The sequence below is a fragment of the Lonchura striata genome, chromosome 39, assembly GCF_046129695.1.
Source record: "Lonchura striata isolate bLonStr1 chromosome 39, bLonStr1.mat, whole genome shotgun sequence".
Lineage (NCBI taxonomy): Eukaryota > Metazoa > Chordata > Aves > Passeriformes > Estrildidae > Lonchura > Lonchura striata.
Window position 1 is genome coordinate 532,170 of NC_134641.1, and position 243,793 is coordinate 775,962.

General features: G+C 44.5%; 9 protein-coding genes, 1 long non-coding RNA gene and 3 gene segments (V, D, J or C); 4 read left to right on the plus strand and 9 right to left on the minus strand.

Moving 5' to 3' along the window:
- Positions 1-2,731: 2,731 nt before the first annotated feature.
- LOC110481632 (Ig mu chain C region-like) lies at positions 2,732-25,201 on the plus strand. The segment is given in 5 exon segments: positions 2,732-2,786; positions 18,883-19,176; positions 21,392-21,709; positions 22,911-23,243; positions 24,711-25,201. Coding segments are annotated over 5 exon segments (1,401 nt in total).
- A 17,373-nt stretch (positions 25,202-42,574) lies between these two features.
- Positions 42,575-55,794, minus strand: LOC110481941 (Ig mu chain C region-like). The segment is given in 5 exon segments: positions 42,575-43,014; positions 46,858-47,178; positions 50,141-50,476; positions 54,069-54,350; positions 55,782-55,794. Coding segments are annotated over 5 exon segments (1,350 nt in total).
- Positions 55,795-56,056: 262 nt separating this feature from the next.
- On the plus strand, positions 56,057-74,163 carry LOC144248165 (Ig gamma chain C region-like). The segment is given in 6 exon segments: positions 56,057-56,087; positions 67,375-67,656; positions 69,119-69,208; positions 69,978-70,397; positions 71,630-71,959; positions 73,755-74,163. Coding segments are annotated over 6 exon segments (1,515 nt in total).
- A 10,082-nt stretch (positions 74,164-84,245) lies between these two features.
- On the minus strand, positions 84,246-91,695 carry LOC110481940 (uncharacterized). The gene is made up of 3 exons (XM_077789899.1): positions 91,508-91,695; positions 85,942-87,896; positions 84,246-85,862 (listed from the first exon to the last, which is right to left on the minus strand). Exons 1-2 carry the CDS (start codon positions 91,693-91,695, stop codon positions 86,141-86,143), a joined length of 1,944 nt encoding a protein of 647 aa, XP_077646025.1. The 3' UTR covers positions 84,246-85,862; positions 85,942-86,140.
- A 3,350-nt stretch (positions 91,696-95,045) lies between these two features.
- DCAF11 (DDB1 and CUL4 associated factor 11) lies at positions 95,046-115,347 on the minus strand. Its single transcript, XM_077789900.1, has 12 exons — positions 115,341-115,347; positions 112,640-112,749; positions 111,734-111,786; positions 110,423-110,523; positions 108,731-108,877; positions 106,395-106,449; positions 104,608-104,734; positions 102,998-103,174; positions 101,205-101,358; positions 98,740-98,886; positions 97,261-97,367; positions 95,046-95,174 (listed from the first exon to the last, which is right to left on the minus strand). The coding sequence occupies exons 1-12, from the start codon at positions 115,345-115,347 to the stop codon at positions 95,061-95,063; spliced, it is 1,299 nt and encodes a 432-aa protein (XP_077646026.1). The 3' UTR covers positions 95,046-95,060.
- Positions 115,348-117,726: 2,379 nt separating this feature from the next.
- Positions 117,727-121,587, minus strand: LOC110481942 (uncharacterized). Its single transcript, XM_077789935.1, has 4 exons — positions 121,138-121,587; positions 119,022-119,151; positions 117,904-117,970; positions 117,727-117,782 (listed from the first exon to the last, which is right to left on the minus strand). The coding sequence occupies exons 1-4, from the start codon at positions 121,464-121,466 to the stop codon at positions 117,760-117,762; spliced, it is 549 nt and encodes a 182-aa protein (XP_077646061.1). The 5' UTR covers positions 121,467-121,587; the 3' UTR covers positions 117,727-117,759.
- Positions 121,588-124,363: 2,776 nt separating this feature from the next.
- On the minus strand, positions 124,364-128,165 carry LOC144248166 (neuroguidin-like). The gene is made up of 5 exons (XM_077789901.1): positions 128,085-128,165; positions 127,924-127,995; positions 125,962-126,102; positions 124,538-124,622; positions 124,364-124,452 (listed from the first exon to the last, which is right to left on the minus strand). Exons 1-5 carry the CDS (start codon positions 128,130-128,132, stop codon positions 124,364-124,366), a joined length of 435 nt encoding a protein of 144 aa, XP_077646027.1. The 5' UTR covers positions 128,133-128,165.
- A 1,556-nt stretch (positions 128,166-129,721) lies between these two features.
- Positions 129,722-163,221, minus strand: LOC110483428 (uncharacterized). The gene is made up of 12 exons (XM_077789902.1): positions 163,021-163,221; positions 159,749-159,814; positions 158,623-158,719; positions 156,338-156,402; positions 154,112-154,426; positions 141,785-141,905; positions 139,362-139,492; positions 138,039-138,146; positions 136,058-136,165; positions 133,569-133,965; positions 131,417-131,517; positions 129,722-129,961 (listed from the first exon to the last, which is right to left on the minus strand). The coding sequence occupies exons 1-12, from the start codon at positions 163,156-163,158 to the stop codon at positions 129,722-129,724; spliced, it is 1,887 nt and encodes a 628-aa protein (XP_077646028.1). The 5' UTR covers positions 163,159-163,221.
- On the minus strand, positions 143,173-154,090 carry LOC110483429 (uncharacterized). Of its 3 annotated transcripts, none has more exons than XR_013341548.1 (4): positions 153,985-154,090; positions 148,746-148,803; positions 144,448-144,487; positions 143,173-143,447 (listed from the first exon to the last, which is right to left on the minus strand). It is a non-coding gene; the product is annotated as an uncharacterized LOC110483429 (long non-coding RNA). The 3 variants fall into 3 exon arrangements; XR_013341549.1 differs by lacking the exon at positions 153,985-154,090 and adding an exon at positions 151,787-151,870; XR_002467567.3 differs by lacking the exons at positions 148,746-148,803; positions 153,985-154,090 and adding an exon at positions 144,723-146,510.
- Positions 163,222-165,200: 1,979 nt separating the features above from the next.
- On the minus strand, positions 165,201-189,446 carry LOC110483426 (large neutral amino acids transporter small subunit 2). Its single transcript, XM_077789903.1, has 11 exons — positions 189,179-189,446; positions 185,089-185,293; positions 182,760-182,911; positions 180,959-181,084; positions 178,640-178,793; positions 176,739-176,862; positions 174,952-175,055; positions 172,058-172,154; positions 168,442-168,591; positions 166,733-166,910; positions 165,201-165,358 (listed from the first exon to the last, which is right to left on the minus strand). Exons 1-11 carry the CDS (start codon positions 189,300-189,302, stop codon positions 165,201-165,203), a joined length of 1,572 nt encoding a protein of 523 aa, XP_077646029.1. The 5' UTR covers positions 189,303-189,446.
- A 3,522-nt stretch (positions 189,447-192,968) lies between these two features.
- On the plus strand, positions 192,969-213,111 carry PABPN1 (poly(A) binding protein nuclear 1). The gene is made up of 7 exons (XM_077789919.1): positions 192,969-193,119; positions 195,263-195,377; positions 196,443-196,510; positions 201,767-201,873; positions 204,241-204,328; positions 208,530-208,678; positions 212,771-213,111. Exons 2-7 carry the CDS (start codon positions 195,296-195,298, stop codon positions 212,808-212,810), a joined length of 534 nt encoding a protein of 177 aa, XP_077646045.1. The 5' UTR covers positions 192,969-193,119; positions 195,263-195,295; the 3' UTR covers positions 212,811-213,111.
- A 2,988-nt stretch (positions 213,112-216,099) lies between these two features.
- On the minus strand, positions 216,100-226,680 carry PSMB5 (proteasome 20S subunit beta 5). The gene is made up of 3 exons (XM_077789920.1): positions 226,317-226,680; positions 220,200-220,506; positions 216,100-216,415 (listed from the first exon to the last, which is right to left on the minus strand). Exons 1-3 carry the CDS (start codon positions 226,665-226,667, stop codon positions 216,135-216,137), a joined length of 939 nt encoding a protein of 312 aa, XP_077646046.1. The 5' UTR covers positions 226,668-226,680; the 3' UTR covers positions 216,100-216,134.
- Positions 226,681-228,683: 2,003 nt separating this feature from the next.
- Positions 228,684-239,701, plus strand: LOC110481923 (dehydrogenase/reductase SDR family member 4-like). Of its 3 annotated transcripts, none has more exons than XM_077789936.1 (9): positions 228,684-228,773; positions 230,785-230,902; positions 232,224-232,283; positions 233,819-233,920; positions 235,296-235,366; positions 235,896-235,947; positions 236,602-236,736; positions 238,241-238,296; positions 239,331-239,701. In XM_077789936.1, exons 1-9 carry the CDS (start codon positions 228,715-228,717, stop codon positions 239,671-239,673), a joined length of 996 nt encoding a protein of 331 aa, XP_077646062.1. In that variant the 5' UTR covers positions 228,684-228,714; the 3' UTR covers positions 239,674-239,701. The 3 variants fall into 3 exon arrangements, with proteins under 3 accessions (XP_077646062.1, XP_077646065.1, XP_077646063.1); XM_077789939.1 differs by having other exon boundaries at positions 239,374-239,556; XM_077789937.1 differs by lacking the exon at positions 230,785-230,902 and having other exon boundaries at positions 228,722-228,773.
- The last annotated feature ends 4,092 nt before the right edge of the window (positions 239,702-243,793 follow it).

The window sequence follows — 243,793 nt, forward strand, 5'->3', positions numbered from 1 at the left end:
CGTATCCCTCCAAAAATGGGCGTGTCCCCCCAAAAAATCACAGTATCTCCCCAAAATCACCATATTTCCCAAAAAATCATTGTATTCCACAAAAACTTACCGTATCTCCCAAAAAATTACCGTATTTCCCCCAAAATTACCATATACTCCACAAAAATTTCCATATACAGCCCAAAAATGAATGTATTCCCCCAAAAAGTGGGCGTGTCCCCCCAAAAATCACAGTATCCCCCCAAAAATGGACGTGTCCCCCAAAAAATCGCAGTATCTCCCCAAAATTGCCGTATTTCCCAAAAAATTATTGTATTTCCCAAAAAATTACCATATACTCCACAAAAATTACCGTATACCACCCAAAAATGAAAGTATTGCCCCAAAAAGTGGGCGTGTCCCCCCAAAAAATTACCGTATTCCCCCCCAAAAATCCCAGGATCTCCCCAAAAGTTACCGTATTTCCCAAAAAATCACAGTATCTCCCCAAAATTGCTGTATTTCCCAAAAAATTACCGTATACTCCACAAAAATTACCGTATACCGCCCAAAAATGAAAGTATTGCCCCAAAAATGGACGTGTCCCCCAAAAAATCACAGTATCTCCCCAAAATTGCCGTATTTCCCAAAAAATTACCGTATACTCCACAAAAATTACCGTATACCGCCCAAAAATGAAAGTATTCCCCCAAAAAGTGGGCGCGTCCCCCAAAATCAACGCGCCTGCCCCAAAGTGGGCGTGTCCCCCCAAAAAAGTGGGCGTGTCCCCCCAAAAGTGGGCGTGTCCCCCCGCAAAGCGCGCCGTCCGCCGCCGATAAAAGCCGGGGTGCGGCGCCACCGCCGGCACCGATGGCGGCCATGGCCCCCGAGCGCGGCGCCGGCGCCGTCCTGGCCCTGCTGGCCCTGCTGGCCGTGCCCGGTGCGCCCCGCCCTCCCTCCCCTCCATAAGCCCCTCCCCCTCCTCATTACCATCTCATTAATATTCATCTCCCTCGTTCCCGCAGGGCTCCGGGCGGCCGTGACCCTGCTGGAGTCCGGGGGGGACCTCCAGCCCCCCGGCGGGTCCCTGCGCCTCCTGTGCCGGGCGGGCGCCGGCGCGGCGCCGGCGGCGCTGGTGTGGGTGCGGCAGCGCGCCGGCGCCGGGCTGGAGGCGCTGGGCGGCGCCGGGAGGTTCACGGTGAAGGTCGGTGGTGGTGGAGGGCGAGGAGGAGGTTGGGCGGTGTTGGAAGGGGAACGGCTGGAGGACGGCGATTCCGGCGTTTATTTCTGCGGCGCTCACGGCGGCGCCGGGCGGGGCGCGGCGGTGGCGGGAAACCGGGGGGGGGGGGGTTGGTCGCGGTTGGGTTGGGTTGGGTTGGGTGGAAGAGGAAGAGGGGGTTGGGTTGGTCACGGTTGGGTTGGGGTGGTCATGGTTGGGTTGGGTTGGGTTGGGTTGGGTGGAAGAGGAAGAGGGGGTTGGGTTGGTCACGGTTGGGTTGGGTTGAGTTGGGTTGGGTGGAAGAGGAAGAGGGGGTTGGGTTGGTCACGGTTGAGTTGGGTTGGGTTGGGTGGAAGAGGAAGACGGGGTTGGGTTGGTCACGGTTGGGTTGGGTTGGGTGGAAGAGGAAGAGGGGGTTGGGTTGGTCACGGTTGGGTTGGGCTGGTCGCGGTTGGGTTGGGTTGGGTTGGGTTGGGTGGAAGAGGAAGAGGGGGTTGGGTTGGTCACGGTTGGGTTGGGTTGAGTTGGGTTGGGTGGAAGAGGAAGAGGGGGTTGGGTTGGTCACGGTTGGGTTGGGTTGGGTGGAAGAGGAAGACGGGGTTGGGTTGGTCACGGTTGGGTTGGGTGGAAGAGGAAGATGGGGTTGGGTTGGTCACGCTTGAGTTGGGTTGGTCATGGTTGGGTTGGGTTGGGTTGGGTTGGGTTGGGTGGAAGAGGAAGAGGGGGTTGGGTTGGTCACGGTTGAGTTGGGTTGGGTGGAAGAGGAAGAGGGGGTTGGGTTGGTCACGGTTGAGTTGGGTTGGTCATGGTTGGGTTGGTCACAGTTGGGTTGGGTTGGGTTGGGTTGGGTTGGGTGGAAGAGGAAGAGGGGGTTCGGTTGGTCACGGTTGGGTTGGGTGGAAGAGGAAGATGGGGTTGGGTTGGTCACGGTTGAGTTGGGTTGGTCATGGTTGGGTTGGGTTGGTCATGGTTGGGTTGGTCACAGTTGGGTTGGGTTGGGTTGGGTTGGGTTGGGTGGAAGAGGAAGAGGGGGTTGGGTTGGTCACGGTTGGGTTGAGTACATCATGGTTGAGTTGAGTTGGGTTGGGTGGAAGACGAAGTGGAAGATGAAGAGGTTGGGTTGGTCATGGTTGGGTTGAGTTGGGTTGGGTTGGTCATGGTTGACTGGAAGAGGAAGAGGAAGAGGAAGAGGAAGAGGAAGAGGAAGAGGAAGAGGAAGAGGAAGAGGAAGAGGAAGAGGAAGAGGAAGAGGAAGAAAAGGACAAAGACGAAGACAAAGAGGGGGTTGGGTTGGTCACGGTTGAGTTGGGTTGAGTTAGAAGAGGAAGAGAAGGTTGGTCATGGTTGGCTTGGCTTGGGTTGGGTTGGAGAAGGTCCAAAAGTTGGGTTGGGTTGGGTCGGTCATGGTTGACTGGAAGAGGAAGATGAAGACAAAGAGGAAGATGAAGACGGAGCTCGATTGAGTTGGGTTGGTCATGGTTGGGTTGGGTTAAGACCCTTCCATTGACCTTGGGGATCTTCCATTGACCTTGAGACCCTTCCATGAAGCCCAAGACCCTCGGGACGGACGTTGGCGCCTTTCGGCCGATTTCAGCTGGTTTTGACCAATTTTGGCACTTTTTGGCCATTTTTTGTCTTTTTTGGGTCAATTTTGTCACTTTTTGGACAATTTTGGGGTTTTTTTGCCAATTTTTGTCTCTTTTTGGCCATTTTTTGTCACTTTTTGGCCAACTTTGCCTCTTTTCACCATCCCCCCCAAATTTTGCCTCTTTTTGGCTGTTTTCACCCCAAACTGCCTCCTTTTCCCCATTTCTGCCTCAAAAATAACCCAAAATTCCGAATTTCCACATTTTTGTACACAAAAAAGCACAAAAAAGGCTCAAATTTCCCCAAATTTTCCATTTCCTCCATTTCCTCCCCATTTTCCCTTTTCCTGGTGAAATCCCCCCAAAAAAGTCACAAAAATCCCATTTTTGTTCACAAAAAGCACAAAAATCACATTTTTCTCACACAAAAACACAAAATCACTTCTATTTCCCCAAATTTTTCAAATTCCCCTGATTTCCCCCCATTTTTTCCCTTTTCCCAGTGAATTCCACCCAAAAAAGTTCTCAAAAATCACATTTTTGGTACAAAAACCCGGTTTCATTGCCACATTTTCTCCCCTTTTCCCCCTATTCTTTTAATTTTCCCATTTTTTCCCTTTCCCCCCAAAAAAATCTCAATTTTCCCCCATTTCACCCCCAAAAAATCTCTATTTTCCCTAATTTTCCCATTTCCCCCCAAATTTTCCCCACTTTTACCCATTTTCCCCCAATTTTCACTCATTTCCCCCAATTTTTCATATTTTTCCAATTTTCCCCCATTTCCCCCTTTTTCCTCCAAAATCCCTCCAATTTTTCCCATTTTTCCCATTTTCCCCCAAAAAAATTCCCCATTTTTTCCCCATTTCCCATTTTCCCCCTATTTTTTCCTATTTTCCCCATTTTCCCTCCCATTTCCCCAATTTTCCTATTTTTTCCAATTTTTTCCTTTTTTTTTTCCGATTTTCCCCATCCCCCATTTTTCCCATTTTCCCTGATTTTCCCCCAATTTTTCCCTATTTTTTCCCATGTTCCCCCATTTTTCTCCCTATTTCCCCATTTTCCCCCAATTTTTCACCATTTTTCCTAGTTTTCCCCATTTTCCCACAATTTTTCCCAATTTATTCCTATTTTTCCCCATTCTCCCCCTTTTTTCCCATTTTCCCCATTTTCCCTCAATTTTCCCCCCATTTTCCCCAATTTTTCTCCATTTTTTCCCATTTTCACCCAATTTTCCCCATTTTCTCCCATTTTTCCCATTTTCCCCCATTTTTACCCATTTCCCCCCATTTTTCCCAATTTATTCCTATTTTCCCCATTCCCCCACAATTTTCCCCCATTTTTTTCCATTTTACCCCATTTTTTACCCATTTCCCCCATTTTTACCCATTTCCGCCCAAGTTTTCCCCATTTTCCCCATATTTTTCCCAATTTATTCCCATTTTTCCCCATTTTTTCCCATTTCCCCCAATTTTCCCCATTTCCCCCCAATTTTTCCCATTTTTCCCCAATTTCCCCCACTTTTTCCCCAATTTCCCCCATTTCTCTCCCATTTTCCCCATTTCCCCCATTTTTACCCATTTTCCCCCATTTTTCCCAATTTATTTCTATTTTCCCCATTCCCCCACAATTTTTCCAGATTTTCTCCCATTATTCCCCATTTTCCCCCATTTTTCCCCATATTTTTCCCAATTTTTTCCCATTTTTCCCCATTTCCCCCCCATTTCTCCCATTATTCCCCATTTTTCCCCATTTTTTCCCATTTTTCCCCATTTCCCCCCATTTTCCCCATTTTTTCCCCATTTCCCCCCATTTTCCCAATTTTTTCTTCATTTTCCCCCCATTTCCCCCATTTTTCCCCAATTTCCCCCACTTTTTCCCATTTTTCCCATTTTCCCCCATTTCCCCCCATTTTTACCCATTTTCCCCCATTTTTCCCCATATTTTCCCCATTTTTTCCCATTTTTTCCCATTTCCCCCCCATTTCCCCCATTTTTCCCATTTTTCCCCATTTTTTCCCACTTTTTCCCATTTTTTCCCATTTCCCCCCATTTTCCCCATTTTTTCCCCATTTCCCCCCATTTTTCCAATTTTTTCTCCATTTTCCCCATTTTTTCCCCATTTCCCCCCATTTTTCCCATTTTTTCCCCATTTTCCCCAATTTCCCCCACTTTTTCCCATTTTTCCCCATTTTCCCCCATTTTTCCCCAATTTCCCCCACTTTTTCCCATTTTTCCCCATTTTCCCCCATCATTCCCCCCCTCCCCTCCCCCACCTCCCTTTTTGACCAATTTCCCCTTTTCTGGCCCCAAATCGGGGCCGGTTTTTGGGCGCCGCCGTTTCACCGTGGCAGCGGCGCCGCCGCCGGCGCTGCTGCTCCCGGGGGCGCGCGCGGCCCCAAAAACCCCAAAGCCCCAAAATCCCCCAATTTCACCCCAAAATCCCCTTTTTCCCAAATCCGGGCGTTTTTAACCCAAATCCCCCCTTTAACCCCCAACCCCCCCCAGATTTTCCCATTTTTTTGGCTTTTTTCCCCCAAAAATCTCAATTTTTCCTATTTTTTCCCCATTTTTTCCCCATTTTTCCCCTTTTCCCCAAAAATATCTCGATTTTTTTCCAATATTCCCCATTTTTCCCCAAATCCACCGAATTTTCCCCATTTTTCCCCTTTTCCCCAAAAAATCTCGATTTTTTTCCAATATTCCCCATTTTTCCCCAAATCCACCGAATTTTCCCCATTTTTCCTCTTTCCCCCCCAAAAAAAATCTCATTTTTTTCCAATTTTCCCCATTTTTCCCCAAATTCCACCGAATTTCCCCCATTTTTCCCCTTTCCTCCCCAAAATCTCAAATTTTTCCATTTTTTCCCATTTTTCCCAAATCCCACCAAATTTTCCCCATTTTTCCCCTTTTCCTCCAAAAAATCTCGAAGTTTTCAATTTTTTTCCAATTTTTCCCCAAATCCCACCAAAATTTTTCCCTTTTCCCCAAAAAAATCTCAAAATTTTTAATTTTTCCCCATTTTCCCCCAAAACCTCAAATTTTCCAATTTTTTCCAATTTCCCCCCAATTTTCCCCTTTCCCCCCCCAAAAAAAATCTCAAAATTTTCCCATTTTTTCCCATTTTCCACCCAAAAATCTCATTTTTTCCATTTTTCCCATTTCCTCCCTTTTCCCCCAAAATCTCAATTTCCCCCCATTCTTCCCCATTTTTTCCCCATTTTCCCCTTTTTTCCCCTTTTTTCCCTTTTTTTCCCATTTTTCCCATTTTTTCCCCATTTTTCCCCATTTTTTCAATTTTTCCCATTTTTCCCTTTTTTCTCATTTTTTCCCTTTTTTTCCCATTTTTCCTTTTTTCCCTTTTTTCCCTTTTTTTCCCTTTTTTTCCTTTTTTCCCCATTTTTCCCCCATTTTCCCCCATTTTTTCAATTTTTCCCATTTTTCCCTTTTTTCTCATTTTTTCCCATTTTCCCCAATTTCCCCCCAATCCCAATTCCATTTTCCCATTTTCCGGTGAAATCCACCCAAAAAAAAACAAGTCACAAAAATCGCACCAAAATTGTTCAATTCCCACATTTTCCTTTTTTTCCCCCCAAAAAAACCCAAAAAATAAAAATAACAACAACAAAAAAACCAACAACCCCGACCCCCACAAAAAATCCCAAATTCCAAAAAAAACTCCACAAAAACCCCCAAAATTTCCACAAAAAAACCCGAAAAAATTCAAAATAACAAAAAATCCCCCAAATCCCCCAAAATTCCCCCCCAAAAACCCCAAAAATTACAAAAAATCCCCAAATTCCCTCAAAAACCAACAAAAAACCCCAAAACCACAAAAACCCCCCAAATCCCCAAAATGCCCGAAAATCCCCAAAACCGCCCCTGAAAAATCAATTTTTTTTCTTTTTTTGCCCCATTTTCCCGGGTTTTTTCCCCCACATTTTCTCGGGATTTTTTTCCCGGGTTTTTCCCCATTTCCCCAGTTTTTTTCCCGTTTTTTTTCCCGCGGTTTTTTTTCCATTTTCCCGGGTTTTTCTCGGGTTTTTCCCTGTTTTTTTCCCGGGTTTTCCCGGGTTTTTTTCCCGCGTTTTTTTTTTCCATTTTCCCGGGTTTTTCCCGTTTTTTTTCCCGGTTTTTTTCCCGGGTTTTTTCTCCACATTTTCTCGGGATTTTTTCCTCGGTTTTTTTCCCCCCGTTATTTTTCCATTTTCTCGGGATTTTTTCCCCGCGTTTTCCCCATTTTTCCGGTTTTTTCCCATTTTCCTGTCCCGTGGGGATTTTCCCGGTTTTCCCGGGTTTCTTTCCCGGTTTTTTTCCCGGTTTCGGGGTTTTGGCGCGGTTTTGTCCCGTTTTTCCCCGTTTTTTCCCGTTTTTTTTCCCGGTTTTTCCCGGCCGGGTTTTGTCCCGTTTTTCCCCGTTTCTGTCCCGTTTTTGTCCCAGTTTTGTCCCGGTTTTTCCCCGTTTTTTCCCGTTTTTTCCCCATTTTCCCGGCCGGGTTTTGTCCCGTTTTGTCCCTTTTTTTCCCGGCCGGGTTTTGTCCCGGTTTTGTCCCGTTTTGTCCCGTTTTTTCCCGTTTTTTCCCCGTTTTCCCGGCCGGGTTTTGGCGCGGTTTTGTCCCGGTTTTTCCCGTTTTTTCCCGGCCCGGGTTTTGTCCCGGTTTTGTCCCGGTTTTTTCCCGTTTTCCCCCGTTTTTTCCCCGTTTTCCCGCCCGGTTTTGTCCCGTTTTCCCGGCCGGGTTTTGGCGCGGTTTTGTCCCGGTTTTTTCCCGTTTTTTCCCGTTTTGTCCCGGTTTTTCCCGCCCGGTTTTGTCCCGGTTTTTCCCCGTTTTTCCCCCGTTTTTTCCCCATTTTCCCGGCCGGTTTTTGTCCCGGTTTTATCCCGGTTTTCCCCGGTTTTATCCCGTTTTTATCCCGTTTTATCCCGTTTCCCCGCCCGGTTTTGGCGCGGTTTATCCCGGTTTTATCCCGTTTTTCCCGCCCGATTTTATCCCGGTTTTATCCCGTTTTTATCCCGGTTTTATCCCGTTTTTTCCCGCCCGATTTTGGCCCGGTTTTGGCGCGGTTTTGTCCCGGTTTTGGCGCGGGTTCCCGCCCGGTTTTATCCCGTTTTTATCCCGGTTTTATCCCGGTTTTATCCCGTTTTTTCCCGCCCGATTTTGTCCCGGTTTTGTCCCGGTTTTGGCGCGGGTTCCCGCCCGGCCCCGCCCGCCGTGGGTCGCTATTGACGCCTGGGGCGGCGGCACCGCGGTCACCGTGGCCACAGGTGAGTCCCAGCCCCAAAATCGCCCCTTTTCACCCCAAAATCATCCCCAATTCCCGCTTCCCACCCCAAATTCCCATTTCCCGCCCCCAAATTATCCCAAATTCCCACTTTCCCCCCCAAAATCGCGATTTTCCCCCCCAAAATCGCGATTTTCCCCCCCAAAATCGCGATTTTTCACCCCGAAATTCCGATTTTTTGCCCCGAAATTATCCCAAATTCCGACTTTTTATCCCAAAATCGCGATTTTTCACCCTGAAATTCCGATTTTTCGCCCCGAAATTATCCCAAATTCCGACTTTTTATCCCAAAATCGCGATTTTTCACCCCAAAATTCCCATTTTTCACCCCAAAATCATCCCAAAATTCCCCTTTTCCGCCTCGAAATTCCGACTTTTTAACCCCGAAATTCCGATTTTTCGCCCCGAAATTATCCCAAATTCCGACTTTTTATCCCAAAATCGCGATTTTTCACCCCAAAATCATCCCAAAATTCCCCTTTTCCGCCTCAAAATTCCGACTTTTTAACCCCGAAATTCCGATTTTTCGCCCCGAAATTATCCCAAATTCCGATTTTTCACCTCAAAATTCCGATTGTTTTTACCCCAAAATCGCGACTTTTTCACCCCGAAATTCCCATTTTTCACCCCAAAATTCTGATTTTTTTTTCCCCACCGAAAATTCCGACTTTTCATCCCAAAATTCCGATTTTTTCACTCCAAAATCCCGACTTTTCACCCCGAAATCCAAATTTTTCACCCCCAAATTATCCCAAATTCCGACTTTTCACCCCAAAATTCCCATTTTCCACCCCGAAATTCAATTTTTTTCATCCCCCAAAATTCCCCCAAATTCAGACTTTTTTTTTGCCCAAAAATTTCTGATTTTTTTCACCCCAAAATCGCGATTTTCACCCCAAAATTGTGATTTTTTTTTACCCCAAAAATCGCGATTTTTAACCCCAAAATTCTGACTTTTCCCCCCAAAATTTCATTTTTTTTTACCCGAAAATTCCGGTTTTAACCCCAAAAATCGCGATTTTTTTACCCCAAAATTTTGATTCTTTTTTCCCCCAAAATGTTGATTTTTTTACCCCAAAATTGAAATTTTTAACCCCAAAATCCCCCGAATTCACCCCAAAATTCGCCTCCCCCCCCCCCAAAACCCCCCGGGAGCGTTTGGCGGGAAAATGGGGGGGGGGGGGAATTTGGCGGGAAAATCGGGGGGGTTTGGCGGGAAAATCGGGGGGGTTTGGCGGGAAATTTTTGGGGGTTTTTTTTAAGGACAAAAATTTGAATTTTTAGGGGCAAAAACTTGAATTTTTTAGGTGAAAAATTCGAATTTTTAGGGACAAAAATTTGAATTTTTAGAGATAAAAAATTTGATTTTTAAAGGATAAAAAATTTGATTTTTTAGGGACAAAATTTTGAATTTTTTGGGTGAAAAATTCGAATTTTTAGGGGCAAAAATTTGAATTTTTTAGGTGAAAAATTCGAATATTTCGGGACAAAAAATTTGAAATTTTAGGGACAAAAAATTCTAATTTTTAGGGGCAACATTTTGAAATTTTAGGGATAAAATTTTGAATTTTTGAGGTGACAAAAATCGAATTTTTTAGGTTCAAAAATTCGCCTTTTTAAGGGTAAAAATCGGATTTTTTTAGGTGAAAAATTCGGATTTTTAGGGTTGAAAAATTGGATTTTTTGTGGCGGAATTTTTCATTTTTAGGGCGAAAAATTCGGATTTTAGGGCGAAAAATGTGAGGATTTTTCGTTTAAAATTCAACATTTAAAAATCATTAAAAACCCAATTAAAAATTGATTTAAAATCCAATTAATGTGATTAAAACGTGATTAAAAATTGATTAAATCAAATTAAAGTCGATTAAAAACTCAATTAAAAATCGGATTAAAACCTAATTAAAGCTAATTAAAAACAAATTAATATTTGATTAAAATTTGATTAAAATTCAATTAAAATTTAATTGAAAATCGATTAAAAATCAAATTAAATAAATAAAAATAGAATTAAAACCTAATTAAAGCTCAATTAAAACTCAAATTAAAATCGATTAAAAGTTGATGAAAATTAATAAAATTTTGATTAAAAATCGATTAAAATAGATTAAAAATCAATTTAAAATCGATTAAAATCAATTAAAAATCAGAGAAAAAATTTGACTAAAACCCAATTAAAAATCAAATTAAAATCGATTAAAATTTGATGAAAATTAATAAAATTTTGATTAAAAATCGATTAAAATCGATTAAAAATCAATTTAAAATCAATTAAAAATCAATTAAAAATCAGAGAAAAATTTTGATTAAAACCCAATTAAAAATCAAATTAAAATCGATTAAAATTTGATGAAAATTAATAAAATTTTGATTTAAAATGCATTAAAAATTGATTAAAAATCAATTTTAAGTCAATTAAAACCCAATTAAAAATCAGATTAAAAATCAGATTAAAACCCAATTAAAATTCAAATTAAAACCGATTAAATTGGGATTAAAAATGGATTAAAAATTGAATTTTTTCCACCCAAAATTTCGCTGCGGAACCGAAACCACGGAGGCCCCAAAAAGGGGAAATTTTGCCCCAAAAATGTTCTGAAAACAACAAAAAAAGGGGAAATTGGGGCTTTTTGGGGGAAATTCCCAATTTTGGCGAAAACAACACCTGGGGGAGGAAAACGGGGCAAAAAATCGAATTTTTGGGTGAAAAAATGAAGATTTTTGGTCAAAAATTAAGGATTTTAGAGGGGAAAAATAGGAATTTTTCAGGTAGAAAAAATCGGATTTTTTTAGAGGAAGAAAATTGAATTTTTTTGGGGAAATTTGGGTTAAAATTGAGGATTTTTGGGTCAAAAATTTGGGGTTTTTTAGGGGGGGAAATTGCATTTTTTGGGGAACTTTTGGGTTTAAAAATGAGAATTTTGGGTCAAAACATTCGAGGTTTTAGAGGGAAAAAATTGAATTTTTTGGGTTTTAAAATGATAAATTTTGGGTCAAAATTTGGCTTTTTTGGGGGGGAAAAATTTAAGTTTTGGAGGAGCTTTTGGGTTTAAAAATGAGAATTTTGGGCCAAATTTTTGGGTTTTTTTAGGGGGGAAAAATCGAATTTTCGGGCAGAAAAATTCGGGTTTTGGAGGAAAAATTTTGAATATTTTTTGGGGGAATTTTAATCGATTTTAATTGGTTTTAATTTGGGTTTTAATTGATTTTTAATGGAATAATTTGGGGTGTTTATGGGAATTAATTCGGTTTTAATTGGTTTAGTTGGGTTTCTATTAGAATTAATTTCGTTTTAATTGGTTTTAATTGGTTTTAATTGGTTTATTGAGAGAATTAATTCGGTTTTAATTGGTTTTAATTGGTTTAAATCAGAATTAATTAATTTTAATCGGTTGTAATTAGTTTATTAAGAGAATGAATTCAATTTTAACGGCTTTTAATTGGTTTTAATCAGAATTAATTAATTTTTAATCGGTTTTAATTGGTTTAAATCAGAATTAATTAATTTTTAATCGGTTTTAATTGCTTTTTAAAGATAATTCGCTTTTAGTTCGTTTTAATTGGTTTTAATCAGAATTAATTCGGTTTTAAGTGGTTTTAATTGGGTTCTAATATAATTAATTTTGTTTTAATTGGCTTTAATCTGAATTAATTTTGTTTTAATTGGTTTAAATTTGTTTTAATTGGTTTTTATCGGAATCAATTCAGTTTTAATTGGCTTTAATTGGGTTTTAAGAAAATTAATTCAGTTTTAATTACTTGAATTAGTTTTAATTGGGTTTTATCGGAATTAATTCAGTTTTAATTGGGTTTTAAGAGAATTCATTTAATTTTAATTCGTTTTAATTTGTTTTTAAAGGAATTCGGTTTTAATTGGTTTTTAAAGTCATTAATTTCATTTTAATTGGTATTTATCGAATTAATTGAGTTTTAATCGGCTTTAATTGGTTTTGAAGAGAATTAATTTCGTTTTAATTGGTTTTTATCAGAATTTATTTAGTTTTAATTGGTTTTTAAAGGAATTAATTGGTTTTAATTGATTTTTATCGAAATTAATTCCGTTTTAATAGGTTTTAATTGGTTATTAAGGAAATTTATTCCGTTTAATTCCGCTTTAATTGCTTTTAATTGGTTTTAATTGATTTTTAAGGGAATTAATTCAGTTTTAATTGGCTTTAATTAGTATTTATCGGGATTAATTCAGTTTTAATTGTTTTTTAAAGAATTAATTTCGTTTTAATCGGTTTTAATTGGCTTTAAGGGAATTAATTCACTTTTAATCAGTTTTAATTGTTTTTTACAATAATTAATTCAGTTTTAACTGGTTTTAATTTGTTTTAATCAGTTTTAATTGTTTTTTACAATAATTAATTCGGTTTTAATTGGTTTTAATTGGTTTTTAAGGGAGTTCATTCAGGTTTTAATTGGTTTTAATCGGTTTTTAAGGGAATTAATTTCATTTTAATTGGATTAATTCGTTTTTAAGGATTTAATGCAGTTTTAATTGGATTAATTGGTTTTTAAGGGAATTAATTTAATTTTAATTAGTTTTTAAGGGAGTTAATTCAATTTTAATTGGTTTTAATCAGTTTTAATCGGTTTTTACGATAATTAATTCAGTTTTAACTGGTTTTAATTGGTTTTAAGGGAATGAATTCACTTTTAATCAGTTTTAATTGGTTTTTACAATAATTAATTCAGTTTTAATTGATTTTAATTGGTTTTTAAGGGAACTAGTTAAGTTTGAATTGGCTTTAATGGGTTTTAATTGGTTTTCATAAGAATTAATTCCATTTTAATCGCTTTTTACGGGAGTTAATTAACGTTTAATTGGTTTTAATTGGCTTTAATTGGTTTCTAAGGGAGTTCATTAAGGTTTAATCAGCTTTAATTGGTTTTTAAGGGAGTTAATTAAGGTTTAATTGGTTTTAATCAGCTTTAATTGGTTTTTAAGATCATTAATTTCGTTTTAATTGGTTTTAATTGGCTTTAATTGGTTTTTAAGATAATTAATTCAGGTTTAATTTGCTTTAATTTGCTTTAATTGGTTTTTAAGAGAATTAATTCAGTTTTAATTGGTTTTAATTGGCTTTAATTTGTTTTTAAGATAATTAATTCAGTTTTAATTGGTTTTAATCCGTTTCAATCGGTTTTTAAGGGAGTTCATTAAGGTTTAATTGGTATTAATTGGCTTTAATTGGTTTTTAAGATAATTAATTCAGTTTTAATTGGTTTTAATTGGCTTTAATTGGTTTTTAAGGGAGTTCATTCAGGTTTAATTGGTATTAATTGGCTTTAATTGGTTTTTAAGATAATTAATTCAGGTTTAATTGGTTTTAATTGGCTTTAATTGGTTTTTAAGGGAGTTCATTCAGGTTTAATTGGCTTTAATTTGCTTTAATTCGTTTTTAAGAGAATTAATTCAGGTTTAATTGGTTTTAATTGGATTTAATTGGTTTTTAAGGCTGCTCCATACTGGGTTTTACTGGTTTTTACTGGTCCAGATTGGTTTTTATTGGTCCGGACTGGTTTTTACTGGTTTTTACTGGTTTTTAGTGGATTTTACTGGTCCGGACTGGTTTTTACTGGTCCAGACTGTTTTTTACTGGTTTTTAGTGGGTTTTACTGGTTTTTAGTGGGTTTTACTGGTTTTTACTGGTCCATACTGGTTTTTACTGGTCCATACTGGTTTTTACTGGTCCAGACTGTTTTTTACTGGTTTTTACTGGTTTTTACTGGTTTTTAGTGGGTTTTACTGGTTTTTAGTGGGTTTTACTGGTCCATACTGGTTTTTACTGGTCCGGACTGGTTTTTACTGGGTTTTATTGGTCCGTACTGGTTTTTACTGGTTTATACTGGTCCGGACTGGTTTTTACTGTTTTTTTACTGGTTTTTACTGGTCTGGACTGGTTTTTAGTGGTCTGTACTGGTTTTTACTGGGTTTTATTGGTCCGTACTGGTTTTTACTGGTTTTTACTGGTCCGGACTGGTTTTTACTGGTTTATACTGTTTTTTTACTGGTCTGGACTGGTTTTTACTGTTTTTTACTGGTTTTTACTGGTCCAGACGGGTTTGTACCGGTCCATACTGGTCTATACTGGTTTATACTGGTTTTTACTCATCTGGACTGGTTTCTACTGCTCCATACTGGTCTGGACTGGTTTTACTGGTTTTTACTGGTCCATACTGGTCTGGACTGGTTTGTACTGGTCCGTACTGGTCTATACTGGTCTATACTGGTCAAGCTGGGGTGGCTGGGGGTGCCGGGACTGGTCCGTACTGGTTTATACTGGTCTGTACTGGTTTATACTGGTCCATACTGGTTTATACTGGTCAAGCTGGGGTGGCTACAGGTGCCAGTACTGGTTTGGACTGGTCCGTACTGGTCCGTACTGGTCTGTACTGGTTTATACTGGTCTGGACTGGTCTGTACTGGTTGAGCTGGGGGTCCTGGGGCTGCCGGTACTGGTCTGTACTGGTCTGGACTGGTTTGGACTGGTCTGGACTGGTTTGGACTGGTCTGGACTGGTCTATACTGGTTTATACTGGTCAAGCTGGGGGTCCTGGGGCTGCCGGTACTGGTCCATACTGGTTTGTACTGGTTTGTACTGGTCTGGACTGGTCAAGCTGGGGTGCCTGAGGGTGCCGGTACTGGTCTGGACCGGTCCGTACTGGTTTATACTGGTCTGTACTGGTTTGTATGGGTCCATACTGGTTTATACTGGTCAAGCTGGGGTGGCTACAGGTGCCGGTACTGCTTTGGACCGGTCTGTACTGGTCTGTACTGGTCTGTACTGGTTTATACTGGTCTGTACTGGTTGAGCTGGGGGTCCTGGGACTGCCGGTACTGGTCTGTACTGGTCTGGACTGGTCCGTACTGGTCTGGACTGGTTTGTACTGGTCTATACCGGTTTAGACTGGTCTGTACTGGTCGAGCTGGGGCAGCTCTGGGTGCCGGTACTGGTCTGTACTGGTTTATACTGGTCTGTACTGGTTTATACTGGTCTGTACTGGTTTATACTGGTCCATTCTGGTTTATACTGGTCAAGCTGGGGTGGCTACAGGTGCCGGTACTGGTCCATACTGGTCTGTACTGGTCTGTACTGGTTTATACTGGTCTGTACTGGTCTGGACTGGTCCGTACTGGTCTGGACCGGTCCGTACTGGTCTGTACTGGTTTATACTGGTCTGTACTGGTTGAGCTGGGGGTCCTGGGGCTGCCGGTACTGGTCTGAACTGGTTTGGACTGGTCTGGACTGGTCTATACTGGTTTATACTGGTCAAGCTGGGGTGGCTGAGGGTGCCGGTACTGGTTTGTACTGGTTTGTACTGGTTTGTATGGGTCCATACTGGTTTTTACTGGTCAAGCTGGGGTGGCTGAGGGTGCCACGACTGGTCCGAACTGGTTTCTACTGGTTTATACTGGTCTGGACTGGTTTGGACTGGTCTGTACTGGTCCATACTGGTCGAGCTGGGGTGGCTGAGGGTGCCGGTACTGGTCTGGACTGGTCTGGACTGGTTTGGACTGGTTTGGACTGGTTTGGACTGGTTTGGACTGGTTTGGACTGGTCTGAACTGGTTTATACTGGTCAAGCTGGGGTGGCTGAGGGTGCCGGGACTGGTCCAAACTGGTTTCTACTGGTTTATACTGGTCTGGACTGGTTTGGACTGGTCTGTACTGGTCCATACTGGTCGAGCTGGGGTGGCTGGGGGTGCTGGGACTGGTCCGAACTGGTTTCTACTGGTTTATACTGGTCTGGACTGGTTTGGACTGGTTTGGACAGGTTTGGACAGGTTTGGACTGGTTTTTACTGGTCCATACTGGTCAAGCTGGGGTGGCTGAGGGAGCTGGGACTGGTCCGAACTGGTTTGGACTGGTCTGGACTGGGACCAGAACCCCAAAATCGGCAAAATTTGGGGGAAAATTGGGAATTTTCACCCCAAATTTGGGAATTTGGACCAAAAATTGGGAATTTCCACCCCAAAATTGGGAATTTCCACCAAAAATGGGATTTTTGACCAAAAATTGGGAATTTGCACCGAAAGTTGGGATTTTTGACCCCAAAAATGAGAATTTCCATCAAAAATTGGGATTTTTGACCAAAAATTAGGAATTTCTAACCAAAAATAGGGAATTTCCACCAAAAATTGGGATTTTTGACCCCAAAAATGGGAATTTTAACAAAAACTTGAGATTTTTGTCCAAAAATTGGGAATTTTCCATCAAAAATGGGATTTTTGACCAAAAATTGGGAATTTCCACCAAAAGTTGGGATTTTTGACCCCAAAAATGAGAATTTCCATCAAAAATTGGGATTTTTGACCAAAAATTAGGAATTTCTAACCAAAAATAGGGAATTTCCACCAAAAATTGGGATTTTTGACCCCAAAAATGGGAATTTTAACAAAAAATAGAGATTTTGTCCAAAAAATGGGAATTTCCACCAAAAATTGTGAATTTTGACCCCAAAATTGGGAATTTTCCACAAAGAATTTGGGGATTTCCACCCAAAATTCGGAATTTCCACCAAAAATTGGGAATTTTCACCCCAAAATTCGGAATTTCCACCAAAAATGAGATTTTGACCAAATATTGGGAATTTCTCACCAAAAATTGGAAGTTTTGACCTAAAAATGGGAATTTTAACCAAAAATTGGGATTTTTGACCCCAAAAATGGGAATTTGATCCAAAATTTGGGAATTTGATCCAAAATTTGGGAATTTTCCACCCAAAAATGGGAAGTTGGCCACAATTTTGGAATTTTCCCCAAAATTCAGGGACTTTGATGCCAAAAAAGGGAATTTGGACCAAAAAATTTGATTTTTCACCAAAAAGGGATTTTTCCACCCAAAAAAAAGGGAATTTTGAGCAAGATTTGGGAATTTTTTTGTGCTGAAGTTTTGTGGAATTTTTTCCTGAATTTTGGCGGGAAATTTTTGCAGCTTTCTGGTGGAATTTTTGTGGATTTTGGGTGGAATTTTCATGGAATTTTTTCTGAATTTCCACCAGAATTTTCGTGAGATTTTCAGGGAATTTTTGCGGAATTTTTGTGGAATTTCCACCAACTTTTTGCAGAATTTCCCCAGCAATTTTTGTCACATTTTGGGCAAATTTTGCGAATTTTTGGGTGGATTTTTCGCTGAATTTTGGTGGAATTTTGGAGGAATTTTAGAGGAATTTTTGCTGAATTTCCACCGGAATTTTCATGAGATTTTAATGGAATTTTAGTGGGATTTTTTGCTAAATTTTGGCTGGAATTTTTGCAGACTTTTGATGGGATTTTCATGGAATTTTTTGTGGATTTTTGGTGGGATTTCCGTGGATTTTTAGTGGAATTTTTGCTAAATTTTGGCAGAATTTTCGTGGAATTTTGGAGGGATTTTCTTGGAATTTTAGTGGAATTTTTTGCCAAATTTTGACTGGAATTTTCGCAGATTTTTGGTGGGATTTTCGCAGGGATTTTCATGGAATTTTCCAGGGGAATTTTTGTGACATTTTCATGGAATTTTCGTGACATTTTCATGGAATTTTCGTGGATTTTTGGTGGGATTTTTATGAGATTTTCATTGAATTTTCCAGGGGAATTTTCGTGGATTTTTGGTGGGATTTTTGGAGGAATTTTCATGGAATTTTTGATGAACATTCCAAGGGAATTTTTATGAGATTTTCATTGAATTTTTGCAGAATTTTCGTGGATTTTTGCTGGGATTTTTCGAGGGATTTTCATGGAATTTTCGATGAATATTCCAACTGAATTTTGGTGAGATTCTCATGGAATATTTCACGGAATTTTCCTGGAATTCCCACCAAATTTTCGCAGAATTCCCCCGGCAATTTTTGCCGCATTCTGGCGCAAATTCCTCCATAATTTGACAGAATTTCCGCCAAATTTCGGCCAAAATTTCGCATTTTTGGACGGAATTTTCACGTTTTTTGATGGAATTTTCGCGTTTTTTCACAGAATTTTCCCAATTTTAACGGAATTTGGGATTTTTTCGCCCCGCAGCCGCCGCCCGCGCGCCAGACCTGTTCCCGCTGTCGCCGTGCGGCGCCGCCGCCTCGCCCGCCTCCGTGGGCTGCCAAAATTCCATCCAATTCCCGCCAAATTTCCACGGAATTTTGGTGAAATTTTCATGGAATTTTCGTGGATTTTTGGTGGAATTTTTGCTAAATTTTGGCTGGAATTTTCACGGATTTTTTGATGGAATTTTCTTGGAATTTTAGCGGAATTTTCGCAAAAATTTGACTGGCATTTTTGAAGATTTTTGGTGGGATTTTTGCAGGGATTTTCATGGAATTTTCCAGGGGAATTTTCGTGACATTTTCATGGAATTTTCGTGGATTTTTGGTGGGATTTTCATGGATTTTTGGTGGGATTTTTCAAGGGATTTTCATGGAATTTTCCAGGGGAATTTTCGTGAATTTTTGGTGGGATTTTTTGAGGGATTTTAATGGAATTTTCGGTGAACATTCCAAGGGAATTTTTATGAGATTTTCATTGAATTTTTGCAGAATTTTCGTGGATTTTTGCTGGGATTTTTCGAGGGATTTTCATGGAATTTTCGATGAATATTCCACCGGAATTTTTGTGAGATTTTCATGGAACTTTCGCGGAATTTTCCTGGAATTCCCACCAAATTTTCGCAGTATTCCCCCGGCAATTTTTGCCGCATTCTGGGCAAATTCCTCCATAATTTGACGGAATTTCCGCCAAATTTCGGCCAAAATTTCGCATTTTTGGACGGAATTTTCACGTTTTTGCGTGGAATTTTCGCGTTTTTTCACGGAATTTTCCCAATTTTTAACGGAATTTCGGGATTTTTCGCCCCGCAGCCGCCGCCCGTGCGCCGGACCTGTTCCCGCTGTCGCCGTGCGGCGCCGCCGCCTCGCCGTCCTCCGTGGGCTGCGTGGCCGTCGGATTCTTCCCGCCGCCGCTGGAGCTGGCCTGGAGCGACGCCGGCAACGGGAGCGCCGCCGGCGCCGCCTTCCCGGCCGTGCCGCGCTCCGGAACCTTCCTGGCGGCGTCGCGCCTGGGGCTGCAGCCGGAGGACGGAAAATCCCGGGCGCCGTTCCGCTGCCGCGCCCGCCACGGCCGCAGCAACCGCAGCGTCCAGGTTGCCAAGCCAGGTGAGGGGAAACGGCCCCAAAATGGCCCCAAAAATGGTCCCAAAATGGCCCCAAAAATACACCAAATAACCGCAAAAATGTTCTTAGAAATGGCCCAAAAGTGGCCCCAAAATGGCCCCAAAATGGCCCCAAAAATACACCAAATAACCGCAAAAATGTTCTTAGAAACGGCCCAAAAGTGGCCCCAAAAATGGGTCAAATATGATAAAAAATGGTCCCAAAAAATGGCCCGAATAGCCCAAAAATGGCCCCAAAAATGGCCCAAGAATGGCCCAAGAATGGCCCAAAAAATGGCCCAAATATGATAAAAAATGGTACCAAAAAATGCCCCAAATATCCCAAAAAATGGCCCAAAAATGGCCCCAAGTATGATAAAAAATGGTCCCAAAAAATGGCCCAAAAATGGCCCCAAAAAAAGACCAAATATGACAAAACATGGTCCCAAAAAATGGCCCAAAAATGGCCCCAAAAAGGCCCCAAAAATGGCCCAAATATGATAAAAAATGGTCCCAAAAAATGGCCGGAATAGCACAAAAAATGGCCCAAAATTGGCCCCAAAAATGGCCCCAAAAATGGCCCCAAAAATACACCAAATAACCGCAAAAATGTTCTTAGAAACGACCCAAAAATGGCCCCAAAATGGCCCCAAAAATGGGCCAAATATGATAAAAAATGGTCCTAAAAAATGGCCCAAATAGCCTAAAAAAGAGTCCAAAAATGGCCCCAAAAATAGCCCAAATATGATAAAATATGGTCCAAATAATGGCCTGAATGTCACCAAAAAATGGCCCAAAAATGGCCCAAATATGATAAAAAATGGTCCCAAAAAATGGCCAAAAAATGGCCCCAAAAATAGACCAAATATGGCAAAACATGGTCCCAAAAAATGGCCCAAAAATGGCCCCGAAAAGGCCCCAAAAATGGGCCAAATATGATAAAAAACGGTCCCAAAAAATGATAAAATATCCAAAAAAATGGCCCAAAAAATGGCCCCAAAAATGGCCCAAATATGATAAAAAATGGTCCCAAAAAATGGCCCAAAAATGGCCCCAAAAATGGCCCGAATATGACAAAAAATGGTCCCAAAAAATGGCCCAAATAGCCCAAAAATTGGACCCAAAAATGTCCCGAATATCCCCAAAAATGTCCTAAAATGCCCCAAAAAATATTCCAAATAACATCCCAAATATGGCAAAAAATGTCCCAAAAAATGTCCTGAATATCCAAGTAATATCCAAAAACCCAATTTTTCCCCCCAAATTTTCCCATTTCCCCCCAAATTTTCCCATTTTCTCCCCGAATCCAAAATTTCCCCCCAAATTTTCACATTTTCATCCCAAAAATCCAAATTTCCCCCCAAATTTCCCCATTTTTTCCAAAAATCTGAATTTCCCCCCAAATTTCCGCCATTTTCTCCCCAAATCCAAATTTCCTCCCCAAATTTCCAAAATTGCCCCCCAAATTTCCCCATTTTCTCCCCACATTTTCCCATTTGCCCCCAAATTTTCACATTTCCCCAAAAATTTTCCCATTTTCCCTCCAAATTTTCACATTTCCAACTAATTTTCCCATTTTTCCCCCCAAATTTCCGCCATTTTCCCCCCAATAATCCAAATTTCCCCTCCAAATTTCCGCCATTTTCTCCCCAAATTTTCCTATATTTCCCCCAAATTTCCGCCATTTTCCCCCCAAATTTTCCTATATTTCCTCCAAATTTCCGCCATTTTCCCCCCAATAATCCAAATTTTCCCTCCAAATTTCCGCCATTTTCCCCCCAAGAATCCAAATTTCCGCCATTTCCCCCCAATAATCCAAATTTTCCCTCCAAATTTCCGCCATTTTCTCCCCAAATTTTCCTATATTTCCCTCAAATTTCCGCCATTTTCCCCCCAATAATCCAAATTTCCCCCAAATTTCCGCCATTTTCCCCCCAAATTTTCCAAATTTCCCCTCCAAATTTCCGCCATTTTCCCCCCAATAATCCAAATTTCCCTCCAAATTTCCACCATTTTCCCCCCAATAATCCAAATTTTCCCTCCAAATTTCCGCCATTTTCCCCCCAAATTTTCCTATATTTCCCCCAAATTTCCGCCATTTTCCCCCCAATAATCCAAATTTCCCCTCCAAATTTCCGTCATTTTCCCCCCAAATTCCCCCGCCATTAAAAAATCCCAATTTTCCCGATTTTCCCCCAAAAAATCCTCGATTTCCCCAGGTCCCGGCACGCCGCCGCCGCCGCCGGAGCTGTCGCTTCGTCCGCCGTCCCGCCACGACTTCCGGGGCCCTTCCCGCAACTCCACCCTCCTGTGCCAAATCCGCGGCCGCCGCCTCGGCGCCGACGCCATCCGCTGGTTCCGCGACGGCGCCCCGGTGAGCGCCGGCGTCGCCGCCGAGCCGGCCCGGACATCCGGCGGCGTCGCGGTGGCCGGCAGCCGCCTGGAGGTGACGGAAGCCGAGTGGGAGAGCGGCGCCGTCTTCTCCTGCCAGGCCGGCGACGAGATGAGGAACACCAGCAAGACGTTGGAGTGCGGCTGTGAGTGGTTTCGGGGGGAAGAACGGACGGGTTTGGGGCTCGGGCGGCGTTTCGGGGCGGGATTCCGGTGGGAGTGGGGGGGGAAAGTGGGGTTGGGTTGGGTTGGTTGAGTTCATTGAGTTGGGTTGGGTTGAGGTGAGTTGGGTTGAGTTGAGTTCATTGAGTTGAGTTGGGTTGAGGTGAGTTGGGTTGAGTTCATTGAGTTGAGTTGGGTTGGGTTGAGTTGGGTTGAGTCGAGTTCATTGAGTTGGGTTGAGTTGGATTGACTTCATTGAGTTGGGTTGGGTTGAGTTGGGTTGAGTCGAGTTCATTGAGTTGGGTTGAGTTGGATTGACTTCATTGAGTTGGGTTGGGTTGAGTTGGGTTGAGTCGAGTTCATTGAGTTGGGTTGAGTTGGATTGACTTCATTGAGTTGGGTTGGGTTGAGTTGGGTTGTGTTGAGTTCATTGAGTTGAGTTGGGTTGGGTTGAGGTGGGTTGGGTTGAGTTCATTGAGTTGGGTTGGGTTGGATTGACTTCATTGAGTTGGGTTGGGTTGAGTTGGGTTGAGTCGAGTTCATTGAGTTGGGTTGAGTTGGATTGGGTTGGGTTGGGTTGAGTTAATTGAGTTGGGTTGGGTTGGATGAGTTCGGTTCGGTTGAGATGGGTTGGGTTGGTTTGGATCACCAATGATCATTTTGGCCGAAAACCACCCAAAAAACCACCAAGATTCTTCCAGTTGACCAATCCCAACAAAAACGATAATTTTGGGTGGAAAAGACCCCAAAACAACTCCGAAAACTCTTCCAGTTGACCGCTCATGGTGGAAACCACCCAAAACGACCATGGAGACTCTTCCATTTGACCAATCCCAAGATGAATTATAATTTTGGGTCAAAACAACCCAAAATCATCACCAAGACTCTTCCAGCTGACCAATCCCAACACAAATTCTAATTTTGGCTTAAAACCACCCAAAAAAACCCCAAAAACTCTTCCAGTTGACCGCTCATGGTGGACACCACCCAAAACCACCATGGAGACTCTTCCAGTTGACCAATGCCCAACCCCAACGCCCGTTCTGGGTCAAAACCACCCAAAATCATCACCAAGATTCTTCCAGTTGACCAATCCCAACAAAAACGATAATTTTGGGTGGAAAAGACCCCAAAACCCCCCGAAAACTCTTCCGGCTGACCCCCCCCAAACCTCTCCCCTCCCAGATGACCAACCCCTGCCCGACGGCGACATCCGGGTGGAGGCGCTGCCGCCGCCCTTCGCCGAGCTCTTCCACGACCGCGCGGCGCGGCTCCGGTGCCGCGTGACCAACCTGCCGGCGGCCGCCGAGGGCCTGGAGGTGACGTGGCTGAAGGAGGACGGCGAGGCCCTGGCCACCGAAACCTCGGCGCCGGCGCCGGGGCCCGACGGGCTCCTGGCGGCCGAGGGCGTGGCCCGGGTGGGCGCCGAGCTCTGGGAGTCCGGCCGGGCCTTCACGTGCCGCGTGGCGCACCCGGAGCTGCTCTTCCCCAAGGAGGTGACGCTGAGGAAGAGCTTGGGTGAGTGGGGTTGGGTTGGGTTGGGTTGGGTTGGGTTGGGTTCATTGAGTTGGGTTGAGTTGGGTTGGGTTGAGGTGGGTTGAGTTGAGTTCATTGAGTTGGGTTGAGTTGGGTTGGGTTGAGGTGGGTTGAGTTGAGTTCATTGAGTTGGGTTGAATTGGGTTGAGTTGATTTGGGTTGGGTTGAGTTGGGTTGGGTTGGATGAGTTGGGTTGGGTTGGATGAGTTGGGTTGGGTTGGGTTGGTTGGGTTGGTTGGGTTGGGTGGGGTTGAGTTGAGTTGAGTTGGGTTGAGTTCATTGGGTTGAGTTCATTGGGTTGAGTTGGGTTGAGTTGACTTGGGTTGGGTTGGGTTGAGTTGGATTGGGTTGGATGAGTTGGGTTGGGTTCATTGAGTTGAGTTGGGTTGGATTGGATTGGATTGGATTGGGTTGGGTTGGTTGGGTTCAGTTGAGTTGGGTTGAGTTCATTGGGTTGAGTTTGGTTGAGTTGGGTTGAGTTGACTTGGGTTGGTTGGGTTGGGTTGGTTGGGTTGGCTTGAGTTCAATTGAAATTCCAGAATTTCAAGCCAAAACCCTCAAGAACCCCTAAAATTCCCCCAAAAAAACACCAAATAACCCCAAAACTGCCATAAATTCCCTCTAAACACCCCAAAATTCCCCAAAAAAATCCAGAATCTCCTCAAAATCCCCAAAATTCTCCCCAAATTTCTCCCCAAAACCCCAAATTTCTCCCCAAACCCCCCAAATTCCCCAAATTTCACCCCAAAAGATTTTCCAGTGACCTCCCCCTCGCCACCCTCGCTCTACCTGCCCCAAAACCCCCAAAAATCCCCCCAAAAATCCCCAATAAATCCCCCCCAAAAAACTCCAAACCCCCCAAAACCCCAAAACCCCCAAACCTCACCCCAAAAATCCCTTTTTTTTCAGTGACCTCCCCCTCACCGCCCTCCCTCTACCAGTCCCAAAACCCCCATAAATCCCCCCAAAAATCCCCCAAAACCCCCAAAATCCCCCAAAAAACCCCATAAATTTCCCCAACAACCCCATAAATTCTCCTAAAACCCCTAAAATTTCCCCAAAACCCCTAAAATTCTACCCAAAACCCCCCTAAAATTCGACCCAAAAAAACCCCTAAAATTTGACCCAAAACCCCCTAAAATTTCCCCAAAAACCCTAAAATTCGACCCAAAAAAACCCCTAAAATTCCACCCACAAAACCCCTAAAATTCGACCCAAGAAAACCCCTAAAATTCGACCCAAAAAACCCTAAAATTTCCCCAAAACCCCTAAAATTCCACCCACAAAACCCCTAAAATTCAACCCAAAACACCCCAAAACCCTTCCCAAAAACCCAACACCACGCCCCAAAACCCCCGAAATTTCACCCCAAACCCCCCAAAAACCCCCAAAACCCCCCAAAAACCCCAAAACCCCCAAACCTCACCCCAAAAATCCCTTTTTTTCCAGTGACCTCCCCCTCGCCGCCCTCCCTCTACCTCCTCCCTCCGCCGCCGGAGCAGCTCCGCGCCGGCGCCTGGGCCACGCTCACCTGCCTGGCGCTGGACTTCAACCCCCCGGAGATCCTCGTCCGGTGGCTCCAGGACGGCCGAGCCCTTCCACCGGAGCTCGCCGTCACCTCCCCGCCCCGGCCGCAACCCGGCACCGGCCGCGGGCCCGTCTACGGCGCCGTCAGCACGCTGACCGTGCCGGCGCGCGCCTGGGACGCCGGCGCCGTCTTCACCTGCCTGGTGGGCCACGAGAAGCTGCCGCTGCGGCTGGCGCAGAAATCGCTGGACAGGGCCGCCGGTAAACCCGCCCACGTCAACGTCTCGCTGATCCTCAGCGATTCCCTCAGCGGATGTTACTGAAAATCCCGTTTTTTACCCCCAAAAAATGCACTTTGGCGGAGAGAAATAAAGGTTTTGCAGAAAAAACGGCGCCTTTCGGCCGAAAAACGACGTTTTTTGCTCGAAAATACGGTTTTTCGACTCAGTTTTAACCGTTTTCCCAAGAATTTCCGAGTCCATCTCGACCAGAATTGAGTTTTGTCGAAATGTTGGTGAAAGTCAAAGTTTCGCCCCAAATTTGGCTTTTTTCCCCCAAAAAACGACGTTTCGGCCCCGTTTTCTCACAAAAGTTGGGTTTTTCTTGCTAAAAGTCTGATTTTTGCCAAAACCCACCATTTTTTCCCAAGCCGACCATTTTTCCCCCAATAGTGTCCAATTTTTCCCCAAATTGTCACTTTTTTACCCAAAAAAACCCGGTTTTCCCACCCAAAATTGGCAGTTTTTCTCCAAAAGTCCCGTTTTTCTTAGACACCCACTTTTCCCCAAGAAAGACCCATTTTTACCCAAGAAACAACCATTTTTTCCCAAAATCGACGCTTTTTCACCCAAAATTTCCCAATTTCCCCCCCAAAATCCCCCATTTCCACCCAAACCCGCCCACGTCAACGTCTCGCTGATCCTCAGCGACTCCCTCAGCGGATGTTACTGAAAATCCCGTTTTTTACCCCAAAAAATGCACTTTGGCGGAGAGAAATAAAGGTTTTGCAGAAAAAACGGCGCCTTTCGGCCGAAAAACGACGTTTTTTGCTCGAAAATATGGTTTTCCGACACTATTTTAACCTAATTTCCCAAAATTAGCAAATGCGTTTCGACCAAACTTTGATTACGCCAAAATGTTGGTGAAAGTCAAAGTCTGGCCCAAAATTCGGCTTTTTTCCCCCAAAAAATGACGTTTCGACCCCATTTTCTCACAAAAGTTGGGTTCTTCCTCCTAAAATTCCAATTTTTGCCAAAAATATTGGTTTTCCCCAATGCGACCATTTTTTCCCAAGAAACAACCATTTTTTTCCCAAAATTGCCGCTTTTTCACCCAAAAATCCCATTTTTTCCAACGAAAATACCCCATTTTCATCTGAAACCACAATTTTTCTTAGACACCCACTTTTCCCCAAAAAAGACCCATTTTTCCCCAAGAAACAACCATTTTTTCCCAAAATCAACGCTTTTTCACCCAAAAAAACCCGGTTTTCCCACCCAAAATTGGCAGTTTTTCTCCAAAAGTCCCGTTTTTCTAAGACACCCACTTTTCCCCAAAAAAGACCCATTTTTACCCAAGAAACGACCATTTTTTACCAAAATCGACGCTTTTTCACCCAAAAAAACCCGGTTTTCCCACCCAAAATCCCCCATTTCCACCCAAACCCGCCCACGTCAACGTCTCGCTGATCCTCAGCGATTCCCTCAGTGGTTGTTACTGAAAATCCCGTTTTTTACCCCAAAAAATGCACTTTGGCGGAGAGAAATAAAGGTTTTGCAGAAAAAACGGCGCCTTTCGGCCGAAAAACGACGTTTTTTGCTCGAAAATTGGGGTTTTTGTCACGGTTTTGACCCAAAAATTGAGATTTTCCAAGAAAAGTTGGATGCGTTTCTGCCGAAATGGGTTTGTGCCAAAACGTTGCAAGAATGAAGGTTTTGCCCAAAATTTGGCTTTTTTCCCCCAAAAAACAACGTTTCGACCCCATTTGCCAAGAATAATCTAAGTTTTCCACCTAAAATTCCGATTTTTGCCAAAAACCACCATTTTTTCCCAAGCCAACCATTTTTTCCCCAGTAGTGTCCAATTTTTCCCAAAATTGTCGCTTTTTCACCCAAAAATTCCCATTTTTTCCCACTGAAAATACCCCATTTTTATCAATTTCCATCATGTTCCTCAGAAACAGAATTTTCCCCAAAAAAGACCCATTTTTACCCAAAATCGCCGCTTTTTCACCCAAAAATTCCCATTTTTCCCCACCAAAAATACCCAATTTTTGTCCAAAAATCCCATTTTTCTTAGACACCCATTTTCACCCAAAATGACCAATTTTTCCCACCAAAATGACCAATTTTTCCCCCAAAAAATGACCATTTTTTCCCAAAATCTCCACTTTTCAACTCAAAATTCCCATTTTCCCACCCAAAATTTGCATTTTCAAGCAAAAAAATCCAGTTCTCTTTGACACCCACTTTTCCCCAAAAATGACCATTTTTACCCAAAATCGTCACTTTTTCACCCAAAAAATCTCCATTTTTCCCACCAAAAGTTGCCATTTTTTCCCAAAAATCCCCAGTTTTTCACCCAAAAATTTTTCCATTTTTCCCACCAAAAAATTACAATTTTTCCCCCAAATTCCCCACTTTTTTACCCAAAAAAACGCATTTTTCCCACCAAAAAATGACCTTTTTTTCCCAAAATCGCCGCTTTTTCACCCAAAAAATCCCATTTCCCCCCAAAAATTTCCATTTTTCACCAAAATTCCTCAGTTTTCCCCCCAAAAAATCCCAATTTTCCCCCCCAAAATCGGGTGGGAAAAAATTTGGGGAAAAAATTGGGTTTTTTCCCAAAATTTCGTTTTTTAACCTCAAAAATAAAAGTTTTTTTGCAAAATTAAAAATTTCGGGGTTTTTTTGGCCAGCAGGGGGCGCTGCGGGGCGGGAAATTTTGGGGGAAAAATTCCCAAATTTTGGGGTAAAAATTCCCAAATTTTGGGGGGAAAATCCCAAATTTGGGGGTGAAAAAAAATGATCAATTTTTGGGTGAAAAAATCGGGATTTGGGAGAAATAAAAACAAATTTTGGGGTAAAAATTCCTAAATTTTGGGGGAGAATTTCCCAAATTTTGCGGTAAAAAATCCCAGATTTTGGGCAAAAATATCCCAAATTTTGGGGTGAAAAATTCGCAAATTTTGGGGTGAAAAATTCGCAAATATTGGGGTAAAATTTCCCAAATTTTGGGGGTAAAAAAATTCGTTAATTTTGAAAAAAAAATCCCAAATTTTGGGGTAAAAAAATCCCGGATTTTGGGGGTAAAAAAATTCCCGAATTTTTTGGGGTTAAAATCCCAAATTTTGGGATCAAAGAATCTCAAATTTTGGACTAAAAAAAAAAAAAAATCGGGATTTTGGGCAAAAATTCCCAGATTTTGGCGTGGAAAAGTCCGGATTTGGGGCAAAAAAAAATCCCCTAATTTTGGGGCAAAAATATTCAAAATTTTGGGGCAAAAAATTCGGGATTTGGGGTTAAAAAATTTCGGGATTTGGGGTTAAAAAATCCCAAAATTTTGGGGCGAAAAAATCGGGATTTTAAGGGTAAAAAAATTCTCGAATTTTTGCGGTTAAAATCCCAAATTTTGGGGCAAAAAAAATCCCAAATTTTGGGTCCAAAAATCAAAAATTTGGGCAAAAACCTCCCAAAATTGAGTCCGAAAAAAATCAAATTATCGCTTCAAAAACCCGAATTTTTGCCCTAAACCTCCCAAATTTTGGTTGAAGATCCCAAATTTTTTTGGGGAAAAAATCCCAAATTTGGGGGGGGGAAACACGCCCGAATTTTGGCGCAAAAAATCAAAATTTTGGGCAAAAACCTCGGGAAGTTGAGTCCGGAAAAAATCAAATTATCGCTTCAAAAACCCGAATTTTTGCCCTAAAAAACCCAATTTTTTGCCGTATACCCCCTAAATTTTGGGCGAGGATTCCGAATTTTGGGTTAAAACCGGCGGATTTTGGTTGCAAAGGGCCGAAAATGTGGTTTTTTGTCAGTTCTGGCGGCGCTGGAGGAGGACGAGGATCTGCAGAACCTCTGGGCCACGGCCTCGACCTTCATCGTCCTCTTCATCCTCAGCCTCTTCTACAGCGCCACCGTCACCCTCATCAAGGTAAAAATCCCAAAAATTCCCAAAATTCCCAAAATTCCCAAATTCCCGCTTTTTACCCCGACCATTTTGGGCAAAATTTGACGATTTTATGGCAAAAAACACGATTTTTTTGGACGAAAAATCCGATTTTTTTCCCATTTTTCAGCCCAAAAATTCAAATTTTTTTCCTATTTTTCGGCCCAAAAATCCGATTTTTGTTCCCAATTTTCAGCCCAAAAATTCGAGTATTTAAAATCATTTTTTCCTCAAAAATTCCAATTTTTTCCTCATTTTTTAGCCCAAAAATCGCAATTTCCCTCCATTTTCAGCCCAAAAATCCGATTTTTACCCCATTTTTCAGCCCCAAAAATCCGATTTTTTTCCTCTATTTTCAGCCCAAAAATTCTAATTTTTAAATCAGTTTTTTCCTCAAGCATTCCAAATTTTTTCGCCAAAAAATTTCCATTTTTTTCCTGATTTTTTCACCCAAAAATCCCCATTTTCCCCCTCGGTTTCCTCTTCATCCTCAGCCTCTTCTACAGCGCCACCGTCACCCTCATCAAGGTAAAAATCCCCAAAATTCCCAAAATTCCCAAAATTCCCAAATTCCCGCTTTTTACCCCAACCATTTTGGGCGAAATTTGACGATTTTATGGCAAAAAAACCGATTTTTTTGGACGAAAAATCCGATTTTTTTCCCATTTTTCAGCCCAAAAATTCAAATTTTTTTCCTATTTTTCGGCCCAAAAATCCGATTTTTGTTCCCAATTTTCAGCCCAAAAATTCGAATATTTAAAATCATTTTTTCCTCAAAAATTCCAATTTTTTCCTCATTTTTTAGCCCAAAAATCGCAATTTCCCCCCATTTTCAGCCCAAAAATCCGATTTTTCCCCATTTTTCAGCCCAAAAATTCAAATTTTTTTCCTATTTTTCGGCCCAAAAATCAAATTTTTCCCCATTTTTCGGCCCAAAAATTCGATTTTTTCCCCCCTCATTTTTAGCCCAAAAATTCGAATTTTTAAAATCATTTTTTCCTCAAAAAATTCCAATTTTTTTTCCCAAAAATTTCAATTTTTTCCTGATTTTTTCAGATCAAAAATCCGATTTCCCCCCCCATTTTTCGGCCCAAAAATCCGATTTTTTCCTCAGTTTTAGCCGAAAAATCGCAATTTCCCCCCCATTTTCAGCCCAAAAATACGATTTTTTTCCTCATTTTTAGCCCAAAATTTCAAATTTTTTTCTCAAAATAATCCCATTTTTTCTCCAAAAAATCCCGATTTTTTTCTGTCATTTTTCACCCAAAAATCCGATTTTTAAAGCTGATTTTTTCCTAAAATTTCCCATTTTTTACCCAAAAAAATCCGCATTTTTTCCACTTTTTTTCCCTCAAAAAATTCTGATTTTTTTCCTCATTTTTCACCTAAAAATCAGATTTTTTTCCTGACTTTTTCCCAAAAAATTCCAATATTTTACCCCAAAAATCCCAATTTTTTCCCCCTGATTTTTCCACCCAAAAATTCCAAATTTTTCCTTTTTTTTTCCAACCAAAAATCTGGGGTTTTTTTTTCCCTCGTTTTACACCCAAAAATTCCTAATTTCCCCCCCCAAAAAATCCCAATTTTTTCCTAATTTTTCACCCAAAAATCTGATTTTTTTTCCCCCAAAATTCCCATTTTCCCTCCCAATTCAGGAATTTCCCTCAAAATCCCCAAAATTCTGATTTTTAACCCATTTTTAATAAATTTAAATCAAGTTTTAATCCATTTTTACCCATTTTTAACCAATTTTGCCGCTTTTTTCCCCATTTCAGGTGAAGTGACCCAAAGCCGATGGAAAATTCCGGAATTTTCCCAAAAAACCCAAAAAAACCCCAAAAAATTCCCAGAAAAATTCCCAAAAAAAGCCAAAAACCAAAAAAAAAAAAAAAAAGAAAAAATTGAAAAGAAACCAAAAAAACCCAAAAAATCCCCAAAAATCCCAAATCAATAAAAAAAAAACGAACTAATAAAAAATCCCAAAACATCCCCAAAAGATCCCAAAAAATCCCTAAAAATTATAAAAAAAAAATCCCCAAAAAACTTCAAAAAAATAAAAAAAACCCCCAAAAAATTCTCAAAAAGCCCCAAAAAATCCAAAAAATAAAAAATAAAAAACCCCAAAAAACCCAGAAAAATACCCCAAACCCCCAAAAAACCCAAAAAAAATCCCAAAAAACAAAAAAAATCCCAAAACCACCAAAAAAATCCCAAAAAGGCCCCAAAAAAATCCCCAAAATTAAAAAAAAACCAAAAAAACGCAAAAAATCCCCAAAACGCCAAAAAATGCCAAAAAACAAAAAGAACCAAAAAAACCCCAAAAATCCCAAAAAAAACTCCAAAAAAAAAGCCACAAAAAATTCCAAAAATCCCCAAAAAACCCAAAAATGCCAAAAAACAAAACAAAAAAAAATCCCCAAAATGCCAAAAATATCCCAAAAAACCCAAAAAAATCCCAAAAAATCCCAAAACAAAAAAAAATCCCAAAAAATCCCCAAAAGGAGAAAAATAAAGGAAATTTTTCCGCGTTTTTCGGGAATTTTGGTGGCTTTATTTTGGGGGGATTTGGGGAATTTGGGGAATTTTGGGAAAATTTGGGGATTTTTGGGGGGGGAAATCAGAATTTTGGGAAAATTGGGGAATTTGGGGAATTTTGGGGAAAAAAATTTGGGGATTTTGGGGGGGAAAATTTTGGGGATTTTGGGGGGAAAAAATCAGAATTTTGGGAAAAAAATTTGGGGATTTTTGGGGGAAAATTTTGGGATTTTGGGGATAAAAATTGGGGATTTTGGGGTTAAATTTTGGGATTTTGGGGGGGAAATTTTGGGGATTTTTGGATAATATTTTGGAGGGGAAAAAATCAAATTTTGGGAAAATTTTGGGGAAAAAAATGGGATTTTGGGGGGGGGGAAATTGAGATTTTCGGGGAAAATTGGGGATTTTTTGGGGAAAGAAATTGGGAATTTTGGGGGGAAATTGGGGAATTTTGTATCGATAATGTAAAAAAGGAGAAGTTCCACACAAAACCCCCAAAATTCGATTTTATTGCCCCAAAAAAAAGCCCAAATTCGACGTCCGAAGGTGAAATTTTCTCCTCCGGGGGGTTCAGAGCACCTGAAAAAAAACAAATTTTGGGTAAATTTACCAAAAATGGCAAATTTGGGGAAAATTGGCGAAATTTGAGATTTTTTGGGGAAAAAAAGGTGATTTTTTGGGTGGAAAAATCATAAAAAATGGTGATTTTTGGGGGTGATAAAATGGCAAATTTTGGGTAAAAATCATGAAAAAAAAAGTGATTTTTTTGGAGGGGAAAATGGCAAATTTTGGGTAGAAAATTTTATTTAAATGGTGATTTTTGGGTGGAAAATCATTAAAAATTGTGATTTTTTTGGGGGGAAATCCGCAAAAAAAGTTATTTTTTTTGGGTGGGAAAAACTGACAATTTTGGGGGTAAAACCAGCAAAAATGGTGATTTTTTGGGGGGAAAAATCCTCAAAAATAGCGATTTTTTTGGGGGGGAAGAGATTTTGGGGAGAAATCGTCCAAAATGGCAATTTTTGAGAAAAAATAATCCCAAAAAATAAATTTTTGGGTAAAAATAATTGAAATATGTGATTTTTTTTTGGAAAAAGTTATCCAAAAAATTCAATTTTTTGGGGAAAAATGATGAAAAAAAGATTTTTTTTTTTTTTGGAGAAAACAATCCCAAAAAAGCGATTTTTTTGGGAAAGTGATAAAAATGGCGATTTTTGGGGGGAAAAATCAGCAAAAAATGATATTTTTGGGGATAAAATGATCAAAAATAGCAATTTTTTTTTTGGAGGAAGAAAGTGATTTTGGAGGGAAAAAGTGTCAAAATTTTGGGGTAAAAATCATCCAAAAAAAAGATAAAAAATAGCGAATTTGGGGCAAAAAAAGGGGATTTTTGGGGAAAAAAAATCAAAAAAACCCGATTTTTTGGGGGAAAAATTATCAAAAAATGAGATGTTTTTGGGGTAAAAAGTATCAAAAAATGAGGATTTTTTTTCTGGCAAAGATCATCAAAAAATGTAATTTTTTGGGTAAAAATCATCAAAAAATGCGATTTTTGAGGTAAAAATCATCAAAAAATGTGATTTTTTTGGGGGGGTAAAAGTCATAAAAAAATGTGATTTTTCTGGGGGTAAAAATAGTCAAAAAATGCGATTTTGGGGGGTAAAAATCATCCAAAAATGCAATTTTTTGGGGAAAAAATAATCAAAAAATGCGATTTTTTTGGGGGGAAAATCATCAAAAAATGCAATTTTTTTGGGGGTAAAAATCATCCAAAAATGCGATTTGGGGGGGGAAAATCATCAAAAAATGCGATTTTTTGGGGGTAAAAATCATCCAAAAATGCGATTTTTTTGGGGAAAAATTATCCAAAAATGCGATTTTTTTGGGGAAAAATTATCCAAAAATGCGATTTTTTTTTCTGGCAAAAAATCATTCAAAAATGTGATTTTTGGGGGTAAAAATCGTCCAAAAATGCGATTTTTTTGGGGTAAAAAATATCCAAAAACGGGATTTTTTGGGGAAATGGTAGAAGTAGGGATTTTTGTCGGGAAGTTGCCCGAATTTGGGGTTTTTCACCTTGAAAAGGGTGACGCCGGTGCCGTAGCAGAGGCTGAGGAGGAAGAGGATGATGAAGGTGCCGAAGGCCCAAAGGTCGGAACATTCCGGATCCTGCTCGGGCGCCGGCGGCAGATCCACGAAAACCGGCAGGAAATCTGGGGGAAAAAACGGGGAAATTGGGAAAAAGGGGAAGAAGGGGGAAAAAAAGGGAAAAAAAGGGAAAAAAAGGAAAAAAAGGAAAAAAAAGGGAAAAAAAGGAAAAAAAAGGGAAAAAAAGCAAAAAAAAGGCAAAAAAAAAGGAAAAAAAAAGGCAAAAAAGAAAGCAAAAAGAAAGCAAAAAAAAGGGAAAAAAAAGGAAAAAAAAGCAAAAAAAAAGGGAAAAAAAGGGAAAAAAAAAGGCAAAAAAAAAAGGAAAAAAAAGCAAAAAAAAGGCCAAAAAAAGGGAATAAAAAGGCAAAATAGAAAGCAAAAAGAAAGCAAAAAAAGGGAAAAAAAAGGGAAAAAAAGGCAAAAAAAAAGCAAAAAGAAAGCAAAAAAAAAAGCAAAAAAAGGAAAAAGAAAGAAAAAAAAGGAAAAAAAGGAAAAAAAAGCAAAAAAAAGCAAAACAAAAAAAGCAAAAAAAGCAAAAAAGAAAAAAAAGGAAAAAAAAAAACGCAAAAAAAAGCCAAAAAAAGCAAAAAAAGGGCAAAAAGGACAAAAAAGCAAAAAAAAGGCAAAAAAAGCAAAAAAAGCAAAAAAGCAAAAAAAAAAGCAAAAAAAGGGCAAAAAAAGCAAAAAAAAGGCAAAAAAACTCAAAAAAAAGGCAAAAAAAAGCAAAAAAAGGCAAAAAAACTCAAAAAAAAGGCAAAAAAAAGCAAAAAAAAGCAAAAAAAGCAAAACAAAAGCAAAAAAAAAGGCAAAAAAAAGGCAAAAAACAAACAAAAAAGAGAAAAAAAAAAAGGGGGGAAAAGAGAAAAAAAAAGGGGCGGAAAAGTGGGAAAATTTCACCCCAAATCCACTTTTTCCTCCCAAAATCGACAGTTTTCACCCAAAAATCCACATTTTACAGCCAAAATCGATCAATTTCTGCCCAAAGCCACTTTTCCCACCTAAAATCAACATTTTCCACCCCAAATCCAAATTTACTCTCCTAAAATCCTGGAAATTCAGCCCAAATCAACTTTTCCTCCTAAAATCCACATTTTACTCCCAAAATTCCTTTTTTTTTTTCTCTAAAATCGACATTTTCCACCCAAAATCCAAATTTTCCATCCTAAAATCGACCGCTTTCAGCCCAAATCCACATTTCCACCCAAAAATCCACGTTTTACCCCCAAAAATCCACATTTTCCATCCTAAAATGACCGATTTCACCCCAAATCCACTTTTCCTCTGAAAAATCCACATTTGCCTTCCTAAAATCCACAAATTTCAGCCCAAATCCACGTTTTCCACCCAAAATCCACATTTTCCATCCTAAAATCAAACGATTTCACCCCAAATCCACTTTTCCTCCTAAAATCCACATTTCCCACCCAAAATCAATCGTTTCCCTCCAAAAACCGACATTTTGCCTTCTAAAATCCACGTTTTCCACCCAAAATCCACATTTTCCATCCTAAAATCGACCGATTTCACCCCAATTCCACTTTTCCTCCCAAAATCCACATTTAGGTCTCAAAATCCACATTTTCCATTCTAAAATCAACCGATTTCACCCCAAATCCACTTTTCCTCCTAAAATCCACATTTCCCACCCAAAACCAGTCTTTTCCCTCCAAAAATCCACATTTTGCCTTCTAAAATCAACGTTTTCCACCCCAAATCCACATTTTACCTCTAAAAATCCACATTTTTCCCTCCCAAAATCCGGGAATTTCCCCCCAAAACCCCATTTCTCCACAAAAACCACCAAAACCCCCGATTTTAACTTCTCAAAATCTCCTTTATTCGCCCCAAAAGCGGCTCAGTAGCACACGGCGTCGCTGTCGGCAGCACCACGGAGACGTTGACGTTGGCCGGCCGCGCCGTGGACCTGTCCAGGTTCCTCTGCACCAACTTCCTCGTTTTACCCCAAAAATCCACATTTTACCCCAAAAATCCGCATTTCCTCCGAAAATCCACATTTCCACCCAAAAATCCGCATTTTACCCCCAAAAATCCACGTTTTACCCCCAAAAATTCACATTTTCCATCCTAAAATCGACCGATTTCACCCCAAATCCACTTTTCCTCCCAAAATCCTCATTTCCCACCCAAAATCAATCATTTCCTTCCAAAAACCGTCATTTTGCCTCCTAAAATCCACATTTAGGTCTCAAAATCCACATTTTCCATCCTAAAATCCACCAATTTCACCCTAAATCCACTTTTCCTCCTGAAATCCACATTTCCCACCCAAAATCAATCGTTTCCCTCCAAAAACCGACATTTTGCCTTCTATAATCGACGTTTTCCACCCAAAATCCACATTTTCCATCCTAAAATCAACATTTTCCACCCAAAATCCACATTTTCCATCCTAAAATGACCAGTTTCACCCCAAATCCACTTTTCCTCCAAAAATCCACATTTGCCTTCCTAAAATCCACAAATTTCAGCCCAAATCCAGTTTTCCACCCAAAATCCACATTTTTCCATCCTAAAATCGACCGATTTTACCCCAAATCCACTTTTCCTCCCAAAATCCACATTTAGGTCCCAAAATCCACATTTTGCCTTCTAAAATCCACGTTTTCCACCCAAAATCCACATTTTCCATCCTAAAATCGTCCGATTTCACCCCAATTCCACATTTCCTCCTAAAATCCACATTTTCCACCCAAAAATCCACATTTTCCATCCTAAAATCGAACTATTTCACCCCAAATCCACATTTCCTCCTAAAATCCACATTTAGGTCCCAAAATCCACATTTTCCATCCTAAAATCGACCGATTTCACCCCAAATCCACTTTTCCTCCTAAAATCCATATTTCCCACCCAAAATCAATCGTTTCCTTCCAAAAACCGACATTTTGCCTTCTAAAATTGACATTTTCCACCCAAAATCCACATTTTACCTCTAAAAATCGACATTTTTCCTCCCAAAATCCAGAAATTTCCCCCCAAAACCCCATTTTTCCCCCCAAAACCCCATTTCTCCACAAAAACCACCAAAACCCCCGATTTTAACTTCTCAAAATCTCCTTTATTCGCCCCAAAAGCGGCTCAGTAGCACACGGCGTCGCTGTCGGCCAGCACCACGGAGACGTTGACGTTGGCCGGCCGCGCCGTGGACCTGTCCAGGTTCCTCTGCACGAACTTCCTCGTTTTACCCCAAAAATCCACATTTTACCCCCAAAAATCCGCATTTCCTCCGAAAATCCACATTTCCACCCAAAAATCCGCGTTTTACCCCCAAAAATCCGCGTTTTACCCCCCAAAATCCACATTTTCCATCCTAAAATCAACATTTTCCACCCAAATTCCACATTTTCCATCCTAAAATCGACCGCTTTCAGCCCAGATCCACTTTTCCTCCTAAAATCCACATTTCCACCCAAAAGCAGTGTTTTACCTCCAAAAATTGATATTTTGCCTTCTAAAATCGACGTTTTCCACCCAAAATCCACATTTTCCATCCTAAAATCGACCGATTTCACCCCAAATCCACTTTTCCTCCTAAAATACACATTTAGGTCCCAAAATCCACATTTTCCATCCTAAAATCGACATTTTCTTCCCAAAATCCAAATTTACTCTCCTAAAATCCAGGAAATTCACCCCAAATCCACTTTTCCTCCTAAAATCCACAATTCCCACCCAAAACCAGTCTTTTCCCTCCAAAAACCGACATTTTGCCTTCTAAAATTGACATTTTCCACCCAAAATCCACATTTTACCTCTAAAAATCGACATTTTTCCTCCCAAAATCCGGGAATTTCCCCCCAAAACCCCATTTTTTCCCCAAAAATCCCATTTCTCCACAAAAACCACCAAACCCCCGCGATTTTAACTTCTCAAAATCTCCTTTATTCGCCCCAAAAGCGGCTCAGTAGCACACGGCGTCGCTGTCGGCCAGCACCACGGAGACGTTGACGTTGGCCGGCCGCGCCGTGGACCTGTCCAGGTTCCTCTGCACCAACTTCCTCGTTTTACCCCAAAAATCCACATTTTACCCCCAAAATCCACATTTCCTCCGAAAATCCACATTTCCACCCAAAAATCCGCATTTTACCCCCAAAAATCCATGTTTTACCCCCAAAAATCCGCATTTTCCATCCTAAAATGACCAGTTTCCCCCCAAATACACTTTTCCTCCAAAAATCCACATTTGCCTTCCTAAAATCCACAAATTTCAGCCCAAATCCACTTTTCCACCCAAAATCCACATTTTACCATCCTAAAATCGACCGATTTCACCCCAAATCCACTTTTCCTCCTAAAATCCTCATTTCCCACCCAAAATCAATCATTTCCTTCCAAAAACCGTCATTTTGCCTCCTAAAATCCACATTTAGGTCTCAAAATCCACATTTTCCATCCTAAAATCGAACTATTTCACCCCAATTCCACATTTCCTCCTAAAATCCACATTTCCCACCCAAAACCAGTCTTTTCCCTCCAAAAATCGACATTTTTCCATCCTAAAATCCACGTTTTCCACCCAAAATCCACATTTTACCATCCTAAAATCGATCGATTTTACCCAAAATCCACTTTTCCTCCTAAAATCCACATTTCCCACCCAAAATCAATCGTTTCCCTCCAAAAACCGACATTTTGCCTCCTAAAATCCACGTTTTCCACCCAAAATCCACATTTTCCTTCCTAAAATCGACCACTTTCACCCCAAATCCACATTTCCTCCTAAAATCCACATTTCCCACCCAAAATCAATCGTTTCCCTCCAAAAACCGACATTTTGCCTTCTAAAATCCACATTTTCCACCCAAAATCCACATTTTCCATCCTAAAATCGAACTATTTCACCCCAAATCCACATTTCCTCCTAAAATCTACATCTTCCACCCAAAATCCAGATTTTACCTCCAAAAATCCACATTTTGCCTTCTAAAATCCACTTTTCCACCCAAAATCCACATTTTCCATCCTAAAATCGACCGATTTCACCCCAAATCCACTTTTCCTCCTAAAATACACATTTAGGTCCCAAAATCCACATTTTCCATCCTAAAATCGACATTTTCTTCCCAAAATCCTAATTTACTCTCCTAAAATCCAGGAAATTCACCCCAAATCCACTTTTCCTCCTAAAATCCACAATTCCCACCCAAAACCAGTCTTTTCCCTCCAAAAACCGACATTTTGCCTTCTAAAATTGACATTTTCCACCCAAAATCCACATTTTACCTCTAAAAATCGACATTTTTTCCACCCAAAATCCGGGAATTTCCCCCCAAAACCCCATTTTTTCCCAAAAAATCCCATTTTTTCCACAAAAACCACCAAAACCCCCGATTTTAACTTCTCAAAATCTCCTTTATTCGCCCCAAAAGCGGCTCAGTAGCACACGGCGTCGCTGTCGGCCAGCACCACGGAGACGTTGACGTTGGCCGGCCGCGCCGTGGACCTGTCCAGGTTCCTCTGCACCAACTTCCTCGTTTTACCCCAAAAATCCACATTTTACCCCAAAAATCCGCATTTCCTCCGAAAATCCACATTTCCACCCAAAAATCCACATTTTACCCCCAAAAATCCAGATTTTCCATCCTAAAATCGACATTTTCCACCCAAAATCCACATTTTCCATCCTAAAATCGACCGCTTTCAGCCCAAATCCACTTTTCCTCCTAAAATCCACATTTCCACCCAAAAGCAGTCTTTTACCTCCAAAAATTGATATTTTGCCTTCTAAAATCGACGTTTTCCACCCAAAATCCACATTTTCCATCCTAAAATCGACCGATTTCACCCCAAATCCACTTTTCCTCCTAAAATACACATTTAGGTCCCAAAATCCACATTTTCCATCCTAAAATCGACATTTTCTTCCCAAAATCCAAATTTACTCTCCTAAAATCCAGGAAATTCACCCCAAATCCACTTTTCCTCCTAAAATCCACATTTCCCACCCAAAATCAATCGTTTCCTTCCAAAAACCGACATTTTGCCTTCTAAAATTGACATTTTCCACCCAAAATCCACATTTTACCTCTAAAATTCGACATTTTTCCTCCCAAAATCCGGGAATTTCCCCCCAAAACCCCATTTTTCCCCCCAAAACCCCATTTCTCCACAAAAACCACCAAAACCCCCGATTTTAATTTCTCAAAATCTCCTTTATTCGCCCCAAAAGCGGCTCAGTAGCACACGGCGTCGCTGTCGGCCAGCACCACGGAGACGTTGACGTTGGCCGGCCGCGCCGTGGACCTGTCCAGGTTCCTCTGCACCAACTTCCTCGTTTTACCCCAAAAATCCACATTTTACCCCCAAAAATCCGCATTTCCTCCGAAAATCCACATTTCCACCCAAAAATCCACATTTCCACCCAAAAATCCGCGTTTTACCCCCCAAAAATCCGCATTTTCCATCCTAAAATGACCAGTTTCCCCCCAAATACACTTTTCCTCCAAAAATCCACATTTGCCTTCCTAAAATCCACAAATTTCAGCCCAAATCCACTTTTCCACCCAAAATCCACATTTTACCATCCTAAAATCGACCGATTTTACCCCAAATCCACTTTTCCTCCTAAAATACACATTTCCCACCCAAAATCAATCGTTTCCCTCCAAAAACCGACATTTTGCCTCCTAAAATCCACGTTTTCCACCCAAAATCCACATTTTCCTTCCTAAAATCGACCACTTTCACCCCAAATCCACATTTCCTCCTAAAATCCACATTTCCCACCCAAAATCAATCGTTTCCCTCCAAAAACCGACATTTTGCCTTCTAAAATCCACATTTTCCACCCCAAATCCACATTTTCCATCCTAAAATCGAACTATTTCACCCCAAATCCACATTTCCTCCTAAAATCTACATCTTCCACCCAAAATCCAGATTTTACCTCCAAAAATCCACATTTTGCCTTCTAAAATCTACGTTTTCCACCCAAAATCCACATTTTCCATCCTAAAATCGACCGATTTCACCCCAAATCCACTTTTTCTCCTAAAATCTACATCTTCCACCCAAAATCCAGATTTTACCTCCAAAAATCCACATTTTCCATCCTAAAATCAAACGATTTCACCCCAATTCCGCTTTTCCTCCTAAAATCCACATTTCCCACCCAAAATCAATCGTTTCCCTCCAAAAACCGTCATTTTGCCTCCTAAAATCCACATTTAGGTCTCAAAATCCACATTTTCCATCCTAAAATCGACCGCTTTCAGCCCAAATCCACTTTTCCTCCTAAAATCCACATTTCCCACCCAAAATCAATCGTTTCCCTCCAAAAACCGACATTTTGCCTCCTAAAATCCACGTTTTCCACCCAAAATCCACATTTTCCATCCTAAAATCGACCGATTTCAGCCCAAATCCACTTTTCCTCCTAAAATCCACATTTCCCACCCAAAATCAATCGTTTCCCTCCAAAAATCCACATTTTGCCTTCTAAAATCCACGTTTTCCACCCAAAATCCACATTTTCCATCCTAAAATCGACTGATTTTACCCCAAATCCACTTTTCCTCCTAAAATCCACATTTCCCACCCAAAACCAGTCTTTTCCCTCCAAAAATTCACATTTTGCCTTCTAAAATCGACGTTTTCCACCCAAAATCCACATTTTCCATCCTAAAATCGACCGATTTCACCCCAAATCCACTTTTCCTCCCAAAATCCACATTTAGGTCTCAAAATCCACATTTTCCATTCTAAAATCGACCGATTTCACCCCAAATCCACTTTTCCTCCTAAAATCCACATTTCCCACCCAAAACCAGTCTTTTACCTCCAAAAATCCGCATTTTGCCTTCTAAAATCCATATTTTCCCTCCTAAAATCCAGGAATTTCCCCCCAAAACCCCATTTTTTCCCCAAAAACCCCATTTCTCCATAAAAACCACCAAAACCCCCGATTTTAACTTCTCAAAATCTCCTTTATTCGCCCCAAAAGCGGCTCAGTAGCACACGGCGTCGCTGTCGGCCAGCACCACGGAGACGTTGACGTTGGCCGGCCGCGCCGTGGACCTGTCCAGGTTCCTCTGCACCAACTTCCTCGTTTTACCCCAAAAATCCACATTTTACCCCAAAAATCCGCATTTCCTCCGAAAATCCACATTTCCACCCAAAAATCCGCGTTTTACCCCCAAAAATCCAGATTTTCCATCCTAAAATCGACATTTTCCACCCAAAATCCACATTTTCCATCCTAAAATCGACATTTTCCACCCAAAATCCACATTTTCCATCCTAAAATCAAACGATTTCACCCCAATTCCGCTTTTCCTCCTAAAATCCACATTTCCCACCCAAAATCAATCGTTTCCCTCCAAAAACCGACATTTTGCCTTCTAAAATCGACTTTTTCCACCCCAAATCCACATTTTCCATCCTAAAATCGACCGATCTCACCCCAAATCCACATTTCCTCCTAGAATCTACATTTTCCACCCAAAAGCAGTGTTTTACCTCCAAAAATTGATATTTTGCCTTCTAAAATCGACATTTTCCACCCAAAATCCACATTTTCCATCCTAAAATCGAACTATTTCACCCCAAATCCACATTTCCTCCTAAAATCCACATCTTCCACCCAAAATCCAGATTTTACCTCCAAAAATCCACATTTTGCCTTCTAAAATCCACATTTTCCACCCAAAATCCACATTTTCCATCCTAAAATCGACCGATTTCACCCCAATTCCACATTTCCTCCTAAAATCCACATTTTCTACCCAAAACCAGTCTTTTCCCTCCAAAAATCCACATTTTGCCTTCTAAAATCGACGTTTTCCACCCAAAATCCACATTTTACCTCTAAAATTCGACATTTTTCCCTCCCAAAATCCAGGAATTTCCCCCCAAAACCCCATTTTCCCCCCAAAAAATCCCATTTTTTCCATAAAAACCACCAAAACCCCCGATTTTAACTTCTCAAAATCTCCTTTATTCGCCCCAAAAGCGGCTCAGTAGCACACGGCGTCGCTGTCGGCCAGCACCACGGAGACGTTGACGTTGGCCGGCCGCGCCGTGGACCTGTCCAGGTTCCTCTGCACGAACTTCACGCCGCCCACGGCCTCGTGTCCCACCACGCAGCCGAAGACGTCGCCGCGCCGCCACTCGGCCGCCGGCACCTCCAGCTTGGAGTAGACCGAGAAGGTCCCGGCGCCGCCGGCGTCCGGCTGCGGCCCGAAGGTGGAGAACCTCGCCGGCTCCACCGGCGCATCCCCCTGCGTCCAGGTGAGGAGGACGTCGCGCGGCGCGAAGTTGGCCGCCAGGCAGGTCAAGGTGGCCGCCTCGCCCCGGGCCAGCTCCTCGGGCGGCGGCGGGAAGACGAAGACGCTCGGCGCCGACGTGGCGCCGCCTGCGGGGTTTGGGGTGGGTTGGGTTGGTCAGTTGGGGTTGGGAGAGTTGGGGCTGGTTGGGTTTTCCGGTTGGAAGAACCGTTCCCAGTTGGGTTCTCCAGTTGGAGAAACCATTCCCAGATTGAGGAGCCGTTCCCAGTTGGGTTTCCCAGTTGGAGAAACCACTCCCAGTTGGAGAAACCATTCCCAGTTTGAGGAACAGTTCCCAGTTGGGTTCCTCAGTTTGAGGAACCATTCCCAGTTTGAGGAACCGTTCCCAGTTGGGTTTCCCAGTTGGAAGAACCATTCCCAGTTTGAGGAACCATTCCCAGTTGGAGAAACCATTCCCAGTTTGAGTAACAATTCCCAGTTGGGTTCCTCAGTTTGAGGAACCATTCCCAGTTGGGTTTCCCATTTTGAGGAACCGTTCCCAGTTTGAGGAGCCGTTCCCAGTTGGGTTTCCCACTTTGAGGAACCATTCCCAGTTTGAGGAACCACTCCCAGTTGGAGAAACCATTCCCAGTTTGAGGAACCATTCCCAGTTTGAGGAACCACTCCCAGTTGGGTTCCCCAGTTGTAAGAACCAATCCCAGTTGGGTTTTCCGGTTGGAAGAACCGTTCCCAGTTGGGTTCTCCAGTTGGAGAAACCATTCCCAGTTTGAGGAACCATTCCCAGTTGAGTTTCCCAGTATGAGAAACCAATCCCAGTTGGGTTTCCCAGTTGTAAGAACCAATCCCAGTTCAGTTCTCCAGTTGGAGAAACCATTCCCAGTTTGAGTAACAATTCCCAGTTGGGTTTCCCACTTTGAGGAACCATTCCCAGTTTGAGGAACCATTCCCACTTGGGTTTCCCAGTATGAGAAACCATTCCCAGTTGGGTTCCCCAGTTGTAAGAACCATTCCCAGTTTGAGGAACCATTCCCAGTTTGTGCAACCATTCCCAGTTGGGTTTCCCAGTTGTAAGAACCAATCCCAGTTCGGTTCTCCAGTTGGAGAAACCATTCCCAGTTTGAGGAACCGTTCCCAGTTGGGTTCCCCAGTTGTAAGAACCAATCCCAGTTGGGTTTTCCGGTTGGAAGAACCGTTCCCAGTTTGAGGATCCACTCCCAGTTGGGTTTCCCACTTTGAGGAACTGTTCCCAGTTTGAGGAACCATTCCCAGTTGGGTTTTCCGGTTGGAAGAACCGTTCCCAGTTGGGTTCTCCAGTTTGAGGAACCGTTCCCAGTTGGGTTCCCCAGTTGTAAGAACCAATCCCAGTTGGGTTTTCCGGTTGGAAGAACCGTTCCCAGTTGGGTTCTCCAGTTGGAGAAACCATTCCCAGTTTGAGGAACCATTCCCAGTTGGGTTCCCCAGTTTCAGGAACCATTCCCAGTTTGAGGAACCGTTCCCAGTTTGAGGAACCATTCCCAGTTGGAGGAACTGTTCCCAGTTGGGTTCCCCAGTTTGAGGAACCATTCCCAGTTTGGTTCTCCAGTTGACCAAACCATTCCCAGTTTGAGGAACCATTCCCAGTTCGAGGAACCATTCCCAGTTTGAGGAACCGTTCCCAGTTGGGTTCTCCAGTTTGAGGAACCATTCCCAGTTTGAGGAACCATTCCCAGTTGGGTTCCCCAGTTTGAGGAACCGTTCCCAGTTGGGTTTCCCAGTTGGAAGAACCATTCCCAGTTTGAGGAACCGTTCCCAGTTTGAGGAGCCGTTCCCAATTGGGAAATCCCACCAGACAAACCTCCTAAAAACCCAAATTCTGACCCAAAATCACCTTAAAACCAGGACGAATCTCCTAAAACCAAGATTAGCCACCTAAAAACCTCAAAATTTGACCCAAAATCACCGAAATTCCCCCCAAAAGCAGAACTGACCTCCTAAAACCCAAGAAAAATGTCCTAAAACCCGGAAAAATCACCCAAAAATCCCAAATTTTGACCCAAAATCACCGAATTTTACCCCAAAACCAGACCTGACCTCCTAAAAACCAAGACCAACCATCTTAAAACCAGGATTAACCTCCTAAAACCCACCTAAAAAATCACCTAAGGACCCCAATTTTTTCCAAAAAAACCCCAATTTTTTCCAAAACCCCCAAAATTCCCCCAAAACCAGAGCTGACCTCCCAAAACGCAGCAAAAACCTCCCAAAAAACAGCAAAAACCACCTAAACCCCATGAAAAATCACCTAAAACCCCCAATTTTTTTCCCAAAACCCCAAAATTCCCCCCAAAACCAGAACTGACCTCCTCAAAACCAAGACCAACCTTCATAAAACCAGGATTAACCTCCTAAACCCCATGAAAAATCACCTAAAACCCCCAAATTTTTTCCAAAAACCGCCATTTTTTTTCCCAAAATCACCGAAATTCCCCCCAAAACCAGAGCTGACCTCCTAAAAACCAGAAAGAAACCTCCCAAAACCCAGAAAAAATATCCTTAAAACCAGAACTAACCTCCCAAAAACCCTCCTAAAACCCATGAAAAATCACCTAAAAACCCCAATTTTTTTCCAAAAAACCCCAAATTTTTTCCCAAAATCCCTAAATTTTGACCCAAAACCCCCAAATTTTTTCCCCAAAACCCCCATTTTTCCCCCCAAACCCCTCTCACCGCTCTCCTTCCTGACGCTGGCCTCCATCGCCTCCTCGCCCAGCCCTTTCCCGCCGACCCAAAAACCGAGATCAACCTCCCCAAAACCCCAAATTCTGAACCAAAATCACCGAAATTTACCCCAAAACCAGAACTGACCTCCTAAAAACCGAGAAAAATGTCCTAAAAATCACCTAAAACCCCAAAATTTTGACCCAAAATCACCGAAATTCCCCCCAAAACCACAGCTGACCTCCTTAAAACCAAGATTCACTTCCTTAAACCCCAAATTCTGACCCCAAAAACCAGAAAAAAACCACCTAAAAAACCAGAATTAACCCTTCTCCTACCTTCATTTCCTTGAAGAAACCCCTCTAAAAGCCAAATTTTTCCCTAAAAAACCCCCATTTTTTTTCCCAAAACCCCCAAAATTGCCCCAAAACCAGAACTGACTTCCTAAAACCCAAGACCAACCTTCTTAAAACCAGAACTAACCTCCCAAAAACCCTCCTAAAACCCATGAAAAATCACCTAAAACCCCCATTTTTTTTCCAAAAAAACCCCAATTTTTTCCCAAAAACCCCATTTTTTCCCCAAAATCCCCAAAATTCCCCCCAAAACCAGAACTGACCTCCTAAAAACCAAGATCAACCATCTTAAAACCAGGATTAACCTCCTAAAACCCATGAAAAATCACCTAAAAACTCCAAATTTTGTCCCAAAACCCCCATTTTTTTTTCCCCAAATCACCGAAATTCCCCCCAAAACCAGAGCTGACCTCCTAAAAACCAGAAATAAACCTCCCAAAACCCAGAAAAACCCTCCTAAAACCCATGAAAAATCACCTAAAAACCCCATTTTTTTTCCAAAAACCTCCATTTTTTTCCCAAAAACCCCATTTTTTCCCCAAAATCCCCAAAATTGCCCCCAAAACCAGAACTGACCTCCTAAAAACCAAGACCAACCTTCATAAAATCAGGATTAACCTCCTAAAACCCATGAAAAATCACCTAAAAACCCCAAATTCTTTCCCAAAATCCCCAAAATTCCCCCCAAAACCAGAACTGACCTCCTAAAACCCAAGACCAACCATCTTAAATCCAGAACTAACCTCCCAAAAACCTTCCTAAAACCCATGAAAAATCACTTAAAAACCCCATTTTTTTTCCTAAAAACCCCAAATTTTTTCCCAAAAAACCCCAATTTTCCCCTAAAAACCCATTTTTTCCCCAAAAAACCCCATTTTTTCCCCAAAACCCCCATTTTTCCCCCCGAACCCCTCTCACCGCTCTCCTTCCTGACGCTGGCCTCCATCGCCTCCTCGCCCAGCCCTTTGCCGCTCACCCGGCAGGTGAAGGCGGCGCCGGAATTCCAATCCTCGGCGCAGATTTCCAGAAAGTTCCGGACCTCGAAGCGGCCGCCGGGGAGGGGCCGGGCGGGGCCGGAAGTGGCCGCGCCCAGCGCCCCGCCCGGCGCGCGGCTCCAGGTGAACTCCACGGCCGGCGACTCCAGGCCGGACGCCACGCAGGTGAGGTTGGGGCTGGTGGACAGGAACAGGTCCTGCAGGGACGGCGGCAGCACCCGCACCGAGGGCTGGGCGGCGGCGGCTGCGGGGAGCGTTGGGGGAAAAAACGGTGATTTCGGGAAAAAACGGCTTTTTTGTAGGCCGAAAATTGACGTTTTGGCGAAGAAATGCGGTTTTTTGGGAAAAAAATTGGGGTGATGTTGGGCTTTTAGAGGGGTTTCTTCAAGGAAATGGAGGTTGGAGAAGGGATCTTGGGGTTGGAAAAGATTTGGGTGAAAAAACAGTGATTTCGGGAAAAAACGGCTTTTTTGTAGGCCGAAAATTGACGTTTTGGCGAAGAAATGCGGTTTTTTGGGGCTTTTTCTGGGGGTGAAATTGGAATTTTGGGAGGGGTTCATGAAGGAAATGGAGGTTGGAGAAAGGATTTTGGGGTCGGAAAAAATTTGGGTGAAAAAACGGCAATTTTGGGAAAAAATGCTGTTTTTTTATCGGAAAACATGGTTTTTGGTGAAAATTTGGGAGTTTTCGGACAAAAATGGGGTTTTGGGGGAAGAAATTGGGGCTTTGGGAGGGGTTCATGAAGGAAATGGAGGTTGGAGGAGAAATTTTGGGGTCGGAAAAAATTTGGGTGAAAAAACAGTGATTTTGGGAAAAAATAGGATTTTTAATGGACAAAATGCGATTTTTTGCAAAAAAATGGGGGTTTTGGGGAGAGAAATTAGGATTTTGGGAAGGATTTCTGAAGGAAATTGCTGCTGGAATAAGGATTTGAAGTTGGAGAAAAAATCTTGGGGTCGGGAAAAATTTGGGTGAAAAAACGGCGATTTTGGTAAAAAAAACATGAAAAAAATGGGATTCTCGGTGGTTTTTATGGGTAAAATCGCGACTTTTTGGAGATCGTGGGGGAAAATTTGGGTTGGAGGAGGAAGTGGGATTTGGAGAAACAAAACGGCGATTGGGAGGAAATTTGGGGTGAAAAAGGCAGATTTTGGTCAAAAGGCGGCGAAGCTTTGGGGCCGGGTGGAGAATTTGGGGTGAAACGTTGGGATTTGGCCAGCGAGGGTTGGAGGCCGGCGGCCGCGCAGGTGAGGTTGGGGCTGGTGGACAGGAACAGGTCCTGCAGGGAGGGCGGCAGCACCCGCACCGAGGGCCGGGCGGCGGCGGCTGCGGGGAGGGTTGGGGGAAAAAACGGTGATTTCGGGAAAAAACGGCTTTTTTGTAGGCCGAAAATTGACGTTTTGGCGAAGAAATGCGGTTTTTTGGGAAAAAAACTGGGGTGATGTTGGGCTTTTAGAGGGGTTTCTTCAAGGAAATGGAGGTTGGAGAAGGGATCTTGGGGTTGGAAAAGATTTGGGTGAAAAAACAGTGATTTTAGGAAAAAATGCGTTTTTTTTGCCAAAAAATGCGATTTTTTGCGAAAATTTGGGGATTTTTGGGAAAAAAATGGGGTTTTGGGGGAAAAAAATGGGGTTTTGGGAGGGGTTCATGAAGGAAATGGAGGTTGGAGGAGAAATTTTGGGGTCGGAAAAAATTTGGGTGAAAAAACAGTGATTTTGGGAAAAAACCTGGTTTTTTAGGGAGAAAACGTGTTTTTTTGCGAAAATTTGGGGATTTTTTGGCAAAAAATGGGGTTTGGGGGGAAAAAATTGGGGCTTTGGGAGGGGTTGATGAAGGAAATGGAGGTTGGAGGAGAAATTTTGGGATTGGAAAAGATTTGGGTGAAAAAACGGCGATTTTGGGGAAAAAACGGATTTTTAATGGAGAAAATGCGATTTTTTGCGAAAAAATGGGGGTTTTGGGGAGAGAAATTAGGATTTTGGGAAGGATTTCTGAAGGAAATTGCTGCTGGAATAAGGATTTGAAGTTGGAGAAAAGATCTTGGGGTCGGGAAAAATTTGGGTGAAAAAACGGCGATTTTGGTAAAAAAAAACGTAAAAAAAATGGGATTCTCGGTGGTTTTTATGGGTAAAATCGCGAATTTTTGGAGATCGTGGGGGAAAATTTGAGTTGGAGGAGGAAGTGGGATTTGGAGTAACCAAACGGGGATTGGGAGGAAATTTGGGGTGAAAAAGGCGGATTTTGGTCCAAAGGCGGCGAAGCTTTGGGGCCGGGCGGAGAATTTGGGGTGAAACGTTGGGATTTGGCAGCGAGGGTTGGAGGCCGGCGGCCACGCAGGTGAGGTTGGGGCTGGTGGACAGGAACAGGTCCTGCAGGGAGGGCGGCAGCACCCGCACCGAGGGCCGGGCGGCGGCGGCTGCGGGGAGGGTTGGGGGAAAAAACGGTGATTTCGGGAAAAAACGGCTTTTTTAAAATCAAAAAACCACGATTTTTGGCGAAAATTTGGGGATTTTTTGGCAAAAAATGGGGTTTTTTAGGGAAAAAATTAGGCTTGTAGAGGGGTTTCTTTGAGGAAATGGAGACTAGGAAAAAAAATTTGGGATTGGGGAAAATTTGGGTGAAAAAATGGTGATTTTGGGAAAAAATCAGATTTTTAACAGAGAAAATGCATTTTTTTTGTGAAAATTTGGGGTTTTGTGGTAAAATATGGTTTTTTTGGGGGTGAAATTGAGGCTTTGGGAGGGGTTCATGAAGGAAATGGAGGTTGGAGAAGGAATGCTGGGGTTGGAAAACATTTGGGTGAAAAAACGGTGATTTTTAGTGAAAAAACCTGATTTTTTAGGGAGAAAACGTGGTTTTTCGTGAAAATTTGGGGATTTTTTGGCAAAAAATAGGGTTTTTTAGGGAAAAATTAGGCTTGTAGAGGGGTTTCTTCAAGGAAATGGAGACTGGGAAAAAAAATTTGGGATTGGGAAAAATTTGGGTGAAAAAATGGTGATTTTGGTAAAAAAATGTGAAAAAATTGGGATTTTTGGTGGTTTTTATGTGGAAAATTGAGAAATTTTGGAGGTTCTTGGTAAAAATTTGGTGCAAACCCCGAAATTTTTTGTTTTTCAGAAGAGGGTCGGGCTTGGGCGAGAAACTTTAAATTTTCACTTTTAAAAAACCCCCAAAATCTCCCAAATTCACCCCGAAATCCCCCTCACCTTTACAGAACGTGCTGATGCTGGCCTCGATGGGCGTGGCCAGGTGGGCGTGGCTTGCCCGGCAGGTGAAGTTGCTCCCTTTGTCCCATTGGCTGCGGCTAATGTTGACGCGGCCGCTGAGGGTCACCTGACCGTCGCCGCCCTCCTGGCAGCTGGAAAGCTCCGCCCCCAGCTGGGCGGGGTCGCCGTTGACCAACCAGCTGAGGGTGGCGTCGGCGGCGCCGCGGCCGCGCACTTGGCACAGGAGGTGGACCTGGTCCTGCTCCGGGTGGGCCTGGTTGGGGTCGCTCAGGAGGGAGACGGTGAAGTCGGGGAGCCGGGGGGTGTTGTTGCAGGCTGCGGGGAGAGGTGGGGGCAGGTGAGGCCAAAAAAATCCCCAAAACGACGGAAAATGGGGAAAAAAAGGGCGAAATCCCAGCGGAAATCGAGGCAAGATGGCCGAAAAGCGGATTAAAGATGGCCGAAAATGGAGACAAAAAGGCTGATCCAAAATGGCGGAAATTGGAGCCAATAGAGTTGAAATCAGATCAAAGATGGCAGACATTGGAACCAAAATGGCTGAAATTGGATCAAAAATGGCAGAAATTGGAGCCAAGATGGCCAAAAATGGATCCAAAATGGCCGATTCAAAATGGCGGAAATTGGAGCCAATAGAGTTGAAATCGGATCCAAGATGGCAGAAATTGGAGCCAAAATGGCTGAAATTGGAGCCAAGATGGCCAAAATTGGAGCCAAGATGGCGGAAATTGGAGCCAAGACGGCCAAAAATGGATCTAAAATGGCCGATCCAAAATGGCGGAAATTTGAGCCAGTAGAGTTGAAACCGCATCCAAGATGGCGGAAATTGGAGTAAAGATGGCCGAAATTGGATCCAAAATGGTGGAAATTGGAGCCAAGATGGCCAAAAATGGATCCAAAATGGCCGATTCAAAATGGCGGAAATTGGAGCCAATAGAGTTGAAATTGGATCCAAGATGGCGGAAATTGGAGCCAAAATGGCTGAAATTGGAGCCAAGAAGGCCAAAAATTGATCCAAAATGGCCGATCCAAAATGGCGGAAATTTGAGCCAGTAGAGTTGAAACCGCATCCAAGATGGCGGAAATTGGAGCCAATATGGCCGAAATTGGATCCAAAATGGTGGAAATTGGAGCCAAGATGGCCAAAAATGGATCCAAAATGGCCGATTCAAAATGGCGGAAATTGGAGCCAATAGAGTTGAAATTGGATCCAAGATGGCGGAAATTGGAGCCAAAATGGCTGAAATTGGAGCCAAGATGGCCAAAATTGGAGCCAAGATGGCGGAAATTGGAGCCAAGACGGCCAAAAATGGATCTAAAATGGCTGATCCAAAATGGCGGAAATTTGAGCCAGTAGAGTTGAAATCGGATCAAAGATGGCGGAAATTGGAGCTAAAATGGCTGAAATTGGAGCCAAGACGGCCAAAAATGGATCTAAAATGGCCGATTCAAAATGGCGGAAATTTGAGCCAGTAGAGTTGAAATCGGATCAAAGATGGCGGAAATTGGAGCCAAAATGGCAGAAATTGGAGCCAAGACAGCCAAAAATGGATCCAAAATGGCCGATCCAAAATGGCAGAAATTTGAGCCAGTAGAGTTGAAACCGCATCCAAGATGGCGGAAATTGGAGCCAATATGGCCGAAATTGGATCCAAAATGGTGGAAATTGGAGCCAAGATGGCCAAAAATGGATCCAAAATGGCCGATTCAAAATGGCGGAAATTGGAGCCAATAGAGTTGAAATTGGATCCAAGATGGCGGAAATTGGAGCCAAAATGGCTGAAATTGGAGCCAAGAAGGCCAAAAATTAATCCAAAATGGCAGATCCAAAATGGCGGAAATTTGAGCCAGTAGAGTTGAAACCACATCCAAGATGGCGGAAATTGGAGCCAAGATGGTGGAAATTGGAGCCAAGACGGCCAAAAATGGATCCAAAATGGCTGATACAAAATGGTGGAAATTGGAGCCAATAGAGTTGAAATCGGATCCAAAATGGCCGAAATTGGAGCCAAGATGGCTGAAATTGGATCCAAAATGGCCAATCCAAAATGGCAGAAATTGGAGCCAAAATGGCTGAAATTGGAGCCAAAACACCCAATCCAAAATGGCTGAAATTGGATCAAAGACGGCCAAAAATGGATCAAAAATGGCCAAAAAAATGAGCCAAAATGGCCGATCCAAAATGGCCGAAATTGGAGCCAAATGGGCCAATCAAATATGGTTGAAATTTGAGCCAAAATGGCCAAAATTGGACAAAAATGGAGCCAAAATGCCCCAAAAATGAATCAAAAATGGACAAAAATGGAGCCAAAATGGCTGAAAATTGATCTAAAATGGCTGAAATGGAATCCAAAATGGCTGAAAATTGACCCCAAATGTCTGAAAATTGATCCAAAATGGCTGAAATGGGATCTAATATGGCTGATGCAAAATGGCTGAAATGGGATCCAAAATGGCTGATCCAAAATGGCTGAAATTTATTCAAAATGGCTGAAAATGGATCCAAAATGGCTGAAATGGGATCCAAAATGGCTGATGCAAAATGGCTGAAATGGGATCCAAAATGGCTGATCCAAAATGGCTGAAATTTATTCAAAATGGCTGAAAATGGATCCAAAATGGCTGAAATGGGATCTAATATGGCTGATGCAAAATGGCTGAAATGGGACTCAAAATGGATCCAAAATGGCTGAAAATTGATCTAAAATGGCTGAAATTTGTCCTAAATGGCCCAAAAATTCACCCAGGTGTCCCCAAACCCCTCCAGATGTCCCCAAAACTCCTCAAAATGTCCCCAAAATTCCTCCAGGTGTCCCCAAAACCTCTCCAGGTGTCCTCAAACCCCTCCCAGATGTCCCCAAACGTCCCTAAAACCTCTCCAGATGCCATCAAACCTCTTCAGGTGTCCCCAAAACCCCTCCCAGATGCCATCAAACCTCTCCAGATGTCCTCAAAACCCCTCCAGACGTCCCCAAAACCCCTTCCAGATGCCATCAAACCTGTTCAGGTGTCCCCAAAACTCCTCAAAACGTCCCCAAAACCCCTCCAGGTGTCCCCAAACGTCCCCAAAACCTCTCCAGATGCCATCAAACCTTTTCAGGTGTCCTCAAAACTCCTCAAAGTGTCCCCAAAACCCCTCCAGGTGTCCCCAAATCCCTCCAGATGTCCCCAAAACCCCTTCCAGATGCCATCAAACCTTTTCAGGTGTCCTCAAAACTCCTCCAGATGTCCCCAAAACCCCTCCCAGATGCCATCAAACCTCTCCAGATGTCCTCAAAACCCCTCCAGACGTCCCCAAAACCCCTTCCAGATGCCATCAAACCTTTTCAGGTGTCCCCAAAACTCCTCAAAATGTCCCCAAAACCTCTCCAGGTGTTCCTAAACGTCCCCAAAACCCCTCCCAGATGCCATCAAACCTTTTCAGGTGTCCCCAAAACTCCTCAAAACGTCCCCAAAACCCCTCCAGGTGTCCCCAAACTCCTCCAGGTGTCCCCAAAACCTCTCCAGATGTCCCCAAACTCCTCCAGGTGTCCCCAAAACCTCTCCAGGTGTCCTCAAACCCCTCCCAGATGTCCCCAACGTCCCCAAAACCTCTCCAGATGCCATCAAACCTTTTCAGGTGTCCCCAAAACTCCTCAAAATGTCCCCAAAACCTCTCCAGATGTCCTCAAACCTTTTCAGGTGTCCCCAAAACCCCTCAAAACGTCCCCAAAACCTCTCCAGATGTCCTCAAACCTTTTCAGGTGTCCCCAAAACCCCTCAAAACGTCCCCAAAACCTCTCCAGGTGTCCTCAAAACCCCTCCAGGTCTCCCCAAATTCCTCCAGGTGTCCCCAAAACCTCTCCAGGTGTCCTCAAACCCCTCCCAGATGTCCCCAAACGTCCCCAAAACCCCTCCAGGTGTCCCTCACCGCCCACGTCGAGGCCGAAGCTCTTGCCGTAATGCTCCACCCGGCAGCGGAACTTTTGGCCCTTGGCCTGGTCGGCGGCCAGGGTGACGCGGGAGCCCCGCCCGAACTGGGCCACGCCCACCGGAAGTTCCGGGAAGTCCCGGCTGTGCTCGGAGGCCGCCCCCTCCCAGGAGATCTGCGCCGGCTGCGGGAAGAAGCCGGCGGCGAAGCAGCCGAAGGTCACCTGGTCCTCGAAGTCCTCGCAGGAGCAGAGCGGGAAAACGTCCGGGGAGCGGGCGGGGTCTGCGTGGGAATGAGGGCAATTAGCATAGCGAGGCCACGCCCACGGCTGGGGAAAAAATCCCAACTAAAAAGCGCAAAAATAACCAAAAAAAACCAAAATTTTGGGCTGAAGTTGGATCCAAGATGGCCGAAATGGATGTAAAATGGCCGATCCGAAATGGCTGAAATGGGAGCCAAAATAGCCAAAAATCCAATCCAAGATGGCTGAAATTTGATTCAAAATGGCCGATCCAAAATGGCCGGAAATGGAGACAAGATGGCCAAAAATGGATCCAAAATGGCTGAAATTGGAGCCAAAATGGCCAAAATGGATCCAAAATGGCTGAAATTGGAGCCAAGATGGCTGATCCAAAATAGCCAAAAGTGGATCCAAGATGGCCAAAAATGGATCCAAAATGGCCAATCCAAAGTGGCTGAAATTGGATCCAAAATAGCCAAAATTGGATCCAAAATGGCTGATCCAAAATGGCTGACATTGGATCCAAAATGGCCAAAAATCCAATCCAAGATGGCTGAAATTGGACACAAGATGGCCGAAAACCTCGCAGGAGCAGAGCGGGAAAAGGTCCGGGGAGCGGGCGGGGTCTGCATGGGAATGAGGGCGATTAGCATAGCGAGGCCACGCCCACGGCTGGGAAAAAAATTCTGCTCAAAAAGCCCCAAAGTTGTCCCAAAAAAACCCCAAAAACCAAAAATAAAATTGGGACTAAAGTTTGATCCAAGATGGCTGAAAATGAGAGCCAAGATGGCCGAAATGGATTCCAAATGGCGGAAAATGAGTCCAAAATGGCTGAACCAAGATGGCTGAAATTGGATTCAAAATGGCTGAAATTGGAGCCAAAATGGCTGAAATTGGAGCCAAGATGGCTGAAATTGGATTCAAAATGGCGGAAAATGAGTCCAATTTGGCTGATCCAAAATGGCTGAAATTGGATCCAAAATGGCTGAAATTGGCTCCAAAATGGCCAAAAATGGATCAAAGATGGCCAAAATTGGATCCAAAATGGCCAAAAATCCTATTCAAGATGGCTGAAGTGGGAGCCAAAATGGCTGATTCAAGATGGCTGAAATTGGATCCAAAATGGCTGAAATTGGATCCAAGATGGCTGAAATTGGATTCAAGATGGCGGATCCAAAATGGCCAAAATTGAATTCAAAATGGCTGAAATGAGAGCCAAGATGGCTGAAATGGATTCAAAATTATAGAAAATTAGTCCAAAATGGCTGAACCAAGATGGCTGAAAATGAATCCAAAATGGCTGATCCTAAATGGCCAAAATGGCGGAAAATGAGCCCAAAATGGCTGAACCAAAATGGCTGAAATTGGATTCAAGATGGCGGATCAAAAATGGCCAAAATGGATCCAAAATGGCCGAAAATCTCCAGGAGAAAACGCCAGAAAAACCCTGAGGGTAGTGGGCGTGGCCACGCCCCTCATTTGCATATCGGAGGCCACGCCCACCCCCGACAAAAAAAAAACAAAACAAAAAAAAGTCCAAAAAGCCCCAAAATCACCCAAAAATTCCAATCCAAGATGGCCGCCCCAAAATGGCGGGAAAACAGCGGGTGGGCGTGGCTTGTTTTGGCGGGGAAAACCCTCTCATTTGCATATCAGAGGCCACGCCCACCTGAGGCAAAAATTCCGCCCAAAAAGCCCCAAAAAACCCCAAAATCACCCAAAAATCACCCAAAAATTCCAATCCAAGATGGCCGCCGACAAATGGCGGGAAATAGGGGGTGGGCGTGGCTTGTTTTGGCGGGGAAACCCCCTCATTTGCATATCGGCGGCCACGCCCCCAACCGAGAACCGAAAAAAAGGCGAAAAACCTCAAAAACGGTAAAAAAGGGAAACTGAGGCTTCCGGCCTTGGCCCCGCCCCGTCTGGGCGTGACGTCAGCGGTGACGTCACCTGGCCACGCCCCCTCCCCCCTCAGGTGAGAGCGGCCGGAGCCAGGTGGGGTTTGGGGAGAATTTGGGGGATTTTGGGCAAATTTCGGCGATTTTTCGCAATTTTGGGGCGAATCTTTACATTTTTTGCAGTTTGGGGTAATTTTGAGGCGATTTTGGGCGATTTTGGGCAAATTTTGGGGCGATTTTGGACCAATTTTGGGGAGATTTTGTGCGATTTTGGGACATTTTTGGGCAATTTTGGGACAATTTGGGGCGAATTTCTGCGATTTTGGGGCGATTTTCGGCGGTTTTGGGAAATTTTGAGGCGATTTTTGGCAAAATTTGGACATTTTTTGGGGAGATTTTTGGCAATTCTGGAGCGAATTTGGGTCAATTTTGGCAAATTTTGGGCCAATTTGGGGCAGTTTTGGAGCAATTTTTGCTGAATTTGGGGTGATTTTTTACAATTTTGGGCAATTTTGGACAACTTTGGGGGGTTTTGGGCAATTTTGAGTGATTTTGGAACAATTTGAGCGATTTTCAGCAATTTTGGGGGATTTTGGGGCAATGTTTGGCAATTTTGAGCAATTTTGGGGTGATTTGGGGCAATTTTGGGGCAGTTTTGGACAAATTTTGGGTAATTTTGGGGTAATTTTGGGGCGATTTTTGGTGATTTTGGGCAAATTTGGGGGTTTTTTGAGCTTTAGGCTCAGTTTTGGGGTGAATTTTGGGGATTTCGGGCAATTTTGGGGCAATTTTGTGGTGATTTTTGGGGAGAAATTGAGCAATTTTGGGTCCATTTTGGGTGAATTTGGGGGGGGGGTTGAGCTTTAGGCGAAGTTTTGGGGTGAATTTTGGGGATTTTGGGACAATTTTGGGAAATTTTGTGATTTTTTGAGCTTTAGGCTCAATTTTGGGGTGAATTTTGGGGATTTTGGGTTTAAACTCGGATTTAACCAAGCCTCACCTGGGCTGGACTCACCTGAGGAGTTTTGGGTGAAATTTCTTAAAATTTGGGCAATTTTGGGAAAATTGTGGGCAATTTGGAGATTTTTTTTCAGTTTTGGGGTGAATTTCAGGGATTTTGGGTTTAAACTCGGATTTAACAAAACCTCACCTGGGTGGACTCACCTGAGGAATTTTGGGTTAAATTTCATAAATTTTGGGCAATTTTGGTTAATTTTCAGCAATTCTGGGCAAATTTCGGGATTTTTTGAGATTTAAGCTCAATTTTGGGCTGAATTTTTGGAATTTTTGTGTTTAAACTCGGATTTAACCGAGCCTCACCTGGGCTGTGCTCACCTGAGGAATTTTTGGGTGAAATTTCTTAAATTTTGGGCAATTTTGTGTAATTTTGGGGATTTTTGCGCTTTAGGCTCATTTTTGGGGTGAATTTTGGGCTTTTTGGGTTTAAACTCGGATTTAACCGAGCCTCACCTGGGCTGGGCTCACCTGAGGAATTTTGGGTGAAATTTCTTGAATTTTGGGCAATTTTGGATATTTTTCATCAATTTTGGGCAAATTTTGGGATTTTTTGACCTTTAGGCTCAGTTTTGGGTTGAATTTTGGGGATTTTGGGTTTAACCTCGGATTTAACAAAACCTCACCTGGGCTGTGCTCACCTGAGGAATTTTTGGGTGAAATTTCTTAAATTTTGGGTAATTTTGGGCAAATTTTGGGATTTTTTGACCTTTAGGCTCAGTTTTGGGGTGAATTTTGGGGATTTTGGGTTTAAACTCGGATTTAACCAAGCCTCACCTGGGCTGGGCTCACCTGAGGCATTTTTGGGTGAAATTTCTTAAATTTTGGGCAATTTTGTGTAATTTTGGGGATTTTTGAGCTTTAGGCTCATTTTTGGGGTGAATTTTAGGCTTTTTGGGTTTAAACTCGGATTTAACCGAGCTTCACCTGGGCTGGGCTCACCTGAGGAATTTTGGGTGAAATTTCTTAAATTTTGGGTAATTTTGGGAATTTTTTGGGTTTTTTGAGCTTTAAGCTCATTTTTGGGTTGAATTTTGGGGATTTTGGGTTTAAACTCGGATTTAACAAAGCCTCACCTGGGCTGGGCTCACCTGAGAAGATTTGGGGTAAGTTTTGTGATTTTTGGGCAATTTTGGGTGAAGTTTGGGCAATTTTGGGCAATTTTGAGGGAAATCTGGGGGTTTTTGAGATTGAAGCTCATTTTTGGGGTGAATTTTGGGCTTTTTGGGTTTAAACTCGGTTTTAACCAAGCCCGGTCCAGCTTTGGGGGGAATTTGGGGGAATTTTGTTAAATTTTGGGGAGAATTTTAGGGAGAATTTTGGGGAATTTTTGGAATTTGGGGAATTTGGGAGATTTGGGGGGAATTTTGGGGGGATTTTGGGGAATTAGGGGGAATTTTGGGAAAATTTTGGGGAAATTTTGGGGAAAATTTTAGGGAGAATTTTGGGGAATTTGGGGGGAATTTTGGGGAATTTTGGGGAATTTTGGGGAAATTTTGGGGAATTTTGGGGGAATTTTGGGGGGGGAATTTTTGGAGAATTTTGTGTAATTTTGGGGGGAAGTTTTGGAGAATTTTTGGGGAATTTTGGGGAAATTTTGGGGGGAATTTTGCGGAATTTTTGAAATTTTGGGGAATTTTGGCAAATTTTGGGGAGAATTTTTGGCAAATTTTGGGGAGAATTTTTGTGGAATTTTGGGGAATTTGGGGATGGATTTTTTGGTGAATTTTGGGGAGAATTTTGTGGAATTTTTGAAATTTTGGGGAATTTTGGGGAATTTTGGGAAATTTTGGGGAATTTGGGGGATTTTGGGGATTTTTGTGGAATTTTGGGGAATCTCCGGGTTGGGGAGGGGGGGGGGGCTGGGCTTAAAAACCTTCCCAGTTTGGACCAGTTTGGACCAGTTTAAACCAGTTTCGAACCAGTCCGGACCAGTCCAGCCCAGCTTAAACCAGTTTAGGACCAGTTTAAACCAGTCCAAACTGGTCCAGACCAGTCCGGACCAGCATAAACCAGTTTAGGACCAGTTTAGACCAGTTTAGGACCAGTCCAGCCCAGTTTAGACCAGTCCAAACCAGTCCAGACCAGCTTAAACCAGTTTAGGACCAGTTTAAACCTGTTTAAACCAGTTTAAACCAGTTTAAACCAGTTTAGGACCAGTCCAACCCAGCTTAAACCAGTTTAGGGCCAGTCAAAACCAGTTCAGACCAGTTTAGACCAGTCCAACCCAGTTTAAACCAGTTTAGGACCAGTCCCAGCCCCACCATTCCCAGTTTAGACCAGTCCAAACCAGTCCAAACCAGTTTAGACCAATCCAAACCAGTTCAGACGAGTCCAACCCAGCTGAAACCAGTTTAGGACCAGTTTAAACCAGTCCAAACCAGTTTAGGACCAGTCCAACCCAACTTAAACCAGTTTAGGGCCAGTCAAAACCGGTTCAGACCAGTTTAGACCAGTCCAGCCCAGCTTAAACCAGTTTAGGACCAGTCAAAATCAGTTTAAACCAGTTTAAACCAGTTTAGGACCAGTCCCAGCCCGGAATTCCCAGTTTAAACCAGTCCAAACCAGCTCAGACCAGTCCAACCCAGCTTAAACCAGTTTAGGACCAGTTTGGACCAGTCCAGCCCAGCTTAAACCGGTTCAGAACCAGTTTAAACCAGTCCAAACCAGTCCAGACCAGTTTAGACCAGTCCAGACCAGCCCAGACCAGTCCCAGCTCCAGCACTCCCAGTTCAGACCAGTCCAGCCCGGCTTAAACCAGTTTAGACCAGTTCAGAACCAGTCCAGACCAGCATTCCCAGTTTAGACCAGCCCAAACCAGTCCAACCCAGCTTAAACCAGTTTAAGACCAGTTTAAACCAGTCCAAACCAGTTCAGGACCAGTCCCAGCCCAGCATTCCCAGTTTAAACCAGTTTAGGACCAGTTTAAACCAGTTTAGACCAGTTCAGGACCAGTCCCAACCCCACCATTCCCAGTTTAAACCGGTTTAAACCAGTCCAAACCAGTCAGGACCAGTCCCAGCCCCACCATTCCCAGTTTAGGACCAGTCCAAACCAGTCCAGCCCAGCTTAAACCAGTTTAGGACCAGTTTAAACCAGTCCAAACTGGTTTAGGACCAGTCCCAGCCCAGCATTCCCAGTTTAAACCAGTCCAAACAAGTCCAAACCAGTCCAAACCAGTTTAGACCAGTCTGGACCAGTCTGGACCAGTCCCAACCCCACCATTCCCAGTTTAGGACCAGTTGAAACCAGTCCAAACCAGTTTAAACCAGTCCCAGCCCAGCATTCCCAGTTTAAACCAGTTCAGACCAGTTCAGACCAGTCCGGCCCAGCTTAAACCAGTTTAGGACCAGTTTAAACCAGTCCAAACCGGTTTAGGACCAGTTCCAGCCCAGCATTCCCAGTTTGGACCAGTCCAAACCAGTCCAGACCAGTCCAAACCAGTCCAGCCCATCTTAAACCAGTTTAGGACCAGTTTAAACCAGTCCAGACCAGTTTAGGACCAGTCCCAGCTCCCAGACCCCCAAAATTTCACCAAAAACCCCCAAAAATCCCCCCAAAAAAACCTCCCCGAAATTCCCCAAAAGTTCCCAAAAATCCCCAAAATTCCCCCCAAAATTTCCCCCAAAATTTCCCCCAAAATTTCCCCCAAAATTCCCCCAAAATTTCCCCAAAATCCAACCCCAAAAAATTCCCAAAATTCCAGAAAACTAAAAAAAAAAAAGAATAATCCCCAAAATTTCCCCCCAAACCCCAAAAATCCCCCAAAAGAACCTCCCCGAAATTCCCCAAATTTTCCCCAAATTTTCCCCCAAAATTTCTCAAAATCCCCAAAAATTTCCCCAAAATTTCCCCGAAATACAATGCCAAAAAATTCCCCAAATTCCCAAAAACATTTTTTAAAAAATCCCCAAAACTTCCCCAAATTCCCCCATTTTTTTTCCCAAATTTTCCCTAAAATTTTCCCCTAAAATCCCCCCAAAATTTTCTCCCAAAATCCCCCAAAATCCCCCAAAATTTCCCCCAAAATCCCCCCAAATTCCCCCAAAATTTCCCCCCAAATTCCCCCCAAATTCCCCAAAATTTCCCCCAAAGTTCCCCAAATTTCCCCCAAAATTCCCCCAAAGTTCCCCAAAATTCCCCAAAATTTCTCAAAATCTCCAAAATTTCCCTAAAATTGCCCCAAAATCCCCAAAATATTCCCAAAGTTTTCCCCCAAATTCCTCCAAAATTCCCCCCAAATGAAAAAAAATCCCAAAATTCCCTAAAAAGTTCCAAATTTTTTCCCCAAAACCCCCAAAAATCCCCAAATTCCCCCAAAATTTTCAATGTTCCCCCCAAATTCCCCAAATTTCCCCAAATTCCCACCAATTTCCCCAAAAAAAATTCCCAAAATTTCCCCAAAAAATTCCCCAGAATTCCCCAAATTCTTTAAAATCCCCAAAAGTTCAAAAATTTCCCCCAAATTCCCCAAATTTTCCAAAATTTCCCCCAAAATTAAAACAATCCCCCCAAATTCTCCAAAATTCCCCAAAATTTTCCTGATTTTTTTCTCAAAATTTTCCCCATTTTTTCCCAAAATTCAAAAAAATTCCCCAAAAAATCCCAAAATAGTCCAAATTTCCCCAAATTTCCCCAAATTTCCCCAATATTCCCCAAATTTCCCCAAAAATCCCCCAAATTCTTCTAAATATTTCCCCAAAATTTTCCTGAATTTTCCCCAAAATTCAAAAAAAATCCCCATATTTCCCAAATTCCCCAAATTTCCCCAAAATCTCCCAAAAAATCCCCAAAATTTTGGAATCTTTGCAGGCGGCGCCCCCTGCTGGACCGAGGCTCCTGATTGGCTCCCGACCGGATCCGCTCGTTCCTGATTGGCTCCTGGGTGGATCCCGCGGCTCCTGATTGGCTGCGGCCCTGGGGGGGGGGGAAGACAAAAATTGGGGATTTTGGGAGGGAAATTTGGGGGGAAATGGTGAAAAATGGGAATTTTGGGGTGAAAAGGTCAAAAATTGGCCAAATTTGGCCCAAAAAAATTGGGAGTTTTGGGAGGAAATTTTGGTCAAAAAATGTCCAAAAATGGGAAATTTGGGGGAGGGAAATTTGGGGGGGAAATGGTGAAAAAATGGGAATTTGGGGAATTTTAGGGTGAAAAGGTCAAAAAATGGCCAAAAATTGGCCAAAAAATGGGAATTTTCATGGAAATTTCAGGGAAAATGTCCAAAAATGGGGATTTTGGGGGAAATTTGGGGTGAAATGGTAAAAAATGGCCAAAAATGGGAATTTTGGGAGGGAAATTTGGGACAAAATGGCGAAAAACTTCCCACAAAAACCTCCCAAAAAATGGGAATTTGGGGGGGAAATTTAGGGACAAAATGGCCCAAAAATGTCCCAAAAATGGGAATTTTGGGACAAAACAATGAAAAATCCAAAAAAATGTGCTAAAAATGTCCCAAAAAATGGGAATTTCGGGGGAAATCTGGGAGAAAACAGCCAAAATTTGGCTAAAAATTGGGAATTTTGGTAGGGAAATTTTGGGGTGAAAATGTCCCCAAAATTGGAATTTTTTGGGAGAAATTCGGGATAAAATGGCCAAAAATGGGAATTTTGGGAGGGAAATTTGGGATAAAACGACCCAAAAATGTCCCAAAAATGTGAATCTTTTTTGGGAGGAAATTTAGGATAAAACTACCCAATGATGACCCAAAAATAGGAAATTTTTGGGGGAAAAAAGCAGAAAACTTCCCCCAAACCTCCCAAAAATGGGAATTTTGGGAAGGAAATTCGGGACAAAACGGTCGAAAAATGGTGAAAAATGGGAATTTTGAGGGAGGAAATTTGAGGTGAAATGACCGAAAAATGTCCCAAAAAACCTCCGGAATTCTGGTCGGAAAATTTGGGACAAAACTGTGAAAAAAATCCCAAAAACCTCCCAAAAATGGGAATTTTGAGAAGGAAATTTGGGATGAAATGGTCCAAAAATGGTGAAAATGGGAATTTTGAGGGAGGAAATTTGGGGTGAAACGATCCAAAAATGTCCCAAAAATGGGAAATTTTGGGACAAAACGGTGAAAATCATCCCAAAAATGTCCCCAAAATGTGAGTTTTTTGGGGCAGAAATTTAGGATAAAACTACCAAAAAATGACCCAAAAATAAGAAATTTTGGGACAAAACGGTGAAAAAATCCTACAAACGTCCCAAAAATGGGAATTTTGGTCAAAACAGTGAAAAAAGTCCCCAAAAATATCCCAAAAAAGGGAATTTTGAGAAAGAAATTTGGAGTGAAATGGTCCAAAAATGGTGAAAAATGGGAATTTTGAGAGAGGAAATTTGGGTTTAAATGACCTAAAAATGGGAAGTTTTGGGACAAAACGGTGAAAATCGTCCCCAAAATGTCCCAAAAATGTCCCAAAAATGTGATTTTTTTTTTGAGAGGAAATTTAAGATAGAACTACCCAAAAATGTCCCAAAAATAATAAATTTTGGGAGGAAACGGTGAAAAAATCCTTTTAAAGTCCCAAAAAATGGGAATTTTGGGAGAAAACGGTGCAAAAATCTCCCAAAAAGACCCAAAAAAATGGAAATTTTGGGTAAATTTGGGGGGTGCAGTTCCGGTTGCGGCCACCGGGGGGAGCCCCGAGACCGCGAGTGGGGCGGGGGCGGAGGGGGCGTGGCCAAAGGGAAGGGGCGTGGTTTAATGGGGAGGGGGCGTGGCCAATGGGGAGGGGGCGTGGCCAAAAGGGGGCGGAGCCTCGGGCGCAGCCGGAGCCGCGAGTGGGGCAGGTGAGGGGGGAGATGTGGGGCAGGATTTGGGATCTGTGGGGCGGATTTGGGATCCGTGGGGCGGATTTGGGATCTGTGGGGCGGATTTGGGATCTGTGGGGCGGGATTTGGGATCTGTGGGGCGGATTTTGGGATCTGTGGGGTGGGATTTGGGATCTTTGGGGCGGGATTGGGATCTGTGGGGCAGGTTTGGGGTCTATGGGGCAGGATTGGGATCTATGGGGCAGGTTTGGGATCCGTGGGGCAGGTTTGGGATCTGTGGGGCAGATTTGGGATCTATGGGGCAGGATTTGGGATCTATGGGGCAGGTTTGGGATCCGTGGGGCAGGTTTGGGATCTATGGGGCGGATTTGGGATCTGTGGGGCAGGTTTGGGATCTATGGGGCAGGATTGGGATCTATGGGGCGGATCTATGGGGCAGGACTGGATCTGTAGGGTCGCTATGGGGCAGGATCTGTGGGGCAGATTTGGGATCTATGGGGCGGATCTATGGGGCAGGGGTCCCCAGCTGCACTGTAGGATCCCTATAGAGTAGGGGGATCTGTGGGGCAGATTTGGGATCTATGGGGCGGATTCGGGATCTATGGGGCGGATCTATGGGGCAGGGGGTCCTTAGCTGTATTGTAGGATCCCTATAGAGTAGGAGGTCGCTATGGGGCACGATTTGGGATCTGTGGGGCGGATCTATGGGGCAGGACGGGATCTGTAGGGTCGCTATGGGGCCGGATCTATGGGGCGGGGATGGATCTATGGGGCAGATTTGGGATCTATGGGGCAGATTTGGGATCTGTGGGGCAGGTTTGGGATCTATGGGGCGGATCTCTGGGGCAGGGGGTCCCCAGCTGCACTGTAGGGTCCCTATAGAGTAGGGGGATCTGTGGGGCAGGACAGGATCTATGGGGTGGATCTATGGGGCAGGTTTGGGATCTGTGGGGCAGGTTTGGGATCTATGGGGCAGGATTGGGATCTGTGGGGCAGGTTTGGGATCTATGGGGCAGGATTTGGGATCTGTGGGGCAGGACGGGATCTGTAGGGTCGCTATGGGGCCGGATCTATGGGGCGGGGATGGATCTATGGGGCAGATTTGGGATCTGTGGGGCAGATTCGGGATCTGTGGGGCAGATTTGGGATCTATGGGGCAGGTTTGGGATCTATGGGGCAGGTTTGGGATCTATGGGGCAGATTTGGGATCTATGGGGCACGGGGTCCTTAGCTGTATTGTAGGATCCCTATAGAGTAGGGGGTCGCTATGGGGCAGGATTTGGGATCTGTGGGGCAGAATTGGGTTCTATGGGGCCGGATCTATGGGGCAGGATTGGGATCTGTGGGGCGGATCTATGGGGCAGGACGGGATCTGTAGGGTCGCTATGGGGCCGGATCCGTGGGGCAGATTTGGGATCTATGGGGCAGGATTTGGGATCTGTGGGGCAGATTTGGGATCTATGGGGCAGGGGGTCCCCAGCTGCACTGTAGGGTCCCTATAGAGTAGGGGGTCGCCATGGGGCCGGATCTATGGGGCAGAATTCGGGATCTATGGGGCAGGATTTGGGATCTATGGGGCAGGATTGGGATCTATGGGGCGGATCTATGGGGCAGGACTGGATCTGTAGGGTCGCTATGGGGCAGGATCTGTGGGGCAGAATTCGGGATCTATGGGGCGGATCTATGGGGCAGGATTGGGATCTATGGGGCAGGATTCGGGATCTATGGGGCAGGAGGGTCCCTATGGGGTTTCTATGGGGCAGGAGATTCTCTGTGGGGCAGAAACCCCCTATGGGATTTTCTATGGGGCAGGAATGTCCCTACGGGGTTTTCTATGGGTCCGACTGAATTCTATGGGGCAGAGACACCCTATAGGATTTTCTATGGGGCAAGAGGCTCTCTATGGGTCCGGAATGTCCCTATACGATTTTCTATGGGGCAGAGTGACCCCTATGGGGTTTCTATGGGGCAGGAGATTTTCTATGGGTCCGGAAGGTCCCTATGGGGTTTTCTATGGGTCCGACTGAATTCTATGGGGCAGAGACACCCTATAGGATTTTCTATGGGGCAGGAATGTCCCTATGGGGTTTTCTATGGGGCAGAGGCTCCCTATGGGTCCGGAAGGTTCCCTATAGGATTTTATATGGGGCAGAGACACCCTATAGGATTTTCTATGGGTCTGAGTGGTTCCTATGGGATTTTCTATGGGGCAGGAATGTCCCTATGGGGTTTCTATGGGTCCGAGTGGTTCCTATGGGGTTTTCTATGGGGCAGAGGCTCCCTATGGGTCCGGAAGGTTTCTATGGGGCAGAGACCCCCTATAAGATTTTCTATGGGGCAGAGACCCCTTTATGGGCTTTTCTATGGGGCAGAGTGACCCCTATGGGGTTTTCTATGGGTCATGAGGTTCTCTATGGGTCCGGAAGGTCCCTATGGGGTTTTCTATGGGTCCGACTGAATTCTATGGGGCAGAGACCTCCTATGGGATTTTCTATGGGGCAGGAATGTCCCTATGGGGTTTTCTATGGGTCTGAATGGTTTCTATGGGGCAGAGTGACCCCTATGGGGTTTCTATGGGGCAGGAGATTTTCTATGGGTCCGGAATGTCCCTATGGGGTTTCTATGGGTCCGAGTGGTTCCTATGGGGTTTTCTATGGGGCAGAGACTCCCTATAGAATTTTCTATGGGTCCGAGTGACCCCTAATAGGATTTTCTATGGGGCAGAGGGGTTTCTATGGGGTTTTCTATGGGTCCGACTGAATTCTATGGGGCAGAGACCCCCTATGGGATTTTCTATGGGGCAGAGACTCCCTAATAGGATTTTCTATGGGGCAGAGTGATTCTATAGGATTTTCTATGGGGCACAGCGCCCCCTATAGATTTTCTATGGGGCAGAGACCCCCTATGGAATTTTCTATGGGGCAGAGTGATTCTATAGGATTTTCTATGGGGCAGAGGAGTTTCTATGGGGTTTTCTGTGGGTCCGACTGAATTCTATGGGGCAGAGACCCCCTATAGGATTTTCTATGGGGCAGAGTGACCCCTATGGGATTTTCTATGGGGCAGAGTGATTCTATAGGATTTTCTATGGGGCACAGCGCCCCCTATAGATTTCCTATGGGGCACAGCGCCCCCTATAGGATTTTCTATGGGTCACAGCGCCCCCTATCGATTTCCTATGGGTCACAGCGCCCCCTATAGATTTCCTATGGGGCACAGCGCCCCCTATAGATTTCCTATGGGGCACAGCGCCCCCTATAGGTTTCCTATGGGGCACAGCGCCCCCTATCGATTTCCTATGGGGCACGGGGGGGGGTCTCGCCCCTCTCGCCCCTCCCCCTCTCTAACCCCGCCCCCTTTTCTCTCTCCCGCCCCTCCCCCCCCCAGCCCGCCCCTCCCCCCCCTCCGCCTTCCCATTGGCCGGCTGCGGCCCCGCCCCTCGCGCCATTGGCTGCCTGGCCGCCGGCTTCTTCCCCAGCCCCGCCCACTTCTCCTGGAGCCCCGCCCCCTCCCCAGGCCCCGCCCCCATCCCCCAAGTTTTCAGCCAATCCCGGCGCTTCCTGGCCGGCAGCTGGCTCCGCCTCCCGGAAGGCGCCGGAAGCGCCGACGGATTCCGGTGCCGCGTCCGGCACGCGCCGAGCGGCGCCGACCTGGAGATCGACGTCAAGCGTGAGTTTTGGGGGGTCTTGGGGGGACTTCCGGTTGGGTTTGGGGTCTTGGTTTGACCAAATTTTGGGATTTTGGGGTCTTTGAGATCTTCCGGTTGGGTTTTGGATCTTCCGGTTGGGTCTGGGGTCTTGGGTTGACCAAATTTTGGGATTTTTGGGGTCTCCAGTTGGGTTTGGGATCTTCCGGTTGGGTTTGGAGTCTTGGTTTGACCAAATTTTGGGATTTTTGCGGCCTTTGAGATCTTCCGGTTGGGTTTGAGATCTTCCGGTTGGGTTTGGGATCTTCCAGTTGGGTTTGGCGTCTTCCAGTTCGGTTTGGGGTCTTGAGTTGACCAAATTTTGGAGTTTTGGATCTTCCGGTTGGGTCTGGGGTCTTGAGTTGACCAAATTTTGGGATTTTTGGGGCCTTTGAGATCTTCCGGTTGGGTTTTGGATCTTCCAGTTGGGTTTGGGGTCTTGAGTTGACCAAATTTTGGGATTTTTGGGGTCTCCAGTTGGGTTTGGGGTCTTCCGGTTGGGTTTTGGATCTTCCAGTTGGGTTTGGGGTCTTCCAGTTGGGTTTGGCGTCTTCCAGTTGGGTCTGGGGTCTTGATTTGACCAAATTTTGGGATTTTTGGGGTCTCCAGTTGGGTTTGGGGTCTTGATTTGAACAAATTTTGGGATTTTTGGGGTCTTTGAGATCTTCCAGTTGGGTTTGGATCTTCCAGTTGGGTTTGGGGTCTTGATTTGACCAAATTTTTGGATTTTTGGGGTCTCCAGTTGGGTTTTGGGTCTTGGGTTGACCAAATTTTGGGGTTTTGGATCTTCCAGTTGGGTTTGGGGTCTTGATTTGACCAAAATTTGGAATTTTGGGTCTTGATTTGACAAAATTTGGGGATGTTTGGGATCTCCCAGTTGGGTTTTGGGGTCTTTGGGGTCTTCCAGTTGGGTTTGGGGTCCTGAGTTGACCAAATTTTGGGATTTTGGGGTGTTGGGTTGATGAAATTTGGGATTTTGGGTCTTGATTTGACCAAATTTTGGGATTTTGGATCTTCCAATTGGGTTTTGGGTCCTGATTTGACAAAATTTTGGGGTTTTGGTTCTCCAAAATTCTTGAGGTTCTCCAAAAATCTTTGAGCTTTTCCAACTTTGAGTTTCTCCAACTTTTTTGAGGTTCTCCAACCTCGAGGTTCTCCAAACTTCTTGAAATCCTCCAAAATTTCTTGAGATTCTCCAAAATTCTTGAGTTTCTCCAAAATTTTGGAGTTTCTCCAACATTTTGAGGTTCTCCAACCTCGAGGTCCTCCAAAATTCTTGAGTTTCTCCAAAATTTTTGGAGTTTCTCCAAGATTTTTGGAGTTTCTCCAACCTCGAGGTTCTCCAAACTTCTCCAATTTCTCCCAAATCCCCGGAAATTCCCCAAAAATTCCGGAATTTCCCCCAAAACCTTCGAGGTCCTCCAACCTCTCTTGACCTTCTCCAAGCCCCCCGAGCTCCTCCACGCTCCTCCACCACCAACCTCGACCTCCTCCACCCCTCCCCCACCGCCGCCGCCGCCGCCACCACCGCCCCAGGTAGGTCCTGACCCCTCCCCCACCCCAAAAATTTGGGATTTGGGGGCGTGGTCCCAAAAGTGGAGAAAAAACCCCAAATTTGGTGCTTTGAGGTCTCCAAAATCGTGGAGAACCTCGGAGAACTCGGAGGTTCTCCAAAATTTCTTGAGGTTCTCCAAAATTTTGGAGGTTCTCGAAGGTTCTTGAGGTTCTCCGACCTCGAGGTTCCTCAAAATTCTCGAGGTTCTCCAGAATTTTGGAGATTCTCCAAAAATTGGTGAAATTTTCCAAGGTTTTTTTGAGGTTCTCCAAGATTTTTGGAGTTTCTCCAGCATTTTGAGGTTCTCCAACCTCGAGGTCCTCCAAAATTCTTGAAATCCTCCAAAATTCTTGAAATTCTCCAAAATTTTTGGAGTTTCTCCAAAATTTTTGGAGTTTCTCCAATATTTTTGACGTTCTTCAACCTCGAGGTTCTCCAAAATCCTCGAGATCCTCCAAAATCCTTGAAATCCTCCAAAATCCTCGAGATCTTCCAAAATTCTTGAAATCCTCCAAAATTCTTGGAGTTTCTCCACATTTTTTTGAGTTTCTCCAACATTTTGAGGTTCTCAAACCTCGAGATCCTCCAAAATCCTTGAAATCCTCCAAAATCCTCGAGATCCTCCAAAATTCTTGAAATCCTCCAAAATTTTTGGAGTTTCTCCAAATTTTTTTGAGTTTCTCCAACATTTTGAGGTTCTCCAACCTCGAGATCCTCCAAAGTTCTTGAGATCCCCCAAAACCCTTGGAGTTCCCCCAAAATCTTCGGAGTTCCCCCCCAAATTCCCGGCGCGTCCCCCGCGGCGTCTTTGCCCGTGCCGCCGCGCTGACGCCGCCGCGCCGTCGCCGCCAGCCCGCCGCGCCGAGCCGCGCCCGCCGACGGTGGAGCTCTTCCACTCCTGCGGCGCCTCCGACCGCGTGGACCTCCTCTGCTTGGCCACCGCCTTCGCCCCGCCCCCGGTGACCTTCGATTGGCTGAGGGACGGCCACAAGATGGCGGCCGGCCACGCCCCCGCCACGGCGGCCGCGCCCGACGGCGCCGCCGGGACCTTCCGGGCGGTTTCGCGCCTCAACGTCTCGGCCGAGGAGTGGAGGGACGAGGTCTTCTCCTGCCGGGTGACGCACCCGGCCAGCGGCGCCGTGGTGGAGGCGACGGCCGTGCACTGCGCCAGTGAGTTTGGGGGGTCTTTGGGGTCTTCCGGTTGGGTTTGAGATCTTCCAGTTGGGTTTTGGGGTCTCCAGTTGGGTTTGGGGTCTTGATTTGACCAAATTTTGGAGTTTTGGGGTCTTTGAGATCTTCCGGTTGGGTTTGAGATCTTCCAGTTGGGTTTTGGGTCTTGATTTGACCAAATTTTGGAATTTTGGGGTCTTTGAGATCCTCCAGTTCGGTTTTGGGTCTTGAGTTGGAAAAATGTGGGGATTTTGGGTCTTGATTTGGTCGAATTTTGGAGTTTTGGATCTTCCAGTTGGGTTTGGGGTCTTGATTTGATCGAATTTTGGATTTTTGGGGTCTCCAGTTGGGTTTTGAGTCTTGGGTTGGCCAAATTTTGGGGTTTTGGGGTATTTGAGATCCTTCAGTTGAGTTTTGGGGTCTTCGAGGTTCTCCAACCAACCAAACCCAACCCAACCCAACCCAATGAACCCAACCCAACCCAACCCAACTTTTGGACCTTCTCCAACCCAATTCAACCCAAGCCAACCCAATGAACTCAACCCAACCCAACTCAACTTCGGAGGTTCTCCAAGACCTCAACCCAACCCAATGAACCCAACCCAACCCAACTTTTGGACCTTCTCCAACCCAACCCAACCCAACTTTTGGACCTTCTCCAACCCAACCCAACCTGACCCAACTCAACTTCGGAGGTTCTCCAAGACCTCAACCCAACCCAACCCAACTCAACCCAACCCAACTTTTGGACCTTCTCCAACCCAACCCAACCCAACCCAACAAAACCCAACTTTGGAGGTTCTCCAAGACCTCAACCCAACCCAACCCAACTTTTGGACCTTCTCCAACCCAATTCAACCCAAGCCAACCCAATGAACCCAACCCAACCCAACCCAACTTTTGGACCTTCTCCAACCCAACTCAACCCAACCCAACCCAACAAACCCAACCCAACCCAACCCAACCCAACGAACTCAACTCAACCCAACCCAACCCAACTTTGGAGGTTCTCCAAGACCTCAACTCAACCCAACCCAACCCAACCCAACCCAACTTTTGAACCTTCTCCAACCCAACTCAACCCAACTCAACCCAACCCAACTCAACCCAACCCAACTTTTGGACCTTCTCCAACCCAACTCAACCCGACCCAACCCAACTTTGGAGGTTCTCCAAGACCTCAACCCAACCCAACCCAACTTTTGAACCTTCTCCACCCCACCCCACCCCAGGCTCCACCTCGGGCCCCATCTCCGTCTTCGCCGTGCCGCCGTCGCCGTCCGACCTCTACATCGCCCAAGCGCCGCGCGTCCTCTGCCTGGTGACCAACCTGCCGAGCGACGACGGCCTCAGCGTCACCTGGAGCCGCGAGGGCGGCGCCGGCGGCCATCTTGGACAGCCCCTCCCGCTGCGGGTGACGCCCAACTTCAACGGGACGCTGACGGCGGCCAGCGAGCTGCCGGTGAGCGCCGGCGACTGGGAGGCCGGCGCCGCCTTCGTGTGCCGCGTGCGGCACGCCGAGCTGCCGGCGCCGCTGGAGCGCCGCGTGGAGAGGAGGCGGGGTAGGAAGGGTTAAAATTTTATGGGGTTTGGGTGAAAATTTGGGGGTTTTAGGTGAAAATTTGGGGGTTTTAGGCGAAAATTTGGGGGTTTTAGGCGAAAATTTGGGGGTTTTACGGGCAAAAATTCCCAAAATTCGATTTTTTTTAACATCAAAAAATCCCAAAAATTTGATTTTTTTTTACATCAAGAATTCCGAAAAATTCGATTTTTTGACACCAAAAATTCCCCTAATTTTGATTTTTTTACACCAAAAATTCCCCAAAATTTCGATTTTTTAACACAAAAGATTCCCAAAGATTCGATTTTTTTTGCATCAAAAAATCCCAAAAATTCGATTTTTTTTTACATCGAAAATTCCCAAAATCTTCATTTTTTTACTCAAAAAAATTTCCAAAATTTCGATTTTTTACATCAAAAATTTCCAAAAATTTCAATTTTTCTACACCAAAAATTCCCAAAAATTTGACTGTTTTTACACCAAAAATTTCCAAAAATTCGATTTTTTTAACATCAAAAACGCGCCAAAATTTCGATTTTTTTTAACATCAACAATTCCGAAAAATTCGATTTTTTTACACCAAAAATTTCCCAAAATTTTGAATTCTTTTTCCCCCGTTTTTCCTCATTTTTTCGTTGTTTTTCCGCCAAATTTCACCCGATTTTCACCCAATTTTCACTGAATTTCCCCAAAATTTCCCAAATTTTCCCCAATTTCCTCCAAATTCCCCCAAATTTCTCTGAAATTTCCCTGAATTTCCCTCCCATTTCCTCCCCATTTTTTCCTTCATTTTTCATCCGTTTTTCCCCATTTTTTCACCAAATTTCACCGAATTTTCTCCCAATTTTCACTGAATTTCCACCCAAATATCTGAAATTCACCCAATTTTCCCATTTCTCCCCAAATTTTCCTCAATTTTTCCCCAATTTCCCCATTTCCTCCCCAATTTTCTCTCATTTTTCCTTCATTTTTCCCCCGTTTTTCCTCATTTTTTTGTTGTTTTCCTGCCAAATTTCACCCGATTTTCACCCAATTTTCACTGAATCTCCCCCAAATTTCCCAAATTTTCCCCAATTTCCTCCAAATTCCCCTGAAATTTCCCTCAATTTCCTTCCCATTTCCTCCCCACTCCCTTCCCATTTTCCTCTCATTTTTCCTTCATTTTTCACCCGTTTTTCCCCATTTTTTCACCAAATTTCACCCAATTTTCACTGAATTTCCCCCTTATTTCCTTAAATTTCCCAAATTCCCCCCAATTATTCCCATTTTCCCCCCAAATTTTGCCCCACTTCCTCCCCACTTCCCTCTCATCTTTCCTTCCTTTTTCCCCCGTTTTCCCTCATTTTTTCGTTGTTTTCCCGCCAAATTTCACCCGATTTTCACCCAATTTTCACTGAATCTCCCCCAAATTTCCCAAATTTTCCCCAATTTCCTCCAAATTCCCCTGAAATTTCCCTCAATTTCCCTCCCATTTCCATCCCGTTCTCTTCTCATTTTTCCTTCCTTTCTCGCCTGTTTTCCCTCATTTTTTTGTTGTTTTTCCACCAAATTTCACCCGATTTTCACCCAATTTTCACTGAATTTCCCCAAAATTTCCCAAATTTTCCCCAATTTCCTCCAATTTCCCCCAAATTTCTCTGAAATTTCCCTCAATTTCCTTCCCATTTCCTTCTCATTGTTCCTTCCTTTCTCCCCCGTTTTCCCTCATTTTTTCGTTGTTTTTCCACCAAATTTCACCCGATTTCCACCCAACTTTCACCAAAATTCCCTGAATTTTCCCCGATTTTCCCCCCCAGGAAAACGCTTCGCCCCGTCCGTCTTCCTCCTCCCGCCCCCCATGGAGGAAATCTCCTCCTCCCGCCCCACGCTCAGCCTGACCTGCCTGGCCCGCGGCTTCTTCCCGGAATCCATCGACGTCCAGTGGCAGAAAAACCAGGAGACCCTCGGGAATTCCGGGAATAATTCCGGGAATTCCGGCCTGGAGACGTGGCCGCCGCGGCGGGAAAAGGGGGGGGAGGGGCGCTACTTCCTCTACAGCCGCCTGGAAGTGGAGCGGGAGGAGTGGGAGCGCGGCGCCGCCTTCGTCTGCACCGTGGTGCACGAGGGCCTGCCCATGCGCTTCCTGCAGCGCAGCGTGCACAGAAACCCCGGTAATTAGCCCAATTAGCGGGAATTAACTAATTAAAGTTGGATCCTTGGCGAAAACCCGAGTCGTTTCGGCGAAAAAACGGCGATTTGACGGCGAGAAACGACATTTTGGGGATTTTTTTGGGTTCTCGGTCCGCTTTGGTCATGAAACCTTGGTAATTGGGTTAATTAGTCTTAATTAGTGGAAATTAGTGGGTAATTAGTCTTAATTAGTGGAAATTAGTGGGTGATTAGTCAATTAAAGGTGATTTTTTGGGTGGATTTTGGGTGTTTTTGTGGAGAAACGTGACCTTGGCCCATTACTGGACAGGTTTGGGGTTCTTGATTGGTTTCGTTCATAAAACCTTGGTAATTGGGTTAATTAGTCTTAATTAGCCGAAATTAGTGGAAATTAGTGGGTAATTAGTCGATTAAAGGTGGTTTATTGGCGAAAATTTGGGTTTTTTTGGGGGAAATTTGGGATTTTTGGGGCGTTTCTTGGGGTCACCGACGGGTTTGGGGTTCTTGATTGGTTTCGTTCATAAAACCTTCGTAATTAGGTTAATTAGTCTTAATGAGCCTTAATTAGTGAAAATTACTGGGTAATTAGTCGATTAAAGGTGGTTTATTGACGAAAATTTGGGGTTTTTTGGGGGAAAATTGGGATTTTTGGGGCGTTTCTTGGGGTCACCGACGGGTTTTGGGTTCTTGACTGGGTTTGGTCACAAAACCTTGGTAATTAGGTTAATTAGTGGTAATTAGTGGGTAATTAGTCAATTAAAGGTGATTTGTTGGTACATTTCGGTGATTTTGGGGGAAAAAATTGGGATTTGGGGTCATTAATTAAAGGATTCGGGGTCGTTAATTAACGTCGGGTTCGGTGCTCCCAGCTCGGTTCCCTCCTTTGAAACCCCCCCTAATTAACTTAATTACCCTCAATTAACCCCTTGAGCTCCATCAACCCCTTCGTCAGGACGGGTAATTAGCGGCCGGGCGGTTTCGGGCTCGTTAATTAAGGGCTGGGGGTGTTAATTAGCCCGGAAGTGGAGCGGGAGGAGTGGGAGCGCGGCGCCGCCTTCGTCTGCACCGTGGTGCACGAGGGCCTGCCCATGCGCTTCCTGCAGCGCAGCGTGCACAGAAACCCCGGTAATTAGCACAATTAGCGGGAATTAACTAATTAAAGTTGGATCCTTGGCGAAAACCCGAGTCGTTTCGGCGAAAAAACGGCGATTTGACGGCAAAAAACGACATTTCGGGGGTGTTTTTTGGGTTCTCGGTCCGCTTTGGTCATGAAACCTTGGTAATTAGGTTAATTAGTCTTAACTAGTGGAAATTAGTGGGTAATTAGTCTTAATTAGTGGAAATTAGTGGGTGATTAGTCAATTAAAGGTGATTTTTTGGGTGGATTTTGGGTGTTTTTGTGGAGAAACGCGACCTTGGCTCATTACTGGACGGGTTTGGGGTTCTTGATTGGTTTCGTTCATAAAACCTTCGTAATTAGGGTAATTAGTCTTAATTAGCCTTAATTAGTGGAAATTAGTGGGTGATTAGTCGATTAAAGGTGGTTTATTGGCGAAAATTTGGGGTTTTTTGGGGGAAATTTGGGATTTTTGAGATGTTTCTTGGGGTCACCAACGGGTTTGGTGTTCTTGATCGGTTTAGTTCATAAAACCTTCGTAATTAGGTTAATTAGTCTTAATGAGTTCTTAATTAGTGGAAATTAGTGGGTGATTAGTCAATTAAAGGCGGTTTATTGGCGAAAATTTGGGGTTTTTTGGGGGAAATTTGGGATTTTTGGGACTTTTCTTGGGGTTTTGGGTCCTTGACTGGGTTTGGTCATAAAACCGTGGTAATTAGGTTAATTAGTCTTAATTAGTGGTAATTAGTGGTTAATTAGTGGAAATTAGTAGGTGATTAGTGGATTAAAGGCGATTTTTGGGGAAAAATTGGGAATTTTGGGGGCGTTTTTGTGTTTTTGGCGTCATGGTTTGGTTTCATTCATAAAACCCCAGAAATTGGGTTAATTAGTGTTAATTAATGGTAATTAGAGGGTAATTAATGATAATTAGTCAATTAAAGGTCGTTTGTTGGTGAGAATTTGGGGGGTTTTGGGGAAAAAATGAGATTTTTGGGGAAAAATTGGGGGAAATGGGAAAAATGGGGGAAAATGGGGAAAATGGGGAAAATGGGGAAAAATGGGGAAAATGGTGAAAAATGGGGGAAAATGGGGAAAATGGGGAAAAATGGGAAAAAATGGGGAAAAATGGGAAAAAATGGGAAAAATGGGGAAAATTGAGGGAAAATGGGAAAAATTGGGGGGAAATGGGGAAAAATGGGGGAAAATTGGGAAAAATTTGAGGAAATTGGGAAAATGGGGAAAAACCGAAGAAAATGGGGGAAATGGGAAAAATTGGAAAATTGGGAAAAAATGGGGGGAAATGGCGGGAAATGGGGGAAAAAGGAGAAAAAGGGGGGGAAATTGCGGAAAATTGGGAAAAATGGGGAAAAATGGGGAAAAATGGGGAAAAATGAGGAGAAAATGGTGGAAAATGGGAAAATGGGAAAAATGGGGGAAATTGGGAAAAATGGGGAAAAAATGGCCAAAATTGGGGGGAAAATGGGCAAAAATGGGCAAAAATTGGGGGGAAATGGGGAGAAATGGGAAAAATGGGTTAAACTGGTTTGAACTGGGATTTGGGGGCTGGGAGAGGAACTGGGTGCACAAAAAGGGGGAAAATGGGGAAAATTGGGGAAAAACAGGAAAAAATGGGGGAAATTGGGGAAAAATGGGGGGAAATGGGGAAAAATGGAGGAAATGGGAAAAATGGGAAAAATTTGGGGAAAAATTGGGGGGAAATGGGAAAATTGGAAAGTTGGGGGAAAATGGGGGGAAATGGGGAAAAATTGGGGAAAAATTGGGGAAAAATGAGAAAAATTGGGAAAAATGGGGGAAATTGGGAAAAAATGGGGGAATTTGGGAAAAAATTGTGGGAAAATGGGAAAAATGGGGGGAAATGGGGAAAATGGGGGGGAAGGAAAAAATGGGGGGAAATGGGAGAAAAAATGGGGGGAAATGGGAAAAAAATTGGGGGAAAATGGGAAAAATGGGGGAAAATAGGAAAAAATGGGAAAAATTTGGGGAAAATGGGGAAAAATGCGGAAAAATGAGAAAAAATGGGTGAAAATGGGAAAAAATGGCAAAAAATTGGGGGAAAATGGGGAAGATGGGGGAAAAATGGGGAAAACGGGAAAAAATGGGGGATATGGGAAAAAATTGGGGGGAAAATGGGGGAAAATGGGAGAAAATTTGGAGAAAAGGAAAAAATTGGGGAAAACCTGGAAAAAATGGGAAAAAACGGAAAAAATGGGGGGAAATGGGGAAAAATGGGTTGAAACTGGTTTGAACTGGTTTGAACTGATTTATACTGGGATTTTGTGCCTGGGTGAGCAACTGGGAGCAAAGAAACGGGGCGAAAATGGGCAAAAATCGCGAAAAAAAAGGGAAAAAATGGGGAAAAAAATCGGGAAAATGGCTCAGAGCGGTTTGAACTGGTTTGAACTGGTTTGAACTGGTTTGAACTGGTTTATACTGGGATTTTGTGCCTGGGTGAGCAACTGGGAGCAAAGAAACGGGGCGAAAATGGGCAAAAATCGCAAAAAAAATGGGAAAAAATGGGGAAAAAATCGGGAAAATGGCTCAGAGTGGTTTGAACTGGTTTGAACTGGTTTGAACTGGTTTGAACTGGTTTGAACTGGTTTGAACTGGGAATTTTCCCCCCCCCCAGGGCTGGAGCTGCCCCCCGACCTGTGCCGGGACGAGCCCGGGGGGGACCCCTGGGACACCCTGGGGGTCTTCATCAGCCTCTTCCTCCTCAGCGTGGGCTACGGGGCCACCGTGACGCTCTGCAAGGTGACTGGTTTATACTGGGAGGGACTGGGAGGGGGGGAAATGGGGGAAAACGGGGAAAAAACGGGGGAAAACGGTGAAAAAACGGCGAAAAACGGTGAAAAAACGGCGAAAAACAGTGAAAAAATGGGGGAGAAAGGGTTAAAATCGGGAAATGGGGTTTGGGGTTACTGGTTTATACTGGGAGGGACTGGGAGGGACTGGGAGGGGGAAAATGGGGGGAAATGGGGGAAAAATGGGAAAAAAGGGTGAAAAAATGGGGGGAAAAGGTGAAAAAATGGCCAAAAAAGGTTAAAAATTGGGGAAATAGGGAAAAAAGGGGGGAAATGGGGATTTGGGGTTACTGGTTTGGACTGGTTTGGACTGGTTTGGGGCTGGGAGTTACTGGTTTGTACTGGGAGGGGACTGGGAGGGACTGGGAGGGAACTGGGAGGGACTGGGAGGGGGAAAATAGGGAAAAAACGGGAAAAAACGGGAAAAAACGGTGAAAAACTGTGAAAAAATGGCAAAAACGGGTTAAAAATGGGGGAAATGGGGATTTGGGGTTACTGGTTTATACTGGTTTGTACTGGTTTGTACTGGGAGGGACTGGGAGGGAACTGGGAGGGAACTGGGAGGGGGAAAATGGTGAAAAACGATGAAAAAATGGGGGAAAAAGGGTTAAAAATGGGGAAAATGGGAAAAATTGGGATTTTTATACTGGTTTATACTGGTTTGGACTGGTTTGAACTGGTTTGGACTGGTTTGAACTGGTTTGGACTGGTTTGAACTGGTTTGGACTGGTCTGAACTGGGATTTGGTGCTTGGGAGAGCCCAAAAACGGGGGAAAAATGGGAAAAAACGGGAAAAAACGGGGGGGAAAATTGGGATTTTTATACTGGTTTATACTGGTTTATACTGGTTTATACTGGTTTGGACTGGTTTGGACTGGTTTGGACTGGTTTGGACTGGTTTGAACTGGTTTGGACTGGTCCCGGCAGGTGCAGTGGGTGCTGAGCTCCCTCCTCAGGCTGAGCGTCCAGCAGGGGGCGTGATACTGGTTTATACTGGTTTATACTGGTTTATACTGGTTTATACTGGTTTATACTGGTTTGGACTGGTTTGGACTGGTTTGGACTGGGAGGGGAAAAATTGGGGGAATTTGGGGGGGAAAATCCAAAAATTTTGGGAATTTTGGGGGAAATTTTGGGAATTTTGGGAATTTTTTGGGGATTTTTTTGGGAATTTTTGGGGGAAAATTGGGAAATTTGGGGATTTGGGGGAGAATTTTGGGAGATTTGGGAATTTGGGGGGGAAAATACAAAAATTTTGGGGGAATTTTGGGGGAAATATGGGAATTTTGGGGATTTCGGGGAAAATTAAAAAATTTGGGGGGAATTTTTGGAAAAAATTGGGAATTTTGGGGATTTTGGGGAAAATAAAAAAAATTTTGGGAATTTTGGGGGAAATTTGGGAATTTTGGGAATTTTGGGGAAAATCCAAAATTTTTTTGGCAAATTTGGGGATTTTGGGGTAAAATTCGGATTTTTGGGGGAATTTTGGGAGGATTTTGGGAGGATTTTGGGGAAAATCCAAAATTTTGGGGGATTTTTTGGGGGGATTTTTTTGGGGGAATTTTTGGGGATTTTGGGGGAAAATCAGGAAAATTTTGGGATAAAATTCGGAATTTTTAGGGGGGAATTTTGGGATAAAATTTGAATTTTTTGGGGAATTTTGGGCTAAAAAGGAGGAATTTTGTGAATAGATGGAAGAAATGGGATTTGGTGGAAAAAATCCCCAATTTTGGGGCAATAAAAGCGAATTTTGAGCGAAAAATGTGAATTTGAGTGGAATTTTTTGGGGTAAAAAATTCGAATTTATGGGGGGGAGAATCGAAATTTTTGGGGGAAAAAATCGGAATTTTTGAGGGAAAAAATCTGAATTTTTGGGGTAAAAAAATTTAAATGTTTTGGGGGAAAAATTGGAAATTTTTTTGTTAAAAAATTTGGATTTTTTTATTTAAAAATTGGCATTTTCAAGGCCCAAAAAATCCTCATTTTAACCCTCAAAAAAATCCGAAATTTTGAGGCCAAAAAAAGGCGAATTTTGGTTCAAATTTTAAGGTGAAAAAATCAGATTTTGGAGGTGAAAAATTCGATTTTCGGAGGCCCCAAAATTTTCGTTTTTCGGCTGCAAAATTTTCGGGTTTGGGGTGAAAAATGCAAATTTTGGGGTTAGCAAAAAGTCCCAAAATGGACTTTTTTTAGCGCCCGAAGGGTTTTGGGTGAAAAAAAAGCGATTTTGGGCAAATGTTGGGGGTGGGGTGGAAAAATTGGAGATTTTTGGGTTCGAGTCGAAGTTTGGGGCTGAAAAGGGCAAAAATTGGGGCGAAAAAGAAGAGAATTTTGGGGGAAAATGTGAAAAATTTTAGGGTGAAAAATAAGAAATTTTGGGTTAAAATAAATGGAATTTTTGGGGTAAAAAAAATCAGAATTTTTGGTGTGAAAAAGTTGAAAAAAATAGGAAATTTTGAGGCGAAAATTGGGATTTTTGGGGTTTAAAATTCTGGATTTTTTGGGGTGAAAATTGGAAATTTTGGGGGTAAAAAGTTTGGAATTTGGAGGGTTAAAAATTTGAATTTTTGGGTAAAAAAATTGGACTTTTGGGGTTAAAAATTGGGATTTTTGTAGAGTAAGAAATGGTAATTTTTGAGGTAAAAAATGGGAAATTTTGGAAATAAAAATTGGGATTCTTGGCGTTTAAAAATTGGGAATTTTGGGGTAAAATTTGGGACTTTTTGGAGTAAAAAGTGGGGATTTTTACTGTTTAAAATTTTGAATTTTTAGGAGTAAAAATTGGAATTTTGGGGGTAAAAAATAGTGGAATTTTTTGGGGCAAATATGGAATTTTTAGGGATAAAAAAATCCGAATTCTTGTGAGGAGAAAAAGGGAATTTTTCAGGTAAAATATCTGGATTTTTGGGTAAAAAATAGGAAATTTTGGAGGTAAAATAAATTGGATTTTTTGGTCCAAAAAAGATTTTCTTAAAAAAAAATTGAATTTTTTTTGTGTAAGAAATGTGATTTTTGGGGGGTAAAAATCCGGATTTTTTGGGGTAAAAAATCTGGAATTTTGGGGGTAAAAATTTGGAATTTGAGGGTAAAAAACCGGAAATTTTGGAGTTTAAAAATGGAGATTTTTGGGGTGAAAAACTGGACTTTTTGGGGTAAAAATAATTGGAATTTTTGGGGTAAAATGGGAATTTTTGCTCAAAAATCAAAAATTTTCATTAAAAATTATGATTTTTAGTGAAAAAATTAATTTTGAGGCAAAATTTCCCTTTTTAGAGCCAAATTTGTCGATTTTCGAGGGAAAAGTCGAATTTCAGAGGATTTTGAACAGAAAAATTTCATATTTGGGGCTAAAAAATTAAATTTTGGTTAAAAATATTGATTTTTAGGGGGAAAAAGTGAATTTTAGGTCAAAATATTCAATTTTAGGGAAAAAAATCGGATTTTTGAACTAAAAAATGCGATTTTGAAGAAAATTGGGATTTTTGATTAAAAATTTGGATTTTTGGGTAAAAAGACCAATTTTGGGGGGAAAAATCAGATTTTTTTTGGGAAAAGTTAGATTTAGAGGAAAATGCGAATTTTAAGGCGAAAAAAGCCGATTTTGGGTAAAGAGCAGCAGAGCTGGGGGTGAAAAATGCAAATTTCGGAGGGGGAAAAAAATGCAAATTTTGGGGTAAAAAATGCGACTTTTGGGTCTAAAAATTCGCATTTTTGGCCCCTCCGCCCCTTTTAGGGGAAATCCCGATGGTTTTGGGTAAAACCGAAACTGACGGGTGGCAAAACCGTTAAATTTGAGGTGAAATTTGCATTTTTTGGTTAAAAATATTCGGGTAAGTGGAAAAAAAGAGATTTACATGAAAAAATGAGAATTTTTTGGGGCAAAATTTGAAGATTTTGGGTGAAGAATTGAATTTTTTTAATGATAAAAAATCGAATTTTGCAGTAAAAAAAAAAATCTAAATTTTTGGGTTAAAACCGCGAAATTTTGGGCAAAATTCGCGTTTTTGGATTAAAATAAAAATTCACAGAGAGAAGCAGCAATTAATTTAATTTTTTTTATTGGGAAATAAATACAAATTTTGAGGCAAAATTCCGCATTTTAGGGAAAATTCTTTATTTTGGGGTAAAATTCTTCACTTTCAGGGGAAAAATTCACAAATTTTTAAGGCAAAAATTCACAAATTTTTAAGGCAAAAATTCACAATTTTTAAGGCAAAACTCCACAATTTTAGGCGAAAAAATATACATTTTTTTACAAATTCACATTTTTACCATTTATTCCCTTTTTAACCCCAAAATTCCCTTTCCCCCCCCCCAATCCCCATTTTCACCTCGTTTCCATCCCAAATTTTCATTTTTTTTAAAGGAAAAAACGGCGAATTTTGGGCCAAAATTCGGTTTTAAAAATCTTCATTTTCCACCCCAAAAATTCAGATTTTTCCCACCTAAAAATCTTCATTTTCCTACCGCAAAAATCTTCAATTTTTGCACCAAAATCGCGATTTTTTACCCCCCAAAAAATCTTCATTTTTGGGCTCCAAGATTCTCTTTTTTCTCCTCAAAAATCGCGATTTTCCACCCAAAAATCTTCATTTTTGAGCTCCCAAAATCCGGATTTTTTCACCCAGAAAACCTCAGTTATCCACCCAAAAATCTTCATTTTTATCGTCCCAAAATCCGGATTTTTCCACCCAAAAATCCTCAATTTTCCACCCCAAAACTGCAACTTTTTTCACCCCAAAATCGACCTCCAAAAATCCTCAATTTTCACCTTAAAATCCGCCCCAAAATCCCGATTTTTCCACCCAAAAATCTTCATTTTTCCGCCCAAAAATTTTCAATTTTGGGCTCCCAAAATCCTGGATTTTCACCCCGAAAATCTTCAGTTTTCTGTTTCCAAAATCTTCATTTTTCCGCCCAAAAATCGCCATTTTCCACCCCAAAAATCATCATTTTCCATCCTCAAATCTCAGCTTTTTTATCCCCAAAATTCTCATTTTTCTGCCTAAAAATCGCCGGTTTTGAAGTCCAAAAATCGCGATTTTTCCACCCAAAATTTATCATTTTCTGGCTCTGAAAGTCCGAAATTTTGGCTCAAAAAAACCCTGAATTTCATGCCAAAAAAATCCCAATTTTGGGTCCAAAAACTCCGATTTTTTTCTCAAAAAAAAAAATCCCAATTTTATGTCGAAAAATCCCAATTTTGGGTCCGAAAACTCCAAATTTTTTGTCCAAAAAATTTCCCAATTTTCTGCCGAAAAAAAATCCCAATTTTGAGTACGAAAATCTTCATTTTTTAGGTCCAAAAATCTCAATGTTGGGTCAAAAAAATCCCATTTTTGGGGTCCAAAAATCTTCATTTTTTAGGTCCAAAAACTCCAAATTTTTTCTCCCAAAAAATCCCATTTTTGGGTCCAAAATTTTTTGATTTTCAGATGGACAAAAATCCCAATTTTTGTTCAAAAACCTCCAAATTTTTTTAACCAAAAACCCAAAATTCGCCGTTTCTCCCCCGAATCTCATTTTCCCACGCTCCCCCCTCATTTGCATTTTTGGCCCCTCCCCCCTTTTTAACCCAAAATTCGCCGAATTCGCCCCAAATTTCGCTCCTGGGGCGCCCCCTGGTGGAAAACACCCCAAAAAAGCCAAATTTGGGGTTTTTTGCCTCAGTTTCCCTGGGATTTTAAAGGGGTGGGGCCACGTGGAGGCCACGCCCACACTGGCCACGCCCACCCACGTGACCACGCCCATTTCCCCCCTCTCCCCACCCCAAATTTGACTAAAATTTGAATTTTTTCGATGATTTTGGGCCAAATTTTTGGGTTTTAAAAAAAATTTTCCCGGGTGTTTCCCCTGCTTAGGCCACGCCCATTTTACCCATAAGCCACGCCCCCTTTCCCCAAATTTCCTGCCCCCCAAAATTCCCAAAAAATTCACATTTTAAACACAAATTTTTCCGTTTTTAACCCAATTTTCCCCACCTCTGCCACGCCCCCTTAGGCCACGCCCTCTCCTTTAAACCACGCCCCCTTCCCCTTCAAACCCCAAAACCCCCAAATTTTCCTCAGTTTCCCCCCAAAAATCCCCAAATTTTCCTCAGTTTCCCCCAATTTTTCCTCAGTTTCCCCCCCAAAAACCCAAATTTCCTCTGTTTCCCTGTTTTTTCCTCAGTTTACCCCTAAAACTCCAATTTTTCCTCATTTTCTCCCCCAAACCCTGATTTTTCCTCAGTTTCCCTCATTTTTTCCTCACTTTACCCCCAAAGAACCAAGTTTTCCTCAGTTTCCCTCCAAAAAACCCCAATTTTTCTCATTTTACCCCCCAAAAAACCCAAACTTTTCTCATTTTCCCCCAGAAACCCAAATTTTCCTGTTTCCCTCTAAAAAAACAAATTTTCCTCAGCTTCCCCCAATTTTTCCTCAGTTCCCAATTTTGCCTCAGTTTCCCCAATTTTTCCTCAGTTGCTCCCCCAAACCCCAAATTTTCCTCAGTTTCCCTCCAAAACCCCAAATTTTCCTCAGTTTCCCCAATTTTTCCTCAGTTTCCCCATTTTTTCCTCAGTTTCCTCCATTTTTTCCTCAGTTTCCCCCCAAAACCACAAATTTTCCTCAGTTTCCCCAATTTTTCCTCAGCTTCCCCAAATTTCCTCAGTTTCCCCAAACTTTCCTCAGTTTCCCCAATTTTTCCTCAGTTTCTCCAATTTTCCTCAGTTTCCCCCAAAAACCCAATTTTTCCTCACTTTCCCCGCTGTGCCTCAGTTTCCCCAACTTTTCCTCAGTTTCCCCAACATTTCCTCAGTTTCCCCGCCATGCCTCAGTTTCCCCCAATTTTTCCTCAGTTTCCCCGCCGTGCCTCAGTTTCCCCAAACTTTCCTCAGTTTCCCCAATTTTTCCTCAGTTTCCCCAAACTTTCCTCAGTTTTCCCCAATTTTCCTCAGTTTCCCCCAACTTTTCTTCCCTTTTCCCGCCGTGCCTCAGTTTCCCCAATTATTCCTCAGTTTCCCCAATTTTTCCTCAGTTTCCCCAAACTTTCCTCAGTTTTCCCCAATTTTTCCTCAGTTTCCCCAATCTTTCCTCAGTTTCCCCCAATTTTTCCTCCCTTTCCCCGCCGTGCCTCAGTTTCCCCAATCTTTCCTCAGTTTCCCCCAATTTTTCCTCCCTTTCCCCGCCGTGCCTCAGTTTCCCCAATCTTTCCTCAGTTTCCCCCGCCATTTCCTCCCTTTCCCCGCCATGCCTCAGTTTCCCCAATTATTCCTCAGTTTCCCGCAATTTTTCCTCCCTTTCCCCGCTGTGCCTCAGTTTCCCCCCATTTTTCTTCCCTTTCCCCGCCATGCCTCATTTTCCCCCATCTTTCCTCAGTTTCCCCCAATTTTTCCTCCCTTTTCCCGCCGTGCCTCAGTTTCCCCCAATTTTTCCTCAGTTTCCCCAAACTTTCCTCAGTTTCCCCAAACTTTCCTCAGTTTCCCCCAATTTTTCCTCAGTTTTCCCCAACTTTTCCTCAGTTTCCCCAACATTTCCTCAGTTTCCCCAACATTTCCTCAGTTTTCCCCAATTTTTCCTCAGTTTCCCCCAATTTTTCCTCCCTTTCCCCACCGTGCCTCAGTTTCCCCAATCTTTCCTCAGTTTCTCCCAATTTTTCCTCCCTTTCCCCGCCGTGCCTCAGTTTCCCCAATCTTTCCTCAGTTTCCCCCGCCATTTCCTCCCTTTCCCCGCCGTGCCTCAGTTTCCCCCATCTTTCCTCAGTTTCCCCCCATTTTTTCTCCCTTTCCCCGCCGTGCCTCAGTTTCCCCCATCTTTCCTCAGTTTCCCCAATTTTTCCTCCCTTTCCCCACCGTGCCTCAGTTTCCCCGATTTTTCCTCAGTTTCCCCCAGCATTTCCTCCCTTTCCCCACCGTGCCTCAGTTTCCCCAATCTTTCCTCAGTTTCCCCCAATTTTTCCTCCCTTTCCCCGCCGTGCCTCAGTTTCCCCAATCTTTCCTCAGTTTCCCCAATTTTTCCTCCCTTTCCCCACCGTGCCTCAGTTTCCCCAATCTTTCCTCAGTTTCCCCCACCATTTCCTCAGTTTCCCCGCCGTGCCTCAGTTTCCCCCGCCCCGCTCAGCCCCAGCCGGGCGGCCCCGGCGACCAGGCCCGGCGGTACCAGCCGCGGTAGGTGAGGGCCCAGGCGGCCCAGCCCAGCGCGGCGCCGGCGGCGTTGCGGGCCCACGTGTGGCGGTAGCGCAGCGTCGCCACCAGCAGGAGGTGCCACGTCAGCAGCAGCAGCAGCGCCAGCAGGTACAGCACCGACAGCGCCGCCGGCGGCGCCTCGCCGCGGCCGCCGGCAAGATGGCCGCCGGCGGAGGGCGGCGGCGAGGTGAGGAAATGGCGGACGGAGGGGTCAACATGGCCGCTGGGGTGGGGGAAGAAGAAGGTGGGATCAACATGGCGGCCGGAATCAAAATGGCGGCCGGAATCAAAATGGCCGCCAGAATCAAAATGGCGTCCAGAATCAAAATGGCGGCCGGGATGGAAATGGTGGCTGGATTCAAAATGGCCGCCGGAATCAAAATGGCCGCCAGAATCAAAATGGCGTCCAGAATCAAAATGGCGGCCGGGATGGAAATGGTGTCTGGATTCAAAATGGCCGCCGGAATCAAAATGGCGGCCGGGATGGAAATGGTGGCTGGATTCAAAATGGCGGCCGGGATCAAAATGGCCGCCACGTCTATCTTCAAAATGGCGGCCGGAATCAAAGTGGCTGCCAGAATCAAAATGGTGTCTGGATTCAAAATGGCGGCCGGATTCAAAATGGCCGCCCCAAAATGGCCGCCCCCCAAGATGGCCGCCAGGGTACTCAGCAGGCCCCGCCCACTCTGACGTCACTTCCCGTCCCCACCCCTCATTTGCATGAGGCTCCGCACACTCGAAGCCGATTGGTCGGGGAGAGCCGCCCGGTCGCCATATTGGGCGTGGCCATGCCCACGCCGCCATCTTGGATTCTTCTTCTTCTAGGTCGTGTCCGGCCGCCATCTTGGGTTCGGCGGCCATCTTGGGTTCGGGCGCCGTCTTGAACCAAGGCAGCATCCTGTACCAGGCCGCCATCTTGGACACGGCAGACATCTTGGATTCCTCAACCACCCTCCCTGCGGCGGCCATCTTGGACGTGTCCGCCACCTTGGATGGGTCGGCCATCTTGTATGGGTCGGCCATCTTGGATGCGTCAGCCATCTTGGATGGCTCAACCATCTTGTACCTGGCACCCATCTTGGATGTGTCCGCCATCTTGTACGCGTCGTCCATCTTGTATGGCTCAGCCATCCTGTACCTGGCGGCCATCTTGTACGGGTCAGCCATCTTGGACTGCTCTACCATCCTGTACCCGGCGGCCATCTTGTACGGGTCAGCCATCTTGTACGGGTCGTCCATCCTGTACCCGGCGGCCATCTTGTACCCGCCAGCCATCTTGTACGCGTCGTCCGCCTTCCGCCCGGCGGCCATCTTGCCCAGCCCGTAGAGCCTCCTCCCCAGCGCCGCCGCCTCCTCGGCCAGCCCCAACCCACAATGCACCAGGGCGAAGGCCTGGGGGGCGGGGCCGAAGCCCTGCCAGCGGTGCCCCGCCCCCCGGCAGGCGGCGGGGTCTCCCAGGGGCAGCAGCAGGGTCCCGCCGCCGGGGGCGGGGCTGGTGCAGGCGCCCGTGGCCGCCTCCACGGCCCGGCCAATGGCGTGGCCGGCCCGCGACAGCGCCAGCCCGACGGCCAATCGGGCGAGGGCGCGCAGGGCGGAGCCCCAGGGGGGGCGGAGCCAGGGGTGGGAGGCCACCAGCAGGGAGCCAATCAGGAGCCAGGTCCAGGCGGCGGCGCTGGAGGTCAGGCGGCTGCGGGGGGGGGGTTGATTATCGATTATTGGTTATTGATTATTGGGTATTGGTTATTGGGTATTGGGTATTGGTTATTGGGTATTGTTTATTGGGTATTGGTCATTGGTTACTGGGTATTGGTTATCAGTTATGAGTTATTGGTTATTGGTTATTGGTTATTGGTTATCGGTTATTAGTTATTGGATATTGGGTATTGGTTATTGGGTGTTGGTTATTGGTTATTGGCTATCGGGTATTGGGTATTGGGTATTGTTTATTGGGTATTGGTTATTGGTTACTGGGTATTGGTTATTGGTTATTGGGTTATTGGGTATTGGGTATTGGATATTGGGTATTGGTTATTGGGTGTTGGTTATTGGTTATTGGCTATCGGGTATTGGGTATTGGTTATTGGGTATTGGTTATTGGTCATTGGTTATTGGTCACTGGGTATTGGTTATCAGTTATTAGTTATTGGTTATTGGTTATTGGTTATTGGTTATCGGTTATTAGTTATTGGATATTGGGTATTGGTTATTGGGTGTTGGTTATTGGTTATTGGCTATCGGGTATTGGGTATTGGTTATTGGTTATTGGTTATTGGTTACTGGGTATTGGGTATTGGGTATTGGTTATTGGGTATTGGGTATAGGGTATTGGTTATTGGGTATTGGTAATTGGGTATTGGGTATTGGGTTTTGGGTATTGGTTATTTGGTATTGGGTATTGGTTATTGGGTATTGGTTATTGGTCATTGGTTATTGGTCACTGGGTATTGGTTATCAGTTATTAGTTATTGGTTATTGGTTATTGGTTATCGGTTATTAGTTATTGGATATTGGGTATTGGTTATTGGGTGTTGGTTATTGGTTATTGGCTATCGGGTATTGGGTATTGGTTATTGGGTATTGGGTATTGGGTATTGGGTATTTGTTATTGGTAATTGGTTATTGGGTATTGGTTATTGGGTTATTGGGTATTGGGTATGGGTTATTGGGTATTGGTTATTGGTTATTGGTTATTGGTTATCGGTTATTATCATTACCAATTACCAATTATTAATTATCAATTGTCAATTATCAATCCCAAATCTGCCCCATAACCCACCCCAAACCCCAAATCTGCCCCACAGATCCCAAATCCCGCCACAAAAACCCAAATTTCACCCCAAAAACCCAAATCCCACCCCAAAAACCCAAATTTCACCCCAAAAACCCAAATTTCACCCCAAAAACCCAAATTTCACCCCAAAACCCCAAATTTCACCCCAAAACCCCAAATCCCACCCCGAAAACCCAAATTTCACCCCAAAACCCCAAATTTCACCCCAAAACCCCAAATCCCACCCCAAAAACCCAAATTTCACCCCAAAAACCCAAATCCTGCCCCATAGATACACCCAAAAACCCCAAATCCTGCCCAAAAAACCCCAAATCCCGCCCCACAGACCCCAAATTTTGCCCCAGAGACCCCGAATTTTTCCCCAAAAACTCCAAATCTGCCCCATAGACCCCAAATTTTGCCCCAAAAATCCCAAATCCCGCCCCATAGATTGACCCACAGACCCCAAATCCCACCCCAAAACCCCCCGAATTTCGCCCCATAGACCCCAAATCCCTCCCCACAGACCCCGAATTTTGCCCCAAAAACTCCAAATCTGCCCCATAGACCCCAAATCCCACCCCAAAACCCCCTAAATTTCGCCCCATAGACCCCAAATTCGCCCCACAGAACCCGAATTTCTCCCCCAAACCCCCCAATTTTCACCCCATAGACCCCAAATCCCACCCCAAACCCCCCCAAATTTCACCCCACACACCCCAAAATTTCGCCCCAATGACCCCAAATTTCGCCCCACAGAACCCGAATTTTTCCCCCAAACCCCCAAAATCCCGCCCCATAGACCCCAAACCACACCCCAAAACCTCCAAATTTCGCCCCACAGATCCCAAATTTCGCCCCCAAAACGCCCAATTCCCGCCCCACGGATCCCAAATCCGCCCCATAGACCCCAAAATTTCGCCCCATAGACCCCAAACCACACCCCTAAAACCCCAAATTTCGCCCCATAGATTGACCCACAGACCCCAAATCCCGCCCAAAACCCCCCCAATTCCTGCCCCATAGACCCCAAATCCCACCCCAAAACCCCCCAAATTTCACCCCACAGACCCCAAAATTTCGCCCCATAGACCCCAAATCCCACCCCAAAAACCCCAAATCCCGCCCCATAGACCCCAAATCTTACCCCAAACCCCCCAAATTTCGCCCCATAGACCCCAAATTTCGCGCCAGAGACCCCGAATTTCGCCCCCAAACCCCCCAAAATCCCGCCCCATAGACCTCAAATTCCGCCCCAAAATCCCCCAAATTTTGCCCCATAGACCCCAAATCCCACCCCAAAAACCCCAAATCCCGCCCCATAGACCCCAAATCTTACCCCAAACCCCCCAAATTTCGCCCCATAGACCCCGAATTTCGCCCCCAAACCCCCCAAATTTCGCCCCATAGACCCCAAATCCCACCCCAAACCCCCCAAATCCCGCCCCACAGACCCCGAATTTCTCCCCCAAACCCCCCAAATCCCGCCCCACGGACCCCCCCCAGCCCCACTCACGCCTCCAGACGGTTGTGGGGCGAGGCCAGCACGCTGCGGGGATCCCCCCGGCCCCAGAGCGGCGGCCCCAGCCCCACCAGCGCCCCCAGCACCCCAAATCCGCCCCACGGATCCCAAATCCCGCCCCATAGACCCCAAATCCCGCCCCATAGACCCCAAATCCCGCCCCATAGACCCCACATCCCGCCCCATAGATTGACCCACAGACCCCAAATCCCACCCCACAGATCCCAAATCCCACCCCATAAACCCCAAATCCCGCCCCATAGACCCCAAATCCCGCCCCATAAGCCCCCAAATTTCACCCCACACACCCCAAAATTTCGCCCCATAGACCCCAAATCTCACCACAAAAACCCCAAATCCCGTCCCATAGACCCCAAATTTCGCCCCACAGACCCCGAATTTTTCCCCCAAACCCCCCAATTTTCACCCCATAGACCCCAAATCCCACCCCAAACCCCCCAAATTTCACCCCACACACCCCAAAATTTCGCCCCATAGACCCCAAATCCCACCCCAAACCCCCCAAATCCCGCCCCATAGACCCCAAATCCCGCCCCATAGACCCCAAATCCCGCCCCATAGACCCCAAACCACACCCCAAAAACCCCAAATTTCGCCCCACAGACCCCAAATTTCGCCCCATAGACCCCAAACCCCACCCCAAACCCCCCAAATCCCGCCCCACAGAGCCCCCCCAGCCCCACTCACGCCTCCAGGCGGTTGTGGGGCGAGGCCAGCACGCTGCGGGGATCCCCCCGGCCCCACAGCGGCGGCCCCAGCCCCACCAGCGCCCCCAGCACCCCAAATCCGCCCCACAGATCCCAAATCCGCCCCACGGATCCCAAATCCGCCCCATAGACCCCAAATTTCGCCCCACAGACCCCGAATTTCTCCCCCAAACCCCCCAAATCCCACCCCACAGATCCCAAATCCCGCCCCATAGACCCCAAATCCCACCCCAAACCCCCCAAATCCCGCCCCACGGACCCCCTCCAGCCCCACTCACGCCTCCAGGCGGTTGTGGGGCGAGGCCAGCACGCTGCGGGGATCCCCCCGGCCCCAGAGCGGCGGCCCCAGCCCCACCAGCGCCCCCAGCAGCAGCGAGTGGGCGCGGGGGAAGCCGGGCCAGGCCAGGAGCGCGGCCGCGGCCCGGCACAGCCCGGCCAGGGCGGCGCCGCAGCAGCGCCGCCCCATGGCGGGGACGGGAAGTGGTTTTTTTGGGGTTTTTTTGGGGGGTTTTTGGGGTTTTTTGGGGGTTTTTTGGGGGGGTGTTGTTGCAGCGGTCGCGGCCAAGGGCAAAGCGGGGGGAGGGGTTGGGGGAGGGGAGGGGTTGGGGGAGGGGCTTGGGTTGTTTTGGGATTTGGGGGAGGGGTTTGGGGGTTTTTTGGGGATTTGGGGGAGGGGTTTGGGGGTTTTTTGGGGGGTTCTTTGGGGGGATTTTTTGGGTTTTTAGGGGGGATTTCTTGGATGATTTTTTTTGGGTTTTTTGGGAGTTTTTTTGGGGATTTTTTGGATGATTTTTTGGGATTTTTTGGGGGTTTTTGGGGGGTTTTTTTTGGGATTTTTTTGATGATTTTTTTGGTTTTTTTTGGGTTTTTTTGGGGGGTTTTCTTGGGGTTTTTTTCGGGGTTTTTTTTGAGATTTTTTTGGGTTTTTTGAGGGTTTTTTTTTATTATTATTTTTTCTGGGATTCTTGGGGGGTTTTTTGGTGGTTTTTTGAGGTTTTTTTTTTGTTTTTTTGGGGGGGGATTTTTTGGTTTTTTTTTTTTTTTTGGATTTCTTGGGGTTTTTATGGACTTTTTTTACTTTTTTGGGGTTTTTTGGGATTTTTTTGTGCTTTATTGGGTTTTTTGGGGTTTTTTTGGGGTTTTTTTGGGGGGGTTTTTTGGAGGGTTTTTTTGGGACTTTTTGGGGGGTTTTTTGGGTTTTTTGGGGTTTTTTGGGTTTTTTTGGGGGTTTTTTGGGGGGGTGTTGTAGCAGCGGTCGCGGCCAAGGGCAAAGCGGGGGGAGGGGTTGGGGGAGGGGAGGGGTTGGGGGAGGGGCTTGGGTTGTTTTGGGGTTTGGGGGAGGGGTTTGGGGGTTTTTTGGGGATTTGGGGGAGGGGTTTGGGGGTTTTTTGGGGGGTTCTTTGGGGGGATTTTTGGGGTTTTTTGGGGGATTTTTTCGATGATTTTTTTGGGGGGTTTTTTGGGGGTTTTTTGGGGATTTTTTGGATGATTTTTTGGGATTTTTTGGGGGGTTTTTTTGGGTTTTTTTTGGGTTTTTTGGGGGGATTTTTTGGGTTTTTTGGGGGATTTCTTGGATGATTATTTGGGGTTTTTTGGGGGGTGTTTTGGGGGTTCTTTTGGGGATTTTTTGGATGATTTTTTGGAATTTTTGTTTTTTTTTGGGGGTTTTTTTTGGGTTCTTTTGGGGGGATATTTTGGGGGTTTTTTGGGGTTTTTTTTGGGATTTCTTGGGGTCTTTATGGAGTTTTTTTACTTTTTTGGGGTTTTTTGGGATTTTTTTGTGTTTTATTGGGTTTTTTGGGTTTTTTTGGGGGGGTTTTTTTGGAGGGTTTTTTGGGACTTTTGGGGGTTTTTTTTGGGTTTTTTGGGGGGGATTGGTTTTTTTTTTTATTTCTTGGGGGTTTTATGGTGTTTTTTGGTGGTTTTTTTGGGACTTTTTTGTGTTTTATAGGTTTTTTTGGGATTTTTTGGGGGGGTTTTTTTGGGGTTTTTTTTGGAGGGTTTTTTAGGGACTTTTTTGGGGTTTTTTGGGGGGGTTTTTGGGGTTCTTTTTTGTTTTTTTGGGGGGGTGTTTTTGCAGCGGTCGCGGTCAAGGGCAAAGCGGGGGGAGGGGTTGGGGGAGGGGAGGGGCTTGGGGTTATTTTGGGATTTGGGGGAGGGGTTTGGGGGTTTTTTGGGGATTTTTTTGGCTATTTTTTTAGTGATTTTTTGGGTTTTTTGGAGGGTTTTTTTGGGTTTTTTGGAGGGTTTTTTTAGGGATTTTTTGGGTGATTTTTTGGGATTTTTTGGGGTTTTTTTTGGGGAGTTTTTGGGGTTTTTTTGGTGGACTCTTTTGGGGGTTATGGGGGGATTTTTTGGGGGTTTTTTGGGCTTTTTGGGATTTCTTGGGGGTTTTTATGGTGTTTTTTGGAGGTTGTTTTGGGTTTTTTTGGGTCTTTTTTGTGTTTTACTGGGGTTTCTTTGGGATTTTTTGGGTTTTTTTTTTGTTTTTTTGGGGGGTTTTTTTGGAGTTTTTTCGGGATTATTTGGAGTTTTTTGGGGGAATTTTTTGGGACTTTTTGTGATTTTTTTTGTGGGGTTTTTTTGGGATTTTTGGGTTTTTTAGGGCGCGCCTTCCCCTCCCCCACCCGAATCGGTCGCGGCCAAGGGCAAAAGGGGGGGAGGGGTTGGGGGAGGGGCTTGGGGATTTTTTTAACCCCAAAAGTACCAAATTTCAACCCCAAACCACCAAAATTTTGACTCCAAAACACCCAAATTTCAACCCCGAAATTCAACCCCAAAAACCCCCAAGATTCAACCCAAAACCCCCAAATTTTAACCCCAAAACCCCTAAATTTTAACCCCCAAACGCCCTAAATTATAACCCCAAATCCCACAAATTTTAACCCCCAAACGCCCCAAATTTTAACCCCAAAACCGCCAAAAATTTCACCCAAAACCCCCAAAATTTTGACCCAAAACCCCCAAAATTTTGACCCCAAAATTCAACGTAAAAGCCCCAAATTTTAACCCTTAAATTTTAACCCCAAAACCCCCCAAATTTTAACTCCAAATCCTCCAAATTTTAACCCCAAACCCCCAAATTTTAATCCCCCAAATCCCCGAATTTTAACCCCAAAATTCAACCCCAAACCCCAAAATATTTAACCCAAAACATACCAAATTTCAACCCCAAAACCCCCAAATTTTAACCCCAAATTTTAACCCAAACCCCCAAAATTTTTTACCCCAAACCCCCCAAATTTAAACCCCAAAACCCCCGAATTTTAACCCCAAAACCCCCAAAATTTTGACCCAAAACCCCCAAATTTTAACCCCAAAATTCAACCCAAAACCCCCAAAATTTTAACCCCAAATACCCCAAATTTTAACCCCAAACCCCCCAAATTTTAACCCCAAATACCCCAAATTTTAACCCCAAAACCCCCAAAATATTTAACCCAGAATCTGCCAAATTTCAACGCCAAACCCCTAAATTTTTTCCCCAAACCCCCCAAATTTTAACCCCAAATTTTTTACCCCAAACCCCCCAAATTTTAACCCAAAATCTGCCAAATTTCAACCCCAAAACCGCCAAATTTTATCCCCAAAATCCCCCAAAAATTCTTACCCAAAACCCCCAAATTTAAACCCCAAAACCCCGAAATTTAAACTCCAAAACCCCCAAATTTAAACCCCAAAACCCCCAAATTTTAACCCCAAAAATTTCACCTCAAAACCCCCAAATTTAAACCCCAAAACCCCCAAATTTTAACCCCAAAAATTTCACCCCGAAACCCCCAAATTTCAACCCAAAAAAGACAAAAGTGGGCGGGGCCACGTCCTCGCGCTTTATTCCAAGCCACGCCCCTTCTCCCGCTGAGGCCACGCCCCCTCCGTCCGAAGCTCCGCCCCCTCCTCCTCCTCTGCGTCGCGATAGGTCCAGAGCCGCACGGTGCCGTCCCACTGAGGGGCGGGGCTTGGTCAGGCCACGCCCCTTGGGCTCTGACCACGCCCCCTCGCAGTCAAACCCCGCCCCTTTTGTGTTTGGCCACGCCCATTTGCCTAATTAAAATTCAGTAGTTTTATGTATTCAAATCACGCCCCTTTTACCTTTTAGCCACGCCCATTTTAATATTAAACCACGCCCCATTCATAATTTAAACCCCGCCCATTTTGGGTTTAGCCACGCCCATTTGCCTAATTAAAATTCAATTGTTTTATGTAGTCAAATCATGCCCCTTTTACCTTTTAGCCACGCCCCTTTTAATATTAAACCACGCCCCTTTCCTAGTTTAAACCCCGCCCATTTTTTGTTTAGCTCCGCCCCTTTTCCTCATTAAAATTCAGTTGTTTTATGTATTCAAATTGTTTTATGTATTCAAATCACGCCTCTTTTACCTTTTAGCCACGCCCCTTTTAATATTAAACCACGCCCATTTTGGGTTTAACCACGCCCCTTTTCCTAATTAAAATTCAGTAGTTTTATGTATTCAAATCACGCCTCTTTTACCTTTTAGCCACGCCCCTTTTAATATTAAACCACGCCAATTTTGGGTTTAGCCACGCCCCTTTTCCTCATTAAAATTCAATTGTTTTATATATTTAAATCACGCCTCTTTTACCTTTTAGCCACGCCCATTTTAATATTAAACCACGCCCCTTTCATAAATCAAACCCCGCCCCTTTTGCGTTTAGCCACGCCCATTTTCCTCATTAAAATTCAATTGTTTTATATATTTAAATCACGGATCTTTTACCTTTTAGCCACGCCCCTTTTAATATTAAACCACGCCCCTTTCCTAATTAAAACCACGCCCATTTTGGGTTTAGCCACGCCCCTTTTCCTCATTAAAATTCAGTTGGTTTATGTATTCAAATCACGCCTCTTTTACCTTTTAACCACGCCCCTTTTAATATTAAACCACGCCCCTTTCCTCGTTTAAACCCCGCCCATTTTTTGTTTAGCCACGCCCATTTTCCTCATTAAAATTCAATTGTTTTATATATTTAAATCACGGATCTTTTACCTTTTAGCCACGCCCCTTTTAATATTAAACCACGCCCCTTTTATAATTTAAACTCCGCCCTTTTTGGGTTTAACCACGCCCCTTTTCCTAATTAAAATTCAGTAGTTTTATGTATTCAAATCACGCCTCTTTTACCTTTTAGCCACGCATATTTTAATATTAAACCACGCCCCTCTCATAATTCAAACCACGCCCATTTTGTGTTTAGCCACGCCCATTTTCCTAATTAAGATTCAGTTGTTTTATGTATTCAAATCACGCCCCTTTTACCTTTTAGCCACGCCCCTTTTAATATTAAACCCCGCCCATTTTGGGTTTAGCCACGCCCCTTTTCCTAATTAAAATCCAGCCACTTTTAATTTTAAACCCCGCCCTATTTAATATTAAAACTAAGCCCCGCCAGTCATCCATTTAATCACGTCCCTTCGTTTAATTAACCCCCCGCCCCATTTAATATTAATTTTAAGTCCCGCCCCTTCAGATTTCAACCCCGCCCATTATTAAAATTAACCCCTGCCTCTTTATTTAATTAGCCCCTCCCCTTTCTTTAATTAAACCCTGCCCTTTCTTTAATTAAACCATTTAACCACTCCCATGTTGACTTTAACCCCGCCCATTATTAAAATTAAGCTCCGCCCCTTTTCCCAATTTAACCCCACTAATTATTAAAATGAAGCCCCACCCCTTCCTTTAATTAAACCCCGCCCCTTTCCCATTTAAACCCCGCCCATTATTAAAATTAAGCCCCGCCCATTTCTTTAATTAAACCCCGCCCATTTCCCATTTTAACCACGCCCGTTATTAAAATTAAGCCCCGCCCATTTCTTTAATTAAGCACCGCCCCTTTTCAATTTAAACCCCGCCCATTATTAAAATTAAACCACGCCCACTTCCCCTAATTAAACCCCGCCCATTATTAAAATCAAGCCCCGCCCCTTCCCCATTAAACCCCGCCCCTTCCCCGGTTAAGCCCCGCCCATTATTCAAATGAGCCCCCGTTATTCAAATGAGGCCCCGCCCACCGATGCGCTGGCGAGCCACGCCCCCTCGGGGCTCCAGCTGACGTCACGCACGCAGGCGCCGTGATTGGTCAGCCGGCGCAGGGCCCGCCCCGTGGTGACGTCATAGACTGAAAACCGGCAAAAACCAGTTCAAACCGGTAAAAAACCAGTTTAAACCAGTCAAAAACCAGTTTAAACCAGTAAAAAAATGGTACAAACCAGTATAAACCGGTTTAAACCAGTTAGAAAAAAGTGAAAACCAGTTTAAAGCAGTCAAAAACTGGTACAAACCAGTTTAAACCGGTATAAACCAGTTTAAACCAGTATAAAATTGGTAAGAGCCAGTTTAAACCAGTATAAACCAGTTCAGGATCCCCAGTTCCTCCTCCCAGTCCCTCCCAGTACAAACCAGTAACCCCAAACCCCTCCCAGTCCCTCCCAGTCCCCACGAAATGCCATCCCAGTCCCTCCCAGTATAAACCAGTAACACCAAACCCCTCCCAAACCCCTCCCAGTATAAACCAGTGACCCGAAATCCCCTCCCAGTCCCCCCCACACCCCTCCCAGTCCCTCCCAGTTCCCTCCCAGTCCCTCCCAGTACAAACCAGTAACCCCAAATCCCCTCCCAGTCCCTCCCAGTCCCCCCCAAACCCCTCCCAGTCCCTCCCAGTATAAACCAGTGACCCCAAACCCCTCCCAGTCCCCCGCCAAACCCTCCCAGTATAAACCAGTAACCCCAAATCCCATCCCAGTCCCCTCAAACCCCTCCCAGTTTATCCCAGTCCCCCCCAAACCCCTCCCAGTCCCTCCCAGTATAAAGCAGTAACCCCCAAACCCCTCCCAGTATAAACCAGTAACCCCAAATCCCATCCCAGTCCCTCCCAGTCCCCCCCAAACCCCTCCCAGTCCCTCCCAGTTCCCTCCCAGTCCCTCCCAGTATAAACCAGTAACCCCAAATCCCCTCCCAGTCCCTCCCAGTCCCTCCCAGTCCCTCCCAGTCCCCCCCAAACCCCTCCCAGTCCCTCCCAGTATAAACCAGTAACCCCAAATCCCCTCCCAGTCCCTCCCAGTATAAACCAGTGACCCCAAATCCCATCCCAATCCCCCCCAAACCCCTTCCAGTCCCTCCCAGTACCCCCCAAATCCCCTCCCAGTCCCTCCCAGTTCCCTCCCAGTCCATCCCAGTCCCTCCCAGTTCCCTCCCAGTTCCCTCCCAGTCCATCCCAGTTCCCTCCCAGTTCCCTCCCAGTCCCTCCCAGTTCCCTCCCAGTCCCTCCCAGTCCCTCCCAATCCCTCCCAGTCCCTCCCAGTCCCTCCCAGTATAAACCAGTAACCCCAAACCCCTCTTAGTTCCCTCCCAGTCCCTCCCAGTATAAACCAGTAACCCCAAATCCCCTCCCAGTCCCTCCCAGTTCCCTCCCAGTCCCCCCCAAACCCCTCCCAGTCCCTCCCAGTATAAACCAGTAACCCCAAACCCCTCCCAGTTCCTCGAGCGCGTACCCAGCACGGCGCCGTCGGCGCTGCCGGCCGCCAGCGCGGGGGCGCCCCCCGGCGGCGCCAGGCGGCAGCGCAGCAGCGAGCGGAGCACGGAGTGACCGCGGAACGTCAGCACGGACGCGTCACCCGGAAGGGGCGGGGCCCGGCGCGCTGGGGGCGGGGCCACGGCAGGACATTTGCATAAAAATGGGCAGAGAGAAAACAGGGGAAAATTGGGGGAAAAATGGGGAAAATTGGGGAAAAATTGGGGGAAATTGGGGGAAAATTGGGGAAAATTGGGGGAAAATTGAGTAAAAAATGGGGAAAAGTTGGGGGGAAATTGGGGAAAAAATGGGGAAAATTGGGGAAAAAATGAGAGAAATTCAGTGAAAAATTGGGGAAAAATTGGGGGGAAATTGGGGGAAATTGCGGGAAAATGGGGGAAAAAATGAGAGAAATTCAGTCAAAAATTGGGGGAAAATTGGGGGAAAAAAGAGCAAAATTCAGTCAAAAATTGGGGGAAAATTGGGGAAAATTGGAGAAAAATTGAGGAAAAATTGGGGGAAATTGGGGAAAAAATGGGGAAAAATTGGGGGAAATTGGGGAAAAAATGGGGAAAAATTGGGGGATAATTGGGGAAAATTGGGGGGAAATTGGGAGAAAACTGGGGAAAAATTGGAGAAAAATTGGGTAAAAATTGGGGGAAAATAGGAGGAAAAATTGGGGGAAAATTGGGGAAAATTGGAGAAAAATTGGGGAAAAATTGGGGAAAATTGAGGGAAATTGGATAAAAATTGAGGGGAAAATTGGGAAAGATTGGGGGGAAATTGGGGAAAAATTAAGAAAAAATTGGGGAAAAATTGGGGGAATTCAGCCAAAAATTGGGAAAAAAAAAATTAAAAAATGGGGGAAAATTGGGGAAAAATTGGGGAAATTCAGCCAAAAATTGGAAAAAAAAAAGTAAAAAAATGGGGGGAAATAGGGAGAAAAATGGGGGGAAATTTGGGTGAAAATTTGGGTGAAAATTGGGTAAAATTGGGGAAATGTAGCGGAGCACGGAGTGGCCGCGGAACGTCAGCACGGACGCGTCACCCGGAAGGGGCGGGGCCCGGCGCGCTGGGGGCGGGGCCACGGCAGGACACGCCCACCGGGGGAAATGGCGGGAAAAATGGGGAAAATTGGAAATAAATAGGCAAAAATTGGGGGAAAATTGGGGGGAAATTGGGGGAAAAAAAGAGCGAAATTAAGTGAAAAATTGGGGAAAATTGGGGGAAAATTGGGGAAAAAACGAGAGAAATTCAGTCAAAAATTGGGGAAAAAATTGGAGAAAATTGGAGAAAATTGGGGAAAAAATGAGCGAAATTCAGACAAAGATTAGGAAAAAATTGGGGAAAGGTTGGGGGAAAATTGGGGTAAATGGGGGAAAAAATGGGGAAAAATTGGAGGAAAATTGGGGAAAAAATTGGGAAAAATTGGGAAAAATTGGGGAAAAATTTGGGGAAAAATTGGGGGAAAATTGGGGAAAAAATGGGGAAAAAATGAGCGAAATTCAGTCAAAAATTGGGGGAAAAGTTGGGGAAAATCGGGCAAAAATTGCCAAAAAATGAGCGAAATTCAGTCAAAAATTGGGGAAAATTGGATAAAAATTGAGGGGAAAATTGGGGGGAAATTGCGGGAAAATTGGGGAAAAATTGGGGAAAATTGGGGTAAATGGAGGGAAAAAGGGGAAAAATTGGGAAAAAATTGCGGAAAAATTGGGCAAAAAATGGGGACAAAAAGAGCGAAATTCAGTCAAAAATTAGGAAAAAATTGGGGAAAAATTGGGGAAAAAAGAGAGAAAGTCAGGCAAAAATTGGGGGAAAATTGAGAAAATAGTGGGGAAAAATTGGGGAAAAAATGAGCGAAATTCAGTCAAAAATTCGGGGAAAACTGGGGAAAAAATGGGGAAAAAATGAGCGAAATTCAGTCAAAATTAGGAAAAAATTGGGGAAAAGTTGGGGGAAAATTGGGAAAAAAATGGGGAAAAACTTGGGGAAAAAATGGATAAAAATTGGGGAAATAAGAGCGAAATTCAGTCAAAAATTGGGAAAAAAATTGAAGGAAATCGGAGAAAATTGGGGAAAAATTGGGAAAAAACTGGGGGGGGGGGAATGGGGAAAAGATACCCAAAAATTGGAAGAAAACTGGGAGAAAATGGGTGAAAATTGGTTAAAAATTGGGGAAAATTGGGAAAAAAATGGGGTGAAAATGGGTGAAAATTTGGGGGAAAATTGGGGGAAAATTGGGTAAAAATTGGATAAAAATTGGGGGGAAATTTTTAACCCTTTCTTCCCCATGTTTAACCCTTTCTTCCCCGTTTTCCCGCCGTTTTTAACCCTTTCTTCGCCGTTTTTTCGCCGTTTTTCGCCGTTTTTCGCCGTTTTTTCGCCGTTTCACCCCCTCCCGCTCCACACCAGTCTAAACCAGTATAAACCAGTCTAAACCAGTACCGCTGCGGGGCGCCCGCTGCCAGCGGTAGTCCCAGCTCTGCCGCGCCACCGCCCGGCGCGTCGCCGCCAGCGCCGCCTCCCCCGAGGGCCGCCGCAGGTCCCAGAGCTTGGCCGACTGGTCCTTGGAGTTGGACACCACGTAGCGACCGTCCCCCTGCCAGGAAAAACCAGGAAAAACCAGTAAAAACCAGTATAAACCAGTAAAAACCAGTAGGAAAAAATTCCATTCGATTAGAGCCAATTTTGGCCGATTTTTACCCAGTTTTTGCCCATTTTTCCCCTATTTTTGCCCATTTTGGACCCATTTTCCTTGTCCCACTTGCTCACCCAACCACAAAATCCCAATTTAAACCAGTATAAACCAGTATAAACCAGTTCAAACCAGTATAAACCAGTAGGATAAAGTTCCATTCGATTTGAACCATTTTTGCCCAATTTTTGCCCATTTTCCCCCTATTTTTGCCCATTTTTGACACATTTTTCTTGTCCCACTTGCTCTCCCAGCCACAAAATCCCAATTTAAACCAGTATAAACCAGTATAAACCAGTTCAAACCAGTATAAACCAGTTCAAACCAGTATAAACCAGTAGGAAAAAATTCCATTCGATTTGAGCGATTTTTGGCTCATTTTTGCCCATTTTTCACCATTTTTTCCCATTTTTGACCCATTTTTCTTGTCCCAGTTGCTCTCCCAGTTCAAACCAGTATAAACCAGTTCAAACCAGTTTGGGCCAGTTCAAACCAGTCCAAACCAGTCCAAAATCCCTTTTTTTTTCCATTTTCCCCCATTTTTAACCGTTTTTTGCCATTTTTTCACAGTTTCTCCCCATTTTCCCCCTCCCAGTCCCTCCCAGTCCCTCCCAGTATAAACCAGTACAAACCAGTAACCCCAATTCCCATTTCCCCCATTTTTAACCCTTTCTTGGCCATTTTTAACCCTTTCCTCCCCACATTTCCCCCATTTTTACTCCATTCCCCATTTTTTCACTGTTTTTTCCCATTTTTTCACCATTTTTCCGCATTTTTCCCCATTTCTCCCCAATTTTCCCCTCCCAGTCCCTCCCAGTACAAACCAGTAACCCCAATCCCCATTTCCCCCATTTTTAACCCTTTCTTTCCCCACTTTTAACTTTTTTTTACCCATTTTTAATCCTTTTTTAGCCATTTTTACACCGTTTTTTGCAGTTTTTTCACCGTTTCTCCCCATTTTTCGCCTCCCAGTCCCTCCCAGTATAAACCAGTACAAACCAGTAACCCCAATCCCCATTTCCCCCATTTTTAACCCTTTCTTTCCCCACTTTTAACCCTTTTTTACCCATTTTTAACCCTTTTTAGCCGTTTTTTCACCATTTTTCGCCGTTTTTTCACCGTTTCTCCCCATTTTTCCCCTCCCAGTCCCTCCCAGTACAAACCAGTAACCCCACTTCCCATTTCCCCCATTTTTAACCCTTTCCTCCCCACATCCCCCCATTTTCCCCCCATTTCCCCCATTTTCCCACCGTTTTTCACCGTTTTTTCGCCGTTTTTCCCCCATTTCTCCCCATTTTTCCCCTCCCAGTCCCTCCCAGTACAAACCAGTAACCCAATTCCCATTTCCCCCATTTTTAACCCTTTCCTCCCCACATCCCCCCCATTTTCCCCCCATTTCCCCCATTTTCCCCCCCTTTTTCCCCCATTTTCCCACCGTTTTTCGCCGTTTTTTCGCCGTTTTTCGCCGTTTTTTCACCGTTTCTCCCCGTTTTTCCCCCGTTTCTCCCCGTTTTTCCCCTCCCAGTCCCTCCCAGTGACCCACCCGGGCGTGCAGGAAGGTCAGCCCGTCCCGGTGGCCGGCCAGGGTGAGCGCCGGCCCCTCGGCCAGGCAGCGCCGGTCCCAGGCCCGGCCGACGCCGTCGTCGCCGCCGGACAGGAGGAGCTGGCCCGAGGCGTCGGCCAAGGCCACGGCGTTGACGTCGTCCTCGTGGGCGGGGACCTGCCGGGGAGGGAGACTGGGTTGGACTGGTTTGTACTGGGAGGGGGAAAACGGGGAAAAAACGGGAAAAAACGGTGAAAAAATGGCGAAAAAAGGGTTAAAAATGGCTGAGAAAGGGTTAAAACTGGCAAAGAAAGGGTTAAAATGGTATAGAAAGGGTTAAAAATGGAGGGAAATGGGGTTTGGGTTACTGGTTTGGACTGGTTTATACTGGGAGGGAGAAATGGGGGAAACGGGGAAAAATGGGGGAAAAATGGTGAAAAAAACTGCGAAAAAGGTGTTAAAAATGGCCAAGAAAGGGTTAAAACTGGCAAAGAAAGGGTTAAAATGGTATAGAAAGGGTTAAAAATGGAGGGAAATGGGGTTTGGGTTACTGGTTTGGACTGGTTTGGACTGGGAGGGGAAAAATGGGGGAAACGGGGAAAAATGGGGGAAAAATGGTGAAAAAACTGCAAAAAAGGTGTTAAAAATGGCCAAGAAAGGGTTAAAACTGGCAAAGAAAGGGTTAAAATGGTAAAGAAAGGGTTAAAAATGGAGGGAAATGGGGTTTGGGTTACTGGTTTGGACTGGTTTATACTGGGAGGGGAAAAATGGGGGGAAAAGGGGGAAAAACGGGGAAAAACGGTGAAGAAATGGCGAAAAAAGGGTTAAAAATGGGGGAAAAGGTGGGGAGGAAAGGGTTAAAAATGGTAAAGAAAGGGTTAAAAATTTTCACCGATTTTTTAACCAACTTTCACCCATTTTTTAACCAATTTTCACCTTTTTTTTCACCAATTTTCACCATTTTTTTCAGCAACTTGCACCCAATTTTTAAACCAATTTTCACAATTTTTTAACCAATTTTCACTATTTTTTCCACCAATTTTCACTGTTTTTTTAACCGATTTTCACCAGTTTTTTAACCAATTTTCACAGTTTCTTTAACCGGCTTTTCAACCAATTTTCACCATTTTCTTAACGAATTTTCACCATTTTCTTAACGAATTTTCACCATTTTTTAACCAATTTTCACCGTTTTTTTTACCAATTTTCACTGTTTTTTTAACCATTTCTTACCCATTTTTTAACCAATTTCCACCTTTTTTTTAACCATTTTCCACCGTTTTTTTAACAATTTCTTACCCATTTTTAAACCAATTCCCCCCTTTTTCTTAAACCAATTTTCAACATTTTACAACCAATTTTTACCATTTAATAACCAATTTTTACTAATTTTTTTTAACCAATTTTCACCATTTTGAAAAACCAATTTTCACCGTTTTTTCTCCGTTTTTTCACTGTTTTTTCCCCGAATTTCACCGTTTTTTCACCATTTCCCTCCCAATTTTCACCGTTTTTTCCCCATTTTTTCCCCGTTTTTCCTCGTTTTTCCCCGTTTTCCCCGTTTTTCCCCTTTTTGCCCGTTTTCCCCCGTTTTCGCCCCGTTTCCTCACCCTCTCCACGCGCCGCTGCGCCTCCCGGTCGTAGACGTAGACGCAGCCGTCGTTGGCCCCGCCCATCACGTCCCGCCCGTCCGGCCCGACAGCCAATGAGAAGACGGCAAACCGCCGGTCCTCGGGCCTGGGGGGCGGGGACACAGAGGACACGCCCATTATGTTAATTAGGGTCTTTAAGCCACGCCCACTATGTTAATTAGATGTCTAAGCCACGCCCACTTTGCAAGAAGATATTTAGATGTAGTTTGAGCCACGCCCATTATGTTAATTAGGGTGTTTAAGCCACGCCCACATGATTATAAGGGGTTAATAGGGGTTTAAGCCACGCTCATTATGCTAATTAAGGGGTTAAAGCCACGCCCACTATGTTAATTAGATGTCTAAGCCACGCCCACTTTCTTATATAGGATTGATTTGTTTTTAAGCCACGCCCACTATGTTAATTTGGTGATTAAGCCACGCCCACTTCTCTACATGGGGTTAAAATGGGGATTAGATCACGCCCACTATGTTAATTAGTGTGTTTAAGCCACGCCCACTTGATAAAAAATGTTAATATGAGGTTTAAGCCACGCCCACTTGATAAAAAAGGTTAAAATGAGGTTTAAGCCACGCCCACTATGTTAATTAGTGCGTTTAAGCCACGCCCACTTGATACAAAGAGGTTAAGATGATGTTTAAGCCACGCCCACTATGTTAATTAGGGGATTTAAGCCACGCCTACTTGGTTATAAGGGGTTAAAATGGGGTTTAAGCCACGCCCACCATGTTAATTAGTGCGTTTAAGCCACGCCCACTTGATAAAAAGAGGTTAAGATGATGTTTAAGCCACGCCCACCATGTTAATTAGGGGATTTAAGCCACGCCCACCACGTAAATTAGGGTGGATTAAGCCACGCCCACTTGGTTACAAGGGTTTTAAATGGAATTTAAGGCACGCCCACTATGTTAATTAGTTGTTTAAGCCACGCCCACTTATCTACATGGGGTTAAAATGGGGTTTAGGCCACGCCCACTATGTTAATTAGTGTGTTTAAGCCACGCCCACTCGATAATAAAGACTTGATTAAGCCATGCCCACTATGTAAATTAGGTTTTTAAACCCATGCACACTATGTTAATTAGGTGATTAAACCACGCCCACTTTCTTATATGAGGTTAATTAATGGTTTAAGACACGCCCATTATGCTAATTAGGGTGTTGAAGCCACGCCCACTTCTTTGTAATGGGTTAAAATGGGATTTAAGCCACGCCCACTATGTTAATTAGGGTGTTTAAGCCACACTCACTATGTTAATTAGGAGGTTTAAGCCACGCCCACTTGCTTACATGATATTTTATGCGGGTTTAAGCCACGCCCACTATGCTAATTAGGGGTTTTAAGTCACGCCCCAAAGTTAATAAGCACACGCAATATGCAAATTACAGCCCAAGCCACGCCCATTGGACAAAGAGACACGCCCCCATATGCAAATGAGACAGAATAAGCATCAAGCCACTCCCCAAAATCTGAAGCCACGCCCACAAAAAGCGAAACCACGCCCCAAATATGCAAATGAGAGGTGGAAACACAAGCCACGCCCACATACTCGAAGCCACGCCCCCATAATAGGGAAACAATGCCCCCAAATATGCAAATATCGCCAAAAGCCACGCCCAAAATGCAAATTAGACAGGTTAAACATCAAGCCACGCCCCCAAACTCGAAGCCACGCCCCCAAATTTCGAAGCCACGCCCTCAAATCCGGAAGCCACGCCCCCAAACTCGAAGCCACGCCCCCACCTGAAGTCCAGGGCCGTGTGGGCGTCGCCCTCTCCATGCAAATCAAAGGCGTGGACTGGCGGGAAAAGGGGGCGGGGCTTACCCCGGAGGCCACGCCCCCTGCCCCGCCCCCTCCCAGTTCAAACCAGTCAAACCAGTTCCAAAATCCCCGTTTTTAACCCCTTTTTTTTGGCAGTTTTTTGACCATTTTTTCCCGTTTTTTCACCGTTTTTTTCCCCATTTTTTCCCCTCCCAGTTTGTCCCAGTTCCCTCCCAGTTCAAACCAGTTCAAACCAGTTCAAACCAGTTCAAACCAGTAACCCCAACCCCCTTCTTCCCCAATTTTCCCCAAATTTCACCATTTTATCCCTTTTTTTACCATTTTTTCACCGTTTTTTCCCATTTCTCCCCATTTTTCCCCTCCCAGTATAAACCAGTAACCCCAAATCCCATTCCCCCATTTTTAACCCATTCTTTCCCATTTTTAACCCTTTCTTCCCCCACTTTTAACCCTTTTTCCCCCATTTTTAACCCCTTTTTAGCCATTTTTTCACCGTTTTTTCCCGTTTTTTCCCCGTTTCTCCCCATTTTCCCCCTCCCAGTCCCTCCCAGTACAAACCAGTCCAAACCAGTAACCCCAATCCCCATTTCCCCATTTTAACCCTTTCTTCCCCCACATTTAACCCTTTCCCCCCCATTTTTAACCCCTTTTTAGCCATTTTTTCACCGTTTTTCCCCATTTTTCCCCGTTTCTCCCCATTTTTCCCCTCCCAGTCCCTCCCAGTCCCTCCCAGTCCCTCCCAGTACAAACCAGTAACCCCAATCCCCATTTTAACCCTTTCTTTCCCCACTTTTAACCCTTTTTCCCCCATTTTTAACCCCTTTTTAGCCATTTTTTCACCGTTTTTTCCCGTTTTTTCCCCGTTACTCCCCATTTCTTCGCCTCCCAGTCCCTCCCAGTACAAACCAGTACAAACCAGTAACCCCAATCCCCATTTCCCCATTTTAACCCTTTCTTCCCCCACTTTTAACCCTTTCCCCCCCATTTTTAACCCTTTTTTGGCCATTTTTTCACCGTTTTTCCCCATTTTTCCCCCGTTTCTCCCCATTTTCCCCCTCCCAGTCCCTCCCAGTACAAACCAGTACAAACCAGTAACCCCAATCCCCATTTTAACCCTTTCTTTCCCACTTTTAACCCTTTTTTCCCCCCCATATTTAACCCCTTTTTAGCCATTTTTTCACCGTTTTTTCCCCGTTTTTTCCCCGTTTCTCCCCATTTCTTCGCCTCCCAGTCCCTCCCAGTCCAAACCAGTATAAACCAGTAACCCCAATCCCCATTTTAACCCTTTCTTTCCCCACTTTTAACCCTTTTTTCCCCATTTTTAACCCTTTTTTAGCCATTTTTTCACCATTTTTCCCATTTTTCCCCCGTTTCTCCCCATTTTCCCCCTCCCAGTCCCTCCCAGTACAAACCAGTACAAACCAGTAACCCCAATCCCCATTTTAACCCTTTCTTTCCCCACTTTTAACCCTTTTTTCCCCATTTTTAACCCTTTTTTAGCCATTTTTTCACCGTTTTTCCCCCTTTTTCCCCATTTCTCCCCATTTCCCCCCTCCCAGTCCCTCCCAGTACAAACCAGTCCAAACCAGTAACCCCAATCCCCATTTCCCTCCATTTTTAACCCATTCTTTCCCATTTTTAACCCATTCTTCCCCACTTTTAACCCTTTTTTCCCCATTTTTAACCCTTTTTTGGCCATTTTTTCACCGTTTTTTCCCGTTTTCCCCCCGTTTCTCCCCATTTTCCCCCTCCCAGTCCCTCCCAGTACAAACCAGTCCAAACCAGTAACCCCAATCCCCATTTCCCCATTTTAACCCTTTCTTCCCCCACATTTAACCCTTTCCCCCCCATTTTTAACCCTTTTTTAGCCATTTTTTCACCATTTTTCCCATTTTTCCCCCGTTTCTCCCCATTTTCCCCCTCCCAGTCCCTCCCAGTCCCTCCCAGTCCAAACCAGTAACCCCAATCCCCATTTCCCCATTTTTAACCCATTCTTTCCCACTTTTAACATTTTTTAGCCACTTTTAACCCTTTTTAGCCAGTTTTTCAAAGTTTTTTCCCCCTTTTTCCCCATTTCTCCCCATTTCCCCCCTCCCAGTCCCTCCCAGTACAAACCAGTCCAAACCAGTAACCCCAATCCCCATTTCCCCATTTTAACCCTTTCTTCCCCCACTTTTAACCCTTTTTTCCCCATTTTTAACCCTTTTTTAGCCATTTTTTCACCGTTTTTTCCCGTTTTTTCCCCGTTTCTCCCCATTTCTTCGCCTCCCAGTCCCTCCCAGTATAAACCAGTTACCGTGGCTGGACCAGGAGCAGTAGAGCGCCTGGCGGCCCTCGGGGCCGAGCGCCACGTCCAGGATGCTCCAGCCCACCTGGCGCCCCCTGGTGGCCCGGAGGAGCCGCAGCCCCGCCCCCGACACCTCGAACAGCCGCAGGAAGTGGTCTGGGTTTTGGGGCGAAAAATGAAAATTTTGGGTCATTTCGGGCGAAAAAATGGGAATTTCGGGGCGAGATTTGGGGGGTTCAGGGCGAAATTAGGGGGTTTTACGGCAAATTTCGGGGGTTTTACAATGAAATTTAGAGGGTTTTGATGAAAATTTGGGGATTTTCGGGTCCAAAATTGGAAAATTTGGGTCCAAAATGTGGAAATTTGGGTAATTTTGGGGTCAAAATTTGGAGGTTCTGGGTTGAAATTTGGGGATTTTTCAGTCAAAATTTGGGGGTTTTGCATCAAAATTTGGGGGTTTTACAACGAAATTTAGAGGGTTTTGATGAAAATTTGGGGATTTTCGGGTCTAAAATTGGAAATTTTGGGTCCAAAATGTGGAAATTTGGGTGATTTCGGGGTCAAAATTTGGAGGTTCTGGGTTGAAATTTGGGTTCTTTTCGGTCAAAGTTTGGGGATTTTTGCTGGAAATTTGGGGGATTTGGGCTGAAATTTGGGAATTTTTGGGTCAAAAATTGGAAATTTTGGGTCAAAATTTGGGAAATTTGGGTGATTTCGGGGTAAAAATTTGGAGGTTCTGGGTCGAAATTTGGCGATTTTTCAGTCAAAATTTGGGGGTTTTATGTCAAATCTCGGGGGTTTTACAACGAAATTTAGAGGGTTTTTGATCAAAATTTGGGGATTTTTGGGTCCAAAATTGGAAATTTTGGGTCAAAATATGAAAATTTGGGCGATTTGGGGGTAAAAATTGGAGTTTCTGGGTCGAAATTCGGGATCGTTTCAGTCAAAGTTTGGGAGTTCATGAGACCAAGATTTGGAGGTTTTGGGTTCAGAATTCAGGAATTTTGGGTTGAAATTTGGGGGTTTTGGGCCAAAAATCAGGAATTTTGGTCAAAAATTGGGAATTTAGAGGAATTTTGGGTTAAAATTGGGGAGTTTTGGGTCAAAATTTGGGGATTTTTGGTCAAAATTTGGGCGAATTTGCGGCGAAAAATCGGGAGTTTTTGGGGGATTTTGAGACGAAATTTTGGGTCAAAATGTGGGGAATTTGGGGGATTTGGGGGCAAAATTCGGGAATTTGGGGAAAATTTGGGTCAAAATTGGGGAGTTGTGGGTCGAAATTTGGAAAGTTTTGGATCAAAATTTGGGGAATTTTTGGGTCAAAATTTGGGGATTTTTTCCCCGAAAATTTCCCAAATTTCCCCCAAGATTTTGGGAAATTTTTGGGAATTCCTGCTCACCCTGACACCCAAATACACCCCCCAAAAAAATCACATTTTAACTCCAGAAATTGCCAAAAAGCATCCCAAAAATCCAAATTTTTTTGTATTTTCCCCAAAATTTCTCAAATTTGGGAATTTTTGGGAATTCCACTCACCCTGTGACCCAAGAACCCCAAGAAAAATCGCATTTTAACCCCAAAAATGCCCAAAAAATCCAAAAAAATCCGTATTTTTTCGCCATTTTCGCCGATTTTTTTTTCCCCCCGAAATTTCCCAAATTTTCGGGAATTCGCCCCAAAAAATTGGGATTTTCTCTCACCTTGGCAGGCGGTCAGGAGGCGGCGGCCGCGGTCGGCGAAGACGGCGCAAAAAACCTTCTGGGGGTGGGGCTCCAGCGCCGCCGCGTGATTGGGCAGGAAACTGAGGCGGAATAAACCGGTTTGAGGCGGATTAAACCGGTTCGAAGGGGATTAAACCAGTTTAAAGGGGATTAAAGTGGTTTAAAGGGGATTAAACCGGTTTAAGAGGGGTTAAACAGGATTAAAAGGGATTAAACTGGTTTAAAGGGGATTAAACCAGTTTAAGAAGGAATTAAACCGGTTTAAAGGGGATTAAACCGGTTTGAAGGGGATTAAACCGGTTTGAAGCAGATTAAGCCAGTTTAAAAAGGATTAAACTGGTTTAAGAGGGGTTAAACAGGGTTAAAAGGGATTAAACCGGTTTGAAGGGGATTAAAGTGGTTTAAAGGGGATTAAACCGGTTTAAGAGGGGTTAAACAGGATTAAAAGGGATTAAACTGGTTTAAAGGGGATTAAACCGGTTTGAAGCGGATTAAACGGGTTTAAAAGGGATTAAAGCAGTTTGAAGCAGATTAAAGCGGTTTAAAAGGGGATTAAACCGGTTTAAAGAGGATTAAAGCGGTTTAAAGGAGATTAAACCGATTTAAAGGGGATTAAACCAGTTTAAAAGGGATTAAACCAGTTTAAACCAGTTTAAGTCGCTTCTAAACCGGTTTAAGGCGGGTTAAAAGCCAGTTTGAGCCAGTTTAATCCGGTTAAACTGGTTTAAATTGGTTAAAATTGGTTCAAACCAATATAAGTCAGTTTAAACTGGTTGAAGTCGGTGAGGAACCAGTTCAAACCGGTAAAAAATCCAGTTTTAAACTGGTTACAAATGGTTAAAAACCGATTTAAACCAGCGCAAACCGGTACGAACCGGTTGAAAACCGGTATAAAGAGGTTTAAATTGGTTAAAAATGGGTAAAAACCAGTTTAAACCAGTATAAACCAGTATAAACTGGTTTAAATTGGTTTAGAGTGGTTAAAAACCATTTTAACCAGTATGAACCGGTATGAACCGGTTTAAAATGGGTAAAAGTGATTAACAACGATTTCAAACCAGTATAAACCAGTATAAACCAGTTTTAAATGGCTCAAACCAGTTCAAAATGGCTAAAAACCAGTAAAAACCAGTCCCTCCCAGTCTAAACCAGTTAAAAATGGTTAAAAACCAGTATAAACCAGTCTAAACCAGTCTAAACCAGTCCAAACCAGTCTAAACCAGTGGCTCCGCCCCCTCCCAGTCCAAACCAGTATAAACCAGTATAAACCAGTATAAACCAGTCCCTTACTGGGCGCTCAGCCGGTTCCTCTCCTCCCTGGTGAAGCTCCGCCCCCATTCGCGCTGGGAGGGGGGAGGGGCGGGGTCAGCTCCCAGTATAAACCAGTATAGACCAGTATAGACCGGTTTAAACCAGTATAGACCAGTATAAACCAGTATAGACCAGTTTAAACCAGTATAAGCCAGTATAAGCCAGTATAAACCAGTATAAACCAGTATAAACCAGTTTAAACCAGCATAAACCAGTTTAAACCAGTATAAACCAGTATAAACCAGTATAAACCAGTACAAACCAGTATAAACCAGTAACCCAAACCCCATTCCCCCATTTTTAACCCTTTCGTTCCCATTTTTAACCCTTTTTTCACCCTTTTTTCACAATTTCCCCCCATTTTTCCCCATTTCCCCCCTCCCAGTCCCTCCCAGTATAAACCAGTACAAACCAGTAACCCCAAACCCCATTTCCTCCATTTTTAACCCTTTTTTCCCCATTTTTAACCCTTTTCCCCCATTTTTATCCCTTTATCCCCATTTTTCCCATTTTCCCCCATTTTTCCCCATTTCCCCCTCCCAGTCCCTCCCAGTCCCTCCCAGTATAAACCAGTACAAACAGTAACCCCAAACCCCATTTTTAACCCTTTCTTGGCCATTTTAACCCTTTCTTCCCCATTTCCCCCCATTTTTAACCGTTTTTACCATTTTTCCCCATTTCCCCCCTCCCAGTCCCTCCCAGTATAAACCAGTAACCCAAACCCCATTTTTAACCCTTTCCCCCCCATTTTTAACCCCTTTTCCCCCGTTTTTAACCCTTTTTTTGCCGTTTTTCCACCGTTTTTCCCCGTTTTTCCGTATTTCTCCCCGTTTTCCCCCCTCCCGGTGCCCTCCCAGTCCAAACCAGTCCAAACCAGTTCCCCACCTGCCGCACCAGCCTGGGCAGGCTCCGCTCGGGGGGTCCCGCCCCGGCCCCGCCCCCCCCGAGCTCCGCCCGCAGCTCCTGCAGGGCGGGGCCGGGGGGGGGAGGGGCGGCTGGGGGGGGGAGGAAAGGGGGCGGGGCCTCAGATCAGGCCACGCCCCTTTTAACCCTGACCCCTCCCTTTAAGCCCCTCCCCCCCCCTTTAAGCCCCTCCCCTCATATAAGCCCCTCCTCTTATTTAAGCCCCTCCCCTTATTTAAATTAGATAATTTAAGCTCCTCCCCTTTAAGCCCCTCCCCTTTATTTAAGCCCCTCTCCATATTTAAATTAGATCCATGTAAGCCCCTCCCCTTTATTTAAATTAGATTCATTTAAGCCCCTCCCCTTTATTTAAGTCACTCCCTTTATTTAAATTCGGTCCCTTTAAGCCCCTCCCCTTTATTTAAATTAGATCAATGCAAGCCCCTCCCCTTTAAGCCCCTCCCCTTATTTATGCCCCTCCCTTTATTTAAATTATGTTACATTAAGCCCCTCCCCTTTATTTAAATTAGATCCCTGTAAGTCCCTCCCCTTTATTTAAGCCCCTCCCCTTTATTTAAATTAGATCCATGTAAGCCCCTCCCATTTATTTAAACCCCTCCCCTTATTTAAATTAGATCCCTTTAAGCCCCTCCCCTTTATTTAAGCCCCTCCCCTTTATTTAAATTAGGCCCATTTAAGCCCCTCCCCTTATTTAAATTAGGCCCCTTTAACCCCTCCCCTATAGTTAAACCCCTCCCCTTATTTAAATTAGATCCCTTTAGCCCCTCCCTTTTGTTTAAGCCCCTCCCCTTATTTAAATTCGACCCCTTTAAGCCCCTCCCCTTTATTTAAGCTCCTCCCCTTTATTTAAACCTGGCCCCTTTAAGCCCCTCCCCTTTGTTTAAGCCCCTCCCCTTTATTTAAATCAGGTCACCTTAAGCCCCTCCCCTTTATTTAATCCCCTCCCCTTTATTCAAATCAGGTCACCTTAAGCCCCTCCCCTTTGTTTAAGCCCCTCCCCTTTATTCAAATCAGGTCCTATTAGCCCCTCCCCTTTGTTTAAGCCCCGCCCCATTATTTAAATGTGGTCCTTTTAAGCCCCGCCCCTTTCCCCTCAAGCCCCGCCCCCTTTAAGCCCCGCCCCCACCTCTGGAGGCCTCCGGGGCCCCTCCCCCCCCTTCCGCTTCCGCTTCCGGTTCCGGTTCCGGTTCCGGTTCCGGCTCCGAGTCCGAGTCTGAGTCCGGATCCGGCTCCGGGATTTGCCCCGCCCGGCCCTGGAGAAAAGGCACCCAAAATGACCCAAAAATGGCCAAAATTCACCCAAAATTCACCAAAATTCAGCCCAAATTCAGCCAAAATTCAGCCAAAATTCACCCCAAAATTCAGCCAAAATTCACCCAAAATTCACCCAAAATTCACCCCAAAAATGGCCAAAATTCACCCCAAAATTCAGCCAAAATTCAGCCAAAATTCAGCCAAAATTCACCCCAAAATTCACCAAAATTCACCCCAAAATTCACCCCAAAATTCAGCCAAAATACCCCCCAAAATGACCCAAAATTCAGCCAAAATTCAGCCAAAATTCAGCCAAAATTCAGCCAAAATTCACCCAAAATTCAGCCAAAATTCACCCAAAATTCACCCAAAAGTCACCGAAAATTCAGCCAAAATTCCCCCCAAAATGACCCAAAAATGGCCAAAATTCAGCCAAAATTCAGCCAAAATTCAGCCAAAATTCAGCCAAAATTCAGCCAAAATTCAGCCAAAATTTACCCAAAATTCACCCAAAATTCAGCCAAAATTCAGCCAAAATTTACCCAAAATTCACCCAAAATTCACCCCAAAAATGGCCAAAATTCAGCCCAAAAATGGCCAAAATTCACCCAAAATTCACACCAAAATTCAGCCAAAATTCACCCGAAATTTAACCAAAGTTTACCCAAAATTCACCCAAATTTACCCCAAAATTCACCCCAAAAATGCCCAAAAATCTCCCAAAAAAATTCCAAAAAATTCCAAAAATTTCCCCAAGCAATTCCCTAAAATTCCCAACAAAAACCCAAAAAAATTCCCCAAAAATGCCCCAAATCCCCTCCCCCACCCCCAACCTGCCTCAGTTTCCCCAAATCCCCCCCAATCCCCTCCCCCACCCCAAACCTGCCTCAGTTTCCCCCCAAATCCCCTCCCCCACCCCAAACCTGCCTCAGTTTCCCCCCAAATCCCTCCCAAATCCCTCCCCCACCCCCCAAATCCCCTCCCCCACCCCCCAAATCCCCTCCCCCACCCCGAACCTGCCTCAGTTTCCCCCCAATCCCCCCCAAATCCCCTCCCCCACCCCAAACCTGCCTCAGTTTCCCCCCAAATCCCCTCCCCCACCCCCAAACCTGCCTCAGTTTCCCCCCAAATCCCCTCCCCCACCCCCAAACCTGCCTCAGTTTCCCCCAAATCCCCCCCAAATTCCCTCCCCCACCCCTCCAATCCCCTCCCCCACCCCCCAAACCCCCTCCCCCACCCCGAACCTGCCTCAGTTTCCCCCCCCCTCACCTCCTGAGCAGCGCGCGCAGCTCCGGCAGCTCCAGCCCCTCCCCCCCCTCCCCACCCTCCCCCTCCCCGGCCCCTCCCCCCCCCCCGGGGCCGCCCCTCCCCCCCCCTCCCCTTTCCCCTCCCCCCCCTCCGCTCCTGCCGCCCATGGATCCCCCCGCGCCGCCACTTCCGGGTTAGGCCCCGCCCACCGCGCCGCCTCCGCCAATCAGCGCGCAGGCAGCGAGCCACGCCCCCCCCGCGCTGATTGACACGTGGGGTAAGGGGGGAGGGGGCGTGGCCTGCGGGGGGAGCGCGCTGATTGGCGGAGGGGGAAAGGAGGGCGGGGATTGGTGGGAGCGGGGAGGGGATGGAAGGAGGGCGGGGATTGGTGGAGAGGGGAGGGGCGGGATGAGAGGGAGGCGGGGATTGGTGGAGAGGGGGAATGGGGGAAAATGGGGGAAAATGGGGAAAAATGGGGAAAAATGGGAAAAAAGGGGAAAAAAGGGGGAAAAATGGGGAATTTTGGGGGAAATTTGGGGAAAAACGGGGGGAAAATGGGGGAAATTTGGGGAAAAATGGGAAAAATGGGGGAAAAATGGGGAATTTTTGGGGAAAATGGGGAAAAATAGGAAAAAATGGGAAAAAATGGGGAAAAATGGGGAAAATTGGGGAAAAATTGGGAGAAATTGGGGGGAAATGGGGAAAAATGGGGAAAAATGGGGGGAAATGGGGGGAAATGGGGAAAAATGGGAGAATTTGGGGGAAATTGGGGAGATTTTGGGTGAAATTGGGGAAAAACGGGGAAAAATGGGGAAAAAATGGGGAAAAATGGAGAAAAATGGGGGAAATTTGGGGAATTTGGGGGGAAATGGGAAAAATGGGGGGAAATGGGGAAATTTTGGGGGAAAATGGGGAAAAATGGGGAAAAATTGGGAGAAAATGGGAGAAAATGGGAGAAATTGGGGGGAATGGGGGAAATGGGGAAAAATGGGGGAAATTGGGGGGGAATGGGAAAATTTTGGGGAAAATGAGGAAAAAATGGGAAGAAAAGAAAAAATTTGGGGAAAAATGGGGGAAAATGGGGAAAAAATGGGAAATATTGGGGGAAAATGGGGGAAAATTTGGGAAAAAAGGGGAAATATTTGGAAAAAAAGAAGAAATTTGGGAAAAATAGGGAAAATGGGAAGAATGCGGAAAAATGGGGAAAATGGGGGAAATGGGGAAATTTTGGGGGAAATTGGGGAAAAGCGGGGAAAAAATGTGGGAAATGTAGAGAATTGGGGAAAATGGGGAAATCTTGGGGAAAAAAATGGGGAAAATGGGAAAAAATGGGGAAATTGGGGAAATGGGGAAATATTGGGGAAAATTTGGGAAGAAAGGGAAATATTTGGAAAAAAGGAAGAAATTTGGGAAATATGGGGAAAATGGGAAGAATGGGGAAAAAAGGGGAAAATGGGAGAAATGGGAAATTTGAGGGGAAAATAGGAAAGTTTGGGCAAAATTTGGAATAAAAGAAAAAATTTAGGGAAAAAAGGAGAAATTTGGGAGAATTTCAGGGAAATTTGGAAAAAATTGGGGGAAAAGAAATTTTGTGAGAAAACCTGGAAAAATTTGGGTAAAAAGGGGAAATTTTGGGGAAACATTCAGAAATTTGAGGGAAATGGGGAAAAATGGGGAAATTTCGGAAGAGAAAATTTGGGGGAAAAGGAGAAATTTGGGGGAATTTGGGGGGAAATTTTGGGGGGAAATGAGGAAAAATTGGGGGAAATGAGGAAAAATTGGGGAAAAAGGAAAATTTGGGGAGAAAAGAAAATTCTGGGAATTTTTGGGGGAAATTGGGAAAATTGGGAGAAATTTGGGGAATTTTGGGGAAATTGGGAAATATTGGGGAAAAAGGAGAAAGACTGGGGGAATTTGTGGAAAATTGGGAAATTTAGGGGAAAAATCAGGAAAATGGTAAAAATTTGGGGAAAAAAGAGTAAAAACATTTTTTTTGGGGAAAAATCCATTTAAAATGAGGAGTATTTTGGGAAAAAATAACAAAAATTGAGGAAGTTTGAGGAAAAATAGGTGAAAAAATCAGAATTTTGGGGGGAAACGGATTTAAAAAGCAGATTTTGGGGAAATCAATGGGAAAAGGAGAAATTTTGGGGAAAAAATCGATTTAAAATGTGATTGTGGGGGAAATTTTAAAAAAAACCCAAAAATTCCAGCGCAAATCGGGAGGAAATTTGGAATTTAAAAAAAAAAATGTCAAAAAAAAAAGGTTTTTGGAATTTTGGGCAGCTTTTATTTTTAAAAAGGTGAAATTTGGGAGAAATATCCCCAAAATAAAAAAAAAAACTGGGGGGAATTTCAGGGACAAAAATGGGAATTTTGGGAAAAAATCGAAAAAAAAATTTGGGGAAAAAATTGAAAAAAATTCAAAAATTTGGGGAAAATTTTGATTTTTTGGGGGGTTTTTTGTGGTTTTTTTTTCCCCTCCCAGTATAAACCCCCTCCCCCCACCCCTGGCGAGGCGGAAAGAAATGCAAATGAGATGCAAATGAGGCAGAAAATCACGGATCTTTATTGGAGGATCAGCGGCGGCGGCGGCGGAAACCTGGGGGGGAACTGGGAGTTACTGGTTTGGACTGGTTTGAACCGGTTTAAAGGGATTTAAACCGGTTTAAAGGGATTTAAACCGGTTTAAACTGGTTTGAACCGGTTTAAACCGGACTCACCCTTCCTCCCTTTCTTCTTCCCCGATTTTTGTTTCTTCCTCTTTTTCTGCGGCGGCTCCGACGAATCCTGAGCCCCAAAATCCCCCAAATTCGGCCCAAAATGGAGCCCAAAATCCCCCAAATTCAGCCCAAAATTCCCCAAAAATTCCGCCCCAAAATCCACCAAATTAACCCAAGAATTCCTCAAAATCGACCCAAAAATTCCCCAAAACTTGGCCCTAAGATTCCCAAAATTCAGCCCAAAATTCCCTAAAAATTCAGCCCTAAAATAACCTGAATCGATCCAAAAATTTCCCCAAAATTGACCCGAAAATTCCCCAAACCTTGACCCTAAAATTCCCAAATTCCCTAAAAATTCTGCCTCAAAATGACCAGAATTGATCCAAAAATTCCCCCAAATTGACCCGAAAATTCCCAAAAACTTGGCCCTAAAATCGCCGAAATTCAGTCCAAAATTCCCCAAAAATTCAACCCCAAAATCCCCCAAATTTGTCTCAAAATTCCCCAAAAAATTAACCCCAAAATTCCCCAAAAAATTAACCCCAAAATTCTCCAAAAATGGATCCTAAAACCCCCCCGACATTCAACCCAAAATTTCCCAATTTCTGCCCAAAATTTGCCCCAAAACTCCCGAAAAGTAGACCCCAAAATTCCCCAAAAATGATCCCAAAAGTCCCCAAATTCAGCCCAAAATTCCCCAAAACTGATCCCAAATATTGACCCCAAAATCCCCCAAATTCAGCGCAGAATTCCCTAAAAATTCAGCCCAAAACCCCCCAAAATTGACCCCAAAAAATTCCCCAAAAAATGACCCCAAAATCCCCCAAATTCACCCCCAAAACCCCGAATTCAACCCGAAATCCCCCAAAATTCACCCCAAAAACCCAAATCCATCCCAAAATCCCCCAAAATCCCCCCCAAAAACCCCAAATTCAACCCGAAATTCCCCAAAAATTGACCCCCAAAATCCCCCAAATTCAGCCCAAAAATTCCCAAAGAATTCCGCCCCAAAAATCCAGAAAATCGACCCAAAAATTTGATTTTCCCGCCTTTTCCCCCATTTCCCGCCTTTTTCCCCCATTTCCCGCCTTTTCCCCCCCAGGCCACGCCCCCCGCACCTGATTGGCCGCTCCCAAAAGGGCGGGAAACGCCCCGAGGTTGGTGACGTCATCCAGGCCTGGCCCCGCCCCCTTTGGCGGCCGCCAGGGGGCGCTGAGGCGCCGCAGCATCGACTCCTCAAAGCGGCGCCTGCGGAGCCAAAATCGCCCGAATTTACCCCAAAATCTGACCCAAAGTGGGCAAAATCCACTGAAAGGGAATGAAATAACCCAAATTTACCCAAAAATGGACCAAAATCACCCGAATTTACCCCAAAATCTGACCCAAAGTGGGAAAATTCCACTGAAAGGGGACAAATTCACCCAAATTTAACCAAAAATGGACCAAAATCGCCCAAATTTACCCCAAAATCTGACCCAAAGTGGGCAAAATCCACTGAAAGGGAACCAAATCACCCAAATTTATCCAAAAATGGACCAAAATCACCTGAATTTACCCCAAAATTGGGAAAATTCCACTCTAAGGGAACAAATTCACCCAAATTTAACCAAAAATGGATCAAAATCACCTGAATTTACCCCAAAATCTGACCCAAATTGGGCAAAATCCACTGAAAGGGAACAAATTCACCCAAATTTACCCAAAAATGGACCAAAATCGCCCAAATTTACCCCAAAATCTGACCCAAAGTGGGCAAAATCCACTGAAAGGGAACCAAATCACCCAAATTTACCCAAAAATGGACCAAAATCGCCCAAATTTACCCCAAAATCTGACCCAAATTGGGCAAAATCCACTGAAAGGGAACCAAATCACCCAAATTTACCCAAAAATGGACCAAAATCGCCCAAATTTACCCCAAAATCTGACCCAAATTGGGCAAAATCCACTGAAAGGGAACCAAATCACCCAAATTTTCCCAAAATGGACCAAAATCGCCCAAATTTACCCCAAAATTGGGAAAATTCCACTGAAAGGGAACAAATTCACCCAAATTTACCCAAAAATGGACCAAAATCACCCGAATTTACCCCAAAATCTGACCCAAATTGGGCAAAATCCACTGAAAGGGAACCAAATCACCCAAATTTACCCAAAAATGGACCAAAATCACCCAAATTTACCCCAAAATCTGACCCAAAGTGGGCAAAATCCACTGAAAGGGAACAAATTCACCCAAATTTACCCAAAAATGGACCAAAATCACCCGAATTTACCCCAAAATTGGGAAAATTCCACTCTAAGGGGACAAATTCACCCAAATTTACCCAAAAATGGACCAAAATTGCCCAAATTTGCCCCAAAATCTGACCCAAATTGGGCAAAATCTACTGAAAGGGAACCAAATCACCCAAATCTTCTGAAATTGTCAAAAAAGTGCAAAAAAAAAATCCCAAAAAAACCCTAACAAATTATTTTAAAAACCCCCAAAAAATCCCCTAAAAATCCCTTTAAAAATTGCCCAAAAAAATTCGAAAAAATTCCAAAAAAATCCCAGAAAAATCCCAAAAAAAATCCCAAAAATCCCCATAAAAAATCCCCCAAAATTGTCAAAAAACTGCCAAAAAATCCCGAAAAAATCCTAAAAAAATTAAAAAAAAATCCCCAAAAAATCCCATAAAAATCCCTTAAAATTGCCCAAACAAATATCAAAAAAATTCAAAAAAAATCCCATAAAAATCCCTTAAAATTGTCCAAAAAAACGTCGAAAAATTAAAAAAAAAATCCCATAAAAATCCCTTAAAATTGCCCCCAAAAATTGTTGGAAAAAAATTCCAAAAAAATCCCATAAAAATCCCTAAAAAATCCCCAAAAAATCCCCTAAAATTGTCCAAAAAGTGCCAAAAAAATCCCGAAAAAAATTCCAAAAAATCCCATAAAAATCCCAAAAAAATCCCATAAAAATCCCTTAAAATTGCTCAAAAAAATATCAAAAAAATTCAAAAAAAATCCCATAAAAATCCCATAAAAATCCCATAAAAATCCCAAAAAAATCCCATAAAAATCCCTTAAAATTGCTCAAAAAAATATCAAAAAAATTCAAAAAAAATCCCATAAAAATCGTTAAAATCGCCCAAAAAAAATCTCGAAAAAACCCCAAAAAACCCCCTAAAATTCCCAAAGGAGTTCCGGGCGGATTCCGGAACGTTCCGCCGGAATTCCCGGATTTCCCACCTGTGGATCTGGGCGGGGGGGGCGTGGCCCGGCCCCTCCCCCTCCTGCCGGGGCCCCTCCCCCAACTCGTCCCGCAGCTCCCGCAGCGCCAGCGAGGCGAGGGCCCGGCGCCGGAGCCGGGATCGGGAGCGGGAAACGGCGTCCTCGGGGGGCTCTGGAATGGGGGAAAAACACAGAAATCGGTTAAAAGGGGAGAAACGGCGAAAAAACGGCGAAAAACGGTGAAAAAATGATGAAAAACGGTGAAAAAATGACGAAAAAACGATGAAAAACGGGGAAAAAATGGGGGAAAAATGGTCATGAAATGAGGGGGAAAATGGGTTAAACATGGTGAAGAAAATCGGGAAAAAATTGGGGTGAAATTGGTTAAAAATGGGGGAAAATAAGAAAAATGGGAAAAAACAGTGAAAAAACGGTGAAAAAACGGCGAAAAACGGTGAAAAAATGACGAAAAAACGAAAAACAAGGAAAAAATGGGGAAAAAAGGGGAAAAAATGGGGATGAAACGGGGGGAAAAATGGGGATAAAATGGGGAAAAAAAATGGGAAAAATTGGGGTAAAGATGGGGTGAAATTGGTTAAAAATGGGGGAAAATAAGAAAAATGGGGAAAAACGGGGAAAATTTGGGATAAAATGGGAAAAAGCAGGGGAAAAATGGGGGAAAAATTGGAAAAAAAAGGGGGAAAAAACAGGGTGAAAATAGGGACACAAGGGGATAAAATTGGGGTTAAAAAGGGTAAAAGTGTTTAAAATTGAGAGAAAATGTAAAAAATGGAAAAAAAATTGGCTTGAAATAAGAAAAAACAGCAAAAAAATGGTGAATTTTGGTCAAATTTTGGTGGAATTTTGGGCGAATTTTGATGCAATTTTGGGGTGAATTTTGGGATGAATTTTTGGTTGGTTTTGGGGGAATTTTGTGCGATTTTGGGTTAATTTTGGTGGAATTTTGGGATGATTTGGGGTGAATTTTGGGTGAATTTCGGGTTGATTTTGGATGGATTTAGGGTGAATTTTGCTGGAATTCTGGGTGAATATCGGTGGAATTTTGGGATGATTTTGGGTGGATTTTGGGTGAATTTTGGTGCAATTTTGGGTGGATTTTGATGGAATTTCGGGTGATTTTGGGTGGATTTCAGGTGAATTTTGGGTGGATTTCGGGTGAATTTCGGGTTCATTTTGGGTGAGTTCTGGTGCAATTCTGGGATGATTTCAGGTGGATTTTGGGGCTGATTTTGGGTTGATTTCGGGCGGATTTTGGGCTCATTTTGGGCTGATTTGGGGCAGATTTGGGGCTCATTTTGGGCTGATTTGGGGCAGATTTGGGGCTGATTTCGGACTCATTTTGGGCCGATTTCGGGCAGATTTCGGACTCATTTTGGGCTGATTTCGGGCTGATTTGGGGCTCATTTTGGGCTGATTTGGGGCAGATTTTTGGTGGATTTTGGGCAGATTTTGGGCTCATTTCGGACTCATTTTGGGTCGATTTTGGGTGGATTTTGGGCTCATTTCGGACTCATTTTGGGCCGATTTGGGGCTGATTTCGGGCTCATTTTGGGCTCATTTCAGCCTCATTTTGGGCTGATTTTGGGCTGATTTCGGGCAGATTTTGGGCTGATTTCGGGCTGATTTCGGGCTCATTTTGGGCCGATTTGGGCCGATTTTGGGTCACTCACCGCAGGCCACGGGCACCAGGCGGGGGGGCACGTAGCGCCGCCCCCCCCCCAGCCCCGGCGCTTTGGCTCCGCCCCCTCGGCCTTCCTCCTCCTCCTCCTCCTCCTCCTCCTCCTGCGGGACACGCCCACTCAGGCCACGCCCACCGCCCAAACCACGCCCACCGCCCGGCAAACCCCGACCCTTTTTCATTAAGCCACGCCCACTGCATGTTAAACCCCGCCCCTTTCTTATTAAACCACGCCCACTCCGTTTAAACCCCGCCCCTTTCCCCTTAAGGCACGCCCACCTCCTGTTAAACCACGCCCCTTTCCCCTCAAGCCACGCCCACCTCCTGTTAAACCACGCCCCTTTCTCCTTAAGCCACGCCCACCTCCATTTAAACCCCGCCCCTTTCCCCTTAAGCCACGCCCACCTCCAACTAAACCCCACCCCTTTCTCATTAAGCCACGCCCACCCCGTTTAAACCCCACCCCTTTCCCTTAAGCCACACCCACCACCTGTTAAACCCCGCCCCTTTCCCCTTAAGCCACGCCTACCTCCATTTAAACCCCGCCCCTTTCTCCTTAAACCCCGCCCACTTTCCCCTTAAACCACGCCCACATCTCCGTTTAAGCCCCGCCCCTTTTCTCATCAAACCACGCCCACCTCCTGTTAAACCCCGCCCCTTTCCCTTAAGCCACGCCCACATCTCCGTTTAAACCCCGCCCCTTTCTCCTTAAGCCACGCCCCTTTCCTCCCCAAGCCCCGCCCCTTTAACCCCGCCATTTAACCCCTTAAGCCCCGCCCACTTTGCCCTTAAGCCCCACCCATTTTGGCCTGATTTGCATATTGATTTCAGCTGGTTTTGGTCAATTTTGGGTAAATTTTGGGTGAGTTTGGGGAGAATTTTGGGTGAAATTTCAAGGACTTTTGAATTAATTGCGGGTGAAATTTGATGCAATTTGGAATTAATTTTGGGCGCATTTGGGGCGAATTTTGCTGGAATTTTGGATTAATTTTGGGTGAATTTCGGGTTAATTTTGGGTTAATTTCGGGTGAATTTTGATGTAATTTTGGGTGAATTTGGAGTGAATTTTGATGGAATTTGGAGTCAATTTTGGATGAATTTCGGGTGAATTTTGGGTGAATTTTGGGTCCATTTTGGGTCAATTTCAGGTGAATTTTGATGTAATTTTGGGTGAATTTTGATGGAATTTTGAGTGAATTTCGGATGAATTTTGATGTAATTTTGGATGAATTTCGGGTGAATTTTGGGTGAATTTTGATGGAATTTTGGGTGAATTTTGGGTGAATTTCGGGTGAATTTTGGGGTGAATTTTGATGGAATTTTGGGTGAATTTTGATTTAATTTTAGGTTGAATTTTGATTCAATTTTGGGTGAATTTTGATGGAATTTTGGGTGAATTTTGGTTTAATTTTGGGTCCATTTCGGGTGAATTTTGATGTAATTTCGGGTGAACTTGCCCACTCCCCTTAAGCCCCGCCCCTTCCCCTTAAGCCCCGCCCTTTCCCATTAAGCCCCGCCCCTTCCCTTAAGCCCCGCCCCTTCCCCTTAAGCCCCGCCCCTCCCCTCAAGCCCCGCCCCCACCTGCGCCGCCATGTTGGAAGGGGCGGGGCGGAAGCTGAGCGGGTCCTCGGCACCTGTCGGGATGATTGGCAGCCGTCAATCACGGGCGGCCGGGGCCGGCGATTGGCCGTGGCGGGAAGGGGCGGGGCCGGCACTGACCACGCCCCCCGGCGGCCGCCGCCCTCAGCAGCTTCTCCAGGAGGTGCCGGAGCCGCAGCTCCAGGGGGCGGAGCTTCTCCAGCACCTGGAAAAGGCGGAATTCCGCCCCGAAATTCCACAAATTATCCCAAAAGTCACTAAAGCCCCCTAAAATATCGCCAAAACCCCCCCCGGAATTAACCCAAAATCCCCGGAGTTACCCCCAAAATTCCTCCCAAACCCCCAAAATTCCTCCCAAACCCCCAGAATTCCTCCCAAACCCTCAGAATTCCTCCCAAATTTGCCCCAAAATCCCCGGAATTCCCCCCGAATTTGACCCAAATCCCCGGAATTCCCCACAAAACCCCCAAATTTGCCCAAAACCCCCAGAATTCCTCCCAAACCCTCCGAATTCCTCCCAAATTTGCCCCAAAATCCCCAGAGTTCCCCCCAAAATTTGCCCAAAACCCCCCAGAATTCCTCCCCAATTTGCCCAAAATCCCCAGAATTCCCCCCAAAATCCCCCCAGATTTGCCCAGAATCCCCGGAATTCCCCCCGAATTTGACCCAAATCCCCAGAATTCCCTCCAAAATTTGCCCAAACCCCCCAGAATTCCTCCCAAATTTGCCCAAAATCCCCAGAATTCCCCCCAAAATCCCCCCAGATTTGCCCAGAATCCCCGGAATTCCCCCCGAATTTGCCCAAAACCCCCAAAATTCCCCCCAAAACCCCCAGATTTGCCCCAAAATCCCCAGAATTGCCCCCAAAATTGCCCAAAACCCCTGAAATTCCTCCCAAATTTGCCCAAAATCCCCGGAATTCACCCCAAAATTGCCCAAATTTTTCCAGAATTTGACCATATGCCACAAATTTGCCCAAAATTCCCGGAATTCCTCCCAAACCCCCAGAATTCCCCCCAGATTTGCCCAAAATCCCCGGAATTTGCTCCAAAACCCGCCCAGATTTGCCCAAAATCCCCGGAATTCCCCCCAAAATCCCCCCAAATTTGCCCAAAATCCCCAGAATTCTCCCCAAATCCCCCAAAAACCCCCAGGATTCCTCCCAGACCCTCAGAATTCCCCCCAAATTTGCCCCAAAACCCCCAGAATTCCCCCCAAAAAACCCCCAAAAAGTTGCCCAAACTTTTCCACAATTTGACCATATGCCACAAATTTGCCCAAAATCCCCGGAATTCCCCCCAAAACCCCCTGAAATTTGCCCAAACCTCCCCAAATTTACCAGAATTCACCCCAAATTTGCCCAAACCTCCCCAAATTCACCAGAATTCACCCCGAATTTGCCCCAAACCTCCCTGAATTTGCCCCAAACCTCCCTGAATTTGCCCCAAACCACGCAGAATTCCTCCCGAATTTGCCCAAAATCCCCGGAATTCCCCCCGAATTTCCCCAAAATCCCCGGAATTCCCCCCAAAAGCCCCTCTCACCACTCGGGTCTCCAGCAGCCGCCCCAGCGTCGCCCCCTGCAGGCCGAGGGAGGCGCCGCGGCTTTTGGAGGCGGCGAGCAGAGCCAGGTCCTGCAGGTAAGCCAGCAGCAGCTGCGGCCGCAGCTCCAGCAGGGACAGCCCCTGCGGGCCCCAAAACCCCCCAAATTCAGCCCAAAATTCAGCCCAATTCACCCCAAAAATCCCGCCCCGAATCCGCCAAAATTCACCCCAAAAATCCCCAAAATTCTCTCCAATTGAATCCCAATTCAGGCCTCAGATGTGGCTCCCCCTGGTGGCCGGGAGGAGTCACTGCAGAGCACTGAAATCCCCAAAATTCATCCCAAAAAATCCCAAAATTCATCCCAAAATCCCCCGAATTCACCCCAAAAATCCACTCCAAAACACCCCAAATTCACCCCAAAAATCCACTCCAAAACACCCAAAATTTCCCCCCAAAAACTCCCCAAAATTCCCATTAAAAAACCCCAAATTCCTACAAATTCCCTTTAAAACCCCCCAAAATTCCCTTTAAACCCCCAAATCCTTTTAAAGACCCCCAAATTCCTTTAAAAAAAACCCAAATTCCTTTTAAACCCCCAAATTCCCTTTAAACCCCCACATTCCCTTTAAAAACCCCAAAATCCCTTAAAAACCCCAAATTCCATTTAAAACTCCCAAAATTCCCTTTAAAACCCCCAAATTTCCCCAAAATTCCCTTAAAAACCCCCAAATTCCCCCAAATTCCTTTTAAAACCCCCCAAATTCCCTTTAAACCCCCAAAATCCCTTTAAAACCCCCAAATTCCCTTTAAAAACCCCCAGAATTCCCTTTAAACCCCCAAAATTCCCTTTAAAACCCCCAAATTCCCTTTAAACTCCCCAAATTCCCCCCAAATTCCCTTTAAACCCCCAAAATTCGCTTTAAAACCCCCCAAATTCCCTTTAAAACCCCCAAATCCCCTTTAAAACCCCCAAATTCCCCCAAAATTCCCTTTAACCCCCCAAATTCCCTTTAAATCCCCCAAATTCCCCCCAAATCCCTTAAAAACCCCCCAGAATTCCCTTTAAAAACCTCCAAAATTCCCTTTAAAACCCCCCAAATTCCTTTTAAACCCCCAAATTTCCTTTAAATCCCCCAAATTCCCTTTAAAACTCCCCCAAATTCCCTTTAAAACCCCCCAAATCCCCTTTAAACCCCCCAAATTCCCCCCAAATCCCTTTAAAAACCCCCAAATTCCCTTTAAAAACCCCCAAATTCCCCCAAATTCCCTTTAAACCCCCCAAATTCCCTTTAAACCCCCAAATTTCCCTTTAAACCCCCAAATTCCCTTTAAAAACCCCCAAATTCCCTTTAAAAACCCCCAAATTCCCCCAAATTCCCTTTAAACCTCCAAATTCCCTTTAAATCCCCAAATTTCCCTTTAAACTCCCCAAAATTCCCTTTAAACCCCACAAAATTCCCTTTAAACCCCCAAATTTCCCTTTAAAACTCCCCCAAAATTCCCTTTAAACCCCCAAATCCCCTTTAAACCCCCAAAATTCCCCCCAAAATCCCTTTAACCCCCCAAAATCCCTTTAAATCCCCAAAATTCCCTTTAACCCCCCCAAAATTTCCCTTTAAACCCCCAAAATTCCCTTTAAAACCCCCCAAATTCTCTTAAAAACCCCCAAATTCCCTTTAAAAACCCCCAAATTCCCTTTAAACCCCCCAAAATTCCCTTTAAACCCCCCAAATTCCCCCAAATTCCCTTTAAAACCCCCCAAATTCCCCCAAAATTCCCTTTAAAAACCCCCAAATTCCCTTTAAACCCCCAAATTCCCCCCAAAATCCCTTTAAAACCCCCCAAATTCCCTTTAAACCCCCCAAAATCCTCTTTAAACCCCCAAATTTCCCCAAAATCCCTTAAAATTCCCCAAAATCCCCTTTAACCCCCCAACCCCCTGACCCGCCAGTCCCCGGTACCTCCTCGGTGTCCAGCCGTCCCCCCCTCACTCTCCGCAGCAGCTCCCGCCCGTGCGCCGCCACCTCCGCCGCCTGCGCGGGCCCGACAGCCGCGTTTTGGGGCAAATCCAGCCGATTTTGGCGCTTTTTTGGGGTTTTTTGGGGTTTTTTTTACATCTCACCTGAGCCCGCAGCGTCTCCAGCAGCGCCACCGCTTCGGACGCCGCCATGTTGGAAAGGAGCGTGAGGGGGAACCGGCGCAGCCAATCAGAGGCGCGGAAAAGTCCCGGCCGCGGCCAATCAGAACGCGAGGAGCGCGAAAGCGTCCCGCCCGCAGCGGAGAAATGATTGACGGCTTGAAGAGCCAATCAGAGCGCGGCGCGCCGCCCGGCGGCCAATCAAAAGGTGAGGAGCGCGGGAAAGTCCCGCCCACAGAGGGAAAAACTCCCGCCCGGCGCAGTGGAGGCGGGAAGTGATTGACAGCTTAAAAAACCAATCAGAGCGCGGAAAGGAGTTAAACTGACCAATAGGAAAGGAGAAAGGCGGGATAACGCGCGTCCCGCCTAAACGAGGGAAATTAACCAATGGCTGCCATGAAATCTATGATTGGCAGGCGCGGCGGCCAATGGGAGGCGAGCATTTACTCGCCAGCGCCCGCAACGCCAAAAAACTCCCCAAAAGTTCCGATTTTTTTACCCCCCAAAATTCCAACTTTCCTCCCAAAAATCCCCTTTGAGCCACCCAAACCCACCCTGAACGCCGCGGGTCACCCCCAGGGTTCCAAAATTCCCATTTATTCCCCCAAAATTTCCATTTATTCCCCCCAAAATTCCCATTTATTCCCCAAAATTCCATTTATTCCCCCAAAATTTCCATTTATTCCCCCGGAAAATTCCCATTTCCGCCCCAAAAATCCCAAATTCCATCCCCAAATTTAACTTTTCACCAGAAAAATCCCCATTTCCTCCCCAAAAATCCCGAATTTTTCCCCCCAGAAATCCCAGGCTTCTGCCCAAAATCCCAATTTCCCCCAAAAAATTCAAAATTTCCCCCAAATTTTTCATTTTACCCCAAAAAATCCCCAAATTTCCCCCCAAATTTCCCAATTTTCCCGCAAAATTCCCAATTTTCCCCCCGAAATTCTGGGGCCACACGGGAGCACGGCCCCGCCCCCTGGAATCATTGGCCACAAAATTCCCATTTTTTTACTCCGAAAAAATGCCCTGAAAAATTCCCAATTTCAACCCAAAAATCCCAGATTTCCACCCAAAATTTCCCAATTTCCCCTCAAATTCCCAAATATCCCCCAAAATTCCCAATTTTTTTCCCAAATTTCCCCCAAAATTCCCAACTTCCCCCAAATTCCCGCCAAAATTCCCACAAAACTCCACGTTTTTCCCCCAAAATCCCCATTTTCCCTCCCCAAATTTCCCAATTTCCCCCCAATTTCCCCCCTAAACTCCACTTTTTTCCCCCAAAATCCCAATTTTTCCCCCCAATTCCCCCCTAAATTTCCCAAATCCCCCATTTTTCCCCCAAATTCCCCAATTTTTCCCCCAAATTCCCCCCTAAACTAAACTTCACATTTTTTCCCCAATTTCCCCCCAAAACTCCACGTTTTTCCCCCAAAATCCCCATTTTTCCCCCCCAAATTTCCCAATTTCCCCCCTAAAATCCACTTTTTTCCCCCCAAATTCCCCATTTTTCCCCCCAATTCCCCCCCAATTCCCCCCCAAATTTCCCAAATTCCCCCAAATCCCCCCTTTTCCCCCCAAACTCCCCACACGCTCTCCGTTTCTCTCCTTTATTGCGCCCCCTGTCAGCGCCGCCGGGCGCTGCGACTGCGGCTGCGCCGCCGCCGGGCCCCGCCCCCTTTGGCCCCGCCCCCCTCCTTGGCCCCGCCCCCGGGCGCGCGCGGGGGGGCGGGGCCGTCCTTGGCCCCGCCCCCCTCCTTGGCCCCGCCCCCCGGGCGCGGCCGAAGCTCCGCCTCCTCCTGCTCCTTCCGGCGCCGCTCCCGCTCCCGCGCCCGCGCCGCCCGCTCCGCCTGCTTCTGCAGCAGCTGCGCATGCAAATCCATGCAAATCCATGCAAATCAGCGCCCCGCCGGCCCCGCCCCGCGGGGCGCGGCCGGGGGGGCGTTTTTACCCCGAAAAAATCGGCACTTTCGGGAATTTATGTTGTTTTTGGGGTTTTTCAAGGCAAATTTTGGGGGTTTTTTAGATGAATTTATGGGGGGTGTTGTGGTAAAATCCACGGGTTTTACCGCCACCAAAAAAAATTTTAAAAAAAAATCCCACGGTTTGCCACCAAAAATCCCAATTTTCGCCCAAAAAGACCAATTTTCCCCCAAAAATCCACAATTTCCTACCAAAAATCCCAATTTTCCCCCAAAAATCCACAATTTCCTACCAAAAATCCCAATTTTCCCCCAAAAATCCCCAATTTCCCATCAAAACTCCCAATTTTCCCCCAAAAATCAACAATTTCCCACCAAAAATCCCAATTTTCCCCCAAAAATCCCCAATTTCCCATCAAAAAGACCAAGTTTCCCCCAAAAATCCCCAATTTCCCATCAAAAAGACCAAGTTTCCCCCAAAAATCCCCCGGTTTCCCATCAAAAATCCCAATTTTCCCCAAAAATCCACAATTTCCTACCAAAAAGACCAAGTTTCACCCAAAAATCCACAATTTCCCACCAAAAAGACCAATTTTCCCCCAAAAATCCCCAATTTCCCACCAAAAAGACCCAATTTTCCACAAAAATCGTAAATTTCCACCTGAATTTCCGCCCAAAAATCCAAAATTTCCCCAAAAATCCCAAAATTCCACCCCAAAAATCCCCAAATCCCCCCAAAAATACAAAATTTTCCCCAAAATCCCAAATTCCCCCCCAAAAAATCGCAAATTTCCGCCTGAATTTCCACCCAAAAATCCAAAATTTCCCAAAAATCCCAAATTTCCACCCCAAAAATCCCCAAATCCCCCCCACAATCCCAAATTTCCCCCCAACATATCCAAAATTTCCCCCCCAAAAATCCTAAATTTCCTCCCAAAAAATCCCACCAAAAATCCCAAATTTTCTCCCAAAAATCCTGAAATCCCCCAAAAATCCAAAATTTTCTCCAAATCACGAATTTCCTTCAAAAATCCCAATTTTTCCCCAAAAAACCCCAAATTTCCACCCGAAAACCCCAAATTTCCCCCCCAAAAACCCCAAAATCCCGTAAAATTCCCAAATTTCAACCAAAAATCCCAAATTTCCCCCCAAAATACCGAAATTTTCACCCAAAAATCCCAAATCCCCCAAATATCCAAAATTTCCCCTGAAAATTCCAAATTTCCCCTGAAAAATCCCAAATTTCCCCCCAAAAATCCCAAATTTTCTGCCAAAAATCCCAAATATTTTCCCCAAAATCCCAAATTTCCCCCCGAAAACCCCAAATTTCCCCCCCAAAACCCCCCGCTCCGCCCCCTGCCCCTTGCGGGCCGTATGCAAATGCATGCAAATGAGCACCTGGGAGTCGGTCAGCGGCAGCCAATAGATGCACGGCGCCGCTTTGGTTTTCCGGAACAGATCGTCCAATAGTTTGGCCGGGGGCTCCTCCGTGGGCTTCTCTGGGGGAGGGGCAAAAAAGGGGGCGTGGCCACGCCCTCAGGGCCACGCCCACCCCTCATTTGCATATCGCGCCCCTAAGCCGCTCCCGCTTTATGCTAATGAGGTGGTGAGGGCGTTGAGCGCCTTCCACTCGTCGTTAAGCCACGCCCACGTCGAAATATGCTAATTAAGCCACTCCCATGTCCATATATGCTAATTAAGCCCCTCCCATGTCCATATATGCTAATTAAGCGCCGCCCACTCTGGGTTAAGCCCCTCCCATGCCCATATATGGTAATTAAGACCCTCCTATGTCCTTATATGCTAATTAACCCCGTCCAATATCTTAATATGGTAATTAAGTCCCTCCCATGCCCATATATGCTAATTAACCCGCTCCAATATCTTAATATGGGAATTAAGCCCCTCCCATGACTATATATGGTAATTAAACCCCTCCCATGTCCATATATGCTAATTAACTCCCTCCAATATCTTAATATGGGAATTGAGCCCCTCCCATGCCCATATATGGTAATTAAGCCCCTCCCATGTACATATATAATCATTTCCAATTAAGCCCCTCTATCTCATTAACCCACCCCAATTAAGCCCGTCCAACCCCTAATAAAACCCCTCCCCCTCATTAAACCCCTTCACTTCCATTAAGCCCCTCTCACCTTTTCCCAAGCCCCGCCCCTTTTCCCAAGCCCCTCCCACCCCATTAAGCCACGCCCACTTCCCAGACCCCCGCCCATTTTCAAAGCCCCGCCCACCTTTTAAATCACACCCACCCCAATTAAGCCCATCCCCTTATTAACCCGACCCCAATTAAGCCCATCAAGCCCCGCCCCTTTTCCCAAAGGCCCTCCCACCCCATTAAGCCACGCCCCTTTTTGAAGCCCCTCCCACATTCATTAAGTCCCTCCCACCCCATTAAGCGCCGCCCCTTTCCCCATTAATCCCCGCCCACCCCATCAAGCCCCGCCCCTTTCCGAAGCCCCGCCCACCTTTCCTCTCGGGCCTGGCCTCCCTCTGGCCCCGCCCCTTTCCCCATCAAGCCCCGCCCCTTTCCCCATCAAGCCCCGCCCCTTTCCCCATTAAACCCCGCTCGTTTCCCCATCAAGCCCCGCCCCTTTCCCCATCAAGCCCCGCCCCCTTTCGCATTAAGCCCCCTTCCCTCAAGCCCCGCCCCTTTCCCCATCAAGCCCCGCCCACCTTTCCTCTCGGGCCTGGCCTCCCTCTGACCCCGCCCCTTTCCCCATCAAGCCCCGCCCCTTTCCCCATCAAGCCCCGCCCCTTTCCCCATCAAGCCCCGCCCCTTTCCCCACCATGCCCTGCCCCTTTCCCCATCAAGCCCCGCCCACCTTTCCTCTCGGGCCTGGCCTCCCTCTGGCCCCGCCCCTTTCCCCATAAAGCCCCGCCTACCCCATTAAGCCCCGCCCCTTTCCCCACCATGCCCCGCCCCTTTCCCCATCAAGCCCCGCCCACCGTTCCTCTCGGGCCTGGCCTCCCTCTGGCCCCGCCCCTTTCCCCATCAAGCCCCGCCCCTTTCCCCTCAAGCCCCACTCCTTTCCCCATCAAGCCACGCCCCCTTTCCCATTAAGCCCCTTTCCCTCAAGCCCCGCCCCTTTACCCATCAAGCCCCGCCCCTTTCCCAGAAGCCCCGCCCCTTTCCCCGTTAAGCCCCGCCCACCTTTCCTCTCGGGCCTGGCCTCCCTCTGGCCCCGCCCCTTTCCCAATCAAGTCCCGCCCCTTTCCCATTAAGCCCCGCCCACCTTTCCTCTCGGGCCTGGCCTCCCTCTGGCCCCGCCCCTTTCCCATCAAGCCCCGCCCCTTCCCCATTAACCCCGCCCCTTTTCCCATCAAGCCCCGCCCCTTTTCCCATCAAGCCCCGCCCACCTTTCCTCTCGGGCCTGGCCTCCCTCTGGCCCCGCCCCTTTCCCAATCAAGTCCCGCCCCTTTCCCAATCAAGCCACGCCCCTTTCCCATTAAGCCCCGCCCCTTTCCCCATTAAACCCCGCCCCTTTTCCCATTAAACCCCGCCCCTTTCCCCTCAAGCCCCGCCCACCTTTCCTCTCGGGCCTGGCCTCCCTCTGGCCCCGCCCCTTCTCCTTGTCCCCGCCCCCGGGGGGGCGCGGCCCGCGCTGGCCCCGCCCCTCCCTGCCGGGGGGGGCGTGTCCCGGGCCGGCCCCGCCCCCCGGGGGGCGTGTCCCGGGCGGGGGGGCGGGGCTCTTGCCGCGGTCCCACTCGCGCTGCTCCCGCAGCCGCTCCCGCCGGCAGCGCTCCCGCTCCCGCTCCGCCCACTGCCACGGCTCCGCCCCCCGGGGGGCGGGGCCGGCCGGGGACACGCCCCCCGGGGGGGCGGGGCCGGGCGGGGGGGGGGAGGGGCGCGCCGGGGGGGAGGGGAAGGGGGCGGGGCCCGGGGGGGGAGGGGGAGGGGCCAGGAGGCCGCGGTGGAAGTCCAGCTGCGGGGGGGAGGGGAAGAGAAAAATTAGCATAAATTTGCATAGATTTGCATGGATTTGCATGGATTTGCATGGATTTGCATAGATTTGCATGTCGTTAGAGTGGAGTTTGCGTGGGATTGGGGTGAGGTTGGCCTGGAAATCGGCCAGAATTTAGTTGGAATTAGTCGAAATTTAGTCAAAATTGGTCGAAATTTAGTCAAAATTAGTCAAAATTTAGTAAGAATTGGTTGAAACTTAGTAAAAAATGGTCAAAATTTAGTAAAAATTTAGTAAAAATTGATCGAAATTTTGTCAAAATTTAGTAAAAATTGGTCAAAATTTAGTCAAAATTAGTCAAAATTTAGTTAAAATTGGTCGAAATTAGTCAAAATTTAGTCCAAATTAGTCAAAATTTTGTAAAAATTTAGTAAAAATTGGTCAAAATTCAGTCAAAATTTAGTAAAAATTTAGTCGAAATTAGTCAATATTTGGTAAAAGCTGGTCGAAATTCAGTCAAAATTAGTAAAAATTTAGTAAAACTTGGTCAAAATTCAGCCAAAATTTGTCAAAATTTAGTAAAAACTAGTCGAAATTTACTAAAAATTGGTCAGAATTTCGTCAAAATTTAGTAAAAATTGGTCGAAATTTAGTCGAAATTAGTCAAAGTTTAGTAAAAATGGGTCAAAATTTAGTAAAAATTGGTCGAAATTTAGTAAAAATTAGTTAAAATTTAGTAAAAATTTAGTAAAAATTGGTCGAAATTTAGTCCAAATTTCGTCAAAATTTAGTAAAAATTTAATAAAAATTGGTTGAAATTTAGTCAAAATTAGTCCAAATTTAGTCGAAATTAGCCCAAATTCATCAAAACTTATCCTGGATTTACACAAAAATCACCCCGAAATTTAGGCAAAATTGCATGCAATTTGCATGAAATTTGCATAGAATTTGCATAAATTTTGCCTTGAAATGTAGTCGGAATTCATCAAAACTTATCCAAAATTTACATAAAAATCACCCCAAAATTGTTCCTTACAAAATCCCCAAATTCCCCCCAAAATTCCCAAAACCGCCCAAATTCCCCCCAAAATTCCCTCGAATTTCCAAAATTCCCTCAATTTCCCGAAACCCCCCGAATTCCCCCCAAAATTTCCCAAATTCCCCGGAATCCTCCCCAAATTCTCCCCAAATTTCCCAAATTTACCCAAATTCTCCCCAAATTTCCCAAATTTCTCCAAATTCCCCCCAAATTTTCCAAAATCCCCCGAATTCTCCCCAAATTCTCCCCAAATTTAGCCCAAAAATCCCCAAATTTCCCCGAATTCCCCCAAAAATCCCGAAATTTCCCGAAATTCCCCCAAATTTCCCCGAATTTTCCCCAAATTGTCCAAATTTCCTCAAATTCCCCCCAAATTTCCCAAATTTCCCCGAATTCCCCCCAAATTTCCCAAAATCCCCCGAATTCCCCCCGAATTCCCCCCAAATTTCCCAAATTTCCCAAAATCCCCCGAATTCCCCCCAAATTCTCCCCAAATTTCCCCGAATTCCCCCCAAATTCTCCCCAAATTTCCACGAATTTCCCAAAATCCCCTGAATTCTCCCCAAATTTCCCCCCAAAAATCCCAAAATTTCCCCAAATTCTCCCCAAAAATCCCCAAATTCTCCCCAAATTTCCCAAAATCGCCCGAATTCTCACCGAATTTGCCAAATTCTCCCCAAATCTCCCAAATTTCCCCAAATTCCCCCCAAAATTTCCAAAAATCCCCAGAATTCCCACCAAATTTCCCAAATTTCTCCGAATTCCCCCTAATTTCCCAAAACCCCTGAATTCTCCCCAAATTCCCCAAAATTTCCCCCAAATTCCCCCAAATTTCCCCCAAATTCCCCCCAAAATTTCCAAAAATCCCCGGAATTCCCCCCAAATTTCCCAAATTTCTCCAAATTCCCCCCAAATTTCCCAAAACCCCCGAATTCTCCCCAAATTTCCCCAAATTCCCCCCAAATTTCCCAAATTTCCCCAAATTCCCCCCAAATTTCCCCCCAAATTTTCCCAAATTCCCCCAAACCCCCCAATTTTCCCAAAATCCCCGGATTTCGCCCCAAATTCTCCCACCTCCTCCTGCTGGGCGAAGTCGGCCGCCAGGACCTTGGGGTTGGACTGCGGCCACTTGACGCCGTGCAGCGCCTCCCGCGTGGCCACCGCCTCCTCCACCGAGCAGTACTGGGGCAAAAAAACACGATTTTGGGAAAATTCACAAATTTTGGAAATTCCCAAAAAAAACCCCGCGAAAATCCGACCAAGTTTGGGGATTCTGGGGGGTTTTAAAGGGAGTTTTTGGGGGTTTTTGAGGGGAAAATCTGATTTTTTGGTGATTTTTTTTGAGAAGCTGTGAAGGATTTTGGGAGATTTTGGGGAAAATTGGGATTTTTGGGAATTTTTGGGAATTTTAGCAAAAAATCCCAAGAAAATCCGACCAAGTTTGGGGCTTCTAGAGGGTTTTAAAGGGAATTTTTGGGGTTTTTTTAGGGTGAAATGTGATTTTTTAGTGATTTTTTTGGAACATTTCAAAAGGATTCTGGAGGATTTTTGGGAGATTTTGGGAAAATTTGGAATTTTTGGGAATTTTAGAAAAAAATCCCAAGAAAATTTGACTAAATTTGGGGCTTCTAGGGGATTTTAAAGGGAATTTTTGGGGGTTTTTGAGGGGAAAATGTGATTTTTTCGTGATTTTTTTTTGAGCAGCTGTGAAGGATTTTGGGAGATTTTGGGGAAAATTGGAATTTTTGGGAATTTTTGGGAATTTTAGCAAAAAATCCCAAGAAAATCCGACCAAGTTTGGGGCTTCTAGGGGGTTTTAAAGGGAATTTTTGGGGGTTTTTTAGGGTGAAATGTGATTTTTTAGTGATTTTTTGGGAATATTTCAAAAGGATTCTGGAGGATTTTGGGGAGATTTTGGGAAAATTTGGAATTTTTGGGAATTTTAGCAAAAAATCCCAAGAAAATTCGACTAAATTTGGAGTTTTTATGGGCTTTTAAATGGAATTTTTGGGGGAATTTTTTGGGAATTTTTGGGACATTTTTAGGGGATTTTTGAGGACATTTTTAAGCGATTTTTTTGGGAATTTTTGAGACAATTTTTGGGAATTTTTTGGTGCATTTTTTTGGAATTTTTGGGGACATTTTTAGTGGATTTTTTGCAGAATTTTGGACGATTTGGGCGGATTTTAATCTTTTTTTTTGGCGATTTTTTTGCAGATTTTTGCGGATTTTGGCCGGAATTCCAGAGAATTTATTGGGATTTTTTGAGTTATTTGGGATTTTTTTGGGACATTTTTAGCGGATTTTTATGGGGAATTTTTGGGGTATTTTCAGGTAATTTTTTTTAGGAATTTTTGAGACATTTTTGGAGGATTTTTATGGGGAATTTTGAGGACGTTTTTCGGTAATTTTTTTTAGGAATTTCTGAGACATTTTTTGGGAATATTTTGGGATTTTTTTCAGGCATTTTTTTTGAATTTTCGGGGACATTTTTAGGGGATTTTTATGGGGAATTTTTGGGGTATTTTCAGGTAATTTTTTTTAGGAATTTTTGAGACATTTTTGGGGAATTTTGGGGACATTTTTAGGAGATTTTTATGGGGAATTTTGAGGACGTTTTTCGATAATTTTTTTTAGGAATTTCTGAGACATTTTTTGGGAATATTTTGGGATTTTTTCGGGCATTTTTTTTGAATTTTTGGGGGCATTTTTAGGGGATTTTTATGGGCAATTTTGGGGGTATTTTCAGGTAATTTTTTTTAGGAATTTTTGAGACATTTTTGGGGAATTTTGGGGACATTTTTAGGGGATTTTTATGGGGAATTTTGGTGACATTTTTACATCATTTTTTCAGGAATTTCTGAGACATTTTTTTGCGATTTTTTTCGGGCATTTTTTTTGAATTTTTAAGACATTTTCAGTGGCTTTTTTGCGGCATTTTCGACGATTTTCGCCCTTTTTTCGCCGTTTTTTTTCCCGTTTTTTGGCGGATTTTGGCGGGGGTTTTTTGGGGCTGGGATTTTTGGGTGGAATTTGGGGTTTTTTGGGTGCTGACCGTGACGAAGCAGTGGGATTTGATGCGGTCGATCCAAAATCCGTCGTCCTTGAGGCGCCCCGTGCGCCCCAGCAGCTCCTTCAGCTGCCCCAGCGTGAACGGACGCACCTGAGGGAGCCAAAATTTGGGGGGGCGGGGCCAAAATTTGGGGGGGCGTGGTCAGTTTGGGGGAGGGGTCAGACCAGGCCACACCCCCTCCCAAAAATCCCCAAAAAAAACGGTGCAAAAATGACCCAAAATGGAGAAAATTGAGGCAAAAATCGCCCGAAATGAACCGCCCGGAATCACGAAAACGAGCCCAAAATGCACAAAATTAACCCAAAATCTCCACCCCCAAAATCTCCAAAAATGACCCCAAAATCCCCCCAAAATGACCACGAAATCCCCAACCCCAAAATCCCCAAAAATGACCCTGAAATCCCCCAAAACGACCCTAAAACTGACCCCAAAATCCCCAAAAATGACCCAAAAATCCCAAAAATGACCCAGAAATCCCCAACCCCAAAATCCCCAAAAACGACCCCAAAAATTGATCCAAAAATGACCCAAAATGCCCAAAAATGACCCCGAAATCCCAACCCCTGAAATGACCCTGAAGTCCCCAAAAATGATCCCCAAAAATCCCAAAAATGACGCTGAAATCCCCACCCCGAAAATCCCCAAAAATGACCCTAAAAATGACCCCAAAATCCCCAAAAATGACCCCAAAATCCCCAAAAACAGCCGCAAAAACAGCCCCAAAAATGGACCCAAAAGTGACCCCAAAATCCCCCAAAAATGACCCTGAAAATCCCACAAATGACCCCAAAATTCCCCAAAATGACCCCAAAATCCCTGAAAAATTCCCTCTCCCTCCCCAAAACCCCAAAATTTCGCCAAAACCCCCCAAAAAATCCCCTCCCCCACCCCAAAAACCCCCCAAATCTCACCCAAAATCCCCTCCCGCCCCCCAAAATCCCCAAAAATCCTCCAAACTGCTCCAAAATCCCCTCCCCCACCCAAAATTTTCCCCGAAATTCCCAATTTCCCTCCCAATCCCCTCCCCCACCCCAAATTTCCCCCCAAAATTCCTCCAAACCCCCCAAATTTCCCCTCCCCCACCCCCAAATCCCCCCAATTTCCACCCAATGCCCTCCCCCACCCCAATTTCCCCTCCCCCACCCCCCAAATCCCCTCCCCCACCCAAACCTGCCTCAGTTTCCCCCCAAATCCCCTCCCCCACCCCGAACCTGCCTCAGTTTCCCCCTATCCCCCCTCCCCCACCCCAAAATCCCCCAAATCCCCCCCAATCCCCTCCCCCACCCCAATCCCCTCCCCCCTCACCAGGTTGCAGAGGTGCACGATGGGGGAGGGGCGCTGCCGGGGGGGGGAGGGGCGCGGCGCCGCCCGCACCGGCTCGTCCACCGGCAGCCGCCAGGGGGCGCCCCCCCCGCGCCGGGGGGGCGGGGCCGGGCCTGGGGGGGAGGGGCAAAACCGTGACGTCATCGCCCCTCCCCCACCCCCAAAAAAACCCCAAAATTTTGGGGCATTTTGGGGCCGTTTTGGGGCCACCCCGCGTTTTCCCGCCTTTTTTTTAGGCCCCTCCCCCACTTTAAGCCCCTCCCCCTCCTTTTAAGCCCCTCCCCCGCATTTTTAATCAGCTCATTTGCATATCAAGCCCCTCCCCCACTTTTTAGCATCTCATTTGCATTTTAGGCCCCTCCCCCAATTTAAGCCCCTCCCCCTCCTTTTAAGCCCCTCCCCCACACTTTTAAGCATCTCATTTGCATTTTAGGCCCCTCCCCGCACTTTTTAGCATCTCATTTGCATTTTAGGCCACACCCCCGCCACCTTAATCCCCTCCCCCACATTTTAATTTGCATTTTCGGCCCCTCCCCTCCTTTGAAGCCCCTCCCCCAGGTTTTAAAGCAGCTCATTTGCATTTTAAGCCCCGCCCCCACACTCCTGAGCCCTTCCCCCACCATTTAAGCCCCTCCCCCAAATTTCCCCCCCTCATTTGCATTTCCAGGCCCCTCCCCCACCTTTTAACATGCTCATTTGCATTTCAAGACCCCTCCCCACCTTTTCTCCCCTCATTTGCATATCCAGGCCCCTCCCCCACCCTTTCCCCCCCTCATTTGCATGCCGGGCCCCTCCCCCCTCATTTTAACCCCCTCATTTGCATGCCGGGCCCCTCCCCCCTCATTTTAACCCCTCATTTGCATGCCGGGCCCCTCCCCCTCACCTCCTTTCCCCTCCCCCTCTCCGGGGGTGGGCGTGGCCGCCGCGGGGGGAGGGGCGGGGCCAGGCGCGGCCCCTCCCCCCCCGGAGGGGGAGGGGCCGGCGGGGGGGTGGGGGAGGGGCTGGCAGGCCCCGCCCCCTCCGTCCGACTCCGCCCCCTCCTCCCCCTCCCCCTCCTCCTCCGGCCCCTCCCCCCGGCCGTTCTCGCCCGCCGCCGGCACCACCTGGGGGGGGAGGGGTTAAATGGGGGAGGGGCTTAAAATAAAGGGGGAGGGACTTGAATGGGTGGGGGAGGGGCTTAAATGGGTGGGGGAGGGGATTAAAATAAAGGGGGAGGGGTTAAAATGGGTGGGGGAGGGGCTTGAATGGGTGGGGGAGGGGATTTAATGGAGGGGAGGGGCTTAAATGGGTGGGGGAGGGGTTAAATGGAGAGGGAGGGGTTAAATGGAGAGGGAGGGGTTAAATGGAGGGGGAGGGGTTAAATGGAGAGGGAGGGGTTAAATGGAGGGGGAGGGGCTTAAATAAATGGGGAGGGGCTTAATGGGTGGGGAGGGGCTTAAATTAAAGGGGGAGGGGAATAAATGGAGGGAGAGGAGCTTGAGAAAAGGGGCGGAGCTTAGCGAGAAAGGGGCGGGGCTTGGATGGGAAATGGGCGGGGCTTAGAGAGGAAAGGGGCGGGGCTTAGAAAACAGGTTGGAGCTTAAGGGAAAGGGGCGGGGCTTAGAGGGGAAAGGGGCGGAGCTTAGATGAAGTGGGCGGGGATAGAATAGGAAAGGGGCGGGGCTTAGGAAAAGGGGCGGGGTATATATCAAAGGGGGCGTGGCTTTAGCACAAAGCGGTGGGGTTTAGAGGAAAAGTGGGCGGGGCTTAGAGCAAAGGGGCGTGGCTTAGCGCAAAGGGGGCGAGGTTTAGCGCAAAGGGGCGGGGCTTAGAGAGGATATGGGCGGGGTTATTGAAAAGGGCGAGGCTTTTGCGGAAGGGGCGGGGCTTAGAGGGGAAAGGGGCGGGGCTTAGGAGAAGTGGACGGGGTTAAAATAGGAATGGGGCGGGGCTTAGATGAAAGGGGCGGGGTTTGGATGAAGTGGGCGTGGTCAAAATGAGAAAGGGGCGGGACTTAGACGAAGTGGGTGGGGCTTAGAGAGGAAAGGGGCGGGGCTTAGCTGGAAAAGGGGTGGGGCTTGGATGTAAGGGGCGTGGTCTAAGGAAAGGGGGCGGAGCTTATAGGGAAAGGGGCGGGGCTTAGAGGTAAAGAGTGAGGTTTAAGCAAAAGGGGCGGGGCTTTGGGAAAGGGGCGGGGTTTAGGGGGAAATGGGCGGGGCTTGCGAGAAAGGGGCGGGGCTGAGAGGACAGTGGGCGTGGCTTAGCACAAAGGAGGCGTGGTTTATATCAAAGGGGGCGTGGTTTAGAGCAAAGTGGGCGGGGTTTGGGGCAAAAGGGGCGTGGCCTGACCTGGGTGACGGTGCGGCAGATCTTCAGGTGGGGGGAGGGGAGCAGCAGCGGGGGCGGGGCCGCGTTGGGGGCGGGGCCCGAGGAGGCCACGCCCCCTTTGTCCGGCCCCTCCCCCTCGGCCTCAAGCCCCTCCCCCTCGGCCCCGCCCCCCTCCGGGGGCTCGGCCCCGCCCCCGGCGCGGATTTCGGGGATCAGGCTCTGGAAAAAATAAAAAAATAAAAAAAAAGGGGGAATTTGGGGAGAAATGTCGAGGAAAAAATCGGGAGTTTTGGGCTGAAAATTGGGGGAAAAAAATCCGATTTTTAAATTAAAAATAAGGGGAAAATAATCTCAGTTTTGGGCAAGAAAATAGGGAAAAATTGGGAATTTTGGGGTAAAAATTAAGGGGGGAAGGGGAATTTTGTGTAAAAAATGGGGAAAAAAAAGGAAAAAAATTGGGAATTTTGGGATAAAAATTGGAAAAAAAAAAATCCAGTTTTTAAACTGAAAATAAGAGGGAAATAATTTGATTTTTGGACAAAAAAATGGAATAAACGGGAATTTTGGGCTAAAAATTGGGAAAAAAATTTGTGTAAAAAAAGAGGGAAAATATCTGAATTCTGAGATAAAAATTGGGGAAAAAAATCTGATTTTTGAACTAAAAATAGGGGGGAATAATCTGATTTTTGGACGAAAAAAAATTGGGAATTTTGGGCTAAAAATTGGGGAAAAAAAGGGGAATTTGTGTAAAAAAGGGGTAAAAAAAGAAAAAAATTGGGAATTTTGGGCTAAAAATTAGAGGAGAAAAAAGGGAATTTTGTGTAAAAATTGGGGGGAAAAAAAGGAAAAAATTGGGAATTTTGGGATAAAAATTAGGGGAGAAAAAAGGGAATTTTGTGTAAAAAAATGGGGGAAAAAAAAAGGAAAAAATTGGGAGAAAAAAGCTGGAATTTGGGTAAAAAATGGGGAAAAAAAATCTGAATTCTGAGTTAAAAATTGGGGGAAAAAAATTGTTTTTTACAGTAAAAATCAGGGGAAAATAATTTGATTTTTGGAAAAAAAAAAAGGAAAAAATTGGGAATTTTGTCCTAAAAATTGGGGAAACAAAATCCCATTTTTAAACTAAAAATAAGGGGGAAGTAATCTGAGTTTTGGACAAGAAAAAAAAGAAAAAATTGGGACTTTTGGGATAAAAATTAGGGGAGAAAAAAGGGAATTTTGTGTAAAAATTGGGGGAAAAAAAAAGGAAAAAATTGGGACTTTTGGGATAAAAATTAGGGGAGAAAAAAGGGAATTTTGTGTAAAAATTGGGGGAAAAAAAAAGGAAAAAATTGGGACTTTTGGGATAAAAATTAGGGGAGAAAAAAGGGAATTTTGTGTAAAAATTGGGGGAAGAAAAGCAAAAAATTGGGAATTTTGGGATAACAATTGGAGAAAAAAAATCCAATTTTTAAACTAAAAACAAGGGGGAAATAATCTGATTTTTGGAACAAAAAAAAAAGTAAAAAATTGGGAATTTTGGGCTAAAAAAGGCGTTTTTCGGGCCGGGAAGGCGGCGTAAAAACGGGGATTTTTGGCAGCGGCGCCGGGATTGGAATGCGCGGGCTGCTAATGGAGCTAATTAGCGTAATTAGCTAATTACCTTGAGGCTGTCGGTGCTGATGCTGATGCTGGGTCTTTTGGGCGCCGTCGCCCCCCAGCGGCGCCGCCGGGGCCCCCCCGAGGCCCCGCCCCCTTCCGGCTCCAGCCCGGCCCTGGCTGCTGATTGGGTATGCTAATTAGCTCATTTGCATAGCCCACAACCCAGCCCCGCCCCCTTCCGGCTCCAGCCCGGCCCTGGCTGATGATTGGGTATGCTAATTAGCTCATTTGCATAGACCACAACCCAGCCCCGCCCCCTTCCGGCTCCAGCCCGGCCCTGGCTGATGATTGGGTATGCTAATTAGCTCATTTGCATAGACCACAACCCAGCCCCGCCCCCTTCCGGCTCCAGCCCGGCCCTGGCTGCTGATTGAGTATGCTAATTAGCTCATTTGCATAACCATGAACCCAGCCCCTGTCCAGCTCCAGCTTCATCCCAGCCCTGGCTGCTGATTGGGTATGCTAATTAGCTCATTTGCATAACCATGAACCCAGCCCCTTTCCAGCTCCAGCCCGTCCCTGTCTCCTGATTGAGTATGCTAATTAGCTCATTTGCATAACCATGAACCCAGCCCCGTCCAGCTCCAGCCCAACCGTGTCTGCTGATTGGGTATGCTAATTATCTCATTTGCATATCCACAAACCTGCCCTCGTCTGGCCCTGTGCTGATGATTGGGTATGCTAATTATCTCATTTGCATAACCATAAACCCAGCCCCTGTCCACCTCCAGCTTCATCCCAGCTCTGGCTGCTGATTGGGTATGCTAATTAGCTCATTTGCATATACACAAACCTGCCCCAGCTTAGCCCTGGCTGCTGATTGGGTATGCTAATTAGCTCATTTGCATAACCATGAACCCAGCCCCTGTCCAGCTCCAGCTTCATCCCAGCCCTGGCTGCTGATTGGGTATGCTAATTAGCTCATTTGCATAACCATGAACCCAGCCCCTGTCCAGCTCCAGCTTCATCCCAGCCGTGGCTGCTGATTGGATATGCTAATTAGCTCCCTTTAACCCCTTTTCCTCCATCCCCCCCAAGCCCCGCCCCTTCCCCTCCCTCATTTGCATCCCCCATCACGCTCATTATCCGCTCATTAATTATGCAAGCCCCGCCCACTCACAGAGCACGGCAATCTTCCTCTTGAAGCCCCTGGGCGTGGCCTGGGGAGAGAGGGGGCGGGGCCAAGGGGAGGGGGCGGGGCCAGGGGCGTGACGTCAGCGAGGGGGCGTGGCCTCCGCGTCAAGCCCCGCCCCCTCTCCCATTGGCCCCGCCCCCTCCAGGCCCCGCCCCCTTTCCCCATTTCCGGCGCTGGGGGGGGGAAGGGCGATCCCAAAGTTCCGATTTTTCGCCCCAAAAAAACCCCGAATTTGGGGCTCCAAAGTTCCGCTTTTTTACCCCAAAACGGGATTTCGGGGTCCAGGTCGCTTTTCGTCCCGAAAAACCAAATTTTTGGGTCTCCAAAGTCCATTTTTTTCGCCCCAAAAAACGAAATTTTTGGGTCTCCAAAGTCCATTTTTTCGCCCCAAAAAACGAAATTTTTGGGGTCTTTGAGTCCGGTTTTTTTCACCCCAAAAAACGAAATTTTTGGGTCTCCAAAGTCCATTTTTTTCGCTCCAAAAAATGCAATTTTGGGTCTCCAAAGTCCATGTTTTTCGCCCCAAAAAAGGGAATTTTGGGGTCTCCAAAGTCCATTTTTTTCACCCCAAAAAAGGGAATTTTGGGGTCTCCAAAGTCCATTTTTTTCACCCCAAATTCGGAAATTTTGGGGTCTTCGAAATCCATTTTTTTCACTCCTAAAAAGGGAATTTTGGGGTCTTTGAGTCCGTTTTTTTCACTCCAAAAAACGAAATTTTTGGGTCTCCAAAGTCCATTTTTTTCTCCCCAAAAAAGGGAATTTTGGGTCTCCAAAGTCCATTTTTTTCTCCCCAAAAAAGGGAATTTTGGGTCTCCAAAGTCCATTTTTTTCACCCCAAAAAAGGGAATTTTGGGGTCTCTTGAGTCCGGTTTTTTCACTCCAGAAAATGTTATTTTTGGGTCTCCAAAGTCCATTTTTTTCGCCCCAAAAAACGAAATTTTTGGGGTCTTTGAGTCCGGTTTTTTTCGCCCCAAAAAACGAAATTTTTGGGTCTCCAAAGTCCATTTTTTTCTCTCCAAAAAACGAAATTTTTGGGTCTCCAAAGTCCATTTTTTTGCCCCAAAAAACGAAATTTTTGGGGTCTTTGAGTCCAGTTTTTTCACTCCAGAAAATGTTATTTTTGGGTCTCCGAGTCCATTTTTTTCGCTCCAAAAATCAGAAATTTTGGGGTCTCCGAGTCCATTTTTTTCACTCCAAAAAACAGAAATTTTGGGGCTTCCGAAGTTGCAGTTTTTTACCCCAAAATGGAATTCCGGGTTCCAGCTCCATTTTCACCCCAAAAGTGAATTTTTGGCGTCTCCAAGTCCATTTTTTACCCAAAATTGGAAATTTTGGGGGGGTCCGAGTCCATTTTCTGCCCCGAAAGTTGAATTTTTGGGGTCTTCAAAATTCCATTTTCTGCCCCAAATTTTGAATTTTTGGGGGTCTTCAAAATTCCATTTTCTGCCCCAAATGTTGAATTTTTGGAGTCTTCAAAATTCCATTTTCTGCCCCAAAAAAGGGAAATTTTGGGGTCTTCGAAGTTCCATTTTTTTACCCCAAAGTTGAATTTTGGGGGTCTTCAAAATTCCATTTTCAGCCCCAAATTTTGAATTTTTGGGGGTCTTCAAAATTCCATTTTCAGCCCCAAATTTTGAATTTTTGGGGGTCTTCAAAATTCCATTTTCTGCCCCAAAAGTTGAATTTTTTGCGGGTCTTCAAAATTCCATTTTCTGCCCCAAATGTTGAATTTTTGGGGGTCTTCAAAATTCCATTTTCAGCCCCAAATTTTGAATTTTTGGGGTCTCTGTTTCTGCCCCATAAGTTGAATTTTTGGGGTCTTCAAAATTCCATTTTCTGCCCCAAATTTTGAATTTTTGGGGGTCTTCAAAATTCCATTTTCTGCCCCAAAAGTGGAATTTTTGGGGATTTTTGGGGGGCTCCGTCGGGTTCCGGAGGTTCCGCGGGCGGCGCTGGGAGCCCAGAGAAGAGACCCCGGATTGGGGCGAAAACGCCGGATTTGGGGAAAAAACCACAAAATTCGGGACAGGAACGCGAGCGGGGGGTGGGGGGGGGGAATTCCCAAATTTTTGGGGGAAGAAACTGAGTTTTTGGGGGATTAAAGTGAAATTTTAGGGAAATAAAGCAAATTTTTAGGGAAATAAAAGGGGGATTTCTGGGGGGAAATCATGGATTTTAGGGAAATAAATACAATTTTTAAGGGAATAAAGCCAGATTTTGGGGAATAAAGCCAAATTTTGGGGAATAAAGCCAAATTTTAAGGAAATAGACCCAAATTTTGGGGGAAATCACAGATTTTAGGGAAATAAAGTCAAGTTTTGGGGGAATAAACCCAAATTTTAAGGAAATAAACCCAAATTTTGGGGAAAATCCCCAATTTTGGGGGAGTTAAACCAAATTTTGGGGAAATAAACCCAAATTTTAAGGAAATAAACCCAAATTTTGGGGAATAAATCCAAATTTTGGGGAATAAATCCAAATTTTAAGGAAATAGACCCAAATTTTGGGGGAAATCATAGATTTTAGGGAAATAAATCCAATTTTTAAGGGAATAAACCCAAATTATAAGGAAATAAACCCAAATTTTGGGGAATAAATCCAAATTTTGGGGGAATAAACCCAAATTTTGGGGATAAACATTAATTTTGGGGAAAATCCCCAATTTTGGGGGAATTAAACCAAATTTTGGGGAATTAAAATAAATTTTTTGGGAAATAAATGTGAATTTCTGGGGGGAAATCAGAGATTTTAGGGAAATAAAACCAAATTTTGGGGAAATAAACCCAAATTTTGAGGGATAAATCCAAGTTTTGGGGATAAACATTAATTTTGGGGGAAAATCCCCAAATTTTGGGGAATAAATGCAAATTTTGGGGGAATAAACCCAAATTTTAAGGAAATAAACCCAAATTTTGGGGGATAAACATTAATTTTGGGGATAAACATTAATTCTGGGGGAAAATCCCGAATTTTTGGGGAATTAAAGTAAATTTTTGGGAAAATAAACGGAATTTTTAGGGAAATAAACACGAAGTTCTGGGGGAAAAACCCGAATTTTAAGGAAATAAACCCAAATTTTGGGGGATAAATCCAAATTTTGGGGGATAAATATTAATTTTGGGGGAATTAAACCAAATTTTTGGGAAAATCCCAAATGTTTTGGGGATTAAACTCAATTTTGGGGGAAATAAACCAAATTTTGGACAAATATTCTCAATTCTGGGGGATAAAGAGGAATTTGGGGGGAAAATCCCCAATTTTGGGCCGAAAACTGCTGATTTTTAACCAAAAACCCCCAAATTCTGGGCTAAAAACGCCAATTTTGGAAAAAGAAACAATTTTGGGTGAAAAATCCGAATTTTAGGTGATAAAAATCCCAATTTTGGGTAAAAAATCCCAAATTTAAGTGATAAAAACCCCAATTTTTGGGCCAAAATCCCCAATTTTTAGGCTAAAAACCCCAATTTTTGGGTTAAAAACCCCAATTTTGGGTTTAAAATTCCCAATTTTAAGTGACAAAAACCCCAATTTTTGGGTTAAAACCTCCAATTTTAGGTGACAAAACCCCAATTTTTGGGTTAAAAACCCCAATTTTGGGTGACTAAACCCCAATTTTTGGGTTAAAAACCCCAATTTTAAGTGAATTTTGGAGTTAAAAACTCCAATTTTAAGCAAATTTTTGGGTTAAAAACCCCAATTTTAAGTGAATCTTGGGGTTAAAAACCCCAATTTTTGGGTTAAAATCCCCAATTTTAAGCAAATTTTTGGGTTAAAAACCCCAATTTTTGGGTTAAAAACCCCAATTTTAGGTGACAAACCCCCAATTTTTGGGTCAAAACCCCCATTTTTGGGTTAAAACCCCCAATTTTCAGCCAATTTTTGGGTTAAAAACCCCAATTTCAGGTGACAAATCCCCTAACTTTTGGGTTAAAAACCCCAATTTTAAGTGAATTTTTGGGTTAAAAACCCCAATTTTTGGGTCAAAACCCCAATTTTTGGGTTAAAACCCCCAATTTTCAGCCAATTTTTGGGTTAAAAACCCCCAATTTTTGGGTCAAAACCCCCATTTTTGGGTTAAAACCCCCAATTTTCAGCCAATTTTTGGGTTAAAAACCCCAATTTTAAGTGACAAACCCCCCATTTTTTGGGTTAAAAAGCCCCGTTTTTTGGCACGGAACCCCCCCGATTTTTGGGCGGATTTTGGGGGATTTTGGGGCTCCCCTCCCGCCCCCTCCCCCCCCAATTTTGGGGTCCCGCCCCTCCCCCACCGCCGCCGGGGTTACCTCGGGGGGGGCGGGGCTGGGGGCGGCTCCCGGCTCCATGGGCGGCGCCGGCTCCGAGCTGGGAATTTTGGGGAATTTTGGGGAATTTTTGGGAATTTTGGGGAGTTTCGCGCTCCAGAACTTCCGCTTTTCCCCTTTTAAATCCCCCTTTTTTACCCCAAAAAAATCCCACTTTTTTTCCCCCCCAAAAAACGGGTTTTTTTCCCTAAAAAACACCTGGTTTTCATATAAAAATCCCAATTTTTCCCATGAAAATCCCCGGTTTTTCCCATGAAAATCCCTATTTTCCCATGAAAATCCCCATTTTCCGATAGAAATCCCAATTTTCCACATAAAAATCCCAATTTTCCACATTAAATCCCAATTTTTCCCATAAAAATCCCAATTTTCCACATAAAATCCCCATTTTCCCCAAAAAATCCCCAATTTCCCAGAAAAATCCCCATTTTCCACATAAAATCCCCATTTTCCCCAAAAAATCCCCAATTTCCCAGAAAAATCCCCATTTTCCACATAAAATCCCCATTTTCCCAGAAAAATCCCAATTTTCCCACAGAAATCCCCATTTCCACACCAAAATCCCCTTTTCCCCTCACAAAATTCCCATTTTCCCCTCAAAATCCCCATTTTCCCCTCACAAAACCCCCATTTTCTTCACAAAAGAACCCCAAAAATCCCATTTTACTCCCCAAAATTCCCATTTCCCCCACAAAAATCCCAATTTACCCACAAAAATCCCAATTTTTCCACAAAAAATCCCCAATTTCCCCTCACAATCCCCTATTTTCCTCCCAAAAATCCCAATTTTTCCACAAAAATCCCAATTTTCCCCTCAAAGATCCCAATTTTCCCACAGAAATCCCCATTTCCACACCAAAATCCCCTTTTCCCCTCACAAAATTCCCATTTTCCCCTCAAAATCTCCATTTTCCCCTCACAAAAGAACCCCAAAAATCCCATTTTCCCCACAAAAAATCCCCATTTTACTCCCCAAAATTCCCATTTCCCCCACAAAAACCCCCATTTCCCCACAAAAATCCCAATTTTCCCCAAAAAAATCCCCAATTTCCCCTCACAATCCCCTATTTTCCTCCCAAAAATCCCAATTTTCCCACAAAAACCCCAATTTTCCCCTCAGAAAATCCCTATTTTCTCCACAAAACCCCCCAAAAAACCCATTTTCCCCACAAAAATCCCCATTTTCCCCACAAAAATCAATTTTTCTCTCAAAAATCCACATTTTCCCTCACACAAATCCCCATTTTCCCCACAGAAATCCCCATTTCCACACAAAAATCCCCTTTTCTCCTCATAAAATCCCCATTTCCCCCACAAAAATCCCAATTTTTCCACAAAAATCCCAATTTTTCCACAAAAATCCCAATTTTCTCCGAAGAAAGCCCAATTTTCCCCTCACAAAATCCCCATTTTCTCCACAAACCCCCCCCAAAAAATCCCATTTTCCCCACAAAAATCCCCATTTTTTCCACAAAAACCCTCGTTTTCCCCCAAAACCCCCAGTTTTCCCCAAAATTCCCCTTTTTCCCCCCAAAATCCCCCTTTTCCCCCCAAAAACCCCCATTTTCCCCCCAAAATCCGCTTTTTTTCCCTTTAAAATTCCCCATTCCCCTCCCTGCCCCTTTCCCGCCATTTCCCCGCCGCTCCCCCTCCCCTTTTTCCCATTTTTCCTCTTTTTTCCCATTTTTTCTCCCTTTTCCTATGCAAAAATCCCTTTTCCCTCTCACAAAACCTCCATTTTCCCCACAAAAATCAATTTTTCTCTCAAAAATCCACATTTTCCCTCACACAAATCCCCATTTTCCCCACAAAAATCCCAATTTTCCCCACAGAAATCCCCATTTCCACACAAAAATCCCCTATTCTCCTCATAAAATTCCCATTTTCCACACAAAAATCCCCATTTTACTCCCCAAAATTCCCATTTCCCCCACAAAAATCCCAATTTTTCCACAAAAATCCCAATTTTTCCACAAAAATCCCAATTTTCTCCAAAGAAACCCCCATTTTCCCCTCACAAAATCCCCATTTCCTTCACAAAACCCCCCCCAAAAATCCCATTTTCCCCACAAAAATCCCCATTTTCTCCACAAAAACCCCCGTTTCCCCCCAAAATTCCTTTTTTTCCCCCAAAATTCCCCTTTTTCCCCCAAAATCCCCCATTTTCCCCCCAAAATCCGCTTTTTTTCCCTTTAAAATTCCCCATTCCCCTCCCTGCCCCTTTCCCGCCATTTCCCCGCCGCTCCCCCTCCCCTTTTTCCCATTTTTCCTCTTTTTTCCCATTTTTTTCCCATTTTTTGTCCCTTTTCCTATGCAAAAATCCCTTTTCCCTCTCACAAAATCCCCATTTTCCCCACAAAAATCCCCATTTTCCCCACAAAAATCAATTTTTCTCTCAAAAATCCACATTTTCCCTCACACAAATCCCCAATTTCCCCACAAAAATCCCAATTTTCCCCACAGAAATCCCCATTTCCACACAAAAATCCCCTTTTCTCCTCATAAAATTCCCATTTTCCACACAAAAATCCCCATTTTACTCCTCAAAATCCCCATTTCCCCCACAAAAATCCCAATTTTTCCACAAAAATCCCCATTTTATCCAAAGAAACCCCCATTTTCCCCTCACAAAATCCCCATTTTCTCCACAAAAACCCCCCCAAAAATCCCATTTTCCCCACAAAAATCCCCTTTTTCACCCCAAAAACCCCCATTTTCCCCCAAAATTCCCCTTTTTCCCCCCAAAAAAACCCATTTTCCCCCCAAAATCCGCTTTTTTTCCCTTTAAAATTCCCCATTCCCCTCCCTGCCCCTTTCCCGCCATTTCCCCGCCGCTCCCCCTCCCCTTTCCCCCCATTTTCGCCTCATTTTTCCCCATTTTCGCCTCATTTTTCCCCATTTTCCCCCCATTTTTCCCCATTTTCGCCTCGTTTTTCCCCACTTTCGCCTCATTTTCCCCCGTTTTTCCCGATTCTCGCCCGTTTTTCCCCGTTTTTGGCCGTTTCCCGCCGCTCCCGCCTCACCCCGCGCCCCCTCTCCCCCCCGCTATTGTGCGGGGCGGCCGCTGCCGGCCGGGGCCGCCATCTTGCCGCGAGCCCGGCATGCCCCGCGCCGCCGAGGGGGCGTGGCCACAGGGCGTGGCCAATCGGCGACGCCGCAGGGGGCGCGGCGGGAAGGGAGCGGCCAATCAGAGCGCGGGGTGGGCGGGGCTGAGCGCAGCGGGGAGGGGTAGGGATGAATGGAGAGGGGGCGTGGTTTATGCTAATGAGCGGGCGTTGATTGGCGTGGCTATGGAAATGAGGCGGCGCCACAGAAGGGAAGGCCACGCCCACCGCGGCCACCCCCAGAGTCAATGGGGGACCCAAAAAATCGCCAAAATTCCCCAAAAATGACCCAAAAAAAATCCCAAAAAATCCCCGAAATTCTCCTGAAATCCAAGAGAACCCAAATCCCCTAAAATGGTACCAAAATACCCCAAAGTTCTGCAAAATTCCGCTAAAATCCCCCCAAAATTTACCCTGAAAAAATCCACAAAATTCCCCTAAATTTTTAAATTTTTAAATTAATTTTTTGGGTTAATTTTTAAATTAACCCGAATCCCCTCGAATTCTACCAAAATTCCCCTAAATTTCCAAAAAAAATCGCGGAAAATCCGGAAAATGCCCAAAAAATCCCCAAAATTCCCCTAAAATCCAACAGATCCCAAATCCCCTCAAAATGTACCAAAATCCCCCAAAATTCTGCAAAGTTCCTAAAAAAATCCACCGCGAGTTCAAGCAAAAACCCGCTAAAATCCGGAAAATTCCCAAAAAATCCCCCAAAATCCAAGAGTCTCCCAAATCCCCTAAAATTGTGTCAAAATCCCGCCCAAAAAAACCCAAAATCCTCCTCAAATTCTACCAAAATCCCCTAAAAATTCCATAAAATTCCCCAAAATTCCCCTAAAATCCCCCCAAAATTACCCTGAAAAATCCCCAAAATTCCCCCCGCAAAAAATCCCCAAAATCCCCTCAAATTCTACCAAAATTCCCCTAAATTTCCCAAAAAATACCGAAAAATCCGGAAAAAATCTCAAAAAATTCCCCCAAAATTTCCGAATTCTGTTAAAATTCCCCACATTCCACCATTTCCCCCCCAAATTCCCCGAGTTATCCCAAATTTTCCCCAAATTGCCACAAAATTCTCCTAAAGAGACCCAGAATTCCCAAAAAAATCCCCCAAAATTCCCCAATATCCCCCCAAAATTTCCCAATTTTCCCCCGAAAACCCCCAAATTTTCCCAATTTCTCCCAAATTTCCCCCCAAACCCCCAAAACTTTCCCAATTCCCCCAATTTCCCCCTAAAATTCCCCAATTTCCCCCTAAAATTCCCCAATTTCCCCAAAAAATGCCCAGATTTTCCCAATTTCTCCCTAAAACCCCCCAAAATTCCCCAATTTCCCCCCAAAATTCTCCCATTTCTCCCCAAAACCCCAAAATTCCCACAATTTCCCCCAAAATCCCCAAAACTTTCCCAATTCCCCCAAATTCCCCCCAAAATTCCCCAATTTCCCCCCAAATATTCCCAATTTCTCCCAAATTTCCCCCAAAATTCCCAAAATTTTTACCAATTTCCCCCAAATTTTCCCCAAAATTCCCTGATTTCCCAAAATTCCCCAATTTCCCCCCAATTTCCCCCCAAAATCCCCAATTTCCCCCAAAATCCCCAAATTCCCCCAAAAATCCCCAAATTTCCCCCAAAATCCCCAAATTTCCCCCCAAAATCCCCAAATTCCCCCCAAAATCCCCAAATTTCCCCCCAAAATCCCCAAATTCCCCCCAAATTCCCCAAATTTCCCCCCAAAATCCCCAAATTTCCCCCAAATTCCCCCCAAAATCCCCAAATTTCCCCCCAAAATCCCCAATTTTCCCCCAAAACCCCCAAATTTCCCCCCAAAATCCCCAAATTTCCCCTAAATTCCCCAAATTTCCCCCCAAAATCCCCAAATTTCCCCCAAAATCCCCAAATTTCCCCCAAAATTCCCCAAATTTCCCCCCAAAATCCCCAAATTTCCCCCAAATTCCTCTAAAATCCCCAAATTTCCCCCAAATTCCCCAAATTTCCCCCAAAATCCTCAAATTTCCCCTAAATTCCCCAAATTTCCCCCAAATCTTCCCCAAAAATCCCCAAATTTCCCCCAAATTCCCCAAATTCCCGCCCGAACTCCCCTCCCCCGCTCACCTCTCCTCCGTGGGCGTGTCCCGCCGAGGCCCCTCCCCCTCCTGCCGGGCGAAATTTGCATATTTTACCCGCGGGGGGGCGTGGCCTCCCCTTAGCCCCGCCCCTCCCTTAGCCCCGCCCCTCTCACCTGAGCCCCGCCCCCGGCAGGGGAGGGGGGGGCGGAGGAGGAAGAGGAGGAGGAAGGCGGGGGGGGCGAAAGCCCCGCCCCCTTCTCAAGCCCCGCCCCTTTCTCCTCCTCAAGCCCCGCCCCTTTCTCCTCAAGCCCCGCCCCCTGCGGCAAAGGGGCGGGGCTGCCCTCAGCGGGGGGCGTGGCTTGCCCAGCGGGGGGCGTGGCTTGCCCCGCGGGGGGCGTGGCTTGTGCCTCGGGGGGCGTGGCTTGCCCCTCAGGGGGCGTGGTTTGCCCCGCGGGGGGCGTGGCCTGGCGCGGCCCCGCCCCCTCCTCCTCGGGCAGGGTTTTTGGGGCGAATTCCGGCGGTTTTGGGGTTTCTTCCTCCTCCTCCTCGTCCTCCTCCTCCTCATCCTCGTCCTCGTCTTCCTCCTCCTCCTCCGGGGCGGGGGAGGGGCGGCGGCGGCGGGGGGCGGGGCCTGAGGGGGGCGGGGCCGGGCGGGTCTGGCGGGAAACGGAGACAAAATGGCGGCGGGGGGTTAAAATGGGGGTTTGGGGGGAAAAATGGGGGATTTGGGAAAATGGGGATTTGGGGAGTTTTGGGGGAAAAATGGGGGATTTGGGAAAATGGGGATTTGGGGGAAAATGGGGAAAATGGGGAATGGGGAATTTGGGAAAATTGGGGGATTTGGGAAAATGGGGAATTTGGGAGAAAAAATGGGGAGTTTTGGGGGAAAATGAGGAATTTTGGGGGAAAATAGGGGATTTGGCGGAAAAATGGGGAATTTGGGAAAATGGGGAATTTTGGGGGAAAATGGGGAATTTGGGGGAAAAAATGGCGAATTTTGGGGAAAAATGGCGAATTTTGGGGAAATGGGGAATTTGGGGAAATGGGGGATTTTGGGGGAAAATGGGGGATTTGGGAAAATGGCGGATTGGGGAAAATGGGGGATTTGGGGGGAAAAATGGAGAAATTGGGAAAATGGGGGATTTGGGGGAAATGGGGAATTTCGGGGGAAATGGGGAATTTTGGGAGAAAATGGGGGGTTTGGGGGAAAAATGGAAATTTTGGGGGAAAAAATGGGGGAATTTGAGTAGAAAAATGGGGAAATTTCAGTAAAAAATGGTGAAATTTCAGTTAAAAATGGGGAAATTTCGGGGAAAATGGGGAGATTCCAGAAAAAATGGGGAAATTCCAGGAAAAATGGGGAAATTCCAGGAAAAATGGGGAAATTTGAGGAAAAAAATGGGGAAATTTTAACCAAAAATGGGGAAATTTCAGTAAAAATGGGGAGATTTGAGGAAAAAATGGGGAAATTTCAGTAGAAAATGGGGAAATTTATATCAAAAATGGGGGAATTTCAGTAAAAATGGGGAAATTTTGGGAAAAATGGGGATATTCTGGGGAAAATGGGGAGATTTGAGAAAAAATGGGGAAATTTTAACCAAAAATGGGAAAATTTCAAAAAAAAAGGGGAAATTGCAGGAAAAATGGGGGAATTCTGGGAAAAATGGGGGGATTTTCACCCAAAAATGGGAAAATTTCATCCAAAATGGGAAAACTACAGAAAAATTACGAAAATTTAACCCAAAAAAAAGCATATATAAAAAAAATCATAAAATTTGCCCCAAAAAACCAAAATCAATGAAAAGTCAGTGAAAAATCCCAGAAATTCCTCCCAAAATTGAAACAAAAACCCCAAAATTCCCCCCAATAAATCCCAAAATTGTATCAAAACCACCAAAATTCACCCAAAAAATCCCAAAAAAGGCAGAATGTGCCTCAGTTTCCCTCACACCAGAAAAATCACCAAAAAAATCCAAGAAAAATCCCCAAAATCCCAGAAATTCTTCCCAAAACGAACCCCAAAAAATCCAACGTTTAAAAAAAAAAAAAAACAAAGTAACTCAAAAAACCCAAATTTAACCCCAAAAAAACCGCAAAAAATCAGCGAAAAATCCCAGAAATTCCTCCCAAAATTGAAACAAAACCCCCAAAATTCACCCCCCCCAAAAAATAAAAAATCTCAAAATTAAAGGAAAAAAAACAAAACAAACTTAACCCCAAAAACCCCAAAATTCATCCCGAAAAATGGTGGAATCTGCCTCCAAAAAAAAAAAAAAAAATCAAAGAAAAATCCCCAAAATCCCAGAAATTCTACCCAAAATTTAAAAAAAAAGCCCAAAATTAACCGAAAAAGCCCAAAATTGACCCAAAAAGTCGGCGTGTGCCTCAGTTTCCCTCACCAGCTTGCGGCGCTCCTTCCTCCCCCCTCCTTCCTCCTCCTCCTCCTCCTCCTCCGGCTCCGAGGCTGCAAAAAAACCCAAAATTTGGGAAAATTTGGGAATTTTGGGGGGGGAAATGTCGGGGGGAATTTGAGGAATTTTGGGGTGAATTTTGGGGATTTTTGGTTGGAATTTTGGGGTGAATTTTGAGTTTTTGGGGAGAATTTTAGAGGAATTTTTGGGGTTTTGTATTAAATTTGGGGTAATTTTTGGGTGGGATCCAGAGTTTTGGGGTGAATTCTAGAGGTTTTGGGTGAATTTTGATTTTGGGTAGAATTTGTGGGTTTTGGGAGTAAATTTGGGGTGAATTTGGGGGTTTTGGGGTGAATTTGGGATGAATTTGGGATAAATTTGGGGTGAATTTTGGGGTATTTTTGGTGGATTTTGGGATGAATTTGGGATAAATTTGGGATAAATTTGGGGTGAATTTTGGGTAAATTTTGGTGGATTTTGGGATGAATTTGGGATAAATTTGGGGTGGATTTTGGGTAAATTTTAGTGGATTTCGGGGTGGAATTTGGGATAAATTTGGGGTGAATTTTGGATAAACTTGGGGTGAATTTTGGGTGTAATTTTGGGTAAATTTGGGGTAAATTTTGTGTAAATTTCGGGTGAATTCTGGCTGGAATTTGGGATAAATTTGGGGTGAATTTTTGGTAGAATTTTGTGTAAATTTGGGGTGAATTTTGTCTGGAATTTGGGATAAATTTGGGGTGAATTTTGGGTGGATTTGGGATAAATTTAGGGTGAATTTTGGGTAAAATTTGGAATAAATGTGGAGTGAATTTTGTCTGGAATTTGGGGTAAATTTGGGATAAATTTGGGGTGAATTTTGGGTAAATATGGGGTGAATTTTGGGTAAATTTGGGGTGAATTTTGGGGTGAATTTTGGGTAAATATGGGGGGAATTTGGGGTGGAATTTGGGATAAATTTGGGGTGAATTTTGGCTGGAATTTTGGGTAAATTTGGGGTGAATTTTGGGATAAATTTTGAGTGAATTTGGGGTGAATTTTGGCTGGAATTTGGGATATATTTGGGATAAATTTGGGATAAATTTTAAGTGAAATTTTGGGTGAATTTGGGGTGAATTTGGGATAAATTTGGGAAAATTTGGAGTGAATTTTGGGATAAATTTGGGATAAATTTACGGTGAATTTTGGGTGAATTTTGGCTGGAATTTGGGGTGAATTTTGGGATAAATTTTGGGTGAATTTGGGGTGAATTTTGGCTGGAATTTGGGATAAATATGTGGTGGATTTGGGATAAATTTGGATTGAATTTTTGGTGGAATTTGGTGTAAATTCGGGGTGAATTATGTCTAGAATTTGGGATACATTTGGGGTGAATTTTGGGTAAACTTGGGATAAATTTGGAGTGAATTTTGGATAAATTTGGGGTGAATTTTGGGATAAATTTGGGATAAATTTATGGTGAATTTTGGCTGGAATTTTGGGTAAATTTGGGGTGAATTTTGGGATAAATTTTGGGTGAATTTTGGCTGGAATTTGGGGTAAATATACGGTGGATTTGGGATAAATTTGGGTTGAATTTTGTGTGGAATTTGGGATAAATTTGGAGTGAATTTTGGGATAAATTTTGGGTGAATTTGGGGTGAATTTTGGCTGGAATTTGGGATAAACATGTGGTGGATTTGGGATAAATTTGGGTTGAAATTTGTGTGGAATTTGGGATAAATTTGGAGTGAATTTTGGGATAAATTTGGGGTGAATTTGGGATAAATTTTGGATAAATTTGGGGTGAATTTGGGGTGAATTTGGGATAAATTTTGGATAAATTTGGGGTGAATTGTGGCTGGAATTTGGGATAAATTTGGAGTGAATTTTGGGATAAATTTGGGGTGAATTTGGGATAAATTTTGATAAATTTGGGGTGAATTTGGGATAAATTTGGGGTGAATTTGGGATAAATTTGGAGTGAATTTTGGGATAAATTTGGGGTGAATTTGGGGTGAATTTTGGATAAATTTGGGGTGAATTTGGGGTGAATTTGGGGTGAATTTTGGATAAATTTGGGGTGAATTTTGTGTGGAATTTTGGATAAATTTGGAGTGAATTTTGGGATAAATTTGGGGTGAATTTGGGGTGAATTTTGGATAAATTTGGGATAAATTTGGGATAAATTTGGGGTGAATTTAGGAAAAATTTTGGGATAAATTTGGGATAAATTTGGGATAAATTTTGATAAATTTGGGGTGAATTTGGGGTGAATTTGGGCTTTTTCTCACCGTGGGGCTCGGGGGCGTCGCGCCGCTGCTGCAGCAGCTCCTGCTGCTTCTCCAGGTACTGCTTGATGAAGCTGTTCTGCCCCATGGCCTCGCCCATCTGCCAAAAAAAACCAAAATTCCCAAAAATTTGGGAACGATTTCGGATTTTGGGGAATTTTCCCCATTTTTTCCTGATTTTTTTCCCTCTTTTGGGGTTTTTTTTGATGATTTTTTGGTGATTTTTGGTGATTTTTCAACGATTTTTTGGGGTTCCGCGTGGTTTAAGTGAGGCTGTTTTACACCCAGATCCTAAAAATTCAGAATTCCCAAAAAATTTGGGATCCATTTTGGATTTTTGGGACTTTTTCCCAAATTTTACCAACTTTTTTTTACAGTTTTCGGTGATTTTTGACCACTTTTTGTTCTTTTTAATCCTTTTTTTAAATGTTTTTTTTGGGATTAAGTGAAACCTTTCCACCCCCGGATCCTAAAAATGTAGAATTCCCAAAAATTTCAGAATTATTTTGAATTTTTGGGAATTTTCCCCAAATTTTTGGGCGATTTTGACAAATTTTTTATATTTTTAGTCATTTTTAAAACGATTTTTAATGATTTTTTGATTTTTTTTTTTGGGGGGGGAGTAAGCGAAGCCTTCTCACCCCCAGATCCCAAAAATTCAGAATTCCCAAAGATTTGGGAATTGTAAAAGTTTTTTGGTGATTTTTTTATTTTCCTGCCATTTTTGGGATTTTTGGAGGAAATTTGAAGAAATTCGGGGACAATTTGATCAACTTTGGGTGGATTTTTTTTGGAAAATTTGGGATTTGGGGAAAAAATTTTGGTAAATCTGATGGAATTTGGGGGGATTTTGGAGAATTTGGTAGAACTTAAAAGAGGATTTGGGCAGATTTTGGGAAATTTTGGGGGTTTTAAAGAAATTTTGGGGGACTTTGGCAAATCGAAAGAATTTGGGGGGATTTAATGAAATTTTGCTGGGAATTTGGGGAAAATGTAAGAAAATTTTGGGTGGATTTCAGAGAATGTTGTGGAAATTTCCTGGAATTTTGGGTGGGTTTCAGAGAATTTGAGGAATTTTGGTTGGATTTCTGGAAATTTGGGGAATTTTGGGGGATTTTTGGGGTCTCACCTGGGAGTTGGGCTGGAAGGTGGGGTGGGGGCTCGAGTGCTTCTGGAGGTTCTCCAACATCAGCGCCTGAATTTGGGCAGATTTCGGCAAATTTAAAACTCCCTGAAATTTAATTTCTCAATAATTCATTTTTTTGGTCGCCATCCCGCCCCAAAATCCCCAGAATTTCCCCCGAAATCCCCACAAAACCCCCATAATTCACCCAAGACGAACCAAATTCTGAATTTCTGACACAGATTTCCTCAAAAACGCTGAATTTCAACTCAAAGTCCTTCACAAAATAACAAAATACTGGATTTTTGCCCCCAATCCCCTCAGAAAGCCACAAAAAATGTGATTTTTTGCCTCAAATCCTCCCAAACCATCAACAAAATAGTGATTTTTGTATAAAAACACCCCAAAATGTGCAGGTTTTACCTCAAATTCCCTCACAAACGTGAAAAATTTTGCCTCAAATCCTCCAAGAATGCACAAAACAATACAAATTTTACCTCAAATCCACTGCAAATTTAACAAAAATTTCACTTTTTATCTCAAAGCACCTCAGGCCCTTCTCAAAGTCCCCAAACCATCAAATTTTACCTCAAATTCTCTCCCAAAGTCACCAAAAATATTTTTTTTTATCTAAATCACCTCAAAACAATGATTTTATCTCCAATCACCCCATAAAATCTGCTCAAAATGATAAAAAGCTGAGTTTTGCCCCAAATTCCTCCTCAAAACTGCCACATTTACCCCAAATTTGCCAAAAATGGGGTTTAAAACTTAAATCTCCCTCAATTTCCCCTCAAACTCATCAAAACCGGGATTTTTATCTCAAAATTCCTCAAAAAACCCCCAAAATTGGGGTTTAAAAATTAAATTGCCTCGGATTTTTACTCGAATTCATCAAAACCACAACTTTTATCCCAAATCCCCTATGATTTTTCACCAAACTCATCGAAACTGAGATTTTTACCCCAAATCCCCTCACAAAAACCTCAAAAACGTAACTTTAAACCCAAATTCCCTCAGAATTTTCACCAAACTCATCAAAATCCTGATTTTTACCCAAAATCCCCTCACAAAAACCTCAAAAACTGAGTTTTAAACCCAAATCCCCTCTGACTTTTACTTAAACTCATCAAAACCGGGATTTTTACCCCAAATTTTCCTCTAACTCATTAAAACTGGGATTTTCACCCCAAATCCCCTCACAAAAACCTCAAAAACTGAGTTTTAAACCCAAATCCCCTCACAAAAACCTCAAAATCTGAGTTTTAAACCCAAACCCCCTCAGATTTTTCACCAAACTCATCAAAACCGGGATTTTTACCCCAAATTTTCCTCTAACTCATCAAAACTGAGATTTTTACTCCAAATCCCCTCACAAAAACCTCAAAAACGGAGTTTTAAACCCAAATCCCCTCAGACTTTTACTTAAACTCATCAAAACTGAGATTTTCACCCCAAATCCCCTCACAAAAACCTCAAAAACTGGGATTTTCACCCCAAATCCCCTCACAAAAACCTCAAAATCTGAGTTTTAAACCCAAATCCCCTCACAAAAATCCCCACAACGGAGTTTTAAACCCCAAATCCCCTCACAAAAACCTCAAAAACTGAGTTTTAAACCCAAATCCCCCCAGACTTTTACTCAAAACTGGGATTTTCACCCCAAATCCCCTCACAAAAACCTCAAAACCTGAGTTTTAAACCCAAATCCCCTCACAAAAACCTCAAAAACTGAGTTTTAAACCCAAATCCCCTCACAAAAACCTCAAAAACGGAGTTCTAAACCCAAATCCCCTCAGATTTTCCACCAAACTCATCAAAACCGGGATTTTCACCCCAAATTTTCCTCGAACTCATCAAAACTGAGATTTTCACCCCAAATCCCCTCACAAAAATCTCAAGAACTGAGTTTTAAACCCAAATCCCCTTAGACTTTAACTAAAACTCATCAAAACTGGGATTTTCACCCCAAATCCCCTCACAAAAACCTCAAAAACTGAGTTTTAAACCCAAATCCCCTCACAAAAACCTCAAAATCTGAGTTTTAAACCCAAATCCCCTCACAAAAACCTCAAAAACTGAGTTTTAAACCCAAATCCCCCCAGACTTTTACTTAAACTCGTCAAAACTGGGATTTTCACCCCAATTCCCCTCACAAAAACCTCAAAAACGGAGTTTTAAACCCAAATCCCCTCACAAAAACCTCAAAAACGGAGTTCTAAACCGAAATCCCCTCAGATTTTTCACCAAACTCATCAAAACCGGGATTTTCACCCCAAATTTTACTCTAACTCATCAAAACTGAGATTTTTACCCCAAATCCCCTCACAAAAACCTCAAAATCTGAGTTTTAAAACCAAATCCCCTCACAAAAATCTCAAAAACTGAGTTTTAAACCCAAATCCCCTCAGACTTTTACTTAAACTCGTCAAAACTGGGATTTTCACCCCAAATCCCCTCACAAAAACCTCAAAATCTGAGTTTTAAACCCAAATCCCCTCACAAAAACCTCAAAATCTGAGTTTTAAACCCAAATCCCCTCACAAAAACCTCAAAAACGGAGTTTTAAACCCAAATCCCCCCAGACTTTTACTCAAACGCATCAAAAACGAGATTTTCACCCCAAATCCCCTCACAAAAACCTCAAAATCTGAGTTTTAAACCCAAATACCCTCACAAAAATCCCCAAAACGGAGTTTTAAACCCCAAACCCCCATCACAAAAACCTCAAAAACGTAGTTCTAAACCCAAACCCCCTCAGATTTTTCACCAAACTCATCAAAACCGGGATTTTCACCCCAAATTTTCCTCGAACTCATCAAAACCGATCTTTTCACCCCAAACCCCCTCACGAATCCCCCACCCCCCACCCTTTCAACCCAAATCCCCTCACGCTTTCCCCCCAAACTCATCAAAACCGCAGTTTTCACCCCAAAACCCCTCCCACCCCCCCAACCCCCCAAAACCCGCAACTTCCCCCCCAAAAAAACCACAAACCCCCCCTTTCCCACTTGAACCCACCCCAAAAATCGCTTTTTTTCCCCCCAAACCTCCCTCACCCCGCTCACCCTCATTTAAAAGAGGGGGTCTCCTCTTCCCGCCTTTTTTTCCCCCCCCCCTCACGCTTTGGCGGGAAAACCCTGAGGGCGACCCCCCCCTCACAACCCTTCCCGCGCATGCGCCGCCATTTTCCCGCCCCCCCCCATTCCCCCCACAGCCGCTTCTCCTCGGCGCCGCCGCCATTTCCGCCGCTTTTTTCCCCCCCACCCCGCGCTCACCCCGCGCAGCCGCTTGATCAGGGCGCTCTTCTGGCCGCTCTTAGCGAGCCCTCGCTGCTCCAGAGCCGCTTTGAGGTCGGCCACGCGCAGCAGATGGAGCGGCCGCCCGTCCAGAGTCACCTCCTCCCCGTCCGCCATCTTGGTGTGGCGCCGCTTAGCGCTGCGCTTTCGGCCGCTTCCGGAGTGGCGCTTCGGCAACTTCCGGAGTGGCGCTTCGGCAACTTCCGGAGAGGCGCTTCGGCACTTTCCGGACGCTTCCGGGGTTTGCCCGATGGCGCTTCGGGCACTTCCGGACTCCGAGGGGTTCGGGGGTTTCCGGAGCGCTTCGGGCACTTCCGGACTCTGAGGGGTTCGGGGTTTCCGGAGCGCTTCGGGCACTTCCGGACTCCGAGGGGTTCGGGGGTTTCCGGAGCGCTTCGGGCACTTCCGGACTCTGAGGGGTTCGGGGGTTTCCGGAGCGCTTCGGGCACTTCCGGACTCTGAGGGGTTCGGGGGTTTCCGGAGCGCTTCGGGCACTTCCGGACTCCGAGGGGTTCGGGTGTTTCCGGAGCTTTTCGGTGATTTCCGTCAAAGCTTCGGCGTTTCCCGCCCAAAGTCGCCATTCATTCCCCCTCACAAAAAAATAAAAGGAAATTTGGGGGGATTTGGTAAAAATTGGGGATTTTTTTCCCCCCCTTCAAAACGCCGCGGTTTTTCCGGGGGGAAATTCCTCCGCCTCTGCCACAAAAAAATAATAAAAATAAAAATGTTGGGGGGTGAATTTGGGTGAAAATTGGGGGGTTTTGGTAAAGAAAGGTTCGGGGATTTCCGTAGGGGAAAAAAAAACCCAAAAAAACAAAACAACGAAAAGTTTGGGGGAAATTCTGGAGATTTCAGGAAAATAATAACAAAATAATAACAATAGTAATAATAATAATAGTAATAAAAGTAGTAATAGTAATAATAATAATAAAAGTAATAATAATAGTAATAATGATGAAAGTAATAAATAATAATAACAGTAATAATATTAGTTGTAATAAAATAATAGTAAAAATAACAATATTATCAATAATAATAGTAATAATTATATTAATAGTAACAAAAATAATAATATAAACAATTATAGTAGTAATAATAATAATAGTTATAATAATAATAGTTATGCTAATAATAATAGAAATAATAATACAAATAATAATAATAATAATAATAGTAATAGTAATTGTAATAATAATAATAATCATAACAATAATAACAATAATAATAGTAGCAACAACATTAACAATACTAATAATAACCATAATAATACTACTAATAATAACAATAGTAATAATACTAATAATAAAAATAGTAAAAGCAATAATAATAGCGATAATAATAATAATAATAATAATAATAAATAAAAGCCTTTTTTCCTTTTTTTTTTTGCCAAAGGGATTTTATTCACAAGCCGCGCCCCCCGCGCCAGGCCACGCCCCCTTATTAAAATGAGCGGGAAGGGGCGGAGCCGGCTCTGCCCGTGACGTCACTAAAGGGGCGGGGCTTGAGGCCACGCCCCCTCATTAAGGCAATGAGGGGCGGCCCCGCCGGGCTCAGGGGCGGAGCCAATGGGAAAAGGGGGCGTGGCCAAGGGGGAAATGGGGCGTGGTCAATGAAGGGGCGGAGCCGATGGGAAAATGGGGCGTGGTCAAGGGGAAAATGGGGCGTGGCCAATGAGTAAAAAAGGCAAATGAAAGGGGCGGAGCCAATGGGAAATGGGGGCGTGGTCAAAGGGAAATGGGGGCGTGGCCAAGAAGTAAGAGGCAAATGAAAGGGGCGTGGCTAATGGGGGGAATGGGGGCGTGGCCAATGGGAAAATGGGTGTGGTCCATGGGTATGATTGGCGCTTGAAATGGGCGTGGCCAATGTGAAAATGGGCGTGGCCAATGGGTGGAATGGTAAGGGGCGTGGCTAATGGAAAGGGGGCGTGGCCAAAGAGTGTGATTGACACTGGAAAGGGGCGTGGCCAATGAGAAAGTGGGCGTGGCCAATGGGTGGGAGGTGCGACGGAAAGGGGGCGTGGCCAAGGGGTGGGAGGGGCAATGGAAATGGGGCGTGGCCAATGGGAAATGGGGGCGTGGCCAATGGGAAATGGGGGCGTGGCCAGGGGATTTGATTGGCAGTAGAAAGGGGGCGTGGCCAATGGAAAAGGGGCGTGGTCACGAGGTGGGGGAGGGGCGGGTCAGGGGGGCCTGGGGGTCCTCGCCGGGGGGGGAGGGGCCTTTGAGGGGGGTGGGGGAGGGGCTGGCCGGCGCCCCTCCCCCCCCGCCCGGGTGCACGACCAGCAGGAGGCGCTGTCCGAACAGGGTCAGCCGGCCTGGGGGCAAAAATTCCCGAAAAAAATTAAAAATTGGAATTTTGGGGAAGAAATCCCGGCCCAAAATTTCGTGAAATCGCCCAAAAAAATCCCGAAATCGCCCCGAAATCTGCTTTAAACCACAACCCCACCCCGGAAATTCTTCAAATCCCCTAAAATTCCCCCCAAAATAAACCAAATTTCCATGAAAACTTCTCTGACACCCCCGCCCAAAAAAAACCTTTCCGAATTATTCCTAAACTCCCCCAAATTTCTCCCCAAAATCTCCCAAATCCCCATAAATCTCCCCAAAATCTTCCAAATCCCCCCAAATCACCCCAAATTTCCCCCAGAATCCTCCAAATCACCCCAAATTCCCCTAAAATTCCCCCACATTTCCACAAATCCCCCCAAATCCTCTCTAAACACCCCCAAATTCCTCCAAATCCTCCAAATTCCCCTAAAACCCCAAAAAAAACCCCCAAAATCTCCCAAATCCCCCCCAATATCCCCCAAAACCCCCAAATTCCCCTGAAATCCCAATAAATCCCCCCCAAGCCCCCTCAGATCTCCATCAAACCCCCCAAAATTCCCATCAAACCCCCCCAAAATCCCCCAAATTCCCTAAAATCTCCCCAAAACCCCCCAAATCCCCCTAATTCCTCTAAAATCCCAATGAATCCCCCCAAATTCTCCCAAATCCCCCTAAAATCCTGACCAATCCCCCCAAATCCCCCCAAATTCTCCTAAAATCCCCTCCAAACCCCCCAAATTCCCCCCAAATCCCCCTCAAACCTCCATCAATCCCCTCCAAACCCCCCAAATCCCCCCAAATCCCCACCAATCCCCGCCAAATCCCCCCCAAACCCCTCCAAACCCCCCAAATTCCCTCCAAACCCCCCCAAATCCCCCCCAAACCCCCTCCAAACCCGCCAAATTCCCCCCAAATCCCCCCAACCGCCCCCAAATCCCCCCAAATCCCCATCAATCCCCCCCAAACCACTCCAAACCCCCCAAATCCCCATCAATCCCCCCCAAACCCCCCAATTCCCCCCAAATCCCCCCCAAACCTCCATCAAACCCCCCCAAACGCCCCAAATTCCCCCCAAACCCCCCCAAACCCCCCCCAAATCCCCCCCAATCTCCCCCAAACCCCCTCCAAACCCCCCCAAATCCCCACCAATCCCCTCCAAACCTCCCCAAATCTCCATAAATCCCCCCAAATCCCCCTCAAACCTCCATCAAACCCCCCCAAACGCCCCAAATTCCCCCCAAACCCCCCCAAACCCCCCCCAAATCCCCGTCAATCCCCCCCAAACTCCCCCCAAACCCCCCACATCCCCCTCAAATCCCCATCAATCCCCCCCAAACCCCCCTCAAACCCCCCCGTCTCACCGAGGGCGCGGCGCAGGGCCGGCGGCCGGGGCCCCCCCCGCAGGCAGAGCAGGTAGACGGGGGCGCCGGTGGCGGTGACGGCCAGGCCGATGCCGCAGACCAGCGGCTCCGTCCACACCGAGAAGAGCAGCAGGGCCCCCCAAAAGAGCAGGTAGAGCGCCGGGATCAGCAGCGGCACCTGCGGGGTCAGCGGGGGGCTCGGGGGGATCGGTTTTGTCAATGGGAATTCTCTGGGGGCGATCGTGGTAACGTTTCTTATGAATGGGACGCATGGGAATTCTCTGGAGGTGGTCATAGTAACATATTTTATGAATGGAGGGTGTGGGAATTCTCTTGGGGGCGTTCATAGTAATATTTTTTATGAATGGAGGGCGTGGGAATTCTCTGGGGACATTGATAGTAACATTTTTTATGAATGGGACGCGTGGGAATTCTCTGGGGGTGCTCATGGTAACATATTTTATGAATGGATAGCATGGGAATTCTCCGGGGAAATTGATAGTAACGTTTTTTATGAATGGGACACGTGGGAATTCTCTGGGGGTGCTCATGGTAACATATTTTATGAATGGATAGCGTGGGAATTCTCTGGGGGCGATCGTAGTAACATATTTTATAAATGGAGGGCGTGGGGAAATTGATAGTAACGTTTTTTATGAATGGGCGGCGTGAGAACTCTCCAGGGGTGCTCCTAGTAACATTATTTATGAATGGAGGGCGTGGGAATTCTCTTGGGGCATTCATAGTAGTGTTTTTTGTGAATGGGGAGCGTGGGAATTCTATAGGGGCAATCGTAGTAAGATTTTTTTATGAATGGAGGGCGTGGGAACGCACTGGGGGCAATTATAGTAATGGTTTTTATGAATGGAGGGCGTGGGAATTCCCCGGGGGTGCTCATGCCAACATTTTTTATGAATGGACAGCGCGGTTAGAAGGCAAAAGGGGCGTGGCTTGGGAGAAAAGTGGGCGTGGCTTGGCGTAAAGTGGGCGTGGTTTATCCCTTAAAGGGGCGAGGATTCGAGGCCAAAGTGGGCGTGGTTTAACCCTTAAAGGGGCGTGGTTTGGTGGGTAAAGTGGGCGTGGCTTAACCCTTGAAGGGCCAGCATCCCGGCTCCAAACTGGGCGTGGCTTATGGGCAAAGTGGGCGTGGTTTAGTCCTAAAATGGGCGTGGCTTGAAGGTCAAAGTGGGCGTGGCTTAACGCTTAAAGGGCCGTCGTCCCAGGTCAAAAGTGGGCGTGGCTTAGAGGAAAAGTGGGCGTGGTTTAGTCCTTAAGTGGGCGTGGCTTAACCCTTAAAGCAGGGTGATTTGCATGCCAAAGTGGGCGTGGTTTAACCCCTAAAGGGGCGTGGTTTTGAAGTCAAAGTGGGCGTGACTGAAGGATAAAGTGGGCGTGGCTTAACCCTTAAAGGGCCATAGTCCCACCTCCAAAGTGGGGGTGGCTTAGGGGCAAAGTGGGCGTGGTTTAGTCCTAGAGTGGGCGTGGCTTAACCCTTAAAGCAGAGTGGTTTGGACGCCCAAGTGGGCGTGGTTTAGTCCTAAAATGGGCGTGGCTTAACCCTTAAAGGGCCCGCGTCGCCGCTCCAGAGTGGGCGTGGCCAAATGCTCAAAGGGGCGTGGCTTATCCCGGAAGTGGGCGTGGCTGGGGCAAAGTGGGCGTGTCTTATCCCGGAAGTGGGCGTGTCTTATCCCGGAAGTGGGCGGACCGACCTTGATGGGGCGGGGCAGGCGCGGCTCCCGGCGGCGCAGCAGCAGCAGCCCGGCCACGGTGACGCCGTACCAGAGGTAATTAACGAAGCCGACGTAATTAATCAGCGTGTAGACGTCGCCCGTGGCCAGCATCAGCAGCGTGGAGACGCACTGCGGGGGGATCAGAGCTCCACTCCCAAATTCAGCCCCAAAATCATCCAAAAATTTATCCCCAAATTTCCCGAATTTATCCCCAAATTCATCCAAAAATTTATCCCTAAATTCCAGAATTTATCCCTGAGTTCATCCACAAATTTATCCCAAAATTCCAGAATTTATCCCCAAATTTATCCCGAAATTCCAGAATTTATCCCCAAATTTATCCCGAAATTCCAGAATTTATCCCCGAATTTATCCCCGAATTTATCCCGAAATTCCAGAATTTATCCCCAAATTTATCCCGAAATTCCAGAATTTATCCCCGAGTTCATCCACAAATTTATCCCAAAATTCCAGAATTTATCCCCAAATTTATCCCCAAATATTTCCCAAAATTCCAGAATTTATCCCCAAATTTCCCAAATTTATCCCCAAATTCAGCCCCAAAATTCCCAAATTTATCCCCAAAATTCCCAAATTTATCCCCAAATTTATCACCAAATTTCCCAAATTTATCCCCAAATTCATCCACAAATTTATCCCAAAATTCCAGAATTCATCCCCAAATTCATCCAAAAATTTCCCAAATTCATCCCCAAATTTATCGCCAAAATTCCCAAATTTATCCCCAAATTCATCCACAAATTTATCCCAAATTTATCCCCAAATTTATCGCCAAAATTCCCAAATTTATCCCTAAATTCATCCCAAAATTTATCCCCAAAATTCCCGAATTTATCCCCAAATTCATCCCCAAATTTATCCCAAAATTCCAGAATTTATCCCCAAATTTATCCCCAAATTTATCCCAAAATTCCAGAATTTATCCCCAAATTCATCCCCAAATTGATCCCCAAAATTTCAAAATTTATCCCCAAATTTCCCAAATTTATCCCCAAATTTATCCCAAAATTCCAGAATTTATCCCTAAATTCATCCACAAATTTATCCCCAAAATTCCAGAATTTATCCCCGAGTTCATCCACAAATTTATCCCAAATTTCCCGAATTTATCCCCAAATTTATCCCCAAAATTCCAGAATTTATCCCCAAATTTATCGCCAAAATTCCAGAATTTATCCCCGAGTTCATCCACAAATTTATCCCAAAATTCCAGAATTTAACCCCAAATTTATCCCCAAAATTCCAGAATTTATCCCCAAATTCATCCACAAATTTCCCAAATTTATCCCTAAATTTATCGCCAAAATTCCAGAATTTATCCCCAAATTCATCCCCAAATTTATCCCTAAATTCATCCCAAAATTTATCCCCAAAATTCCCAAATTTATCCCCAAATTTATCCCCAAATTTATCCCAAAATTCCCAAATTTATCCCCAAATTCATCCCCAAATTTATCCCCAAAATTCCAGAATTTATCCCCAAATTTATCCCCAAATATTTCCCAAAATTCCAGAATTTATCCCCAAATTCATCCACAAATTTCCCAAATTTATCCCCAAATTCATCCACAAATTTATCCCAAAATTCCAGAATTTATCCCCAAATTTCCCAAATTTATCCCCAAATTTATCGCCAAAATTCCCAAAATTATCCCCAAATTCATCCACAAATATTTCCCAAAATTCCAGAATTTATCCCCAAATTCAGCCCCAAATTTCCCAAATTTATCCACCAATTTATCCCAAAATTCCCAAATTTATCCCCAAATTCCAGAATATATCCCCAAATTTATCGCCAAAATTCCCGAATTTATCCCCAAATTCATCCCCAAATATTTCCCAAAATTCCAGAATTTATCCCCAAATTCATCCCCAAATTTATCCCCAAAATTCCAGAATGTATCCCCGAATTAATCCCCGAATATTTCCCAAAATTCCAGAATTTATCCCCGAATTTATCCCCAAATTTATCGCCAAAATTCCCAAATTTATCCACAAATTTATCCCCAAATTTATCCCAAAATTCCAGAATTTATCCCCAAATTTATCCCCAAATATTTCCCAAAATTCCAGAATTTATCCCCAAATTCATCCCCAAATTCATCCACAAATTTCCCAAATTTATCCCCGAATTCATCCCCAAATTTATCCCAAAATTCCAGAATTTATCCCCAAATTCACCCACAAATTTATCCCCAAATTTATCCTCAAAATTCCAGAATTTATCCCCAAATTCATCCCCAAATATTTCCCAAAATTCCCAAATTTATCCCCAAATTTATCCCCAAATATTTCCCAAAATTCCAGAATTTATCCCCAAATTTATCCACAAATTTCCCAAATTTATCCCCAAATTTATCCCCAAAATTCCCAAATTTATCCCCAAATTTATCCCTAAATTTACCCAATTTTTAACCCTTTCCTGACCCAAGTTTAACCTATTTTTTACCCAATTTTTCCCGTTTTTAACCCAATTTTCACCAAAATTTTAACCCTTTCCTCACCCAATTTTAACCCAAATTTTCCTGATTTTAACCCAATTTTTACCTGATTTTTAACCCATTTTCAACCCAATTTTAACCCTTTCCTGACCCAATTTTAACCCTTTCCTGACCAGTTTTTAACCCAATTTTCCCCAATTTTTTTTCCCGTTTTTAACCCAATTTTCACCAAAATTTTAACCCTTTCCTCACCCATTTTTAACCCTTTCCAGACCCATTTTTAACCCATTTTAACCCAATTTTTTGCCCACATTAAACATATTTTTCACCCGATTTTTCCCATTTTTAACCCAATTTTTACCAAAATTTTAACCCTTTCCTGACCCATTTTAACCCAATTTTTTGCCCACATTAAACCCATTTTTAACCCAATTTTCACTCTTTTCTGGCCATTTTTTAGCTATTTTAACCCAATTTTTACCAATTTTTGCCAATTTTCACTAGATTTTTAACCCTTTCTTCACCCAATTTTAACCCTTTCTTCACCTATTTTTAACCCATTTTCAACCCAACTTTAACCCTTTTTTGCTCATTTTTGCCCATTTTAAACCCAATTTTAACCCTTTCCTCACCCAATTGTAACCCAATTTTTTTCCCGTTTTTAACCCAATTTTTACCAAAATTTTAACCCTTTCCTCACCCAATTTTAACCCAAATTCTCCTGTTTTTAACCCTTTCCTCACTCAATTTTAACCCAAATTCTCCTGTTTTTAACCCTTTCCTCACCCAATTTTCACCCAAATTTTCCTGTTTTTAACCCTTTCCTCACCCAATTTTAACCCAAATTTTCCCGTTTTGAACCCTTTCCTCACCCAATTTTTAACCCTTTCTTGCCCCGTTTTTAACCCTTTCCTCACCCAATTTTTAACCCTTTCCTGCCCCACTTTTAACCCTTTCATGACTCGTTTTTCGCCCGTTTTTTGCCCTTTTTTTGCCCGTTTTTCGCCCGTTTTTCGCCGTTTTTCGCCGTTTCTCGCCCGATTCTCCCCGTTTTTTTTTTTTTTTTCGTTCCTCCCGTTTTTTTTTTCCCGTTTTTTGCCCAAATCCGTGTTTCCCGTCCCCGTTTGGCTCACGGTGAGCAGCAGGGCGGGCACGGGCGTGTGGCGCCGCACGTGGATCATGGCCAGCAGCGCCGGCAGCTGCCCCTCCCGGGCGCCGGCGTAGAACAGCCTGGGGGCGCCGCCGTGACGTCAGCGTGACGTCATCGAGGGGCGCCGTGACGTCATCGAGGGGCGCCGTGGCGTCATCGGGATGGCGGTGATGTCATTGAGAGGTGGTGATGTCATTGAGAGGTGGTGACGTCATCGAATGGGCGGTGACGTAATCGGCGGTGTGGTGATGTCATTGAGGGGCGCCGTGACGTCATCAAATGGGCGGTGACGTCATCGGGATGGCGGTGATGTCATCGAGAGGTGGTGACGTCATTGAGGGGCGGTGACGTCATTGAGGGCATGGTGACGTCATCGAATGGGCGGTGACGTCATCGGCGGTGTGGTGTTGTCATCGAGGGGAGCAGTGATCGGGATGGCGGTGATGTCATCGAGAGGTGGTGACGTCATTGAGGGGCGGTGACGTCATTGAGGGCATGGTGACGTCATCGAATGGGCGGTGACGTCATCGGCGGTGTGGTGTTGTCATCGAGGGGAGCAGTGACGTCATCGAGGGGTGGTGACGTCATCGAGGGGGCGGTGATGTCATCGGGATGGCGGTGATGTCATTGAGGGGGTGGTGACGTCATCGAGAGGCGCCGTGACGTCATCGTGACGTCATCGAGGGCGCCATGACATCATCGAGAGGGCGGCGACGTCATCAAATGGGTGGTGACGTCATCGGCGGCGCGGTGATGTCATCGAGGGGCGCGGTGACGTCATCGAGGGGGCGCGGTGACGTCATCGGGATGGCGGTGACGTCATTGAGGGGTGGTGACGTCATCGAGGGGAGTGGTGATGTCATCGAGGGCGCCGTGACGTCAGTGAGGGTGCGGTGACGTCATCGGGATGGCGGTGATGTCATCGAGGGCGCGGTGACGTCATCGCATGGGCAGTGATGTCATCAGGGGTGCGGTGACGTCATCGAGGGGCAGGAAATGAGGTGGAAATGAGGAAATGGGGATTTTGGGGGGTTTTGGGGGAAAAAATGGGGATTTTGGGGGGAAAAAATGGGGATTTTGGGGGGTTTTGGGGGAAAAAATGGGGATTTTGGGGGGGTTTTGAAGGGAAAATGGGGATTTTGGGGGGTTTTGGGGGAAAAAAGGGGATTTGGGGAAAAAATGGGGATTTTGGAGAGTTTGGGGGGAAAAATGGGGATTTTGGGGGGAAAAATGGGGATTTTTGGGGGGTTTTGGGGGAAAAATGGTCACTTTGGGAAAAAACAGGGATTTAAAAAGGTTTGGGAAGGGGGAAAATAGGGATTTGGGGGTTTTTGGGGGAAAAAATGGGAATTTAGGCAGGAAAATGGGGATTTTGGGGGAAAATTGGGATTTTGGAGGGTTTTGGGGGGAAAAATGGGTATTTTGGGGGGTTTTGGGGAAAAAAGGGGAATTTTGAGGGGAAAATGGGAGTTTGTGGGGGTTTTGGGGGGAAAATGGGGATTTTGGGGGAAAAAAAGGGGATTTTGGGGAGAAAAAATGGGAATTTTGGGAGGGAAAATGGGGATTTTGGGGGGAAATATTGGAAAATTTGGGGGGAAAATGGGGATTTTGGAGGGTTTGGGAAGGGGAAAATAGGGATTGGGGGGGGGTTGGGGGAAAAAATGGGAATTTTGGCGGGAAAATGGGGATTTGGGGAAAAAATGGGAATTTTGGGAGGGAAAATGGGGATTCTGGAGGGAAAATGGGAATTTTTGGGGGAAAATAGGAAATTTTTTGGGGAAAAATAGGAATTTTGGGAAAAAAATGGAAATTTGGGGAGAAAAAAGGGAATTTTGTGGGTTTTGGGGAAAAAATGTGGATTTTGGGGGAAAATGGGGATTTTGAGGGAAAATGAGGGAAAATTTAGCAGAAAAATGGGGATTTGGGAGGAAAATTGGAATTTTTTGGGGAAAATGGGGATTTTGGGGGGAAAAGGGAAACTTTTTGGGGAAAAATGGGAATTTTTGGAAAAAAATGGAAATTTGGGGGAAAAAAAAAGGAATTTTGAGGGTTTGGGGAAAAAAAGGGAATTCTGGGGGGGGAAATGGGGATTTTGGGGGAATAATGGGAATTTTGGGGGATTTTGGCAAAAAAAAAGATAATTTTGGTAGAAAATTGTAAATTTTGGGGGGGAAAACAGGAAAATTGGGGATTTTGGGAGAACATTGCAAATTTTGGAGAATTCTGGAGAGAAAATTGTAAATTTGGGGGATTTTGGGGGGAAAAAAGGAATTTTTGGATATTTGGGGGGGGGGAAATGAATTTGAGGGGATTTGGGGAATTTTGGGGAGATTTGGGGAAAATCGGGAATTCTGAGAAGGAAATGGAAATTTTGGGGAATTTTGGAGCGAAAATTGGGGAATTTTTTGGGAGATTTGGGGGAAAAATGGAGAAATTTGATGGGAAAAATGACAAAAAATGAGGGAAGATTGAGGGAATTTTGAGAAAAAGAAGAAACATTTAGGAAAAAGAAGAAAAATTCCAAGAAATTTTTGGAATTTCGGGAATTTCGGGAATTTTCTCACCTGGAGCAGGTGAAGAGGAGTAAAAAATGGTAAAAAAATGACCAAAAAATGAGGAAAAATCGGGGAAAAATCAGGGAAAATTCTGGAAAAATCGGGGGAAAATTCTGGAATTTTTGGGAATTTTGGGAATTTTGGGAATTTTGGGAATTTTCTCACCTGGAACAGGTGAAGAGGGGTAAAAAATGGTAAAAAAAATGACCAAAAAATGAGGAAAAATCGGGGAAAAATCAGGGAAAATTCAGGAAAAATTGCTGGAAAATCCTGGAATTTTTGGGAATTTCGGGAATTTCGGGAATTTCGGGAATTTTCTCACCTGGAGCAGGTGAAGAGGGAGCCGTTGACGCCGCCGAAGGTGGACAGAGCCACGGCCAGAGGCATCACCCAGGCCAGGGGACCCAAAACCTTCTCCCCAAAAGTCTGCGGGGAAAAAAAAAAAAAAACCCAAAATTCCCCAAAAATTCCCCAAAAATTCCCAAAATTCCAAAAATTCCCGATTTCCCCCTCAAATTCCCGATTTTCCCCCAAAAAATCCAAATTTTCCCCCCAAAATTCCCAATTTTTAACCCAAAATTTTCCCGTTTTTTCCTCCATTTTCTCTCTTTTTTTTTTTTCAGAGTTTTCCCGATTTCGGAAATTTTCCCCCCAAATTTTTTTCCCAAATTTCCCACATTTCTCCCCCCCCAAATCCTCATTTTTTTTACCCAAATTTCCCCCTTTTTCACCCAAATCTCTTCATTTTTCGCTTTTCAGCTGTGCCCAGGTGAGCCCAAAACCCCCAAAATCCCCATTTTTCAACCCAAAAATCCCCATTTTTACCCCCAAAAAAATCCCCATTTTCCACCCCAAAAATCCAAATTTTTCACCCAAATTTCCCCATTTTTCACCCCAAATTCCCCATTTTTCAACCCACAAAATCCCAATTTTTCACCCCAAAAATCCCCATTTTCAACCCAAATTTTCCCTTTTTTCTTTTCCCCCATTTTTCTCCATTTTTACCCGATTTTTCCCATTTTCCCCCCATTTTCAGCACATTTTCGCCATTTTTTTTGTTTCCCCCCATTTTTTCCCATTTTTCACCTGATTTTCCCCATTTTTTTTGTTTTCTCCATTTTTTCCCATTTTTCACCCAAATTTCCCCATTTTTACCCCCAAAAATCCCCATTTTTCCTTCTAAAATCCCCAATTTTCACCCGATTTTCACCCTTTTTTACCTGATTTTTGCCACTTTTTTTCTTTTTCCCCATTTTTCAACCCAAAAATCCCCATTTTTACCCCCAAAAATCCCCATTTTTCACCCAATTTCCACCTTTTTTTTTGTTTTTCCCCATTTTTTCCCCATTTTTCCCTCTAAAATCCCCATATTTTCCCCCATTTTTCCCTCTAAAATCCCCATCTTTTCCCCATTTTTTTCCCAATTTCCACCTTTTTTTTCCCTGTTTTTTCCCTCTAAAATCCCCATATTTTCCCCATTTTTCCCCCATTTTTTGCCCAATTTCCACCTTTTTTTTTCCCCGTTTTTTCCCCATTTTTCTCTCTAAAATCCCCATTTTTCACCCAATTTCCACCATTTTTTTTTTGTTTTTCCCCATTTTTCCCCCATTTTTCCCTCTAAAACCCCCATTTCTCGCCCATTTTTCCCCATATTTTCCCCATTTTTCGCCTGATTTTCACAATTTTTTTTTTGTTTTTCCCCATGTTTTCCCCATTTTTCCCTCTAAAATCCCCATTTTTCCCCCATTTTTTGCCCAATTTCCACCTTTTTTTTTCCCCGTTTTTTCCCCATTTTCCCCTCTAAAATCCCCATTTTTTGCCCGATTTCCCCCATTTTTCCCCATATTTTCCCAATTTTTCGCCCAATTTCCACCATTTTTTTTTTGGTTTTCCCCATTTTTCCCCCATTTTCCACCCAATTTCCACCATTTTTTTCTGTTTTTCCCCATTTTTCCCCCATTTTCCCCTCTAAAACCCCCATTTCTCGCCCGTTTTTCCCCATATTTTCCCCATTTTTCGCCCGATTTTCGTCATTTTTTTTTTGTTTCTCCCCGTTTTTCGGCCCGTTTTTGCCCGTTTCCGCCCCTTTTCGCCCCGTTTCTCGCCCACCACGGCCACGGCGCGGCTCTGCAGGATCTGGCGCGGGCTCAGCGCCGCCAGGTACGCCACGTTGGCCGCCACGTACAGGAAGGTGACCAACGGGATGGAGATGGCGATGGCCAGGGGCAGGTTCCTGCCAGGCGAGGGGAAAAAACCCAAAAATGTGAAAATTCACCCCAAAATCCAGCCCGAAATAGCAGCAGAACATGATCAGGTGGGGCAAAAACAGCGAAAAATGCAAAAAAATCCACGCAAAAACCACCCAAATCAACCCAAAACCACCTCAAATCAACCAAAACCACCCAAAACCACCCAAAATCACCCAAAATCAGCTCAAAACCACCCAAAATCACCCAAAATCAGCCCAAAACCACCCAAAACCACCCAAAATCACCCAAAATCACCCAAAATCACCCCAAAATCACCCAAAATCAGCCCAAAACCACCCAAAATCACCCAAAATCAGCCCAAAACCACCCAAAATCACCCCAAAATCACCCGCGATGGCCAGGGGCAGGTTCCTGCCAGGCGAGGGGAAAAAACCCAAAAATGTCAAAATTCACCCCAAAATCCAGCCCGAAATAGCAGCAGAACACGATCAGGTCGGGCAAAAACAGCGAAAAATGCAAAAAAATCCACGCAAAAACCACCCAAAACCACCCAAAACTGGCTCAGGTGAGGACAGGTGAGAGCAGAGAACCCAAAAATGTGAAAATTCACCCCAAAATCCAGCCCGAAATAGCAGCACAACACGATCAGGTGGGGCAAAAACAGCGAAAAATGTAAAAAAATCCACACCAAAATCACCCAAAACCACCCAAAACCACCTCAAATCAACCAAAATCACCCCAAATCACCCAAAACCACCCAAAACCACCCAAAATCACCCCAAAACCACCCAAAACCACCCAAAACCACCCAAAATCACCCAAAACCACCCAAAACCACCCAAAACCACCAAAATCACCCCAAAATCCCCATTTCCCCCCAATTTTTTCTCCTTTTAATCCCATTTTCTCTCACTTTTTCCCCATTTTCCCCATTTTTTCACCGTTTTCCCCAATTTTTTCCCCGTTTTTCCCAATTTTTCCCGATTTCCCCCATTTCCCCCCATTTTCCCCCCATTTTTCCCCATTTTTCCCCATTTTTCCCCCATTTTTTCCCCTTTTTCCCCCATTTTTTCCCCATTTTCCCCCCATTTTTCCCCCTATTTTCCCCATTTTCCCCATTTTCCTCCATTTCCCCCATTTTTCCCCAATTTTCCCCATTTTCCCCCATTTTCCCCCCATTTCCCCCATTTCCCCATTTTTCCCAATTTCCCCCCTTTTTCCCCCATTTCCCCCCTTTTTCCCCATTTCCCATTTTTCCCAATTTCCCCCCTTTTTCCCCATTTTTCCCCATTTTTCCCAATTTCCCCCCGTTTTTCCCCCCTTTTTCCCCATTTTTTCCCCATTTTTTTCCCCCATTCTCCCCATTTTTCCCAATTTCCCCCCGTTTTCCCCCATTTCCCAATTTCCCCCATTCTCCCCATTTTTCCCAATTTCCCCATTTTTCCCCATTTCTCCCCATTCTCCCCATTTTTCCCCATTTCTCCCCATTCTCCCCATTTTTCCCAATTTCCCCCCTTTTTCCCCAATTCCCATTTTCCCCCATTCCCCCATTTTTCCCAATTTCCCCCCATTCTCCCCCCTTTTTCCCAATTTCCCCCCTTTTTCCCCAATTCCCATTTTCCCCCATTTCCCATTTTTCCCAATTTCCCCCCATTTTTCCCCCATTTTTTCTCGTATTTCCCCCATTTTCCCCCATTTCCCCCATTCCCCCATTTTTTCTCGTATTTCCCCCATTTTCCCCCATTTCTCCCCATTCCCCCATTTTTCCCAATTTCCCCCCTTTTTCCCCCATTTTCCCACCTCCGGGGCTCCCGCAGCTCCTCGGTGACGTAGTTGAGGAAGTTCCATCCTCCGTAGGCGAACGATCCCTGCAGACAGGCCAGGAACAGCGGCCCCACGCCCGGGCCCGGCCCCGCGGGGAACGCGCGCCCCGGCCGCAGCCACTCGTGCTCCCCTGCCCGAAAACACGGCACGGAATTTGGGGCAAATCCCGCCAAAATCGGGAAAAAAAACCCGGAGAAAATCCGCCAAAATTCGGCGAAAATCGGCCAAAAAACGCATTTTTTACGCATTTTTTACGGATTTTTTATCATTTTTTTCCGTTATTTTTTACGTTGTTGATCGAATTTCCCATATTTTCCCCATTTTTCCTATTTTTTCCCCAATTTTTCCCGATTTTCCCCATTTTCCCCACCTTTTTTCCCATTTTCCCCCATTTTCCCCCAGTTTTCCCCATTTTTTCCCATTTTCCCCCATTTTTCCCCAGTTTTCCCCATTTTTTCCCATTTTTTCCCTTTTTTTCCCATTTTTCCACCATTTTTTCCCAATTTTCCCCATTTTTCCCCATTTTTTCCCATTTTTCCACCATTTTTTCCCAATTTTCCCCATTTCCTCCCCATTTTTCCCATTTTCCCCCATTTTTTCCCATTTTCCCCCATTTTTTCCCATTTTCCCCATTTTTTCCCATTTTCCCCCATTTTTGACACTTTTTCCCATTTTTCCACCAATTTTCCCACATTTTTCCCATTTTTTTCCCATTTTTGACACTTTTTCCCATTTTTCCACCAATTTTTCCCCATTTTCCCCCATTTTTTCCCATTTTCGCCACTTTTTCCCATTTTCCCCCCATTTTTTCCCCAATTTTTCCCAATTTCCCCCATTTTTCCCCATTTCCCAGGCCAGGAACAGCAGCCCCCACTCGTGCTCCCCTGCCCGAAAACACGGCACGGAATTTGGGGCAAATTCCGCCAAAATCGGGAAAAAAAACCCGGAGAAAATCCGCGAAAATTCGGCCAAAATCCGCCAAAAAACGCATTTTTTACAGATTTTTTATCATTTTTTTCCATTATTCTTTATGTTGTTAATCAAATTTCCCATATTTTCCCCATTTTTCCCAATTTTTTCCCCATTTATTCCCAATTTTCCCCATTTTCCCCACCTTTTTTCCCATTTTCCCCCATTTTTTCCCATTTTCCACCAATTTTCCCCCATTTTCCCCCATTTTTTCCCATTTTCCGCCAATTTTCCCCATTTTCCCCACATTTTTTCCCATTTTCCCCCATTTTTTCCCATTTTCCGCCAATTTTTCCCAATTTTCCCCATTTTCTCCCCATTTTTTCCCATTTTTGCCACTTTTTCCCATTTTTCCACCAATTTTTCCCCGTTTTCCCCCATTTTTTCCCATTTTCCACCAATTTTTCCCCATTTTTCCCCATTTTTTCCCATTTTCGCCACTCTTTCCCATTTTTCCACCATTTTTCCCACATTTTTTCCCCAATTTTTGCCATTTTTCCCGTTTTTCCACCAATTTTTCCCAATTTTCCCCATTTTTTCCCATTTTCACCACTTTTCCCCATTTTTCCACCAATTTTTCCTAATTTTCCCCTTTTTTTCCCCAATTTTTCCCATTTTCGCCACTTTTTCCCATTTTCCCACCATTTCCACCCAATTTCCCCCATTTTTCCCAATTTCCCCCCATTTTTCCCCATTTCCCAGGCCAGGAACAGCAGTCCCCACTCGTGCTCCCCTGCCCGAAAACACGGCACCGAATTTGGGGCAAATTCCGCCAAAATCGGGAAAAAAATCCGGAGAAAATCCGCGAAAATTCGGCCAAAATCGGCCAAAAAACGCATTTTTTACGCATTTTTTACGGATTTTTTATCATTTTTTTCAGATATTTTTCACGTTGTTAATCGACTTTCCCATATTTTCCCCATTTTTCCTATTTTTTCCCCAATTTTTCCCAATTTTTCCCATTTTCCCCACATTTTTCCCATTTTCCCCCATTTTTTCCCATTTTCCACCAATTTTCCCCATTTTCCCCACATTTTTTCCCATTTTCCCCCATTTTCCCCCAGTTTTCCCCATTTTTTCCCATTTTCGCCACTTTTTCCCATTTTTCCACCAATTTTTCCCAATTTTCCCCATTTTTCCCCCCTTTTTTCCCATTTTTGACACTTTTTCCCATTTTTCCACCATTTTTTCCCAATTTTCCCCATTTCCCCCCCATTTTTCCCCGTTTTTGCCCAAAATCCCCGTTTTTCCCCCCATTTTTCCCCCCATTTTCCCCCATTTCCCCGTTTTTGCCCAAAACCGCCGTTTTTCGCCCCGTTTTCTCACCGCGGGCGATGAGGACGGCGCCGGCGCCCACGATCAGCGCCAGGGCCAGGAGCTTCCCCGCCGTGAACACGTCCTGCACACGCGTGGCCCAGCGCACGCTGCCGCAGTTCACCCACGTCAGCAGCACTGCTTGGGGCGAAAAACGACGATTTTGGGTCACTTCGAGAAAAAAAACTGCAATTTTCGGGAAAAAACGGCGATTTTGGGCGAAAAAACGGGGATTTTCGGCGAAAAAACGGGGTTTTTGGGGGGGGAAAATGGGGAATGGAAGGGTTAAAAAAGGATCAGGTGAGAAGAGGGAAAAAATTGGGTTATTTTGGGGCGAAAAACGGCGATTTTGGGTCAGTTCGGGAAAAAAACGGCGATTTTCGGGAAAAAAACGGCGATTTTCGGTGAAAAAATGGGGATTTTAGGGGGGAAAATGGGGAATGGAAGGGTTAAAAAAGGATCAGGTGAGAATAGGGAAAAAGTTGGGTTATTTTGGGGTGAAAAATGGCGATTTTGGGTCATTTTGGTGAAAAATGGAGATTTTTGGAAAAAAAATGGGGATTTTTGGGAAAAACGGGGATTTTAGGGGGAAAATGGGAATTAAAGGGTTAAAAATGGGGTTAAAAGAGGCTCAGGTGAGTCCCAAGTGAAAATTGGGAAAATTTGATGATTTTGGGGTGAAAAATGGGGATTTTGGGTCATTTTGGTGAAAAAAATGGGGAATTTCAGTGAAAAAAACGAGGGTTTGGGGAAAAAAAAGAAATGGGGATTTTCGGTGAAAGAAATGATGATTTTAGGTCATTTTGGGGAAAAAAATGGGGAATTTGGGTCACTTTGGGAGAAAAAATAAAGATTTTGGGTCATTTTGGGGAAAAAGCAGCGATTTTGGGTCATTTTGGGGAAAAAAATGGGGATTTTTGGGTCATTTTGGGAGAAAAAATAAAGATTTTGGGTCATTTTGGGGAAAAAGCAGCGATTTTGGGTCATTTTGGGGAAAAAATGGGGATTTGGGGTCATTTTTGGGGTAAAAATAAGGATTTTGGGTCATTCTGGGGGGAAAAATTGGAATTTTGGGTCATTTTGGGGGGAAAATTGGGATTTTTGGGGTAAAAATGGGGATTTTTGGGGCATTTTGGGGGAAAAAATGGGAATTTTGTGGCATTTGGAACCACTTTTGGCTCATTTTCTCCATTTTTGGGTCATTTTCTCCATTTTTCACCATTTTTTCACCATTTCTTGTGTTTTTTCCCGGATTTTTTGGGGAATTCCCAAAATTCCGGGAATTTTGGGATCACTCAAGGACTCAGGTGAGCCCCAGGTGATTTTGAGGCCAATTTTGGTCATTTTTGGTCAATTTTCAGCCGTTTTTTGCCGTTTTTTGCCGTTTTTTCCCCGTTTTTCCCTGGATTTTTTTTGGGAATCCCCAAAATTCCGGGAATTTTGGGATCACTCAAGGACTCAGGTGAGCCCCAAGTGATTTTTAGGCCAACTTTGAGTAAATTTTGGTCAATTTTCAGCCATTTTTTGCCTGTTTTTTTCGCCCTTTTTTTCACCGTTTTTCCCCCGTTTTTCGCCATTTTTTCCCCATTTTTCCCCGGATTTTTTTTGGGAATTCCGGGAATTTTGGGATCACTCAAGGACTCAGGTGAGCCCTAAGTAATTTTGAGGCAAATTTCGTGTCAACTTTGGTCAATTCTCAGCCGTTTTTCGCCGTTTCTTCGCCGTTTTTTCGCCGTTTTTCGCCGTTTTTTCGCCGTTTTTCCCCGGATTTTTTTTGGGAATTCCCAAAATTCCGGGAATTCCGGCGACTCACGCAGGCAGGCGGCGGCCAGGAGGCGCAGGGCGGGCTCGGGGGTGCCGCAGGTGGGGAAGAGCGGCTGCAGGACGTAGTTGGCGAAGGTCAGGGCGATGACGGCCTGGTTGGTCGGGTAAATCACCAGCACCGAGATCCAGAGGCGCAGGAATCTGGGCGGAAAAAAGGGAATTTTGGGAAAATCCCCGCGCGGGACGGGTTGGGGAAAAAAAACGGGGCGAAAAACGGGGAAAAAACGGGGAAAAACGGGGAAAAAACGAGGCGAAAATCGAGATTTTTGTTGCGTTTCGCCGCGGGAAATTCCAGCCCGAAAATTGCCAAAAGTCTTCCCAAAATTGTGTAAAAATCTGGGCTAAAATTCCCAGAAAATCCCCCGAAAATCTCATAAAATTCCAACCCTAAAAACCCCTAAAATCTGGTAAAAATCCCATGAAATTCTGGCCTAAAATTCCCAGAAAATCCCCCGAAAATCTCCTAAAATTCGAGTCCTAAAATCCCCTAAAATCTGGTAAAAATCCCATGAAATTCTGGCCTAAAATTCCCATAAAATAACCCACAAAAATCTCCTAAAATTCCAGGCTGAAAATCCCTGAAAATCCCTTAAAAATCTGGACTAAAATTCCCAGAAAAATCCCACAAAAAATCTCCAAAAATCCCCAAAAATCCGGTAAAAATGCCACAAAATTCCAGCCTAAAAATTCCCATAAAATCACAAAAAAATCTCCTAAAATTCCAGTCTTAAAAATCCCAAAAAAATCCCCCAAAATCCCTTAAAAATCTGGCCTAAAATTCCCATAAAATCCCCCAAAAATCTCCTAAAATTCCAGTCCTAAAATCCCCAAAAATCCCCCAAAATCCCTTAAAAATGTGGCCAAAAATTCCCAGAAAATCCCCCAAAAATCTCATTAAATTCCAGCCCAAAAATCCCAAAAAATAGGCGGGAAACTGACACAGATTGGCGGGAAAATGACAGGAATTGGCGGGAAACCAGCACAAAATGGCGGGAGATGAACAAAAATTGGCGGGAAATTGACAGAAACTGGTGGGAAAGTGACAGAAAATGGCGGGAAACCAACAAAAATTGGCGGGAAACAGACAGGAAATGGCGGGAAACTGACAGAAAATGGCGGGAAACCGACACAAATTGGCGGGAAAGCGACAGAAATTGGCGGGAAATCGACAGAAAATGGTGGGAAACTGACACAAAATGGCGGGAAATCGACAGGAAATGGCGGGAAATGGACTAGAACTGGCGGGAAACCGACAGGAATTGGCGGGGAATGGACTAAAAACGGCGGGAAAGCGACAGGAATTGGCGGGAAATTGCCAGAACTGGCGGGAAACCGCCACAAAATGGCGGGAAAGCGACAGAACTGGTGGAAAGCGGCAGGAATTGGCGGGAAAGCGCCAGAAGTGGCGGGAAAGCGGCAGGAATTGGCGGGAAAGCGACAGAAATTGGCGGGAAACCGGCACAAAATGGCGGGAAAGCGGCAGGAGCTGGTGGGAAAGCGGCAGGAATTGGCGGGAAATGGACTAGAACTGGCGGGAATTGGCGGGAACTGGCGGGAAAGCGTCAGGAACTGGCGGGAAATGGACTAGAACTGGCGGGAAACTGACAGGAATTGGCGGGAAAGCGGCAGGAATTGGTGGGAAAGTGACACGAATTGGCGGGAAAGCGACAGAAATTGGCGGGAAACTGGCACAAAATGGCGGGAAAGCGACAGAAATGGCGGGAAATGGACTAGAACCGGCGGGAAACCGACAGGAATTGGCGGGAAAGCGCCAGAACTGGCGGGAAACCGACAGGAATTGGCGGGAAATTGCCAGAACTGGCGGGAAAGCGACAGGAATTGGCAGGAATTGGCGGGAATTGGCGGGAAATGGACTAGAACCGGCGGGAAAGCGGCGGGAATTGGCGGGAAAGTGCCAGAACTGGCGGGAAAGCGGGAGGAATTGCCGGGAAAGTGGGAGGAGTTGGCGGGAAAGCGCCAGAACTGGCGGGAAAGCGGCAGGAATTGGCGGGAAAGCGGCAGAAATTGCTGGGAAAGCGGGAGGAATTGCCGGGAAAGCGGGAGGAATTGGCGGGAAAGTGCCAGAACTGGCGGGAAAGCGGCGAGAATTGGCGGGAAAGCGGCGGGAATTGGCGGGAAAGCGCCAGAACCGGCGGGAAAGCGTCGGGAATTGGCGGGAAAGCGCCAGAAATGGGCAGGAAAGCGCCACAAAATGGCGGGAAAGCGCCACAAAGCGTTGGGAATTGCCGGGAAAGCCTCGGGAATGGCCTGGAACCGTCGGGAATTGGCCTGGAACCGTCGGGAATTGCCGGGCTCACCCCGGCAGCGGGCCGAAGGCGCGGCCCACGTAGGCGTAGTCGCCGCCGGGCCGCGGCAGCGCCACGCCCAGCTCGGCGTAGCAGAGCGCCCCCAGCGCCGTGACGGCGCCCGCCAGCGCCCACACCAGCAGCGCCGGCCCCGCCGCGCCCGCCTGCGCCAGCACGCCCCGCGGCGCCACGAAGATCCCCGAGCCGATGATGTTCCCTGCGCGGGGGAGAGGGGAAGGGGGAAATTGGGGAGTTTGGGGGGAATTGGGGGGGATTGGGGGGTTTGGGGGGAAATTGGGGGGAAATTGGGGGGAAATTGGGGAGTTTTGGGGGGATATTGGGGGTTTTCAGGGGAAATTGCGGATTTTTGGGGGGTTTTAGGGGAAAAATTGGGGGGTTTTTGGGGGGAATTGGGGGTTTTTGGGGGGAAATTGGGGGTTTTTGGGGAAAAATTGGGGGTTTTTGGGGGAAAATTGGGGATTTTTGGGGGGAATTGGGGGTTTTTGGGGGGAAAATCGGGATTTTTGGGGAAAAATTGGGGGTTTTTGGGGGAAAATTGGGGATTTTTGGGGGGAATTGGGGGTTTTTGGGGGGAAATTGGGGGTTTTGGGGGGAAATTGGGGGTTTTTGGGGGAAATTGGGGATTTTGGGGGGAAATTGGGGATTTTTGGGGGGAATTGGGGGGTTTTGGGGGGAATTGGGGGAAAATTGGGGATTTTGGGGGGGAAATTGGGGGTTTGGGGGGGAAATTGGGGATTTTTGGGGGGAATTGGGGGTTTTTAGGGATTTTGGGGGAAATTGGGGATTTTTGGGGGGAAATTGGGGATTTTTGGGGGGAAATTGGGGATTTTGGGGGAAATTGGGGATTTTTGGGGGGAAATTGGGGATTTTGGGGGAAATTGGGGGTTTTTGGGGGGAAATTGGGGATTTTGGGGGAAATTGGGGATTTTTGGGGGGAATTGGGGGTTTTTGGGGGGAAATTGGGGGAAAATTGAGGATTTTGGGGGGGAAATTGGGGGTTTGGGGGGAAATTGGGGGAAAATTGGGGATTTTTGGGGGGGAAATGGGGATTTTGGGGGGCAAATTGGGGGGTTTGGGGGGAAATTGGGGGAAAATTGGGGATTTGGGGGAGAAATTGGAGATTTTTAGGGGGTTTTAGGGGAAAATTGGGGATTTTTGGGGGGAAATTGGGTTTTTTTAGGGATTTTTGGGGGGAAATTGGGGATTTTTGGGGAAAAATTGGGGATTTTTTGGGGGGGTTTAGGGAGGAAAAATTGGATTTTTCAGGGATTTGGGGGAATTGGGTAATTTTAGGGGGAAATTGGGGATTTTTGGGGGATATTGGGGGTTTTTGGGGGGTTTTAGGGGAAAAATTGGGGATTTTTGGAGGGAAACTGGGGATTTTTAGGGGGTTTTAGGGGGAAATTGGGGATTTTTGGGGGAAAATTGGGGATTTTTGGGGAGTTTTAGGGGAAAATTGGGGTTTTTTGGGGGGGAAATTGGTGGTTTTTAGGAGGTTTTAGGAGGGAATTGGGGATTTTTGGGGGGAAATTGGGGATTTTTTTGGGGGGGTTTAGTGAGGAAAAATTGGATTTTTCAGGGATTTGGGGGAATTGGGTAATTTTAGGGGGAAATTGGGGATTTTTGGGGGGAAATTGGGGATTTTTGGGGGGAAATTAGGGATTTTTGGGGGGAAATTGGGGATTTTTGGGGAAAAATTGGGGTTTTTTAGGGATTTTTGGGGGGAAATTGGGGATTTTTGGGGGGAAATTGGGGATTTTTGGGGGGAAATTGGGGTTTTTTAGGGATTTTTGGGGGGGAATTGGGGATTTTTGGGGGGTTTTAGGGGAAAAATTGGGGATTTTTTTGGGGGGTTTTAGGGAGGAAAAATTGGGATTTTTCAGGGATTTTGGGGGGATTGGGGATTTTTGGGGGGAGATTGGGACATTTTGGGGGGAAATTGGGATTTTTTTGGGGGAAATTGGGAGAAAATTGGGAATTTTTGGGGGGAAAAATTCGGGAAATTTGGGAGATTTGGGGGGAAAATTGGGATGTCTGAGGGGGTTTTGGGGGAAATTGGGGATTTTGGTGGAGGAAATCAGAGGAAAATTGGGAATTTTTAGGGTTTTTTAGGGTAAAAAATCAGAAGGTTTGGGAAGAAAATTGAGAATTTTTGGTGTTTTGCAGAAAAATTGGGAATTTTTAGGGGTTTTGGGAAAAAAATTGGGAATTTTTTGGGGGGGAAATTCGGGAAATTTTGGAGGATTTGGAGGGGCAAATCAGGAGATTTTGGGCAAAAATTGGGATTTCTGAGGAGGTTTTTGGGGGTAAATTGGGAATTTTTAGGGGTTTTGGGGGAAGAAATTGAGAATTTTAAGGGATTTGGGCAGGAATTGGGAATTTTGGTCGGAAAATTGGTAATTTTTGGGGTTTTTGGGGGGGATTGGGAATTTTTAGGGATTTTGGGAAAAAAATGGGAATTTTTAGGGGGTTTAGGGAGGCTTTGGGGGAAATTGGGAAATTTTAGTGGTTTTTGGGGGAAAATCGGGAATTTTTAGGGGTTTTAGGGACATTTCAGTAAATCAGGGATTTTTAGGGGGTTTGGAGAGGTTTTGGGGAAAAATCAGAAATTTTTAGGATTTTATGGGGGAAAATCCAGGATTTTTAGGGGTTTTGGGGGAGGTTCTGAGAAATTTGGGAATTTTGGGGGGTTTTGGGGAATTTGGATTCCCAGCCTGATTAAATTCCCTGGATTTGGGGCAAAAAATTGAGGATTTGGGGCAAAAAATTGGGATTTTGGGCAATTTTGGGAGATTTGGGGAAAAAAAATTGATGATTTGGGGCAATTTTAGGGGAACTCAGGGGAATTTTGGAGGAATTTGGGGCAAAAAAATGGGATTTGGGGCAATTTTGGAAAATTTGGGGCAAATAATTGGGGATTTGGGGCAAATTTGGAGGATTTGGGAAAATTTTGGAGGAATCTGGAGAAATTTTGGATGATTTGGGGCGAAAAATTGAGGATTTGGGGCAATTTTGGAGGATTTGGGGCAAAAAAATTGGGGTTTGGGGCAATTTTTGAAAATTTGGGACAATTCTGGGGGATTTGGGGCAATTTTGGGGCAATTTTGAAGGATTTGGGGCAAAAAATTGGGATTTGGGGTAATTTTGGAGGAATTCAGGGGAATTTTGGGCCAAAAAATTGAGATTTGGGGTAATTTTGGAGGAAATTTGTGGGTTTGGGGGGATTTGGGGCAATTTTGGGGGAATTTGGGGAAATTTTGGAGGAAATTCGTGGTTTTGGGGAGGATTTGGGGCAATTTTGGGTGATTTTGGGGTAATCTTGGAGGAATTTCGTGGTTTTGGGGAGGATTTGGGGCAATTTTGGGTGATTTTGGGGTAATTTTGGAGGAATTTCGTGGTTTTGGGGAGGATTTGGGGCAATTTTGGGTGAATTTGGGGAAATTTTGGTGGTTTTGTGGACACAAAAATCCCAGACCTGCAAATATTCCCAAGATTTGGGGCGAATTTGGGGAATTTTGGGGGAATTTGGGTCGATTTAAGGCAAAACTGGGTCAATCCCGGGTTGGTTTTGGGGGGGATTTTGGGGGGAATTTGGGGAATTTCGGGATCTGGAGGGTCCCGAGGAAATCCTGGGAATTCTGGGAGGGATTTGGGGGATTTGGGGGGAATTTGGGGGGGTTTTAGGGCGATCCCGAGGGCCGAGGGGGGAATTTAGGGGGGTCCGGCTGTTTATTTGGGTTTAAAAAACCCCAAAAAAACCCCCAAAAAGCCCCAAAACTCCCCAAAAAAAACTCGAAATTTTCCGGGCGAACCCTGAAATTTTTTTTTTTGTGTTTCCCCAAAAAAATCCGCGGAGGTTTTGGGGGAAAATCCCAAAATTTCCTCAGCCCCGGGGGGTTCCCGAGGGACAACGCGGAGGAGCCCGATGGAGAAAAAATCGATATTTTTGGGGGGGGGTTTTAAGGCGATTTTTGGGGATTTTGGGCAATTTGGGGTTAAAGGGGTTTTGGGGCGTTTTGGGGGGTTTTTGGGGGGATTTTTGGGGATTTTGGGGATTTGGGGAGGGGTCCCAAAAACTCACCCACGATGATCCCGCAGGCGCTGAGGAGCCCGATCTCCTTTTTCAGTGCCACTCCTCCCTCCTCTTCCTCCTCTTCCTCCTCTTTTTTCGGGCTTTTTTCCCGGTTTTTGGCGGCGGATTCCATCGGGAATTCGGGGTTTTTTGGGGTGGAAAAAAAAGGGAAAAATCAGGGGTTAAAATGAGGGAAAAAAGGGATTTTTTGGGGGTTTTTTTGGGGAGGAGGAGGAAGGGCAGAGGGAGCCTTGGGGGTGACCTTCGGCCTCGCCGGGGCCGGACTTTGCCAGCGGGAGGAGGAGGAGGAGGAGGAGGAGGAGGAGGAGGGATAAAAAAAGGGTGGGAGGGGGAAAAAAATTAAAATCAAATCAAATAAATTAAATAAGTCCCCGAAATGGGGGAAAAAATCAGCCTAATATGGTTAAAAATCAAAGAAAAGCGACTCAAAAGTGCCAAAAAAAGTGAATAAAGTGGCTCAAAATCACACAGAAGTAACACAAAATTGGTTAAAATCTCATAAAAGTGACGCGAAATAGATAGAAATTTTAAAAAATCACACAAAGCGGCTTCAAATCTCATAAAATGACAAAAAGTGTCGCAAAAGTGACCAAAAAATGGATGAAAATTAAACAAAAGTGACGCAGAATTGATTAAAATCCCATAAAAGTGACACGAAGTTGATGAAAATGTCCCGGAAGTGGCACAAAATGGGACAAAATGGCTGAAAATCAAAAATTATTGACACGAAGGGGCTTAAATTGAATAAATTTGGCACAAAACGGATCAAAGCGCCCCAAAAGTGGCACAAAATTCATCAAAATCGAGCAAAGTTGACACGAAACGGCTCCAAATCGAACCAAATTGGCACAAAATCGGTTAAAAATCCCATAAATTTGACACGATATGGCTCAAAATCAAACAAAATTGGCACAAATTTGGTTAAAATCCTATAAAAGTGACAAAAAAATGGAATAAAATGCTTCGAAAGTGACACAAAATGGCTGAAAATTAAACAATACTGGCCAAAATGGCTCAAAATCAAACAAAAGTGGCACAAAGCTGTTTAAAATCCCATAAAAGTGACCAAAAAATCGATGAAAATTCTCCAAAGTGGCAGAAAATGGGACAAAATGTCAGAAAAGTGAATGAAATTGCTCAAAATGACCCAAAAGTGGCACAAAATGGCCCAAAATCAAACAAAAGTGGCACAAAATGGAAGAAAAGTGAATAAAATTGAGCAAAACAGCCAAAATGGGACAAAATGGCTCAAAATCGAATAAAAGTGACCCAAAATCTCTTAAAATCCCATGAAAATGAGGCAAAACGGAGCAAAATTCTCCAAAGTGGCACAAAATGGGACAAAATCCCTCCGAAATCCCCCAAATCTCCTCAGAAAAGTCCAAAATCTCCTCAGAAACCCCAAAATCCCCTCAGGAAAATTCAAAGTCCCTTTTTTCACCCAATTTCCCCCCTTTTTTACCCAAATTCTCCCTTTTTTCCCCTCAAAATTTCCAATTTTTACCCAAATTCTCCCCTTTTTTTCCCCTCAAAATTTTCCATTTTTTGCCTGAAATTCCCCCTTTTTACCCAAATTCTCCCTTTTTACCCCAAATTCCCACTTTTCTACCCAAATTCTCCTTTTTTTGCCCAAATTCCCCCTTTTCTCCAAACTCTCCCTTTTTCCCTCAAAATTCCCAGTTTTTAACCAAATTCCCCCTTTTTCCCCAAAGTCTCCCTTTTTTTTCCCAAATTCTCCCTTTTTCATCCAAATTCACCCTTTTTCACCCAAATTCAGCCTTTTTTACCCAAATTCCCCCATTTTTTCCCAAATTTCCCCTTTTTCACCTAAATCCCCCATTTTCCACCTAAATTCCCACTTTTTTACCCAAATTCTCCCTTTTTTACAGAAATTCCCCCTTTTTTCCCTCAAAATTCCCAATTTTTACCCAAATTCCCCCTTTTATACCCAAATTCCCTTTTTTATCCAAACTCTCCCTTTTATCCCTCAAAATTCCCAATTTTTCCCCAAAATTCCCAATTTTTCCCCAAAATCCCCCTTTTTCCCCTCAGAATTTTCCATTTTCCCCTGAAATTCCTCCTTTTTCATCCAAATTCCCCCTTTTTCACCCATATTCCCCCTTTTTTACCCAAATTCCCCCTTTTTTTACCCAAACTCCCCCTTTTTTCCCCTCAAAATTCCCAATTTTTCCCCAAATCCCCCGTTTTCACCAAATTCTCCCTTTTCCCCTCACAATTTTCCATTGTTGCCTGAAATTCCCCCTTTTTCCACCCAAATTCCCCCTTTTTCACCCAAATTCTCCCTTTTTCCACCCAAATTCCCCCTTTTTTCACCCAAATTCCCTTTTTTCGCCCAAATCCCCCCGGTTTTTTTCCCAAATTTTCCCTTTTTTCCCTCAGAATTCCCCCTCACGCCTTTCCCGCCGTTTCCCCCTCAGCGCTGGCCCCGCCCCCTCGCGCGCGACGCCGTTTCCCGCCTTTTTCCTCCCCGCCAATCCACCCCTGGCCACGCCCCCTCCATTGATCCCTATGGGCGTTAAGCCACGCCCCTTATTCCTTAAAAGGAGAAGCCACGCCCACAATGCAAATCACAGCGTTGTCGCTACGTCTCCAAACCACGCCCCCTCCTCAAGCCACGCCCCCTCTCCCCTCCCGCCTCCCCCCCATCCCCCACCGCAATTAACGCCGCATTAATTGCGCCCCGTTGGCGTTAATGGCTCACTAATTAACCCCGCCGGCCGTGATTAGCGGGTTACTCATTAACTCCCGGTCTTAAAGGGGCCGCGGCCGCTTTTAATTAACCCCCTCGCGCTAATAAACGCCCCGAATTAATAACCCAATTAGGGGCTGCATAATAAACCTCGGCGCGTAAGGCAATCAATTAATTGTATGGTAATTAACCCCCTAATTAACCCGTCGCCCGTTACGCGCAGCGCCCCCCCCAACGCCCCTTTGGCCGCGTTCGCCGCTTAGTTAGTTTATTAGCGCGCTAATTAGCGTAACTAAATTAGCGCAATTAAACGTGGATCCTCAATAAGAGCGTAGAGAAAAGCGGCGGTGGCGCCTTTAGGACCAGACCCCGCCCCCCGCGCCTTCCTATTGGTCAGCTCCGCCTTAGCCCCGCCTCTCTGCACGCCGATTGGCTGACGTTTAACCCTGTTCCGCCCTCACGAGCGACGCTATTGGTTGTCACCTTCTAACCACGCCCATTCCGCTGAAATACGCGTTCTTATTGGTTAGATGCGACTAAGCCACGCCTCCAGCCAATCGCTTTTAGCCGCCTCTTTGCCCTTTCCTCGCGCTGCCATTGGCTGCCGCTCTTCCCGCCTCCCGCCGCTCCGCTGTTCCTATTGGCTGCCTCCCTCTTTGTCCCGCCCGCCTTTCATCCGATTGGACAGCGCTGCTCCACTCCGCGGCGTTTTTATTGATTTAACCACCCGTCAATCAGCACATCTGGCGGTTGATTGGTCACTTTCTCCATCGTCCCGCCCACGAAGCCTCACGGCGCTCTCTGATTGGCCGCCCCCTCACGTTCCCCCTCACGGCGCGGGCGGGCGGCCATGGCGGCCATGGCGGCGGCTGCCGGAGGAGCCGCGGCCGGAACCGGGGCGGGCCCGGGGGGTCCCGGAGGAGCCGGGGATCCTTCCCCGCCTTACGGCAACGGCCTGGGGGCGGCGGCGGGGCCGGAGGAGGCGGCGCTGGGAGAAGGGGGGAGCCGGGGCCGGGGCGGGAGCGGCCGCGGAGGGGCCGGGGGAGGGTCGGGAGGGGCGGCGGGGGGAAGCGGGGCCGGGGCCGGAGCCGCCGCCGCTGCCGCCGCCGCCGCCGCCGCCTCAGTGCCGGGGCCGCCTCACGAAGGGGCCGGAGAGGAGCTGGAGGAGGAAGCGGGGCTGGGGGAAGGGGAGGCGGGGGAAGCCGCCATTGAGGACCCGGTGAGTGAATGGGGGGGGGGGGGAAAGGGCGGGAAAGTGAGGGGGAGTGGGGGGAATTAAAGGGGAAAAAGGGAAAAAATGGGGGGAATGGGGGGAAAATGGGGATTTGTGAGGGGGGAGTGGGGGAAATTAAAGGGGAAAAAGGGAAAAAATGGGGGAAAAATGGGAATTGGTGAGGGGGAAATTAAAGGGGGAAAAGGGAAAAAATGGGGATTTGTGAGGGGGGAGTGGGGGGAATTGAAGGGGAAAAAGGGAAAAAATGGGGGGAAATGGGAATTTATGAGGGGGAATTAAAGGGGAAAAAAGGGGGAAATGGGAATTTGTGAGGGGGAAATTAAAGGGGGAAAATGGGAATTTGAGAGGGGGAATTGAAGGGGAAAAAGGGAAAAAATGGGGGGAAATGGGGATTTGTGAGGGGGAAATTAAAGGGGAAAAATGGGGGAAAATGGGAATTTATGAGGGGTAATAAAAGGGGGAAGAAAGGGGGGAAAATGGGAATTTGTGAGGGGGAATTAAAGGGAAAAAAGGGAAAAAATGGGGGGAAATGGGAATTTGTGAGGGGGAATTAAAGGGGGAAAAGGGAAAAAATGGGGAAAAATGGGAATTTATGTGGGGGAATTAAAGGGGAAAAAAGGGGGAAAAAAGGGGGGAAAATGGGAATTGGTGAGGGGGAAATTAAAGGGGGAAAAGGGGAAAAATGGGAATTTATGTGGGGGAATTAAAGGGGAAAAAATGGGGGGAAATGGGAATTTTTGAGGGGGAAATGGGGGGGAATTAAAGGGGGAAAAGGGAAAAAATGGGGGGGAAATGGGAATTTTTGAGGGGGAATTAAAGGGGGAAAAGGTAAAAAATGGGGGGGAAATGGGAATTTTTGAGCGGAATTAAAGCAGAAAAAATGGGGGAAAATGGGAATTTGTGAGGGGGAAATTAAAGGGGGAAAAGGGAAAAAATGAGGAAAAATGGGAATTTATGTGGGGGAATTAAAGGGGAAAAAAGGGGGGGAAATGGGAATTTGTGAGGGGGAAATTAAAGGGGAAAGAAAGGGGGGAAAATGGGAATTTGTGAGGGGGAATTAAAGGGAAAAAAGGGAAAAAATGGGGAAAAATGGGAATTTGTGAGGGGAATTAAAGGGGAAAAAAGGGGGGAAATGGGAATTTGTGAGGGGGAAATTAAAGGGGAAAAAGGGAAAAAATGGGGGGGAAATGGGAATTTTTGAGCGGAATTAAAGCAGAAAAAATGGGGAAAAAATGGGGGGAAATGGGAATTTATGTGGGGGAATTAAAGGGGAAAAAATGGGGAAAAAATGGGGGAAAATTGGAATTTGTGAGGGGGAATGGGGGGGAATTAAAGGGGAAAAGGGTTAAAAAAGAGGGAAAAGTGGGGATTTGAGGGGAAAAAAGGGTAAAAAGGGGGATTTTAGGGGGGAAATAAGAAATAAAGCGGAATTTGAGGGGGAAAAGGGAGATTTGGGGGGAAAAAAAGATTTTAAGAGGAAATGGGGGAATTTTAGGGGAAAAACGGGGATTTTAGGCGGAAAATGAGAAATAAAGTGGGATTTGAGGGGAAAAATGGCAAAATGGGGGAGATTTGAGGGTAACTTTGGGGTTTGGTTTTTTTGTTTGTTTTTTTTTTTTTTGTTCTTTTTAGGTTTTTTTTTGGTTCCCAGGTGAATTTTTTGAGGTTTTGTTGCTCCCAGGTGTAACTTTACACTTTTTTCTGGGTGTTTTTTGTGGGTTTTTTGGTTCCCAGGTGAATTTTTTTGAGGTTTTTTGGTTCCCAGGTGAATTTTTTGAGGTTTTGTTGTTCCCAGGTGAATTTTTTGAGTTTTCGTTGTTCCCAGGTGTAACTTTGCCCTTTTTTCTGGGTTTTTTTGTGGGTTTTTTGGTTCCCAAGTGAATTTTTTGAGGTTTCGTTGTTCCCAGGTGAATTTTTTTGAGGTTTTGTTGTTCCCAGGTGAATTTTTTTGGGGTTTTGTTTTTCCCAGGTGAATTTTTTTGGGGTTTTGTTGTTCCCAAGTGAATTTTTTTGAGGTTTCGTTGTTCCCAGGTGAATTTTTTTGGGGTTTTGTTGTTCCCAGGTGAATTTTTTTGAGGTTTCGCTGTTCCCAGGTGAATTTTTTTGGGTTTTTTTTGGGTTTTCCCAGGAGCTGGAGGCCATCAAGGCCCGGGTGAGGGAGATGGAGGAGGAGGCCGAGAAGCTGAAGGAGCTGCAGAACGAGGTGGAGAAACAGATGAACATGAGCCCCCCCCCGGGCAACGGTGAGAGGGACCCCAAAATAGCCAAAATTCACCCCAAAAGATCCAAAATCCGCCCCTAAATAGCCAAAATTCACCCCAAATTCACCCCAAAATGGCCAAAATCCACCCCAAAATGGCCAAAATCCACCCCAAAATGGCCAGAATTCGCCCCAAATCCACCCCAAAAGATCCAAAATCCGCCCCTAAATGGCCAAAATCCACCCCAAAATGGCCAGAATTCACCCCAAATCTACCCCAAAAGATCCAAAATTCACCCCAAAAGATCCAAAATCCGCCCCTAAATAGCCAAAATTCACCCAAAACCACCAAATCCACCCCTAAATAGCCAAAATTCACCCCTAAATATCCCAAATTCACCCCAAAATGGCCAAAATTCACCCCAAACCACCAAATTCACCCCAAAATATCCAAAATCCACCCCAAAATGGCCAAAATTCACCCAAAATGGCCAAAATTCACTCCAAATTCACCCCAAAATAGCCAAAATTCACCCCAAACCACCAAATTCACCCCAAAATATCCAAAACCACCAAATTCACCCCAAAACCCCCAAATTCACCCCAAAAACATCCCAAAATCCACCCCAAAACCCCCAAATTCACCCCAAAAATCCCAAATTCATCCAAAAATGGCTGAAATTCACCCAAAATCCCAAATTCCCTCCAAATGCCCCCAAATTCAAGCCAAAAAACCCAAATCCACCCAAAAACCACCAATTTCTCCCCAAAATCCCCAAAATTCACTCCAAAGTGGCCCAAATCCACCCCAGAAAACCTGAAATCCACCCAAAATCCACTCCAATATGGCCAAAATTTACCCCAAAACCACCAAATTCACCCCAAAACCTCCAAATTCACCCCAAAATATCCAAAATTCATCCCAAACTGGCCCAAATTCACCCCAAAGCCCCCAAAATCCCCAAAATTCACTCCAAATTTCCCCAAATTTCCCCAAAAATCCCCCAAATTTTTCCCAAAACCCCCGAAATTTCCCCCAATCCCCCCCAAAATCCCCGAATTTTCCCAAAATCCCCTGAATTTCCCCCAAATTTTTGTGTTTTTGCAGCCGGCCCGGTGATCATGTCCCTGGAGGAGAAGATGGAGGCCGACGCTCGCTCCATCTACGTGGGCAACGTAATGTCCCAAAATCCCCCAAATTTACCCCAAAATCATCCCTAAAAACCCCAAAAAATAACCTCAAAATTACCCCAAAATGGCCCCAAAAAATGTCACAAAATGGCCTCAAAACATCCCTAAAAATCCCCAAAATTACCCCAAAATCATCCCTAAAAACCCCCAAAAATAACCTCAAAATTGCTCCAAAATGTCCCCAAAAAATGTCACAAAATGGCCTCAAAACGTTCCTAAAAACCCTCAAAATTACTCCAAAATCATCCCTAAAAACCCCAAAAAATAACCTCAAAATTGCTCCCAAAAAATGTCACAAAATGGCCTCAAAATATTCCTAAAAATCCCCAAAATTACCCAAAAATCATCCCTAAAAATACCAAAAAATAACCTCAAAATTGCTCCAAAATGTCCCCAAAAAATGTCACAAAATGGCCTCAAAACGTTCCTAAAAACCCCCAAAATTACCCCAAAATCATCCCTAAAAATACCAAAAAATAACCAAAAAATTGCTCCCAAAATGGCCTCAAAAAATGTTACAAAACGGCCTCAAAATATTCCTAAAAATCCTCAAAATTACCCAAAAATCATCCCTAAAAATACCAAAAAAATAACCTCAAAATTGCTCCAAAATGGCCCCAAAAAATTACCCCAAAAATGTCACAAAATGGCCTCAAAATATTCCTAAAAATCCCCAAATTTACCCCAAAATCATCCCTAAAAACCCCAAAAAAATAACCAAAAAATTACTCCCAAAATGGCCGCAAAAAATGTCACAAAATGGCCTCAAAATATTCCTAAAAATCCTCAAAATTACCCCAAAATCATCCCTAAAAACCCCCAAAAATAACCTCAAAATTACCCCAAAATGGCCCCAAAAAATGTCACAAAATGGCCTCCAAACATTCCTAAAAATCCCCAAATTTACCCCAAAATCATCCCTAAAAATACCAAAAAATAACCAAAAAATTGCTCCCAAAAAATGTCACAAAATGGCCTCAAAACATTCCTAAAAACCCCCAAATTTACCCCAAAATCATCCCTAAAAATACCAAAAAATAACCAAAAAATTGCTCCCAAAATGGCCCCAAAAAATTACCCCAAAAATGTCACAAAATGGCCTCAAAACATCCCTAAAAATCCCCAAAATTACCCCAAAATCATCCCTAAAAATCCCAAAAAATAACCAAAAAATTGCTCCCAAAAAATGTCACAAAATGGCCTCAAAACATTCCTAAAAATCCCCAAATTTACCCCAAAATCATCCCTAAAAACCCCAAAAAAATAACCAAAAAATTACTCCCAAAATGGCCGCAAAAAATGTCACAAAATGGCCTCAAAATATTCCTAAAAATCCTCAAATTTACCCCAAAATCATCCCTAAAAACCCCAAAAAAATAACCAAAAAATTGCTCCCAAAATACCAAAAAAATGTCACAAAATGGCCCCAAAAATGTCACAAAAATCCCCCAAAATGGCCCCAAAAATGGCCCCAAAACATTGTTAAAAATCCCCAAAAATGCCCCAAAAATTGCTCCAAAAGTTCTCAAAAAATGTCCCAAAATAACCCGAAAACGTCACAAAAATAGAATTTAAAAAAACCTAAAAATTCCCCAAAATTGTCCCCAAAAATATCACAAAAACACCCCAAAAAATCCCCCAAAAATCACCAAAAAGTGTCCCAAAATCCCCCAAAATTACCCCAAAAATAAATCCAAAATTCTGCAAAAATTGTCCCAAAATTTGCCCCAAAAATCCCCCAAAAATGGCCCCAAAAATCCCAAAATTACCCCAGAAAATGGGAATTTTTGGGGAATTTTAGCTTTAAAAATTGGGAATTTTGTGGAATTTTGGGGTGGAAAAGGAGAAAATTTGGGGGGAGAAATTTGGGGATTTTTGGGGGGAAAATCTTGAATTTTGAGGAGGGAAAATGCCCAAAAAATGCCCCCAAAAATTCCCCAAAACCCAAAAAAATCCCTCCCAAAGTTCCCCAAAAAAAAATCCCAAAAAATTCCCCAAAACCCAAAAAAATCCCAAAAAATTAAAAAAAAAAAATCCCAAAAAATGCCAAAAAAGTCCCAAAAATTCCCCAAAATGGCTCCGAAATTCCCCAAAAATTTCCCTAAAATGTCCCCAAAAAAATTCCAAAAATCCCCAAAAAAATTCCCGAAAAATTTCCAAAAAAATTCCCAAAATGTCTTAAAAAATGTTCGCAAATATTCCCAAAAAATGTCCCCCAAAAATTCCAAAAAAAAACCAAAAAATTCCCAAAAAAATCCTCCCAAAATTTCCTCAAAATGGCCCAAAAAATTCCCAAAAATGTCTCCAAAAATCCCCAAAAAAAATTCCTAAAAAACCCAAAAAAATTCCCAAAAATCCCCCCAAAAATCCCCCAAAATTACCCCAAAAAATCTCGAAAAATTCCAAAGAAAATACAAAAAAAAATTCCATAAAAATCCCTGGAAAATTTCCCCAAAAATTCCCAAATTTTCCAGACCCCTCAGGAATTTTGGGGGTTTTTTTGGGGAGGGAAATTGAGGAATTTTGGGAATTTTTTGGGATTTTTTGGGAATAAAAATTGGGGATTTGGGGAATAAAAATTGGGAATTTTGAGGAAATTTGGGGAGGAAAATTTGGGGAATTTTGGGATTTTTAGAGGGAAAATTGGGAATTTTGAGGATTTTTTTGGGGATTTTGGGAGGAAATTTGGGAATTTTGGGAAGGGAAAATTGGGATTTTTGGGGGAAATTGGGGAATTTTGGGGATTTTTGAGGAATTTTGGCAGGGGGAAAATTGGGAATTTCGGGACAAAATCGGGGAATTTTGAGGGCGAAAAAACGGCGAAAAATCACCAAAAAACCACCAAAACGCCCCGAAAAAAATCCCAAAAAATGCCCAAAAATTCCCGAATTTCCGGAATTTCAGGAACGTTGTTTTTTTTGGGAATTGCAGGTGGATTTTGGGAATTTTAGGTGGATTTTGGGGAGGGGAAATTGGGGGATTTGGGGGATTTTTGGGAGGGAAAATTGGGGATTTTTGAGGAATTTTGGCAGGAAAAATTGGGATTTTTGAGGAATTTTGGCAGGGAAAATTGGGAATTCCGAGGAAACTTGGGAATTTAGGGAAAATCGGGAATTTTGGGGATTTCTTTGAGGATTTTGGGTGGGAATTTGTGACTTTTTGGGGGAAAGGGAATTTTGAGGCGATTCTGGGAAATTCGGGAATTTTGGGGAGGAAAAATGGGGATTTTGGGAGGGGGAAATGGGGAATTTTGGGAAAAACGGGGAATTCGGGGAGGAAAATGGGGAATTTCCAGGGGGAAAAAAATTGGGAATTTTGAGGGTGAAAAATCCTCCGAAAAACAGCGAAAAAACGGCGAAAAATCACCAAAAAATCACCAAAACGCCCCGAAAAAAATCCCGAAAAATCCCCAAAAATTCCCGAATTTCCGGAATTTCAGGAACGTTGTTTTTTTTGGGAATTGCAGGTGGATTTTGGGGAGGGAAAATTGGGGAATTTGGGGGATTTTTGGGAGGGAAAATTGGGGATTTTTGAGGAATTTTGGCAGGAAAAATTGGGATTTTTGGGGGAAATTGGGGAATTTTGGGGATTTTTGAGGAATTTTGGCAGGGGGAAAATTGGGAATTTCGGGAGAAAATTGGGAATTTTGAGGGCGAAAAACGGCGAAAAATCGCCGAAAAATCGCCAAAAAACCACCAAAACGCGCCGAAAAAAATCCCCAAAAATCCCCAAAAATTCCCGAATTTCCGGAATTTCAGGAACGTTGTTTTTTTTTGGGAATTGCAGGTGGATTTTGGGGAGGGAAAATTGGGGAATTTGGGGGATTTTTGGGAGGGAAAATTGGGGATTTTTGAGGAATTTTGGCAGGAAAAAATTGGGATTTTTGGGGGAAATTGGGGAATTTTGGGGATTTTTGAGGAATTTTGGGAGGGGAAAATTGGGATTTTTGGGGGAAATTGGGGAATTTTGGGGATTTTTGAGGAATTTTGGCAGGGGGAAAATTGGGAATTGTGACGAGAAAATTGGGAATTTTGGGGCAAAATTGGGGAATTTTGAGGGCGAAAAACAGCGAAAAATCACCAAAAAACCACCAAAACGCCCCGAAAAAAATCCCAAAAAATCCCGAAAAATCCCCAAAAATTCCCGAATTCCCGGAATTTCAGGAACGTTGTTTTTTTTGGGAATTGCAGGTGGATTTTGGGAATTCCAGGTGGATTTTGGGGAGGGGAAATTGGGAGATTTGAGGAATTTTGGGAGGGAAAATTGGGATTTTTGGGGGAAATTGGGGAATTTTGGGGATTTTTGAGGAATTTTGGCAGGGGGAAAATTGGGAATTGTGGCGAGAAAATTGGGAATTTTGAGGGCAAAAAACAGCGAAAAAACGGCGAAAAATCACCAAAAAATCGCCAAAAAACCACCAAAACGCCCCGAAAAAAATCCCAAAAAATGCCCAAAAATTCCCGAATTTCCGGAATTTCAGGAACGTTGGTTTTTTTGGGAATTCCAGGTGGATTTTGGGAATTTCAGGTGGATTTTGGGGAGGGGAAATTGGGGAATTTGGGGGATTTTTGGGAGGGAAAATGGGGATTTTTGAGGAATTTTGGCAGGGAAAATTGGGATTTTTGGGGGAAATTGGGGAATTTTGGGGATTTTTGAGGAATTTTGGCAGAGGGAAAATTGGGAATTGTGGCGAGAAAATTGGGAATTTTGAGGGCAAAAAACGGCGAAAAAACGCCGAAAAATCACCAAAAAATCACCAAAAAACCACCAAAACGCGCCGAAAAAAATCCCAAAAAATGCCCAAAAATTCCCGAATTTCCGGAATTTCAGGAACGTTGGTTTTTTTTGGGAATTGCAGGTGGATTTTGGGAATTTTATCTGGATTTTGGGGAGGGGAAATTGGGGAATTTGGGGGATTTTTGGGAGGGAAAATGGGGATTTTTGAGGAAGTTTGGGAGGGAAAATTGGGGATTTTTGAGGAATTTTGGCAGGAAAAATTGGGATTTTTGGGGGAAATTGGGGAATTTTGGGGATTTTTGAGGAATTTTGGCAGGGGAAAATTGGGAATTTCGAGGCAAAATCAGGGAATTTTGAGGGCAAAAAACAGCGAAAAAACGGCGAAAAATCGCCAAAAAATCACCAAAAAATCACCAAAACGCGCCGAAAAAAATCCCAAAAAATGCCCAAAAATTCCCGAATTTCCGGAATTTCAGGAACGTTGTTTTTTTTTGGGAATTTCAGGTGGATTACGGCGCCACGGCCGAGGAATTGGAGGCGCATTTCCACGGCTGCGGCTCCGTCAACCGCGTCACCATCTTGTGCGACAAGTACAGCGGGCACCCCAAGGGGTGCGTATGCAAATGCATGCAGATTTATGCTAATGAGCGCCCCGCAGGACACGCCCCCGCCCCGCCCCGCTGCTTGGGGGGAGTTTTGGGATGAATTCTCCCGGTTTTGGGACGTTTTGGGTTGAATTTTCCCCATTTTTGGGACGTTTTGGGCTGAATTTCCCCATTTTTGGGCTGATTTTTGGCTGATTTTTGGGCTGAATTTCCCCAATTTTTTGGCTATTTTTGGACTAAATTTCCTCATTTTTGGGCTGATTTTTGGCTGATTTTTAGGCTGAATTTCCCCATTTTTGGGCTGATTTTTGGCTGATTTTTAGGCTGAATTTCCCCATTTTTGGGCTGAATTTCCCCATTTTTGGTCCATTTTGGGCTGAATTTCCCCATTTTTGGGGATGATTTTTGGCTGATTTTTGGGCTGAATTTCCCCAATTTTGGGCTGATTTTTGTCTGATTTTTGGGCTGAATTTCCCCATTTTTGGGCTGATTTTTGGGCTGAATTTCCCCAATTTTTGTCTGATTTTTGGGCTGAATTTCCTCAATTTTTGGTTGACTTTTGGGCTGAATTTCCCCATTTTTGGGCTGATATTTGAGCTGAATTCCCCCGGTTTTGGTTCATTTTTGTCTGATTTTTGGGCTGAATTTCCCTAATTTTGAGTTGACTTTTGGGCTGAATTTCCCCATTTTTGGTCCATTTTGGGCTGAATTTCCCCATTTTTGGGTTGATTTTAGGGCTGACTTTTGGGCTGAATTTCCCCATTTTTGGGCTGATTTTTGGGCTGAATTTCCCCATTTTTGGGCTGAATTTTGGCTGATTTTTGGGCTGAATTTCCCCATTTTTGGGCTGATTTTTGTCTGATTTTTAGGCTGAATTTCCTCAATTTTTGGTTGACTTTTGGGCTGAATTTCCCCATTTTTGGGCTGATTTTTCGGCTGAATTCCCCCGGTTTTGGTTCATTTTTGTCTGATTTTTGGGCTGAATTTCCCCATTTTTGGGCTGATTTTTGTCTGATTTTTGGACTGAATTTTCCCATTTTTGGTTGATTTCTGGGCTGAATTCCCCCAGTTTTGGGACATTTTGGGCTGAATTTTCCCCATTTTTGGGTTGATTTTTGGGCTGAATTTCCCCATTTTTGGTCCATTTTGGGCTGAATTTTCCCCATTTTTGGGTTGATTTTTGGGCTGAATTTCCCCATTTTTGGTCCATTTTGGGCTGAATTTCCCCATTTTTGGGCTGATTTTTGGGCTGAATTTCCCCATTTTTGGGCTGATTTTTGGGCTGAATTTCCCCATTTTTGGGCTGATTTTTGTCTGATTTTTGGGCTGAATTTCCCCAGTTTTGGGACGTTTTGGGCTGAATTTTCCCCAGTTTTGGGACGTTTTGGGCTGAATTTTCCCCATTTTTGGGACGTTTTGGGCTGAATTTTCCCCATTTTTGGGTTGATTTTTGGGCTGAATTTCCCCATGTTTGGGCTGATTTTTGGGCTGAATTTCATTTTAGGGCTGATTTTAGAGCTAATTTTTGGGCCAAATTCCCCCATTTTAGGGCCGATTTTATTACCGATTTTTGTCCCTAATTCCCCCATTTTCGGGCCAATTTTCGTGCCGATTTTTGGGCCGAATTCCCCCATTTTTGGTCCATTTTAGTCTGATTTTATTACCGATTTTTGTCCCTAATTCCCCCATTTTCGGGCCGATTTTCGTGCCGATTTTTGGGCCGAATTCCCCCATTTTTGGTTCATTTTGGGCTGATTTTAGTGCCAATTTTGGTCTGATTTTATTACCGATTTTTGTCCCTAATTCCCTTGTTTTTGGTCTGATTTTCGTGCCGATTTTTTGCCCTAATTCCCCCATTTTTGGTCCATTTTGGGCTGATTTTAGTGCCAATTTTGGTCTGATTTTATTACCGATTTTTGTCCCTAATTCCCCCGTTTTCGTGCCGATTTTCGTGCTGATTTTTGGGCCGAATTCCCCCATTTTTGGTCCATTTTGGTCTGATTTTATTACCGATTTTTGCCCCTAATTCCCTTGTTTTTGGGCCGATTTTCGTGCCGATTTTTGGGCCGAATTCCCCCGTATTTGGTCCATTTTGGGCTGATTTTAATGCCAATTTTGGTCTGATTTTAGAGCTAATTTTTGGGCCAAATTCCCCCATTTTAGGGCCGATTTTATTACCGATTTTTGTCCCTAATTCCCCCATTTTCGGGCTGATTTTTGGGCCGAATTCCGCCATTTTTGGTCCATTTTGGTCTGATTTTAGTGCCAATTTTTGTCCCTAATTCCCCCATTTTCGGGCCGATTTTCGTGCCGATTTTTGGGCCGAATTCCCCCATTTTTGGTCCATTTTGCTGATTTTTTTCCCATTTCCAGCTTTGCGTACATCGAATTCTCGGACAAGGAGTCGGTGCGGACCTCGATGGCTCTGGACGAGTCGCTCTTCCGGGGGAGGCAGATCAAGGTCAGAATTCCCAAAAATTCCCAAAAAATCCCCAAATTCCCACTTTTTCCCTCAATTCCCATCCCCTTCCAGCATTTTCCCACTTTTTTCCCCATTTTTTTCCCTTTTTTCCCCATTTTTTCCCCATTTTTTTTCCTTTTTTTCCCCATTTTTTCCCCATTTTTTTTCCTTTTTTTCCCCATTTTTTTTCCTTTTTTTCCCCATTTTTTTTCCTTTTTTCCCCATTTTTTCCCCATTTTTTCCCCACTTTTTTTCCTTTTTTCCCCATTTTTTCCCCATTTTTTTTCCTTTTTTCCCCATTTTTTCCCCACTTTTTTTCCTTTTTTCCCCATTTTTTCCCCATTTTTTTTCCTTTTTTTCCCCATTTTTTCCCCATTTTTTTTCCTTTTTTTCCCCATTTTTTCCTTCATTTTTTCCCCATTTTCCCAGATTTTTTTGCTGATATTTTATTTATTTTTCCTTCATTTTTTCCTGTTTTTTTCTTTTTTTTCTTTGATTTTTCTTCCCAGTTTTTCCCTAAATTCCCACCATTTCCCATCATTTTTCCCGATTTTCCAGATTTTTTGCAATTTTTCCCAATTTTTTCCGATTTTTTTTTTTTTTTGGATGATTTTTTCCCCTTTTTTCTTTCATTTTTCCCTTTTTCTCACTTTTCCCCCCAAATTCCCACGCTTTTCCCAGAATTCCCGACATTTCCCAGAATTATCCCAATTTTTTTCTGATTTTTTTCTTGATTTTTTTCCCAGAATTTTCCCAATTTTTTTCTGATTTTTTCTTGATTTTTTTCCCAGAATTTTCCCAATTTTTTTCTGACATTTTCTTGATTTTTTCCCAGAATTTTCCCAATTTTTTTCTGATTTTTTTTTGATTTTTTTCCCAATTTTTTCCTGATTTTTTCTTGATTTTTTTCCCAGAATTTTCCCAATTTTTTTCTGACATTTTCTTGATTTTTTTCCAATTTTTTTCCTGATTTCTTCCCTTTTTTTTTGATTTTCCAATTTCTTCCCAAATTCCCAAGTTTTCCCCACATTCCCATAATTTTCCTCATTTTCCTCATTTTTCTCACATCTCCCCAATTTTTTCTGATTTTTTTCTGATTTTTTCTCCATTTTTCCCAATTTTTCTGATTTTTCAGAATTTTTTCTACTTTTTCCCACTTTTTCCCCAAATTCCCACCATTCCCCAGAATTTTCCCACTTTTCCCCAATTTTTTTCCCAATTTTTCTAATTTTTTCTTATTTTTTCTTGACTTTTTCTGATTTTTCCATTTTTCTTTAATTTTTCCTTTTTTTCCAGTTTTCCATTTTTCTATAAATTCCCATAATTTTCCTGATTTTCCCATTTTTTTGTCATTTTTCCTGATTTTTTTCAATTTTTTTCCATTTTTTTTCCTCATTTTTCCCACCTTTTGCCTAAATTCTCATCATTTTCCCAATTTTCCTGATTTTCCCCATTTTTCCCAATTTTTTGTGATTTTTTTCTCATTTTTTCCCTTTTTTCTTTGATTTTTACCGTTTTTTCCCACTTTTTCCCCAAATTCTCAACTCTTCCATCATTTCCCAGAATTTTCCCCATTTTTTGCTTTTTTTCCTCATTTTTTCCTGATTTTCCAGATTTTTTCTGATTTTTTTTTTTCCTGATTTTTTCCTGATTTTTTTTCTCATTTTTTATCAAATTTTCTTGATTTTTCTGATTTTTTCCCCATTTTTTCTTTGATTTTTCCTTTTTTTTCCCCATTTTTCCCTAAATTTCCATCATTTTCTCAATTTTCCTCATTTTCCCTATTTTTCCCCATTTTTCCACCGATTTTTGCCATTTTTCCACCGATTTTTCCGAAATTTTCATCTTTTCCCCCCAAATTTTTTCCATTTTTTTCCCAAAATTCCCATTTTTCTCCCCAAAACAACAAACTTCATTTAACCCTTTATTTTCCCTTCTATTCCCCATTTTCCCTCCTATTTTCCCCATTTTTCCACCGATTTTCACCATTTTTTCACCATTTCTTGCCAAATTTTTTACGTTTTTTCCCAAAATCCCATTTTTTCACCCCAAAATGTGATCCCCAAGAGGACAAACCTCATTTAACCCTTTATTTTCCCTTCTAGTCCACATTTTATTTCATATTTTCCCCATTTTCCCACCGATTTTCCCCATTTTTCCACCGATTTTCGTCATTTTTCCACCATTTCTCCCCAAATTTTTTTCATTTTTTCCCAAAATCCCTGTTTTTCTCCCCAAAAGGTGATCCCCAAGAGGACAAACCTCATTTAACCCTTTATTTTCCCTTCCATTTCCCCTTTTTCCCTCCTATTTTCCCCATTTTTCCACCGATTTTCGCCATTTTTTCACCGTTTCTCCCCACATTTTTTACATTTTTTTCCCAAAATTCCCGTTTTTCTCCCCAAAACAACAAACTTCATTTAACCCTTTATTTTCTGTGCTATTTCCCATTTTCCCTCCTATTTTCCCCATTTTTCCACCGATTTTCCCCGTTTTCCCACCGATTTTCCCCATTTTTTCACCGTTTCTCCCCAAATTTTTTCCGTTTTTTCCCAAAATTCCCGTTTTTCTCCCCAAAACAACAAACTTCATTTAACCCTTTGTTTTCCCTTCCATTTCCCCATTTTCCCTCCTATTTTCCCCGTTTTTCCACCGATTTTCCCCATTTTTCCACCGATTTTCCCCATTTTTCCACCATTTCTCCCCAAATTTTTTACATTTTTTCCCAAAATTCCCGTTTTTCTCCCCAAAAAAACAAACTTCATTTAACCCTTTATTTTCCGTGCTATTTCCCCATTTTCCCACCTATTTTCCCCATTTTTCCACCGATTTTCACCATTTTTTCACCATTTCTTGCCAAATTTTTGACATTTTTTCCCAAAATCCCCATTTTTCACCCCAAAAGGTGATCCCCAAGAGGACAAACGTCATTTAACCCTTTATTTTCCCTTCTAGTCCACATTTTATTTCATATTTTCCCCATTTTTCCACCGATTTTCCCCATTTTTTCACCGTTTCTCCCCACATTTTTTTCCCAAAATCCCCATTTTTCTCCCCAAAACAACAAACTTCATTTAACCCTTTATTTTCCCTTCTAGTCCACATTTTATTTCATATTTTCCCCATTTTTCCACCGATTTTCCCCATTTTTCCACCGTTTCTCCCCAAATTTTTTACGTTTTTTCCCAAAATCCCCGTTTTTCTCCCCAAAACAACAAACCTCATTTAACCCTTTATTTTCCCTTCCATTTCCCCATTTTCCCTCCTATTTTCCCCATTTTTCCACCGATTTTCACCGTTTTTCCACCGTTTCGCCCCAAATTTTTTCCATTTTTTCCCAAAATCCCCGTTTTTCTCCCCAAAAAAACAAACCTCATTTAACCCTTTATTTTCCAAGCTATTTCCCCCTTTTCCCTCCTATTTTCCCCATTTTTCCACCGATTTTCCCCGTTTTTCCACCGATTTTCCCCATTTTTCCACCGTTTCTCCCCAAATTTTTTACATTTTTTCCCAAAATCCCCGTTTTTCGCCCCAAAAGGTGATCCCCAAGAGGACAAACCACAAACCTCATTTAACCCTTTATTTTCCCTTCTATTCCCTATTTTCCCTCCTATTTTCCCCATTTTCCCACCGATTTTCACCATTTTTCCACCGTTTCTCCCCACATTTTTTACATTTTTTTCCCAAAATTCCCGTTTTTCTCCCCAAAACAACAAACTTCATTTAACCCTTTGTTTTCCCTTCCATTTCCCCCTTTTCCCTCCTATTTTCCCCATTTTTCCACCGATTTTCCCCATTTTTTCACCATTTCTCGCCAAATTTTTGACATTTTTTCCCAAAATCCCCATTTTTCACCCCAAAAGGTGATCCCCAAGAGGACAAACCACAAACCTCATTTAACCCTTTATTTTCCCTTCCATTTCCCCCTTTTCCCTCCTATTTTCCCCATTTTTCCACCAATTTTCCCCATTTTTACACCGATTTTCCCCAAATTTCTTTTCCCAAAATCCCTGTTTTTCTCCCCAAAAAACCAAACTTCATTTAACCCTTTATTTTCCCTTCTAGTCCACATTTTATTTCATATTTTCGCCGTTTTTCCACCGATTTTCCCCATTTTTCCACCGATTTTCCCCATTTTTCCACCATTTCTCCCCAAATTTTTTCCGTTTTTTCCCAAAATCCCCGTTTTTCGCCCCAAAAGGTGATCCCCAAGAGGACGAACCGCCCCGGGATCAGCAGCACCGACCGCGGCTTCCCCCGGGGGCGCTTCCGGGGGCGGGGGGGGGGATACGGCTCCGCCCGCTCCCGCTTCTACAGCGGCTACACCCGGCCCCGGGCACGGGGCTACAGGTCAGATTTGGGGCAAAAAAACACGATTTTGGGGTCTCGGGAGGTTTGGGGTCGATCCTGGAGAATTTGGGGTTTTTTGAAGCGATTTTGGGGCATTTTCGGGGCCGTTTTTAGCGGCGTTTCTTCGTTTCGTGGTTGATTTTTGGGGTGTTTCAGGTGGGATTTTTGGGGTGAATTCCTAGAATTTTGGGGGTTTTTAGGATTTGAGGTTTTTGGGAAGGGTTTTGGGGTCGTTTCTGGAAAATTTGGGGTTTTTTGAAGCGATTTTGGGGCGTTTTCGGGGCCGTTTTTAGCGGCATTTCTTCGTTTCGTGGTTGATTTTTGAGGTTTTTCAGGTGAGTTTTGGGGGTTTTCAGGTGGGATTTTTGGGGTGAAATCCTGGGATTTTGGGGATTTTTGGGATTTGAGGTTTTTGGGAAGGGTTTTGGGGTCATTCCTGGAAAATTTGGGGTTTTTCCAAGGGATTTTGGGGCGTATTCGGGGCCGTTTTTAGCGGCGTTTCGTGGTTGATTTTTGAGGTTTTTCAGGTGAGTTTTGGGGGTTTTCAGGTGGGATTTTTGGGGTGAATTCCTAGAATTTTGGGGCTTTTCAAGATTTGATGGTTTTGGGAAGGGTTTTGGGGTCATTCCTGGAAAATTTGGGGTTTTTTGAAGCGATTTTGGGGCATTTTTGGGGCCGTTTTTAGCGGCGTTTCTCCGTTTCGTGATTGATTTTTTGGGGTACTTCAGGTGGGATTTTTGGGGTGAAATCCTGGGATTTTGGGGATTTTTGGGATTTGAGGTTTTTGGGAAGGGTTTTGGGGTCATTCCTGGAAAATTTGGGGTTTTTTGAAGCGATTTTGGGGCATTTTTGGGGCCGTTTTTAGAGGCGTTTTTGCGTTCTCCAGGTGAGTTTTGGGGTTTCCTGGGTGGGATTTTGGGGTTTTTCAGTTGAGATTTTTGGGGTGAAATCCTGGGGTTTTGGGGATTTTTGGGATTTGAGGTTTTTGGGAAGGGTTTTGGGGTCATTCCTGAAAAATTTTGGGTTTTTTAAAGCGATTTTGGGGCATTTTTGGGGCCGTTTTTCGCGGCGTTTCTCCGTTTCGTGGTTGATTTTTGGGGTGTTTCAGGTGGGATTTTTGGGGTGAAATCCTGGGATTTTGGGGCTTTTCAAGATTTGATGGTTTTCGGAGGGGATTTGGGGTCATTCCTGGAAAATTTGGGGTTTTTTGAAGCGATTTTGGGGCGTTTTCGGGGCCGTTTTTAGCGGTGTTTCGTGGTTGATTTTTGAGGCTTTCAGGTGAGTTTTGGGGGTTTTCAGGTGAGATTTTTGGGGTGAAATCCTGGGATTTTGGGGGTTTTTAGGATTTGAGGTTTTTGGGAAGGGATTTGGGGTCGTTTCTGGAAAATTTGGGGTTTTTTGAAGCGATTTTGGGGCGTTTTTGGGGCCGTTTTTAGCGGCGTTTCTCCGTTTCGTGGTTGATTTTTGGGGTGCTTCAGGTGAGTTTTGGGGGTTTTCAGGTGGGATTTTTGGGGTGAAATCCTGGGATTTTGGGGATTTTTGGGATTTGAGGTTTTTGGGAAGGGTTTTGGGGTCATTCCTGGAAAATTTGGGGTTTTTTGAAGCGATTTTGGGGCATTTTTGGGGCCGTTTTTAGAGGCGTTTTTGCGTTCTCCAGGTGAGTTTTGGGGTTTCCTGGGTGGGATTTTGGGGTTTTTCAGTTGAGATTTTTGGGGTGAAATCCTGGGATTTTGGGGCTTTTCAAGATTTGATGGTTTTCGGAGGGGATTTGGGGTCATTCCTGGAAAATTTGGGGTTTTTTGAAGCGATTTTGGGGCATTTTTGGGGCCGTTTTTAGAGGCGTTTTTGGTGTTTCCTGGGTGGGATTTTGGGATTTTTCAGGTGAGATTTTTGGGGTGAATTCCTGGGATTTTGGGGATTTTTGGAATTTGAGGTTTTTGGAAAGGGATTTGAGGTAATTTCTGGAAAATTTGGGGTTTTTCGAAGCCATTTTGGGGCGTTTTTGGGTTCTCCAGGTGAATTTTTTGGGAGATTTTCAGGTGAATTTTGGGTCTTTTTTGGGGTGAAATTCCCAATTTTCCGTCAAATCCTGGAATATTTTGGGCTTTTCACTCAAATTTTGGGATATTTTGGGCTGAAATTCCTGATTTTCCATCCAATTTTGGGGTTCCCACTCAAATTTTGTGAGGTTTTGGGGAATTTGAGGACATTTTGGGGTGAAATTTCCAATTTTCCATCAAATTTTGGGACATTTTGTTGATTTTGGGACATTTTGGGGTAAAATTTCCAAATTTCCATCAATTTTTGGGACATTTTGTTGATTTTGGGACATTTGGGGTTAAAATTCTCCATTTTCCATCAAAATTTGGGACATTTTGTTCATTTTGGGACATTTTCGGTTGAAATTTCCAATTTTCCATCAAATTTTGGGACATTTTGTTGATTTTGGGACATTTTCGGTTGAAATTTCCAATTTTCCATCAAATTTTGGGTTTCTCACTCAAATTTTGGGCTGAAATTCTCAATTTTCCATCAAATTTTGGGACATTTTGTTGATTTTGGGACATTTTGGGCTGAAATTTCCAATTTTCCATCAAATTTTGGGGTTCTCACTCAAATTTTGGGCTGAAAATCTCCATTTTCCATCAAATTTTGGGACATTTTGTTGATTTTGGGACATTTGGGGTTAAAATTCTTAATTTTCCGTCAAAATTTGGGACATTTTGTTGATTTTGGGACATTTGGGGTTGAAATTCTCAATTTTCCATCAAATTTTGGGACATTTTGTTGATTTTGGGACATATTGGGTTAAAATTCTCCATTTTCCATCAAAATTTGGGACATTTTGTTGATTTTGGGACATTTTGGTTTGAAATTCTCAATTTTCCATCAAATTTTGGGACATTTTGTTGATTTTGGGACATTTTGGTTTGAAATTCTCAATTTTCCATCAAATTTTGGGACATTTTGTTGATTTTGGGACATTTTGGGGTTAAAATTTCCAATTTTCCATCAAATTTTGGGACATTTTGTTGATTTTGGGACATTTGGGGTTAAAATTCTTAATTTTCCATCAAAATTTGGGACATTTTGTTGATTTTGGGACATTTTGGGCTGAAATTCTTAATTTTCCATCACATTTTGGGACGTTTTGTTGATTTTGGGACATTTTGGGTTAAAATTCTTAATTTTCCATCAAATTTTGGGACGTTTTGTTGATTTTGGGACATTTTGGGCTGAAATTTCCAATTTTCCATCAAATTTTGGGTTTCTCACTCAAATTTTGGGCTGAAAATCTCAATTTTCCATCAAATTTTGGGACATTTTGTTGATTTTGGGACATTTTGGGCTGAAATTCTCAAATTTCCATCAAATTTTGGGACATTTTGTTGATTTTGGGACATACTGGGTTAAAATTCTCCATTTTCCATCAAATTTTGGGACATTTTGTTGATTTTGGGACATTTGGGGTTGAAATTCTCAATTTTCCATCAAATTTTGGGACATTTTGTTGATTTTGGGACATTTTGGGTTAAAATTCTTAATTTTCCATCAAATTTTGGGACGTTTTGTTGATTTTGGGACATTTTGGGCTGAAAATCTCAATTTTCCATCAAATTTTGGGACATTTTGTTGATTTTGGGACATTTTGGGTTGAAATTTCCAATTTTCCATCAAATTTTGGGTTTCTCACTCAAATTTTGGGCTGAAAATCTCAATTTTCCATCAAATTTTGGGACATTTTGTTGATTTTGGGACATTTTGGGCTGAAATTCTCAAATTTCCATCAAATTTTGGGACATTTTGTTGATTTTGGGACATTTGGGGTTGAAATTTCCAATTTTCCATCAAAATTTGGGACATTTTGTTGATTTTGGGACATTTTGGGGTTAAAATTTCCAATTTTCCATCAAATTTTGGGTTTCTCACTCAAATTTTGGGCTGAAATTCTCAAATTTCCATCAAAATTTGGGACATTTTGTTGATTTTGGTGCATTTCGAGCTGAAATTTCCATTTTCCGTCCGTTTTTGGGACATTTTGGTGGAATTTTTTCCCAAAATTCTGATTTTTTTCCCCTTTTTTCTCCGCAGGGGCCGATCCAGAGCCACCTCCTGGTATTCCCCATATTAAAAACCCCCAAAATTCCCTTTTTTCCCCCCAAAAAAAATTCCCGATTTTGGGGTGGGGGGGAGGGGCCCGCCTGCCCCTCCCCCACCCCTGGAGAGGAGAAAAAACCCAAATTTCTCTTTTTTCCCCCCAAAAAAAAATTCCCAGTTTGTTTTTTGCAGGTGGAGCCGGAGCCGGAAAAGGCGTCGGGGGAGGGGAGGGGGGAAAAAATTCCAAAAAAAAATTTTAAAAAAAAAAAATTTGGGGGAATTTTGGGAATTCCGGGGGTGGGGGAGGGGCCGGAAGTGGAGGAGGGGGAGGGGGAGGAGGAAAAAAAATAAAATCCCAAAAAAAAAAAATTTGGGGTCCCCGGGGAGGGAGGAAAAAAAAAAAAATAAAATAAAAAATTGAAAAAAAAAATTTTAAGTTGTCGAGGGTTTTTTATTATAAAAAATCCCCAAAAAAAACCCATAAAATCCCCAAAAAAATCCCAAAACAATAGCTAAAAAATCCCCCAAAAATGTCAAAAAAATCCCCAAAAAATCTCAAAAAATCCCCAAAAAAATCCCTAAAAAATCCCTAAAAATTGTGAAAAAATGTCAAAAAATCCCCAATAAAACCCCAAAAAACCCCTAAAAAATTTCAAACAAATTCTGAAAAAATCCCTAAAAAATCCCAAAAAAATCTCAAAAAACCCCCAAAAAAATCTCAAAAAAATTTCAAAAAAATCCCTAAAAAATCACAAAAAAACCCTAAAAAATCCCTAAAGAAATCCCCAAAAATCCCAAAAAAATCCTTAAAAAATCCCAAAAAACCCCAAAAAAATCCCAAAAATATCCCTAAAAATCCCAAAAAATCCCAAAAAAATTGAAAAAAATCCCTAAAAAATCTCAAAAAAATCCCAAAAAAATCCCAAAAAACCCCTTAAAAAATCCCTAAAAAATTGCGAAAAAAATCCCAAAAAAAACCCAAAAAAATCCCAAAAAAATCACAAAAAAATCCCCAAAAAATCCCAAAAAAATCCCTAAAAATTGTGAAAAAATCCCAAAAAAATCCCAAAAAAATCTCAAAAAATTCCCAAAAACTCCCAGAAAAAATCCCTAAAAAATCCCTAAAAATTGCGAAAAAATCCTTAAAAAATCCCAAAAAAACCCGTAAAAAATCACAAAAAAATCACAAAAAAATCCCCAAAAACCCCCCAAAAAATCCCCAAAAAAATCCCTAAAAAATTCCAAAAAAATCCCTAAAAAATCTCTAAAAAATCCCTAAAAAACCCCCAAAAAATCCCATAAAATCCCCATAAACCCCCCGTATAAACCACCACACAAACTCTCTTTAAATCCCATTTATTCCCCATTTATTCCCCATTTATTCCCCATTTATTCCCCATTTATTCCCCATTTATTCCCCATTTATTCCCCATTTATTCCCCATTTCCCGTCACTCCCCGTAGATGTCCTGCAGGTCGGCCACGTCGTCGTGGGACACCTCCCTCCAGCCCTGTGGCCCCACGTGGAACACGCGCACGCTGCCGCCCGAGTAGGCGTCCCTGCGCGCTGCCTGCGCAAAATCCCTAAAACAGACCAAAAACACCCCAAAAAACCTTCAAAAAATGTCCAAAAAATCTCAAAAAAAATCCCTAAAAAATTGCCAAAAAATCACGAAAAAATCCCCAAAAAAATCCCAAAAAATCACCAAAAAAATCCCTAAAAATTGCGAAAAAATCCCAAAAAAATCCCAAAAAAAAAGCCTAAAAATTGCGAAAAAATCCCAAAAAAATCCCAAAAAAAATGCCTAAAAATTGCGAAAAAATCCCAAAAAAATCCCAAAAAAATCCCTAAAAATTGTGAAAAAATCCCAAAAAAAATCCCAAAAAAATCCCAAAAAATCCCCAAAAAATCCCCAAAAAAATCCCTAAAAAATCTCTAAAAATTGCGAAAAAATCCCAAAAAAATCCCAAAGAAATCTCAAAAAATTCCCAAAAAATCCCCAAAAAATCCCTAAAAAAACCCTAAAAAATCTCTAAAAATTGCAAAAAAATCCCCAAAAAATCCCCAAAAAATCCCAAAAAAACCCCCAAAAAATCCCAAAAAAATCCCAAAAAATCCCCAAAAAATCCCTAAAAAAATCCCTAAAAAATCCCTAAAAATTGCGAAAAAATCCCAAAAAAACCCCCAAAAAACCCCTAAAAAATTCTCAAAAAATCTCAAAAAATTCCCAAAAAATCCCATAAAATCCCCATAAACCCCCCGTATAAAACACCACACAAACTCTCTTTCAATCCCATTTATTCCCCATTTATTCCCCATCTCCCGTCACTCCCCGTAGATCTCCTGCAGGTCGGCCACGTCGTCGTGGGACACCTCCCTCCAGCCCTGTGGCCCCACGTGGAACACGCGCACGCTGCCAAAAACCCTAAAACAGACCAAAAACACCCCAAAAAACCTTCAAAAAATGTCCTAAAAATCACCAAAAAAGGTCCAAAAAATCCCGAAAAAATCCCGAAAAAATCCTTAAAAAATCCCTAAAAAATCCCTAAAAATTGCGAAAAAATCCCAAAAAAATCCCAAAAAAAATCCCTAAAAATTTTGAAAAAATCCCGAAAAAATTCCAAAAAAATCCCAAAAAATCCCCAAAAAATCCCTGAAAATTGCGAAAAAATCCCAAAAACATCCCAAAAAAATCCCTAAAAATTGTGAAAAAATCCCAAAAAAATCCCCAAAAAATCTCAAAAAATTCCCAAAAACTCCCAGAAAAAATCCCTAAAAAATCCCTAAAAATTGCGAAAAAATCCTTAAAAAATCCCAAAAAACCCCTAAAAAATCCCAAAAAAATCACCAAAAAATCACAAAAAAATCCCTAAAAAATCCCTAAAAATTGCGAAAAAATCCCAAAAAAATCCCAAAAAAATCTCAAAAAATTCCCAAAAAATCCCCAAAAAAATCCCTAAAAAATCCTAAAAAATCCCAAAAAAATCACAAAAAAATCCCCAAAAAACCCCTAAAAAATTCCAAAAAATTCCCAAAAAATCCCTAAAAAAACCGTAAAAAATCTCTAAAAATTGCAAAAAAATCCCCAAAAAATCCCTAAAAAATCCCAAAAAAACCCCCAAAAAATCCCAAAAAAATCCCAAAAAATCCCAAAAAAATCCCTAAAAAAATCCCTAAAAAATCCTTAAAAATTGCGAAAAAATCCCAAAAAAATCCCAAAAAATCCCCAAAAAAATCCCAAAAAACCCCCAAAAATCCCCATAAAATCCCCATAAAACCCCCCTATAAAACACCACACAAACTCTCTTTATTCCCCATTTAAATCCCATTTATTCCCCATTTAATTTTCCATCTCCCGTCACTCCCCGTAGATGTCCTGCAGGTCGGCCACGTCGTCGTGGGACACCTCCCTCCAGCCCTCGGGCCCCACGTGGAACACGCGCACGCTGCCGCCCGAGTAGGCGTCCCTGCGCGCTGCCTGGTAGACGGCGCGCCGCGCCAGGCCGCAGGCGGCCGCCTCGCTGCCGGGGGCCTCGGCCAGGCCCCGGTCCAGGACCCCGAAGGCGTAGGAGGCGCCCGAGCCCACGGCGAAGGCGGCGCCGGCCACGCGCTGCCCCTCGCTGTCCACGTAGTACAGCCCTGGGGGAGAGAGGAGGGGCGGTTTGGGGCGTGGCTACCGAGTTTGGGGTGTGGCTACCAGATTTCGGGCGTGGCTAGTGAGTTTGGGGGCGTGGCGAGTGAATCTGGGGCGTGGCGAATGAATTTGGGGGCGTGGCTACCAGATTTGGGGACGTGGCTAGCAAGTTTGGGGCGTGTGGCTACCGAGTTTGGGGGTGTGGCGAGTGAATTTGGGGCGTGGCTACCAGATTTGGGGCGTGGCGAGTGAATTTGGGGGCGTGGCGAGTGAATTTGGGGCATGGCGAGTGAATTTGGGGTGTGGCTACCAGATTTGGGGTGTGGCTACCAAGTTTGGGGGTGTGGCTAGTGAATTTGGGAGCGTGGCGAGTGAGTTTGGGGCGTGGCGAGTGAATTTGGGGGCGTGGCGAGTGAATTTGGGGCGTGGCTACCAAGTTTGGGGGCGTGGCTACCGAGTTTGGGGTGTGGCTACCAAATTTGGGGGTGTGGCTAGTGAATCTGGGGGCGTGGCGAGTGAATTTGGGGCGTGGCTAGCAAGTTGGGGGGCGTGGCTAGTGAATTTGGGGCGTGGCTAGTGAATGTGGAGGCGTGGCTACCAAATTTGGGGTGTGGCTACTGAGTTTGGGGCCGTGGCTAGTGAATTTGGGGGCGTGGCTACCAGATTTGGGGTGTGGCTACCAAGTTTGGGGGTGTGGCTAGTGAATTTGGGGGCGTGGCGAGTGAATTTGGGGCGTGGCTAGTGAATTTGGGGGCGTGGCGAGTGAATCTGGGGCGTGGCTAGCAAGTTTGGGAGCATGACTAGTGAATTTGGGGGCGTGGCTAGTGAATTTGGGGTGTGGCTACCGAGTTTGGGGCGTGGCCAGTGAATTTGGGGTGTGGCTACCGAGTTTGGGGCGTGGCGAGTGAATTTGGGGGCGTGGCTACCAAGTTCGGGGGCGTGGCTAGGGAATTTGGGGGCGTGGCTACCGAGTTCGTGGGCGTGGCGAGTGAATTTGAGGTGTGGCTAGCAAATATGGGGTGTGGCGAGTGAATTTGGGACATGGCTAGCAAGTTTGGGGTGCGGCTACCAGATTTGGGGGCGTGGCTACCAAGTTTGGGGGTGTGGCTAGTGAATTTGGGGGTGTGGCTAGTGAATTTGGGGGCGTGGCTAGTGAATTTGGGGGCGTGGCGAGTGAATTTGGGGGCGTGGCGAGTGAATTTGGGGTGTGGCTACCAGATTTGGGGCGTGGCTAGTGAATTTGGGGGCATGGCTAGTGAATTTGGGACCTGGCTAGTGAATTTGGGGGCGTGGCGAGTGAATTTGGGGCGTGGTGAGTGAATTTGGGGTGTGGCTACCAAATTTGGGGTGTGGCTACCAGATTTGGGGTGTGGCTAGTGAGTTTGGGGCGTGGCGAGTGACTTTGTGGGCGTGGCGAGTGAATTTGAGGTGTGGCTACCAAATTTGGGGTGTGGCTACCGAGTTTGGGGGCGTGGCTAGTGAATTTGGGGGCGTGGCTAGTGAATTTGGGGCGTGGCGAGTGAATTTGGGGCGTGGCGAGTGAATTTGGGGCGTGGCTAGTGAATTTGGGGCGTGGCTAGTGAATTTGGGGCGTGGCTAGTGAATTTGGGGCGTGGCTAGTGAATTTGGGGCCGTGGCTAGTGAATTTGGGGCGTGGCTAGTGAATTTGGGGGCGTGGCTAGTGAATTGGGGGCGTGGCTATCAAGTTTGGGAGCGTGGCTAGTGAATTTTTGGGCGTGGCTACAAAGTTTGGGGGTGCGGCTAGTGAATTTGGGGGCGTGGTTAGCAAGTTTGGGGGCGTGGCCAGTGAATTTGGGGGCGTGGCCAGTGAATTTGGGACCTGGCTACTGAATTTGGGGGCGTGGCTAATGAATTTGGGGGTGTGGCTACCGAGTTTGGGGTGTGGCTAGTGAATTTGGGGGCGTGGCTATTGAATTTGGGGGCGTGGCTAGTGAATTTGGGGGCGTGGCTACCAAGTTTGAGGGCGCGGCGAGTGATTTTGGGGCGTGGCTAGTGAATTTGGGGGCGTGGCTAGTGAGTTTGGGGGCGTGGCTAGTGAGTTTATGGTAAAACTTCAGCAAAAATGGACCCCAAAACTCCCCAAATTCAGCCCAAAATCTCCAAAATTGACCCAAAAATTCCCCAAAAATTGACCCCAAAGTCCCGGATTTTTGAGGCCAAATATGCGGATTTTGAGGCAAAAAAATGTGAATTTTCAGCCAAAAAAATGTGAATTTTGAGCCCAATAAATTGCGATTTTTGAAGCCAAAAAAATGTGAATTTTTACGTGTACAAAATGTGATTTTTGAGCCCAATAAATGCAATTTTTGAGCCCAAAAAACGCGATTTTTGATGCCAAAAAATGTGATTTTTGAGCCAAAAAAAATGTGATTTTTTACGTGAATAAAATGTTATTTTTGAACCCAATAAATTACGATTTTTGAGTGCAATAAATGTGATTTTTGAGACAAAAAAAGTGATTTTTGAGCCCAATAAAATGTGATTTTTGAACCCAAAGAAATGTGATTTTTGAGCCAAAAAAATGCGATTTTTGAGCCAAAAAATTGTGAATTTTTATGTAAATAAAATGCGATTTTTGAGCGCAATAAAATGCGATTTTTGAGCCCAAAAAATGTGATTTTTGATGTGAATAAAACGCGATTCTTGAGCCCAAAAAACACCATTTTTGAGCCCAAAAAATGCGATTTTTGAACCCAAGAAAATGCAACTTTTGAGCCCAATAAAATGCAATTTTTGAGCCTAAAAAACGCGATTTTTGATGCCGAAAAAATGCGCCGCCATTTTGTGTGCTGGCACCCGCTGTTATTTCCGTTGCTGCCGCCGCCATTTTGGGGACGGGCAGCTTCTACTGGCAACCACCGCCATTTTGAGTGCTGGCACTGTGGTTATTTCCGGTTCTGCTGCCGCCATTTTGAGTGCTGGCACTGTGGTTATTTCCGGTTCTGCTGCCGCCATTTTGAGTGCTGGCACTGTGGTTATTTCCGGTTTTGCTGCCGCCATTTTGAGTGCTGGCACTGTGGTTATTTCCGGTTCTGCTGCCGCCATTTTGAGTGCTGGCACGCGCCGTTATTTCCGCTCTTCCCGCCGCCATTTTGGGTGGGCGTTTTTTAGGCTCCAAAATCGCGATTTTTGACCCCAATGAATTGCGATTTTTGAGTGCAAAAACGTGATTTTTGAGCCAAAAAAATGCGATTTTTGATGTAAATAAATTGCGATTTTTGATGTCAAAAAGCGCGATTTTTGACCCAAAAAAATGCGATTTCTGGTGCCAATAAAATGCGATTTTTGGTGCCAAAAAATGCGATTTTTGAGCCCAAAAAATGTGATTTTTGACCCAAAAAAATGCGATTTTTGAGCCAAAAAAGTGTGATTTTTGATTCAAAAAAACACGATTTTTGGTGCCAAAAACCACGATTTTTGGTGCCAAAAAAATGCGATTTTTGATGCCAAAAAATGCGATTTTTGAGGCCAATAAATGCGATTTTTTATGCCGAAAAAATGTGATTTTTGACCCAAAAAAGTGCGATTTTTGATGCGAAAAAACACGATTTTTGGTGCTAAAAAATGCGATTTTTGGTGCCAAAAAATGCGATTTTTGACCCAAAAAAATGTGATTTTTGATGCCAAAAAATGTGAATTTTGATGCCAAAAAATGTGAATTTTTACGTGTATAAAATGTGATTTTTGAGCCTAAAAAACACGATTTTTTATGTGTATAAAACGTGATTTTTGAGCCGAAAAAAGGCGATTTTTGCGGGTTGTACTCACCGGGGCCGCGCTTGTCCCAGGCGCAGAGCATGGTGCCCATGCTGAGCCCCAGCCCCTTGTACTGGTAGACGAGGTTGGCCAGCAGCTTGGAGGCGGCGGCCAGCGACACGGGCTCCTTGTTGCGCAGCTCCTGCACGCGGCACTGCCGCGCCACCAGCCGCTGCCAGAAGGCGCAGTCGGCGGCGCCGCCCGCCATGGTGCCCAGCATGCGCCCGCCCAGCGGCGCCGCCTTGCGCACGGCCTGCGAGGCGATGTAGGCGCCGGCCGTGGCGCGCGAGTCCACCGCCACCGTCACGCCCAGCGGGGTCTGAAACGGAGAAAAGAACAGAAAATGGGGAAAAATGGGGATTTTGGGGGTTTTCAGATTGAAATTAGCAGGTTTTACACGTTTTTAGCACCATTTTTACCACAAAATTTCCATTTTTTACTCCATTTTTTAACACAAAAATTCCATTTTTTTCTCCATTTTTACCACGAAAATTCCATTTTTTTCTCCATTTTTACCACTAAAATTCCATTTTTTTTCTCCATTTTTCACGCCATTTTTACCACTAAAATTCCATTTTTTTCCTGCTTTTTTTTGCACCATTTTTACCACAAAAATTCCATTTTTTTCTCCATTTTTACCGCTAAAATTCCATTTTTTTCTCCATTTTTTACCACAAAAATTCCATTTTCTTCTCCATTTTGGCCACTAAAATTCCACTTTTTTACTCCATTTTTACCACAAAAATTCCATTTTTTCCTCCATTTTTAACACCATTTTTACCACAAAAATTCCATTTTTTACTCCATTTTTTGCACCATTTTTACCACGAAAATTCCATTTTTTACTCCATTTTTACCACAAAAATTCCATTTTTTCCTCCATTTTTTGCACCATTTTTACCACAAAAATTCCATTTTTTACTCCATTTTTGCCACTAAAATTCCATTTTTTCCTCCATTTTTAACGCCATTTTTACCACAAAATTTCCATTCTTTCCTCCATTTTTGCCACTAAAATTCCATTTTTTCCTCCATTTTTAACGACATTTTTACCACAAAAATTCCATTTTTTACTCCATTTTTACCACGAAAATTCCATTTTTTTCTCCAATTTTTCACACCATTTTTACCACAAAAATTCCATTTTTTTCTCCATTTTTGCCACTAAAATTCCACTTTTTTACTCCATTTTTACCACAAAAATTCCATTTTTTCCTCCATTTTTTGCACCATTTTTACCACAAAAATTCCATTTTTTTCACCATTTTTGCCACTAAAATTCCTTTTTTTTTCTCCATTTTTAACGCCATTTTTGTCACTAAAATTCCACTTTTTTACTCCATTTTTACCACTAAAATTCCATTTTTTCCTCCATTTTTTGCACCATTTTTACCACTAAAATCCCATTTTTTCCTCCATTTTTAAAGCCATTTTTGCCACTAAAATCCCATTTTTCCCATTTTCGCTCATTTTTCCCCATTTCCCTGCCATGTAGGCGCCGGCCGTGGCGCACAAGTCCACCGCCACCGTCACGACCAGAGGGGTCTGAAAGGGAGAAAAGGGAAAAAATGGGAATTTTGGGCGTTTTCGGATTGAAATTAGCAGTTTTTACACGTTTTTAGCACCATTTTTACCACAAAATTTCCATTTTTTTCACCATTTTTACCACAAAAATTCCATTTTTTTCTCCATTTCTTACCACAAAAATTCCATTTCTTTCACCATTTTTCCCACAAAAATTCCATTTTTTTCTCCATTTTTACCACAAAAATTCCATTTCTTTCACCATTTTTACCACGAAAATTCCATTTTTTACTCCATTTTTGCCACTAAAATTCCATTTTTTTCTCCATTTTTACCGCTAAAATTCCATTTTTTTCTCCATTTTTTACCACGAAAATTCCATTTTTTTCTCCATTTTTACCGCTAAAATTCCATTTTTTTCTCCATTTTTTACCACAAAAATTCCATTTTTTCCTCCATTTTTTGCACCATTTTTACCACCAAAAATTCCATTTTTTTCTCCATTTTTTCTCCATTTTTAACGCCATTTTTACCACAAAAATTCCATTTTTTACTCCATTTTTGCCACTAAAATTCCATTTTTTTCTCCATTTTTAACGCCATTTTTATCACAAAAATTCCATTTTTTTCTCCATTTTTACCACTAAAATTCCTTTTTTTCTCCATTTTTCACGCCATTTTTACCACAAAAATTCCATTTTTTTTCTCAATTTCTAAAGCCATTCTTACCACTAAAACTCAATTTTTTTTTCCATTTTTTACCACAAAAATTCCATTTTCTTCTCCATTTTTAACGCCATTTTTCCCACGAAAATTCCATTTTTTTCTCCATTTTTCCCACTAAAATTCCATTTTTTTCCTGCTTTTTTTTGCACCATTTTTACCACTAAAATTCCACTTTTTTCTCCATTTTTACCACTAAAATTCCATTTTTTCCTCCATTTTTAACGCCATTTTTACCACTAAAATTCCATTTTTTACTCCATTTTTACCACCAAAAATTCCATTTTTTTCTCCATTTTTAACGCCATTTTTACCACAAAAACTCCATTTTTTACTCCATTTTTGCCACTAAAATTCCATTTTTTCCTCCATTTTTCACGCCATTTTTACCACTAAAATTCCATTCTTTCCTCCATTTTTCCCACTAACATTCCAATTTTTTTGCTATTTTTCAAGACATTTTTGCCACTAAAATTCCATTTTTTTCTCCATTTTTCCCACTAAAATTCCATTTTTTTCTCCATTTTTCCCACTAAAAATCCATTTTTTTCTCCATTTTCCACAACTTTTTTAACACAAAATTTCCATTTCTTTCTCCATTTTTCACGCCATTTTTGTCACTAAAATTCCATTTTTTTTATCCATTTTTACCACGAAAATTCCATTTTTTCTCCAATTTTTTATCATTTTTGCCACGAAAATTCTTTTTCTCCATTTTTCATGCCATTTCTACCGCTAAAATTCCATTTTTTTCTCAATTTTTAACGCCACTTTTACCACAAAAATTCCATTTTTTTCTCCATTTTTGCCACAAAAATTCCATTTTTTTCCTCCATTTTTACACCGTTTTTACCACTAAAATTCCATTTTTTCCTCCATTTTTTACCACTAAAATTTGATTTTTTTCACCCTTTTTAACACCATTTTTACCACAAAAATTCCATTTTTTCTCTGATTTTTCACCAATTTTGTCACTAAAATTCTATTCTTTTCTCCATTTTTACCACTAAAACTCCAATTTTTTCTCCATTTTTCACGCCATTTTTGCCACTAAAATTCCATTTTTTTCTCCATTTTTCACAACCTTTTTAACACTAAAATTCCATTTTTTTCTCCATTTTTAACGCCATTTTTGCCACTAAAATTCCATTTTTTACTCGATTATTGCCACTAAAATTCCATTTTTTTCTCTATTTTTCACTCCATTTTTCCCACTAAAATTCCATTTTTTTCTCCATTTTTTGCCACATTTTTTCCACTAAAATTCCTTTTTTTTCTCCATTTTTAACACCATTTTTCCCACTAAAATTCCATTTTTTTCTCCATTTTTCACGCCATTCTTCCCGCTAAAATTCCATGTTTTTTCTCCAATGTTTTACCATTTTTCCCACTAAAGTTCCATTTTCTTCTCTATTTTTCACGCCATTTTTGCCACGAAAATTCCGTTTTTTCTCAAATTTTTTTCATGTTTTTTTCTCCCTAAAATCCCATTTTTACCCGATTTTCTCCATTGTTTTTCTCCCCTAAAATCCCGTTTTTCCCAATTTTCCCCTCATTTTCTAACCTAAAATCCCATTTTTACTCCATTTTTCACTGTTTTCCCCTTTTTTCCCCCCAGCTGCAATTTTTGGGTCCAGAACTAAATTTTTTGGGTCCAAAATTGAAATTTTTTGTGTCAAAACCTGAATTTTTTGGCTCCCAGCTGCAATTTTTTAGGTCGAAAATTGAATTTTTTGGGTCCAAAATGAAATTTTTGGGTCCAAAATGGAATTTTTTGGGCGCCACCTGTGATTTTTGGGTCCGAAAATTGAATTTTTGGGTCAAAACCTGAATTTTTTGGCTTCCAGCTGCAATTTTTGGGTCCAAAATTGAATTGTTTGGCTCCCACCTGCGATTTTTAAGTCCAAAAAATTGAATTTTTTCCTCCAAAAATGGAATTTTTTCAGTCCAAAACTGCAATTTTTGGGTCCAAATTTTAATTTTTTGGGTCCAAAATGGAATTTTTGGGGTCCCAGCTGCGATTTTTGGGTCCTAAATGGAATTTTTGGGTTCAAAATTGAATTTTTTGGGTCCAAAATGGAATTTTTGGGGTCCCAGCTGCGATTTTTGGGTCCTAAATGGAATTTTTGGGTTTAAAATGGAATTTTTGAGGTTCCCAGACAGGAATTTCGCTCCAAACCTGAAACTTTTGGTTCTAAAATGAAATTTTTTGACTCCCAACCTCAATTTTTTCCCCTAAAAATGAATTTTACCCTCCCCAACCTCAATTTTTCCCCTAAAAATGAATTTTACCCTCCCCAACCTCAATTTTTCCCCTAAAAATGAATTTTACCATCCCCAAACTCGATTTTTTTCCCCTAAAAATGAATTTTACCCTCCCCAACCTCAATTTTTTCCCCTAAAAATGAATTTTACCCTCCCCAACTTCAATTTTTCCCCCTAAAAATGAATTTTACCCTCCCCAACCTCAATTTTTTCCCCTAAAAATGAATTTTACCCTCCCCAACCTCAATTTTTCCCCCTAAAAATGAATTTTACCCTCCCCAACCTCGATTATTTCCCCCTAAAATGAATTTCACCCTCCCCAAACTAGATTTTTTTTCCCTAAAAATGAATTTTACCCTCCCCAAACTCGATTTTGTTCCCCTAAAAGTGAATTTTACCATCCCCAACCTCAATTTTTTCCCCCTAAAAATGAATTTTACCCTCCCCAAACTCGATTTTTCCCCCTAAAAATGAATTTTACCATCCTCAACCTCGATTATTTCCCCCTAAAAATGAATTTTACCCTCCCCAACGTCGATTTTTCCCCCTAAAAATGAATTTTACCCTCCCCAACCTCGATTATTTCCCCCTAAAAATGAATTTTACCATCCCCAACCTCAATTTTTTCCCCTAAAAGTTAATTTTACCCTCCCCAACCTCAATTTTTCCCCCTAAAAATGAATTTTACCCTCCCCAACCTCAATTTTTCCCCCTAAAAATGAATTTTACCCTCCCCTACCTCAATTTTTTCCCCCTAAAAATGAATTTTACCCTCCCCAAACTAGATTTTTTTCCCCTAAAAATGAATTTTACCCTCCCCAACTTCAATTTTTTCCCCTAAAAATGAATTTTACCCTCCCCAACTTCAATTTTTTCCCCCTAAAAATGAATTTTACCATCCCCAAACTCGATTATTTCCCCCTAAAATGAATTTTACCCTCCCCAAACTCAATTTTTTCCCCCTAAAAATGAATTTTACCCTCCCCAACCTGGATTTTTCCCCCTAAAAATGAATTTTACCCTCCCCAACCTCAATTTTTCCCCCTAAAAATGAATTTTACCATCCCCAACCTCAATTTTCTCCCCTAAAAATGAATTTTACCCTCCCCAATTTCAATTTTTTCCCCTAAAAATGAATTTTACCCTCCCCAACCTCAATTTTTTTCCCTAAAAATGAATTTTACCCTCCCCAAATTCGATTTTTTCCCCTAAAAATGAATTTTACCCTCCCCAACCTCGATTTTTTTCCCTAAAAATGAATTTTACCCTCCCCAACCTGGATTTTTCCCCCTAAAAATGAATTTTACCATCCCCAACCTCGATTTTTTTTCCCTCTAAAAATGAATTTTACCATCCCCAACCTCGATTTTTTCCCCCTAAAAATGAATTTTACCCTCCCCAACCTGGATTTTTTCCCCCTAAAAATGAATTTTACCCTCCCCAAACTCGATTATTTCCCCCTAAAATGAATTTTACCCTCCCCAACCTCGATTTTTTTTCCCTAAAAAATGAATTTTATCCTCCCCAACCTCCATTTTTTCCCCTAAAAATGAATTTTACCCTCCCCAGCCGCGATTTCCCCCTCAGGAAAGGAACTTTGCGGCCATTTGCCCTCACCTTAAAAGCCAAAGTCGTGGTGCCGTGAAGGATGTGCAGCCCGAGCCCCTCCGGCTCCGCCTCCAACCCCCACGGCGGAGCCGCCAAAACCCGCGGGGGACCCGGGGGATCCCTCAGGATTTCGGGGATCCCCTCGGAATCCTCGGCAAAATCCTCCAGGAATCTCTTGGGGAAACTTTTGGGGAAATTCGGGGAAAATTCCGAGAGCTCCGCACGGAGGACGCTGGCGAGCGCCATCTTGGATTCTGGAGGGGGGGAATGGGCGCCCACAAAATGGCGGCGGTGAAGCGGGCGCGGGCGCCATCTTTGTTGAGGGCAAGGCGCAAACGCTGCGAAATGGCGGCGGCGCATGCGCAGGACGGCTCGAAGGTGTTGTCGCCATTTTGGTTGAGGGCAAGGCGGGAAGCACAAAAAGGCGCCGCCGCCATTTTGGTTGAGGGCATGACTGGACGAGGGGAGGGGGGGCGAAATGAAACGGGAATTAAAGCGTTAAAAAATGAGGCGAAAAATGGGAATTTTGGTTAAATTGGAAGGCGGAATTAAAATATTTTAAGCCGTTCATCGGCGGGGAGGGGTTTTGGGGAAAAAAAACGGGGTTTTGGGGAGGAAAATGGGAGTTTTTTGGGGGGGACATTTGGCAGGGTCGGAGGAGAGGCCCGAGGAGATTTTTGAGGTAAAAATTTGGAAATTTTGGGAGATTTTGGGAGGAAAATGAAATTTTGGGGGTTTTGGGAGGGGATTTGGGGTAAAATTGGGGGAATTTGGGAAATTTGGGGTGAGAGTGGCGGGGTAATCCATTCCCAGTATAAACCAGTAACCCCAAACCCATTCCCAGTTCATCCCAGTAACCCCAGACCCATTCCCAGTATAAACCAGTAACCCCAAACCCATTCCCAGTATAAACCAGTAACCCCAAACCCATTCCCAGTACAAACCAGTAACCCCAAACTCCCTCCCAGTATAAACCAGTAACCCCAAACCCATTCCCAGTTCAAACCAGTAACCCCAAACCCATTCCCAGTTCATCCCAGTAACCCCAAACCCATTCCCAGTACAAACCAGTAACCCCAAAGCCATTCCCAGTATAAACCAGTAACCCCAAACCCATTCCCAGTATAAACCAGTAACCCCAAACCCATTCCCAGTATAAACCAGTAACCCCAAACTCCCTCCCAGTACAAACCAGTAACCCCAAACCCATTCCCAGTTCAAACCAGTAACCCCAAACCCATTCCCAGTTCAAACCAGTAACCCCAAACCCATTCCCAGTTCAAACCAGTAACCCCAAACCCATTCCCAGTATAAACCAGTAACCCCAAACTCATTCCCAGTATAAACCAGTAACCCCAAACCCATTCCCAGTACAAACCAGTAACCCCAAACCCATTCCCAGTTCAAACCAGTAACCCCAAAACCCATTCCCAGTATAAACCAGTAACCCCAAACCCATTCCCAGTTCATCCCAGTAACCCCAAAACCCATTCCCAGTTCAAACCAGTACAAACCAGTAACCCCAAAAACCCGCCAAGTTTGTCCCAGTCCATCCCAGTAACCCCAAACCCATTCCCAGTTCAAACCAGTAACCCCAAATTCCCTCCCAGTTCATCCCAGTTCAAACCAGTAACCCTTAAACCCCTCCCAGTCCCTCCCAGTTCCTCCCAGTTCCCTCCCAGTCCCTCCCAGTGACCTTTAAACCCCTCCCAGTCCCTCCCAGTTCATCCCAGTCCATCCCAGTTCCATCCCAGTTCATCCCAGTTCCTCCCAGTTTATCACAGTTCCCTCCCAGTTCCCTCCCAGTCCCTCCCAGTTCCTCCCAGTTCCCTCCCAGTTCATCCCAGTGACCTTTAAACCCCTCCCAGTTTGTCCCAGTTCGTCCCAGTCCATCCCAGTCCATCCCAGTCCCTCCCAGTCCCTCCCAGTCCCTCCCAGTTCCCTCCCAGTTCCCTCCCAGTTCTCTCCCAGTTCCCTCCCAGTTCCCTCCCAGTTCCCTCCCAGTCCCTCCCAGTTCCCTCCCAGTGACCTTTAAACCCCTCCCAGTTTGTCCCAGTTCCCTCCCAGTCCCTCCCAGTCCCTCCCAGTTCATCCCAGTCCCTCCCAGTTCCCTCCCAGTCCCTCCCAGTTCCCTCCCAGTTCCTCCCAGTTCCCTCCCAGTCCCTCCCAGTTCCTCCCAGTTCCCTCCCAGTGACCTTTAAACCCCTCCCAGTTTGTCCCAGTCCATCCCAGTCCGTCCCAGTTTGTCCCAGTCCATCCCAGTCCGTCCCAGTTCATCCCAGTTCCTCCCAGTTCCTCCCAGTTCCTCCCAGTTCCTCCCAGTTCATCCCAGTCCATCCCAGTCCATCCCAGTCCCTCCCAGTTCATCCCAGTTCATCCCAGTTCCTCCCAGTTCATCCCAGTCCGGATGTGGCGCTCGCGACTCCTGGAGGGGAAAGTGGCGCTGGTGACGGCGGGGACAGCCGGGTGAGTGCCCAAAAACCCCCAAAATTCACCCAAAATTCACCCCAAATTCACCCAAAATTCACCAAATTCACCCCAAAACCCGCGCGGGAAAAATGGGGATTTTTTACCCGAACAATTAACCCCGAAATTGCCGAAATTAACCCAAAATTAACCCGAAATAATTCGAATTAAATCCAATTTATTCGGATTAATTCTCCATCTCTGAGAGCCCCAAATTCACCCCAAAATCCCCAAAATTCACCCCAAAAATCCCCAAAATTCACCCCAAAAATCCCCAAAATTCACCCCAAAATTCACCGCAAAATTCACCCAAAATTCACCCCAAAAATCCCCAAAATTCACCCAAAATTCACCCCAAAAATCCCCAAAATTCACCCCAAAATTCACCCCAAAAATCCTCAAAATTCACCTCAAAATTCACCCAAAAATCCTCAAAATTCAATTTAAAATTCACCCCAAAATCCCCAAATTCACCCCAAAAATCCAAAAAATTCACCTTAAAATTCACCCCAAAAATCCCCAAAACTCACCCCAAAAATCCCCAAAATTCACCCCAAAATTCACCCCAAAAATCCCCAAAACTCACCCCAAAATTCACCCCAAAAATCCCCAAAATTCACCCCAAAATTCACCCCAAAAATCCCCAAAATTCAATTTAAAATTCACCCCAAAAATCCCCAAAATTCACCCCAAAAATCCCCCAAATTTTGGGTCAATTTTGGGGATTTTGGGTAATTTTGGGGATTTTTGTGTAGAATTTTGGGGATTTTTTTTTGGGAATTTTTTTGGGGATTTTGGGGCGGATTTTGGGGATTTTCGTGTAGAATTTTGGGGATTTTTTGGGGAATTTCGGGAATTTTGTGAATTTTGGGGATTTTTTTGGGAATTTCAGGATTTTGGGGAATTTTTTGGGAATTTTGGGGAATTTTGGGGTGACTTTTGAGGTGAATTTTGGGGTGGATTTTTGGGGATTTTGGGCCGGATTTTTGGGATTTTGGTGTCAAATTTTGGGGATATTTTTGGGAATTTTAGGATTTTGGGAATTTGGGGATTTTTTGGGAATTTTTTTTGATTTTGGGGGTAATTTCAGGGATTTTTGCCTATTTTTGTCCATATTTTCGCCATTTCGGTGCCGATTTTCGCCATTTTTGTGCAGAATTTCGGGGATTTTTTTGGGAATTTGGGAATTTTGTGAATTTTGGGAATTTTTTTCGGGAATCCAGGATCGGGCTGGCCGGGGCCGGGGTGGATTTTGGGCCGAATTTTCGCCATTTTGGTGCCGATTTTCACCGTTTTTGTGCAGAATTTTGGGGATTTTTTTGGGAATTTCGGAATTTCGGGAATTTGGGAATTTTTGGGGATTTTTTAGGAATTTCGGGCTGGATTTTGGGGGTAATTTCAGTGATTTTTGCCTATTTTTGTCCGTATTTTCGCCATTTCGGTGCCGATTTTCGCCGTTTTTGTGCAGAATTTTGGGGATTTTTTTGGGAATTTGGGAATTTTGGGAATTTGGGAATTTTTTGGGATTTTTTAGGAATTTCGGGCTGGATTTTGGAGGTAATTTCAGGGATTTTTGCCTATTTTTGTCCGTATTTTCGCCATTTCGGTGCCGATTTTTGCCATTTTCGTGCAGAATTTTGGGGATTTTTTTGGGAATTTGGGAATTTTGGGAATTTTGGGAATTTTTTCGGGAATCCAGGATCGGGCTGGCCGGGGCCGGGGCGGATTTTGGGCCGGATTTTGGGGATTTTGGGGGCGATTTTTGCCATTTTCGTGCAGAATTTTGGGGATTTTTTTTGGGAATTTCAGGATTTCGGGAATTTGGGAATTTTTGGGGATTTTTAGGAATTTCGGGCTGGATTTTGGGGGTAATTTCAGTGATTTTTGCCCATTTTTGTCCATATTTTCGCCATTTCGGTGCCGATTTTCGCCGTTTTTGTGCAGAATTTTGGGGATTTTTTTGGGAATTTGGGAATTTCGGGAATTTTGGGAATTTTTTTCGGGAATCCAGGATCGGGCTGGCCGTGGCCGAGGCGCTGGCCGGGGCCGGGGCTCGCGTCTTCCTCAGCTCCCGACGCCCCCAAAACGTCCGGAGAGCCCTGGAGCAGCTGCGGGGGCGGGGCCTGCAGGTGAGGGGCGGGGCCAAAATCTGGGGACAATTCCGGCGATTTTGGGCAATTTTGGGCAATTTTGGAAAAAATTCGGGTCAGTTTGGGGTAATTTTTGGGTGAATTTTGGGTGAATTTTGGGTCAATTTAGGGTCAATTTTAGGTTAAGTGTGGGTGAATTTTGGATTAATTTTGAGTTGATTTTGGGTCAATTTTGGGAAATTTTGGGTCAATATTGAAATAATTTTGAATTAATTCTGACTTAATTTTGGGTCAATTTAGGGTGAATTTTGGGTGAATTTTGGGTGAATTTTGAGTTATTTTTGCATTTGTTTTGAGTTAATTTTGAGTTGATTTTGGGTCAATTTTGGGAGATTTTGGGAAATTTTGGGAAATTTCGAATTAATTTGGGGTTATTTTTTGGTTAATTTTGGGTTAATTTTGGCATCAATTTTGGGTCAATTTTGAGTTAATTTTGGGTTAAATTTGGGTTAATTTTGGGTCAATTTTGAGTAAATTTTGGGTCAATTTTGGTTAATTTTGGGTTAAATTTGGGTCAATTTTGGGATGATTTTGGGTCAATTTTGGGTTAATTTTGGGTTAATTTTTGGTTATTTTTGGGTTAATTTGAGATCAATTTTGGGTCAATTTTGAGATAATTTTGGGATAATTTTGGGTTATTTCAGGTCAATTTTGCGTTAATTTTGGGTCAATTTTGAATTAATTTTGAATTAATTTTGGGTCAACTGTCGGTCAATTTTGGGTTAATTTTGGGTCAATTTTGGGTGAATTTTGGGGTAAATTTGGGGTAAATTTGGGGCAAATTTGGGGTGAATTTTGGGTGAATTTTGGGTCAATTTAGGGTCAATTTTAGGTTAAGTGTGGGTGAATTTTAGATTAATTTTGAGTTGATTTTGGGTCAATTTTGGGAAATTTTGGGAAATTTTCAGTCAATTTTGGGTCAATATTGAAATAATTTTGAATTAATTCTGACTTAATTTTGGGTCAATTTAGGGTGAATTTTGGGTGAATTTGGGGTGAATTTTGAATTATTTTTGCATTTGTTTTGAGTTAATTTTGAGTTAATTTTGAGTTGATTTTGGGTCAATTTTGGGAGATTTTGGGAAATTTTGAAATAATTTTGGGTTGTTTTTTGGTTAATTTTGGGTTAATTTTGGCATCAATTTTGGGTCAATTTTGAGATAATTTTGGGTAATTTTGGGTCAGTTTTTGGTCAATTTTGGGTTAATTTTGGGGTGAATTTTGGGGTGAATTTGGAGTGAATTTTGGGTGGATTTTGAGTGAATTTGGGGTAAATTTGGGGATTTTTGGGTCTCCCCAGGTCAGCGGCGTCTCCTGCCACGTCGGCCGGGCCGAGGATCGCGAGAGGATGGTGCAGGAGGTGAGGCCGGGCCCCAAAATCCCCCAAATTCACCCCAAAATCCACCCCAAATCCATCCCAAAATCCACCCCAAAAATTCACCCAAATTCACCCAAAATTCACCCCAAATTCACCCCAAAATCCCCCAAATTCACCCCAAAATCCACCCAAAATCCATCCCAAAATTCACCCCAAAATTCACCCCAAATTCACCCCAAATCCATCCCAAAATTCACCCCAAAATTCACTCAAAATCCATCCCAAAATTACCCAAAATTTACACAAAATTCACCCCAAAATTCACCCAAATATTCACCCAAAATGCACCCAAAATTCACCCCAAATCCATCCCAAAATTACCCAAAATTTACACAAAATTCACCCCAAAATTCACCCAAAATTCACCCCAAAATTCACCCAAAATTCCCCAAATTCACCCAAAATTCATACAAAATTAACCCCAAAATTCACCCCAAATTCACCCCAAAATCCCCCAAATTCACCCCAAAATTCACCCAAAAATTCACCCAAATTCACACCAAATTCACCCCAAAAATTAACCCCAAAAATTCACCCAAAATTCACCCAAAATCCATCCCAAAATTCACCCAAAATTCACCCCAAACTTCACCCAAAAATTCACCCAAAATTCACCCAAAATTCACCCCAAAATTCACCCAAAATTCACCCCAAAATTCACCCAAATTCACCCCAAAATTCACCCCAAAATTCACCCAAAATCCATCCCAAAATTCACCCCAAAAATTCACACAAAATGCACCCAAAATTCACCCCAAAATTTACCCAAAATTCACCCCAAAATTCACCCAAAATCCCCAAAATTCACACAAAAATTCACCCAAATTCACCCCAAATTCACCCCAAAATCCCCCAAATTCACCCCAAATTCACCCAAAATCCCCCAAATTCACCCCAAAATCCACCTGGGCACACCTGGGATGGATTTTGGGGATTTTTGGGGATTTTTGGGGTGGATTTGGGGTGGATTTTGGGGATTTTTGGGGTGGATTTTGGGTAGATTTTGGGGATTTTTGGGGTGAGTTTTTTGGGTTTTTTTGGGGGGATTTTTGGGGTGATTTTGGGGATTTTTGGGGGATTTTTTTGGGATTTTGGGGGTATTTTTTGGGGGGATTTTTTTGGGATTTTGGGGTGGATTTTGGGGATTTTTGGGGGGATTCTTTTGGGGATTGTTTTTAGGATTTTTAGGGATTTTGGGGTGAATTTTGGGGTGAATTTTGGGGATTTTTGGGGGGATTTTTTTGCGGATTGTTTTTAGGATTTTTAGGGATTTTGGGGGGGATTTTGGGGTGGATTTTGGGTGGATTTTAGGTGGATTTTTGGGGTGGATTTTGGGGATTTTTGGGGGGATTTTTTGGGGATTGTTTTTAGGATTTTTAGGGATTTTGGGGGGGATTTTGGGGTGAATTTTGGGGATTTTTGGGGGGATTTTTTGGGGGATTGTTTTAAGGATTTTTAGGGATTTTGGGGTGGATTTTGGGGTGGATTTTGGGTGAATTTTGGGGATTTTCGGGCAGGCCCTGGCCGAATTTGGCGCCATCGACATCCTGGTGTCCAACGCCGCCGTCAATCCCCACCTGGGCCCCGCCCTCGAGGCCGACGAGCGCACCTGGGACAAGGTGAGGCCACGCCCACCCCCAAATTCCCGCCAAAACCCCAAATTCCCGCCAAAACCCCCAGATTCCCGCCAAAACCCCCACATTCCCACCAAAACCCCCAGATTCCCGCCAAAACCCTCAAATTCCCGCCAAAACCCCCAAATTCCCGCCAAAACCCCCAAATTCCCGCCAAAACCCCCAGATTCCCGCCAAAACCCCCACATTTCCCACCAAAACCCCCAAATTCCCGCCAAAACCCCCAGATTCCCGCCAAAACCCCCACATTCCCGCCAAAACCCCAAATTCCCGCCAAAACCCCCCAAATTCCCGCCAAAACCCCCAAATTCCCGCCAAAACCCCCACATTCCCGCCAAAACCCCCACATTTCCCGCCAAAACCCCCAGATTCCCGCCAAAACCCCCAGATTCCCGCCAAAACCCCCAGATTCCCGCCAAAACCCCCAAATTCCCGCCAAAACCCCCACATTCCCGCCAAAACCCCCACATTTCCCGCCAAAACCCCCAGATTCCCCCAAATTCCCCCAAAATTCCCTGAATTTTCCCAAAATTCCCTAAAAATCCCCCAGATCTTCCAAAATTCCCCCAAATTTCTCCAAATTCCCCCAAAATCCTCCAAAATTCCCCAAATTCCCCCAAAATTCCCCAAATTCCCCCGAATTTCCCAAAAATCCCCCGAATTTCCCCAAATTCCCCTGAATTTCCCCAAATCCCCCAAAATTTTTCCCAAATTCCCCCGAATTTCCCCAAATTCCCCTGAATTTCCCCAAATCCCCCAAAATTTTTCCCAAATTCCCCCGAGTTTTCCCAAATTCCCCAGAATTTCCCCAAATTTCCCCAAATTCCCCCAAATCCCCCAAATTTTCCCAGAATTCCCCAAATTTCCCCAAAATTCCCTAAAAATCCCCCAAATTTCCCCAAATTCCCCGAAAATTCCCCAAATTCCCCGAAAATTCCCCAAATTCCCCCGAATTTCCCCAAAATTCCCCGAATTTCCCCAAATTTCCCTGAATTTCCCCAAATCCCCCAAAATTTTTCCCAAATTCCCCCGAATTTTCCCAAATCCCCCAGAATTTCCCCAAATTCCCCCAAATCCCCCAAATTTTCCCAAAATTCCCCAAATTTCCCCAAAATTCCCTAAAAATCCCCCAAATTTCCCCAAATTCCCCCAAAATTCCCTAAAAATCCCCCGAATTCCCCCAAATTTTCCCAAAATTCCCCCAAAATTCCCCCAAAATTCCCCCAAAATCCACACATTTCCCCAAAATTCCCTAAAAATCCCCCAAAATTCCCCCAAATTTCCCCAAAATTCCCTAAAAATCCCCCGAATTCCCCCGAATTTTCCCAAAATCCCCGGATTTTGCCCCAAAACCCCGCAGGTGTTCCAGGTGAACGTGACGGCGACGGCGATGCTCGTCCGGCTGGTGGCGCCACACATGGAGCGGCGCGGGTGACTGGTTATACTGGTTTATACTGGTTTATACTGGGAGGGGATTTTGGGGCAAATTTGGGCTTTTTGGGGCCATTTTCGGGGATTTTGGGGCACTAAAAGGGTCAAAAATGGTGAAAAATCGGATTTAAAGTCGGGTTTTGGTATTGGTTTATACTGGTTTATACTGGTTTGTACTGGTTTATACTGGTTTAAACTGGTTTGTACTGGTTTGAACCGAGAGGAACTTTCAGCGGGACTGGTTTGAACTGGTTTTTACCGGTTTTTACTGGTTTTTACTGTTTTTTACTGGTTTTTACTGGTTTATACTGGGAGCTCCCATTGCCAGCCCAGGAGAAGTGGGCGTGGCTTATCCTTAAGGGGGCGTGGCTTGGGGCCAATGGGGGCGTGGCTTGGGTTCAATGGGGGCGTGGCTTGGGCCAATGGGGGCGTGGCTTGGGTTCAATGGGGGCGTGGCTTGGGCCAATGGGGGCGTGGCTTGGGCCGTTGATTGACAGCTCCGGCTAAGCCACGCCCCCTCGTGCCGCAGGGGCGGGGCCATCGTGGTGATGTCATCGATCGCCGGCTACCAGCCAATGGCGGTGAGTCTTACTGGTTTGGACTGGTTTTTACTGGTTTATACTGGTTTGGACTGGGGGGGGCTGGTTTATACTGGTTTGTACTGGTTTACACTAGTTTGTACTGGTTTATACTGGGAGGAACTGGTTTTACTGGTTTATACTGGTTTATACTGGTTTGGACTGGTTTATACTGGTTTATACTGGTTTATACTGGTTTGTACTGGTTGTACTGGTTTATACTGGGAGGGGATTTGGGGTTACTGGTTTGTACTGGTTTATACTGGGACGACCTGGTTTCTACTGGTTTGGACTGGGAGGGGCTGGGTTATACTGGTTTATACTGGTTTGTACTGGTTTTACTGGGAGGAGATTTGGGCTTACTGGTTTGTACTGGTTTGGGGTTTTTCCCGTACTGGTTTGGGGTTTTTTCTTACTGGTTTATACTGGTTTATACTGGGATGAACTGGGAGGAAGTTTGGGGTCACTGGGATGGGATTTGGACCCACTGGGACGAACCGGGAACGCGTTTTTCCTTACTGGTTTCGTGTTTTCCCTTACTGGTTTGTACTGGTTTGGGGTTTTTCCTTACTGGTTCATACTGGTTTGTACTGGGATGGGTTGTGGGCGTGTCCCGGCGTATGCTAATGAGGTGGGCGTGTCCCGGTGACGTCACAGGGGCTGGGCCCGTACAGCGTCAGCAAAACCGCCCTGCTGGGGCTGGTGTCTGCCCTGAGCCCGGAGCTGCTGCCCCGCGGGATCCGCATCAACGGCGTCGCCCCCGGCCTGATCCGCACCCACTTCAGCGCCGCCGTGAGCGCGGGCTTCTACTGGTTTATACTGGTTTATACTGGGAGGGGAGAAAACGGGGGAAAACGGGGAAAAAACGGGGAAAAAATGCGAAGAAACGGCGAAGAAAGGGTTAAAAATGGGTTAAAGATGGGGAAGAAAGGGTTAAAATGGCGGGATTTGGTACTGGTTTGGACTGGTTTATACTGGTTTATACTGGGAGGGGAAAAAACGAGGGGAAACGGGGAAAAAATGCGAAAAACGGCAAAGAAAGGGTTAAAAATGGGGAAGAAAGGGTTAAAATGGTGGGATTTCGTACTGGTTTATGCTGGTTTGGACTGGTTTATACTGGTTTATACTGGGAGGGGGAAAAACGGGGAAAAAACGGGGAAAAAATGCGAAGAAACGGCGAAGAAAGGGTTAAAAATGGGTTAAAAATGGGGAAGAAAGGGTTAAAGATGGGGAAGAAAGGGTTAAAAATGGGGAAGAAAGGGTTAAAATGGTGGGATTTGGTACTGGTTTGGACTGGTTTATACTGGTTTATACTGGGAGGGGGAAAACGGGGAAAAAATGGGGAAAAAATGCGAAAAATGGGGAAAAAAATGGGGAAAACTGGGTTAAAAATGGGGATGAAAGGGTTACAATGGTGGGATTTGGTACTGGTTTATACTGGTTTATACTGGTTTATACTGGGAGGGGAGAAAACGGGGGAAAACGGGGAAAAAACGGGGAAAATGGGGAAAAACGGCTAAGAAAGGGTTAAAAATGGGGAAGAAAGGGTTAAAAATGGGGAAGAAAGGGTTAAAATGGCGGGATTTGGTACTGGTTTATACTGGTTTGGACTGGGAGGGACTGGGAGGAACTGGGAGGGGGAAAATGGGGAAAAATGGGGGAAAACGGGGAAAAACGGGGAAAAAATGGGGAAAAACGGGGGAAAAATGGGGGAGAAAGGGTTAAAAGGGATTCTGGGGTTACTGGTTTGGACTGGTTTGTACTGGGAGGGTCTGGGAGTTACTGGTTTATACTGGTTTGGACTGGGAGGGGGAAAATGGGGAAAAACGGGGGGAAAACGGGGGGAAATGGGGAAAAAATGGGGAAAAATGGGTTAAAAATGGGGACAAAAGGGTTAAAATGGTGGGATTTGGTACTGGTTTGTACTGGTTTATACTGGTTTATACTGGGAGGGACTGGGAGGGGATGGGAGGGGGAAAATGGGGGAAAATGGTGAAAAATTAGGAAAAATGGGGAAAAAATTGGGCAAAAAAGGGTTAAAATGGGATTTTGGGGCTACTGGTTTGTACTGGTTTATACTGGTTTGTACTGGTTTATACTGGTCCATACTGGTCCATAGTGGTCCATACTGGTTTATACTGGTTTATACTGGTCCATACTGGTCCATACTGGTTTATACTGGTCCATACTGGTCCATACTGGTTTATACTGGTCCATACTGGTCCATACTGGTCCATACTGGTCCAAACTGGTCCAAACTGGTCCATACTGGTCCATACTGGTTTTTCTCTTCCAGCTGTGGCAGGACGAGGCCACGCGGGATCAGGCGCTGGCAGCGCTGGGAGCCGAGAGGTGAGAAACCAGTTTGGACCAGTTTGGACCAGTATAACCCAGTCCCCTCCCAGTCCAAACCGGTCCAAACCAGTAACCCCAAATCCCCTTTTTAAACCCATTTTTTCCCATATTTCCGCATTTTTTGCCCATTTTCCCCCTTTTTTCCCCTAATTTTCCCCATTTTCCCCCTCCCAGTCCCTCCCAGTCCCTCCCAGTACAAACCAGTAACCCCAAATCCCATTTTCCCCCTTTTTAACCCTTTATTCCCCATTTTTAACCCTTTATCCCCATTTTTTCCCCGTTTTCCCCATTTTTGCTCAGTTTTTTGCCCGTTTTTCCCCGTTTTTCCCCCATTTTTCCCCCTCCCAGTCCCTCCCAGTCCCTCCCAGTATAACCAGTAACCCCAAATCCCCTTTTAACCAACTTTTAACCCTTTATTCCCCATTTTTTCCCCATTTTTCCCCATTTTTTGCCCGTTTTCCCCCGTTTTTCCCCCATTTTCCCCCTCCCAGTCCCTCCCAGTACAAACCAGTACAAACCAGTCCAACCCAGTAACCCCAAACCCCATTTCCCCCTTTTTAACCCTTTATTCCCAACTTTTAACCCTTTATTCCCCATTTTTCCCCCATTTTCCCCATTTTTTCCCCATTTTCCCCATTTTTGCTCAGTTTTTTGCCCGTTTTTCCCCGTTTTCCCCCATTTTTCCCCTCCCAGTCCCTCCCAGTCCCTCCCAGTACAAACCAGTAACCCCAAATCCCATTTTCCCCATTTTTAACCCTTTATTCCCCATTTTTAACCCTTTATCCCCATTTTTCCCCCAGTTTTGCCCATTTTTCCCCCGTTTTTTTCCCGTTTTCCCCCGTTTTTCCCCCTCCCAGTCCCTCCCAGTACAAACCAGTACAAACCAGTCCAACCCAGTAACCCCAAACCTCATTTCCCCCTTTTTAACCCTTTATTCCCAACTTTTAACCCTTTATTCCCCATTTTTTCCCCATTTTTCCCCATTTTTTGCCCGTTTTTCCCCGTTTTTCCCCCATTTTTCCCCCTCCCAGTCCCTCCCAGTCCCTCCCAGTACAAACCAGTATAACCCGGCAGGCTGGGCTCCCCGCAGGACGTGGCTCAGGCCGTGCTGTTCCTGGTCTCCCCCCAGGCCGCCTTCGTGGCCGGCCAGACCCTGCTGGTGGCCGGGGGGGCGCGGCCCCGCCTCTGACCACGCCCTCCTCATCAATATGCAAATTTATGCTAATTAGACGCGAAATAAAATCGATTCTGGCAGTACCGATTGGGATTGGGGGTTACTGGTTTGGACTGGGAGGCGCTGGGAGGGACTGGGAAAGGTCTGGACACGTCTATGACCACGCCCACCTCATCAATATGCAGATTTATGCTAATTAGACGCGAAATAAAATCGATTCTGGCAGTACCGATTGGGATTGGGGGTTACTGGTTTGGACTGGGAGGGACTGGGAGGGAACTGGGAGGGAGTCAGAGAGGTGTAGACAGGTCTATGACCACGCCCACCTCATCAATATGCAAATTTATGCAAATTAGGCGTGAAATTGAATCAATTGTGGCAATGGTGATTGGGATTGGGGGTTACTGGTTTGGACTGGGAGGGAACTGGACACATCTATGATCACGCCCACATCATTGATATGCAAATTTATGCAAATTAGTCGTGAAATAAGAATGCTAATTGGGCTTGGGAGTGCCTGGGTTAAACTGGGTGGGAACGAGCGAATCCCTGACCCCGCCCACCTCATTACTATGCAAATCTATGCAAACGAGACGCAGAACCAACCGAGCCAGTTTCGTTCTCTCCTTTATTAATTAACCACAATTAATTAATTATTCGCGCCCCTCCCCCCCCGGGGGCGGGGCCTGCGCTCGGCCCCTCCCCCCCCTCCCGGCCTGCGGGAAAAGCCCCAAAAATCCCCGAAATTCCCCCAAAAAAACGACCCCAAAAACCCCAAAATTTACACGGAAAAAAAGAGAAGCCACGCCCCCCCCGCCTCATTTGCATAACCCGCTGCCGTCGGCCAATCGGCGTCGGGAAGGGGCGGGGCCCGGCCCGCAGCACCAATCGATAAGGAAAGGGGCGTGGCCATGCAAATGAGGCCTGGCCAGGTGAGCCTGGGGGGGGTGTCTATGCAAATTGGGAGTTTCAAGGGCGTGTCTATGCAAATTAGGAGTGTCCAGATGAGCCTGGCATTGTGTCTATGCAAATTGGGACTGTCTATGCAAATTAGGCCTGTCCAGGTGAGTCTGGGTGTGTGCTTATGCAAATTGGACGTGTCTATGCAAATTGGGATGTCCAGGTAAGTCTGGGGGCGTGTTTATGCAAATTAGGAGTGTCCAGGTGACATTGGGGCGTGTCTATGCAAATTGGGAGTGTTCTGAGCCTGTCTATGCAAATTGGGAGTGTTGAGGGCGTGTCTATGCAAATTGGAATGTCTAGGTTAGTCTGGGGGCGTGTCTATGCAAATTAGGAGTGTCCAGGTGAGTCTGGGGTTTGTCTATGCAAATTGGGAGTGTTCTGAGCGTGTCTATGCAAATTAGGAGTGTCTATGCAAATAGGGCGTGTCTATGCAAATAGGGCGTGTCCATCGATAAAGGGGCGTGTCTATGCAAATGGGCACATCCATGTAAGTCAGGTGGGTGTGTCTATGCAAATGAGGGTGTCCATTGGCAAAGGGGCGTGTCCAGGTGAGTCAGATGGGCGTGTCTATGCAAATGAGGGTGTCCATTGGCGAAGGGGCGTGTCCAGGTGAGTCAGATGGGCGTGTCTATGCAAATGAGGGTGTCCATTGGCGAAGGGGCGTGTCCAGGTGACTCAGGTGGGCGTGTCCATGCAAATGAGCGTGTCCATTGGCAAAGGGGCGTGTCTATGCAAATGGGCAGGTCCTGGTAGGTCGGGGGCATGTCCAGGAGAGTCAGGTGGGCGTGTCTATGCAAATGAGGGCGTCCATTGACAGAAGGGGCGTGTCCATGGAAATGGGCATGTCCATGTAAGTCAAGTGGGCGTGTCTATGCAAATGGACGTGTCCAATGACAAAGGGGCGTGTCTATGCAAATGAGGGTGTCCATTGGCGAAGGGGCGTGTCCAGCTGAGTCAAGTGGGCGTGTCTATGCAAATGGGGAGTCCTTTGACAAAGGGGTTTTTCCAATGACAAAGGGGCGTGTCCAGGTGACTCAGGTGGGCGTGTCCATGCAAATGAGGGTGTCCATTGACAACGGGGCGTGTCCAGGTGAGTCAGGTGGGCGTGTCCATGCAAATGAGGGTGTCCATTGGTAAAGGGGCGTGTCCAGGTGACTCAGGTGGGCGTGTCCATGCAAATGAGGGTGTCCTTTGACAAAGGGGCGTGTCTATGCAAATTGGGCGTGACCATTGACTATAGGGGTGTGTCCAGGTGAGTCGGGTGGGTGTGTCCATGTATAGCGGGCGTGTCCATTGACAAAGGGGCGTGTCCATTGACAAAGGGGCGTGTCCATTGACAAAAGGGGCGTGTCCATGTAGAGTGGGCGTGTCCAATGACAAAAGGGCGTGTCCATTGACAAAGGGGCGTGTCCAATGACAGAAAGGGGCGTGTCCATGAAAATGAGGATGTCATTTGATACAGGGGCGTGTCCAATGAAGAGTGGGCGTGTCCATTGACAAAGGGGCGTGTCCATTGACAAAATGGGCGTGTACAATGACAAAGGGGCGTGTCCATTGACAAAAGGGGTGTGTCCAATGGCAGAAGGGGCGTGTCCATTGACAAAGAGGCGTGTCCATTGACAAAAGGGGTGTGTCCAATGGCAGAAGGGGCGTGTCCATTGACAAAGAGGCGTGTCCATTGACAAAAGGGGTGTGTCCAATGGCAGAAGGGGCGTGTCCATTGACAAAGGGGCGTGTCCATTGACAAAGGGGCGTGTCCAATGGCAGAAGGGGCATGACCATGTAGAGTGGGCGTGTCCATTGACAAAGGGGCGTGTCCAATGATAACGGGGCGTGTCCAGGTGAGTCAGGTGGGGGTGTCCATGCAAAGGGGCGTGTCCATGTAGAGTGGGCGTGTCCATTGACAAAATGGGCGTGTCCATTGACAAAGGGGCGTGTCCAATGGCAGAAGGGGCGTGTCCATTGACAAAGGGGTGTGTCCATGTATAGTGGCTGTGTCCAATGACAAAGAGGCGTGTCCATTGACAAAAGGGGTGTGTCCAATGGCAGAAGGGGCGTGTCCATGTAGAGTGGGCGTGTCCATTGACAAAAGGGGCGTGTCCATTGACAAAAGCGGCGTGTCCATTGACAAAGGGGCGTGTCCATTGTCAAAGGGGCGTGTCCAATGGCAGAAGGGGCGTGTCCATTGACAAAAGGGGCGTGTCCATGTAGAGTGGGCGTGTCCATTGACAGAAGGGGCGTGTCCATGCAAATGAGGGTGTCATTTGATAGAGGTGCGTGTCCAATGAAGAGTGGGCGTGTCCATTGACAAAGGGGCGTGTCCATTGACTAAGGGGCGTGTCCATTGACAAAAGGGGCGTGTCCATTGACAAAGGGGCGTGTCCATGTAGAGTGGGCGTGTCCATTGACAAAATGGGCGTGCCCATTGACAAAAGGGGCGTGTCCAATGGCAGAAGGGGCGTGTCCATGTAGAGTGGGCGTGTCCATTGACAAAAGGGGCGTGTCCATTGACAAAAGGGGCGTGTCCATTGACAAAAGGGGCGTGTCCAAGGACAGAAAGGGGCGTGTCCATGCGAACTGCGCCCTAGACGCGCGGCAGCAGCGAGCGCTGGCACCGGCGCAGCCGGGCGTGGTCAGGTGAGTCCGGTGGGCGTGTCCATGCAAATGAGGGTGTCCATTGACAAAAGGGGCGTGTCCATTGACAAAAGGGGCGTGTCCAATGGCAGAAAGGGGCGTGTCCATTGACAAAGGGGCGTGTCCAATGGCAGAAAGGGGCGTGTCCATTGACAAAGGGGCGTGTCCATTGATAAAGGGGCGTGTCCATGTAGGGTGGGCGTGTCCAGTCACAAAAGGGGCGTGTCCATTGACAAAAGAGGCGTGTCCAATGACAGAAGGGGCGTGTCCATTGACAAAGGGGCGTGTCCATTGACAATGGGGCGTGTCCAATGGCAGAAGGGGCGTGACCATGTATAGTGGGCGTGTCCATTGACAAAGGGGCGTGTCCATTGACAAAGGGGCGTGTCCATTGACAAAGGGGCGTGTCCAATGGCAAAGGGGCGTGTCCATGTAGAGTGGGCGTGTCCATTGACAAAAGGGGCGTGTCCAATGACAAAAGGGGCGTGTCCAAGGACAGAAAGGGGCGTGTCCATGCGAACGGCGCCCTAGACGCGCGGCAGCAGCGAGCGCTGGCACCGGCGCAGCCGGGCGTGGTCAGGTGAGTCCGGTGGGCGTGTCCATGCAAATGAGGGTGTCCATTGACAAAAGGGGCGTGTCCATTGACAAAAGGGGCGTGTCCAATGGCAGAAAGGGGCGTGTCCATTGACAAAGGGGCGTGTCCAATGGCAGAAAGGGGCGTGT

Bases quoted from the DNA above. Each gene is read 5' to 3' on its own strand.
- LOC110481940 (XM_077789899.1), bottom strand. From the start codon at position 91,695: ATGGGGCGGCGCTGCTGCGGCGCCGCCCTGGCCGGGCTGTGCCGGGCC. The intron at 87,897-91,507 runs GTGAGTGGGGCT...CCCCCCCCGCAG, and splicing joins CCCCACAACCGCCTGGAGGC to CCGCCTGACCTCCAGCGCCG.
- DCAF11 (XM_077789900.1), bottom strand. The intron at 111,787-112,639 runs GTGGGGAACTGG...CCCCCCTCCCAG, and splicing joins TGCCCAGGCTGGTGCGGCAG to CGCGAATGGGGGCGGAGCTT. The intron at 98,887-101,204 runs GTACTGGTTTAG...CCCCGCCCCCAG, and splicing joins GCAGCGGGCGCCCCGCAGCG to CGCGCCGGGCCCCGCCCCTT.
- LOC110481942 (XM_077789935.1), bottom strand. From the start codon at position 121,466: ATGTTTAACCCATTTTCCCCCTCATTTCATGACCATTTTTCCCCCATT. The intron at 117,971-119,021 runs GTGCGGGGGGCG...TTTGGGGCTCAG, and splicing joins TTTTGGGAGCGGCCAATCAG to GATTCGTCGGAGCCGCCGCA. The intron at 117,783-117,903 runs GTGAGTCCGGTT...GTTCCCCCCCAG, and splicing joins GAAGAAGAAAGGGAGGAAGG to GTTTCCGCCGCCGCCGCCGC.
- LOC144248166 (XM_077789901.1), bottom strand. From the start codon at position 128,132: ATGGCGGCGTCCGAAGCGGTGGCGCTGCTGGAGACGCTGCGGGCTCAG. The intron at 127,996-128,084 runs GTGAGATGTAAA...GGGCCCGCGCAG, and splicing joins TGGAGACGCTGCGGGCTCAG to GCGGCGGAGGTGGCGGCGCA. The intron at 124,623-125,961 runs GTGAGAGGGGCT...CGCCTTTTCCAG, and splicing joins GGCTGCTGGAGACCCGAGTG to GTGCTGGAGAAGCTCCGCCC.
- LOC110483428 (XM_077789902.1), bottom strand. From the start codon at position 163,158: ATGGCGGACGGGGAGGAGGTGACTCTGGACGGGCGGCCGCTCCATCTG. The intron at 138,147-139,361 runs GTGAGGGGGGAG...TGGCTCCCTCAG, and splicing joins TCGTGCACCTCTGCAACCTG to GTGCGTCCGTTCACGCTGGG. The intron at 129,962-131,416 runs GTGCTCATTTGC...TTGCATGCGCAG, and splicing joins TGCCGCTGACCGACTCCCAG to CTGCTGCAGAAGCAGGCGGA.
- LOC110483426 (XM_077789903.1), bottom strand. From the start codon at position 189,302: ATGGAATCCGCCGCCAAAAACCGGGAAAAAAGCCCGAAAAAAGAGGAG. The intron at 182,912-185,088 runs GTGAGCCCGGCA...TTTTCCGCCCAG, and splicing joins GCCTTCGGCCCGCTGCCGGG to ATTCCTGCGCCTCTGGATCT. The intron at 166,911-168,441 runs GTCGGTCCGCCC...CTGACCCCGCAG, and splicing joins GCCTGCCCCGCCCCATCAAG to GTGCCGCTGCTGATCCCGGC.
- PABPN1 (XM_077789919.1), top strand. From the start codon at position 195,296: ATGGAGGAGGAGGCCGAGAAGCTGAAGGAGCTGCAGAACGAGGTGGAG. The intron at 196,511-201,766 runs GTAATGTCCCAA...TGGGAATTTCAG, and splicing joins GCTCCATCTACGTGGGCAAC to GTGGATTACGGCGCCACGGC. The intron at 201,874-204,240 runs GTGCGTATGCAA...TCCCATTTCCAG, and splicing joins TACAGCGGGCACCCCAAGGG to CTTTGCGTACATCGAATTCT.
- PSMB5 (XM_077789920.1), bottom strand. From the start codon at position 226,667: ATGCGCCGCCGCCATTTCGCAGCGTTTGCGCCTTGCCCTCAACAAAGA. The intron at 220,507-226,316 runs GTGAGGGCAAAT...TCTCCGTTTCAG, and splicing joins CCACGACTTTGGCTTTTAAG to ACCCCGCTGGGCGTGACGGT. The intron at 216,416-220,199 runs GTGAGTACAACC...TCTCTCCCCCAG, and splicing joins CTGGGACAAGCGCGGCCCCG to GGCTGTACTACGTGGACAGC.
- LOC110481923 (XM_077789936.1), top strand. From the start codon at position 228,715: ATGTGGCGCTCGCGACTCCTGGAGGGGAAAGTGGCGCTGGTGACGGCG. The intron at 233,921-235,295 runs GTGAGGCCACGC...AAAACCCCGCAG, and splicing joins ACGAGCGCACCTGGGACAAG to GTGTTCCAGGTGAACGTGAC. The intron at 235,367-235,895 runs GTGACTGGTTAT...CTCGTGCCGCAG, and splicing joins CCACACATGGAGCGGCGCGG to GGGCGGGGCCATCGTGGTGA.